Here is a 246,338-nt window from a genome sequence, read left to right on the forward strand (position 1 = left end):
AATGTACAGGCAGATTTCAGATATAAAAAGGCTCTTCAAGCTTTCTAAGTATTCGCTATAAGAGTTTCGGTTCATTTTTGTGACGCATTTCAGAAAGAAGTTCACAGAGACTGAGACGGCAAAAAATGCATCCTATGTTTTCTTTATTTTACAAAAGCACAAAGTGTTGTTGTTATTGTGAGTGTACACAAATAAAAGAAGACCCTTTACACTGGCTTGTTCGTTGACCCCAGAGGGTTAATCTGTCCCGCAGAAGTTTTATAATGAACCAAAAAGATTACTAACGTTGTGTTTTGCGCCATTGTTTTGGAAACGCATCTGTCAATCAAAGAGAAAACACAATTGTGATATAGCTTAGTGCGCTTATTGTTTTCATTTTCCCACCACTAGTTAGTTTCCATGGTTTCTAATTAGTTCACATCTGTTCCCTGTTCTGTTGATTAGCTTTCCTTGTGTATTTAAGCCATTAGTTTTCATCAGTTCATGGTCTAGTGTTAACCTTGTGTTATAGCGTGTAGTGCTTTGTTTCCTGCTGTTTATTAAAAAACAATTTAATGATCCCTAGTGAAAAATAAATATACTAAAATGTATTTGAAATACATTTATTTTATGCTATGTATACTACAATTGCATTTACATATTTATGTACTTAGTATAAACACCCTGCAATTGTACTTTTAGTATACTAAATTAGTATACTTAAAGTCTGCTAAACTGGAACAAGTATTTTTGTGTTGAGGTCCATCTAAAGATATACTTACGTATATTTGATTGTGCTAAAGCGGAACTATTGCATGTATACTTTAGGTACACTTTATATATCTTGCATTCAAATTATACGCTCACCTAAAGGATTATTAGGAACACCTGTTCAATTTCTCATTAATGCAATTATCTAATCAACCAATCACATGGCAGTTGCTTCAATGCATTTAGGGGTGTGGTCCTGGTCAGACATGGGCAGTATTTCAATTAAATGTATTTTAAATACGTATTTAATTACTTTAGTGTATTTTGTCATTTGTATTTTGCAGGTGTGGGAAAAACTAAAATGTAGTTTGTAACAAAATATTTTGAGGGAGTGTATTTAGAGTATTTCAAATACTTAAATACTTAAGAAAAATCACCATATGCTTATCACCATAGTAAATGATTTTGCCATATTTTTGGTCTGATGTTGGCAATGGCAATGTCCAGGTTAGATGCACGAAAATCACGTGACACCCTTAACAGCTCTGGACCGGGCTCCCTCCAAGAAGTGAACGAGTTTTGAACAAAGGAGAAGAAGTGGCGCTGCCGCGCTGCTCCTCTTAAAAACGGCATTAAGGTAAAGTGTTTTGTGAAAAATATACAGTCTACACACATATTGCACACTGAACGGCATTATAGAGAAAATTGTGCCTTATGAGATCGTCGTAAGGTCGTAACTCCACTGAAATCTCCATGGTAAGCAAGCGTTCACAATATAAAATCCATCTGCAGTTTTTACACGTTTTTAAACATATTACATATGAGAAATATTGATATTCCTTCGGATTTTGTATAAAATAATCATCAATCCTATTGTTTTTCAATAATTGCGCACGCAGCGCGATTCTACTATGGAAAAGGCATACGCGGTCAGGGCAGTTAGAGTGTCGTGTGTAAAACAAACCCACACATATTATGATTAATGTGTACCTTGTAAAATGTTTTTTACAATGTTTTATCATTCATGTAAAATGTGTACCTTGAATGCAATGTAAGTCGCTTTGGATAAAAGTGTCTGCCAAATGCATAAATGTAAATGATTAATCATATATATTATGATTAAAATGGAATTTTGATTTTGTGACAAAAATTCTCAGTCGGTTATTTTTTTCCCCCTGGAGTACTAGCCTATCCCCAACATTTTCTGCAGTAATGTTAGTTCTCCACTGATCTGAGCTAATGAGCTGATTACCTAGTGAGGTAGGGGTCTTGGGAGAAATACATATATTTACCACTCTCAAAATCTATTTTAAAGGTCAGGCTATAGGCCTACTGTAGTAGGCTTAAAAACATTCATTTAATGTACATTCAGTAAAGCAATATGGTGTGAATTTTGCTGTATTAATTATGAAGAAGTAATTGATTTAAAGTGAATAGATTTCATTCTGGCTAAATGTTTTATTAATAGAGCTTATTCTTTGGTGTGTAGTAATTTGAGTTAAGGCTGTGTAAATTGCAACTGATAATCTAACAATAATATTTTTTACCATTTAGTTTGAAATGCAAGACATCTGAGATGAGTAAAGATCACAAAGAGCATCCAACTCTCTCTAGACTGAATCACTCAACCATGGCAAAGTGCTCAGCCCTATGGACTGCATCTGGCAGACCAAAGAGTGCTGAGATGCTAAGCCAACTGATTGACCAGCAACTCAAGACACCTTGCATTTGCAGGTGGAATTTTCTGTATGACTGCTTGAGTCAGTTGGCATGTCTTCATGAGAAGCTTCCTGGGATCATGACTGCCTTGCAACTTCCATTATTCAGAGAAGTGGAACTTGACTTCATTGATGAATATTGCAGAGTGTTGAAGCCTATTGCCATTTCGATAGATCGCCTTCAAGGGCAAAATGCATGTTTCTATGGTGAGCTTTTACCGACTCTCTTTGCTGTCCAAGCTAAATTACAAGACCTGCAAGCTTCAAACTGCGGTACTGCTCACACATTTTGCAAGCTACCTTAGCTGGCTTTGAGAGGAGGTTCAGCAACTTCCTGCAGCTGAAGACGGATGTAAACGAAGCCATCCTTGCTACAGTAACACATCCATTTTTCAAGATGAGGTGGTTGCCTTTGAGACTAACATGTGAGAAGAAGAGGATACATCAACTCATTCTGCACGCAGCTGAAGAGCTTGGTCTTCTGTCAGAGAGTGATGCTGCATCAACAAGCACCACTGAGAAGAATGAAGATGAATTCTTTGTCTTCTCTGATCAAGGTAAGGACAAAATGTATCCACTTCAGAAGGCTTGTAGCAAACAGCAATTTCAGGTGTTAATCATTAAATGAGAAGTTATTCATATGTCATATTGTTACCTTGTGTATGAAAGTATATGAATAACAATGTTTGTTTTTTCTGATTCTATTGTCTTCACTCTCAACAGGAATCGACAACCAGATGGACACAGAGGTCTTACCTAGCCACAGCAAAGCAGAGTTAGAGACCCTTCACTTCCTGGAGGACCCCAGAAAGGACCTGGCTTCACTGGACTCGTATCCGCTAATCAAGCTGCTCTTTGTGAGATTCAACACCACTCTGCCATCATCAGCACCAGTTGAGCGTCTCTTTTCTTTTGCAGGCATGGTCTACCGCCCTCATAGAAGGGAATTAACTCCTGAATTATTGGAGAAGTTGGTTGTACTTAAAAACAACTAGCCTAAATGACAATGGTTTAGTTTTCTCTTTTGTAGCATAGTTGTGTTATTGCTACTATTTCTGTTACTGACATTTCAATACAGTTCCTCATTAAAGCTGTTAGTGCACATAACATAAATATAGATTTATGGCTGTTTCCCCTCCCTTAGCCAGTGATGTGAACTTAGATATACATGCCATTTATGACAGAGGGAGCTATTTCAGGCCCTGTAGAGATTTAGTGAAATGCCCATGCTTTTTTATTTTTCTACTTGGCCATTTTGAATTTACACATTTCTCATACTTGTGTTATTGCTACTATTTGTGTTATTGACCTTCCAGTAATAAAAAAAAGACTTAAAATTATTGTGGGAGTATTTTTGTATTTTCAAAATACGAATTACTTCTATTTTATTTAAATACATTTTTCACATCAGTATTTTGTATTTTATTTTGTTACATTTCATGAGCCAGTATTTGTAGTTTGTAACAAAATAGTTTTTGATGTATTTGTGCCCACCTCTGGTCCTGGTCAAGACAATCTCCTGAACTCCAAACTGAATGTCAGAATGGGAAAGAAAGGTGATTTAAGCAATTTTGAGCGTGGCATGGTTGTTGGTGCCAGACGGGCCGGTCTGAGTATTTCACAATCTGCTCAGTTACTGGGATTTTCACGCACAACCATTTCTAGGGTTTACAAAGAATGGTGTGAAAAGGGAAAAACATCCAGTATGCGGCAGTCCTGTGGGCGAAAATGCCTTGTTGATGCTAGAGGTCAGAGGAGAATGGGCCGACTGATTCAAGCTGATAGAAGAGCAACTTTGACTGAAATAACCACTCGTTACAACCAAGGTATGCAGCAAAGCATTTGTGAAGCCACAACATGCACAACCTTGAGGCGGATGGGCTACAACAGCAGAAGACCCCACCGGGTACCACTCATCTCCACTACAAATAGGAAAAAGAGGCTACAATTTGCACGAGCTCACCAAAATTGGACAGTTGAAGACTGGAAAAATGTTGCCTGGTCTGATGAGTCTCGATTTCTGTTGAGACATTCAGATGGTAGAGTCAGAATTTGGCATAAACAGAATGAGAACATGGATCCATCATGCCTTGTTACCACTGTGCAGGCTGGTGGTGGTGGTGTAATGGTGTGGGGGATGTTTTCTTGGCACACTTTAGGCCCCTTAGTGCCAATTGGGCATCGTTTAAATGCCACGGCCTACCTGAGCATTGTTTCTGACCATGTCCATCCCTTTATGACCACCATGTACCCATCCTCTGATGGCTACTTCCAGCAGGATAATGCACCATGTCACAAAGCTCGAATCATTTCAAATTGGTTTCTTGAACATGACAATGAGTTCACTGTACTAAAATGGCCCCACAGTCACCAGATCTCAACCCAATAGAGCATCTTTGGGATGTGGTGGAACGGGAGCTTCGTGCCCTGGATGTGCATCCCACAAATCTCCATCAACTGCAAGATGCTATCCTATCAATATGGGCCAACATTTCTAAAGAATGCTTTCAGCACCTTGTTGAATCAATGCCACGTAGAATTAAGGCAGTTCTGAAGGCGAAAGGGGGTCAAACACAGTATTAGTATGGTGTTCCTAATAATCCTTTAGGTGAGTGTATAGTGATATTAAACACATTTTAGGCTTAATATTAAGAAAATTGCATTGTGCAATTAAGAAGAACTCTAAATAAAGTTTAACTAAAATATTTATGTCAGTAAATATAGTAGTCAACATTTGAAGTGGATCAAAATGAAAGAACAGGAAGATGGCTTTATAACATCCAAAGAATTGTTGGTAAAGGCAGAATAACAAGGAGAAATAGAAAAGAAGAATCAAGTATATCTAGACTTAGATTTGGACATACAGCACTTAACAGTACTCTAAATAAAATAGGGAACACCAGACAGGAGCATGTGAGTACTTTAATCAAGAAGAAACAGTGGAACATGTTATAATGAAATGTCCAAAATATAATAGTGAAAGGAGAGAATTGATTTTTAATTTTAAAAAAATTAAGATGAAGTTTAATTTGACAAATGTATTGCAAAGGAACTCACATGAGGAGTGTATTGATTTTTTATTACTATATTTAAAATGACTGATTTAGATAAAAGATTATAGGTGTTTAGAAGTTGATAGGTAAAGGTCCTTGCGTTCTTGGTCCACACTCCTAACCAGCAGGTGGCGGTAATGCACCTTGAAGTTGTATGCCAACCGCCATAAAATCAACAAGAAGAAGAAGAAGTTTGTTTCTGTTTCGTTTTGATTGGATCTTGAAGTGTCGGTGCTGAACAAACATCAGTGAGTTTGACGGTAAGTTCAGTTATCAGCTTTATTTAATATCGTGTCATGTTGTTATATGATGTTGTTCTGTGTGTTTATATGATCGTGACACACTCTTGTTCACTGACAACAATTTTGTATTGCCAAAGCATTTAACCAACATGGAAAAATATTTAGAACAACAGAACATCTGAGTAAAGTCTATGTAGAAAAAATAATAAAATAAATAAAAATAATTTTAGTAACAAAATAAAATAAATGATTATTAAAAAAAATAAAAAAATAATAAAGATTATAATACAGAAATCATGTAACAACTGAACTTTTTGAACATTAAATACATTATATACATGTGTGTAGGTCTGATGGGTGTGTTTACTGGCTGTTTATTTCTGGTTGTCCCTCAGGAGATGGCAAGACGCTACAAATCTTTGCAGCTATGTTGGGACATTTGGCTTCTTCGCCAAGAATGTAACATAGTTTTTGGATTGGGCTATAGGAGTTAAATTGGGGAAATATTTTATTAATTTTGGGGAAGTAGTGGTCTCTGATTTCTTGGTATTTTGGGCATTCTGTGAGGAAGTGCAGCTCCGTCTCCGTCACTCCCAGGATGCAGTGCGAGCAGAGTCTGTCCTCACGGGAGAGCCAGGTCTGTCTGCGCCGGCCCGTCTCTATGGCCAGACTGTGCTCGCTGAGTCTGTACACCGTCAGTGTTTTCCTGAGTTTCACATCACTCACTGTGCTCAGTAGTTCGCATAGTGTATTCTCGATTTAGTGCCCAATAGCATTCCAGTTTGTGTTGGTTTTTAATGGTGTTTGTCCAATGGGTGATGCACTTGTTTATAATTTGTGTAAGCCGAATGTGTGTGAGTGTGTGTGGGTCCTGAGGCTGGTGTGAGGTCAGTCAGTCTCAGCACCAGCTGGCACAGGGGACTCTTACTTACGCTCAGCTCTTGGTGTTTTAGGGCTTTGTAATGGGATGTGTTGGGGTTGCTTGTTTTTAGGTGTTTCCAGAATTTGATGGCTCTTTTTTGGATGTTTAGAAGGAGAGGGTATTGGCCTAATTCTGCCCTGCATCCATTGTTTGGCGTCTTTCTTTGGACTTTGAGTATTCTTTTACAGAATTCTAAATGTAGAATTTTCATCGGATGTTTTTCCCAATTTAAGAAATCAAATTTTATAGAAGGACCCCACACTTCACTGCCATATAAAACAATAGGTTCAATTATAGATTTGAAAAGTTTGAGCCAAATTTGGATTGGGATGTCAATTTTAATTGATCTTTTAATGGCACAGAAAGCCCTTTGAGCTTCTCTTTGAGTTCATTCACAGCCAAAGTAAAGTTACCTGTTGGAGTTATTTTCAGGCCGAGGTAAGTGTATTTTTTTGTGCTTTCAATGGTTCTGTGTGATAGTGTGAATGTGTGTGTTGGTCCCTGAGATCTGGAGCGTTTCTGGAACATCATGATTCTAGTTTTTTGGAGGTTGAGTGTCCAGGACTGACAGTAATCCTCCAGCAGATTCAGGCTGTCCTGAAGCCCCTCTTTAGTGGGCGACAGGAGCACCAGGTCATCTGCATAGAGAAGACACTTTATATCTGTGTCATGTAAAGTGAGACCTTGAATGGGAGCGTTTTCTATTATATTGACCAACTGTTTGATATAAATGTTAAAGAGGGTGGGGCTTAAACTGCAGCCCTGTCTCACTCCACGCCCCTGGGGGAAAAATTCGGTTCTCGTGTTTCCAGTTTTAACCGCACATTGGCTGGCTGTGTACATTGATTTGATCAAATCATAGAATTTTCCCCCTATTCCACTGTCGATAAGTTTTAGGTATAATCCTTCATGCCAGATTGAATCGAATGCTTTTTTGAAATCAACGAAACAAGCAAAAATGTGTCTTTTGTTTTGATGTACATATTTATCAATTAGTGTTTGTAATGTAAAAAAGTGATCGGATGTGCGACATTTTGGAAGAAAGGCAATTTGACGTTTACTCAAGGCATTGTGCTTCATAAGGAAGTCTAGGAGTCTGGTGTTCAAGATGCTGCAGAAAACCTTCCCCAGGTTACTGTTCACACAGATGCCTCGGTAGTTGTTGGGGTCTGATTTGTCACCATTCTTGTGGATGGGGCTGATGAGGCCCTTGTTCCAGATCTCAGGGAAGAACCCGACACTCAGAACATCATTGAACAGTTTTAGCATGGCCAGTTTGAAGCTTTGGTCTGTGTGTTTCAGCATCTCATTCAGGATGCTGTCAACACCACAGGCTTTCTTGGACTCAAGGATCCTTAATTTGTCTTCCAGTTCTTTTATTGTTATGGGGAAATCTAAGGGGTTTTGATTTGCTTTAATTGATCTATCTAGTTTATTTATTATTTCATTTTGATTAGAATTTAGAATTTCAGTTGGGCTATATAATTCTTGGAAGTGGTTTTTCCACTTCTCCCCATCTTGGATTGCCAGAATTTCTTGATTTGGTTTGTATAGTAATCTCCATTTATCCCAAAATTTGTGTGAATTTATAGACTTTTCGATTTCTTCAAACTGGTTTTGCAGAAACTGTGCTTTTTTCCGACGGAGTGTGGCTTTATATTGTTTTAGTGCCTCACAGTAATGAAGGCGGAGGTCGGGATTATCTGGTTGTCTGTGTTTGATTTGATAAATTTCTGAGTTTTTTTCTCAGAGCCTCACAGTCCAAATCAAACCATTTGTCAGTTTCTAAATATTTTTTCTTTGATTTAACAATTGTCAAATTACTTTTTCGTGCTGTTTTGTAGAATATGTTGTTTAGATCTTGTACTTCCTGATTGATGCCGAATTGATTTTTAGGGTATACCTGTATTTGGAATGAATGTAAGAGGGACTGAATTTCTGAAGATTCAACAGCATTGATGTAGTTAGTGGCACTGTTTCCTGTCCATTTAAATGATGTTATTTTGTTCATTTGATATGGTGTTTTAATTGGTTTGGGTGATGTTTCAGATTGCTTTATATAAAGGGTGATTTGGTTTTAATTATCCACCCATGTATTTAAGAATCGGTAAATGACGGACGCTTTAGTTAACATCCCTCGTTATGTCGAACTAACTTCTGTTCTTGGATACTCGATTCGTTTTGCTCTTATTGGTCCTTTCTATTCACTGTCAACTGTTTTCTATAAATATGTTTCTATTGGCTAACCTTTAATCAGCGAATGTTTGTCTTGTTCAAAGACAGCAGCACGTTACAAATAGAAACCCTTTTTCCTGTGGGATTTAGTATCATATTTGGATATTGGAATAATAAATTATTTTAAATGAATCACATGTAAACTCAATGTTTACTGTTTTCTAAGGGTTTCTTAATTTTAGACTAGTTTTCATTACAAAAGCTGTATAAAACACTCGACTGTCAGGTTAGTTGTATGTAAATATAGCCTAGGCTACTTGAAATTGCAAACAAAATTTATTAGTTCATATTAAATATGAATGTGATTGAACTTGTGGTTGTCAGTTTGTAAGCAGACATTATGCAATGCAATATTAATCATGAATTAAAAAATGCTTTTGAGCAGGTGTAGTGAAATTTTTAATTGTCAAATTAAAAAAAAACTTTAACAGCCAAAATTAAATTGACGAAGATGTGTGTGTGTGTGTCTGTGTGTGTGTGCTTTGTGTAAAATAAAAATAAAATAAAATAAAAAATATATATAAAACATATATAAAACCCAGTGTCCCGTCCCGTCCCACTGGTACTCAAAATTTTTTTCCAAGGTTGGCAGGTCTGCATTTACACTATTCTGACCACTAGGGGTCACCGTGGAGAGAGTGTCAGATTGTTTCGAAGCCTCGACACAATACGGCACATTTGCTTTTACTGCTTCAGTGTTTCACGAAGCCTCGCTCTGCCCATCACTACATACCAGTGCTGTTACCGTGCTCTCTCCTATTGCGTCTTTGATTTTGAAATTAGCTGATGATCAATGAACTGCTGCTCTTTATTGTTGCTTTTGGTGACGTGAACTCCATGAAATCTGCATATATAGAGCGGGAACTGAAGATTGGATTTATATTCGTTTTGCGGAGACGCATGTATGTGTAAATGCAATAATTTTTATAAATCATATAGCTATCCAATCAGAGAAAACGCATGAAGTGACCAGGTGTAAGCAGGCTCTGACTGAAACAAACCAGGTATAAATAGGCAGAAACAAATGACATGATTGATAACAGCTGTGTGCAATATCAGTAATGAGTACGGGAAGTGGGTGATGGGAAATGGAGTCTGTGATAGTGACAATAGTCCGGGGTGGAGTGCCCTCTAGTGGCTATCAAGACCACTTCAACAGGTGATCATGACAAGTGACTTTGTGTTCATATTAGACTATATCACGATAATGAATATGCACGGTATTGTTATAGTGGGCATTTCAAAATACCGTAAATAATAATTTGTTATGAATTATTAACATTTTTATTTTGCATATAAGAATACTTTCCCCATCAAACTGTATAAAATGCACAACACCGCTGTATTCTGCGTCAATGGGACAGGCGCTCAGATGTAAACAAGCCCAGCGTGCATGAGAAGCACATGGAGGAACGAGTGAAGGAGACGCGCTGAATGAAAGTGCACGTTCACTGTCTGACAGCAGAGGGCGCTGATGGAACAGCAGAAATGCAGCGGTTACCCCAGAAACCCCACGACTCTCCAGTAACTTTAATAGATGGTTTGTTATCTGTTAGATCGTGATATAATGAAAGTTATCTGTTAGTGTCAAATGTTAGATGAATGTCTCTTTTTAACTTCTACTTTATCAGGACATTCAGAAAACATTCAAAAGTAACGTTCCCTTAATGTTTCCAGAATGATCAAATGAAATATTCCTTTAGTGTTCACCTAACTAAGACACATTTTGATCGTTCAGAGAATATGTTAGAAATAATGTTTTCATAACTTAGTATAAGACACTCTTAGAGCACATGTTGTTCACTGGGATATGTGCTGAAATGAACACACTGTAAATTACTTGTGATTAAAGCATCTGCTAAATGCAGAAATGTAATATTAATGTAATGTTCCCAGTGTTTCCATATACAGGGAAGATGTCAGACTCTGAGACGAGGAAGAGGAAGAGATCTTCATCTCCAGATCCCAGCTGTGTGTCTCTGAAGAGCGATCGATCCATGATAATTCCTCCTGTATTCAGTGATGGACCAGTGACCTCTGACCCCAGGTGAGACACTGTCCTGTACTGCAGACAATAGACTGACTTATACAACAGCATTTGAATTAATTATATTATGTTAATTACAGTGTAAAGATGTATATGAATTATTATTATATTACAGTTTCTTCAGGAAGAGGAAGAGATCTTCATCTCCAGATCCCAGCTGTGTGTCTCTGAAGAGTGATGGATCCATGATAATTCCTCCTGTTAACTTCAGTGATGGAGCAGTGACCTCTGACCCCAGGTGATTATCAGCATTATTTAGAGTTTTCTGCTGTAGTGAAATTAAATTGAGACACTTGTTTATAAGAAAATACATGTACAATGGTCCGTGTAACGCTTCACAATTAAATTTTCAGACCATACAATGCAAATGCAAAAATGAAAAATTGAAACCAGACGTTCATTTTTGCTGTTTTTCGGTTACATCATCAATGGATATTTGCCATTTTTTCCCCCTTTTCTCAATTTCACTTTTGCAACATGATGACTTAAGAAACAATCATTTGAATAAATGAAACTAACCGATTTTCTATTTTTCCATTTTCTGTCTTGTAATTTGCGGCGTGGGCTGTAGCATTAGCGCGGGGGTGTGGCCGCGGCCTGCTGTCGTCTCACTGATGTAACTGCTTTATTTACACTGACTGCATGTTGAGGAGTAGTTTAAAAGAATGAACATAAAGGATGATCTTTTCACTCTATCATTTTTATTATTAATATAATAACTGTGCTAAATATAAGGCAGTCTCGGACAAACTGAATTGTGAAGCGTTACACGGACCTACAATGTCAGTGTTTACTTATATAGATAAATATAATGAAATGTTCAAATATGTTCAGGTCTGAGTAGAAAGCAGAATTTTAGTTATCATGGAAACAGTTACAGTATTTTCCAGAAAATAAATCACAACTGACTGTAAGTCTCAACGGGTGAAAAATTACATTGTTGAGAGGAAAACATGAAGATATTAAATCTGTGCATAAGTCATATTTTATTATTATTATTATTATTTCAGCTATAAAGCAGCTCTACAGAAGACAGTTGTGTCATTATTCAGCTCAGTTCAGTTCAGCTCATGTTTTGTTCTCATCTGATAGTTTCAGTGTGTCATATCAATAATATTTCTGAATATTAAGTGTCTTTTAAAGCCCAAGTAAAGACAAAACTAGGACAGGAATCTGAGAGACCAAAACTTCTACATTAGAGTCCAAAACAGACAAATATAAGATGCAGCACATTTCAGATGAGAGAAAATGTGACTTAAATTCCAGAAAATATGTTAAAGTTTAGTGTAAATATGTGGAATATAACAGGAGTCTGTTAAACTGACACTTCTCTCTTAAATGTGTTGCTGTTCCTCTCATGATTTATTGATGAAGATGTTTTTATGTTTGTATTTTGTTTCCAATCAGAGATGATCAGACTGGAGACCAGGATTCTCCTCAAGCAGTAGATGATGAACTCCAGAGAGTCAAAGAGCAGCTCAAAACCAGCATGAAGAACAAGTATGAGAGATTATTTGAGGGACTGAACCTCCAGGAGAATGAAACCCTCCTGAACAGGATCTACACACAGCTCTACATCATAGAGGGAGAGAGTGAAGGAGTGAATGAACAACATGAGGTTTTCCAGATGGAGAAAACAGCCAGAACACAACACTCACAAGACACTCCAATCTACTGCAATGACATCTTTAAAGCCTCACCTGAACCAGGACGTGAGGAGAAACACCAGATCAAGACTGTTCTTACTAAAGGCATCGCTGGAATCGGAAAAACCGTCTCTGTGCAGAAGTTCATTCTGGACTGGGCCGAGGGAAAAGCCAATCAGGATGTAGATTTCATGTTTGTGCTTCCATTTCGAGAGCTGAACTTGGTCCGAGATCATCAGTACAGTCTTCACAGACTTCTGCTGGACTTTCATCCTGAACTTCAAGATCTGGACTCAAAGATTTATGAGGAGTGTAAAGTTGTGTTCATCTTTGATGGTCTGGATGAAAGCAGAATCACATTGATGTTTTCAGACGCTCAGAAAGTTTGTGATGTGACTGAGACTTCATCAGTGGGTGTGTTGATGTCAAACCTCATGACAGGAGAGCTGCTTCCCTCTGCTCTTATCTGGATCACCTCCAGACCAGCAGCAGCCAATCAGATCCCCTCCAAATACATCAACCGTCTGACAGAGATTCAGGGATTCAATGAACCTCAGAAGGAGGAATATTTCAGGAAGAGAATCAGTGACGAGCATCAAGCCAGCAGAATCATCTCACACATCAGAAGAGCAAGAAGCCTCCACATCATGTGCCACATACCCGTCTTCTGCTGGATCTCATCCACTGTGCTTCAGAAGCTCCTGAAAGAAGATCTGAGTGCAGAAATCCCTCAAACTCTGACTGAAATGTACATCCACTTCCTGCTGATTCAGATCAACATGAGGAACCAGAAGTTTGAAGAGAGAGATCCAGAGAAACTGCTGCAGTCCAACAGAGAAGTGATTGTGAAACTTGCTGAAGTGGCTTTCAATCAGCTGATGAAGGGCAATGTGATGTTCTATGAGGAGGACCTGAGAGAGAGCGGCATAGACGTCACTGACGCCTCAGTGTATTCTGGGATTTGCACTGAGATCTTTAAGGAGGAATCTGTGATTCATCAGAGGAAAGTCTACAGCTTCATTCATCTGAGCTTTCAGGAGTTTCTCGCTGCTTTCTATCTGTTTTATTCACATTTGATCAAGAACATGAAACCACTGGATGAGTTCAGATTTTACAGATCTGATAAAGTCTCTCTGTATGATCTACTAACATCAGCAGTAGATAAAGCCGTCAGGAGTGAGAATGGACAGCTGGATCTGTTCCTGCGGTTCCTGCTGGGCGTCTCACTGGAGTCCAATCAGAGACTCTTACAGGATCTACTGACACACACAGAGAACAGCTCAGAGAGCATCAGGAGAATCACACACTACATTCAACAGAAGATCAAAGATGAAGATGAATTTCTCTCCACTGAAAGCTCCATCAATCTGTTCCTCTGTCTGCTGGAAGTCAAAGATCATTCTCTGTCCAGAGAGATTCAGGAGTTTGTGAAATCAGACAAACACTCAAAGGAGAAACTCTCTCCGTCTCACTGCTCAACAATCTCCTACATGATTCAGATGTCAGAGGAGCCGCTGGATGAGCTGAACACCATGAAATACAACACATCAGCTGAGGGGAGAAGAAGACTGATACCAGCTGTGATCAACTGCAGAAAAGCTCTGTGAGTGTTTAATCATGAACTAAAGTATCATATTTAATAATGAATCTGACAGCTTTAAAATAAATGTTCCTGAATGAGAGATTTTCTCCTCAATAACAGGATCTTAAAGGGTCACGACACGCCTCTTTAATACAGCAGATAGTCACTAAAACGCCTGTTACCGCCGCAGGTAAACACAACACAGTCACGTGTGAAACTCGCTGGTGAAATCACCACCAGGTGGCGCAAAGGGACGGTCGACACCATTGATCAGTAAAGCTGGAACTGAGACATTTCCACTTGTGAATGAAGATAAAATGACACAAATTACTGCTAATATTAATAGCAATAATAATATATCATCATGACATTTAATCTTCAGTAATTATTCATCATAAATGCTTAATGTTCAGCTATTTGACGACTGTTACAGTGAACTATTACAGTGACGGCTGTGCTTGAAGTGTCTTTTTTACTGTACAGCACTAGCCAGTGTTTGACATTATTATATATTTAAAGAGGTGTGATTATGCCATAAAATAAATGAAACAATAGAGAAGGTGGATTACTGTGAATGGGAATATTATGAGTGATGAAGGTCTAGTTTTCTAACACATATTTACTCTGTCAGCATTGAGACTACATTAATGTCAAAATAAAAGATTAACTTACATTTCATCAGGTCACACACGTACATGAATTAGACACACATAAAAATATCTGCCAATGAGGGAAGAACAATAATCTTAATTTAAAGAGACAACAAGTTTATTTTTCTTGCCCTTTGGCAATTTTTACTCTTTTTTTCAGAAAACAAGACTTTATATCATTTTTCTCCTGAAGTAAATGTATCTTGATTGTTGTAAAAGTAAATGTTTTGATTGGCTGATGTCATTGCGGCTCTCTGTTTTGATTGGCTGATGTCATTGCGTCTCTGTTTTGATTGGCTGATGTCATTGCGTCTCTCTGTTTTGATTGGCTGATGTCATTGCGTCTCTGTTTTGATTGGCTGATGTCATTGTGTCTCTCTGTTTTGATTGGCTGATGTCATTGCGTCTCTCTGTTTTGATTGGCTGATGTCATTGCGTCTCTGTTTTGATTGGCTGATGTCATTGTGTCTCTCTGTTTTGATTGGCTGATGTCATTGCGTCTCTGTTTTGATTGGCTGATGTCATTGCGTCTCTCTGTTTTGATTGGCTGATGTCATTGCGTCTCTCTGTTTTGATTGGCTGATGTCATTGCGTCTCTGTTTTGATTGGCTGATGTCATTGTGTCTCTCTGTTTTGATTGGCTGATGTCATTGCATCTCTCTCCTTGTCTCCTCATTGCTCACCGCTGCTGTTCTGCTTCCAGAAGTGATCAGGAGGAAGTAGAAAAGAGTCGTTTTGGCAGCTTGCTTCCATCAAATACTCTTTTTGAGTGACAAGCAACTTTGTAATGATGGTAAACCCAGGAATAAGCACTAGTTGGCCACTCATTCTAGAGAACTCTAAACTGTGATGTGAATCTCACTGAGTTTTAGGAATAACTCAGTCAAAAGAAAGAAGAAAAGCCCACATGTCCAACTCTTTATTGTGTTCATCAAAATTAAATGTGCCCTAGATTCAAAAATTGAATTTATCTTGGCATAGTTGAATAACAAGAGTTCAGTACATGGAAATGACATACAGTGAGTCTCAAACACCATTGTTTCCTCCTTCTTATATAAATCTCATTTGTTTAAAAGACCTCCGGAAAACAGGTGAATCTCAACATAACACCGACTGTTACGTAACAGTCGGGATCATTAATATGTACGCCCCCAATATTTGCATATGCCAGCTCATGTTCCCAACATTATGAAAGGCATTACACAGGGGCAGCCAGTATTAACGTCTGGATCTGTGCACAGCTGAATCATCAGACTAGGTAAACAAGCAAGAACAATAGTGAAAAATGGCAGATGGAGCAATAATAACTGACATGATCCATGATAACATGATATTTTTAGTGATATTTGTAAATTGTCTTTCTAAATGTTTCGTTAGCATGTTGCTAATGTACTGTTAAATGTGGTTAAAGTTACCATCATTTATTACTGTATTCACGGAGACAAGAGCCGTCGCTATTTTCATTATTAAACACTTGCAGTCTGTATAATTCATAAACACAACTTCATTCTTTATAAATCTCTCCAACAGTGTAGCATTAGCCGTTAGCCACGGAGCACTATCAAACTCATTCAGAATCAATGTAAACATCCAAATAAACACTGTACTTATGCGATTAGACATGCTGCATGACGAACACTTTGTAAAGATCCATTTTGAGGGTTATATTAGTTGTGTGAACTTTTTTTATGCTCTGTTCAAGGCAAGCGTGAGCTCTTGGGGCGTGGAGCACGAGAATTAAAGGGCCACACACCCTGAATCGGCTCATTTATAATGATGCCCCAAAATAGGCAGTTAAAAAAATGAATTAAAATAAATCTATGGGATATTTTGGGCTGAAAATTCACAGACACATTCAGGAGACACCTTAGACTTATATTATATCTTTAAAAAAAATTCTAGGGCAACTTTAATACACAGTAAATTTTGCAGTGTTAAATGAACTCTCTAAGAGTCAAATTTAACACTCGGCCCGAATGTATTTGGTCCAACTCAGAATTGGTGATAAATCGTCTCTCGTCATAGTGTTAAATTTTCAGAGTTAAATTAACTCTATTTTGAGTAAAAATGTAACACTGCTCAACACTAAATAATGTTACCAGAGTTTAACACTAAGGGAAAAATTAACTCTGTTTGGTGTTAATATTTCACTTATGTAGAGTTTAATTTACATTTGTAATAGTGAAAAATTCTCAAATTTTAAAACCCTATTGGTGTTTTCAAAACAGAAAAGAAAACAAGTTCAACGACATCACATTTAAAATATTTATTTAAACGTTATCAGGCTCAAGAAACATACACGTATATGCACAAAAATACATCACATCTGCATGAAATGACAATACATCACTATATGCAGTACAGAATCTGTTGAACCACCTATAGCTAAGCAGCCTTGCTCTAACCTCAGCAATACAAGGACTTCCACTTTGTCAACATCTTTGTTGTACACTTTCATTCTGACAACAAGAGTGTACATCTTGTGTAGAATAGTTTTATAAATGGTGCCAAAAACAAAGTGTGCCTTAAAATGTTAGTTCACCAACAAATAAATTCTCTCCTTAACTCACCCTCATGTCATTCTAAACCTGTAAGGCTTCTGTTCATTTTCAGAACACAAATGAAGATATTTTTGATGAAATCTGTCACTTCATTAACAGCCTACACAACTACCACTTTCAAGGCCCAGAAAGGCAGTAAAGACATCATTAAAGTAACCCATGTGACTCTGTTGATTTAACTTCAGTTTTATGAAGCAACACAATACCGGACTTGAGTACATGAGAGCACAACGACGCATGAGTGATTTGTTGAAATGAAAGCAGTCGTTGTGTGAATGCGTGTATAAAGTTGAGGTTAAACCAATAGAGTAATATTTACTTTAATGTCTCATTATTACCTGTCGGGGCCTTGAATGTGCTAGTTGTGTAAACTGTCAACAGAGGGACAGAAAACTTTCAGATTTCATTCAAATATCTTCATTGTTGTTTCGAAGATGAACGAAGGTCTTACGGGTTTGGAACGGCATGAGGGAGAGTTAATGACAGAATTCTCATTTTTGGGTGAATTAATCCCATTAAAAATGTCATCAAAAGGCATCAAAAGAAGACTGACTTGCATAAAATGACATGTTGATCAAGAATGAAGAACTGGTGAACTGAATTCTTGGTTTCAACAGCCAGGTGATAGGGCTGAGCACTTCCAGCGATGTCTTGAAGATGCTCCTCAATGCTCGTTTCACTCTGAGAAAGCCAAGCAAATTGCAGAGGACTAATGTTAAATAAAGAAAACTACAAGAAAATAATGATAAAAATAATAATAAATAAAAACAAACCTTCTAGAAGACAAGATATCCCTACTTGAGATGTAGACGTCTTTTCTGGCCTTGACAAGATGATCCTTTTCCTGATGAACAACAAAAGCATTTTAAGATCAACACTGCTTAAAGAATGCTATATTAAGTTAATCTTTAGTCACATTTAAAGGGACATTTAAATTCTCACCCTCATGTCGTTCCAAACCCATAAGACTTTTGTTCTTGTTTGGAACACAAATGATGATATTTTTGATGACAGAATGCTGTCAGATTTCCTTCCATAGACGGCCTTTCCAACTGACACTTTTGACGCTTCAAAAAGTTCATAAAGACATGGGAAAACTAATCCATATGAATTGGGTTTTAGATCAAATTGTCTGAAGAGACTTGATCGCTTATGAAGAACAGATTTAATTTAGGTTTTTACTCACATGTAAACATTGATCAGCAAACATAAGCAGCTCAACCAAACCTTAATAACACAAAGCCAAACCTCATCCGGAAGCTCAAACGCTGGTTATGCAGCACGTAACCAGCACGGTTCTTGTGCATTATTCAGTTCCGGTTGAGCTTCTGCTTATGTTCGCTGATCAATGTTTACATGCAAGAAAAAGCAAAAATTAAATCCGTTCATCATAACAAGCGACCGATTCTCATCAGACATTCTGATCTAAACCACTCAATTCATATGGATTAGTTTTACAATCTCTTTATGAACTTTTTAAAGCATCAAAGTGTCAGTTGGTAAGACTGGAAAGAAATCTGACAGCGTTCTGTCATCAAAAAGATCTTCATTTGTGATCTGAAGATCAAAGAAAGTCTTAGAACGACATGAGGGTGAGTAATTAATGACAGACCTTTTCATTTTAGGTGAACTAACGCTTTAATGCAACTCCATGGCAATAAAACTGCCGTGAAAGATGACAATGAAATTCTCATTTAATTTTGTACCTTCAAATGATACTGCTTGTTCTTTAGCAATGCCTCTCTGTATAGTTTTGATTCTCCATGGCAAGTAACTGGTGGCACTTTCACCAACATAGCAATGCTCCTTAGAAAGACAAAAGCACAGAAGAAAAAAAAAATCCAAGAGCAAAATACACCACTTAAAAATAATTAAAACTAAAAAAAAAAAAGAAAAAGAAAATGTGTGATACTTACGAAGCCATTTTTGAAGGAGGGGTCACTGAGATACAGGAACACCACAATTACTCTGGCATATTTCTCATTCACCTTCCTTGGTTGTGATGTACTGCAAAATAAATAAAATGTATATATCTATCTATATATCTAATATCATGTAAAAATACTACTTAAAATAAGATTTATACATATTTTTCTAAATGTTTAATCATATAAAGATCAAACTAATGTTGGATTTTTAAATTGATTTATTAGTTTCAACAGTGATTTTGTTTCTTTCCCCCTCAAATGCAGAAGTAATAACGTGTTGCGCACCTTTTTTAGCTTCATCATCGAGCCTCATTCGTGTACTTGAAAACCTTTCTTCAATAATGAGTGTGTCCTGTGAGTCAGTGGAGTCAAAGGATGAAGACAGGGACTTGTTTGAGTGCACAGGAGAAGCTTGTTAATTAAAAAAAGAACAAAATACGCTAGTTCAGCAATATGTGCTATGCCTTGCCAGTAACAGCCACTGCTTACAAAGAGTGAAGTTCAAAATGCGTTACTTGTATCAACCGCCGCTCTGCTCAAGTCTACTGATTGTTTATGTCTAATAACAATAATATAAAATAGTTGTTCGTGCTGCCGTGATCATTGCAGAAGGTTAAAGTGACGAGAAACAAAAAAGGGGTATTTTTAAATGAGACTTTCCATCGCCTTCTTCGTTGCGCAGTGTTGGGCCATGTTAACGCTATCCCACAGCGCCATCTATCTTACGTGGCTTCAATAAAAATACAATGGTGGCATTTTGAATTTATAATTACCTTCATTGGACACATTTAATCTGTCGGGAGCTGAACAGTATCAAATATATAGTTTATATAACATTCGAACGATTTACATAATATATATTCTGACATGTTTATGTTCTGTATGTAGCGTCGTAAGACATGCTAAAATATTTCAATCCACAACGACATTTGGCTACATGCTACACGTTACGTTTACATTATAAAAAATTAAGATGCTTTTAGATAAGTAAAATTACATAAGATTTTTTTCTTGTTTTCTGGGGAAAAAATCAAAATGATGTAAGATTTTGCTTAAAGCAAGCTAAATTATCTGCCAATGGGGTAAGAAAATAATCTTGTTTCTGTTTGGGACAGTAACAAGAAACAAGATTTCAAACAAAAACAAGATTATTTGATTATTAAACAAGATTATTACATCCTTGCGGCATTCTGAAAAGTTTATGTTTTCATCTTGATGCACCTGGAAAACACATGAATTAAAACTATTAAAGGAAATTTATTTAATGTTTTTAAAGGGGAAGTGCATTTCTTTAGCTTTACCTTGGAGTTCACCCTCCGCCTGTGTGTGTGAGAGACAGAGGAGGAGAGGTCACGTAGATCACCTTTTTATGTGCCTAATATTTATACATGCCATATATTTATAGCGGAGAGCTGTGCACGCGCAAGTGACGGGATTTTTGGCGTGAGAAGTGTGTCCCATATCTGTCCTCTGTTAACGGCCACACAAAGTACATTTTGGGAAATTATTGCAATGCATTTTGTGTGTATGTCCGGGACAAAAAAAACGGAACTGGCCGGTTCTGATTGATGGTGGATAGACTGGTGCATCTCTACTACTGGCAACAAAAATGAAGTAGTTTGATGATCCATACACACGTTTTGACTGCATTATATAGTCTACACACCAGCCGCTGCTGACTTTTCATTTTTGCCGCGGCTCTCACAGCTGGTCTGAACAAGCTTGCATCTTTTGTGTCATAAAAATGTGATCGGTTTATGTGATCAACAAGCTGAGAGACCTAGAATCAAGGAATTAATTGACAACATTTTCGGATAAGTGCCCCCCCCCCCCCCCATCTTTTATAATTCATTAAAATATTAATGTCTGTGACGCTGTGAGCACGGAGACTGTTGTGTACACTGTAAGTATTTAAAATGTCTGACTTTTTAAAATGATTGATGTTTAATATGAATAAATAGCGCTCATAAACGGCCGTCGATGGCATTCTCAAGTGAAACGAGTCAAGGTTTGGACCCGGAAACAGCGTTCCTTACTTTATGACTTAACAAGCGGACAGGAGAACTAGACAGAAAAAGAGGTATTTAGTTTTTAATTTAATTAATTTCGTTTTGAATTATTTCACTTCAATGTTATCACCTGATTAGTTATTTGAAATCTAAACTAATTTTACTTCCTTCTACTTGGAAGGAACCCGCCCAACCAAGAGCGGCACATGATCTACATGTAATGTAGCCAATCACAGACATATCTGTTGATTTCACAATGGCCAATCAGAGGTGATTAAGTTAGTACTGAACAGAAACTCCAGCGTTTTGAGCGCTGTGTGGTGTGTGGAGATTTGCTCAGCTTCATTTATTATAACAGAACTTTTACCCCTTTTCCACCGAGGCAGTTTGAGTGCTGGTTCGGAGCCAGAGCCTAGTTTCAAATCAGGTCTTTGTCTTTTGACACACAAAGCACCAGCTCCGAACCAAGAAAAGTGTTCGTGAGTAGCACAGAAACATTGCTGGAGGCGGGGTTACCATGACCAACAAGAAACTTGAGACCGCCATTTTTGAAATAGCAGCTAATCAAGCTAATAGCAGCTTGATCGTAATCTCCGTCTATATCTCCGCCTGTGTGTGTGAGAGAGAAAGAGGAGGAGAGGTCACGTAGATCACCTTTTTATGTGCCTAATATTTATACATGCCATATATTTATAACGGAGAGCTGTGCACGCGCAAATGACGGGATTTTGGGCGTAAGAACCGTTGCTTCACCGCTACTACTGATTTGCCTTTTGTGTGTTTCTCATTGAACTAGAGACTTGTGCTTTGTGTGTTCAGTGTTAAACTGTCTTTATGTGGAAGTAGGCTACTGACAGCGTTTGCGTTTGCAGTGGTTGCGTGCTGCTTTTTCTGATGTTGCAGATTCAAAATTTCGAAAACATGCTTGTACATGCTTTTATTTTAGTGCAAGTTTATTAATAAACCAATAAATAAACCTCCAGTCTTTCACGTTCATCTCAGAGATGGAGTTTAATTGTGAGTGTGAAGTGTGGGCGGCACGACGGTGTTTTGTCTCGAGCGTCAGTTGAGCTTGTGTTGCCTTTAGAGTAGGTTATTATGAAATCCTGCTGACAGTGCTGTTTTCAGTCTTTTACAGTGAATCTGACACACATCTCATCAGTGCCTCATTGAAACACGTTTATTGTGTGTAATAATGTGTATTTTGCCCAATTAATTTCTATGCACTTGTGAGAAAACTATACTTTAAATATTAATGCAGTCACTCACAAACATAAATTAATTTCCACAGAGCTGTAAGTTCATAGATGATGATTAATAGTGAAATAAATAGTAAATGTTAATATAATTTTGGGACTTTTAAACAAGCACTTAAAAGAGCTTAAAGCTACAGTCCGTAAGTTTTGCCTCTTTGTCGCCATCTCTGTTTGAAACCTGCTATTGCAGTGATTAGTGGAATTACGTGGGTTGTGCTTCGGCACGGCTCCTCAGCGGATGAATCTAATGTTTTGAGGAGCAGCTGCAGCTATGTGTGGGGGGGCTGTCAGGAGTATTGGCAACACACCAGTGTGGATCTTCACTGTACATCGCAATTACTGATTCAACGTCTTATATGTGTCCAAAAATAAGACGTTTCACCAGAATATGTCATCTAAAGAAGTAACATGTCATCCACTTTTGTTCTGACAAACTCAAAAAAAGTTTTACAATAAATCGCTCTGCCAATGGTGCAAATCATTATACTTTGTTCTCAAATTGTTAATGTTAAAATCATCAGCTTTGCGTGACTGTGTATGTAGTTAGTATTATCATTATTCATAACTATGGATGAAGCGAGAACGTGTGCTACTGTAACCTTATTACCCAGTGAACAATTGAAATGTCTTCACCTGTCCAGCAGAAAAATAGCTTTATTACACGAGCCCGGTCACTTTCTCTTTTTTACTGGCTCTCTGCAGTCTGAAGTCTTTTACTTTTTACCACAGTTGTCAGTGATGATTGTGGTTTTGAACTTTCTGGATTTCAAGCCTCCATCCCAAGTTTAATCCATTCCAGCTGCTGTAAGAAGAGGCTACAAATGATGCGCTACAGGAGTATCCACCATATAGCCTACAAGCCAGGACTCCTTTCTGTTTACTGACATGACGTAATGACGCAAAGACAAACGTCAGCAAACTCGTATTTCCCATGAATTCCTGCCAGTTTCAATCAGATTATAAAACATTATTACAAGCTGACCGTTGTGAATCAAGCTAAGGTAAGGAGAGAGTTTTGAACAGTGATTGTTTATGGCTTCGCTCAATAATTCATTTTGGAACATTTTGGAACTTCAGTGTCTGTCAACATTTGTGGGCGGGGCCTGTGGCTAATGTGACGTCACACTGCCAGGGATCTGGAAACGCTTGTTCTGAGACACTGCTTATGATTTATGGGGATTAAAAAGGAGTGGGTGGATTTTTATCACTATAGGGTGGTTGTGTACACACACTGCCAACACACATTTATGTCCAAACACCATGAAAAAGTGAATTTTGCATAATAGGTCCCCTTTAAGAGCTCTTTTATTTTGTTAACGTAATTTTAAAGGATTTGATTTCCACATTCATGACTCAGTGTATTAATCTCTCTCTCTTCATCACTGTAAAGCTTAAACTACCGATCAAGCATTTATTCAACATGTCATCTTGAATGGTAAAAAATTGTATTATGATTCAGTGTTCAGATCATGTCATCCTGAGGGCAGAAACCTGGAAACCCACTGTACATGTCTTTATTGTTTTATTTATTTATTTTAATATTTCATCTCTTCCAGATTTTCTGGCTGTAATCTCTCAGATCAGCATTGTGAAATTGTGTCTTCAGCTCTACAATCCTCAAACTCTGTCCTGAGAGAGCTGGATCTGAGTAACAATGACCTACAGGACTCTGGTGTCAGCTTCATTTCTGATGGACTGAAGAGTCCAAACTGTCAGCTGCAGATCCTGAGGTATTTAAGAACATATTAGAGATCATTTACAGTCAGCCGATCACAGTGTTCATGTGTGTCTGTAGATGATCTGACTGTTGATGTGTGTTTGATCTGCTCTCTTTCAGACTTGCTCTCTGTAATCTCACTGCTCGGTGTTGTGACGGTTTGTCTTCAGCTCTACAATCCTCAAACTCTGTCCTGAGAGAGCTGGATCTGAGTAACAATGATCTACAGGACTCTGGTGTCAACTTCATTTCTGATGGACTGAAGAGTCCAAACTGTCAGCTGCAGATCCTGAGGTATTTAAGAACATATAATGGATAAAGTACAGTCAGATGGTCAAAATGTTAATGTATGTCTGTAGATGATCTGACTGTTGATGTGTGTTTGATCTGCTCTCTTTCAGATTTGCTCTCTGTAATCTCACTGCTCGGTGTTGTGACGGTTTGTCTTCAGCTCTACAATCCTCAAACTCTGTCCTGAGAGAGCTGGATCTGAGTAACAATGACCTACAGGACTCTGGTGTCAGCTTCATTTCTGATGGACTGAAGAGTCCAAACTGTCAGCTGCAGATCCTGAGGTATTTAAGAACATATAATGGATAAAGTACAGTCAGATGGTCAAAATGTTAATGTGTGTCTGTAGATGATCTGTGTGTGTGTGCGTGTGTGTGTGTGTGCGTGTGTGTGTGTGTGTGTGTGCGTGTGTGCGTGTGTGTGTGTGTGTCAGCAAATTGGGCAAAAGTCATGTACCCCCCTAGACTAGTAAACTACATTTTGTGACCTCTGTAATTATGAAACCCTGTGTATGGCCCTGCTTCTGTTTTATCTAATGAAATATGAGGTAAATGTGTATTTCTCCAAATGTGCGCACATTGGGACTAAACGTTTTATGCACTGTGATCAAAAATAAATAGGAGCAAACACGATTGAATGTAGAGGTTTGTGTCTCGTTAATCTATTTTAAAAAATCAACTACTGATTGATTTTTCATGATTTTGCATTCCTATTAGAAATTAAGAATTATTAGTGTCATTGTAAATAGTGGTGCAAATATCAAAGCTATCTAGTCTGTCTAATACTTCAAAACTCAAGGTTAAATCAGAATTTTTTTTTTTTTTTATTGTAAATTATTTAATTTGATTGGTAACAGCCCATAGTGTCTTATTCTAATTGAATTTATTGAACAAATTTAAGAATGTAAAGATGAATCATACCATTTACATCAGTGGTCTCAAACTGCCGGCCCGCTGGCCATTTACGGCCCGCCCTCCCCCTCTATCCGGCCCGCAACTGATCTCAAAAATAAAACATAATCCGGCCGGCTAAATTATTATTATTCTCTAGTTGCCACCGGTCTGATATGCAAAGAAAAAGTTCATTCTCCTTCTTTCCAATGCGTTTTCGCTCCAGTTGCGTCTGTCGTTGCTATGCAACCATGAGCCGCGCTCTCAACCGCGTCGCTTCTATTATGAATGCGCTTGCCTAAATTACAGTAAAAGCACTCGACATTTAGTCACAAGCGTCGATTTAAACCACCGAAACGCGTCTGATGCAGCCATTAAACGTTGCCGATGTTCAAACAGCATCTTGGACAAATGCGCTGCCAGGTGTCTGTCAAGAAACAGAAGAGTGTACAAATGTATTCAGGGTAGGTATTTGTTCAGTACAGTGTTGGTCAAAATTTTAATGTTATTTAAGCTAACATGAAGTAAGGGAAAATACTTCCACTAAATATTAAAAACTAATAATGTATGACAATGAGAGATTTTTATTTTTTGGCAAAATAAAGTTGATAGGCTATATATAGCTCCAGTTTTTTGTTTATTTCTGACCCCTCCACGCCACAAGTGTTGATGGTTTTGTTCCTAAATTACTATTTTTTTTTTTTTTTTTTTTTAAATCCATGCACCTTGTTGGATGTGAGAAGTTGCACCAGACTATTGCAATTAATAGTATATTAGTAGTATTATATTAGTATATTATATTATATTATATTATATTATATTATTAGTAATAGTGTTATATTACACTCTGTAACAATGAGAGAGACACTGCTATTTACATTCAGTATGATAAATAAAATATTTATAGTATAGGTTTAAATATATTTTAGTAGGCAAATTTGATGTAAATCAGAAATAATGCAAAGGAAAGTAAATTTTCTGAAATGTTGCGCCTTCTTGCGCTTGAACGTTACTATGGCCCTCCTATGAGGTGTCAATCACAGAAACGGCCCCCCGCCAATTTGAGTTTGAGACCCCTGATTTACATGAATCGTACAGGATTGGGTGGGGGGAAATTGTTCTTTGTAAAGGTAAAAAAAAAAAAAAATGCCCTCAGTGTAAATATCACAAATATGCACATTTATATATGTCAAAGCTGGAATATTCTGAAAGGATATTGCTTCAGAATACATTTATATTTACACCAAAAAAAAAAAAAAAATCCTGTTTTTTTTTTTTGTTTTTTTTCCAGACAAGCAACTGTTTTACTCTGTTTTACTACTGTTCTACTTGTGCTTGTCCTTCGGACAAATAATGACAAGGTTTAGTGTTGAGTCCTATATGTAGTTTTAATGGGCCACATTTCAGTCACCATTTCATATTGTCTGACAACAAAATAGAAAAATATATAGATGAAAGAATTTTATTGGGAATTTGGCTGTATTCAAATATGTTATGTGAGCACAAAGAGGTAGCAGCAGAGAAGCAAACAAACGTAAAGGGCTGACACTTGGCAGAATGCGAATGCAACTTAATGACATAATGAATATTCTGATTGCCGTATGACATCATCTATTGACATTTGACATTGACGAGATGATACATGGCATTGGCTAATTGATTGTTCTTGGTCCACTGGAACGCTCAGCTCCGGCTCGAAGGACCATATAAAAGACTCTTAGGACACTGCTGAATCACAGGGGGAGCATCACAATGGGGCGTCAGTAAAAACACCTTGAGGCAATATCCATTTTAAAGGTTTATTTTCACCAATGACAGTACATAATTCATTTCATGGGTGTATCAGACTGGTTTATTTGTACACAGAACCATGTGACAATTTCTGAGCAGCAAAGACAAGGAAAGGAAGTAAACCACTTTACTGAAGCAAGCCTTCTTAAAGGTCGCTAATTTAAGTCACAGCAGGCTGCAGCTGTTGAAAGTGGACAGGGCTTCAATGACATCAACAGTCTCAGGGATTTTCAACATGGTCCGCCTGTGTGTTTTTATATATGATCTGACTGTGTATCTGTAGATGATCTGTCTGGTGTGTGTCTGTAGGTTGTCTGGCTGTATGGTGACAGAGGAAGGCTGTGGTTATGTGTCTTCAGCTCTGAGATCAAACCCCTCACACCTGAGAGAGCTGGATCTGAGCTACAATCACCCAGGACAATCAGGAGTGCAGCTGCTCAACCACAAACTGGAGGATCCAAACTATAAACTGCAGATACTCAAGTATGTCAAACACTAATAATGACACACTGAACGTGTGTGTGAATGATGCAGATCTACGTTAATGTGTGTTTGTGTGTTTATAGTGTGGATCATGGAGGAGAGGTCATGATGACAGCAGGACTACGAAAGTGTAGGTCTACAAACACTCACACTCTCTCACTCACACACACACACACACACACACACACAAAATGAGATGGCGTCACACATGAGTGTGTAGGCGTCATCTCTGTCACTCCGTCACAGCATCAGGTGTGTCATGAATGATGGAGAGTCTGTGCAGTTGGAGTGCAGATGTGCTGCTGGAGGTGGCTGAACGTGTGGGACATGAGAATATTGTTTCTGAATCCTGAATGAACAAAGCAGTGGTGGTTTTTCTCAAGGATGAACAACTAGATGAACAATTAGCGACAAGTATTTGAAACATGTGCAGTCATTTAGGCAACAAGTATTTATGTTTTAAGCTCACAGACTCTTAATGTTAATTCTTAATTCCTACTGAGAGTGTAAAGAAAGGAAAGACAAGGAGTTGACTTTTGAGAATGAGTGAATGGTTGAAGGTAGGGCTGTAACAATTTCTCAATTAAATTTGAATACTCGATTATTAAAAAATCCTTGATTTCAATTTGCCTGTGTTGAGTAACCAGTAAAATACCGGAAGTGGCGCTTTCCACAGATTCCATGAAATGCATTATTAGACCGTTTTCTAAGGCTGCACAATATTAAACCTGTTTAAAAATCATAATAAAGCATAATGCTACTGGAATTTACAAAGGCTGTGAATTAATTAAATAAATGTATTTGCTGCAGGTTTAATATATATGCGCTGTAATTTACATGTGTGTAGGTTATCTATGTGCGTCTCAGAGCTTCACATGAACTGTTATCATTTCCATGAGTGGCACGTCTCAAACTCAAACTAAATCGCATTGTAAAGTGTAAAAACAATCGTCAGGCCACTAGTGCCCTCTGCAGGCATTTGTTATACTACATAAAGAACATTAGTTGTACATTTCAATACATTATGTATTTTAATAGTTTTGTTCAATAAAACCATACAATTAATTACTTTTGATACTTTACATGAATCAATTATTGTTATTGCTATTCTATATTTATTTTAAGTCATATGCGTAAGTGAGTGTGTTTTGTTGTGTAAGCACCTTTATCAGGGCTGCCAACTTTTGAGTTCAGCTTAGAGTGAGATTTTGGGGGGATGGGCTTATGGAGGGGCGTGGCTTGCTTTTGTACTGTTTTTTTATGATAAAGTTATGTAAAATAACTGCTCAGTGCTGCAAAACAAACAACTCTGCTAATGCTAACTTAATTCTGTATAAACTATTAGGGGTGTGACGAGACGGGCATCTCACGAGACGAGACTCGAGATTGAGTTCACAAGACGAGACAAGATGGCGAAATACACGACTCGAAAAAATATTCTGCAGGTGTATTTGAAATGTTTTAACTAATCATCCTGTAATGAATGTCATTTCAGTTCTACTTTCTGAGACTGAATTATCATATGCAGTAAAAGACAACAATACTCAAGTACTGTAAAAGGTTTTGCCACTAACTCAACTGACTGACTTCTCTTCTGTATGATTTCAGTCTCTTCAGACATTACTGTACATGATTTATGAGCTTCTACAACCTTTGACCTCCTAACTGAACTCCTTTCCACAAACTGATCATAAAAACAGTATAAATAAAAATGTTAACACTTTACAATAAGGTCTCATTTATTAACATTAATGTATTAACCAACATCAACTAACAATGAGCAATATCTTTGCTACAGTATTTATTAATCTTTGTTTATGTTAGTTAATAAAAATAGTCATTCATTGTTAGTTTATGATAGTTCACAGTGCATTAACTAATGTTAACAAATGAAACCTTACTGTTTGTGCTTAATAAGATTAAGAGAAAACTGTTATTCATTTTTATGGTAACACTTTATAATAAGTGCAGCCATAATTGCACTCTCTCAATATTCAAAGATCAAATAAGACCAAATTTTCTTTGATACAGAACTAAGAGATGGTTACAACTACACTGCCCAGCCTAAAATAGCTTTCATATTGAGAGATATCTGTATTCATCAGGGAGCCACTTTCAAATGCGGGGTATTGAAATCGCGTTTGAATGCGCGCTTGCGTTTACTTTCACTTTTGTGATCGCGCGTACTCTGTAAATATGGAGCGGCGGCGACCGTTATCCAACTGAATTAAATGTTTTTTTATTTAAATACAAAGCAAAACAACAGTGGAGACGTAATGTAAACGTAGCGGTGGCATATTCTTTCCTAATCGTCCTAACACTCTGTCATGGAAACATCACGAGACTACTTTTCGCCTCGACGAGAAATCTCGTCACACCCCTATAAACTATATAACAGCATATTAGGCCTATTAGTTACTAGCCTAAACTGGACGGAGGCACTGAGCGCCCTGTAACTCACTGACCTGCCTGCGTTCACAATTCACACGGTGCAGATGGGAGGGAGAACAGCTGACTACACAGTTTATGGGAATAAATTGTGTATTTCCCTCACAATTGTCACAAAAAACTCCCTGTACACTGTCTGTCTGGTCTCTCTGCGCGTTTCTTTGCGAGATCATGCGGCGCGATTTTTTTTCCTCACTGCTGCACGAGTCTGCGTGAGAATATGAGGGTGTGGCGTGAGAGCGTGAGAATTGGGTCAATTGCGTGAGTCTCACGCTGAATGCGTGAGAGTTGGCAGCCTTGCCTTTATTACCCCTTTTCCACCAAGGCAGTTTGAGTGCTGGTTCGGAGCCAGAGCCAAGTTTCAAATCAGTTCTATGTCTTTTGACACACAAAGCACCAGCTCCGAACCAGGAAAAGTGTTCGTGAGTAGCACCAAAACATTGCTGTCATGAACGCGCATGTTCTTCTTCGCAAATCATTCTTGTTGGTTATTGGCTGGAGCATGTTTATTATGTTTCGTGGTCCAGGCTAGACCAGTTTGTTTTTACTGCCGTTTTCGGAGCTTGTGGCGACTACAAAGACCGTGTTTTTTTACAGTGTGTTCAGGGGACAGGCAGCTAGCGGATAGTGAGGAGATGTTTGCTGTATGTGACAAAAAATGTTTTGGCCTAAAAACGAGTGACATCACTTAGAGCACCTTTAATTGCGCAGCAGTCAGATGTGCTGCTGCACGAGCCTGTAGAGGGCGCAACAGCGCCGCGTTTCCCGCGGTTAGATCAGCGCGTTACACTTCAAATGTGCGCATCTTCCACACAGGACAGCAGTCCTGACTGGATATCTTCCCAAATCGTCCCTCTCTTTCATTTACGTCTGGTTTTTATTCATTGACGAAAATTAGAGTAGATTTTAGTCATAGTTTTAGTCATTCAAAACGCATTTTTATTAAGTCATTGTCTCGTTTTCGTCTGTGAAAAAATGTTGTTGAAGAAAATTGACAAATTATTCGTCAACGAAATTAACACTGGAACAAACAAGTGTATTTTATGACGAAGATTGGATCAGTCACTCCGTCTGTACTTTAAATGATGTTTAAATGGTGTAATATTTATGAATTTTACTATGTACTTGCCCATTTCATTGTGTCTGCTGTGCTCTTGCCATGAGAGCCCGCCCACACTCTCCTCTGATTGGCTGTGGTTTTGATTGATTTCATCGCTTCTCATTGTCTAGTGTGGACAGTCAAATCGCTATATGAATATTATCGCATCGCGTCTGGTTAGGACACAGTGATACTCACAGTATGTAATATGTGTCTGATATGAATATAGTCTAATTATAATGGACAGGATTGTTATTGCAGCTTCCATAGACATCAGTGCATATTTTACAAACTCTAAATGTATTGTCATTAGTACTTATGTGCATTTAAATATCTGAAACCCTGAATTACTCGAGTAATCATTAAAATAATCGAACGATTACTCGATTACCAAAATAATGGTTAGCTACAGCTCTAGTTGAAGGAGATGCTGAAGTGCAGATCTCTGAAATAAACGATGTTGTGGGGATGGAGGGCCGGAGAAGCAGGGATTGTGTAGTGACAGAATCTGGAAGCACTGAAGATCAGAATAGAGTCAGGAAGGGAAATTCGTGTCTGCCTAGAGAAAAACTACTAAAATTAGGTGAGGATGAAATGAATGAGGATGAGGATGAGGATGGTGTTTATCTGATGGTTCAGATCTGTCAGATATTTCCCAGGTTGTGATGAGGTTTACTCTTTAGATGAGATCCATTATTTTTTGGATGAGACTTTAGGAAAGGTTGCTGACATGAGGAATTTCTCGAGAATCCTAATTTTCAGTTCTACATTGTCAAAGGAGGGTAGGAGAAGATAAATCGAGTATGTGAAAGAGGTTTAGATTAAAAACACACACAGTTGTTTGACTATATTACTGAGCTCATCTCATAGACTTTAATTGTTTTTCTATCAGGTTAATGATATATTTTATGCCCCAAACAAACATCACAGAAAAACACTAGATTTACAGAGAAACATGATTTGTCCAGTTTATGAGGCGTTTTTAACTAGTTATCAGTGCCGGTCACCACCAGGGGCTCATTTTCTCTCAAAGATGATTTAAGGAGCGTATCACTACATAATGTGAACATAACTGTGCATTCAGCTTTAGAGGAGTCATGTGGGAATATCTTTCTATTAATACATGAGATTTATATTTATTTAATGTTTTGGACATCATGCAGTGATGGTAATGACATGTCTTGACACGTGACTATTAATTCAAACACAATAAAAACGCCACACTCTCGTCCACACTAGAGTTTACAAGTGTTTTCAAAAGCTTCTCATTCACACTGAAACATCAGAAACGTTAAATTCACTTTACTGCACATGTGTGAAACAATAAAGCTCACTGAGATGATACAGACGATCAGACATAATAAAGTTTCACTCTATTCTTCTGGCAGGATCATTTTATTGATCAGAATATCTCAGCATTCACTGAAGCGTCCTGGTCGCTCTCAACATTATATGTTTGCTCTTAAACTCAACTGCGCTCATGTTTCGCCGCAGGACAGCGATTGTGAGTGAATTTTCTGTCATGTTTGCAGGACTGTGAAATGAAGAGTGAACAAAGTAACGTATCTTTAGCAACAGTGTGAAAGTGAACAGCTCATAACAGGCACAATACCGGCGTAAACACAGATATCTGTCGGTACAGTACGCGTCACATGACTAAACATGTGTCAGTGTCTCAAATAGCTCAGTTTTCACAGTCGCACTACAACACGAACACAGCTTTATCAAAATGATCCACTCATGAGAGCGTCTTCAGAAAGCTCAGTTTTCACAGGACAGAAACACCATCTCAGTGTGGACAGAAGGACAAAACAGAGAGAAAAAGATTAAAACATATTAGTGTGGATGAGACCTATGGCTTCAAATCAAAGATATCTGTCCAGAGCAGAAACATGACAAGAAGAATGGAGATTATTTTGTAATGGTTTCAATTCTTATCAGATTGTTTTTGTCCGTCCGTCGCTCTGCTTATGATCACAATGTCAATCATCACAGTTTCAGACTCAGTTCAATACGGCTGTAACTCCTGAAACTGTGTGATCTTAGCAGCATGAACAATAAAACTGTCACTCAGATTCTGAATGTGTTTGTTTATAATCAATGAATGTGATTTGACTTGAGTTCAGCCGCAGCACAAACTCACTGACTGAGTGAAAACTGCTGTTACGATCATCACATCTGTCTCTATCTCTTATTGCCATCATGTTCACACTGTTGTTATAGAGAAACCATTGGAGAGTGCAGAGCTCACGCTGAACAAACTCTGGAGGATTGAGCTGATTCTGACTAAACCGTTGTGTTCACATGATCAACAAACATGCCTGTGATTGGCTACGGTGATCAACACTGCAGAAACACACAGTAAATAGAAAGCGTCGAGGCTCTTCACACACAAACACACACAGGATCGTCTGTCAGCAGGAATGAGCCGAGCCGCTGCTGCAGAAAGCCTGCTATCATTACGCTTCACATTTAAGTGTCGCTTTGGTACTTTTGACAACACTAGTCTGCTCTGTTTCAGGCCTGACAGCTTTTTCACACAGTTGTGTTTAGGGCTCCAGAAGTCTAGGACCGGCACTGCTAGTGAGGTCTGAATCTCTAGTCTCTGTTCAACAGCTTTCACTGGATTAGTGAGGACATTTGTGAATCTGGAGGACATTCTGTCAAAGCTGTAAACACACACACACACACACACACACACACACATCTTCACTGTTGTTCTTGATGTTTCTCTCTTCTTGTGTTCAGATGCCTGTGATCTCACACTGGATCCAAACACAGCACACACTGAACTCGTTCTGTCTGATGGGAACAGGAAGGTGACGCGTGTGGAAGAGGATCAGCCGTATCCTGATCATCCAGAGAGATTTGATCATGATCCTCAGGTTCTGTGTAGAGAGAGACTGACTGGACGCTTTTACTGGGAGGCTGAATGGAGCGGAGATAGAGCTGTAATATCAGTGACATATGAAGGAATCAGCAGGAAAGGAGGGATTGATGACTGTGAGTTTGGATACAATGACAAATCCTGGAGTCTGTACTGCTCTGATGAAGGATTTACTGTCTATCACAATAATATCGACACTGATATACCTCCTGACCGTCTATCCTCTAATAGAGTAGGAGTGTATGTGGACGTGTCGGCCGGCTCTCTGTCCTTCTACAGCGTCTCTGACACACACACACTCACACACTTACACACACTCAACACCACATTCACTGAACCCCTCTGTGCTGGATTTGGTGTTGATTATCATTTCTCAGTGTCTCTGTGTGATATTAAAGGATAGAGAGACACTCTGTAAATCCTCTTTCTGATCTTCACACACACTCATCAAATCTCTCTTCATCACATTTGTATTCATTCATTTTTAATTCGTGTTTTTCATTGTTCATTGTAGAAGTTACACATCTAGATCAGACACACACTGTTCTGAATCTGGAATAAACAGAGTAATAAAGTTGCTTTAATATTCATGTTGTAAATTGTTCATCAGATTGAATAAAAGCACATTTGAGACTCATTTAATCCTGAACTGGTTTGTGAATGACTGATGTGAACTGATGACAGTATGAATGATCATGAATGTGATTCAGATCAGCAGAATGAAGAAATCCCGTCGTCTCCTGATAGTGTGCTTTATTTCTCTGTCTTCACTACAAACAATCGCTGCTGAACACCGTTGGTAATTCAGTCTTTCAGGAGCTTCAGAGCTTCAATCTGCTGCCTTGATCTCTAGAAAATCTCCATCAGCATCTCTTCTTCTGAAATGATGCTCTTTTATGCTTTATTAGGTCTCCATGAGCTTTATATGACAGGAGCAACACACCAGCCTCTGAGCCGCAGCTCTCGCTGAAATATCTCCAGAAATCAACATTCACTTTTCATCTGCTCACAAATATACATCAATATACAGTGGTGTGAAAAAGTGTTTGCCCCCTTCCTGATTTTTTATTTTTTTGCATGTTTGTCACACTTTAATATTTCAGATCATCAAACAAAGATAACACAAGTAAACACAACATGTATGGCGTTATTAAATTATCCTTTGCTCTCAAATATACAGTGCTCTCTTATGAACTGATTCTCCTCTCGCTCAGATATTGTGTGTGAACTCAAACTGTGTCCTGTGCACTCGTGAATCTCTCCATGCTCTTGCAGAAATTAATTTGCTTCTGGATTAAATGCTGAAAAACACTCAAAAGTTATTAACCAATCAGAAGAGATGACTGATCCATGAAAATGCTACAATGGAATCTTATTGGTTCAGAAATGAGTCATTTTCTGATCTTGTTTCAATAAAAGAGAAACTTGAATTCATGATCCCTTTAAAGGCTGAGGTTTATCATTATACACAACTTTTGTCAACTCATAGCCTAGAAAGTTGTTTCTAAACTCTTGTGTCTCCGTCTCCCTCACACCCTTAGGCTAACTCAGGGAAGAAACATTCAGCACAGACCCAGCAGAGTTTAGCTTTATTCAGCACATGCTTCTTTACCAGATTCTTAAATAGTTTTCAGCACTATATAGGCTGCAGTATCAAACATTCATTTACATTCATTTGAATAGGAAATATACACATGATACATTTAAAATGTCTGATTCTTCAAGCACAGCTGCAGCTGAATATGTTTTCATTTTTATTTGATACTTTTGTACAAAGACTTTCTAAATCCCTGACTGATGTAAATAAAGCTTTTTACATCAGTCAGTATATTTCAGTCATGCATGATCCATGTTGTATTTCTTCCAGATGGATGGAGGTTGTATACAAAAACATACAGGTCAGCCAATGTGGTTTCTTTTGGTAACAAATAAATACTTTGAGAAAATTGCACAGGTTGTTTTTGATTCAGACGAAGCTTTCCTCCATGTTGGAGCACAACAGGAACGAGTCCACCAGTCTGGGCTTGATCAGCTGTTGATGGTCAGCAGGTCCGATACTGTCCGGACATTCAGCCGCAAGCCTCCTCAAAGCAGCCTGTCAAACCATATACGTAATGATGAAAAGAAGTGTATTCAAGAGTGCTATTAGTTTTAAACTGAAAAATATGAAAGTATACTTTGTCTACTTTTTATGCACTTCTCAGAAATATACTTAAAACACACGAGTCTACTTGACTTATACTGACAGTAAGGTCTCGGTATATTTGGCCTGTATTTGTACTTATTTTGATCAAGATATGCTTAAAAGTATAATGAAGTATTCTAAGTGTACTTGGCTTGTAATTATAACCCAAAATTAATTAAAATCAGCATTTTCAAATCAATATTCGTCAAGGTTTTCCTGCTGTCTACTTTACTAACTTGAATCTGGCAATTCAGTATATAAAGAAAAACCTAAAAAAGGTAAAAATTAAAACTAAAAATGCTAAAACTTTACCAAAAAATAATTTCATAATGTCTAAATAGAAACCTAAATGCATACTGAAGAAATAAACTGGAAAAAAGGACCGAGGAGATCATTTCATATAGAGCCTAAAAGCCATCTAGTGGCAAGAGTCATGAAATACCATGTCATATTATGATTTTTCCACATGAGGTCAGCAGAGACACCCAATGTGAGATATTTTGAGCTGAATTAAAAGTGTTATGCATGAAATGGAGAGTTATTTTGAATTTAAGTTGAAAGAATGCGAAGAATGTGCTTATATTATATTTATTATATCATTTATTGATAAAATCTAGTAGTTTAAAGGTAAATAAAATAAAATAAAATAAAAAAACTTTTAGGGCTTGGGGTCATTTTGACCCGCGAGAGAATGAGGTTATAATTTGCAAGGAGAGGATGAAGGTTAAATACTTTTTCATATAGCTTTACAAACTGTAAAACTAGCAATAATTGTAAATATTTTGGGGATGCACTGAAATTTCAGCCGCTCAAAATGGCTTTTTCGTTGGTTGGCCAAAAGAGAAAAAAGGCCAAAAACTTGAGCTGATAACATAATCTGCCCCGTCCGTCAGTGCTCATGTTTCACTCTGGCTCAAGCGTCATCACTGCGCGGTCTGCTCAATATTCCTTTCTCAGCTCAAGTGTGGCTATTTTACTGGCTTATATTTTTTACAATACAGAATCCTTACAATTTATTGAATTTAATTAAAGAGTCTAATATTGACATAAAATTATACAAAAAAATCTAATTTAAAATAAGAAATAATTATTAAAACATAATTTTGTTTCAGTTTTAAACTATAAGTATGATGTCGTTCACTTAAAGAAAACACTCCACTATACGTGCAGTATAAAACTACTAAACTAGTGTACTTAGTGTACTTTTATATAGTAAAAATGTGCAAACTATTGTTGGAAATCTCAGAAGCATAGACCAGGAGACTTTGGGATCTCTTGAAGCAGAAGTTACTCTTTATTGAGAAACACACTGTGCGTCGCTGTGGTCATCCAAAGTCTAACTAAGGCAGTGACTTGGTAGTTCATATACATTCAAGGGGGAGGGATACATAGAGTAGAGGTGTGGACAATCTAAACAAAAGGATGCAAATGCAGTACAGGAATCAGATCATTGCCTACATTTCCCAGCCATGATCTAATCAGCATAACTGTGTCATTCAAATGCATAGGTGCTAATCCAATCAGTCTGGCAGTATCACCTATACCTTTACATTATCATAGAGACAAAAGCACTGCTGTATCTTGAGCTTGTCCTGCCAAATGGTCAGGATGTAGGATCCGCAGATCTTAAACAGATTCTTAAATTTGTAATTCCACAGTTCCCCCTTTGAGAGTTCTAATAACTCTCACATAATACAAATTTAAACCTTCTTAAATCCCTTCTATAACATATGTTTGTTAACATAAGTTCCATCTTCCAGTCATGCAACTTGTAACAGTTACAGGCACATACATTTTATTCTGTGTCGTGTCCAACATTTACATAAGTGTTGTTCTTTAACTTGAGTATACTGTTGACACACATATACAACGCAGGGTGGTAACATGTTGTATTAACTACATGATGACACAGAAAAACCATGTAGCATAAGCGTGGAAGTCCTAAAAGTCCATGGCGCCTGAATAGCTGTGGAGTCTGTTCCCGGGAGAGTCCATTTCCATGTTTGTCCCAAGATGATTATTTGTCGTCGTGCAACTCCAAGTTGCTCTGATGAGTCCGTCATCATGAAGGTTGTTCATGGATATCTGAGGTGATGCTTTACACCAGGTGCTGCTTGTGAGACGTCATGGCATATACACATACCTGCACACAAGAAAACAAAGAGACAGCAGACCAGCAGTATTCATGCATAGACTTTAGTACGTTAGACCTCTGATGATCGTATAGTTTTTCTGTCTAACTCTGATCATCATAAACTTCTAGTGATCGTATAGTGGTTTTGTTCTTCTTTTTCTTAACCTAGTCTTAATCAATTTGACACCTATAGACCAGTAAGGTGGGGATAAACTGAGAGAGGGGGAAACCTATGAGGAAGTCTTCACCACAGGGTTAACCCCCGAGGCCTTTTGCACTTCGGTTCTTCCCTGGGCTCCTCACTGGTCTGTGTGTCCTATTCTCTCCCTGTAGTTAATTTCCAAATTTAAGGTGCTACATCTCCATCTTCCATTGAAACATCAGTCATAGTAGACATCATAACCCATTGAGGGTGGATAAGTGAATGGAGTGTGCTGTAGCATAACATTTAAGGCTGTGAGTGTACTTAACCTGTGTCCCCAAATGGTGGAAGTGATAGTCAACTTTCTTTTGTTCAGAATGAGTCTTTCAGCTTTCTTGTAAATGACTGGGGAAATTAAGCACTCACAGCCCAAATGGTTAGCATGTCAGCAAGCTGCTGCTCCAAGAGTTTGGAGAAGAGGGGAGGGGCAGTTTCAATGTAGCAAGTAGACTGAGTAGGAGCTGAGTAAAGCTGTTCATTTCTTTAAATGTCTTTTTGTTTTTCCTACACTCTTTCATCCAATGTCCAGGTTTACCACAGTAATGACAAGTGCCTTCTCTCTTAGGACATTTACGTTTCTGTCGATTCTCTGTGTTGACCTTAAAGGATGCTGCTGCAATTTTTACTCTTGTCTTGACATCAGAGTCTCTTTCCCAAACAGCTAACCTATTAAAGTTGTTTTGCAGAGTTCCATTGGACCATGTGAGGTCTAAGAAAGGCAATGCATTTCTGTATTCTGATGAGAGCCCATCAAACCACATGCGGACCAGTGGTCCATTATCCTCTAACACCTTCTCTGGAGTGTCAGCTATTCCACTGTATGTTGCAGCTGACTGACAAAATCTTTCAGTGTACTCACTTACAGTTTCATCCTTCGTCTGTACACAACCAGTGATCTTTGACCAGTCTACCTTTGGTCCAACAAGGTTCTGTAACACTCTCAGAACTCCTTCTCTCAATTCACCTTTGCTGGAATGCTGAAACTCAGAATTATTTACAGCACTTTCAAAATCATTGAATTCTGACTCTTTCAGGATTTGTGACATTAGCTGGGTGACGTCAGCTAGGGACATATCATAGAGCTTCATTTTTCTGGACAACTCTGTCCTAAACTCAGAAAATTTTCTATGCACTGATGGCAAATTCTCAGCAATTCTTTCTATGTCTTCAGGACCTATAGCGGTACTGACTGCTTGTAACTGCAGTATGGGGGTTACAGATGGAACTGTGTCAACCCCTTTTGCCCTACTCTGAGCCTTTTGTCTCACTCCACACACTTCAACTGCATTTACATCTTTATCCATGAATCCAGTATTGCTATTGCCCTCTAGTATACAGAAACTCTGTAAGTCAGGATAGCTTTCATCTGACTGTTGGTCTTTTGAGTCACATTTGGTTGAGGCTTTGTTAAGGCCCAACTTCTGAGTGAGACGAGACACTAGTGTGCAACTGTTTGTTCTGCTCTTCTAACTTAGCAATACGTTGAATTTGGTCTTGTGCAATGGATAGAGTAAATTCTCTGTGGCTTCTCTAAGAATTTATTTTCTTTGTCAAATCCAATCTGACTGACTCAGTCACTATTGAGTCCATGTGTTTTCCTAACAATGATTTGAACTCACTATCTGTCCATAAAGGGGTAGCTAGTCCACCTTTCTCAGTTGTTGGAATTAGTCTAGCGTTCTTTCTCAACATTGTGTAATGTCTTTCTGGCACAACAATACACTTCAACACTTCCCTGACAGAGCAGAGGTTAACCTAGTTAATACACATCATAATGTATTCAACCTTCTCTGGTGAGCAGAGTAGAATCAACTTGCTAGCACACTGTAACAATTGTAACCTTCCCTGAATTAACAGAGGATGAACTCTCTTCTCTAGCAAAGTAGAGGATGGCTATTCTGTTAACACACCACCTTCCCTGATTAAACAGAGGATAACACAAATTATTAGCACGTAATGCTAATCTTCTCTACCTGAACAGAGGCTAAACTTCATCTCTAAAAGAACATTTTTAGAGGATAACTTAGTTAACCAAACCCTACAGCTGTCTGTTAACTCTTCTCTGACGGTGCAGAGGATAACAACTTTGTACTGGTCTTAATGCTTCTTTTGGATAGAGTATCACTCACCAACCCTTGGGTGTACAGGAAAATTCAGCCTGGATCTTCTTTTGGATCAGATCTCTGTTGTGCTTGAAGTTCCAATCTGGATTGAGGTGAGAAGCTCTATCCGGGTCACGGCACCAAAACTGTTGGAAATCTCAGAAGCATAGACCAGGAGACTTTGGGATCTCTTGAAGCAGAAGTTACTCTTTATTGAGAAACACACTGTGCGTCGCTGTGGTCATCCAAAGTCTAACTAAGGCAGTGACTTGGTAGTTCATATACATTCAAGGGGGAGGGATACATAGAGTAGAGGTGTGGACAATCTAAACAAAAGGATACAAATGCAGTACAGGAATCAGATCATTGCCTACATTTCCCAGCCATGATCTAATCAGCATAACTGTGTCATTCAAATGCATAGGTGCTAATCCAATCAGTCTGGCAGTATCACCTATACCTTTACATTATCATAGAGACAAAAGCACTGCTGTATCTTGAGCTTGTCCTGCCAAATGGTCAGGATGTAGGATCCGCAGATCTTAAACAGATTCTTAAATTTGTAATTCCACACTATCAATATCAGTTCACATGTAGTACAGATGCAGTACAAAGTTTACCACTGTTACACTCTTCTATTAAAGAGTGGGCCAATGTAGTCCCTTGCAGTATTAAAATGAAACACATACGTATACTACTAGTACATTGATATTATTAGTATAATTACTACATAATTTAAACTTATAAACTTAAAGGGGGACTCAGTAGTATTTCATAAACACAGTTTGGAAGTTAGTCGGGCCGACACCAACAACATACGTCCAACCAATCAGCATCAGGGGTGTTTGAAGGTCAAGGAGAGAGAACGAGTAAGAGGGAGATTTGAAAATAAGAAAAAAATTCAGAATGAGAGATGAGACAATACAAAAGCTCAAAAGAATATCACTGGAATGAAGGTTTATGACTGGGCAAGTGCTTTAGGATCTGCGTTTTTATTAGAAAAGCTTTCCAGTGCTGGAGAGAGCTAAGAGGAAAGGTCTGAAAACTGCTTTGATCCCAATCCTCGTGTGAGTAACACTGGGGTTTGATTGTCTGGAGCTGCTGTGCTGTTGGCGACTAGCAACAAAAACTTTTTTGTATTTACTCTTGAATACTGCATGTTCATTTCTTGTGCTTCCTTCCAGCAGCGATCGGGCAAGGGTTTGAGACTGACTCGGATCAGGGTGGTTAGGATTGGAGGGTGAGTTTTGGAGGCGGAGCAATGAAGAGAGGGGTGGGTTTGTTTGTGTTCATTTCAAATATAAACAATGACCAACAGCATTGTTCAAAATTTCTGATCACATCTTTAACTATACTTAATAAAATGAACTTGAAGTATACTTATTTTTTGTAAGGGTAACAACACATCCTCCAGTTCTGCTCAAACAGAATGTGTTTTCTGTTATTAGGATTGTATGGGTTTGGTCATGTTCAGAAAGTTCAAAATTCATCTTTCCACATTATATTCAAGCAGTTTGTTTAAACCTTACTTTTAGGTACAGTTTACATTAACAATGATTGATTTAAAGAACAGCTGTGTTTAATTGGACTTATCAAACATCTGCTTAACTCTACAGCCTTCTGGGATTTGACTTCTGCTAACTGATAACACAGTCATGCAGGAATACTGAAGAATATTTGTACATTTACATAGCAACACATTTCAGTTCAGAATGTTATATTAGTATAATTGTACATTTGAAAAAAGTTACCAGACAGGCGACGAGTACTGAATCACTGTTGTTCCTTTCCGCTGGTGAGCGACACAACTCAATGAGACGAGGAACAGCTGAGGAGAAGATACAAGATTACCATCTGCAGTCTGACAAACCTAAAGATCAGGCCACAGCTTTAATAATCTCTTAACTGATAAGATACTAAACGCTAAAGAGATGCTGAGCATTATTTACTGTATGTTGTCTCATGTACAGTATTTGATTTACACACGGTTCCTCTGTGGGAACTTCAGACATCCACTCTAGCTAAGATCTGTTTTCTTCTCAGATAAGCTTGCGCAGTATTTGACACTTGCTTAGAGTTGTGTAACGGTATCAGGTCTAGTTGTTTTGAGCATCACTAAAGAGTTTTTCTCGTACCCCGGAGCTGTATGGCGGTCTGAGTGACCAGCGGGTCTCTGCTGAGACGAGCCAGTGTGACGGCAGCTTTCTGTTGAACACGCTCGCATGCGGCGCCCTCCGATGAACTGGAGGACGAGGGCTTCTCATTCAGCAACACCAGCAGCTGCTCAATTCCTGAACACAGCATGTGTAACTCTCAGATGTTGTAGGACAGATAAAAACACTGACGGGAGATGTTTAGCGCACATACCCTTCTCCTCCAGGACATCTGCGGTGCATTGCTCCAGAACCGACAGATTGGCAAGGATCGTCACAACCTGTCGGGATTGAAACATCATGTCGTGTTCATAACTAAACTGTGAGATGTGCAATGTGAGATGACATTTTATTAATGGAACCAAAATAACTCCTTTAATCGACAGCCCTAGTTTTAGCACAACACAGAACCTGTTCATTCAGGAAGTGAAGGGAAGAGGAACAGATCTGTGAAGGATAACTGCAGTAAACACTGTCTCTTCAGTCGACTGCTGTGCCTGTGAACGGAGAGATCAGCACCTGGTCTTTGGAGTACGGCGTGTCGACGCGCTGCCGGTCTCTGCAGGCCTGCAGCAGGATGTGAACGGCGTTGAGCTGCAGGAGGATTTCACAGACCATGTTGTCGAAGAAGGTGATGTTCGCCAGCGCTGCCGAGGCCAACAGAAACACTTCGCCGCAGGACGCGCTCTCACACAGACCTGCAGACACACAAGAGGAGCGCTGAACTACCTTAAACCCAGCAGCTCCATCACGGCTTCAGTTTCAACATTAATGGATCACTGAAATAAATCAAACTTCTCAATGTAATTTAAAACCAAGGCATTCTTCTCCAAAACACAAGGCAAAACATATTACACCGACATGTGACGCAGTGTGGAGTGTCATGCCTTCAGCAAAATTATCCTGTAGCAGGGATGGGCAAACTCGGTCCACTGTCCTGCAGAGTTTAGCTCCAACCCTGATAGACTCATCTTTCTGTAGCTTTCTAGTAATCCCGAAGGCATTGATTAGCTGGTTCAGGTGTGTTTGATTAGGGTTGGAGCTGAACTCTGCAGGGAAATGTCCCTCCAGGACGAGTTTGCCCATCCCTGTCCTATAGCATATGCACCCTGACAAAAACCAAGACAAAATATGCTCAAAAGAGGAACAAGTGGTGTGAAGTGCAAATGAGCTGATGAAAAATCAAAGTGAGATGGAGTAGACGTCTTCCTCAATCTACTCAATTTGAAAAACATTCCTCGTTTTGGAATTCTTGAATCACCAGCAGAATGACTTCTGTCAAGACAAACATGGACAACACTCCCAAATTGACAAAAAGCTGCTTGTCCCTTCAGAGAAAAGCCATGTCACTCTCAGAAAACGACCTGCACACGTGTTATCGACAGAAGCTGTCTTATGACTGAACCATCAAGCCTGTCTGTGCCCTTCTGAAAGGTGAAGTGTTCAGAAACTCCTCAAGGTTACAACAAAGTAAGAAGCAAAGAAAAATCATCTGCAGGAAACCAAGATTGTTCGTGGTCGAATCAGATCGCAGACACATTTTGATGAGTTCAACCCTACAGATCACCAGGACCAGATCAAAGTTTCCTCTCAGACCACATCTACTGACTCTGAAGTAACAGTAGAGGTCACTGTACCTGTCGAGGAATCAGAGAAAAGCTCCATGTCACTCGATCAGGTGGAAGCATGACCAAACCCAAAGTATCTCCAGTGAGCTGCTTAGACATGGTTAAGCATTTGTAAGAGACTGTCAACTCATTTAAAGTGAGATGTTTTGAGTTTATTAGAGAGAGTATAGGGAGGCTACTGTTTCAAAATGATTGATGATGACCTTTTGACCTATGTCCCATGGGGGACCACCCATGATGTTACCCCTCCCTTCACGTTGACCGTTCTATCACCCTTGACCTTTGACACTGGAGATATCCTCAGGCAATATAACTGACAGGGTATATTTGAATAACGATGTTGTCCTCTGAAGTTTGGTTGTCTTCTGGGTGTATAAATTGTAGATGGGTCGTTTATAAACTTGACAGCTGTATTTGAAGTCTTGGGTGGGTAATGGGTGTAGCAGATGTGTCAGCATCCGCATTCCATTTCATGTTTGTATAAATAGTGAGCGTGATGTTCTGTGGAAACAGAAAAGAGTTGTAAAACATGGCTAGTTCATACTCACCTAAAACCCCCGAGATGGAATGGGATGAAGAGATGATGAAAAGTCTGACTCTGGCTCCGAAAAAAAAGAGCGCTGGCATGTCTATTTGACAAATTTTCTCCACGAGAATAAGGAGTATGTGAGAGACGAATTTAGGTTGCATAGTAAGTGTATATTCGGTTACATATTCCATAAACCGTCTCAAGTTGTCACACTCTACACCTCTGACAGCGCCGGTGAATTTATACCGGAAAGAGACCCCTGTCTGGTATTTCCTGAGAAGGACTGGACTTTATTCTACACATGTGTGTGGAAAGATCTGGATGACTATGGAGAAAGGCCTTTGTACATCGCGGAGTGGGACGGAGTAACACCGAATCTACCGCGTGGTAGGTGATCACTCTAATAAGAAATCGGATGAGTGCATTTACATATTCTGCTGTAAAGACAAGACGAAGCTCAGCGATGTCTCAGGAGTAATCGTACAAAATGATCATCTCGACATGTACGAAATGCAATTTTTGTTCAAGTGGTGCGATCGTGATCTGCTGAGTTGTCTTTTTTCAATCATAAACAAAATGTTCAAATGGTGTGACATGCGTGACGGCTACAATAAAGTTAAAGTGCAGCTGTTCCACCCTGAGAGATGCGCGCGCAGCACATACTCTTTGCCGTCCCCGCCCATTCACTACAGCCATAAGAAGTGCTGCAAGCCAGTCCCACCCCGCACAACAGCTTTATAAGCCATGTCTCAAGACAATGCTCCAGGCTGCAGCTACAGTCCTTCTTTCGACCACGGTCCTGACCCACCTGATGACAACGCTGCTGATAATATTCAGCCAGACGAACCCGGAACATCTGCTGTAGTGTTGTCACGGTACCAAAATTCCAGTAGTCGGTACCGATACCATGAAAATTTTACGGTTCTCGGTACCAATTTCGGTACCACAGTAAAATCTATTGGAACTATTGTACTATTTTATATAGCCTATTTTGAAAACTTTAAATATGATTTGGAGTGTGTGTGTTTGTGTGTGTATATAGGCCTATAGGCTACCTCAATGAAATAAATTTTGAAATATAAAAAAATAAAAAATAAATAATTAAATGCTCAAACATCCATTGTGTACTGTTGAAAAAAACAGCAGATGCTGGTAAGGTAGGTTTTGAAGCTGTATGCTGGTCAAATGCTGGTCCTAAACTGGTCCTGCTGGTCCATACTAGTCCTAAGCTGGTCCTGGACCAGCATAAACCAGCTCAAACCAGCATACCAGCTTCAAAACCTACTTTACCAGCAAATGCTCGTTTTTTCAACAGGGGTAACAGACGTGCGTGTTTATTTTAGCTATTCCGTCAGAGAAACAACACACTACAGCCTGTAAAACTATGAAATAAATATCGGTAAATAATGGTAACCTAAATAATAAGAAAGTTAAATATTATTTCAAAAAGCATTCGTTTTTTATTTCCACACAAAGACGCGTCATATATAGCCAAAGGCCGTTATTACTTTGATATAGCCGCTTTGCGCTTTGAGAGGGATGTGGGACACGAGCAGGAAAGAGACCATTTCTCTTTAATAATATCTTCGTTATCTCCTGATGTTACAAACAACTGACACTTGTTGTAAAAGGTCTGAAGAGCGTGTTTTATCCTCCGCAGGGGCAAGACATTCAGGCTATGTTTGATTTAGCGCTGCCAGAGAAAACGAAAGTAAAAATCACTGGTGTGTGAAACGCGCTATACAAATAAACTTATAAAGTCTAATAACAAGCACAAACTCTGTTAAATAGAAACTGACGTGCAAGCAAAAAGGTTTCTGTCCTACGGTGTTTTTTCTACTTTACCACAGTAAATAATGCGAATAGCCGAATGCGAACGAAAGAAACGTTATAATCCCCTGCGTGAGTGAAGATTTGGGAAAAGAAACAGATTCCATGTTCAGTGGAATAACTAATGGAATATTGTTAAATTCTCTGCTAATCAGGTGACCAGATCGCGATTCGGAAAACAGAATACGAAGCTTAAATGTATGGACTCACGTACCGCTCTTATTCGGCATTAACCAAAATGTTTCCATGGCTGCGATGTCACATTTAATTGCTAACCTATTATTTCTTCTGTAAACAAAGCTTTGTGCTTCACTCGTGTCATATTCAAGTAAATACTGGCACAGCCCTATCAGTGGGTACCGAATATACCCAGATTCTCGGTACTACCGGTACTACAGAAATGCTGGTATTGTCACATTTTCAAAATTTCAGTACCGACTTGGTACCGAAGTACTGGTACTTTTAAATCATCCCAGCCAACTGCAACATTCATGCCTGTTTGAACCACCCACCTACTTTTTCGACACTCACTTTGACGAGCTGACCTGCAAACTGTTTAAACCTGATCTCCGAACCATCATAGCCTATGCCCTACACCGGTCTGGTTTAAAGTCTCATCCTCAGCGAATTCAAGGAGCAGCCGGAGCTATTCTGCACGAATTAAAAGATGAACCATTCATAGCTGCAAAGCTACAAGAAATCAGAGACAAACTTCTGGACAAATCCTGTGAGAAAGTGGTGCACGATACCGTCGATCTCTGGCAAGGCTTCTCACTTGTGGATGGAGAGTGAGCCAGACTCCACCACCGCCACTGCCACCATGGGTGCTGTATGTAGCCAAAGGAGCATCATAGAATTTCTGTTTAAAAGTCATTACAAAAGACAAATGATTGCATTACTGGGGAAGATGATCCAAGATGCACCCGATTCGGATGAAGATGAAGATGATGTTGATGATGATGATGAGGATACCCCCCGTGAATCAAATCTCAAGAAATACATGTGTCATATAAGAGGACTGGCAGATTCATGGGAAGATTTGACAAACATATGTGTTAAAGGAACCCAACCACATTGTGAGATGATACAAAATGTTCTGGATGTGATGATTCAATGTAGCGAAGAGTTTCGCCACAGTGACATCCTCTGTATCTATACATATGTAACAGATGTTTGTGTGGAATTGACTAGAAAACGTGGTGTTGATGCTTTCACCATGCGTGATATTGTTGAAACAACAGTCAACTATGCCCTAGACCGTGATTTGAAGGCATGCCGAGATTTTCTTTTCTGGCTAGACTACATGTAATGTCATTATAATGCTTTACTTAGTATGTATCTCCATTCCAATGTATTCTTTTATTCTTATTTAGAGCATGCAGTCCTTATGTAATCGCATTTCAATTTATTCTTGTATTCCTGATTATTTAGAGCATGCAGTCCTTATGTAATCGCATTTCAATTTATTCTTGTATTCCTAATTATTTAGATCATACGATCATTATGTAACCCCCATTTCAATTTATACATATTAAGATCATACGGTCATCATGTATCTTGTTTTAAATATTTTCTTTTATCATCTGTAACGTCATTAAATTGAATTTTAATAAATGATTGATTCACTCCAGTTGTATGTCTTATTCTTTGGATAGGCTGAAACAACAACATGTCGGAGCTTATGAAAAAAATTTATTACACGCCGTCCAATCCCGGTTCTTTAGGAGGTAAAAAACGATTAAAAGATGCCGTCTTAAAGGAATGCGGAGTGCGTCTAAGCGATAAGCAGGTTTCAGATTGGTTGGCTGGGGAGGATGCTTACACATTACACAGAACCGCTCCTATAAAATACATACGTAATAGAGTTGTAGTGTACGGAGTGGATACCCAGTTCCAAGCGGACCTCGTTGACATGTCGGCATATTCCAAGGAAAATTATGATAATAAATATATGTTAACATGTATCGATGTTTTTAGCAAGTATGCCTGGTCTTGTGTGCTAAAAAATAAAAGTGGACTCGAGGTTACTAAAGCGTTTAAGTCTATACTCGAAGAGGGTCGCATAACGCAGAAATTGCAGACGGATCAGGGGAAGGAATTTTTCAACAAACATTTTCAAGATGTAATGAAAAAGCATGATATTAATCATTTCGCAACTGCTACGGATTTGAAAGCCAGCGTTGTGGAACATTTTAATAGAACGCTAAAAAGTTGAATGTGGAGATTTTTAACAGCTACAAATTCTCGGCGATATATAGATGTTTTACAAGATATTATGCAGGGATACAACACCAGTTATCACCGAAGTATTAGGATGAGACCGGTGGACGTCAACAAAGAAAATGAGGCTCTGGTGTTTCAAAATCTGTACGGAGATATAAAGAAGAATGAAAAAGTTGTATTTAAATACAAAGTCGGAGACGTTGTTCGAATTTCTAAAGTGCAAGGTCCATTTGCCAAAGGATATGAACAGAACTACACAGAAGAATTTTTCACTATTGCCTCATGTATCCCGCATCAACCGCCCGTATACAGACTGTCTGATTATGACGGGGAGGTCATCGACAGAGTTTTTTTTATGAAAAAGAGTTACGAAAAATAATCGTGAGTGAAAACAAAGCGTTCAAGGTGGAAAAGATTTTAGGGGAGAAAAAACAGGGGAGATCCACGCTTGTATTAGTGAAATGGTTAGGATGGCCTTCAAAATTTAATAGCTATATAGACAAAAAATCTCTGGTCGACTTGCAAACGCCTTAAAACACATCAACCATACACGATAAGATCATTTTAGTAAAAGGGGTTACCATGGACGACAATGGTTTCTACGTTACGCTACCGTGCACCGCTTCTTTGTCAGTTTATCCTGAAAACCGTATATCTAGTTACAAAACAAGGTTAGCGAGCCCTATCAACTTGAAAGGTAAATGGGAAGTCGCTCTCGTTGAAATTGAATATCCTAGAAGTTGGTACACCTTTAACGACGATGATGGACTTTTTATCCTACACGCTGCCCCCTTACCACACACAAACAAATCCGGTGAAAAGGTGTTTAAAGAGTTATCAGAGTTTACTGTATAGAGGAATATACAAATAGATGGCGGGTACTACAATAACCTTCGTGAGGTGACCCGTACAATAAATAATGCTCTCGGACCATCGAGTGTACTGACTCACGACGCTTTAAAAAACAAAGTGTATCTGCTTGCGAAACCTAACATCGCTTTATCCTTCTTTGGGAAACTGGCCACTATTTTAGGTCTGAAACCGGATGATCCTTTTGGACGTTCGGCCTACCATAAAGATGCTTATTTTACAACGAGTAAAATTACATATGTTCCTCATTCAACCGATATCAGAGCGGGTTTCTATACAATGTACGTATACACCGACATTATCCAATATCAATCGGTCGGTGATTCGTATGTCCCCCTTTTGAGATGCGTACATATAACGGGTGAAAACAATGATATTGTCAGTGTTAGATACGACAAACCCCATTACGCATCGATCAACAAGGAGTTCATCACAGACATTACCATAAAGCTGAAGGACGACCAAAACCGTGAAATACCATTTTCTTACGGGAAAGTCATCGTAAAACTTCACTTTAAACCGGTGAAACAATCTTTTTTTTTTTTTTTTAAATGTCATATTATAACCCACGTGGGATGGATGCTACAGAATATGTTAACTATTACCAAAATCAGGCTGTTTAGGATGGCCATACCTTTGTTGAAAAGGGGGTTCAGTATTGCTAAACCCCACCTAAAATCGGCCGCTAAAAATATAGTAACCGATGTCGTCTCAAACGCGTTGTCAAGATCATATAACGATAACACCAAACCTCAAGATGGCTCGGGTCTAATGGTCATGACCCATAATAGAATGTCTAAACCGCCGGGTATAAGGAGGCGTGGTCATTCAATAAAGAAAACAAAGCGTAGACCTAAGAAGCACTCAGTCGTGCACAGAAAGCGTAAGAAGACTGTGAAGCGAAACGTATCAATTAAGAGAACCATATTCTAACATGGCCTTACTTCACCGCATGTCAGCAGAATGTATCAAGTCCGAGTTGGATTTATTTACGGTTCCTCTGACGCAAACAGTTATTGAGAAAAACGGGTATTTAGAAGTACCCCCTTTATCGGCTATATCTGATTCTTCACCTTTGGAGTTTTTTATAGCTGGAACTGGAGAAGATTACATCGATCTAAATAACACATTGTTGTATCTACGTCTTAAAATCACGAGACCTAATGGTACAGATTTAGCAAATGATGCAAAGGTCGGACTGATAAATTACCCTGGGGCTGCTATATTTTCACAAGTCGATGTGAGTCTCGATGATCGATTGATATCTCAGAGTTCAAGCACATATGCTTATCGATGTATCATCGAGAGTCTCATCAACTACAGTAAAGATGCGCTGGAATCGCTTTTCTCCGCAGGGCTGTTTTACAAAGACACAGCCGGTCATATGGATGAGACCGACCCTGGCGGTGATAACCAGGGGTTGACAAGGAGGGCTTCTTACACAGCGAACAGTCGAGTGGTGGAACTGCTGGCACCTATACACAGCGATGTCTTCTTTCAGGAAAAGTTAATGTTGAATGGTGTGGACATTAAAATACGTATGATCAGAGCCAAAGACGAATTCTGCCTGATGAGAGATGGTGATGTGGCGTACAAATTAAATATTCAGTCAGCGAGCCTATTCGTCAAGAAAGTCACTGTATCACCGCCTGTGAGACTGGGACATGCCCAGGCATTACTCTCGAGCACAGCCAAGTATCCGATAGATCGAGTTTGCTTGAAAAATTTCTCCATACCGGCTGGGTCTCGTGTTTCAAATCAAGAAAATTTGTTTTTAGGAACACTACCAAAATCTATCATCCTGGGTATGGTCGATAATGACGCCTTCACAGGCACCTACGAGAAAAACCCATTTGCATTCAAACATTACAATTTGGAGTTCCTTGCAGTCTACGTCGACGGTCAGCAATTCCCCGCCAAACCACTACAACCAAATTTTGAATCAGGGTTGGCGGTACGAGAATTTTATCAGTTGACGATGGCGTATGGAAGACATCTTAAAAATCAACCGCTCTCTATCGACAGAAATGATTTTCTGAACGGTTACACCCTTTATGCCTTTAATCTTACACCTGACGAAGACTGTGGTCAGCACATATCACTCATCAAGTTCGGTAACATCAGACTTGAGGCCCGCTTCAGACAGCCGTTACTGCGTACTATTAACTTAATTGTTTATGCTGTTTTTGACAGTCTGATTGAAATTTCTAACCGCAGACAGGTTCTGGTCGATTACTATTGAAATGAACACCGTACAGCTCACGGCCATTATGGACAAAATTTCGTGCAATGTTAATTTTCTCGGGGTTCTCCCGAGCGATCAACTGCCTGAAAGACCATTAAGAAACTTACCATCCATGCTGATAATGAATACCCATCCAGCCGAGTTATCGGGGGAACATTGGTTGGCTGTTTATTTACAAAGTGATGGTACCGGGTATTTTTTTGACAGTTTTGGCAATCCCCCTGACAGCGACCGCTTTCCAGCCACCATCAAAAACTTTCTGCTAACCATTGCTGATGAGACTATATATTCTGACAGACGTGTCCAGGATTTTGAATCGGACACTTGCGGGCAGCACTGTGTGTTTTTTCTGTATCATTTGGCCAGGGGTCATGACTATAACGACGTGATGAAACTGTATAGCGATGATTACATTAAAAATGATAAAATGGTATCGTGCTTTGTGAAAAGATTAAAAACCAAATGTTTGTATTGAAAAATTTTCATGTATTCAGTGTGTGTTCTTTTTGTTTTTTTAGAAAACAATTTACGCTCTGCTGTAACAATATCAGAACTTTTTACTTTTTTAGAAGGTCTTTCATATTCCGGTGTAGCAGTATCAGGTCTTTTTAAAGAATTAATTGCCCGTCTAACATTATGATTCGGCACAGTAGAAAAAGGAATGTTTAACTCGGCAAATGAGTGTAGAAACTCTGACCATCCTAGCGGTCTTCTGTCATCCCGAACCTTTTGCGGTGCTGTGACATTCTTTAACAAGTCGAGCATGTGTGAACCAGGTATAGCTTTCCCCCTGAACACAAACTCCCCTGACTTGTTCCATGCACTCAGTCCTTTAGCTTTAGACATTTTGTCTAATATGTATCTACTGTTTTTCACACTTCTTGACGGTAAATTCTTCAGAACTTCACTCACAACGTCATCCATACCGCCGTTGTCTTCATGCATTCTTGTTGGTTGTTCGTCTTTATGATCGTGTTCAGAATACGGTAGCGATAGCTTTAAAACGTTACTCTCCCGATCACCTTGTTTAACGATTGTCAAAAACCTGTTCAGGATGTTTGAGTAGAGTTTGGCTTTTTCGTACTGACTCAAATCAGACCTGAGTAAGATATTTCTTATGGATGCATCCAGATCGTTCTCTATGACCTGTTGAATATTCTCGCGAATGTTTTCATTTTTCAGCTTTTCCAGCTGGTGTTGGGGTACTAAATACATTTTCTCCACATACTCCATCCTTAACCCCGTCTAGAAGCTATTGAGCTGGAAATAAAGGGTACTGCAACGCTTAGGAGTGGTAAAAGAAATCCTCCAGTCTGATTGAAGACTCGCTTCTTGGCAGATATACCAATTTTTTTATTGGTGACAAATGAAATTTCCTTTTTTCTTCTTTTAGGTTTCTGGTACTGCTGTCTGTTGATAGGGATTGTACCATAGAGGATGTTAAGGGCTACTTCACACAATGTCAAAATGAGTTCGTCAGATGCTGATTGTAAAATAAGCCATCGTTGTTTAGGCGTAGCTTTATGTATCAGTTTTAACAACGGTAGATGCTTACAAAGTCTGGCAGACATGGCGAACTGATCACGTTCTTCTTTTTTTCGGGAGATAAACCACTTGGCGGTCGGAAAGCAAACCGGTTCTGAGGCGGAATTGTTCAGGAGTTTTTGCTTTATAGTCTATCATTAAATATCCAAAAGGTCGGCTGGTAGCATCTTGATAACACTCCAAAAAGTATTTAGCATTTCCAGGATACATTTGGCGTCCTAGCACCAAGACTTGATTGGCATCCCGGGGGGTTTTTAAACAGAATCAAGTAATTGGTGTTTAAACTAATGGTTCTGCTGGATTTACCTTGAACAAATACATTTTGGATAATGTATATAGCGCTGAGATTACGATGATGCGCATACTGTGTAAAGACCCGTTCGATTTCTTTGTTACCACTAGCTTCTTGCATCATATCATCAATAATTAGAAGATTAGTTCACAGGTAGTAAATCATCACTATTCAGACTCTCGGGTATTTCTTCCACAAATTTAATGTCATACAATTTAAGTAATTCATCATACAGAGGTTGCCAACAATCATACAAAAAAACTATGTTTTTAATTTTTTTTAGAATTCATATTTAACCCATTTTCTAACAGACTTTTTACAAAATAACTCTTCCCCGAATTAGAAGGACCACTTATCACTGCAGTGAATGGATGTTGAAGTCTGAAATCGAAATCAGAGACATCCCGCGACCCTCTGTGCATCATCGAATCAGTAGCCATAAGGTACTATGGTGAAAACGCAGACTTTTGTCTGATTATTATACACCACCTTAAACCTTTTAACGACTGATTTGTTGTGCAATGTGAGAGTCCTTTTATTCCTCACAATGTTTTCAGTGTGGGCCAGGATGTATTGTGTAGTGTCACGTGATGTCACATACCCATCAACTAAGTCGATCAGAGAATCTAATCGGATAACTTGCGAATTTTTAGCGTTCAGCGTTATACCCTTAGCCTTCATGACCACTTTCCCTTTGGCAGTACGATAACCATAAGATTTTGGTCCGCTAGAGCAAAACTCTGTGATATAATCATCGTCATCTATCTCATTCGTCAGCACCCCCAAATGATCACCCAGAGGCAGTACCCAGTCCCCATCCCTTGATATAACGCTGTCTGTGTCTGAGTATAACAAGCGATCGCCGAGTTTATCCATGAGTTCATACAATTCCAGACGGGCGTGTGCTGTTGTACATGCACCAACAAACACATTAATGTCACGAGTCTCGCGCTCATCACCTTCTGTGGTATTATACTGGACAAGCGCAACATCGTCTGAGACGAATGTGAAAAATTTTAGACCCTCAGTTTTACCAAAAACAACTCCGGTAAATTCTTCAGGGTCTCTCACCAGATAAGTCTGGGGTAAATTCGACCTCATCGAGAACCGACCCCAAAGACTGTTCAAGATTAACTTGTTTATTGACCTCTGAGCCGGGTTGTGTTTGATCTTTTCGGGGTCAAGATGAATCCCCTCTTTTTCAAAATATTCCTGAATGTAAGTCGCTTTGTCACCATCCGTGACAACGTATGACGGGTAACCGGAGGCCTGCTGTTTCAATTGTAAAAAAGTCTTTACATAATCGCAGAACAATGTATCCGATTGTTGCGGAAAATGCCAAACTTCATAGATCCTATCTACCACGTAACCCTTCTCAATGGCTTTTAAAAGCTCAATACTGACCCAACAACCTGTGAGTGACCTCTCTTCATCAGTGTGGTTACAGCTTGTTGTTTGGTTTTCAGACTGAGCACATGTTCCACATAGGGGAAACATGAGTTTTCCAGAGCATCTGAAAGGGAGAACCGGGTGTAGTAATTTGCGAGGAGGATACACGGTAGCTTTAATAAGACCGTAATAATTTTCGATCAGTTCAAAGTCATGGAAAATAATTTCGGGGTGACCGATTGGATAGCTCTTCCTAGACTGACAAAAAGGATATAAGCTCGTAAAATCCACGTAGCTTATTTTTTCATCACCCGCGGTTTTGTGGTAGAGGTTATACGCGTTGGTACGACTGCCAAAGAGTGCTTCTCTAGGTTTCAACCTCTCTGGCGCAGAATAAGTACTCATAAATTCTATCACAGAGGGGTCAGTTTTTTTCATTTTTCCCCATTCACACTCCCAAACAACTTCCATTTTCAAACCGTATGCGTTCTGCAGGATTTCAATTTTGTCATCGAATTGAATTCTGAGATCGCCTGAGATCGCGTGTGACAAGGGATGTGTAAGGGATGTGTATTGTGGGGTTCAAAGCGGCATTCATGACCATGATGGACGCAACCGTTAAATTCTAGACCGTACTTTGATCCGGATTCCTCATAGTAACCATCTAAATAGTAGTTACCAATCGACACCTCACCATGGTTCAGGGCATGATGAATGTCCACATTTCGAGTCTTTTTGACATACTCGAGCCATTGAATCGATGCACTTGAGTAGGTCTTACGCATTATTATGCGTCAGAGCCAATGTATCTCTTTCGAGATACTGCGATTTAAAAATCCCCATACAACAGCTCGGTAATGTGACATATGTAAACGGGTCAATTTTGGTGCACTCTATAAACGACTCTCTGTATTTCATACAGGCTTCGCGTAACAAGACCACATCGTTGACACCGTACTTGTACAACTCCTTCTTGAAGCTGAAAAGTTTATCAGAGACCGTGCTGTACCATGCATCAATCTTAACCTGATCTTTATCGGAGAGGTTTTCATACCCGTAGTATGTTTTGTCTGGATAATTTCCGACATAATTCTCATTTTCAACCCTATTGAAAAGGTGGGGGAAATAACCTTTTTCAGTCGTGGTTACATTGAGCGCCGCAGGCATCTTAGCAAGGGCCATCGGTATGAAACTGTAGCTATTGATGTATCGCTGGTCAAAAGCATCATCGTACATGTAGATCAATTTACATCCTTGCATTATGATATCTACATCGAGCCCTGCTTTGCAAACATACTCCAAAATCAGAAATGAGTCAAATCTGGAAGCGCAATAAGCTATGAAGGTGTACCCTTTGTATCGGGGTTGTCTAAAACGACTGATTAGTCGAGCAATACAGTCGGAACCTTCGGCCACAAATCTTGCCCCTTTAAAAGTAATTGCGCAAATGAAATTCGCAGTGTGCTTTGCACCATCGTAACGAGTTTCAAAATCATAGAAAATATATTTTGTGCTAGGTTCCTTGTGCGATACAGGTTGAATAAAGCAACGATGTTCCCCTTGACCCGACAGATCTTCTCTACAATGCGCACATCGAATGTCAGGACATTTATGTTTTGCAGTGGTGCCTGTAACCTCATATCGCCTATTGCACAAGTTGCAATGTTTTATTTTGTCACAGGGGGGCTTTTCTTTACCCGGCGGAGCTTTCTTGTGCATGTCGTAACAGTAGGTAGATTTACAATACCTCAGACAATCGGTGCAGTGTACTGTTCTTTTTGGGTATTTGTGACAATTTGCATCGAAACACACATTGCAGACATACTTGCAATGATGATTTCTAGGGTGATTGTACTCTTTGTAGCAATATTCGCATACAAACTCACTACCGATGAAAGCAGTCAGATTAAGAATCATGTAAAAGTGTTCGTCGTGTAAATATAGGAAGACGGTTCTAGGGTGAGGTTCATCATGGTTTTTGTATGTTTCTAACCCACCACTGCTCGTCCTGTAAAAAACGACAATTTTGATGTCTAACAGTTTTTCAAACGTACCTATGTGATGAAGAGCAATCGGGTCATTGATTGAGAAACCAGCGTTGTTGTGGATGCTCAGTGCACACGATTCCAATTCGCTCTCTGGTAACTGAGGATCCAAAAAACGTGCAAGACAGATAGAGAAACATAATTTGTTCGAAACATTCATCGGACAAAATAAACATCTTTTTTCTTTTAATCACCTCGTTGAGAGATAAATCTACAAGTTTACGACGAGTGCCACCGCCTTGTCTATTCATGGCTATGTTAGCTTGAATTTCAATCTGGTCGTCCGACATAAGCTGATCGTCACTTTGTAAAATCCTGCTGATTTGATCGATGAAAATGTTAACATCATAATTATTATTGGGTGCTAAAACAGCTGTAACATCCGATTTTAAATTTGGACCTTTCAATGTCAAGTTGATAACACTACCATCCCCACCGATGTGTCGGGCTAAGGATACTACTTCAGCCATGGTGTCGTGAAAGAAAATGTGATACGCTGCCAAATCGGTAGAGTTAATCTCCCTCAGATTCATGGATCTTTGCAGTTCCACGCTATTGAATCTGGGTCTAGGCAAAACATGATAAACATTAACAGTTCCTCCCTGATCTAACAATGTTGCAATGTCGGCACGACTCGGTAGCGAAGTACCAGAAGCTGATCCTGCATTGTTGGATCGGTCTGCATTATTCGTATCGGGCGTTGCGCGACTAGTCGACGATTGTGCGGAATTATCATTTTCTGAAGAGGAAGTCTGATTGGATGTATTACGAAAACCACTACCGTATTGTATTACCTGCGCGTTGTGACCTTTACAGAGGTGAACAAAAACAAATTAATATATAATACAGCGTAAACAAACAAATGGAATAGGTGTGACCAAAAACAAATCAAATTAAAACAGTGACTAAATCATCAGCATACAATGTAAAACAGTGAAAATAACATGAAACGTTAAAACAGAATGTGTAGTACAGAGTCTAAAAACAAATCACATAATAACTTTTGTTCAAAACATACAGTACACTTAAAATTATATAGTGTCATACAGAAGCAATTCACATAGTAACATACAGTGTGATAATCGTTAAAATGTGTAGTACAGAGTCTAAAAACAAATCACATAACAACTTTTGTTCAAAACATACAGTACACTTAAAATGATATAGTGTCGTACAAAAGCAAATCACATAGTAACATACAGTGTAATAATCATTAAAACAGGTTATGTTGTACAGAGTCTAGAAGAGATCACATAATAACTTTGTTCAAAACATACAGCACACTTTGAAAATAATGATATAGTAAAACAGTGTTAAACAATAAAAGGTTGAATAAACTGATAATCGTTAAAACAGATTGTACAGAGTATAGAACAAATCACATAATAACTTTGTTCAAAACACAGCACAATTAAAAAAAGATAATGATATAGTAAAACAGTGTGAAAACAATACAAGATTTAAATATGTTGAATACAAATTTTGAAAAGATACAATTTTTAAAAACAGATTGAAAAGATTACTCATGGATACAAGTTTTTAATATGGTGTAAAAAAAATAAGAAGTTATTTTTGGATAAATGTTTTAAAACAGTGTGAAAAGACACAAGATTAAAATATGTTGAATACAATATTTGAAAAAGATAACATTTTTTAAAAACAAATTGAAAAAGATGTCTCATGGATACAAGTTTTTTTTAATATGGTGTAAAAAGATACAAGATATTTGTGGATACATGTTTTTTAAAAACACAGTGTGAAAAGACACAAGATTGTAATATGTCAAATACACTGATAATCATTAAATCAGGTTGTGTGTAGTACAGAGAAACAAGTCACATAATAACTGTTCAAAATGTACAGTACACTTAAAAAGATAATGATATAGTAAAACATAGTGAAAACAATACAAGTTTGAAATATGTTGAATACAATTTTTGAAAAGATACATTACTACAGTGTAAAAAGATATGTCATTGAATAAATGTTTCTGAAAATCAGTGACAAAAAGATCACACAATTTTTAAATCATAGTGTGAAAATCATGAATATATTTGTTAAAATATAATGAAAACATGCAATGTAAGAGATGTGGCAAAGCTAAACAGGATGTCATCTATCTACGAAATAATTGGTGATGGATAGCACCGAGGAGATCCACAATCAGACGACGCTCTCGTAAGTGTTCACGTAACGTGTCGTGAATGATTGCAAAATTTTCAAACATTTCACGGGAAGAGCGGGCACAGCTGTCTATCAGCTCACGAATTCTGTCATCTTGTCTATTCAGACGATCGCGAATTTCATTGAAGTAAGTGTCATAAATGGCAAGTCTGTTGTAAATCTCATTATGCTGCTGATGCAATTTGGTGAGAATTTCTTCACGTTGATTACTAAGACAATTTATCATTTCAACAATTAAATTTTCAATGTCACCTCGACCATTCAGAGAATCATCTACTGCTTCTTCCCGAAATGCAAACGGTGTCTGACGACCTCTGGGGGCCACTTCACAATCACTGCTCCAAGAGGATTGTTCCCATGCGTTCAGCTGTGTAGATGTCCAACTGATTACATCATTTAAGTTGGTGTCTGTAAATATATAAAAAAATACTATAAGCATAGTGAAGTGAAATTGAGATCATTTAAAACTAAAAACATTTTAAATATAATCTAAAATAACTAAGGTAAAATATGACAATAAGAAATAAAATTTTTAAAAATTAAAATATAATAAAAATAAAACAAGATAAAATATCACATTATGAAAATCATTTAAAATTAGAAAGTAAAATAATTTGTTAAATTAAGAAAAAATATCACATTATGAAATAACATTTAAATTTAGAAACTAAAATAATTTTTAAATTAAGATAAAATTAAGACAAATCGTTTAACTAAAACTATCAAAAATAAAACATACCTCCGACCGCCGGGCTTTTATTTTGCCTCTGTCCATCTACCGGATTCACATGTTATCCTGACGGAAGTTCAGAATCATCATAGCGATCCCTGGTGGAGGTACTTGGCGTTGCATCCTGTTCAGTTGACGATGCCTCTCCAGTCAAGTCGGAAGACTGCGCTAAATCCACAGAACCTGGTTGCGTTAGAAACTGTTGGATGTCTAAAACAAAGAAAAACAAGTTTTTCGTTAGGTTATTCAACGTTTTAATATATAGTATTATATATCTGTGAAAACACGAAAGACACATGTAGAACATTTGATCTGTAAAAAAAATAACTCGACAGATAGATACACAGATTGCTCAGCATAGATGATGACGTAGTAAGTAGTGCATTTGACTGTGGTACAACAGGGTCTGGGTTCGCGCCCCACATTGGTCAAGCTTTTTTTTTTTTTTTATTACCTTGAGCAGGATTATCAATCGAATTCCGGATTATGAGTTGATCAACCGCTATTTTATGAAAACACAGACATACAAAAATCATCAATATTTAAAAAATAGACATTTAAGTTTTTGAAAAAACATTGACTGAGAAAACTTACTGATTCGATCAGGTTCCTGGAATGCAATCAGTTCCAAAGCATTTGTGACTAAAACGGAAAGCTTGTTATGTGAAAAATACTTTCTAAAAAAATAATAATATGCTCAATTAGTTAATATAACATTATTATAACATTATTATAATTAAAAATCTATAAAACATTGTCTACAACATCATTATATAGAGCTATGATGATATAACAGTAAGACATTCAAAATGGATAGCAAAACTTAGACAAAGTATTTTATTAGAACTAATTTTTTCCTTGACTCAATGGAACTCATTTTGTGGTATATGGGGGTGGGATGGCTGGCTGGCTGTGTGTGTGTGTGTGTGTGTGTGTGTGTGTGGGTTGTGGGTGTGAGACAGAGACTGACTGTCTAGCTCTGCACTAATAATGATGGTTATTGTTTGTCATATTATGATCATCCTGATTATAATTTATCCATTTTTCACACATGTGGTCAACAGATCAGTCGGGTTAAAGGGAGTTCAAATAACAACTATTTAAATACAACCTGACAGTTCAATATCAATCATTCTATAAATCCACCCCCCATAGGAATATTCATACCGGACGATAAATGTGATTTATTATGACACCTGTCATCAATCATTTTGACACAGTAGCCTCCCTATACTCTCTCTTTTATTAAACGTGACAGTTTAAGTGTCAATATTTCGTCATACGTGCTTTGAGTTAATGTAGATTAACCATAGGATATTTTTTAGATATATGACGAGATCACATGCTATAAGATCTTGTGCGGTTAAAATGTGACGGCGTCAAGGGAACAGAGGATGAAGTTTGTTTTCCGGGGCAGCAACGGAGTTGTGCACGTATGTTTGTTTGTTTGTTCCCAGGATTTCGGTGACGGATACTTTGTAAACAAGTCCCAGTTCACTCTGGATTTGCAGATCACGGGCGGTGAGTAAAGCTGCATCAGATGTCTGTGTTTTGTTGGCAATTGGCGCACAAGTGCATATAATGTAAACAACACAAACGTTTTGTTCTTTTTTTTTGTATAATGATGTCCAGCTAGCAGACGATCTCTACACAAAAGCTGCACACGCTCGTGACTCTTTAGCTCCGCCCACAGCACTGACAGCAGACACGCCTCCAGGAGCTCGGCTTTTTTCGGAAAGACTCGGTTTAGCGTATCTATCCGTTATAAATATAATAAAACTAAAGACTTTTGGGAGATATGAAGGATGCAGTATTACTCTATATACACTCAAGATGAGATTGGCAGAAACTGTGTGTCCCTCCCCCCATACTGGAACCAGACGACCATTCAACAAAAGCTCCCACACAACCAGTCCTTAAAACCAAATCCATAGTGCAAAACAAAAATATAAAGTTAGATCAATTATCAAACACCCATTTACACTCTAACACTTACGCTAAAAATAACATCCATGCAGAAACTCTGGAACCAATCCCCCTAACCCTTTTAACTCACCCACCAACCATCTTCATCCCCAGCAATGCAGATCCTGAAAGCAATTTAAGGTGATAGAGAAAAATAGTAGAGAGCAAAGGGAAAGTAGACCACATTGAGAATCAACCATTACGTGACCGCATCAAATGCGCAAGATAACGCATCGGCCATAACATTATCAACTCCTCTGATATATTGAATCTTCAAGTTATACGGTTGTAAAAATAAAACCCATTGCATCAAACGTTGATTTGGACTTTGTAACGAATGCAAAAATGTCAGAGGATTATGATCAGAGTACACCAACACCTCTGTGCCTCCCCCCACATAGACATCAAAATGCTGGAGCGCCCAGCCAAAGCTTCCTTTTCGATTACTGAATAATTTCGCTGATGTACTTTAAATTTTTGCGAAAAGAAGCATACAGGATGATTCACTCTGTCTTGATCTGACTGTAACAAAACTGCCCCAGCACCAACCTGACTTGTGTCCACCTGAATTTTAAAAGGACGGTCAAACTGGGGTGCCACAAGGACTGGGGATGTCAACAATAACAATTTCACATTGTCAAAAACGTGAATTCATCAGTTAGATGCTTGCGATCCTCAGACAGTATTACTCTGTCGTATCCAAGATCAAGATTGAAGATGAGAGGTGACCGTGCATTTGCAGTGGCCGGCCCGAAGTTATGGAACAGTCTTCCCTTATCTGTAAGATCTGCTTCATCTTTATATGATTTTAAATCAAAGTTACAGTCTCATCTTCTTAGTCTTGCATTTCATTCATTCTAACTCTTGTTTTATTTTTAAATTTTAGTGATGTCTTTTACTACTTCTGTCTTTTATTTCTTTTTTTCTCTGTACAGCACAGTGGTCAACTTTTGTTGTGTTTATTTGTGCTTTATAAATAAATGAAATGAATGAATGAAAAGCTCTCTGACAATTCAAAGTCCATTCGAATTTCGTAGATCCTTTTAACATATCTGTCAAGGGAGAGGCAACAGTGGAAAAATTAGGACAAAAGCTCCGATAGTAACCAGCAAGCCCTAAGAAATGCATCAGCTCCTTTTTGGTCGATGGAGGAGTAAAACCTTCAATTGCCAAAACTTTAGCTTGGAGAGGACGTACTTTATCCTGTCCCACCTCCTTTCCCAAGTACTTTACTGTGGCCTGGGCAATCACACATTTTGACAAATTGACGGTAAGGCGCGTTTCAACCAACCGCTCAAACAATGCCTATAAACGCTGCAGATGCTGTCCCCAATTGTCACTAAATATAATAACGTTGTCTAAATAGACGGCACAACCATCCAAACCCAAAACCACCCAATTCATTAATCTCTGGAAGGTTGCCGGTGCGTTTTGCAACCCAAAACTCATAACAGAGTATGAGTATAATCCTGATTGCGTGATAAAAGCGCTTACCTCTTGGGCATGTTTGGTTAACGCAGTGTTTCTCAACCCTGCTCCTGAAGGACCCCCAACACTGCACATTTTCTTTGTCTCCCTAATCAAACACACCTGATTCAACTAATCAGCTCATTAGAAGAAACTCCAAGACATGAAATTGGTATGTCAGAAAGAAGAGACTTTCAAAATGTGCAGTGTTGGGGGTCCTCCAGGACCAGGGTTGAGAAACACTGGGTTAACGGCACTTGGCAGTACCCTATAGGAGGTCCAGCTTACTCACGAACTTGGATGCACCAACTTGGTCAATGCAGTCTTCCATACGAGGAAGAGGAAACACATCGGGCCTAGTTATTTTATTTAACTTACGATAATCAGTACAGAATCTATATGTACCATCTGATTTTCTCACCAACAAGCAGGGCGATGCCCAGCTATTAAACAAATGTTGGGCTATGCCATTATCAAGCATATACTGGACTTCAGATTCTAATACTTTTTGTTTCTCAACCAGGACCCAATAAAAACGCTGCCGAATTGGCTGTGCATCACCAACATTCACATCATGATGGATCAGATGCGTGCGTGATGGCTCATCTCCAAACAAACTGGGGAATTCGGTCACTAAATGAATTAATTCGGACTATGTCCATCAGACAGATGTTGTAACAAACTTTCGAAATTCCCAAGCGTTTCAGAATTTCTCAGACGTGGCAACAGCTCACTATCTCCAGGTGCCTTAACACCCTCACCCTCCCAAGGAGAATACAGAGGCTCCTCTGGTACTGTGGCAGCAACGGAAACGGGACTTATTTTTATCACAGTACTGCAAGAAAATTATGGTTTAAGCAAATTAGCATGACAAAGCTGGTTAGATTTCTTTTGATCAGGAGTGGCAATTACATAATCATGTTGCGAAACCCTCCGTACCACCGTATATGGACCAGAAAATTTTGCACAAAACGGAGATCCAGTATGAGGCAACAGTACCAATAATTGATTGCCCAGACTAAAAACACGGTTCTTTGTCCTTTAATTTGTCTTACAACACTGCAAGTGGTCCCTGTACCGTGTGACCGAAAACTAACTCATTTGGACTGAACCTCAAACTCTCCTGTGTCACCTCCCGAGCCGCGAGCATTAACCAAGGCAACCCGTCTTCCCAATCCCTGTTCAATTTAACACGGTAAGCGCGTAACAGCGACTTCAGGGACTGATTAAAACATTCCAACGCCCCTTGGCTCTGAGGATGGTACGTGCTCGACTGGTTGTGTTTTACCCCAAGCCATTTCAGAATCTCCGCAAACATTCCAGACATAAAATTGGTACCTCGATCGCTCTGAACAATCTTCGGTATACCAAAAATAGAAATAAACTTTGCCAAGTGTGGCAAGTTTTAATAAATGCTGCGATATCTTTAAGACGAGGCCAATAAAATTGCCGCAAAACCCGGTGATAAGTTTTTTTCATGCCCAAATGGCCCGCCACATCACCATGGGCAGCACCTAATACCGCCTCCTTAAACTGACCAGGCACTAAGAATTAATTTATCAATTTATTAATTTATTAATTAATTTATTAATTTTTTTATTAATTAATTTTTTTATTTTAGAATTAATCCTACCATTACCAATTTCTTTATCCCAACACAATTAAATTAATCAAACAAAAATCATAATAAACGTGATTAATGCATTCGTTTTAAATTTACGGACGAGCCCCCATTTGTTACAGCCGGCTCTTAGGCTGCAACAAATAGGAGACTAGACACGCCATTTCTTTGCAGAAACATTTATTTTACACAAGAAAGACATAAATATAACAGAAATAAAGAAGCGTTTTAGGGCCAGGCAGGACACTCAGCGTAACGCAGGCCATCAAGTGCCATACTGGAACCAGACGACCATTCAACAAAAGCTCCCACACAACCAGTCTCAGTGGCATTTAACTCCGCATTCAACAAGTGTCAGGTATGTCGGCCACACCCCTCCAGAAGGCACCTAAGAATCACACACACCCAACAGACACACAGCGTAGACTGGGACGTCACAGCATGAAAAAATGAATGTCTTGCCTTGCAGCATGCACGCTCAGCACCGCCACTCCCTATTCATGCGTGATCGTGAAAGCGAAAATAAAACGCGAACATTCAAACACAATTTCAATACCCTGCATTTTGAAAGTGGCTCCCTGATGCGTACAAATAATATGAAAGCGATCTTAGGCTAGCTGTGCAGTGGCAACCATCTCTTAGATTTGGTCTTGCACTTTGGATATTGAGTACTTTGATTATTGTTTGCACTTAATAAGATTAAGAAAACTGTGTTATTCATTTTTATTTATACTGTTTTTATTCCTATGATCACTTTGTGAAAGGAGTTCAGTTAGGAGGTCAAAAGTTGTAGAAGCTCATAAATCATTTACAGTAAGATCTGAAGAGACTGAAATCATACAGAAGAGAAGTCAGTCAGTTGAGTTTGTGGCAAAAACCTTTTACTGTGCTTGAGTATTGTTGTCTTTTACTGCATATGATAATTCAGTCTCAGAAAGTAGAACTGAAATGACATTCATTACAAGACGATTAGTTAAAATATTTCAAATACACCTGCAGACTATTTTTCCAGTCATGAATTTCATCGAGGATTTTAAAAATACTGTGTCTCGTCTCGTGAGCTCACTGTCTCACAGCCCTAATATTTATGTTGTTATAAACTGATGAGAGATTGCTGATGAAAGAGCAGTGATTATATGTGTTTTGTCATGTCCTATCCTGTCATTTCTCACAAACATTCCAGACATAAAATTGGTACCTCGATCGCTCTGAACAATCTTCGGTATACCAAAAATAGAAATAAACTTTGCCAAGTGTGGCAAGTTTTAATAAATGCTGCGATATCTTTAAGACAAGGCCAATAAAATTGCCGCAAAACCCGGTGATAAGTTTTTTTCATGCCCAAATGGCCTGCCACATCACCATGGGCAGCACCTAATACCGCCTCCTTAAACTGACCAGGCACTAAGAATTAATTTATCAATTTATTAATTTATTAATTAATTTATTAATTTTTTTATTAATTAATTTTTTTATTTTAGAATTAATCCTACCATTACCAATTTCTTTATCCCAACACAATTAAATTAATCAAACAAAAATCATAATAAACGTGATTAATGCATTCGTTTTAAATTTACGGACGAGCCCCCATTTGTTACAGCCGGCTCTTAGGCTGCAACAAATAGGAGACTAGACACGCCATTTCTTTGCAGAAACATTTATTTTACACAAGAAAGACATAAATATAACAGAAATAAAGAAGCGTTTTAGGGCCAGGCAGGACACTCAGCGTAACGCAGGCCATCAAGTGCCATACTGGAACCAGACGACCATTCAACAAAAGCTCCCACACAACCAGTCTCAGTGGCATTTAACTCCGCATTCAACAAGTGTCAGGTGTGTCGGCCACACCCCCTCCAGAAGGCACCTTAGAATCACACACACCCAACAGACACACAGCGTAGACTGGGACGTCACAGCATGAAAAAATGAATGTCTTGCCTTGCAGCATGCACACTCAGCACCGCCACTCCCTATTCATGCGTGATCGTGAAAGCGAAAATAAAACGCGAACATTCAAACACAATTTCAATACCCTGCATTTTGAAAGTGGCTCCCTGATGCGTACAAATAATATGAAAGCGATCTTAGGCTAGCTGTGCAGTGGCAACCATCTCTTAGATTTGGTCTTGCACTTTGGATATTGAGTACTTTGATTATTGTTTGCACTTAATAAGATTAAGAAAACTGTGTTATTCATTTTTATTTATACTGTTTTTATTCCTATGATCACTTTGTGAAAGGAGTTCAGTTAGGAGGTCAAAAGTTGTAGAAGCTCATAAATCATTTACAGTAAGATCTGAAGAGACTGAAATCATACAGAAGAGAAGTCAGTCAGTTGAGTTTGTGGCAAAAACCTTTTACTGTGCTTGAGTATTGTTGTCTTTTACTGCATATGATAATTCAGTCTCAGAAAGTAGAACTGAAATGACATTCATTACAAGACGATTAGTTAAAATATTTCAAATACACCTGCAGACTATTTTTCCAGTCATGAATTTCATCGAGGATTTTAAAAATACTGTGTCTCGTCTCGTGAGCTCACTGTCTCACAGCCCTAATATTTATGTTGTTATAAACTGATGAGAGATTGCTGATGAAAGAGCAGTGATTATATGTGTTTTGTCATGTCCTATCCTGTCATTTCTCAGCTGTGAACGTGTGCTGTGACAATGTCCTGCATGCTCTCCAGGAAGCTGGCGAGGTGTTGTGTGGAGCTGTGATGAGGGGAGGTGATCTGAGCCATGACCGCCGCCGCCTCCGCCCGCGTCACCTCCACACACGCGCCGTCCGTCAGGATGTCAGCCAGACACAGGATCCCGTCCACCTGACCAACACAGCACACACACCTCTGACCTTCAGCTGCATCATTTCACTGTTTTCCTAAGGTCATTCAGTCTCTCGTGACTGAAAATACAGACATTTATGATTTATGAACTGAATCAAACTCATGCTGAGACGTACAGTAATCTACAGTTTCAGAATGCAGTTGTGCTCATATAATCTATGACCACACAGTGGCGCTGTCACACAGACTGAGACAGAAGGGATAATAACACACGCTGGCCATGTCAGATACAGTTCAATCCTCTACCTGCTCACAAAATACACGTTTTTAAAGACAATTACAGTTTAGTAAAAAATCACTTAAACGCTTATAGTTATACTGTATGTTTTTAATTATTTTGGGCTGTTTAATAGCATAACACTGCCTCAAACATCTCTGTCATGATAGCAGTCATTACTATACTATACTATACTATTATATTCATAACTTCAGTCGGACACAGTTAAACTAGGCATTATATTGAGCTGTTATATTAGTAACATTGAGATTTGATGAATATATTGATTTTAGAATTTATTTCCCATTTTCATTCTAAATTTAATTCATGTTTTAGTATTTTCTGTATATATATATTTTTTTATATTTTATATTTATATTTTATTATTATTTTTTTTTCAGTTAAAGTTTATTTCAAGAATTAAATTATGGTTTTAGTTTCATTTAACTACAATAACTCTGGTTTGAGGCTAAATAAGTGTTATAATCATGCTAACATGTCAAAGAAAAGAGCACGAAGCTCATGAATCAGTACAAGCTCGACCTAAACATGTAACAGATAAAGCTGGTGTGTTTGTGTTGTTCTTTCACAGCTGGAAGATCTTCAGCAAACCAACATCTGTGTCTGCGAGAGTTTATTATCTTCCATCATCGTCTCTGGACTCATGAGGAGAATGTGTGTCTCTACATCATGATGTTCTTGGCCAAACCTCTGCGGTCTGTTTATAAATCATTTAGTCGGAGTGTTTAATGTGGCTCTAAGCTCTCCACATTCACAGATTTTACTGTTAATGTTATAAATGTTTAGTCTGATCATCATCTAAGTAAATGAATGGTCAGAATCATCATGAAAGGAGAGCTACTGCGTTCTCGGAGACTCACATCTGGCTCCTTTTAAGTGCATGCTGGGAAACGGATACCTTCTCCAGCTGGCTGATGCCCTCTTCCACACAGCAGATGGAGGCGACGGTCCTGAGCGCATGAGTGTACAGAGAACTGAATCAGTCCTGCTGGCAGATCTTCAGCAGAGCCACCACAGCACCCTCCTGTGGAGAACAGCAGAGAAACTCTCTTCATTCAGTTATAGCTCAGTAATAACTCATCTTTGTGCTGTTTGAGTGTGTGCACAGGTACATCAGGAGTGTGTGTGTCTCTCAGACATTAGATCAGTGTCCTTTAACCCAGGACTGTGGATGACAGAAGCCGGTCGGCACTAGAGAGAAAATGCCTGCGCGAGGATCTAACCACTGTCATTATGTGAATAAGCTTCATTATGTGATGAGAGGCTCAGTCTGCAGCACATTCACAAACACACTTCAGCTCTCTCTGTGTTCAGAGACTCAAAAACATCTTAAAGAAAACATCATCTCACTGATGTCAACATGTTTAAAATACCTGCTTCATTTCATCTTACAATCAGTGATAAAAATGAACTACTGATGAATGATTTTGTGTGGTACAGCAGAACATTGTTTTTTTAGCTATTATATGTTTATTTTTCTTTCTTTAACATTAATCATAATCATGTTTATTCTTAAAAGATAGATTTACAATGATTATTAGCCTGGCAAATGCCAGTCACTAAAATGGGTCTGATACACCTATAATAGCAGTACTGTATCTAAAGTGAAATATTTAATTCTATCTGCATGGACAGATTGAGTATTTAGGGGGGTATTATTTTGGCAGGCCCATTTTGACCCACGTGCCAGGATTTTACCCCCATTATTTCCTTCTGTCTGAAAACCCAAAGAGTCACTAAAATGGGTCTGATACACCTGATTGTCACAGACACACCAGGCTCTGCACCCAGCCAATCACGTCGAACTCCCTCACCAGAGTACTGATCACACGCACCTGACACTCATCACCAGTCCAATCAGCAGCACTATAAAAGACCCTCACAGTCACTCAGTCTTTGTCTGGTCTTGTTAATGCACACTAACCTGAATGCTTACCTTACGGGCTCCTTACCTGTCTACAGTGTGTCTCCTAGATCCTCTGTGTTCTCCAGTCCTCCTCTGTGTTGCTCCTGCTCCATGTCTCTCAGTCCTCATCGAATCTGGTGTGAAGATCAAGTCAAGTATTCCTGTCTTGATATCTGTGCTGTCTGGAAACTTCGTCTGCTTAACTCACCTGCTCACTGCTCTGGTTGTCTCAATAAACATCGTAAACTGTACCTGTGTCTCCTACTTCCTCTGTATGTAACACTGTGTAACAAAGTTTGTAAAATAAGGAGGGAAGAGGACAGGGTCAGCGGTGACTACTGGCCACATACCCCCACCGCCCGACTCTCTCTCTTAGAGAGCTTGCGACTAATGTACAGCACCGGCCGTTCCTCACCCTCTATCTCCTGGGACAGGACAGCACCCAGCCCCCTGTCCGACGCGTCAGTCTGCAACAAAAAAGGGAGAGAGAAATCAGGAGAGTGAAGCAACGGCCCGCCACACAGAGCAGCCTTTACTTGGGTAAACGCCTGCTGACACAGCTCCGTCCACTGGACCGTATCTGGTGCCTCCTTTTTAGTAAGATCAGTCAAGGGGCTGGTGAGGTCCGAAATAATTAGGCACAAATTCTATAATATCCCGCCAGCCCCAAGAACTGTCTCACCTCCTTTTTGGTCTTAGGGCGCGGACAGGTCGCAACTGCTGCCGTCTTATCAATTTGGGGACGCACCTGTCCATGCCCCAAGTGGAAGCCCAGATACTTTACTTCCACGCGCCCAATTGCACACTTCTTCGGGTTGGCCGTGAGCCCGGCTCCCCTCAGCGACTTCAAGACCGCCCTCAAATGCTGCATATGCCGCTGCCAGTCATTACTAAATATGATGATATCATCTAGATAGGCAGCCTCATATGCAGCATGGGGCCGTAAAACCCTGTCCATCAGCCGCTGAAAGGTAGCCGGTGCCCCGAACAGCCCGAACGGAAGTGTAACAAATTGGTGTAATCCAAACGGCGGATGAGAATGAGCTGCTTGAAAAAGCATTTCCCTGCGGCTCCTAGGAACTAACAACTGGGTTGTATCTTCTTTTGTCTGAGCGTCTTGGGTCACTCGATACAACCTATTTTTTATAATTGCAAAATATGGATAGGTAAGCGGTTGTCCAGGATGGAGAGGCTGACCGTCGATGGTACTGACCTGTTCAAACGCACGTTTCAGCGTCTCGTCCTGAGACTGCTCCAGGGGGAAATCATCGCGCTCCGAGAGAATAAGTCTCTCAGTACTCAGAGGTCCCGATTCAGTCTCTCCTGCCTGCACACTCACGCTCCCCTCCAGTGCATTTTTTACCCCAAGAAGCATCCGTACATAAAACCCCTAATAATTCTGTAAACGCTGGCCAATTCGTTCTCAAAATTAACGGATGCTGGAGGTGCGGGTTAACTGCCACCTCAACGCTATGCTTTTGACCCCTAAATTGAATAATGACTGGCACAATAGGATACTCTACCACATCCCCGTGCACACACCGCACCTTAACCACATGGCTATTATCCAATGTCCTGGATTGTATCAGATTTTGATGGATTGAGGTTTGGTTACATCCTGAATCCACCAATGCCTGATAGGTACCCCCCTCGATACTCACAGGTATTTGGTACCACTCAGCTTGACCGGGGGCAGCCTGCGGGGCATCCGGGACCCGGACCATTGTTCCCACCTCCATTACAGGACACCTGTCCACGAAATGGCCTGGGTCCCCGCAACGCCAACAGGCTGGCCCAGACCTCCTCGCCGCTCCAGTGGCAAAGGGTGGATTAGACAGTTGGCGTGGAGAGAGCGGAGACACAGGAGCCGCGTCCAACCCGGCTGGTGCCAGTCCCGCCCCCCTGGGTGGGACTCTGGGAGCTGCATAGGGAATATGGCCACTCGAGGAGGGCCGGGTGGACGAGACCTGGGTAAAGGGACAGGGCGAGAGAGAGAAGGAGATGGAAGAGAGGGAGAGAGAGAAGCGGATGACAAAGGTTCGCCGACCCCGAGGCACGCCACCATATGATCCTCCGCGAGTTGGATAGCCGACTCCAGCGACGTGGGGCGGTGGCACTGGACCCACTCGGCCGTTCTCCTCGGAAGCCGAGTGGTAAACTGCTCCAGCACCACTCGGTCGATGATCTCCTCCACGTCGCTTCCGCCGGCCAGCAACCATTTGCGGCAGGAGTCCCGGAGCTGTTGGGCCATCACGAAGGGTCGGCCGGACTCGCCTAGCTCCAGGGAGCGGAAACGCTGGCGATGCTGTTCTGGACTCCGGCTGACCCGCTGGATGATGGCCCTCTTGAGGTCGTCGAAGTCCAGGAGGCTCCGCACCGGAAGCTGCTGTGCCGCTACCTGGGACTCCCCGGAGAGCAACGGGACCAGGCGCATCGGCCACTGGTCCCGCGGCCAGCCACAGATCTCGGCGGATGTTTCAAATAGGACGATGAATGCCTCCGGGTCGTCCTCAGGCCCCATTTTATTGAGTGGGAGGTGGGCGGGCACAGCACGTTGGTCCGAGGCTCCCGGCCGAGCCTCCCGGTCCATCCAGCTCCGGAACCTCTCGCGGTCTTCCTGCTGGGCTTGGAGGACGGCCTGGAACCGCCTCTCCTGATCTTGTATTAAGTCCAGCAGGGCCTGGTGTTGGTCATGTTGCATGACCGCGAGGGATGTAATTATTTCCGCAAATGGCGCAGCGGAGGACTCTGGCATGGCGGCGGCATCCATCTTCCCTCCCGGGTTTTGGCACCAGTGTAACAAAGTTCGTAAAATAAGGAGGGAAGAGGACAGGGTCAGCGGTGACTACTGGCTGTTTATTTCACACAAAACAAATAATAACAAAACAGCGTGCAGATAGGCACAAAAACGATCAAAGCAAATCCACAGTTCACTCCAATAACAGACATCCAGGAGTGGGTGAAACAGCCAGCAGTCCTTCTCTCTCTCGCAGGCTCCTGTTTCTCCTGGCGTTAAATACTCTCTCCACGCCAATTACTGAAACAAGAAACAGGTGATTATCATTTGCGTCTAATCCACTCAGACACCGCGCGTCTCCTCCCTCTCTCTCCCGCTGCAGATTCCGCTAAACCACACCCCCCTTGCCACACACTGATACACCACAACAATACTTTGTGTGAAATGATTCATTTCTGACAACCCCCCTCCCTCATTTGTCTGACTGGATGTCCGTAAATTCCAGTAGCCCCTCACTGCAGTCTAGGGATATATAAGGTGGGAGGAGTTGGATCTGGATCATCTCGTAAATGGCCTATTGCTTGTGTTTTATGTAAATAAATTAATAAACAAATTTGTTTGTATTTTAATTAAAGTGTGCTATGTGTTCCTGTGCAGTGTGTTTGTTAGTTTTTATGTATCCCTTGTATATCAATCCCCCTCAGCATCCCCTTAAGTAATTAAATGAGGTTTGTGTTATACGAATATTGTAAATGTATCAGAGTCAATAGCCAAAGCTCTTTAGCCTGGACTTTATTTGACTTTTTATTTGTGTGCTGTTGTAGTTTGTAAATTACACGACTTTTTGATTCTGTAAATTGTAAAATGTAAGGTGTTTAAATATTATTTTCCCACTTTGGCTGAATGTGTTAGATAAAGTGGGCCAGTGGGAATCAGGTAAAGCAGGCTGACCTTTAACCTTAGTTAATACACACAAATTCATTAAATAAATTGACATTCACTGGTTATTTTATAGCTGACATGTAAGATTTATATTTTTAAAAAACAGAAATGAGTCTGCAGTAAGGAAATTCAAGTCAGAGTTAGAAGAAAGGAAAGAGAGAATAAAAAAGATTTTGAGGCATTCAGTTCAATCTGTGGAATGAAAAAGGATGTGAGGAGCAAAATGTAGATGCAGAATATAAAGTTTTAAAATATGCACACAATTAAAGTTCATTTAAAGTGTTTAGAGTACATAGAAAAAACATTTTTTACATATAGTTACCATTTCAAATGTTCATATATTTTTGTTTCTTGTGTTATAGTCGCATTTTTAACATAGTTTTAACAGTTCATTTTGTTAATATTCTGATTTATGAAAATTCTGATATTCCGATATAATCAAATTTAATGTGAAAACATCATCAGTTGTTTGGAATTTCACACATGAATTGAGATGAGGATTTACATGATTTTTTTTATTCACAACCTGTATGTTATATATTTTTTGAATTTGTTACATATGTTGTTAAATATGTATTTCAGATAATATGTGCTAATTCATCATTTGTTTTTAAGATGCATAATTTTTGATAAATAAGGGATGACCCACTTTACCAGACCAGCTGGCCCACTTTAACTGAAAATATTATTATTATTTTTTTCTGGAGTGCATGATCTAAAAATGTTTATACCTGTAAGATTCTATAACATCGTGTGTCCCTTGTAATATGTCTCTTAACATAGTGTCTTTATGTTATCTCTTATATTTTGGGATCTAGCCATGATGTAATGACAAGACATACTGTTTGTTCTGTCTTTTTCCTTATAAGTATGTCTTCCCACACAGCAACATAATGTGGCCACATCTGATACATGTGGATTACACACGGACCAGATGTGGGCCGGATCTGGGCCGACATTATGTTGCTGTCAGGGTTGTGATTTTCCATATTTCTGCCGAAACTCAATAATTTACATCCCTAAATTTACTATATACTGCATCACTTTCTCCAATAAACCAGCTTATACAAATAACACTTTATGTGAACCATATTCAGATTGAAATATTATAGCTGGACATTAAAGTTAACTAAAGTAATAAAGAAAAGAAAAGAAAAAACATCTGGATATCTAAATTACATTTTACAACAAGTGGCCCACTGTTGTGGAAATTTTAATTTTTCATATGCTTTTTACCTGTATTCTTGTGAAATATGATGCTTATGGGACATGGTATGATGTTGGCTTAAGTGGTAATTTTTAACATAGTGTTAACATAGATGTTAGAAGTAGAAAGAGCAAGATATGGTATGGGGCAAGATGTATGTTAAAAACATGTCTGTGCTAACAATGTGTGGAAAGTTACAGCCGCTAACAGATGTTCCTAATATGGTAAAAGGACAGAGGCTTCGGCCTTGGAGGTTAGAGATATAAAAGTGAGGGGAAGCTTTCGTTCTTGGTTTTACACTCTGCAGCTACTTGTGTTTCTGTATGACCTGTCTGACTTTTCTTGCAAGAAATAAAACCTTTAAAGACAATTGGACGTGTTTGTCTCTTATGCAGTAGAGTCGGAGTTGATTTTTTTGCCACAACAATTTGGTGTCAGAAAGTGGGATTCCATGGATGTGCCTTTTGGACCCGAGAGCGGACGGTGACTGATCATCCTGGACTTAATAGTAGTCTCAGCCCTACCCCGAATAGATTAAGGGATGAGGGGCCGACCGCCAGGGTCCGGAGGGGGACACCACTGGAATCAGAAAATGAACCCAGGTGGCTACACGACTCTCTGGTAAGAGATAAATCTAAATTTTATGGGGAATTAAGAGTAAGTGTGATTTGGTAAAATTTGGAAGATTAGGAAAAAGGAAAAAATGAAAAATTTGTGATTTAAGTGATTTAAATATGAGTTTATGTGGGTAAAATAAGTTTGGAATAGAAAAAGTGAAAAAAGGGCAATTTATGTTTTGGTAAAACGAGTAATTAGGAAACAGGACAAACCATTTTGGTGACTCCGGGGTGCTGTAGTTTATAAATTTGTGAAGGTGTGACAGTCTAAGCGCTCGAGTCTGTAGTAGTTGTCTGAGGATTGAGGCTCAGCCCGTCCAACTTTGGGATAAAAGTTGGATCTGGAGCAGACGTCCACCAGATTATTAGGTGCGCACCGAAAGGAAATCCACAGGAGGCAGAAAAGGAGAGCCAAAATGGGGAAATCCCAGAGCAAGCTTGCAAAAAGTGAAGTGATAGGGGGTGTTGTAAAATATGATGTACCAGTGTTTTATCAAATGAGAAAATTGAATGGCCAAAGATGCATGTAAGATATAGAAAAGTTAGTTAAGTATTGTGATTTCCCAGAAGAGGGAACGTTGAGTGGTCATAAGACTTAAGGTCGTAAGGGAATGAGTTGAAGAGAACTGCGATTTGGGGATGTTGTGTTTGTGTGAGAGCAGTGTGTGTGTGAAATGTAAGCAGACTAGAGATTGTAGGCAGAAGGGAAAGAAGGTGAATGCAAAATGAATTGGAAGTTCGATGTGAATGTAACTTACAAAAACGTTTTGTTTATTCATCCATTAAATGGATGCATGACATTAGATGTCTAGAGAACTACAATTTATATAAGAATGATTGAAGGAGAAAGCAGCTATAAGGCTGTCAGTCCAACCAAGTAGTGGAAATATGATTAAAATAATATTGTGGTTCTGCAAAACAGTAGAAACCATATTGATAATATGTTTTGCATCTGCAAACTAACTATTTGATAGTGAGATAAGTGGCTATGATGAAGGGCAATATAGCATTAAAAAAAATAATTTTATGAAAGTGAAAATGAAAATTCTAAAAGAATGTTTCACTTTGGGGAAAAAAAAGGTTGAACAGTCTCAAGTATGTTTTTAGGTGATCAGCGCATCGCTATCACAATGTAAAATGACTAAAATGATTTTGGACCTTTAATGTCTAAATGTTTGGTTTTTGATGGTCAAAAGTTAAATGGCAGAAAAAATGAGACTGCCAGTTGTAACAAAGACTCAACCTGACTGGAAATTTGTAACCTCTAATTTCCATGCTGTGTGAGTAAAAGACAAATATAAACAGTTGTTTTTTTGGAAAAAGACAATAGATAAAGTTTGATGTTAAAAGTTATAAAAGGCAGAGTACCAGTCCTGAAATCCTCAGTCTCTCTCTCATTCAAAGTCAGCTAAATGCTGCTATCTGAGCTTGTGTCATAAGAGATAACAAGCTATTTATACTGAAGCACAGTGTCTCAGCTGAAAATCATGGACACAGAGATGTTAAAAGAAATGATTGCCATGAAGAGGGAAATTAACTTTTAAATTTGTTAAAGGAAAACTCAATGAGTGTAAAGACGTCTTTAAATTAATAATATAGACCTTGAAGGACAGAAGTGACTATTTTGATGAATTTCTTCTATGACCAATAACTTGTTCCATAAGCATCATATTTCACAAGAATACAGGTAAAAAGCATATGAAAAATTAAAATTTCCACAACACCCACTTTACCTGCAATCGCTCTATAATTTGTTGAATATATTAAAACTTAGTTTACCATTGTCAATAAGCTAGAAAACCCCCCCATACAATTAGCGCTAAATAACAAATAAATACAAATGAAAAACTATTAAAATTGTGCCCTTCATTATTTCGTTATTGAACTCCTTGCTGTACTGAAAGCATCATGTTTCGTCCACCACATGATCACGTGAAGAATCGACCAAACAGGACTTGGCCTTTGGTGAGATGATGCTGCGTGTCGAAGAGGAGGCGTAAAACGGTAGGAGAGTTACACGTGTAATTAGGATACAGTCTTGAATAACATATATTATATGACACGGTTAATTTCATTAGCATTACACTAATTTCATTTCAAGAAATTTGTGTGTAAAATGTTAATACTCAGTGTGTAGCACCCACTGATCTATAAAATGACTTATACTTATTTACAAACCCGATTCCACAAAAGTTGGGACACTGTACAAATCCATGAGATACTCTATTGTTTCCTCCTTCTTATATAAATCTCATTTGTTTAAAAGACCTCCGAAGAACAGGCGAATCTCAACATAACACCGACTGTTACGTAACAGTCGGGATCATTAATATGTACGCCCCCAATATTTGCATATGCCAGCTCATGTTCAAGGCATTAGACAAGGGCAGCCAGTATTAACGTCTGGATCTGTGCACAGCTGAATCAACAGACTAGGTAAGCAAGCAAGAACAATAGCGAAAAATGTCTTTTTCCTCCAATAGAGGGTTGATGTGGTTTCTGTTTTAAACTGTGCGCCGGTAGGTGTGTCAATCAGTGCAGCTGAATTCTGCATGTCAAACCCAGAATAAAAACTGCGAGCGCAGGAGTGTAGAGTTACAGTCACTGAATTCTCCTCAACTGCTCCTCAACACTATTCTGACTCTGGACATTTATGTTTGACTTTTTCATTATAGATATATATGTGTGATTCTATAAACTTCTTACAAACGATCTTATTTTATAAGATTGTTCTACATCTCTCCTCTTCGTACAGGTGAGAAATATGTTTCTAAATACATCATTTCATTATTGTTATACGTTACTGAGGAGCTTTATTTTCATATGGAAGACTGGATTATTTGCTATTTTCTCAGAAATATTTTAATATTCCCACTAGTAAATTATTGAATGTTTGCAATATTGTAACAGTGTGATCATCATTTGTCTCCATATTTATTGTTTAAATTAGATGGAAATACATACTCCAGCCACTGTATTTAAATTATGATAAAAAGTTGTTTTTCATCATTAAGTCTCTGTTGATCCAGTCGGAGCTGTAAAGTGTCGTTCTGATGAATCAAATATGATCAAACATGAGCTGAGAAGAGAAAGCTGCTTACAAATCTGAACTGACTCATAAAATCACATTTATATATCTGACACTTATCAATCCCACATACTTCAACATCTTTATTAATATCTATTATGAATGTTTTAATATCAGAAGTTGTAATAACACTGAGCTCACGCAGCTGTTGATCTGATGTCTCGTGATCTCTCTGTGTGATTGAACAGATTCAGATGGAGTGGAGAAAGAAAATCACACATCCAGAAAACTGCTGGAGCCTCAGAAATCACAGAGCAGCAGAAAACAAGAAGACAGAGAGAGAAATGGAGACCCAAACCAGTGAAACACAAGAGGAAAGAGAACTGAGACTTGACAGATGTGACAGTATGAAGAGACTGAAGCCATACTGTGAGTGTTTTTGTACTGCAGATTGTGCGGTTCCCTCCCTCAGCCTAGCATGATCAGATCAGGGAGAGCAGCGATAACCCCTCAGAGTAACACAACAGAACCAACACAAATATCATTCATGTTCAATATTTTAAATGTAAGAACTCTTCCTGACTTCAGACTTTCTCCACTTACAGACTATTGAAGCTTTTCACAGATGTGTGATCAAGAACAATATCCCATAAATTCACCATATTTGTGATTTCTAGTGTCATGTGATCCAGACGAGCCTGTAAAGATTGATTCTGATGTCAAACGTGAGGAGAGATTCTCTCATCAAAACCTTCAGCAGCTGCTGAAGACCTGAACATCACCATCACAACTGTCTTCATCACCATCATCTTCATCAAAACCCTCACAATCATCATCACCATCATCACCATCATCACCACCACCACCATCTTCATTATCATCACCACCGTCTTCATCATCATCATCATCATCATCACCACCATCATCTTCATTATCATCACCATCGTCTTCATCATCATCATCATCATCACCACCATCATCTTCATTATCATCACCACCATCTTCATCATCATCATCATCATCACCACCATCATCTTCATTATCATCACCACCGTCTTCATCATCATCATCACCATCAGCATCACCACCATCACCACCATCTTCATCACCATCACCATCATCACCATCACCACCGTCTTCATCATCACCATCTTCTTCACCACCATCACCAACATCATCTTCATCACTGCCATTCATCAGCAAATGCTGAAGACCTGAACATCACCATCAACACCGTCTTCATCATCATCATCATCACCACCGTCTTCATCATCATCATCACCATCAGCATCACCATCATCACCACCATCACCACCATCTTCATCATCATCATCATCACCACCATCAGCATCACCATCATCACCACCATCACCACCATCTTCATCATCATCATCATCACCACCATCAGCATCACCATCATCACCACCATCACCACCATCTTCATCATCATCATCACCATCAGCATCACCATCATCATCACCATCACCACCATCTTCATCATCATCACCACCATCTTCATCATCACCATCTTCTTCACCACCATCACAAACATCATCTTCATCACTGGCATCCATCAGCAAATGCTGAAGACCTGAACATCACCATCAACACCGTCTTCATCATCATCATCATCACCACCATCATCTTCATTATCATCACCACCGTCTTCATCATCATCATCATCACCACCATCATCTTCATTATCATCACCACCGTCTTCATCATCATCATCACCATCAGCATCACCATCATCACCACCATCACCACCATCTTCATCATCATCATCACCATCAGCATCACCATCATCACCACCATCTTCATCACTATCACCATCATCACCATCACCACCATCACCACCATCTTCATCATCATCACCATCAGCATCACCATCATCACCACCATCACCACCGTCTTCATCATCATCACCACCATCTTCATCATCACCATCTTCTTCACCACCATCACAAACATCATCTTCATGACTGGCATCCATCAGCAAATGCTGAAGACCTGAACATCACCATCAACACCGTCTTCATCACCATCTTCATCACCACCGTCCTTATCATCACCACCATTTATCATCACTGTTTTCATCATCTTCATCATCACCACCATCACAAACATCATCATCATCATCATCATCACCATCAGCATCACCATCATCACCACCATCACCACCATCTTCATCACCATCTTTATCCTCATCTTCATCAACTTTTGAAAACGGGTTTCAAAGAGCAAGTTTGTGAAAGCGATACCGTTATCATCTCTGTGTGAACTGAAAAAACGTGAATCTGTGAAAACGGTGATGTCATGCACGTTTAATCTCTCCACATTATTTCCAAACCTGAAATAAGGTGTTTTCTGTGAATGTGTGAGACTTCTGATTTATTATCCGCTACAGGGAAATAACGAGAAGAACATGAAGGAGCAGTAAACTGTAAAAATAAGCTGGATAGATGTGTGTGTTTGGTGTGAGTGCTCTGTAATGTGTATGCGCAGGCGCGTAATCTTTCTTTACAAAGTGACATCGCCATCTACCTGTCTGGAAATGTAATACAGTGTTTTTAGTCATTTCTGTCGATCCGTGTGAACAGATAGTTTTGATAATGTTGTCATCTGTACAAAGAAAACACTTTTCTGTTTTTAGTACTTCATTGTACCCTCAGTCTGAACTCTCATTGTTCTCCATCATCAATCAATAGTATTGATCTACTGTAAATATGTCACTGTCTCTGATGATGGTGATTGACGATGTACTGTACATCAGACAGAGAGAAAGACTCTCAGACATTCAGACTCTCTCTCACTCCTACAAACAGCTCAGCAGGAGTTTGATCATGTGAAACTGAAGGAGACCCAAAATACACGAGGAGAACAAGCAAACTCCACACAGAAGTTTAAATAAATGTCTTTTAAGAGCCTCTGAAGAACATCAAAACACCTGTTTATGATTTAAAGTGTGTTTTTCAGAATAAACATATTTGAATGGCTTTGAATGTGGAGATGCGATGGAGTTCTTGAACCAACGTAACATTTTACACATGGCATTTATAGTTCAGATCACTGGGTTGTCTTTTACAGTTAATTATAAAAATATATAGATTACATTGTGCAGAAGTAATACAGGCCTATGTATTATTTGATCTAATATTTGCCTGTTGTGTCAGTGATATAATGTTTCATGTGTTTGAAAAGATGAATCAGTATCATTGTCATCAACATCTGAGAAATAAATCAAATCCAGATGTATGATTGTGAAGGAATTGATCCATTTCTATAATAAAGTGCAGTATAGAGTGAGATCAGAGCTCCTGTAATACAGTGAAGTGTCTCCCTCTACTGGTGATCATCAGAGTTAAAGATCTACACTGATATTTCACACTAACATGAACAGATCTTACAGAAGAAAGTGTTCCTCAGAAATCATTAAACAGAGACAGGACAGTTCATTAGGAAGCAGAACTAAACACAAAGATGTCAAATCAGTCCAACAGTTGAATAAATATAGATCTGTTTCTGTTATTTGGGTTCGTTTCAACCCGCGGAAACAGAGTAAAAGCAGCCCAATTCCGCTGGCAAAACAGGGGACTTGGCAACACGGCTTCGGACGTTACAGATCACGTGGTCATGTCTAAACGAATTAGGCTCCGGTTCAGCCCTTCACTGTGAGATGTTTGTTTCTGTTTCGTGCTGAACTTCACATCAGTGAGTTTGACAGTAAGTTCAATTATCAGCTTTATTTAATATCGTGTCATGTTGTTATGTTGTTCTGTGTGTTTATATGATCGTGACACACTCTTGTTCACTGACAACAACAAACACTGACGACCATGAAATGGCGCCGGAAATGAAGGAACATAGGCCTATCTGCGTCATTACTTCACTTTTCTAATCTTTATCAAAATTTTATCAGTAGGTGACATTTGTCCTGCGATGCATTATTGTTGTATATTATGTTCAATGTTCTGTATCATTTTTGTCAATAAACAAACAAACAAAAAAAATTATATCAGAACCGTAAAGATATTTCCAATGAAGCTATATTTAGGAGATGTAACTTGTACTTTGAGGAGAAGATAAAATAATGTTGGGTCGATAAAGAGATAACGATAATCTCATCACTGCGGCCTATAAATACGGCCTGAAGGACTCAAAAATGGGAAGGATTCCTTCAGCAATAACAGCACTGATCATGTGAACTATTATTAATAGCAGCAATAGTGTTTTTCTTTAGCTATTTAAGTTATAAAACTGTGTAAAAAAACTGGAGAAGATGTTTAAAAATGTGCGAGAGATGATCCACACACATAAAGAACATGATTTTACTGTAGTTTATCTGATTCAAGAGGAACAATTTCATTCATGTAGGATTAAACCAGCATTGAACATTTCAAACAAAGCTATTACAAAACATTCAGAAACATTGTGCCAAAAACCTCCTAGAAATCATCACAAAACATTGATGTCTTTCTCAAAGTAATATCACGACAACGGGTATAAAATGCTCAAGTAATGTTGAACAAATCTAAATAAAATTGAAATCGCTTTAAGGCTTAGTGATTATGAAACTGTTGTGGTGTGACTGACTGACAAGCGCGAGTCTGGAGAAACAGGCGTTTATTTATTTATTCTCAGTGTTCAGAAGCGTATATCCTACATGTGTTGCGTTATTGTGTTAATATTAACTAAAGTACCTAATTATGTCACATAGCCTACTTATTTTGTATGAATCTAGCACGTTAGTTACTAAAGTACCGTTCTCTCTCTCTCTCTCTCTCTCTCTCTCTCTCTCAAATTCAATTTATTGGCATGACATATTTAGGTACATATTGCCAAAGCATTGCATAAAGCAAAACAAAATCAAACAAACATACAAGCAAGAACATATATAAAATGCATTCATATATATACACATATATATATATATACATATATATTTATACACATATTGATAGTAATATAATATGGATGTGTTCACTCAGTACCTCTTAGTTTGTGGCAATTATAAATATATTGTGCTATTAAAGTGGAAGAAGGTCCTTCACCAAGTAATATTTTCAGTTTGTCAGTTTCATGGAGTGACTGAACTCCGGTATGATATGCTGTATTTGACAGTACAGTGTCTCTCTTAAGGTTGTGAATTTATCACAGTGGAGGAGGAAGTGTGCCTCCGTCTCAACTGCCCCTGATCTGCATTCATTACAGACTCGCTCTTCTTTGGGTAACCATGTCTTCTTGTGTCGCCCTCTTTCTATGGCCAGCTGGTGGTCACTAAGTCTGTACTTGGTTAATAAATTCCTGTGTGTTGTATTTCTGACAGAGGTGAGATATTCAGCCAAACTGTATTCTCTGTTTAAACTGAGATAACACTGGAGACGACTTTGCTCTTTCGTTTGCTCTTTCCAGTGCTGCATGTATGCTTTTTTCTCTTTACTCATAATTTCTTTAATTCTTGAATGATTTTCAGGGACAGTGATTTTGAACGCTTTGTTTGTCATTTCTGACACCATTGCACAAAGATGACTTTTCTGAGCACTCAGTTCTTGTGTTTTTAGTGCTTTAAAATGAAGAGTGTCTTCAGGACTAGATTTTAAGTGTATCCAGAACTTTAAAGCTCTTTTTTTAATCATTAAATTGAGGGGAAGACGGCCTAGTTCTGCCCTACAGGCGTTATTAGGTGTGTTTCTGTGGACATGAAGGATGCTTCTACAGAACTCTACATGTAGACCTTCTAAAGGATGTTTGTCCCAAGCCTTATGGCTGTAGTTACTCGCTGGACCCCACACCTCACTTCCATATAAGGCAATGGGCAGTATCACATTATCAAAGATCTTTGTCCAAATTCTGATTGGAATGTTTATTTTGAATAATTTAGTTCGTATGGCATGCATTGCTCTGCGGGCTTTTATAAGTAATGTTTTAATAGCCAAATTGAAATTTCCAGTGGGTGTTAAAACCAAACCAAGATAATTATATTGTAAAGAGTGCTGAAGAGTGGTGTTGTTTACAGTAAATGCATGTTTATATTCCAGATTTCTGGGTTTTTTCTGAAATATCATAATCTTAGTTTTCTGGATGTTGACTTCTAAGGCCCAGTCATGGCAGTATTTAGTTAAAATGTCTAGGTGGTTCTGGAGACCTTCCGCCGTTTTAGATAGAATTAGTAAGTCGTCTGCATACAGTAAATATTTGACTTCTGTGTCAAATAGTTGTAGTCCTGGACTTTCTGATTGGTCCAGTAGATCTGCCAATTCATTAATATAAATGTTAAATAAAGTTGGGCTGAGGCAGCAGCCTTGTCTGACCCCTCGCTCTTGGGAAAAATATTCTGTTCTCTGATGACCTATTTTTACTACACATTTATTTTGGTTATACATGTTTTTAATTAAGTCATATATTTTGCCCCCAATACCACTTTGGATGATTTTATAAAACAATCCTTTATGCCAAATGGAGTCAAAAGCTTTCTTGAAATCTACGAAGCATGCAAATATTTTTCCATCTTTCTTTTGGTGTACGTGTTTGTTTATTAATGTGTGTAGTGTGTGAATATGATCAGTGGTTCGATGTTTAGGGAGGAAGCCAATTTGAGATTTGCTGATGACATTGTGCTGCTTTAAGAAAAATGAAATCCGAGAGTTAATTATAGAACAAAATACTTTTCCCAAATTACTGGTTACACAGATTCCTCTGTAGTTATTAGGGTCTGTTTTGTCTCCACTTTTAAAGATGGGAGAAATGAGCCCTGTATTCCAGACCTCTGGAAAAACACCTGAACTCAGAATCAAGTTAAAGAGTTTGAGCAATGCATTCTGAAGTTCAGGAGAGCTGTTTTTTAGCATCTCATTTTTTATTTTGTCAGGGCCACAGGATTTATTAGATTTGAGAGATCTCAGTTTTCCACTAAGTTCTTGTTGGGTTATTGGATAATCTAGTGGATTTTGGTTGTTTTTGATGCATGACTCAAGAGCGATCAATTTTTCAAGAACTTTTAATTGGTTGGGATTATTTAAAGGGTCAGTTTGATGGCTATAGAGGTTCTCGAAATAATCTTTCCAAATTTGACCATCTTGTATGGCTGGTTCTTGTGGCTTTGTGGTGTTCAAACTGTTCCACATGCTCCAGAACTGGCCCTGATCAATTGTGTTTTCAATCTTTTGAAGCGTGTTGTTATAATAATCCAGTTTCTTCTGTCTCAGTGTGTTTTTGTATTGTTTCAGAAGTTCTGAGTGTTTTAAGCGCAACTCAGTGTTGACTGGATCTTTGTGTTTTTGATTTGAAATGAATCGTAGCTCTTGTCTAATGGTTTTACAGTCATGGTCAAACCATTTTTCAGAAGGTTTTTGTTTAGTGCTTTTTTTGTGTTTACATGGTGTCATTTTATTTAAATGAGCTTTTTTTGCTATATTTTCAAAAATGTCATTAATATGTTTAATTGCCAAGTCAATTCCCTTCCGATTAATATCAAATGTTGAATTGCTAAACAATGTTATGGAATTGACTATTTCATCTGAGTTTATCACGTTGATATATGTTTCAGCAGGGCTATGAGTCCATGTATATGATGTGTCAAGTTTATATAGACGAATTGGCTTTTTATGTATTTCTCTTGGTTTGATGTTTTCACCCTTAATGGAAACATTGATCTGGCTGTGATCAGACAAGGGTGACTGAGCTTTGATGGTAAATGCACGGAAATAGGAGGGGATTATATTTGATATGGCATAATCTACAACACTGTTCCCAAGATTTGAGCCATAGGTAAAGTGTCCACAGGAATCTTCTTTGATTCTACCATTCAGGATATAAAGGCCTAAAGTTTGACAAAGGTGAGCTATCTCCTTCCCATGTCTATTAACTCCAGTATCTTGGTTATTTCTTCTAGGTAGGGTATTAAAGAGGTCTTGGGGTATTTGTGTGAACAGATGTTTATCTCCTGAATTATCAATGTAATCTGGTTCTAAACCAGTTCGAGCATTTAAATCTCCACATAGTAAAATTTTCCCCTGAGTTTGATATTGATAAATTTCTCCCTGTAAAGTGTGAAATATTTCATCGTCGTAGTATGGAGAATCTGATGGAGGAATATAAATTCCACAGATAAAAAGGTCTTTATCCAGAATTCCAAAGTTTTTATCCAATTTTAACCATATGTGATTTTTGCCTTGCTGTACTGGTGATGTAAAAGGAGCAAGATAATTTTTTATCCATATAACTAAACCTCCAGAATCTCTGCCACGGTGTATTGAGTTGAGTTTCCATGAGGGCACTATGATTTCAGAGTAACCCGCAGGACACTGAGTGGACACATCTGATCTACACCATGTTTCAATTAGAATTAATATGTCAACGTTTGTGATGCTATTCAAGAAATCTGTGTTTGTGCTTTTTAATCCAAATGTTTTAGAGCACAAACCCTGAATATTCCAAAAGCTAATGTTTAACATTTTATATGATCAGAGATTAAAATACTGCTGTTCATCTGAAGGCAAAACCAAGAACCTATAAAAATAAAATAAAATAAAATAATTAAAATAAATTTAAAATAAATAAATAAATAAGGAAATTAAGTAATAGTAACAGTAGAGCAGGTATAACAGTAGTAAAATCGATTAAGTTAAAAATAAATATTAAATATGAATAATAAATAAAATAAACAATAATAATATTTTTTTAACCATTGTGTGGTGAGTGTTAATGAGTAAATTTAAATATTCAAAAAAAGAAAATAAGTAATAGTAATATTAAAGTATGTATAACAGTAGTAAAACCGGTTAAGTTGAAAATAAATCTTTGTGAATAATTATTTAAATAAACAAATAGAATAATAATAATCATTGTGTTGTGAATGATAATTAAACAATTCTAAATATTATTTCATCAGCTGTGGTTTAAATAGATTTTGTGCGTTTCAGTTTAGCATTTTGTTGCACAGGAGACTTAGCAGTCGTTTAATTTCCCCCACATCACTGGAGGAGAGGTCATGAGCAGAGGATGAGGGCGGCTGATGTCGTGACACTACCTGGGCGTAGGTCGGTGTCTGCTGGGGCGGCCCGGGTGGATGGCGCTGGGGTGGTGCTTCGGCGTAGGGTCGTCTCTCTTGTTGTAGGGCTGCACGATTAATTGCACGAGATTGTCATGCGTGTCATCTGCGATTACGAACGCGATATTGCGTAGCTTGTCTGCGAACTACGGCTCTGTATATTAAGTGCCGCTCCATTTGAAAGCAGGTGATGGACATTTACCGCTAATCAAAGAACCGGCTTTACTGACGAGACACGCATGACAAAAGCATGCGATTAATCGTGCAGCCCTATCTTGTTGTCTGTGAGACCATCGTGAAGTCGTGGGTCGTCTCTGGAGGTCTTGTGGTGGCATTGAGTGAGGTGAAGGTCCAGATGGATCAAACGGCTGCATTCTCATCTGATTTCTTTTTGTTCCTCTATAGCCAGTTGGGAAGCGTCCAAGGGCAACATCCTTGATAGCTTTGGCAAAAATCCTGACTCCATCCTGATTCAGGTGGAGACCGTCATGCAGGTGCCATGGTCTTATAGAACTATGATGGACTAAGTGCACGTTGGGCAGGCAGGAACAGGTGTGACGGACCTCTTCATTGATCTGATCAATCACAGAGGGAGGGACGTCGAGCCGTGGGAGCAGAGTGGAGACCAGCACACGTGTAGCGGGGAATGTCTGTGAGGCTTTCTTTGCCATCTCATACATAGCCTTGGCTGTGCCTTCATTTAGACTGTGGAGGTCGTTCGTGCCTGAATGGATGATAATGCATTGTGGACTGCCGAGTTCCTCTTTAGTGAGCAGTTCATGAGCACGTTCTGTGTTTCTGCAGTGGAGCGCTAGGACTCGCTGTCTGGGGAACAGTTTCTCTGGTTCTATGTTTTTCCCAATCGAGTCCATCAGAAGAACCACTGGTGTTCTGTGGGAGAGTGGCTGTGTGTGAGTGAGGTCCTTCACATGGACATTCACTGTGTCTGGAGGTGAAGAGCCGTGTGACGTCACTTCTTGATGGGGTTGTGAATCACTTTCAGTGCTGACGTTGTTGTTGGGAGATTCACTTTCCTTGTTTTTAAGCTGTAAACACATCACAGTCTGTTCTTCCAGCTTTTCTTTTAACTCTTGGATGTTTCTCTCTAACTTTCTTTCTCTCTGTATTGAGTCCTCTTTCATTTTTGACATTTCAGCCTTAATCTTCATGTTGATGTTGTGCAAATCCTTTATTTCGGCCTGAAGATTTTTGATAGTAAGTTCATTTGGGCGGCTAAGAATGAGCTGTTTTAATTCTGACGGCTCCATCTCTAGAAGAGCCATTTTCTCAGGGAGACAGCGGAGATAACTGGATGTGTGTGTGTCCTGCTCGATCATCAGTTCGTCAAATGGAGCAGGAGGGTAGGGCATCAGTCCATTCTCCTCTTCAGATTCCTCCTCAATGGTGCAAGCTGTTTCTTTCTCAACTGTCTGCTTTAAAAGGGGAAATGATTTTTCAAAAGCTTGGAGACTAGCTTCATTCCCTTGAATTAAGACCATTCCAGTGTTGTACAGATTGATGGTTTGGATCTGTGAGGAGTGGTCAGCTGATTCAGAAACACTGATTTGACAACCTTTACAGATTCCCCTCTTTTTAGTGTATGGGAAGAAGTTACTAATAGCACTTTTCCAAATGTGCTTCCTCTCTGTATAGAAAATCAGATTTGTCCTCTTTTCTTGAGATGTCATATCAACATAAAGAGATTCAGGGTGTTCATGTAACAGTGACTGTTTGAACACTTTTCTTTGATCTCCTTTAATGTCGGCAGGATAAATGATCTCCATGGCAACCGCTGAATGCGTCTGTTATTGACAGTTGAGATTTACGGTGCTGGCAGTTGTTAAAAAATAACAAAGTAATATATATATATTATATTATATTATATATTATATATAACAAAAATCTTCTTAATCTTCTTAATGATGAACTGTATTGCCTTGTTTTGATGTCTTTGTCTCGTCTCGTCTCGTCTTGTGTTTGCGCTGATGATCGCCGTCTGTTATATGGCTGCAGCTGTAGCGCCGGCGCTCTCTCTCTCTCGGCCACTGTTACACTGTTACTATAAATCGCAGTTGCGGCTCTTTTAATGAAACGACTGAAAATTATTGCGTCGTTTCTATAGTTTTATATTTCCATAAGTGTTTTTACCTCAATTAACAGCAGTACTTTTGTGAATTAATAGGAGCTCATATCTAGTGTGTCTGTTCAGAACGTTGTCAAGGCAACTCTCTCTCTCTCTCTCTCTCTCTCTCTCTCTCTCTCTCTCTCTCTCTCTCTCTCTCTCTCTCTCTCTCTCTCTCAATTCAATTAAATTCAATTCAATTCAATTGGGCTTTATTGGCATGACTGTGTTATGATACAATGTTGCCAAAGCAATAAACATGTAATAGGTTATACAGGTATAGACTGATAATTAAATAAAATAAAAGGAAGAAGAGAAAAAAGAAATATATATACATGCATGGCTATATTGTATATGTTATCATATAATTTAACAAGTGGTTAAAAAAAAAAAAAAAAAAAAAACATGGTAAATAAATACAGAGAGCAGTAATGAGATTGAAAAGAAAAAGAAAGAAAAAAAATGAAAGGAGAGGGTTTATTCTTTGTCCCTCATAATATGCCAGGTGGACACACTTCTCTTTCTCTCCTAAAATATAACAAAGTTTCTCAATGTGGCTTGCTTGTTGGAATTCAGGTAGAATTTGACCAATTTGGGTGAAATATGTTTCTCTAATATTATTATATTTGCTGCACTGTGTAAGGAAATGTAGTTCATCTTCCACGACTCCATCGGAGCAGTTTGAACAGAGTCTGAGCTCTTTGGCTCTCCAGCTCTGTTTGTGTCGGCCCGTCTCTATGTACAGGCTGTGGTCGCTCAGACGATACTTCGCCAGGAGCTTTCTCTGACGATATTCTTTAATTTTTATTAAGTAAGGTGCCAATTGATAATCTGTCTTTATTTTGTGAAAGTATTTTAATTTGTTTATTTGTGCTGCTTTGATCTGCCAATCATGGGTGTATTTTTCCTGGGTTCTTTGACCTATTTCTTTCATTTTTGAGAGTTTGAATTGAATTTTTGAATTTAGTTGGTGTGTTTCTACTAAATAGTGCAAGGGGTCATTCTCTGGGTGTCCTGCCCTGTATGAAAGAGCGCAGTGATGGTAGGCATCTGCCTGTGAGTCTGACAGATGAAACCAGAACTTCGCTGCTCTCTTCTGGATTTCAGATAAGAGAGAGAATCTGCCCAGTTCTGCCCTGCAACCCAGACTAGGGGCATTTCTGTGGAGACCCAGGATATTTTTGCAGAATTCGAGGTGGAAAATTTCAACAGGATTTTTGTCCCACGATTCATAGTTTAATTTAAATTTGGGGCCCCAGATTTCAGAGCCGTACAAAAGAATGGGCTTGATGATGGCATCAAAAATTTTCATCCACAGTTTTATGGGTGGGTTGAATTTGAACAATGATTTTCTTATATTGTAATAAGCCCTGCGTGCCTTATCGGTCAGATCTTTCATTGCCATTTCAAATTGTCCAGAAGCTGAGATTGTGAGACCCAAGTAATTATAATATGTGACATGATTGAGAAGTGTTCCCCGATTGTAAAATTATATTTTTTGTCAGTAAGGCGAGGTTTTTTTTGGAAGATCATGATTTTGGATTTGTCCATGTTAATTGGTAAGGCCCAGTCGCTACTGTACTGCTCTAGAATGGAGAGGCTTTCATGCAGTCCCTCTTCATGAGGTGACAGCAGCAGAAGGTCGTCGGCGTACAGGAGGCATTTGATTTCTCTGCCCTCGAGGGTCAGACCAGGACAGGAGGACTTCTCAAGTGCTGATGCCAACTCATTGATATATATATTAAAGAGAGTCGGGCTGAGGCTGCAGCCTTGACGGACCCCTTTATTTTGACTGAAATAATCAGTTCGTTTGTCATTGATCTTGACACAGCATTTGTTCCCGTTGTAAATGTCCTTTATGATATCATATGTCCTTCCTCCTATTCCACTTTGGATAAGTTTTAGAAAAAGCCCATCATGCCATACAGAATCAAAGGCTTTTTTAAAATCAATGAAGCAGCCGAATATTTTTCCTTGTTTTTTTTGATGAACATATTTTTGAATTAGTGTGTGAAGTGTGTAAATGTGATTTGATGTTCTCTGATTGGGCATAAATCCAATTTGACAATTCTTTAAAATTTTGTGTTCTTGAATGAACTGAGCTAATCTGTCATTAATAATGGAACAGAATAGTTTTCCGAGGTTACTGCTCACTGTGATGCCTCTGTAATTATTTGGGTCGTACTTCTCACCTTGTTTAAAAATTGGAGTTATCAAATTTTCTTTCCATATTTCAGGAAATTTTCCTGATTTTAATAACAGGTTGAACAATTTTAGAATGGCATCTTTCAGTTTGGGGCTGCTGTGTTTCAGCATCTCATTAGATATTCCATCCACGCCACAGGATTTTTTGTTTTTTAGGGATTTCATCTTGTCTGTCAGTTCATTTAATGCTATGGGCTGGTCTAAATTATTTAGCTGGTCTTTTATAGTGCGTTCCAGGTTATGTAGTTGGGAGGTCAGATGTTTTTGGCTAAGGTTGGTTGGTTTGGTGAATAAAGATTTCCAAAATGTTCGGTCCAGATTTAGGGTCATAGATGGGAAGGTGTTTGGCTTTTTTGGATTTGTCTAAATTGTTCCATAATTCCCAAAAACAATTTTGATCTACTGCCTCCTCAATCTTGTTTAGTTTTATTTTCGTGTGATCAGCTTTTTTCTGTATTAATAATGACTTGTACATTTTAAGGGTTTCTTGATATGTGGCTCGTATTTGTTGGTTTGCTGGGTCTCTGTGTTTTTTGTTTGATAATGACCGTAATTCTTTTCTTACTTTTTGGCATTCTTTATCAAACCAACCAGCATTAGCCATTTCTTTTTTGCTTCTATAATTCTTTCTTTTTCTCAGGGCTTTTTTGGCCACTGTAGAGAAGATTTTTGTTAACTGTTCAGTTGCTAAATTGGTTGTCGTCTTCTCTTCACTAAAAGAAGTCAATAGAAATGAGTCTATCATGTTCTGAACATTAGTGCTTTGGAGCGCAGCTTCATACTGGGCAGGACTGTCTTTACTCCATATAAATTTGGGGGGGAGTGGATACAGTTTAACCTTCTGATCTGAAGATGGCAGAAGATTCACTGACCTGTTCAGACTGAGGACCGTGTGACTGTGGTCTGATAACGGTAGCTGTGGCATCACTGTGAAATAATTGATTTTATTTTGGTCTATATCTGTGATGGCGTAATCTACCGTGCTGCTGCCTAAATGTGAGCAGTAGGTAATCGACCCAGAGAATCACCCTTTGTTCTGCCGTTAACTATATAAAGACCCAGGCTTTTGCAGAGTTGCAGGACTTGTTTTCCATGTCTGTTTATTGTGTTGTCGTAATTCTGACGTGTTTTAGTATATCGTTTTTGTTGATGATTAAGTGGACCGTTTATATATTTGTCTCCATCAGAGCTGATGTAGTCCACTTCCTTCCCCGTTCTAGCATTCAGATCCCCCATTAACAGGACTGATCCTAGAGACTGAAAGTAAATGATCTCTGACTGTAGGGTTGAGAAGATGTCATCATTATAATAAGGTGACTCATATGGGGGGATATATGTGGCACACAGTCTAAACACAAAAGCTCTTTTTTAAGTTTTATCCAAATATGTGTTTTCCCTTTTTTCACAGGTTGAATATAATGCCACAGATGGTCTTTGAACCAAACTATGATTCCTCCTGAATCTCTTCCATTTTTAACATTAGGCTTTTTGATTGAGGGTATTCGTAGCTCTCTGTAGTTTAAAGGAGTGCGGGTTTTGGAGTCTAAACGACTCCATGTCTCAAGTAAAATAATTATATCTGAACTATATACAGTATTGACAAAATCAGGGTTAGTCATTTTCTCTCCAAAAGCTGAAGAGAACATCCCTTGAATATTATAACATGTTATTTTAAACGATGACATTGAAAAATATTGTATTTACCGGAACAATGTATGAATTTATGACCAAGTCATGTTTTAAAATATAGATTAATCAATTAAAAAAAGTAATATAAATGGTATATAGAAATATAGTGAGTGAATTAATTTTACAAATGTTACATTTTAAAAATAAACTAATAAAAAGAAATAATGAAATCATTAAGAAATAATGATCATACTTGACTACAGACATACTGTGATGCCTTAAGCTAACAGGTTGTCACATATCATTTTTAGCATGTGTTTTATCTGGACCAGGTCACTGGTGTCTGTTCTACCTCGTCCGGCCACTACAGCGGCGTAGCTGTCTGTCTGACTGACCCTCTCCTCGCGGTCAGGATGTGTTTTCTGGGGGCTTTTCAGGGCTGACTCCTTGATGGTTTTTGCAAACAGTCTCATGCCCTCTTGATGGATGTGGATGTGGTCGTACAGATGCTTGTGGGTGATGCGCTGATGGTCGGCTATGTGGACATTCGGCATTGGAGCGCAGACTCTAGCTATCTCCGCATTGATTGTGCTGATGATCCTGTGTGGCACGTCTCTGCGAGGTAGAAGGGTTGAGATGATGACCTTGGCTCTGGGGTAGATCCTGCTGGCTGTTTTCACCACGTTGGACAGGGCTTTAGTGACGTCCACCCTTCTAGCACTGAGGTCGTTTGTTCCGGTGTGAAGAATGATGTGTGACGGTACACCCAGAACACCCTCTTGCAGCAGTCTTAGAGCAGAGTGTGAGGTGGGACACCAGAACTTTTTCACAGATCTCCCCGGAAACAGTCGTCTGGGGTCAAGATGGTGGCCGTTGGAGTCACAGAGCATGACGATGTTGTCTTTACTCTTCTGTTCTCTGCTGGTGCTCATGGGTGATGTTGTTGTTGTTCGTGGTGGGTGACTCTGTGTGGTGTTGCTGTTCTCTTTCCTCTTGAGGCTCTGAGGGGCTTGAGGAGACTGACGAGTTGCAGGAGTGAAGGAGCTCTGAGGTTGTGTGCTGACTCTCTTCTGATGTTGAGTTGAGTTTGGGACTCTTTCAGGAGAGGAGGTGCTGTGTGTTTGTGTGCTGACACACTGCTGATGTTGTTTTGTGTGTAGCTGGTTCCTGGTCTCCTCCAGCAGTCTCTCCAGGGTGTGGCTGTGTTGTTCTCTTATAACCAGTTCCTCTCTCACCCTCCTCAGCTCCTGGCGCAGCTCTTGATTGTCCTCCTCCAGTTGTCTGACAGCGGAGCAGAGCTGTTGAAGTTGTTGAATGCTGTGGTGGCTGTTCAGGTTCAGGAGCTGGTGGAGGTTGTTGGTAGTTTCCTCTTTAAACAGGAAGAAGTCCTGCTCCAGCTCAGCGATGTTGTCTTTCAAGGCCTTTATCTTGGGAGATGCAGGAGTGCTGATGTGTCTGTCTGTTATAGGAGTTCTTGAACTGGGGTTTATGTTGGTACTTATTGTGTTGCAGAGTCCATCCTCTGTGTTTGTCTTTACTTCAGGATCTTTCTTAATCTTCTGAACTTCCAGTTTAAGGTTTTTAAAGTTCCTCTGGAATTCATTAAGGCTGGTTTCTGGTCCCTGGGCCATGACTGTACCATTATGATAAAGGTTCACAGTCAGCTTTGTGTCATTTTCTCCTTCTAGAGTGAGTTGTCTGCCTTTGCTGATGCCTCCTTTTCTTCTGCATGTCATGGCAGAGCAGAGGATGGTGTGCCAGACTGATGGGTGTTCAGTGAAGAAGAGCAGGTTACACCGGACTCTGTTGTCTTCTGGTCCAGTGTAGTCAGACAGCAGTATCTCTGGGTTCTCTCTCAGGATAATTTCTTTCATCTTTTTCTTATCTTTGGCAGATTTAACTTCTGTTGGATATATTACCTCCAACTCCTCTTCATTTTTGAAAAATGCCTCTGCTTTAGGTAGGCCCATGTTGTTCTCAACTGAATTAACTGCCACGGAATGTTAGCTTGGCTAGCAGTTAGCTTGATATGTTGAGTTTATATCCAGTTTTAGGTGATGACAGAAAAATAAATCTTTTTAGAGGTCTTACCTTTAAAATCTTTTGCCTCTATTGTTCACAATTAAGTATCCAATTAATTAATTACAGTTTGAGTCATAAAAATCATACATTCTCTGGCAAAATTATGCTGATATCAGGAGCTGATATTTTTGCTGCCAACTGCCATCGTAACCACGGTAACTCTCTCTCTCTCTCTCTCTCTCTCTCTCTCTCTCATACACAAACGCACGCGCACAGAGAGAGGGAAGATCATTGTAAAATTAAAGTTTTCTTAAAATGTTCTTGCTTGTGTTATTTTGTGTCAGAAAACATTTTTAATTATCCACCCGTGTATTTAAGAATCGGTAAATGACGCACGCTTTAGTTAACATCCCTCGTTATGTCGAACTAACTTCTGTTCTTGAATACTCGATTCGTTTTGCTCTTATTGGTCCTTTCTATTCACTGTCAACTGTTTTCTATAAATATGTTTCTATTGGCTAACCTTTAATCAGCGAATGTTTGTCTTGTTCAAAGACAGCAGCACGTTACAAATAGAAACCCTTTTTTTCCTGTGGGATTTAGTATCATATTTGGATATTGGAATAATAAATTATTTTAAATGAATCACATGTAAACTCAATGTTTACTGTTTTCTAAGGGTTTCTTAATTTTAGACTAGTTTTCATTACAAAAGCTGTATAAAACACTCGACTGTCAGGTTAGTTGTATGTAAATATAGCCTAGGCTACTTGAAATTGCAAACAAAATTTATTAGTTCATATTAAATATGAATGTGATTGAACTTGTGGTTGTCAGTTTGTAAGCAGACATTATGCAATGCAATATTAATCATGAATTAAAAAATGCTTTTGAGCAGGTGTAGTGAAATTTTTAATTGTCAAATTAAAAAAAAAACTTTAACAGTCAAAATTAAATTGGCCAAGATTGGTGTGTGTGCTTTGTGTATTGTATTCTCAAAAATGTAAAAAATAAATAAATTTTATATATATATATATATATATATATATATATATATATATATATATATATATATATATATATATATATATATACATATATTATATACATATATATATTATATAAATATATATAACCCCACGTCCCGTCCCGTCACACTGGTACTCAATTTTTTTCCAAGGTTGGCAGGTCTTGGAAAAAAATGTATATGAATTATTATTATTATATCTCAGTATCTTCAGGAAGAGATCTTCATTTCTTCATCCCAGCTGTGCGTCTCTGAAGAGCCGTCGATCCAGAGTTCATCGTGAATTCAGTGATTGAGCAGTGACCTCTGACCCCAGGTGATTATCAGCATTATTTAGTGTGTTTCCTGCTGTAGTGAAACTAGTTTGAGACGCTTATTTATAAGAAAATAAATGTACAATGTCAGTGTTTACTTAGATAGATAATGATAATGAAAGTTATCTGTTAGTGTCAAATGTTAGATGAATGTCTCTTTTTAACTTCTACTTTATCAGGACATTCAGAAAACATTCAAAAGTATTTCCAGAATGATCAAATGAAATATTCCTTTAGTGTTCACCTAACTAAGACACATTTTGATCGTTCAAAGAATATTTAGAAATAATGTTTTCATAACTTAGTATAAGACACTCTTAGAGCACATGTTGTTCACTGGGATATGTGCTGAAATGAACACACTGTAAATTACTTGTGATTAAAGCATCTGCTAAATGCATCAGTGTAACATTAATGTAATGTTCCCAGTGTTTCCATATACAGGGACGATGTCAGACTTTGAGACAAGGAAGAGATCTTCATCTCCAGATCCCAGCTGTGTGTCTCTGAAGAGCGATCAATCCATGGAACACCCTCTTAAATTCAGTGATGGAGCAGTGACCTCTGACCCCAGGTGAGACACTGTCCTGTACTGGAGACAATAGACTGACTTACACAACAGCATTTGAATTAATTATGTTAATTACAGTGTAAAGATGTATATTAATTATTATTATATTACAGTTTCTTCAGGAAGAGGAAGAGATCTTCATCTCCAGATCCCAGCTGTGTGTCTCTGAAGAGTGATCAATCCATGGAACACCCTCTTAAATTCAGTAATGGAGCAGTGACCTCTGACCCCAGGTGAGACACTGTCCTGTACTGGAGACAATAGACTGACTTGGGCAATTCCACGCAAATATCATCTTTACCATGAAAAAAAAGTTTTTACCAAAAGAACAAAACCCTTTTTAAATTGTCATTTAGATCTGTATTATACTGTATTAATGTGCTCTAACAGAAATTTTAAGAAAATTGCCTTGTTTATCCACAATATATGTGTAAGCAACAATGCTTAAATTAAATTTTCAACCAACCATATTTCATGCTTTCAAAAAAGGGATCAAAGACCCCCTTTTTTTAACTTTATTTTAACAGTAAGCATTGTGCAGAAAGATGGAGGCATGCCTGAGAAATAAATACTCATTTTGTCATAACCGCACTGCCTGTTGAATTTATAAGGGCGGGAATAAAGAGGTCATGACGCTTCAGTGCTGTAACGTTTTAAAGATTAAGTTTATGTCATATAACAATTATAAATGCAAATAACTTGAAACTTTATATGCAAAGCTAAATTATGTTTATGCTTATTAGGATCAACAATTCATTTCACTACGTTGCTCTGAACAACCATAATAAGCGTTACGGACGTGACAGTTACGGACGCTTCATATTAAATCCTATGACTTTGCTTCTTTATATTGCTATCATCTGTTTCAGGTTTACCATATCAGAACATATCCAATAATCGCAATACTCTTTGTGCTTTGTTAGTTTTAATATGAAAAAGGTTTAACTTTCAAATTCAGTCGATTTTATAACAAAATTTAAACAATAGATGTCGCTCTTTAATAGCCTGCGGCGCGTGACAGATTAGCTACTGCAGCGCCTGTGAGAGGCGGATCAGGCGCACATGAACCGATCTTCTCTTCCTCTTGCCAGTTAAGGCGGGCGTACACGGTGCGAATTCTGATGGTGTGAAGATCGTATGTCCACGCACACGAGTGAGTTTATCTGAAAATCGTACGGACGAGGTGATATACGACACGATTTTTCAACCTGCCGATTTCCGAAGCAATCGCACAAAGTTCAGTGTGTGTGTGTGTGTGTGTGTGTGTGTGTGTGTGTGAGCATGCGAGCGGAACGCAAGCTCAAATCAGAATAGCCTATCCTTTGACATGCTGGATAGAAAATAGGCCTATGTGAAATGTTTTTTTTCTCATCGACTAGTTTTTCAAGCCATTAGTTGACTAATCACATTGATTAGTTGATTATTCACATTCAATTTCTTAAATACTGGAGAGAATAAATTAGCATCTATATAGCACTCAAGCGCACGCATAAAGCTTGTCATAAAGAATCGGCAAAAGAAACGATAATGAATTTGACAAAAAACAGCAAGGAGACATTTTAATTGTTTTTTTAATAATCTTATGTTTTCTAAATCAGTGTCGACTGCAAAGATGAACTTGATATATTACTGACTCTCATCATCTCCACAGTGGATGTGCAGAATGCACTTTTCATTCGGATTACATCATCAGAGAGTAGCACATTTCTTTTAGTTTTGAATTATTTTGTTTAAAAGAAGACATTTCAAGCTTTCTGTAGATATTTTTCTCGTGTCTGTGAGGCAAGCAGCCTATACGCTGAGTTTCAGTTAATTTAGCCTATAAGACGCGCTCCAGTTCACGCGCAAGTGATTGCGCCGGCGCATCCATGAATATATTTGCTTCTTATTTATTAAATCCAGGCAATTGGTTGATGAAACATTGATTAAAATTAAGATACATTTTTTACAAAAAGAAATTCACTTTAAAGAAAGGCTTAAAAAAAACAAAAAAAAACAAAAAAACAACTTATTGAAGTGATCAAAATCATGTCTGATCCACTACATGTCTCAAGATGTATTGCGCATCATATGATGTCTCATGCTGTTCACTTGTCTTAATCAAATAGATGAAATTAAAAAATAAATAACATTATAATAGGCATATTTAAACATAAATATGAAACTAAATATGTTTTCTTTAATGGCTACCAACATGTATTGTACAGTAGTATAGAGAAATTTCATGTCGTGATCAAGAGTGGATCATGAGTCGAGACGTATCAAGCATAATTTATTTTTCAACCTGATAACTGTAGCATGAGTAAGACAGAAGATGCGCAATACATCAGGAGACATGGAGTGGGTCAGACATGATTTTGACCACTTCATTAAGTTTTGTTTTGTAGAAAGCCTTTCTTTACAGTGAAATTCGTTTTGTAAAAGTTGTATCTTAATTTTAATCAATGTTTCTTCAACCAATTGCCTGGATTTAATAAATAAGAAGCAAATATATTCATGGATGCGCGGGCGCGATCACTGGCGCCTGAACTGGAGCGCGTCTTATAGGCTAAATGAACTGAAACTCATAAGACATGAGAAATATATCTACAGAAAGCTTGAAATGTCTTCTTTTAACCGAAATAATTCAAAATGAAAAGAAATGGGCTACTCTCTGATGATGTAATCCGAATGAAATGTGCATTCTCTAGGCACATCCACTGCGAAGATGATGAGAGTTAGCAATGTCATCAACTTCATCAATGTCAACTTCATCTTGACAACAATGTCAACTTCATCTTTGCAGCCGACACCGATTTAGAAAACATTAGATTATTAAAAAACAATTAAATTGTCTCCTTGCTGTTTTTTTTTTTTTTTTTTTTTTTGTCACATTCATAATAATTTCTTTTGCCGGTTCTTTGGCAAGCTTTATGCGTGTGCTTGAGTGCTATATAAAAGCTAATTATAATATTCTCTCCAGTATTTAAGAAATTGAATGTGATTAGTCAACTAATGGCTTGAACAACTATAGTCGTTCTTATTTCACATAGGCCTATTTTCTATCCAGCATGTCAAAGGGTAGGCTATTCTGATTTGTGCGATTGCTTCGGAAATCGGCAGGTCGAAAAATCGCGTCGTATATCACCTCGTCCGTACGATTTTCAGATAAACTCACTCGTGACATGTGCGTGGACATACGATCTTCACACCATCAGAATTCGCACCGTGTACGCCAGCCTTTACGGAACGAAATATGAACATCAAAAGGTAGGCCTATATGATACAGTACAAGAGCATTGTGTCTCATAGGACACTTCCCTCGGGAATTGGGATGTCGCATTTTTACCTGTTGGTTAAAAAATGAATAGCCTCGCCTATTGATCACAATCCGCGCGATCAAGCTGACAAAATAAAAATAATAAGATTGCAATAATTTTGACTTGAAATAAAGTTTTATTATTTTGACTCAAGACTCTGCTTTAAACTGTGAAAACTAGCCGAAAACCGTGTGGTCATTCATACACAAAACATAAAACTGACATGATTGCGATTGGGAATAGTGTAGGCTACGTCAATCGGTTCACCTGACTGTGGGGAAAACATGCAATTTTAAACTGCTTTATGATAAACATTAATATTTGTCAATGTATTTTAGCAAGCAGTTCTGTAAGAAGGAAAATCATGGTTTCTAAATTGATTCTTGAACAACGCACACGCTTGTCAACATGAGAAATAGGTCTAATCAATAACCTTTTGCAATACAGAGTATAAAGTTGTATAAAGTTTAGTAAAAAGTTTATTAAATTGTGGAGTCTTACCATACTGGTATCCCAGATTTCAATATTTGATGGTTTAAATGCCTGCTTGAGGTCTCTGTGAAAGTTTTAAAGCAGTCTTTTTTGCCGCTTTCAGACCGGTCACATCCGTAACGTTGTTTTTTCCTCATTAATGCGAACACAAAAAATGAAATAAAATTATTCAAAACAACCCTTCTTCATTCGGTGGGCAGTATTACTTTTGGTTTGCGCAGTGTAATTCACAGAATTCGTCAAAAATATGTTGTCACCCAAAACTTAGTGACTTTTTTTTTTTGTCACGTCCGTAATGCTGTATATTTCCCTCATCTAAAATATAAAACAGTTGTATAGACTGACATTTTTCTAATGTCTGGACTCCTTTAGTAAGGGATTATGAATATACAAATAGACAGTTCAATATATTGCTATTAAATGCATTCTTTGAGGGTTTATATTTCAAGTTTTGAATCCAAATGTCTCGTCCATAACGCTGGAATTGCCCACTTATACAACAGCATTTGAATTAATTATATTACGTTAATTATAGATATAATTATTATATCTCAGTATCTTCAGGAAGAGGAAGAGATCTTCATTTCCTCATCCCAGCTGTGTGTCTCTGAAGAGCGATCGATCCATAGTTCCTCCTGAATTTAGTGATGGAGCAGTGACCTCTGACCCCAGGTGATTATCAGCATTATTTAGTGAGTTTCCTGCTGTAGTGAAACTAGGGCTGCGTTCCACTCCCGTTTTAGACACGCACTCGCAAACTCCCCTAAACACTTCCCCTCGGGGGAATCCCTGCCGCCATTTTGAAGTACGTTCCACTTCGTGAAGTTTATATGGACAGACCCTCGCTTCCTCGATTTTGACCGAGGGAACGAGTCTACTTCATATGTACACTTCAGGCAGCTCCATAACCCACAATGCAACACGATTATGACGTCACCGCATATCGTGTTTAATTTACCCCACCACAAACAACTCTATGATATATTAATTATTTTTTTAAACATTTAAAACGCGCACATACATATAGAATACTGCATTAAACAGGGGGAAAAATAAATAATAAATCAGCTCCATTGCGGATTCCAAGTGATCAAGGGCTCAGGACGTTCCAGTTCAGCCCATTGCAAAGGTTCTGCCAGAAGTGGGCACTCGTGCAACGTAAGCAATGACGTACATCTGAGTCAACGAGACTGAGGGAAGTTAGCGAGGGAAGGGCATTTAAAAAATGAACTGGAACGCAGCCCAGATTGAGACACTTATTTATAAGAAAATACATGTACAATGTCAGTGTTTACTTGTATAGATAAATATGAAGAAATGTTCAAATATGTACAAGTCTGAGCAGAAATCACAACTGACTGTAAGTCACAACGGGTGAAAAATTACATTACTGAGAGGGAAAATATGCAGATGTTAAATCTGTGCATCATATTTTATTATTTCAGCTATAAAGCAGCTCTACAGAAGACAGTCGTGTCATTATTCAGCTCAGTTCAGTTCATGTTTTGTTCTCATCTGATAGTTTCAGTGCGTCATATCAATAATATTTCTGAATATTAAGTGTCTTTTAAAGTTCAAATAATCAAGACAAAACTAGGACAGGAATCTAAGAGACCAAAACTCCTACATAAGAGTCCAAAACAGACAAATATAAGATGCAGCACATTTCAGATGAGAGAAAATGTGACTTAAATTCCAGAAAATATGTTAAAGTTTAATGTAAATCTGTGGAATATAACAGGAGTCTGTTAAACTGACACTTCTCTCTTAAATGTGTTGCTGTTCCTGTCATGATTTATTGATGAAGATGTTTTTATGTTTGTATTTTGTCTCCAATCAGAGATGATCCGACTGGAGACCAGGATTCTCCTCAAGCAGTAGATGATGAACTCCAGAGAGTCAAAGAGCAGCTCAAAACCAGCATGAAGAACAAGTATGAGAGATTATTTGAGGGACTGAACCTCCAGGAGAATGAAACCCTCCTGAACAGGATCTACACACAGCTCTACATCATAGAGGGAGAGAGTGAAGGAGTGAATGAACAACATGAGGTTTTCCAGATGGAGAAAACAGCCAGAACACAACACTCACAAGACACTCCCATCGACTGCAATGACATCTTTAAAGCCTCACCTGAACCAGGATGTGAGGAGAAACACCAGATCAAGACTGTTCTTACTAAAGGCATCGCTGGAATCGGAAAAACCGTCTCTGTGCAGAAGTTCATTCTGGACTGGGCTGAGGGAAAAGACCATCAGGATGTAGATTTCATGTTTGTGCTTCCATTTCGAGAGCTGAACTTGATCCGAGATCATCGGTACAGTCTTCACAGACTTCTGCTGGACTTTCATCCTGAACTTCAAGATCTGGACTCAAAGATTTATGAGGAGTGTAAAGTTGTGTTCATCTTTGATGGTCTGGATGAAAGCAGAATCACACTGATGTTTTCAGACGCTCAGAAAGTTTCTGATGTGACTGAGACTTCATCAGTGGGTGTGTTGATGTCAAACCTCATGACAGGAGAGCTGCTTCCCTCTGCTCTCATCTGGATCACCTCCAGACCAGCAGCAGCCAATCAGATCCCCTCCAAATACATCAACCGTCTGACAGAGATTCAGGGATTCAGTGAGCCTCAGAAGGAGGAATATTTCAGGAAGAGAATCAGTGACGAGCATCAAGCCAGCAGAATCATCTCACACATCAGAAGAGCAAGAAGCCTCCACATCATGTGCCACATACCCGTCTTCTGCTGGATCTCATCCACTGTGCTTCAGAAGCTCCTGGAAGAAGATCTGAGTGCAGAAATCCCTCAAACTCTGACTGAAATGTACATCCACTTCCTGCTGATTCAGATCAACATGAGGAATCAGAAGTATGAAGAGAGAGATCCAGAGAAACTGCTGCAGTCCAACAGAGAAGTGATTGTGAAACTTGCTGAAGTGGCTTTCAAACAGCTGATGAAGGGCAATGTGATGTTCTATGAGGAGGACCTGAGAGAGAGCGGCATAGACGTCACTGACGCCTCAGTGTATTCTGGGATTTGCACTGAGATCTTTAAGGAGGAATCTGTGATTCATCAGAGGAAAGTCTACAGCTTCATTCATCTGAGCTTTCAGGAGTTTCTCGCTGCTTTCTATCTGTTTTATTCACATGTGATCAAGAACAAGAAACTACTGGATGAGTTCAGATTGTACAGATCTGATAAAGTCTCTCTGGATGATGAAGACCCTCTGGATGATCTACTAACATCAGCAGTAGATAAAGTCTCTCTGGATGATCTACTAACATCAGCAGTAGATAAAGCCTTCTGGAGTGAGAATGGAGAGCTGGATCTGTTCCTGCGGTTCCTGCTGGGCGTCTCACTGGAGTCCAATCAGAGACTCTTACAGGATCTACTGACACACACTGAGAACAGCTCAGAGAGCATCAGGAGAATCACACAGTACATTACAGACATGATCAAAGGTGAAGATGAAGAACAAGATCAATTTCTCTCCACTGAAAGCTCCATCAATCTGTTCCTCTGTCTGCTGGAAGTCAAAGATCAGTCTCTGTCCAGAGAGATTCAGGAGTTTCTGAAATCAGACAAACGCTCAGAGGAGAAACTCTGTCCGTGTCACTGCTCAACAATCTCCTACATGATTCAGATGTCAGAGGAGCCGCTGGATGAGCTGAACCCCATGAAATACAACACATCAGCTGAGGGGAGAAGAAGACTGATACCAGCTGTGATCAACTGCAGAAAAGCTCTGTGAGTGTTTAATCATGAACTAAAGTATCATAATTAATAATGAATCTGACACCTTTAAAATAAATGTTCCTAAATGAGAGATTTTCTCCTCAATAACAGGATCTTAAAGGGTCACGACACGCCTCTTTAATACAGTAGATAGTCACTAAAACGCCTGTTACCGCCGCAGGTAAACACAACACAGTCACGTGTGAAACTCGCTGGTGAAATCACCACCAGGTGGCGCAAAGGGACGGTCGACTTGTTGATCTGTAAAGCTGGAATTGAGACATTTTCACTTGTGAATGAAGATAAAATGACATAAAGTACTGCTAATATTAATAGCAATAATAATATATCATTATGACATTTAATCTTCAGTAATTATTCATCATAAATGCTTAATGTTCAGCTATTTGACGACTGTTACAGTGAACTATTACAGTGACGGCTGTGCTTGAAGTGTCTTACTTTTTACTGTACAGCACTAGCCAGTGTTTGGACTTTAAGGCTCACCCTATTTAGGTTGGTCGATCAACATTTTGTTGTCCTAAACGGAAATTTACAGTCTGAGTACACTTGAACTAATGCCAAGCGTTAGTCAGAGCTCTAAAATCACAGTTGGTGTGCCCTATGCTCCACTCAACTGGACTTTAGTCCATTACTAACCTGACGCAGATTCGTAGTAACAATGGATACATCGTAATCTACTGAAGTCAGTAATTTCAGAGTAAGTCAGAATAAATAAAATCTGACAATTTATTAGTCAGGTAAATGTATCATGCCAATTACATAATCAATTCAAAGGTGATCAATACCAAACATCAAATGCTCAGAAATAGAGTAAGATGAATACCTGACATGAAAAATACACTCAGCAATGTGGGCTTCATCTGAATACAGAGTCGCCCCGAGCCTTTTGCAACATTTCTTTAAATACTCAGACCAACCCCCGATGTGGGGCATGAACTTACAATCAGAATTTGCATTGACTAGGGTCACAGACCTCAGGGGTTCGCACCTTGCTGTGGAACAAGGAGGTAGTTTGGATGAAAGACCCTGGGAAAGGGGCACACCCATGGTTGCAACCAAAGTATCTCTAAAACTCTTAAAACCTTTAATACCTTTGGTTTACTTCCATGTAGACGAGACCATTGTACCAGTTGCACTGAGACATTTCAAACGATACCAAAATAAATCCAAATAAACACTGTACTTACGTGATTAGAGATGCTGCATGACGAACACTTTGTAAAGATCCATTTTGAGGGTTATATTAGCTGTTTGAACTTTTTTTATGTTGTTTAAGGCAAACGCGAGCTCTTGGGGCGTGGAGCAGGAGAATTAAAGGGCCACACACCCTGAATCGGCTCATTTCTAATTATGCCCAAAAATAGGCAGTTAAAAAAATTAATTTAAAAAAATCTAGGGGGTATTTTGAGCTGAAACTTCACAGACACATTCAGGGAACACCTTAGACTTATAGTACATCTTTTTAAAAAAAGTTCTAGGGCACCTTTAATACAAACACAACAACAGCTAGTTCATTGAAGTAATTATACAAACAAAACATTGAAATTCCCTTGAAATTGTAATGAATTACAATGATCACAATTTACACAGAATGATGTTTTGAATATCTTTATGCCATTATTTGAAGCGACTGCATGCCATATTGTTATATCAACACAAACAAGCTGAAAACACCCTTTCTGAAAACCTTACTGCTTTTCTACAGCATTAAGCCTCACATGTCAAATATACATTGGTTTAGTTGCTTTATATAAATATAAATATAAATATAAATATGCATGGTATTGTTATACTAAAACTAAAATTAAAACACTGGGAAAAACCTTTAAGTTATCTTCTGTTATCTAACTTCAGTTATCTTGTGCACACAGAATAATGGACTTTTTTTGTAATTGCGTCTTTGAACGATGACATAATTGTAATATATAATCTGTAATTATAATCAGGATTTCAAACTTGATTAATTGTGCAGCTCTATGGTCTAGAACAGTGGTTCCCAACCTTTTGTCCATGAAGGCCTCCCTCCTCCATACATATAAGAACCCCCCCCCCCCCCCTCCCCCCCACACACACACACACACACAAAAGAAGGTGGAGCTTATAGAACAGCAGCAATACACTGCAAAAAATGCTTTACTTACTTAGTATTTAAATATCTAACAAAAATCTTAAATCAAGATGCTTTTAGATGCTTTTAAATTACATAAGATTTTTTTCTTGTTTTCTGGGGAAAAAATCAAAATGATGTAAGATTTTGCTTAAAGCAAGCTAAATTATCTGCCAATGGGGTAAGAAAATAATCTTGTTTCTGTTTGGGACAGTAACAAGAAACAAGATTTCAAACAAAAACAAGATTATTTGATTATTAAACAAGATTATTACATCCTTGCGGCATTCTAAAAAGTTGATGTTTTCATCTTGATGCACCTGGAAAACACATGAATTAAAACTATTAAAGGAAATTTATTTAATGTTTTTAAAGGGGAAGTTCATCTCTTTAGCTTTACCTTGTAGTTCACCCTCCGCCTGTGTGTGTGTGAGAAAGAGGAGGAGAGGTCACGTAGATCACCTTTTTATGTGCCTAATATTTATACATGCCATATATTTATAACGGAGAGCTGTGCACGTGCAAGTGATGGGATTTTGGGCATGAGAAGTGTGTCCCATATCTGTCCTCTGTTAACGGCCACACAAATTACATTTTGGGAAATTAATGCAATGCATTTTGTGTGTAAGTCCGGGACAAAAAAACAAAACGGAACTGGCCGGTTCTGATTGATGGTGGATAGACTGGTGCATCTCTACTACTGGCAACAAAAATAAAGTACAGGGTATCTGCAGATATGAACAAGTTCAATTTAAGACTTTTTAAGACCTTTTTAATACCACCTTACATGAAATTTAAGATCAAACCTGCAATGGAAACACACACACACACACACACACACACACATATATATATATATATATATATATATATATATATATATATATATATATATATATATATATATATATATATATATATATATATATATATATATATATATATATATATATATATATATAATTGTTTAATTAAATAATTAAATAGATTTATGTGGAAATGGTGATATTTGTTAGTTTTCATTGGAAAAATAGGAAGTTCAATGAACAGCATTTATTTGAAATTATTACATGTATTTATCAAATATATTATTTATTAAAGTATTTATTAAATATAAATATTCTGTAACATTCATTCACTTTAAAGTATGACGAATTAAAGTATTAACTTTTTCTATTTTTAAAATCTTACCACAAATGTTTAAATTGGATTTCCACAATAATTTTAAGCAGCAAAAACTGCATTATAACCTTAATAATATAAATAGTGAATGTTTCTTGAGCAGCAAATCACCATTTCTGAAGAATCATGTGACACTGAAACATATTTGTAAACAACAGAATTATATCAAAGACTATAGAATACCACAAGACGTGTCACTCGTATTGTTTTGAATAGGAGAAAGTGTAACGCAATATGGCGGAATAAGTCCCGCCTTCTAAATAAGAGCCAATCGCCGACTGGTAAAGTCATCGCGTCACTTCAGCGGCCGTTAGAATCACCGGTTTCTATAGAAACAGTCAGACGCGCGCCTCCGAAGAGACGCGCATTTAGGTCTGCGCATGCGCATTAGCTTGATCTAACCTGAAAAATACAGTTTTTTTTTTTTTTTTTTTTTTTTGTCATGATTCGAGCGTTTAGAAACTAAATTTATGAGCCGGTTGTAGTTAGATTTCATTGGTGATTTCAAATATGAAATTTAATCATAAGGTTGGCGAACAGTTTTGGAGAATTTGATGTTTCCCCATTCAAAGAGATTGCATGATGCCCAGGATGCCCGAGAGGCGTTTCAAAGATGGCTACCGAGTGAAATGACTTGTCTTAAAGGGACTTTGATTATATACGATTATAATGACGAATGTTGCATTTCCAAATGTAAATGTAAACGTCACAAACAAAGTAGCATTTACAGTGAATGGAAAATGAAAACACACTGTTACAGCAAGCATGCAGCGCATCAGACTATTATTTATATAATGTAACGCGTTTCAGCGCTGATTCTACTCGCATTTGGCGCGTTGACCCATTTGAACTCTTTTAGTTCATATGTCGCGTCTAAAAACGCATGGAAAACGCGTCGGCGCCGCTTTCTCCTTTCCAAAGCGCTCGGGCGCTGCGGTAGCGTCTGCCGTTACTAAACAACCATGAGCCGCGCTCTCCATGACGAGCTTGTTTCAGCAAAGGATATATGGATTTCCAGCACCGAAAATCACTTGCAGTAGCTCTGCCACAGCAGATTTATTTAAAAATGTGTATCCGTGTACAGATCTGATCACATATTCCTACATCTTTGCTGATCTTTGTCCTGCAGATGGCGCCACGCAGCGCTGGACCATTCCGTCGTTGACGTATTAGAAAACATAAAACATACATAAAACATTTTTGCGGTAATGCAAGGAAAAATATTTAAGACCTATCCAATCTGAATTTAAGACATTTTAAGACTTTTTAAGGACCCGCGGATACCCTGAAGTAGTTTGATCCATACACACGTTTTGACTGCGTTATATAGTCTACACACCAGCCGCTGCTGGATTTTCATTTTTGCCGCGGCTCTCACAGCTGGTCTGAACAAGCTTGCATCTTTTGTGTCATAAAAAATGTGATCGGTTTATGTGATCAACAAGCTGAGAGATGTAGAAGATTTTTTATGGTGAAAATTTAGTATATTATAGTAAATATGATGTGCTTTATTCTACCATTAAAATCATAAACTCACATGTGTGTTAGGCCTGAACAGGGGTGTGCTGAGAACATGATTCTGTTCTGAAATTGCTTACACAAGTAATTTGAATCTCAAAGAATCTGTTTATGTGAATGGAAAATCCTGTTTCCAATTGAAGACTGTAAAATGACCTTTCCAATAATATCTATAGAATGTATGGCAAAGGGCGTTTGTCTGAATATAGCCTATAAGGAGACCGTAGGAGAAATTCAGCAGCTGTCTCTGAGGCTGTCCTAGGTCTCCTAGCTGCTCCTTTATTGTGCAATAAAGTAATAATTCTGGAATTAAAGATATTTAAGAAGCGATTTTTTAACATAAAGTAGAAACCACAACATTTGGCGACGAGGATGGGATTTGGTTTGAAGCTGAAGAAAACCACAGAGCAGAGCTTCACTGATTGACCAACACAGGACAAAGTGGCCACAGGTGAGCAGTTTTATGCTTACTTAAATACTTGTGTTGGTCATCAGAGATGCTCAGTGTGGTAAGTTACTGAAAGCTTCTCCAAATTCAAAGAACTAAGAGAAAAATATCTTTAATTCTAGGAGACTTGCATGTAGTGTGTCAGGCCTGGGTACTGATAGTGATATCAGTAGATCTGTGTTAATGCATGCACACAGATGGAAATGTTCACGGTTACCGCGTTATATCAAACAAAAGTCTGATAAACGGTCTGCTCGGGTGAACGGTTTAGAGATTTTAGTTAAATTCTTTGTGCAAGATCAAAGAAAATAGTTTTTTATTTTAAAAATTCTTTGTGCAAGATCAAAGAAATTAGTTTTTTATTTAATTTTCTTTGTGAAAGATCAAAGAAAATGGTCTAGCTCAAGATACCGCTCTGTGACGACAGAGGTCTGCATGGTTGAGACTAGGATGATACCGCTTTGTTGTTGATCAGTAAAGGGCTGAATCATAGATAATGGTTTTTTATTTATTTATTTTTATTTATTTATTTATTTAATTTTTATGGCATGTAGATCAAGGAGTTAAAGTTAGGTATTACTAACTGTGTCAGAGGCCTCTGTGTCTGTGTCTGTCTGTCTGTCTGTCTGTCTGTATGTATGTGTGTCTCAGAATGGATGAGAGGGAAAATAGCCTGTCTGTGCAACTATTTTGCAACTATGTGGGATCTGGTGTCTTGCTTGTAGTGACCCCTTCCCTGGTCACTTGAGAAGAGTGATTGAGAGAATGAGCCCTATAGGAAATTGTTTGAATGATAAAAATATTATTATGAAATTATTTCAAGATAAAAGAATAGTATAGTAAAAATAAATAAAATAATAATATATGTATATTTAATAAATAAATAAATAACTGAATAACTAAATTAATAAATAAATAAGTTTGCACGTGCTTAAAATATTATGTCATCTATCTGCAGATGTTAAAAATTTGTATCTTGTTATTCCAGAAGGACAGTATGAAAATGATAATAGTGCAAAAATTTAGGTTTGTGTTAACTAAAATAACCTGTGCAGAGTGTTGAATGAGAACAAGATTGGATGACCAATGCTGTAATAGTCATAGACATTTTACAGCTATCTTAGTAAATGAGATTTGTTGATTAAAATTAAAGGAATTCCTTGATGATGGTTGAGGAAATCTTATTTCACTATATTAGATTATTTTGATTTCTGCATGTGAATATAGAAATGAAAAGACTGAAGTCTGAATTATAATAGAAAAATTGTTGAATTTTAGTATATTTAGATAATCAAAGATAGATTACTAGTAGATTTTGCCCATTGCAAAGAAGAAATAGCTTTGCTTTTTCCTGCAATGAAGAACTTGCTTCACTAAACCCCAGAATGAGGGAACTGCTGTTTTCAACCAGTGAGATTTTTCATATAACTGATTTAGTGAATTTAGAAAAAGAGTTGATTGCTCAGATATTATTTAAATTAGAATTTACAAAAGTTCAATTTGATTCATGCAGATCTGAGTGTTCAAGTTTCAGATGGCTTCAGTGACAGTGCTGTGATGAATGAAAGCAACAAATGGAGAGAGGGCAGAGGGCCCCAAAGACACGACTGCAGAGAAAAGAAGAGAGAATGTGGGTGATGAGCTTTTAGCTCCCCTCCTGAATGGACAATTCTACACTTCAACATGGAGAAGGACTGATTTAATCCAGGAAAAGGTGAAATGTTCACTTGAGACTTTTCCTGAAGACAAAGAGAATGTCCTGAGATGCAAAACTGTGGCAAGAAGAATCCACAGCCAAACATGAGAAGAGGAAAGACACAGAGAAACATGAGAATATGAGCCTACATTCCACTCCAAAACACTATGCCTTTGAGTGACATCATAGGCAGACGACACATATAGACCAACAGCCATACAGCTTCAACAGACTGATGGTCTGGACCGAAGGACTTTTGATGACCCTTCCCTTATGGGCACAGGTGTGGCATCTTCAATGATCACTAGAGACCATTTCAAATTTTGTTAAGTATTATATATTAATTTTGAGAAGTCACTGGTCTTATAGCAGTTCTTTGTATTCTCTGCTAAACTAACATTCTCTGTCTGCTTTTATAGTAGGACCAATCCAGCTTGTGTAAAAATAGAAAGAGGAACTTCATTGAAAGACAGTAGTGAGTGCTTAACTCACAAATGAATTAAACTAAGGCTGCATGGATTTGGTATAGTGAGGGCTATTATATTAAAAAATAAAATAAATGTTGCATTCAAATTATAACTAAAGGAAAAGCACAATTGAATTAGTCTTGAAAAAAAAAAGAAAAAAGAAAAAGTTTACTGGTCATTCCATCTTGTTTACAAGTAATTTATTAGGATATTAATAAGAACTCTAAACATGATTATGAAATCATACTGTTGGCATCACTGGGGTAATGAGATAGAAATGTTATTGGCCATGGATCCAAAAGATGCAGAGATCTCTAATCTTACTCTTAAAGAAGCGCATGAGCAACAACAAAAAAATAATGTGATAAAATCGATAGTAAGAAAATAATAAAATGCAATTTGAGAAATTATATTTGGCTGTCTCAATTGCAGTATGCCTAGGCCAATCAATCTAAAAGAGTTATTAGAAATAATTAGAGAAAGTTTAGACATTGTTGCATAGGGGAATGCTTCATTGTCCATGTCCTGTAGTGTTTAAAAATACAGAGATGTGTGGAAGTCCACTGCTAAAAGTATCCTGGTCAGTATTGGGATAATTGTTGTGGCAAAAATAGAAAAGAAAAAGCAATACCACACTTGCGCAGCGTATAACATGGGAAACAGATCAAGCAAGTTTGCTCTGTTCACCTAACCTCTAATTCTCTTTTCAGCATATCATGAAGGAGCTGAGTTTTCATCAGAAGTATAAAATATTGGTTTAACTAAATCAAAGTGGGTTGAGTGTTTAACAAATGCGTAAGAAATTATGCAGTGAAAATAAAACTCAAAACCAATAATTCAGAAATTATAAAAAATGCAAATTATAAGATAAAAATCCATATTGTGTAATTGGTTGATAATTAAATCAGAAAACCCCAAAGAGGGCCTGGATAACACTCAGGCCACATGAACATTTTACAGGTTACATCAAGAAGGACAATGACATGCAAATGATTTACTACATGTTGTCACTAACAAAACTATTTAAGGTTTCATTCACAGGTTGCAGCAGTACAATACTAAGGAGTTCTAATGAGAACATACTAATATGTTACTTTTTACAGGTAAACCAGCTGAATTGATTCTTTCAAATTTTAAAGGTATTCTCAGAAACAAAAGTAATTTATTGTGAAAATAATGTTAAGGAAATTTAGAGGTAAGAAGACACAAGAATAATTTTGTGACTGTAATATCCTAACTTTGTGCACAGCATGCTTTAAAATCTCTAACAACTGTGTGTCACTTAGCAAAGAGACAAATAGGAAATATATATATGCAATAGCATATGCTGTATGCCACTCAATCGAAGCAGTAAGGAATAGAAAGTATCAAATATTGAATAATGATATTCTTAGTCAGTATGCTGAAAAAAAATAGGTAAATTAATGGCTGATATAATGCTACCAAAACGATTAGTAGGCATTATGTGATGAGTTCATAAAAAGAAAATAGAACTAAAACCTCATGTAGATTAAACTATTTCAAACACAAACTGGCCTGTACAAACTCTCAATGTACATTAGCATCAGAAAGAGGCCAAAATAAAGATACATAAGATACTTGATGGTCCCATGATGGACAAGCTGTTACACCAATTGCATTTTTGAATATTTTAAATATAGATGCGCATGGTGTTCACCATTGCGCAAGGGGGGAAGTTATAGTCTAAGGAAAATTAAACAGTAGTAATATTGGTCTGCATATTCATATGCAGTGGTAAATAATTTGGTAAATAATTTTTTGGCCATATGTGAAGTTTGTAACAAAAACAATAGAAAGAATGGAATATCAACATCAATAGGCCACAATTACAAAGAATTTAAGAACAGATTAATGGTAACATTAAGGCTAAATTTGATAAAATGTGAAAGCACTGAACCCAATTGGGGTAATGCCTTGCCAATGGCACTAATAAGTTCTCGCATGCAAACTAATAGAAGTACACATCTAACACCGCATGAAATGCTTACGGGTCGACCCATGCCTGTCCTGTATTGCAGAGGTTACATTGAAGATTCTAGTTTAAAAAATTACAAAAAGAATTAAGATCTTACATGAAGAAACTAACTGTCATACATAAAGCTATATATTTACAGAAAACAAGAGATAGAGACCTTGTGTCCAGTTGTTTCCAGAGGACCACTGAGGGTCATCCAGAGAAAGTGGATGCAAAGTGAAGAAGATGTCACCTTTCAAGAATTTTTAATAGTTTCATATATGAAGTGTTTTGATTGAAAATTGAAAGTAGATTGAAATTTCATATTTGATTGTAACAACCACAAACAAGGATGTACAAATTACACGTTCACATCTACTACATAGAATTGTTGTAAAGTAAAGGTTAGGAAGCCTATGAATCTTTTACTCTCTTCAGAAAGCAAAAACAAAGAACATCTGAAAAAGAAAAAAGGACAAAACTGGGGAGAGATGTTTGGTTCTATGGCTTCTTCAGAGGATGGTGGCACAATTCAGTGATTGGTAACAAGACTGGATGACTTAATTTAGTCACTAGGTAGCATAACTAAGAATGCTGGATTGTGAGACTACCCTCTGGGAAAAGAGTACTGAGGTGAGGCTTTTAAGCCTCAGAGGGGGGAAATGTAGAAGATTTTTTATGGTGAAAATTTAGTATATTATAGTAAATATGATGTGCTTTATTCTACCATTAAAATCATAAACTCACATGTGTGTTAGGCCTGAACAGGGGTGTGCTGAGAACATGATTCTGTTCTGAAATTGCTTACACAAGTAATTTGAATCTCAAAGAATCTGTTTATGTGAATGGAAAATCCTGTTTCCAATTGAAGACTGTAAAATGACCTTTCCAATAATATCTATAGAATGTATGGCAAAGGGCGTTTGTCTGAATATATAAGGAGACCGTAGGAGAAATTCAGCAGCTGTCTCTGAGGCTGTCCTAGGTCTCCTAGCTGCTCCTTTATTGTGCAATAAAGTAATAATTCTGGAATTAAAGATATTTAAGAAGCGATTTTTTAACATAAAGTAGAAACCACAACAGAGACCACATATAGAATCAAAGGAATTAATTGACAACATTTTCGGATAAGTGGCCGATCATTTGGTGCATTCCTAGAAGCTATACAAAAAGGTTTTTCATATTCATGTTTGACCTCAAAGCATATAAACTCTGGTGCCTCCCAGGTTGGAAACCACTGGTCTAGAATAGGCAGGGCTGGCATGTGTCTATTCGGTTGTTAAGTCTGACGTCACGCGGCAGCGCTTCCGGGTCCTAACGCTCTATCTCATACCTGAAGAAAACAAATGGTGCTAATATACACACACGATGTGGTGTAATACTACAAAAAAATTATAATCATAACCTTTATCTCCACACCAAAATTCCAGATGGCCAGACAATGATTCATATTTTATAAATCGTTAAAATATTAATGTCTGTGACGCTGTGAGCACGGAAACTGTTGTGTACACTGTAAGTATTTAAAATGTCTGACTTTTTAAAATGATTGATGTTTAATATGAATAAATAGCGCTCATAAACGGCCGTTGATGGCATTCTCAAGTGAAATGAGTCAAGGTTTGGACCCGGAAACAGCGTTCCTTACTTTATGACTTAACAAGCGGACAGGAGAACTAGACAGAAAAAGAGGTATTTAGTTTTTAATTTAATTAATTTCGTTTTGAATTATTTCACTTCAATGTTATCACCCGATTAGTTATTTGAAATTTAAACTAACTTTCCTTCCTTCTACTTGGAAGGAACCCGCCCAACCAAGAGCGGCACATGATCTACATGTAATGTAGTCAATCACAGACATATCTGTTGATTTCACAATGGCCAATCAGAGGTGTTAGTACTGAACAGAAACTCCGGCGTTTTGAGCGCTGTGTGGTGTGTGGAGATTTGCTCAGCTTCATTTATTATAACAGAACTTTTACCCCTTTTCCACCGAGGCAGTTTGAGTGCTGGTTGGGAGCCAGAGCCTAGTTTCAAATCAGTTATTTGTCTTTTGACACACAAAGCACCAGCTCCGAACCAGGAAAAGTGTTCGTGAGTAGCACAGAAACATTGCTGGAGGCGGGGTTACCATGACCAACAAGAAACTTGAGACCGCCACTTTTGAAATAGCAGCTAATCAAGCTAATAGCAGCTCGATCGTAATCTCCATCTATATACAAATGGATGTGAGTTCACAAAGCCATGAGCATCAACAGTAGTGAAACATCTGCGATTGTTAATGGAAGGCTTGTTCGAGATGTGTTGGATCAGCGCGGACCGATTCGGCGGGTGACATCGGAAGGCCGCGGGTCCACGGGAGCGTTTGTAGAGCATACGACTCCTTGTGGTTTTGGATCGTTCTCGCAGAGCTTTAATGTCATGCGTCGATCGCTATGCGGGAAGCCGATGCCTCTCAAACAAGCTCAAGTGTTTGGTGCTGCAGCGCTAGCTTTGCTGTGAAATAAGAGACATATACAGTGACGTAAATCCTGCCTCTGTGCTGCTCTCTAGCCCGTGGAAAGGCAAACCGGTTCTTTGAAGGCTCGTCATTTGAACCAACTCCGAACTGGCACTAGCACCTGGTTCATGCTGGTGGAAAAGGGGTATTTGTGAGATTGCGATAGAGTAGCCTAATACTGACGTGACGTAATGACGCAAAGACAAACGTCAGCAAACTCGTATTTCCCATGAATTCCTGCCAGTATCAATCAGATTATAAAACATTGTTACAAGCTTATCGTTGTGAATCAAGATAAGGTAAGGAGAGAGTTTTGAACAGTGATTGGTTGTGGCTTTGATCAATAATTCATTTTGGAACATTTTGGAACTTAAGTGTCTGTCAACATTTGTGGGCGGGGCCTGTGGCTAATGTGACGTCACACTGCCAGGGATCTGGAAACGGCTTGTTCTGAGACACTGCTTATGATTTATGGGGATTAAAAAGGAGTGGGTGGATTTTTATCACTATAGGGTGGTTGTGTACACACACTGCCAACACACATTTATGTCCAAACACCATGCAAAAGTGAATTTTGCATAATAGGTCCCCTTTAAGAGCTCTTTTATTTCGTTAACGTAATTTTAAAGGATTTGATTTCCACATTTGTGACTCAGTGTATTAATCTCTGTCTCTTCATTACTGTAAAGCTTAAACTACCGATCAAGCATTTATTCAACATTTCATCTTGAATGGTAAAAAATGGTAAAACTGCAATAAATGCACAACTGTCTGGAGAGTCTCTCAAAACTTTTATATTTTATACCCTCAGAAAACGTTATTACATTTTTCAAAATATCTAATATTCTGAAGAAACAGTCAGGAGCTCATCAGATTTCTGATATTAATCTGAATGATAAAGTGATCAGATTATAACACTCTCAGGAGATCATTGTATTGAGATTCAGTGTTCAGATCATGTCATCCTGAGGGCAGAAAACTGGAAACCCACTGTACATGTCTTTGTTTTATTTATTTATTTAATATTTCATCTCTTCCAGATTTTCTAGCTGTAATCTCACTGCTCAGCATTGTGAAATTGTGTCTTCAGCTCTACAATCCTCAAACTCTGTCCTGAGAGAGCTGGATCTGAGTAACAATGACCTACAGGACTCTGGTGTCAGCTTCATTTCTGATGGACTGAAGAGTCCAAACTGTCAGCTGCAGATCCTGAGGTATTTAACAACATATAATGTATAAAGTACAGTCAGACGGTCACAATGTTAATGTGTGTCTGTAGATGATCTGACTGTTGATGTGTGTTTGATCTGCTCTCTTTCAGACTTGCTGGCTGTAATCTCACTGCTCAGTGTTGTGACAGTTTGTCTTCAGCTATACAATCCTCAAACTCTGTCCTGAGAGAGCTGGATCTGAGTAACAATGACCTACAGGACTCTGGTGTCAGCTTCATTTCTGATAGACTGAAGAGTCCAAACTGTCAGCTGCAGATCCTGAGGTATTTAACAACATATAATGTATAAAGTACAGTCAGCCGATCACAGTGTTAATGTGTGTCTGTAGATGATCTGACTGTTGATGTGTGTTTGATCTGCTCTCTTTCAGACTTGCTCTCTGTAATCTCACTGCTCGGTGTTGTGACGGTTTGTCTTCAGCTCTACAATCCTCAAACTCTGTCCTGAGAGAGCTGGATCTGAGTAACAATGACCTACAGGACTCTGGTGTCAGCTTCATTTCTGATGGACCGAAGAGTCCAAACTGTCAGCTGCAGATCCTGAGGTATTTAACAACATATAATGGATAAAGTACAGTCAGCCGATCACAGTGTTCATGTGTGTCTGTAGATGATCTGACTGTTGATGTGTGTTTGTTCTGCTCTCTTTCAGACTTGTTTGCTGTAATCTCACTGCTCGGTGTTGTGACGGTTTGTCTTCAGCTCTACAATCCTCAAACTCTGTCCTGAGAGAGCTGAATCTGAGTAACAATGATCTACAGGACTCTGGTGTCAGCTTCATTTCTGATGACTGAAGAGTCCAAACTGTCAGCTGCAGATCCTGAGGTATTTAAGAACATATAATGTATAAAGTACACTCAGATGGTCAAAATGTTAATGTGTGTCTGTAGATGATCTGTGTGTGTGTGTGTGTGTGTCAGCAAATTGGGCAAAAGTCATGTACCCCCCTAGACTAGTAAACTACATTTTGTGACCTCTGTAATTATGAAACCCTGTTTACGGCCCTGCTTCTGTTTTATCTAATGAAATATGAGGTAAATGTGTATTTCTCCAAATGTGCGCACATTGGGACTAAACGTTCCCTTTCGAAGGGAACTCAACTCTGCGTTGCCACGCTTTGGGGAACCGTCACGTGACCCAGGTGTCGAAAGCACTATCCAAACAACTCCAATTGCTATTGGCCGGCGACAGCCTATGACGTCATATGGCGCGACCCGGATGTATAAAGGGAGCACCTGGAGAGACAGTCACTATCTTTTTCGTCTTTCGGTCCTGTTCTGTCTGATTGCATCTATAACCAACTCCGGTAGGGTTTTTAATATATGCCTTACAAACGTTCATAAATGTGTTTATCTGTGTCCCAGGAAAAATTTGACACTTGATATACATATTTTTCTGGGCGTTTTCTGTCTGGAGAGGAGCACGCATACACAGTGCTTGAGGGCACTGCTGTATGTTTGTCTGTGTTTACGCTGTTCTCGTTTGTCACTCTTCCCGAGGAAGAGCTGTCTGCATCATTGCCTGTTGGTTCCGGCCCCTGTTTGTGCTGAGGCTTAACGGTGGCTGCAATCATAGGGCTCGCAGATGAGCTCGTTGGGAAGTTTGAGAAAGTTTTATTCTCTCTAACTTCCCCGGGGCGGGCGAGAACGAGTGGATGACGATGACGTTCGTGTTTGACGTCATCGCGTCCGGCGGCGAGCGCTCCTCTGGCGGGTGTATGCGAGCTGCTGTGTGTTTGGGACGCGCTTCTCGGCGGGCTGCAGCTGCCGGGAGAGCGCGTTAGGAAAGGGGCCGCGCGCGGACGGCTCGACGAGCGGTTCCTTTCTGTCTATAATACGGCAGCTTCCATACTTTCCATTCCTTCGTTTGATCTCCGTGTTTGAGATCGGGAAGGCATGGAAAAACCCCTAGCCATTCAGTTTTGTATCTGAACCCAGACAGACGGGAGGGGGAGGAAGAGAGAGTGAGACGGGTGATCGATTGTAAACACTGTTGTGTTTGTAATCGATCCCCCAGCTATAGGGTGATTTATATCTACCCTCTCCTCTTCTTCTTCCACCTCCTGTGTGTGTATATATATATATATATATATATATATATGCTTATATACATGTTTGTATATAGATGTGTATATGTGTATATATGTATGGACATATATCATGCTCCGATGCTTCTTATGGTCAGACTGATGGCTGGCCCATAGTCATTATTTCTATCAGCCCGCTGTTTCTGTTTGATAGTAAGAGGATCTTTTAGGCTTAAAAGAACCTTAGATTCCATCCTTTCATGTAAAAAAGAGCATTAGGAGTTTTTGGTTTTTTGAGCCGCAGGAGGGTCTATATTTTATTCATTTAAAATAAGACCTTATTTTCCTGTATAGGTTTCTGAGCATGTAGTCAAGAAAATTAGGGGATGGGCAGACTGAAGTTGATAGCACTTGTCACTTCAGTTAATATGTAAATGTTTAGGTCGGTCTTAATCGGCCGCCTGACGTTGTTTGCTTGTGAGCTTCACTTTCTTTCTCTTATCCATGAGATTTGGAGGTGAAGCCCGGGCTTCACTAGGCTTGTGGCCCTGTAAGAAGGCCCGTAGCTTAGCGGCTAGGCTAGAGCTAGGTTAGGTGTGTTATTTACATAACCTTATGTATACTATCCCTTATTAGGTTGTATAGTTCCTAGTTCTGGCCTCCTCCCGAGGGAGTTGTTAGGCCATATGCCCATTATCCCCTATCTAAAATCTGTGCACGTTCAGGATAACACCTTTGAACAGTCAGGCCGGTGGCCGGCCCATGATGAAGCTTTTTCTGTAGGCCCGCCTTCTGGCTTGATAGTGAGAAGGTTCGTGAGGCTTTTGGAACCGGGGATATCATTCTTCTCCTTTGAAAGAACGAGGAAGGAATCTCTGGTCTTCGAGCCGCGGGAAGGTAAGACAAGGTCTGATTTAATCGCTTAAATGTTCGACCTTGTTTTTATTCCTGTGTTATTTCCTGGGTGTGTAACAGTAATAATGATAATGGGTTTTTTGGGCAAAAAACTGGAGTGTTGAGACTGACTGAGCGAGCCACAGAATGGCTGCTGTTCAGTTTTCTCTCTGTATATTTTGCCGTTCGACTATTTTCAGTGTAGTTCGAACTGGCACTCATCACTTCAGTTTATGCGTTTGTGGCGGTCCTTTCCGGCCGCCCAGCGTGATAGCTGTGATCTTTGCTGTATTTCTTATTTGAAATTTCGAGGTAGAGATCAGGCTTATATTAGCGCCTGTTATTTTGAATAGGCCTGTATGTTTTTTGGCCAGGCTAGAACTAAGTGTATGTATGGTGTATGTATAAATAATTCCCATATGTATTTTAGTTTTTGGCCTTCTCCTGAGGGAGTGGCTGAATTTTTTGCCCAGATTATCCCATTGCTTATGTAGGTGCAACGATGAGTGTAACAGCTAGGTTTTTAGACTGCTTGGTTAGAGACCTGATGCTGTTTCTCAGGTGGTAGGCCCTTATCTTTGCGTAGATAAGTTTATGCTATTAATGTTGCTAGGCCCCACTCTCTAGAACATTCATGCTGAGAGGAAAAAATATTTTCTTCCGAGCCACTTGATTTCTTCAAGTTTGAGTTGACTATGCCAGCATTTTAGCTCTGTCCTCTAAGGCTTGGAACAGATTTGAGAATCTGTAGCAATGATTTTATTTTTCTCTCTGTCAAATGGCATGTATTTCAAAGTTTCCTTTGAGTTCTAGACGCTTGCCCTACATTTGGTATGTGAGCTTGATATGCTGCCACAGGTTGGCACCCGCTTATGATAGTAGGCCTTCTTAAAAGCGGCCTCTATGTAAGTGCTGGTGAATCCTTTCCCCAGTGTTACTGAGTGCATCACCTGTTGGATTGCATACTCAGGGTAGCTAGATCACTTTTTGAGAAAAGTTAGTATCTGTCAGCTCCCTTTCAGTTATCTGTTTATCAGCTATATTGCATATAACGGTGATTGTAGGCTAGATTGCTCAGCCTCCTTCTAGTTAGCACTGCTGTGTAATAGATTTCAGTCTGCTCACATACTGTTTTTTGGTGTAGCCTAGCACAGGTAGCAGTTAACTTCCCATAGTTTATTGGGTTACAGCTGGTTCCCTGTAGCTTGGTTCCCTGGGAATTCATGAACTGAAGCCACGTGTCATTGAATCGGCAGGCCCCTTCAGGCCTCCTTTTTAGTTTACATGTTGGCACAGATTGTGTTTTTTCTGTGCGGCTCTGGATGAGATGTCAGTAGTGAAACCTTACTGAGGTTTGGTTTAACCTATTGTTGCCTCTGAGTCGATGATTCTAGTTGAGCTAAGAGCCACCTAGCGTTTAGGTTGGATCTTTGTGCTCCTGGAAACGGCCACGAGACTTACGCCGTGTGTCCTGAAGGATGCTAAGCCTGCGGGCCGCCTTTTTTGGACATACTGATGTTTGTTTTGGGTGTATTTCTCTCTGAGAACTAGTCATATACACTTTCGCTGGCCAGGGGCCCAAGTGGTAGATTCAACCCCCTCTTTTGCGGGCTGTTTACCTGGCTTGGGACCTAAACACTACCACGAGCTGATGCCACGTGTTTGTTGAGGTTATAGGCCTTCCAGGCCTTCCTTAATACGTGTTGGCGCTGTACGCTGTACTCCTCTTGTTTAAAGAGTAAAAAGTGTTTTTTACGGAGTACACTGCTTGTCGGATTGTGTTGGGTGGATTATTAAGGAGCACTGTGCAGCTTTCCCATGGCTGCCATGGAAGTTATCTGTCTCTGTACGTTAGACAGGTTTTCAGAAAGGCGTTTTACTAAAACGGGTCGTTTCTGGAGTGTACTTCTGTTGTCATGTTGTAAGTCCCTCTCGGGCCTCCATGATTATGTGCTCTTGGCATAGTCTACCTGTTAGGTGAGCTCTGCGCTTCCCCCTTGGGGTTGGGTTTGGTAATAGTGCTTAGCTCCCTAAGCTGGTTATGATGGTTAGGCCTTCATCAGGCCCCATCTTAAGAATCAGCCCTAGGCTGGTTTGTGCTCCCCTTTTCAGGGTTTTCAGCGCACAGCCTCCTCAGTGCGTTAATTAAGCACTGGGTAGATCCTAGGTGAGCGGATTATCTCCCCTCGATATGAGGGTTCATAGCATTCAGCTGAGTTCTGCTCTCCAGGATGCCCGTCTCTACGCGTGGGTCTGAGCTGGTTTCTGCCTTTCTGCAGTCACTCTTACCTATTTTCTTCTTCAAGAATGCATTCTAGAGGCTCTGTATTCAGACAGGGTTGGCCTGGACTAAGTCTGTTCCCATAGAAGACCAGGTCGGCCTCCCTGGTGGCAATGAGGGTGACCCCGTTCCCCTCAAGAGTGGCTGGCTGAGGTTCCCTTTGGTTCCTTGGCCACATTCCCTTAAAGGGACCACTTTTCCTTCGGGAAAGTGGGTCCCGGATGCCTTAGCGATTTCTTTAGGCTCTATTTGTTGAGAGAGAAAGGTAGTAGCCTTTTGGAAGTTCAGCTTGGGCTGTTGGCCAAGGGAATGCTGTCACTGACAGCCTGGTGTGACCCGAGGGGGAGTTGCTGGGCAGTTTGAGAACTGCCTTGAGGTCTTTGCCTCAGCCATATTTTTTGGCAGGCACTCTCCTTAATCATGGCGGTGTTGGTATATCGTTCCCCAAAGCGTGGCAACGCAGAGTTGAGTTCACTTCGAAAGGGAACGTCTCAGGTTACGTATGTAACCATGGTTCCCTGAGACAGGGAACGAGACTCTGCGTTCCTTTGCCATGCTTCAGGTTGCCTGCCTTCAGAACAGTCCCTCAAGACGATAAGATAGTGACTGTCTCTCCAGGTGCTCCCTTTATACATCCGGGTCGCGCCATATGACGTCATAGGCTGTCGCCGGCCAATAGCAATTGGAGTTGTTGGATAGTGCTTTCGACACCTGGGTCACGTGACGGTTCCCCAAAGCGTGGCAACGCAGAGTCTCGTTCCCTGTCTCAGGGAACCATGGTTACATACGTAACCTGAGACGTTTTATGCACTGTGATCAAAAATAAATAGGAGCAAACACGATTGAATGTAGAGGTTTGTGTCTCGTTATTCTATAAAAAAAATCAACTACTGATTGATTTTTCATGATTTTGCATTCCTATTAGAAATTAAAAATTATTAGTGTCATTGTAAATTGTGGTGCAAATATCAAAGCTATCTAATGTCTAATACTTCAAAACTCAAGGTTAAATCAGAATATTTATTATTTCTTTTTATTGTAAATTATTTAATTTGATTGGTAACAGCCCATAGTGTCTTATTCTAATTGAATTTTATATTTATATTTATATTTACACCAAAAATAAAAAATAAACTGTTTTTTTTTTTTTTTTTTTTTCCAGACAAGCAACTGTTTTACTCAGACAATGAATGACCGATTTATTTGTCCAAAGGACAAGCACATGACAAGGTTTAGTGTTGAGTCCTATATGTAGTTTTAATGGGCCACATTTCAGTCACCATTTCATATTGTCTGACAACAAAATAGAAAAATATATAGATGAAAGAATTTTATTGGGAATTTGGCTGTATTAAAATATATTATGTGAGCACAAAGAGGTAGCAGCAGAGAAGCAAACAAATGTAAAGGGCTGACACTTGACAGAATGTGAATGCAACTTAATGACATAATGAATATTCTAATTGCTGTATGACATCATCTATTGACATTTGCCATGACGAGATGATACATGGCATTGGCTAATTGATTGATCTTGGTCCTTTGGAACGCTCAGCTCCGGCTCGAAGGACCATGTAAAAGACTCTTAGGACACTGCTGAATCACAGGGGGAGCATCACAATGGGGCGTCAGTAAAAACACCTTGAGGCAATATCCATTTTAAAGGTTTATTTTCACCAATGACAGTACATAATTCATTTCATGGGTGCATCAGACTGGTTTATTTGTACACAGCACCATGTGACAATTTCTGAGCAGCAAAGACAAGGAAAGGAAGTAAACCACTTTACTGAAGCAAGCCTTCTTAAAGGTCGCTAATTTAAGTCACAACAGGCTGCAGCTGTTGAAAGTGGACAGGGCTTCAGTGACATCAACAGTCTCAGGGATTTTCAACATGGTCCGCTTGTGTGTTTTTGTATATGATCTGACTGTGTGTATCTGTAGATGATCTGTCTGTTGTGTGTCTGCAGGTTGTCTGGCTGTATGGTGACAGAGGAAGGCTGTGGTTATGTGTCTTCAGCTCTGAGTTCAAACCCCTCACACTTGAGAGAGCTGGATCTGAGCTACAATCACCCAGGAGATTCAGGAGTGCAGCTGCTCAACCACAAACTGGAGGATCCAAACTATAAACTGCAGATACTCAAGTATGTCAAACACAAATAATGACAAACTGAACGTGTGTGTGAATGATGCAGATCTACGTTAATGTGTGTTTGTGTGTTTATAGTGTGGATCATGGAGGAGAGGTCATGATGACAGCAGGACTACGAAAGTGTAGGTCTACAAACACTCACACTCTCTCTCACACACACACACACACACACACACACACACACAAAATGAGATTGCGTCACACATGAGTGTGTAGGCGTCATCTCTGTCACTCCGTCACAGCATCAGGTGTGTCATGAATGATGGAGAGTCTGTGGAAGATGTGCTGTTGGAGGTGGCTGAACGTGTGGGACATGAGAATATTGTTTCTGAATCCTGAATGAACAAAGCAGTGGTGGTTTTTCTCAAGGATGAACAACTAGATGAACATTTAGCGACAAGTATTTGAAACATGTGCAGTCATTTAGGCAACAAGTATTTATGTTTTAAGCTCACAGACTCTTAATGATAATTCTTAATTCCTACTGAGAGTGTAAAGAAAGGAAAGACAAGGAGTTGACTTTTGAGAATGAGCGAATGGTTGAAGGTAGGGCTGTAACAATTCCTCAATTAAATTTGAATACTCGATTATTAAAAAATCCTTGATTTCAATTTGCCCGTGTCGAGTAACCAGTAAAATACCGGAAGTGGCGCTTTCCACAGAATCCATGAAACGCATTATTAGACCGTTTTCTAAGGCTGCACGATATTAAACCTGTTTAAAAATCATAATAAAGCATAATGCTACTGGAATTTACAAAGGCTGTGAATTAATTAAATAAATGTATTTGCTGCAGGTTTAATATATATGCGCTGTAATTTACATGTGTGTAGGTTATCTATGTGTGTCTCAGAGCTTCACATGAACTGTTATCATTTACACGAGTGGCACATCTCAAACTCAAACTAAATCGCATTGTAAAGTGTAAAAACAATCGTCAGGCCACTGGTGCCCTCTGCAGGCATTTGTTATACAACACAAAGAACATTATTTGTACAATTCAATACATTATGTATTTTAACAGTTTTGTTTAATAAAACCATACGATTAATTACTTTTGATACTTTACATGAATCAATTATTGTTATTGCTATTCTATATTTATTTTAAGTCATATGTGTAAGTGAGTGTATTTTGTTGTGTAAGCACCTTTATTACCCCTTTTCCACCAAGGCAGTTTGAGTGCTGGTTCGGAGCCAGAGCCAAGTTTCAAATCAGTTCTTTGTCTTTCGACACACAAAGCACCAGCTCCGAACCAGGAAAAGTGGGTCGTAAGTAGCACCAAAACATTGCTGGGCTAGAAGTAAGAACCGCTTGCGTTGTGTAGTGACAGAATCTGGAAGCACTGAAGATCAGAATAGAGTCAGGAAGGGAAATTCATGTCGGCCTAGAGAAAAACTACTAAAATTAGGTGAGGATGAAATGAATGAGGATGAGGATGAGGATGGTGTTTATCTGATGATTCAGATCTGTCAGATATTTCCCAGGTTGTGATCAGGTTTACTCTTTAGATGAGATCCATTATTTTTTGGATGAGACTTTAGGAAAGGTTGCTGACGTGAGGAATTTCTCCAGAATCCTAATTTTCAGTTCTACATTGTCAAAGGAGGGTAGGAGAAGATGAATCGAGTATGTGAAAGAGGTTTAGATTAAAAACACACACAGTTGTTTGACTATATTACTGAGCTCATCTCATAGACTTTAATTGTTTTTCTATCAGGTTAATGATATATTTTATGCCCCAAACAAACATCACAGAAAAACACTAGATTTACAGAGAAACATGATTTGTCCAGTTTATGAGGCGTTTTTAACTAGTTATCAGTGCCGGTCACCACCAGGGGCTCATTTTCTCTCAAAGATGATTTAAGGAGCGTATCACTACATAATGTGAACATAACTGTGCATTCAGCTTTAGAGGAGTCATGTGGGAATATCTTTCTATTAATACATGAGATTTACATTTATTTAATGAATGTTTTGGACATCATGCAGTGATGGTAATGACATGTCTTGACACGTGACTATTAATTCAGACACAATAAAAACGCCACACTCTCGTCCACACTAGAGTTTACAAGTGTTTCCAAAAGCTTCTCATTCACACTGAAACATCAGAAACGTTAAATTAACTTTACTGCACATGTGTGAAACAATAAAGCTCACTGAGATGATACAGACGATCAGACATAATAAAGTTTCACTCTATTCTTCTGGCAGGATCATTTTATTGATCAGAATATCTCAGCATTCACTGAAGCGTCCTGGTCGCTCTCAACATTATATGTTTGCTCTTAAACTCAACTGCGCTCATGTTTCGCCGCAGGACAGCGATTGTGAGTGAATTTTCTGTCATGTTTGCAGGACTGTGAAATGAAGAGTGAACAAAGTAACGTATCTTTAGCAACAGTGTGAAAGTGAACAGCTCATAACAGGCACAATACCGGCGTAAACACAGATATCTGTCGGTACAGTACGCGTCACATGACTAAACATGCGTCAGTGTCTCAAATACCTCAGTTTTCACAGTCACACTACAACACAAACACAGCTTTATCAAAATGATCCACTCGTGAGAGCGTCTTCAGAAAGCTCAGTTTTCACAGGACAGAAACACCATCTCAGTGTGGACAGAAGGACAAAACAGAGAGAAAAAGATGAAAACATATTAGTGTGGATGAGACCTATGGCTTCAAATCAAAGATATCTGTCCAGAGCAGAAACATGACAAGAAGAATGGAGATTATTTTGTAATGGTTTCAATTCTTATCAGATTGTTTTTGCCCGTCCGTCGCTCTGCTTATGATCACAATGTCAATCATCACAGTTTCAGACTCAATTCAATACGGCTGTAACTCCTGAAACTGTGTGATCTTAGCAGCATGAACAATAAAACTGTCACTCAAAGTCTGAATGTGTTTGTTTATAATCAATGAATGTGATTTGACTTGAGTTCAGCCGCAGCACAAACTCACTGACTGAGTGAAAACTGCTGTTACGATCATCAAATCTGTCTCTATCTCTTATTGCCATCATGTTCACACTGTTGTTATAGAGAAACCATTGGAGAGTGCAGAGCTCACGCTGAACAAACTCTGGAGGATTGAGCTGATTCTGACTAAACCGTTGTGTTCACATGATCAACAAACATGCCTGTGATTGGCTAGAGTGATCAACACTGCAGAAACACACAGTAAATAGAAAGCGTCGAGGCTCTTCACACACACACAAACACACACAGGATCGTCTGTCAGCAGGAATGAGCCGAGCCGCTGCTGCAGAAAGCCTGCTATCATTACGCTTCACATTTAAGTGTCACTTTGCTACTTTTGACAACACTAGTCTGCTCTGTTTCAGGCCTGACAGCTTTTTCACACAGTTGTGTTTAGGGCTCCAGAAGTCTAGGACCGGCACTGCTAGTGAGGTCTGAATCTCTAGTCTCTGTTCAACAGCTTTCACTGGATTAGTGAGGACATTTGTGAATCTGGAGGACATTCTGTCAAAGCTGTAAACACACACACACACACACACACACACACACACACACACACACACACACACACACACACACACACACACACACACACACACATCTTCACTGTTGTTGTTCTTGATGTTTCTCTCTTCTTGTGTTCAGACGCCTGTGATCTCACACTGGATCCAAAAACAGCACACACTCGACTCGTTCTGTCTGATGGGAACAGGAAGGTGACGAATCCTGATCATCCAGAGAGATTTAATGAGTATCCTCAGGTTCTGTGTAGAGAGAGACTGACTGGACGCTGTTACTGGGAGGCTGAATGGAGCGGATATGCTGAAATATCAGTGGCATATGAAGGAATCAGCGGGAAAGGAAGGAGTTATGACTGTGTGTTTGGATTAAATGACAAATCCTGGAGTCTGTACTGCTCTGATGAAGGATTCACTGTCCGTCACAATAAGAGAGAAACTGATACACCTGCTGTCCGTTCATCCTCTAATAGAGCAGGAGTGTATGTGGACGTGTCGGCCGGCTCTCTGTCCTTCTACAGCGTCTCTCACACACACACACTCACACACTTACACACATTCAACACCACATTCACTGAACCCCTCTGTGCTGGATTTACTGTTTATTCCTCCTCAGTGTCTCTGTGTGATATTAAAGGATAGAGAGACTGTAAATCCTCTTTCTGATCTTCACACACACTCATCAAATCTCACTTCATCACATTTGTATCAATTCATTTTTAATTCGTGTTTTTCATTGTTATCTAGAAGTTACACATCTAGATCAGACACACACACTGTTCTGAATCTGGAATAAACAGAGTAATAAAGTTAATATTCATGTTGTAAATTGTTCATCAGATTGAATAAAAGCACATTTGAGACTCATTTAATCCTGAACTGGTTTGTGAATGACTGATGTGAACTGATGACAGTATGAATGATCATGAATGTGATTCAGATCAGCAGAATGAAGAAATCCCGTCGTCTCCTGATCGTGTGAAGAAGAGAGAGAAAAGTGAAAGTGCAGAAACAAATGTTTAACGTTCAAACTGAGCTGAAAATGACCGTATTTCCAAAGGATTAATGGACACTGTGTTGATCCACTGTGTCCGTTGGGATTTGACACAAATGATGATCGTTCATGGCTGATTTCAACATCTATTTCAGCATCAGCAACATCACTAACAGTGGTTTAGTACAATAGAAGAGCTGCTCTATTTCTCCTCAATAATAACAGCTCTGAACTCTTTAACCCTTTAAGTGCTGAAGGCATTTTTAGAGTTGATTCTGAGTGACAAACAAAAGGAAACACTCATAACTCCAAAACTAAAGCAAGAAGAGTCAAAAGATCAATATCATTTGATAGACGATTTTTTTTCACGTACAAAAACTCGCTCAAGTTTAATCAAAGCCTGAAACAATTACACTTGTATTCTACTCCGTACTAGAGCTATAAAATCACACCTATTTTGTGTTGATCAAGGCAGGAGTTTTGAAAAATATGATTATTAATTATTTCATAGCTAGGTGGCGCCGGCGGGCGGTACACTGGGGTTAGAGAGATGACTCTCAGCACTCCTTAAGAGACTTAAAGGGTTAAACTACACTCTCATAACTCTCTCACAGAAGTGTTTGTTACTGCAGCCGTCTGTTGTTGTGTTCTCCAGGATTGTGTTGTTGTTCTCTCTTTTGATTTGTTTTCTACTGTAAAATAACCAGTGTTGCCAAACTGTGGAACAAACTACAAACTACAATGGAGACAGATTTACAGAATAAATCCCTTGATGCTCAACAAAAGCCTCACGTGACTTTGGCTCATCAGATCATGTGATTGGATAACTGGACTGACCAGAGGATCAACTGCATTACAGCATCTCAAATGTTGGTTTGGTGGATCTGAAACGCCTGAACCAAAGCTTAGTTTAATTCCCTCCAGAAGCGTCTCACACGATTGTGTTCCCAAACTCCTCCATCTGAACGCAAGAGAACATGACAGCGTTTTTTTGTGTTTTGTCTGCCTGAAAAAAGAGCCACAGTGGATTCCCAGATTACAGCAGCTTCCGTTTTTATTACAAATATTCTGTGCCAATTTCCAGGAAGTGACGATTTTGTTCTCTTGAACAGCAGCTTTATTCGCCAATGTTTTACAACATGTTTTTGTGGAAGTGTATCATGACACGGACAGAGGAGATTTCAGAGATGTTGCTCATCAGACTGGAAAAGAGTATGAACTCCACAAATCCACAGTCAGACAGATTGTGTAATAGTCATGTAATAGTCCACGAGGTCACAGAGGATCTCAGGGTAACTAAAGGTCTCTCTCACATTAACGTACTCGGTTACTAACGTAACCTCGGTTCCCTGAGATACGGAACGAGTACTGCGTATGGGGAAAGGTCTCCTTTTTCCCCGTTACTGAAGCCTTTTTCAATAACGCAGTGTAACTGCATCGTCATTGGTTCACTCATAGACCAGTTGTTGAACCAATGACGGCGCGGCATAGCTGCGCGACCTATGGCGACAGAGCGCGCGAATATTCCCGCCGAAATGGGCGGGGTTTAGGGCTATATAAGCGGGCGTTTCGCCATAGGATTTCAGGTCATTCGACTGAAGCGACGACACTGAAGCCGCAGCCTCGTGGCACGGCATGTAACGCAGTACTCGTTCCGTATCTCAGGGAACCGAGGTTACGTTAGTAACCGAGTACGTTCCCTTTCGATACTTCACTCGTACTGCGTATGGGGAACGAATTCAACCGCGCCGTGCCACGGCAGGGAACGACTGGACTTGTCTTGGGCACCGTGAGGGAACCAGAGGACAAGTGATAAGGCCGGAGCCGCCGAACCCTCGTTACACTACAAAAAGGGAGTTAACTCCCAGAGTGGCATGAAGCGGAGCTCGATAGAGGCCGCTGGATCATACCGAGAGGACCCGAGCTTGTAAGGTCGGAACGTCCAAATGATAAAATCTGACAAAAGTAGACGGCGAGGACCAGCCTGCCGCCTCACAGATGTCTTTAATCGAAACTCCACTAGACCAGGCCCAAGAGGAAGCCATTCCTCTAGTAGAGTGAGCTCTAACTCCTATGGGGCAGTCAAGGCCCATAGAGGAGTAACAAAGAGCAATAGCGTCGACTATCCAATGCGAAAGACGTTGCTTTGAGACCGAAGACCCCTTGGTGCGGCCACCAAAGCAGATAAAGAGCTGATCAGATTGCCGAAAAGGCTGTGATCGATCAACGTAGGTCCTTAATGCCCTGACAGGGCAGAGTAGTTCCAACTCTCGCTCGTCCGACGAGGGAGGAAGCGCTGAGAGGGAAATAACCTGTGCTCTGAATGGAGTCGAGAGCACCTTAGGGACGTAGCCATGCCTAGGTTTCAAAACGACTTTGGAGTCGTTGGGCCCGAACTCAAGGCATGCAGGGCTCACGGAGAGGGCCTGCAAGTCACCAACTCGCTTAACCGATGCTAGTGCAAGTAGCAGAGCGGTTTTGAGCGTCAGGGGCCTGAGGTCAGCTGAACGCAGTGGCTCAAAGGGAGGCCCTTTAAGAGCTCTGAGGACCAACGAGAGGTCCCAGGTGGGAACAGTGAGAGGACGAGGAGGATTTAATCGCCTAGAACCTCTCAAGAAACGCACCACGAGGTTGTTTCGTCCCACTGACTGGCCAGCGATAGGAGCGTGAAACGCTGCAATGGCTGCTACGTAAACTTTGAGCGTTGAAGGGGTGCGACCCAGATTCAAACGCTCCTGGAGAAAAGACAGTATCGGAGATACGTCACACTCCACTGGGTCTATGTTGCGTGTAGAACACCAGTCAACAAAGACCGACCATTTCTGGGCGTAGAGGCGTCTCGTGGACGGAGCTCTCGCCTGAGAAATGGTATTCAGCACGTCCCCGGGGAGGTTGGCAGGCTCCCGTCGAGGGACCAGAGGTGCAGAGCCCAGAGTTCTGGCTGGGATGCCAAATCGTCCTGTTCGCCTGAGAGAGGAGGTCCCGTCTCAGGGGGATCGGCCACGGAGCTTTTGTGGAAAGCCTGAACAGCTCTGAGGACCAAACTTGGCTCCTCCAGAGCGGGGCCACCAGGAGGACTCTGTGCTCGTCTTCCCTGATTCGTCTGATGACCTGAGGGATCAGAGCGATCGGGGGAAAAGCGTAAAGGAGGGTGCTGGGCCAGACATGGGCCAGCGCATCTTCCTCCTTCGAGAAATAAATTGGGCAGTGAGAGTTGCCTTCTGAAGCGAAGAGGTCTACCTCTGCCTTTCCGAAGAACTCCCAGATCATGAGAACCGTCTGGGGGTGGAGCATCCACTCGTCTGAGGGGACATTGCTCTGAGATAGCATGTCTGCTCCCAAGTTTGTTCTCCCGGGTATGTGAGTCGCCCTGAGTGACTGAAACCTCGGTGATGCCCATTCCAGAAGACGCTTCGCCAGAGCGCATAAGCGGCTGGATGAAAGACCGCCCTGGTGATTTATGTATGACACCACTGTCATGCTGTCCGACTGGACTAAGACGTGGCGCCCTGTCAGGTGTGCCTGGAACGCATGAAGGGCTCGAATCACTGCCAACATCTCGAGGCAGTTGATGTGCAGATGGCATTCCTCGTGAGACCATGAGCCGAAGGCCGGTCTGCCCTCGCAAAGAGCGCCCCAACCTGTGTTGGACACATCCGTTGAGAGCACCGTCCTTCTGGACACCGCCTGTAGGGGTACCCCTTGGCTGAACCATACAGGGTTCATCCAGGGTTTCAGAGCTGCCAAACAGGCCTGATTGACCCTGAGACGCAGGCGGCCGTGCCGCCAGGCGTGAGGAGGGACCCGGAACTTCAACCAGTACTGCAGAGGCCGCATCCGAAGAAGGCCGAGCTGCAAAACCGGGGAGGCGGAAGCCATCAGCCCTAGCATCCTCTGGAAAAACTTCAGAGGGAAATAGGCTCTGTTCCTGACCGATGCCGCGAGCTGCTGAATGGCCAGAGCGCGCTCTGGAGATACTACAGCCGTCATACGGACTGAGTCGAAAACTGCACCCAGGAACGTTATACGCTGGCTGGGGAGCAGTGAGCTCTTGGCAAAGTTGACCCTGAGACCCAGGCACTCCAAGTGGCTGAGTAACACGGATCTGTGATGCTCCAGCTCGGCTCGTGACTGGGCTAGGATGAGCCAGTCGTCGAGGTAATTGAGAACCCGGATTCCCATCTGTCTCAGTGGGGAAAGCGCCGCGTTCATGCACTTGGTAAAAGTGCGAGGAGCTAGGGACAGTCCGAATGGAAGGACCGTATATTGGTAAGCCACACCCTCGAACGCGAATCTCAAGAATCGCCTGTGATGGGGGGCTATCTGGATGTGAAAGTATGCATCTTTCAGGTCCAGCGAGCAGAACCAGTCCCCGGGGCAAACCTGCGCGAGGATCTGCTTCAGCGTTAGCATCTTGAACTTCCGTCTCATGAGGGAGAGGTTCAAGAGCCTGAGATCTAAGATGGGTCTGAGACCGCCATCTTTTTTGGGAACTAGAAAATAACGGCTGTAGAACCCCGAATTGCTCTCTGAGGAGGAGACTATTTCTATAGCTCCTTTCCTCAGAAGAGACGTGACTTCGGCTTGGAGGACATGAACGTCGTCCGTGTTGACTGAAGTCTGAAGCACCCGCTGAAGCGCGGGGGCATTCGGGCGAACTGAAGCGAGTAGCCTCGACTTATGGTTCCCAGAACCCAGCTTGACACTCCGGGGATGGCCCGCCAGGCCTCGGCCCGCGTGACAAGGGGCTGAATGGTATCGGGTGACGGGCCGCCAATCGGGGCCCGTGCACCGGAGAGAGTGGAAGAGGAACTTCGCTCTTTCTTAGAGAAGGTAGAATACTCATAGTGTTCGCCATAAGAATAGCGTTTTGCATGGACGCAGCACTGGGCCCAGTTAGCACAACACTGAACATATCTCCCACGCCCGGAGCTGAACGAGGCGGAGGGGGGGTGGAACGAAAGAGCTTTTGGGGTGGTCCGGCTGTGGCGAGACTTTGCCCCATCCTCTTCCTTCCTGAAATATCAGGAGGGCTTAGGAGGCGCCGGGTCCAGCGTAATCTTAGGCCGGGGTCCCTGACGTTGCCTCGGGAAGGAGGAGCACTTACGATGGCGCTGTTCCTTGTGTGGTGCTGCCTGAGAGGTAGAGGGGGACACTCATCGAGCCTGCTCCGTGATGGCTCCTCTGGCGGAGCCCATTCGAGGTCCAAAACCTCTACTGCTTTCGAAAGGATGCGGAAGAGCTCGGCATCCATACCCGGCTTGCAGTCAATGGGCTCCAGCGAAGGAAGGCGGGCGGGGTCAGAATCACTGGCCCAACCTTCGGATACAGAGGCCGCGAGAGACATGACGTCATCAAGCGGCTCGTCCTCAGAACCGCCAAAAGAGATGAGGTCGCTCGCATCTGCCGAGGGACGCAGCTCAGGGCGGGAGAACAGGACGGGGGACTGCTCTCTCGGGGGAGAGGGTGAGGCACGCGGGGAAGCCGGCGTGACGTCATCCAACTCCGTGCGCTGGGCCGCTCTGCCCCGCCGTCTCTTCCTAGCCGGCTCGCGGGAGGAAGAAGACGGGAGGGCGTGAGCAGCGAGATCGCCTTCACTGAAGAAGGCGATCCGCTAGCGCAGAGAGGCGAGACTCATGTTCTCACAGAGAGAACACGAGGTCCGGTGAGCGCGGCCTCTGCATGGGGTCTGCCCAGGCAGCCGACGCACTCACCGTGACCGTAGTCGTCATGCAGAGGGGCTCTGCATGTGCCACACGAGTGGCGCGGCATTTGTAACAACGCCGCCGCCGTGAAAACAGCGTTTGAGGGGCTCTTTTAGAGCGGCGAGGGCCGCTAGAGCAGTGAAAACCGCTGTTGGAAAGCTCTTTTAGAGCGGCAATAAACCGCGGGAAAATCGCTCTTTCAGGCGCGCCGGATGGCGGCAGGAGACGGGCTGGCAGGCGGCCGGAAGCGGGAAGCGGGCGGCTAGAGACGGCGCTTGAGGCGGCAGTCGACGAGGGCGCCGGCGCTTCTTCCTCGGCGAGCTCAGCAGTCCGCTGCGGGAGCCTCTTCGACGGCGGCGAGAGCTTCTTTCCAGGCGAGCTTCTTCCAGGCGGCGAAGGCTTCAGCCGGAGATCAGCGAGGAGCGATGTGAAGTCGTCGCTGAAGGAGAGAGAACTGAAATCCTATGGCGAAACGCCCGCTTATATAGCCCTAAACCCCGCCCATTTCGGCGGGAATATTCGCGCGCTCTGTCGCCATAGGTCGCGCAGCTATGCCGCGCCGTCATTGGTTCAACAACTTGTCTATGAGTGAACCAATGACGATGCAGTTACACTGCGTTATTGAAAAAGGCTTCAGTAACGGGGAAAAAGGAGACCTTTCCCCATACGCAGTACGAGTGAAGTATCGAAAGGGAACTGATGCTAATGATCATGAGTCCATCATCAGGAGAACTCTGAATAACCTGGAGAAATCCACTGCTCTCCAGAAAGTTCATTGCTGCAGTTTAATTACAGTTTTTTTCAGTGGCTAACAAGCATTGTTCAATACCGAAACCACATTCAAAACTCTTCACACAGTCTGCATTAGCAGCATGAACAGTTCATCTCACCTACAAAACTCTCTCAGACCAACATAACACTCATTCAGAAAACACACATTTCATTCACAACACACTGACCTAAAACACACTAACAACAGGAAGCATTACATAATTGATGAACTTTTCTTTTTTAAAGTTTCAATGATTTTCCACATAAATCAGTTCTTCATATAGAACACTGTAACACAATTTCACTTTATTGAAAGCATTTTTTAACACGAATGAATCAGAAATTAATCAAAATTTCATTTTTTTTATATGAATACAGTACTTGAAAATACAGTTTTTCTCAATTGCTAAAACACTAAACCCTATTGTCTGAACCAAATGCTCAGTTGCCTGAACCCACTGATTGAATCAATCACTCTTTTGGCAAAACCATAAGCACTTTTCACGTGTTTAGACACAACTTGCCAACACATTTTCATTGTGATGCACCCGTGCTGCATAATGGTGAGCACAGGTGACAAAAGTCAAACACAATTAAAGCGCAGATGTCACCACTTGAACTCAAAATTGATCACACTTGTGGCTAATGATGTGAGGGAACATATAAAGTAAGCCCGTTCAGAGAGCACTGGTTTGTGAGGCCCTACAATGGATCGAAATCTGAGAGGAAGAGTTCGTGTGAGAGGAGGTCGAGGTGGTCAGCGAAGACCGAGAACAGTAATATCTGATGAAATCAGAGCTACTGTGATTGACCATGATCTTGTCCATGGTATGAGCATGAGGGAGGCTGGACAAAGGGTACAACCAAACATCAGTAGATTCACTGTGTCCACCATAATCCGAAGATTTAGAGAAGAGAACAGGTAATTACCTTTTTTTGACATTATAGTACAGGCAATGTCACATTATGTGCTGCCATCAGCAATCATGGGGTTGTCCACCATCATGCCAACCTGGGGCCCTACAACACTCACCAGCTCCTCATTTTCCTCAATCGCACGCGAGATGCTCCGTTAGGGCAGCAGGATGAACATCCCATCTATGTTGTTGTTTGGGACAATGTGAGTTTTCACAGAGCCCTCCAGGTTACAGAGTGGTTCAATATGAACCAAGGTTTTATCAATCTTTGCCTTCCACCGTACTCCCCTTTCCTAAACCCCATTGAGGAATTCTTCTCCTCATGGCGGTGGAAGGTATATGGACGCCAACCTTACACCAGGGTAAATCTCCTGCAAGCCATGGGACTTGCCTGTGGTGATACAGGTGTGGAGGCATGCCAAGCCTGGATACGGCATGCCAGGGGTTTTTCCCCCGTTGCCTGGCCAGACAAAATGTGGCCTGTGATGTGGATGAAGTCCTGTGGCCTGACCCAGTACAGAGACATGATGCTGTGGCTGAGTAATGCACTTATTTGTATATTTTTGTACTTTATTTTTACATGGGCTTACTGTACACAAGTGTCAAACGCATAAGATTTCTGTTTTGTCTTTTTGTACAAGTGCTGAATGCACAGGGTTTTTTTTTGTTTTGCAACATGCATTTAGCCTACAGTGAACAATAAACATTTATTTCTCCAGCTTCATGTCCTGAGCATTGTGTTTTCTATTTTTCTACGTAGTGTTTAGTGACTGTTCAGTAGTGTTTTTAATTTTGATTGACTCGGGGCACGATTTGACAACATAGTTCAGTTTTGAGCGCAGATTGAACTGTTTTGAGGTGAAAGTTTGGTTTTGCAAGAAGAGTCTGAGGTTTTGTGAATGTAGCTTGAAAATTGGGTTTTGTGTTCAGTTTAGAGAAAAGGAGAGCAGCTTTCAAGAAATGTGTCTTAGCAATCGAGAAAAACTGTAATAACCAAAAGATGAAAAAAGAGGGAAAAAACTCCAGGGCTGCAATGATAATAATAAAAGAATAAATAAAATACACTCTACACATTACTGTAACAACATGTGTAGTTGTTCATTACAGTAAATTACAGTGATGTTCTAGTCTGCTCTCTCTCTCTCGCATTTGGCCACAAGTTCTTATCAACATCACATCAATAATCAAAAATATGATTATTTTTTTTAAATTTTTGGCTATAAAATTGAGAATATTTTAAAATAATTACTGCATAAATGCTTGGAATTTGCCATCATTCTGTTTTGAATGTGTTTTTAATCATTTTGAATGCAGTGTGTTAGCATTAGGAAATGTGCTGAAAATACATAGTATTTTGCATGTTGTGGAGTACGAATGGGAAAAGAGCTCCTGAATTTTGAAAAGTGTGGTCACTGAATGCATTTTGTCTGAAAGCAATGAAAAATGGTTCACAGTTTGGTCTGCATTGACTTCTGTTTCTCTGACTGTGTGAAGAGTTTTGAAAATGTGGTTTCAGTATTGAACAATGCTTGTTAGCCACTGAAAAAACTGTAACACTGATTGACATCAGCGGCTCATTAGAGACTTTAATGAGAACTGAAGCTGATCAGAACAACATCAGATCAATACTTACTAACACTGAATATCTACTCTTTAAAACATTACAGTATACATTATAACATAAGTTTGCTGTAAGTTCTGTCATTTGACACAAAATGTAAAATCTCATGATTATTTGAGTTGATAACTGAATGACACTCAGTGAATTAAACTGAAAGAATGTCACTAGTTTAAAATAGAAATTAAGGCATTGTAAATAAATAGGAATCAGATTTGTGTTTTATATTTATAAAACACAGAATATTGAGTGCAGTTTCCATCTTTGTCCACTAGATGTCAGCAGTAGATTTGAGGTGAAACTCAAAGGCCTTTACAGTTTTTTTTATTCGCTTTGGTACTATTTTCACAAGTAAGGTGTATATTTTCAAAACTCTTAGTACTAATATCACATCAGATCATCAAAAGTGCACTTTTTTCAAACATTTCAGAATATTTTCAATTGTGTTAGTACAATACTCAAAATCAGAAAGTATTGTTTTCACAACACAAAATAAGTGTTTCATCTGTATAAATGTTTCATTCACAGTAACTGCCTTTCATAATGCTATTACTATCAAACTTGTGATTTGCATCTCTTCTCTTTCAGTTTAATACATCTGTCTATTATTTAATCCAACTGAACTTAATGGTTAATCAATGAATCATTTGGTACACCTATAGATTTCTATAGATATTGATTTTATAGGCATAGTTTTATAGAACATATTTGCAATTTACGTTATGGATAACCAAATGTAACAAATTCTTTTCACATTATAAGCAATTTATCTCAGATTTACCTAGATGATAACCACAATTTTCAAAGTGTGTGTGTGTGTGTGTATGCGTGTGCATCTGTGGTCCTGGTAAACACTGCGTTGTGAACCAAATGTTCCCATGAGGAAAACAGCTTATAAATCTTATGAAATAAAATTTTTATAAAATGTAAAAATGCAGAAAGTTTTTTGTGATAGGTAGGTTTATGGGTAGGGAATAGAATATAGCATTTATAAAGTAAAAATCATTATATCTATGGAAAGTCCCCATAAAACATGGCAAACCAACATCATTTTACATTATAGAATGCCATGTGATGCTGTAAAAAGAGGCATTACCATGGCAGAGAGTGACACATTACTGTAACTCACCCTTCATCTGTAAAGATCAACTACAGTATAGATTCAGTCATGTGGTACAGTGAGAACTTGCAAGAGCTGCAAATCTGGTGCTGTCCATGAGGATGAGATGCTGCCACATCAGACTTTCAGATACTCTGTTGATCAAACGCCTGTGAAATTTGTTCAGTTTATGTCTCAGTTGTTGAATCTTTTTGTTTGTACTGAAGGGGTGGATTCTGGACTCCACTGCCGCTTCAATATATATCTTTTAAGTTATTAATCAACATTTATATTTCTGTTAAATTATTTGAATGACTTAACAATGTATGTTAAAGCATCTATTTTCCTCTGTACCTCTCACTGAGAAAAGAACATGTTATCAGTATGTTTTGGGGAAAGTTTCCTGCTCAGAGCAGATCTCAGATCAACTTCAGCCTTGAAGAAGCTGTGAATCATGTATCTGTGTATGTGTGCTAAGAGTTTTGTGCAGGTCCCTTTGTACTGGACAACTGGCATTCTGCTCGAGACCAGCAGACACCACATCATGACCCCAAAAGGACATCAGGTACCTAAATCCAGGGTCCCCCTCGTCATCACCGTGACGAATGGAGATATGCTTCTTACTATCTGTCCACGTGTGGAAAATTTCTAATCTTGTCCATCTTCTCTTAACCAATCAGAATCCTTTTTACCTTAGTAATGACGTACTTAGTTGACTCTGTTAGAGTATAATTGTTGTGGAAATGTGAATGTACACAGAGCGGCCTACGAACTCCTTGTGAGACTTGAAGCTGGCTTCTGCTGATGAAACTGCAAACTATTCTTCATTAAATTTTTCTTCAATTTATTAATTTTTTTTAAACTTTGACTCCAGGTCTTTATTCAACATATCTGGTCTCAATGGTCCTAAACTGTTTTTCCCCAACAGTTTATGGTGGAGAATGTGGGCAATCATTCTTCGGTGACATCCCTGGCTAAACAACAAACAAGGTAGGAAGCTGTTTTATTATTTGGTTAGGGCTGTCTGAGTGGAAGAGATTGGGGCAGGAGAGCAGCAGAGCTTCACTCAGACGTGAGTGAGGAGTACCGTAGAACCGGAGGCCGGGGAGGTACACTAATTATACTAGCTTTATGATATTGATGATCATTGAATTTGTAGCGTATGCACACGTATCAGGATAATCAATAAACTTTGGAATGTTCAGAACGTTTTTAGCATGCTGGACTGGGTTGTAAAACCATCCCGGCTCTGAACAGATCTGCCAAAGATAAGCCACTTGACACTTTTGTGGACCTGCGAGGGTAAACAGAAAGTGCAACTTCCTCACTTTGGTGACTTCAAAAGGAGCACCCCCCCAGAGACTGACCAGATCCACATTCCAACACCCCACACACACTGGGACACACAAAAACACACACACAGACACATACAGAAACACACAATCATACATTTTTAACTGTATATGTGAACTACCACTATGCTGGAATATATATATGATATATTTTAGAGCCTATGCATGTTTCCTAGTGTTTAAATGAGTGTATTTGTGCTAGTGTGCATTTTAATAGGGGAATCCTGTCTGTAAACCATAACTTCTTGTCTATGCCTTTCTGATCTGTCGAGTTTGATCTCTCCGTAAAGCTCCGGACTCGAGCTTTTCACTGAGGTGGGTCACATGGCTGACATATGCATTTTCTCTATGTGTTTAATGATACTGTGAAGAAAGCACTCGATCTCGAAATCCGGGCTGATAGCCATTAAGTATGCAAATTCATCTAGGAGACCAAACCAAGGAACTTTGCCCACCAAATAGTGCTGCGCCTCTATTGGCCGCTACAATTCAGGAGGTGTGTTAGCTTGGGTTTCCTTAAAAACAACGACACACACCTTCTCCTTTGTTCTCCCGGTGTTCTCCCTATCATCTCGTGCACGTCTCTCCGGACGCCTCAGGTGACCGCGCTTCCCAACCACGTGCGCAGCTCGGGTGGACCACTTCCTTAGACTCTCTCTCTCTTCGGCTAAGTTACTCTTCAGTTTAAACCTCGTTTGAAAAACCCCGCCAGAGAAACCCTCTCGGAAAGGACCAACCAAGCCAAGCGCACTGAAACTGCTACTCACAGACTTGAACCAATAAGCAAGTATTATCATTTATCTGAAATTTGTCTAAACTGATTTCTGTGCTGGCTCTCTCAAAAGGGTTTAACTGGGTAATTTGCCATTCTTTGATCAGCTTTCTTTCCCTGTCTTTTCTTCATTTTCACTCTTGTGTATATATATGTGTATACCTTCTGTATATATTTTAGACGTATAATCTCAGTCCTAGCTGCATATATTAAACACTTTAATTCATGCTCGATTGTTCTGTTCGTTCTTTCAACTGAAGACCAAGTCACTTTAACGTTTTTCGATCGCTTTATGCTAATAGCAAGTTATTTTCATGGCCAGAGAATAACTCCGTTTATAATATTCGGTGAGGGACTTAGTTTGCTGGACGAACAGTTTCTCTAAATAATTACTAAACCAGAACTAATCATATATGTAATTGATGATAATTCGTTGTAATTGATTCACAATATATGTTTAATTCCCCGTTGGGTCGGTATATGAATCATAATTTATTCATAACCTTATGAATTATTATATTCATATTTCATCCATAAATGGATTAATAACTGTACGAACCGCTACATTCGTTACAAATTTGATAGTATAAGAAGTCGCTGAAGCCACGTGACGGCAGGCAGCGCATCGAACGCACTTCAATACAGGGACACAAAGTGATTAAAACACTGCGTGGTGTACAGAGGAACCCCTACAGGGAGTGTAAGACACTGGATTGAGAAGCTCCAGTGGCACCGTGAACCTAACTCTGTCTCTTCCACATCAGATAGGGGGACCCCGAACTTAGTGATTCAGACAGTTAGGGACTAAAACCATTAGTTAATTACAAAATAAAAATTAAATAGAGATAGGGTTTCTTGTTTGCCTGGGATGCATCTGGAACGATTCCGAGAAAAGTAAAAAAATTTTGTGACCCTAATTGGATTGGACCAGTACATGTAACTGTGATTTTGGAGTATACTTTGCAGTTTCATCAAGCAGAAGCCAAAGCTGTGTTGTTTAAAGATCGCCGCCTCCATCTCTTTCAGGTGAGTATTAACTTTGACTAAAATATGGCTGACAAATTGAGTAACTTGATCCATAAACTTGATCAGTCCTGATACAGATAATGAGGTTGAAGAGAGCAAAATGCTGTAAGCAGCTCTGCTCTGAAGCTCTCACTTCAAAGACAGAGACTATTAAAAAAAAAAAAAAATGGTTAGTCAGGGTTTTGATTCTGATTGGAAAGTTAAACAACAACCAGACTGGCTACAAACAAAGAAAAAAACAGAAAAAATTAACTTTTTAGTTGTTTGTGCTTATAAATCAAATTGTAAAATGGGCGGAGTGTCATTAACCCTGTATGAAAAAAAAAAAATCCCAGAAGTAACTGAGGGATGGTTCAATTTGATTGTCCAATGTGATAAAGATGACAAGGAGTCTTTTAATTGTGGTGTGAAGGGCCATCTCGCCCGTAATTGTAAATACCCGCCTAAAAAGTGTAGACAGTGTGGTAAACTTGGCCATATTGTAAAATATTGTAAACAAAAGAAAGAAAAGAAAGAGAGACTTCCACTCTGTCTGAGAATGAGCTTGTGAAATTGAATAACAAGAGATAACAATAAGGTCAAAAGATTGTAGTCTTAAGGAACTCCTCTTGAAGGGAAATCTATAATAATAAGTTTTGCATTGAATGGACAGTGAGAATTAAATTCACTGAGTAATAATCTCAGCACTAATATGTTGCTGCTGAGAGAATGCACAGTCTAATGATTTCAGTGATTAAATACTGCTGTTATTAACCTGTCTCCATGTTTTAACACTATTAGGCAGTCCAATGGCTCTGGTGGCTCTTGAATGCAACTTCCCTAACCTCCAGAAAACACCTGATTATGTTTGAAGAAAACTGTCAAAGATTTCATGATGGGAAAGAGCGGGTACCAGTGTGCACGAGGTGATTTCTCAATGACGGGTAAGATCCTCTTTGGCCAGACAGAGGACAACCTAAGGCAGGGGGTTACCGCCGCCACTGGGCATCTACCCTGGAGGGAGGTGTTTATGTGAGATGGGTATGAGAGTGGAGCAGATGTCTGTGAGGCCAGCAGCATCATGAAGAGGGAATGACCTGTGAGAAGAACAGCAGTCTGACCCAAACATGCTCCTCTATACCACTCACCAGAAACCGCATTCCCGAGAGGGCTTGTTTTTCATGGTGACAAGTCCACAACTATGCCAGGGGACAAGACCCTGAGGAGAAGAAGATTATTGATATAGAGCTGATGGGAATGAGCTTTCAAGAGCCGACTGAGACCATGAGGTGATTGTCCGTAATTTCTGGGGAGACCAGAGTAAAGTTTAGTAACATGATGTTGGTTGCCCTATTGGCAAGAACTGTATAGAAGTTTTAGATTCAACAGTACGAATCACTAAATCAATGAGGCTGTGTTGATTTTGAACTAATGTGTCTGTATTATAGTTTTTACTCCTGCAGGTCATTGGACATGGCAGAGGATAATTCGTAGACATAGTGGTGGTTAAAGATGAAGACTGATTTTGAAGATTCAAGTGACAGATAAGTGCATTCAGCATTTAAACTAAAGATAACCTCACAAAATGGCTACTAGCATAACATATTTTAGTTGGTGGAAATGGTTTTTATTTGAAAGATTAAATATTTGCATTTTAACCTTTGCGAATGACCAGGGTTTCCATATAATAATTTAATATTAAATTCTGTCTAAGTTACAGACTTGTGATTCTGTTGAAAAGGTTATTAGTGCAGTAAGAGAGAGAGAGACTGCTTGAGTGGAGGGAAGGATACTCTGTCTGTCTGTTATCAGCCTGATAAAGCTTAAATAAAACAATGAGATTAGAACCAAAACAACCCAGCTGACTTTTCTGAAAACAAATTATAGTGAAGAGACATGCTTTGAGACTGCATAAGAGTAAAACCTACAGGAAAATGGAAATTTAAATGTGTTTTTAGAATTAAAACAAAAAGCAAACCTTGACAATGAGCGGTTCATATTCATGTGTCTAGTGTGTGTGAGGCTGACTGAACTTTGTGTTGTGTATGTGTTAGTTTGGGGAAATAATCTGTCCTCAGTGTGTGTATGTCATTAACCTCTGGAATGAGTGTTTTATCATCACAGATGGGTTAAGTGAAACATCAAATTATGACAAGCTGATATTTCGGATTGAATCTTATGAAAAGACGATACAGACGAGCTTTAAGCGGATTGGATATCCAGCTCTGTCTGCTAATGGTAATTATGACTTTTGTCATTTATGATGTTGATTTTAATTATTCTCTGGATTAGTATTTTTAAGAACATTTATATAAATTGTAATTGTGGAATTGAAGATTGCCGTCCATGGGTTAAAAACCCTTGTCTAAATTCAACTGAGGGTCTAAATTTAAACACTGTCTTTGTTTGATCAGAATGATAAACGTAAATGTTATAAGATTTGACGGCAGAGACAAAGTGACACATTGGCTAAGCCACTAGTAAATTATCCAGAGAAACCCCTCAAATTTATGGAAGGCCGGTGGGCAAACAAAGGAGGAGTGAATATAACTGATAAAAGTTTTATTCATTATTGTTTATTTATTTATTTTATTTTATTTTATCCATTAAATGGATGCATGACATTAGATATCTAGAGAAATACAATTTATGTAATAAGGGTTGAAGGTGAAAGAAGCTATCAGGCTGTCCGTGTAACCTAGGGATTTGAGAAAAACAATAATTTGGTTTCTGCAAAACAATAGAGATAAGTGGGACTGAGACAGTAACGATAATATATTTTTAGATCTGCAGACTAACAATTTGATGGGATAGAGTGACAAAATTATAAGCAGTTGAAATTATTGTGATGAAAAAAAAAAGAGAAACTGTTTCAAAAACAGCTTTAAAGAAAATTATAATGTCTTATAGTACAAATTTGTATAATTTATAAGTGTTATGGAAGAAAATCTGTCCGTTTGTGTTTTTGTTTGACAATTTTGGTGCAGTGAGTAATAATGAAAAAGATCCCTGCCAAAGAAGAGGGTTAAGATTTTGGTCATTAAGATTTTGGTCAGCTATATGCAGTTATAATTGACAAGAAACTTGAGTTTAAAACTGACGTTAAAGGAAGTCTTAATTATTATTAAATTATTTTGAATGCTGTACTTTTGACAGTCTCAATACTGTGAAATGTTGTGAAAATTGAGTTTCAGATTAATAATAATTAGGTATTGAGTATTATTAACAGTGAATGTCATGACAAAGATATCAGTCAAGACAAAGAAATTGTTACTCTAACTAAATGTATATGTTTTGATGATTATTTCATTTTGATGAAAGGTTTTTAACGAAATATTTTAAAATTCAAAGGTTTAGGTTTATGTTTATTTTTATTTATATTGTTTATTTTTTGTGGGCTATAATGATCTGTTGTAAAAAGAAATCTTAACAAAAGGATTATTAAGTAAAAGTTACAATTCTATGTTTTATTGAAAAGGATAATTGAAATGGTCATGTAAATTTGTTTTCTTTTATTTCTATTTTTAAAGGTGTTTAAAAAAAGAGATTTAAAAGATGTTCTACAATTAAGGTGGTACATGATGTGTCTATAGACTATGTCTATAGACTATAAACTGAACAATGATTTAAGAAACTTAAAATACTTAGATGGATTATGATGGGTCTTAGTTATTTATTTATTTATTTTTTGTTGTTGTTTATTTTGAATTAGACCACAATTTTGTTTTTAATATTAAAAATTATCTATAAGGGTATAGTGAAAGGAGTGGATTTACGATCCATCACCTTGTAATATATAATGAATTGGAAATTATATTTTTCTAAACACCAGTGTATATATCCTGGTGTTTATGATTACAGGCAATGTCTGTATTTAGTATCTGAGGAGTGACTGAGGGTCTGGCCCATGCCAGGAATGCAGTAACAGCACTTGCTCATTTAGCCCGGCTTCCAGAGAATAAATATTTGCTTTGTAGTCAATGAATTTGATGATAAACCAAATCACAAAGATTGATGTAAAGACGACTATGTGTAAGGACTGAAGGTCAATAATGCACTATGTGCTCTGTAGGATCTTCTGTTCTAGTTAAGCCCTTCGAGGGAAAACCTATTGTCTATTTTATACAATTGTAACCTGCCAGGGGAGCATGGGTGAGCAATGTTAAATTTTGAAGCGGCCTAAATTGTTAAGACCAGATGTGGTGTTTAAGACTTCACATCAACCTTTTAAGGGGGGACTGAAGGGGTGGATTCTGGAATCCACTGCCACTTCAATATATATCTTTTAAGTTATTAATCAACATTTATATTTCTGTTAAATTATTTGAATGACTTCTTCAATGTATGTTAAAGCATCTATTTTCCTCTGTACCTCTCACTAAGAGAAAAGAACATGTTATCAGTATGTTTTGGGAAAGTTTCCTGCTCAGAGCAGATCTCAGATCAACTTCAGCCTTGAAGAAGCAGTGAATCATGCGTATCTGTGTATGTGTGCTAAGAGTTTTGTGCAGGTCCCTTTGTACTGGACAACTGGCATTCTGCTTGAGACCAGCAGACACCATGTCATGACCCCAAAAGGACATCCGGTACCTAAATCCAGGGTCCCCCTCGTCATCACCGTGACGAATGGAGATATGCTTCTTAATATCTGTCCACGTGTGGAAAATTTCTAATCTTGTCTATTTTTCTTAGCCAATCAGAATCATCCAACCTGAAGTAATGACGTAGTTAGTAGACTCTGTTAGAGTATAATTATTGAGAAAATGTGATGCAAAGCGGCCTACGAACTCCTTGTGAGACCTGAAGCTGGCTTCTGCTGATAAAACTGCAAACTATTCTTCATTAAATTTTTCTTCAATTTATTAATTTTTTTAAACTTTGACTCCGGGTCTTTATTCAACATATCTGGTCTCAATGGGTCCTAAACTGTTTTTCCCCAACAGTACAAATATTTACATGTTAAAAAAAAAATTGCTGGAAAAACAGTTGAAAGTGAAAAACTCAAAAAAAAAAAAAAAAAAACTCAAAAAAAAAAAAAGATGCTGCTTTGCAACAAAAATATGTGACAAATAACATCAAGTGTGCATTTACTTGTTGGACTATAACAATAATTTGTCGTGATATCCAGGAAAATATGAGAAAACAGGAAATATTTGTAGTTTGGTGTTGATAAAGGGTAGCCTATGTTAGTCTTACTGTGGTGATAAACACTGAAAATATCAAAATAATCAAGAAATTAAGGATGACAGAATATTCACACCAGGCTATAGCTTTTTATTAGGCCACAGATACATTTGTAGAGGTTTGTTTCAAGTTGTCAACACTATGCAGTAGCCTGTAGTCAGACATGGGCAGTATTTCAATTAAATGTATTTTAAATACGTATTTAATTACTTTAGTGTATTTTGTAATTTGTATTTTGCAGGTGTGGAAAAAATAAAATGTAGTTTGTAACAATATTTTGAGGGAGTGTATTTAGAGTATTTCAAATACTTAAATACTTAAGAAAAATCACCATATGCTTATCACCATGATTTTGCCATATTTTCGGTCTGATGTTGGCAATGGCAATGTCCAGGTTAGATGCACGAAAATCACGTGACACCCTTAACAGCTCTGGGGTCTCATTTATAAAACTCTGCGTAGGATCCCTACTAAAAGTGTACGCGCAAAAGCTAGATTCTGCGTACGCACAAAAAAAATCAGATTTACGCCAGAACCTGCGCACAAATCCTTTTATAAATCCCAGTCAGCGGAAGATTGTGTGTACGTGCATCTCCACCCTGTCTCCTCCCCGAAATCACCATATATGGAGCTTACGACGCCTAGTTTTACTATGCATAACCTCATCTGCATATCATTTCCATACATATTCCCATCCACGTGACATCCACGGTTAAAAACGGCATTAAGACATAAAATATTAGTTAAATAAATGTGTTTATGTGAAAAATATAGTATCAGTTTTAGAATAAATATATCAGTATAAAATTTTAGAATAGAGTTGATTCATTCATTTCCACTGGCCAAATAGTATTTTAATAGTTTTAAACAATTCAAATCAAATGTATGCAGTTTTGCTGATGAGGTGAACATATCTTTTAGGAAGTTTATAGGCTATTTTTAGTGGAAACAGATCGGCCTACTTATTTATTGCAGTGTAAATACAATTGTCTGACTCAGCGCGTCACTGACAAAGTATTTTAAAAAGAAAACATGCAAATCTTACCGTTTTCCTCAAATTATATTCTTCAAATGGTAATTGTTTGAAGATCCTTCACACGACATCAACACCTCCTGCAGCTGTGGCTGTACAGTAAGATATCATTGGACCTATTTAAACTGGACAACGGACCGTTCGACCACCGAATCCAGCAGTGTCTTCCATAATATCGAAGTTAAGTGTGCATCACTGATCGTCATTCTCAAAAAAATATTTTGTCATAACATCTGCAGTTTAGAGGAATTATTGTGCTCCCAGCGCTCCTCGCTGTCATAAGCAAGCGTTCACAATATAAAATCCAAAGTTTGCATCTGCAGTTTTACACGTTTTTAAACGTATTACATATGCAAAATATTGATATTCCTTCGGATTTTGTATAAAATAATCATCAATCCCATTGTTTTTCAATAATTGCGCACGCAGCGCGATTCTACTATGGAAAAGGCATACGCGGTCAGGGCAGGTAGAGTGTCGTGTGTAAAACAAACCCACACATATTATGATTAATGTGTACCTTGTAAAATGTTTTTTACAATGTTTTATCATTCATGTAAAATGTGTACCTGGAATGCAATGTAAGTCGCTTTGGATAAAAGCGTCTGCCAAATGCATAAATGTAAATGATTAATCATATACATTATGATTAAAATGGAATTTTGATTTTGTGACAAACATTCTCAGTCGGTTATTTTTTCCCCCTGGAGTACTAGCCTATCCCCAACATTTTCTGCAGTAATGTTAGTTCTCCACTGATAAGAGCTAATGAGCTGATTACCTAGTGAGGTAGGGGTCTTGAGAGAAGTATATATATTTACCACTCTCAAAATCTATTTTAAAGGTCAGGCTATAGGCCTACTGTAGTAGGCTTAAAGACATTCATTTAATGTACATTCAGTAAAGCAATATGGTGTGAATTTTCCTGTATTAATTATGAAGAAGTAATTGATTTAAAGTGAATAGATTTCACTAAATGTTTTATTAATAGAGCTTATTCTTTGGTGTGTAGTAATTTGAGTTATGGCTGTGTAAATTGCAACTGATAATCTAACAATAATATTTTTTACCATTTAGTTTGAAATGCAAGACATCCGAGATGAGTAAAGATCACAACCCATCAGAACTGTGCCAGGCTGCCACAGCAACAGATGAAGGTACCACAGGGATAAAGTGTGCCATATTGGATGGGACATTCTTCAAAATAGTATCTCATATTCCAAGTGGAAAGATAGAAGCTGAGTGTCAGCTGTGCACAACCAAAAAAGTAATCATATGTGGCTCGCATCAAGCAACATCAAACTTTAAGACACATTTGAGACGGAAGCATCCTGAGAAATTAAGGGAATTTGACGATTACAAAAAGGAATGTACCGGTGGACAACAAAAGAGAGCCAAAAAATCGTTGACACAGACTACTCTGTTTGGTCACGTTGGCCTATCAGTACCACAAAGTAAAATTGACTCCCTTGTGACATCCTTTATTGTCAAAGGAATGTACCCATTAGCCACGGTTGAACAGAAAGAATTTACAGACTTAGTGCAGGGACTTTGCCCAGGGTGCTGGTGTCATGTCCAGAAGAACTCTCCGAAGACGAATTGATGATGAATTTACTGCAAAGACAACAAACCTGAAGGAGACACTTAAAACCTTAAAGCATGTTTGTACAACTGCTGATATCTGGTCAACAAAAAAGACCAGTTATATGGGTGTAACTGTACACTGGATACATAGAGATACACTTGAAAGAGAATCAGCTGCTCTTGCGTGCAGACGCTTTCCCAGCCCTCATACATACAGCCGTATAGCAGAGCTTTTGGAGGAAATTCACACAGAGTATGGACTGACTACAGAAATGATTGTGGCTACAGTTACTGATAATGCCTCCAACTTCGTAAAGGCATTTGAAGAGTTTAATATCTGTATACTGTCGGATGGACAAGATGAAATTGAAGAGCAGGAACGTGATCTGTCCTACGTCATCATAGATCCCGAAGAAGAAGAAATGTCAGGGTGTTCTATAATTTTACCACCTCACATCAGGTGTGCCACACACACACTGAGTTTGGTCTCAACAACTGATGCTAAGAAATCAATCAAAGAGCATCCAGCTCTCTCTAGACTGAATCACTCAACCATGACAAAGTGCTCAGCCCTATGGACTGCATCTGGCAGACCAAAGAGTGCTGAGATGCTAAGCCAACTGATTGACCAGCAACTCAAGACACCTTGCATTTGCAGGTGGAATTCTCTGTATGACTGCTTGAGTCAGTTGGCATGTCTTCATGAGAAGCTTCCTGGGATCATGACTGCCTTGCAACTTCCCTTGTTTCAGAGAAGTGGAACTTGACTTCATTGATGAATATTGCAGAGTGCTTGAAGCCTATTGCTATTTCGATAGATCGCCTTCAAGGGCAAAATGCATGTTTCTGTGGTGAGCTTTTACCGACTCTCTTTGCTGTCCGAAGCTAAATTACAAGACCTGCAAGCTTCAAACCTGCGGTACTGCTCACACATTTTGCAAGCTACCTTAGCTGGCTTTGAGAGGAGGTTCAGCAACTTCCTGCAGCTGAAGATGGATGTAAACGAAGCCATCCTTGCTACAGTAACACATCCATTTGTCAAGATGAGGTGGTTGCCTTTGAGACTAACATGTGAGAAGAAGAGGATACATCAACTCATTCTGCACGCAGCTGAAGAGCTTGGTCTTCTGTCATAGAGTGATGCTGCATCAACAAGCACCACTGAGAAGAATGAAGATGAATTCTTTGTCTTCTCTGATCAAGGTAAGGAGAAAATGTATCCACTTCAGAAGGCTTGTAGCAAACAGCAATTTCAGGTGTTAATCATTAAATGAGAAGTTATTCATATGTCATATTGTTACCTTGTGTATGAAAGTATATGAATAACAATGTTTGTTTTTTCTGATTCTATTGTCTTCACTCTCAACAGGAATTGACAACCACACAGAGGTCTTACCTAGCCACAGCAAAGCAGAGTTAGAGACCCTTCACTTCCTGGAGGACCCCAGAAAGGACCTGGCTTCACTGGACTCGCATCCACTAATCAAGCTGCTCTCTGTGAGATTCAACACCACTCTGCCATCATCAGCACCAGTTGAGCGTCTCTTTTCTTTTGCAGGCATGGTCTACCGCCCTCATAGAAGGGGATTAACTCCTGAATTATTGGAGAAGTTGGTTGTACTTAAAACAACTAGCCTAAATGACAATGGTTTAGTTTTCTCTTTTGTAGCATAGTTGTGTTATTGCTACTATTTTGGGATAAAATTAAAATTATATGGCCAAGACATAGAAAGAGTTTCTTGTTTTAAGTTTTTAGGGGTATGGTTTGATGAGAAACTTACATTTAAAATGCATATTGAGAAAATTATTGATAAATGCAAGAAAGTTCAGAATGTTATGAGGTGTTTAGTGGGTAAGGACTGGGGGGCTGAAAGGTTGGCATTGAAAAGTATATATACTGGATTAATGCGATCAGTGCTTGATTATGGTTGTATAGTATTTCAATCTGCTGCTACAAGCAGGTTGAAGGAATTGGACAAAATTCAATATAAGGCGTTAAGGTTATTAACAGGGGCTATAAGATCCACTCCAACTGCAGCATTGCAGATTGAAACAGGGGAAAAGCCCTTAGAACTTAGGAGAGTGCAACTGTCTCTGAATTATTTGGTCAGTATTAAAGGACATGTTATAGACCATCCAGCAAAAGACGTGATAAAACCATGTTGGGAAAAAGAAAAGTCTGAAATCAAGAGTTTTGGGTGGATGATACTTAGAGTGGCGGGAGAAATGGAAATAAATGAGATGGCCATTAGTCCAACTGTTCCATGGTCAGTAATTCCCCAGTGGTTATTACCACAGCCCAAAGTGGACATGTCACTGCTAGAGAAGAGGGACAAGGACCAAGGGGATGGCTATAATGCTCGAATGGTGCAGACATATATTCAATCTCATTATTTTAGTTATGTCTTGATTTATTCAGATGCATCTAAAAATATAGAAAACAGAGTAGGCGTGGCATTCACAGTTATAGATTTTAATGTCAAAGTTAACAAAAGAATCTCAGATAATCTATCAGTATACACTGGAGAAATGATTGCAGTTTTATTGGCACTACAATGGGTTGAAGAAAATAGACCATTGAGGACACTTATATGTTCTGACTCAAGTTCATCATTAATGTCACTAGAAAGTGGTCAATCTGAGAGCAGATCTGACGTATTGATCGAGATCCTTCAAACATTATACAGGATTCAGATGATGGGTTTAGAAGTATCTTTCTGTTGGGTACCTGCTCATATAGGAGTAAAGGGGAATGAATTGGCAGATGAATGTGCTAAGGAAGCCACAGGAAAATCAGATATAGATATAAAAGTAAATTATAGTAAGGCTGAGATGAAGTTTTTAATCAAACAACATGTGAAAAATAGATGGCAGAAACAATGGGTGGATGAAAGAACAGGAAGATGGCTTTATAACATCCAAAGAATTGTTGGTAAAGGCAGAATAACAAGGAGAAATAGAAAAGAAGAATCAATTATATCTAGACTTAGATTTGGACATACAGCACTTAACAGTACTCTAAATAAAATAGGGAAACACCAGACAGGAGCATGTGAGTATTGTAATCAAGAAGAAACAGTGGAACATGTTATAATGAAATGTCCAAAATATAATAGTGAAAGGAGAGTATTGATTTTTAATTTAAAAAGAATTAAGATGAAGTTTAATTTGACAAATTTATTGCAAAGGAACTCACATGAGGAGTGTATTGATTTTTTATTACTATATTTAAAAATGACTGATTTAGATAAAAGATTATAGGTGTTTAGAAGTTGATAGGTAAAGGTCCTTGCGTTCTTGGTCCACACTCCTAACCAGCAGGTGGCGGTAATGCACCTTGAAGTTGTATGCCAACCGCCATAAAATCAACAAGAAGAAGAAGAAGTTTGTTTCTGTTTCGTTTTGATTGGATCTTGAAGTGTCGGTGCTGAACAAACATCAGTGAGTTTGACGGTAAGTTCAGTTATCAGCTTTATTTAATATCGTGTCATGTTGTTATATGATGTTGTTCTGTGTGTTTATATGATCGTGACACACTCTTGTTCACTGACAACAATTTTGTATTGCCAAAGCATTTAACCAACATGGAAAAATATTTAGAACAACAGAACATCTGAGTAAAGTCTATGTAGAAAAAATAATAAAATAAATAAAAATAATTTTAGTAACAAAATAAAATAAATGATTATTAAAAAAAATAAAAAAATAAATAAAGATAATAATACGGAAATCATGTAACAACTGAACTTTTTTGAACATTAAATACATTATATACATGTGTGTAGGTCTGATGGGTGTGTTTACTGGCTGTTTATTTCTGGTTGTCCCTCAGGAGATGGCAAGACGCTACAAATCTTGCAGCTATGTTGGAACATTTGGCTTCTTCGCCAAGAATGTAACATAGTTTTTGGATTGGGCTATAGGAGTTAAATTGGGGAAATATTTTATTAATTTTGGGGAAGTAGTGGTCTCTGATTTCTTGGTATTTTGGGCATTCTGTGAGGAAGTGCAGCTCCGTCTCCGTCACTCCCAGGATGCAGTGCGAGCAGAGTCTGTCCTCACGGGAGAACCAGGTCTGTCTGCGCCGGCCCGTCTCTATGGCCAGACTGTGCTCGCTGAGTCTGTACACCGTCAGTGTTTTCCTGAGTTTCACATCACTCACTGTGCTCAGGTAGTTCGCAATAGTGTATTCTCGATTTAGTGCCCAATAGCATTCCAGTTTGTGTTGGTTTTTAATGGTGTTTGTCCAATGGGTGATGCACTTGTTTATAATTTGTGTAAGCCGAATGTGTGTGAGTGTGTGTGGGTCCTGAGGCTGGTGTGAGGTCAGTCAGTCTCAGCACCAGCTGGCACAGGGGACTCTTACTTACGCTCAGCTCTTGGTGTTTTAGGGCTTTGTAATGGGATGTGTTGGGGTTGCTTGTTTTTAGGTGTTTCCAGAATTTGATGGCTCTTTTTTGGATGTTTAGAAGGAGAGGGTATTGGCCTAATTCTGCCCTGCATCCATTGTTTGGCGTCTTTCTTTGGACTCTTGAGTATTCTTTTACAGAATTCTAAATGTAGAATTTTCATCGGATGTTTTTCCCAATTTAAGAAATCAAATTTTATAGAAGGACCCCACACTTCACTGCCATATAAAACAATAGGTTCAATTATAGATTTGAAAAGTTTGAGCCAAATTTGGATTGGGATGTCAATTTTAATTGATCTTTTAATGGCACAGAAAGCCCTTTGAGCTTTCTCTTTGAGTTCATTCACAGCCAAAGTAAAGTTACCTGTTGGAGTTATTTTCAGGCCGAGGTAAGTGTATTTTTTGTGCTTTCAATGGTTCTGTGTGATAGTGTGAATGTGTGTGTTGGTCCCTGAGATCTGGAGCGTTTCTGGAACATCATGATTCTAGTTTTTTGGAGGTTGAGTGTCAGGGCAGGACTGACAGTAATCCTCCAGCAGATTCAGGCTGTCCTGAAGCCCCTCTTTAGTGGGCGACAGGAGCACCAGGTCATCTGCGTAGAGAAGACACTTTATTTCTGTGTCGTGTAAAGTGAGACCTTGAATGGGAGCGTTTTCTATTATATTGACCAACTGTTGATATAAATGTTAAAGAGGGTGGGGCTTAAACTGCAGCCCTGTCTCACTCCACGCCCCTGGGGAAAAATTCGGTTCTTGTGTTTCCAGTTTTAACCACACATTGGCTGGCTGTGTACATTGATTTGATCAAATCATAGAATTTTCCCCCTATTCCACTGTCAATAAGTTTTAGGTATAATCCTTCATGCCAGATTGAATCGAATGCTTTTTTGAAATCAACGAAACAAGCAAAAATTTGTCTTTTGTTTTGATGTACATATTTATCAATTAGTGTTTGTAATGTAAAAAAGTGATCGGATGTGCGACATTTTGGAAGAAAGGCAATTTGACGTTTACTCAAGGCATTGTGCTTCATAAGGAAGTCTAGGAGTCTGGTGTTCAAGATGCTGCAGAAAACCTTCCCCAGGTTACTGTTCACACAGATGCCTCGGTAGTTGTTGGGGTCTGATTTGTCACCGTTCTTGTGGATGGGGCTGATGAGGCCCTTGTTCCAGATCTCAGGGAAGAACCCGACACTCAGAACATCATTGAACAGTTTTAGCATGGCCAGTTTGAAGCTTTGGTCTGTGTGTTTCAGCATCTCGTTCAGGACGCTGTCAACACCACAGGCTTTCTTGGACTCAAGGATCCTTAATTTGTCTTCCAATTCTTTTATTGTTATGGGGAAATCTAAGGGGTTTTGATTTGCTTTAATTGATCTTTCCAAATTGTCTAGTTTATTTATTATTTCATTTTGATTAGAATTTAGAATTTCAGTTGGGCTATATAATTCTTGGAAGTGGTTTTTCCACTTCTCCCCATCTTGGATTGCCAGAACTTCTTGATTTGGTTTGTATAGTAATCTCCATTTATCCCAAAATTTGTGTGAATTTATAGACTTTTCGATTTCTTCAAACTGGTTTTGCAGAAACTGTGCTTTTTTCCGACGGAGTGTGGCTTTATATTGTTTTAGTGCCTCACAGTAATGAAGGCGGAGGTCGGGATTATCTGGTTGTCTGTGTTTGATTTGATAAATTTCTGAGTTTTTTTCTCAGAGCCTCACAGTCCAAATCAAACCATTTGTCAGTTTCTAAATATTGTTTTCTTTGATTTAACAATTGTCAAATTACTTTTTCGTGCTGTTTTGTAGAATATGTTGTTTAGATCTTGTACTTCCTGATTGATGCCGAATTGATTTTTAGGGTATACCTGTATTTGAAATGAATGTAAGAGGGACTGAATTTCTGAAGATTCAACAGCATTGATGTAGTTAGTGGCACTGTTTTCCTGTCCATTTAAATGATGTTATTTTGTTCATTTGATATGGTGTTTTAATTGGTTTGGGTGATGTTTCAGATTGCTTTATATAAAGGGTGATTTGGCTGTGGTCTGAGAAAGGTTTTAAGGGTTTGACTGTGAATGCTCTCAAAGAAGAAAGGTCGAGATCTGTGATTGCGTAATCTACGGTGCTGTTACCAAGAGCTGAGCTGTAGGTGTATCGGCCGAGCGAGTCCCCTCGCAGTCTTTCGTTGACGATGTACAGAGCCAGTCCTCGGCAGAGCTGCCGTCCGTGAGCGTTCACTGTGCGGTCACAGTTTTGTCTGGTGGGGTAACAAGGGAACAGGTTATTACTGCCAGTGATGAATCTTGTACCATGTGATTCTAAGAAATCGAATTCTTCTCCAGTTCTGGCATTTAGATCACCCATAAGCAGCACATTTCCCTGGGCCTGGAAATGGCTGATTTCCCGTTCTATGGTTTGAAAGGTTTCCTCTTGGAAATACGGAGACTCAAGGGGGGGTATATATGTGGCACAAAGGAAAACAGGTTGAGATGCTGATATTATTCCTTTTTTAATTTTCAGCCACAGGTGATATTGATCTTTTTTGACTGATTCTGTGGACAGTTCAGATTTAGTCCAGATTATCATCCCCCCCGAGTCTCTCCCCTGTGTGACTGATGTGAGTTTGACTGATGGTAAAATGATCTCTCTGTATCCTGAGGGACAACCAGTGAACACATCTCCTCTACACCAGGTTTCCTGCAAGATTATGACATCTATGTCTTGAATTTCTCTCATAAAGTCAGGATTTCTACTTTTTAGACCAAAGATTGAGGAGTTTAGACCTTGGATATTCCATGTAGAAAAACTGTGTGATTTCATCATAAACTTTTAAATTAAACAATATGGATTGTTTGCCATTTTGAGAAAAGAGATCGATAGAAAAAAAAAAATACAGTAGATTGAATGAAAACGATGAATGATGGAAAGTAATGTTAGGAACAACAATCAAATCTAAAGTCATATATATATATATTTTTTTTCTTTTACCATTGTCCACTGTGTGTTAGTAAGTGAGAGCAGATGATACTCAGCATGTGTTGGATGTCGTGAAGTTCATCTCTCTCTCTCTCTCTCTCTCTCTCTCTCATACACAAACGCACGCGCACAGAGAGAGGGAAGATCATTGTAAAATGAAAGTTTTCTTAAAATTTGTTCTTGCTTGTGTTCGTTTTTGTCAGAAAACATTTTTAATTATCCACCCGTGTATTTAAGAATCGGTAAATGACGGACGCTTTAGTTAACATCCCTCGTTATGTCGAACTAACTTCTGTTCTTGGATACTCGATTCGTTTTGCTCTTATTGGTCCTTTCTATTCACTGTCAACTGTTTTCTATAAATATGTTTCTATTGGCTAACCTTTAATCAGCGAATGTTTGTCTTGTTCAAAGACAGCAGCACGTTACAAATAGAAACCCTTTTTTTCTGTGGGATTTAGTATCATATTTGGATATTGGAATAATAAATTATTTTAAATGAATCACATGTAAACTCAATGTTTACTGTTTTCTAAGGGTTTCTTAATTTTAGACTAGTTTTCATTACAAAAGCTGTATAAAACACTCGACTGTCAGGTTAGTTGTATGTAAATATAGCCTAAGCTACTTGAAATTGCAAACAAAATTTATTAGTTCATATTAAATATGAATGCGATTGAACTTGTGGTTGTCAGTTTGTATAAGCAGACATTATGCAATGCAATATTAATCATGAATTAAAAAATGCTTTTGAGCAGGTGTAGTGAAATTTTTAATTGTCAAATTAAAAAAAAACTTTAACAGCCAAAATTAAATTTACGAAGATGTGTGTCTGTGTGTGTGTGCTTTGTGTAAAATAAAAATAAAATAAAATAAAAAATATATATAAAACATATATAAAACCCAGTGTCCCGTCCCGTCCCACTGGTACTCAAAATTTTTTTTCAAGGTTGGCAGGTCTGCATTTACACTATTCTGACCACTAGGGGTCACCGTGGAGAGAGTGTCAGATTGTTTCGAAGCCTCGACACATTACGGCACATTTGCTTTTACTGCTTCAGTGTTTCACGAAGCCTCGCTCTGCCCATCACTACATACCAGTGCTGTTACCGTGCTCTCCTATTGCGGCTTTGATTTTGAAATTAGCTGATGATCAATGAACTGCAGCTCTTTATTGTTGCTTTTGGTGACGTGAACTCCATGAAATCTGCATATATAGAGCGGGAACTGAAGATTGGATTTATATTCGTTTTGCGGAGACGCATTTATGTGTAAATGCAATAATTTTTATAAATCATATAGCTATCCAATCAGAGAAAACGCATGAAGTGACCAGGTGTAAGCAGGCTCTGACTGAAACAAACCAGGTATAAATAGGCAGAAACAAATGACATGATTGATAACAGCTGTGTGCAATATCAGTAATGAGTACGGGAAGTGGGTGATGGGAAATGGAGTCTGTGATGGTGACAATAGTCCGGGGTGGAGTGCCCTCTAGTGGCTATCAAGACCACTTCAACAGGTGATCATGACAAGTGACTTTGTGTTCATATTAGACTATATCACGATAATGAATATGCACGGTATTGTTATAGTGGGCATTTCAAAATACCGTAAATAATAATTTGTTATGAATTATTAACATTTTTATTTTGCATATAAGAATACTTTCCCCATCAAACTGTATAAAATGCACAACACCGCTGTATTCTGCGTTAATGGGACAGGCGCTCAGATGTAAACAAGCCCAGCGTGCATGAGAAGCACATGGAGGAACGAGTGAAGGAGACGCGCTGAATGAAAGTGCACGTTCCCTGTCTGACAGCAGAGGGCGCTGATGGAACAGCAGAAATGCAGCGGTTACCCCAGAAACCCCACAACTCTCCAGTAACTTTAATAGATGGTTTGTTATCTGTTAGATTGTGATATAATGAAAGTTATCTGTTAGTGTCAAATGTTAGATGAATGTCTCTTTTTAACTTCTACTTTATCAGGACATTCAGAAAACATTCAAAAGTAACGTTCCCTTAATGTTTCCAGAATGATCAAATGAAATATTCCTTTAGTGTTCACCTAACTAAGACACATTTTGATCGTTCAAAGAATATTTAGAAATAATGTTTTCATAACTTAGCATAAGACACTCTTAGAGCACATGTTGATCACTGGGATATGTGCTGAAATCAACACACTGTAAATTACTTGTGATTAAAGCATCTGCTAAATGCAGAAATGTAATATTAATGTAATGTTCCCAGTGTTTCCATATACAGGGAAGATGTCAAACTCTGAGACGAGGAGGAGGAAGAGATCTTCATCTCCAGATCCCAGCTGTGTGTCCCTGAAGAGCGATCGATCCATGGATCCTCCTCCTGTTAGATTCAGTGATGGAGCAGTGACCTCTGACCCCAGGTGAGACACTGTCCTGTACTGGAGACAATAGACTGACTTATACAACAGCATTTGAATTAATTATATTATGTTAATTACAGTGTAAAGATGTATATGAATTATTATTATATTACAGTTTCTTCAGGAAGAGGAAGAGATCTTCATCTCCAGATCCCAGCTGTGTGTCTCTGAAGAGTGATGGATCCATGATAATTCCTCCTTTTAACTTCAGTGATGGAGCAGTGACCTCTGACCCCAGGTGATTATCAGCATTATTTAGAGTTTTCTGCTGTAGTGAAATTAAATTGAGACACTTGTTTATAAGAAAATACATGTACAATGGTCCGTGTAACGCTTCACAATTCAATTTTCAGACCATACAATGCAAATGCAAAAATGAAAAATTGAAACCAGACGTTCATTTTTGCTGTTTTTCGGTTACATCATCAATGGATATTTGCCATTTTTTCCCCCTTTTCTCAATTTCACTTTTGCAACATGATGACTTAAGAAACAATCATTTGAATAAATGAAACTAACCGATTTTCTATTTTTCCATTTTCTGTCTTGTAATTTGCGGCGTGGGCTGTAGCATTAGCGCGGGGGTGTGGCCGCGGACTGCTGTCGTCTCACTGATGTAACTGCTTTATTTACACTGACTGCATGTTGAGGAGTAGTTTAAAAGAATGAACATAAAGGATGATCTTTTCACTCTATCAGTTTTATTATTAATATAATAACTGTGCTAAATATAAGGCAGTCTCGGACAAACTGAATTGTGAAGCGTTACACGGACCTACAATGTCAGTGTTTACTTATATAGATAAATATAATGAAATGTTCAAATATGTTCAGGTCTGAGCAGAAAGCAGAATTTTAGTTGTCATGGAAACAGTTACAGTATTTTCCAGAAAATAAATCACAACTGACTGTAAGTCTCAACGGGTGAAAAATTACATTGTTGAGAGGAAAACATGAAGATATTAAATCTGTGCATAAGTCATATTTTATTATTATTATTATTTCAGCTATAAAGCAGCTCTACAGAAGACAGTCGTGTCATTATTCAGCTCAGTTCAGTTCAGCTCATGTTTTGTTCTCATCTGATAGTTTCAGTGCATCATATCAATAATATTTCTGAATATTAAGTGTCTTTTAAAGCCCAAGTAAAGACAAAACTAGGACCAGAATCTGAGAGACCAAAACTTCTACATTAGAGTCCAAAACAGACAAATATAAGATGCAGCACATTTCAGATGAGAGAAAATGTGACTTAAATTCCAGAAAATATGTTAAAGTTTAATGTAAATCTGTGGAATATAACAGGAGTCTGTTAAACTGACACTTCTCTCTTAAATGTGTTGCTGTTCCTGTCATGATTTATTGATGAAGATGTTTTTATGTTTGTATTTTGTCTCCAATCAGAGATGATCAGACTGGAGACCAGGATTCTCCTCAAGCAGTAGATGATGAACTCCAGAGAGTCAAAGAGCAGCTCAAAACCAGCATGAAGAACAAGTATGAGAGATTATTTGAGGGACTGAACCTCCAGGAGAATGAAACCCTCCTGAACAAGATCTACACACAGCTCTACATCATAGAGGGAGAGAGTGAAGGAGTGAATGAACAACATGAGGTTTTACAGATGGAGAAAACAGCCAGAACACAACACTCACAAGACACTCCAATCTACTGCAATGACATCTTTAAAGCCTCACCTGAACCAGGATGTGAGGAGAAACACCAGATCAAGACTGTTCTTACTAAAGGCATCGCTGGAATCGGAAAAACCGTCTCTGTGCAGAAGTTCATTCTGGACTGGGCCGAGGGAAAAGCCAATCAGGATGTAGATTTCATGTTTGTGCTTCCATTTCGAGAGCTGAACTTGATCCGAGATCATCAGTACAGTCTTCACAGACTTCTGCTGGACTTTCATCCTGAACTTCAAGATCTGGACTCAAAGATTTATGAGGAGTGTAAAGTTGTGTTCATCTTTGATGGTCTGGATGAAAGCAGAATCACACTGATGTTTTCAGACGCTCAGAAAGTTTCTGATGTGACTGAGACTTCATCAGTGGGTGTGTTGATGTCAAAGCTCATGACAGGAGAGCTGCTTCCCTCTGCTCTCATCTGGATCACCTCCAGACCAGCAGCAGCCAATCAGATCCCCTCCAAATACATCAAACGTCTGACAGAGATTCAGGGATTCAATGAGCCTCAGAAGGAGGAATATTTCAGGAAGAGAATCAGTGACGAGCATCAAGCCAGCAGAATCATCTCACACATCAGAAGAGCAAGAAGCCTCCACATCATGTGCCACATACCCGTCTTCTGCTGGATCTCATCCACTGTGCTTCAGAAGCTCCTGGAAGAAGATCTGAGTGCAGAAATCCCTCAAACTCTGACTGAAATGTACATCCACTTCCTGCTGATTCAGATCAACATGAGGAATCAGAAGTATGAAGAGAGAGATCCAGAGAAACTGCTGCAGTCCAACAGAGAAGTGATTGTGAAACTTGCTGAAGTGGCTTTCAAACAGCTGATGAAGGGCAATGTGATGTTCTACGAGGAGGACCTGATTGAGAGCGGCATAGACGTCACTGACGCCTCAGTGTATTCTGGGATTTGCACTGAGATCTTTAAGGAGGAATCTGTGATTCATCAGAGGAAAGTCTACAGCTTCATTCATCTGAGCTTTCAAGAGTTTCTCGCTGCTTTCTATCTGTTTTATTCACATGTGATCAAGAACAAGAAACCACTGGATGAGTTCAGATTTTACAGATATGATAAAGTCTCTCTGGATGATCTACTAACATCAGCAGTAGATAAAGCTCTCAGGAGTAAGAATGGACAGCTGGATCTGTTCCTGCGGTTCCTGCTGGGCGTCTCACTGGAGTCCAATCAGAGACTCTTACAGGATCTACTGACACACACAGAGAACAGCTCAGAGAACATCAGAGGAATCACAAACTACATTCAACAGAAGATCAAACGTGAATTTCTCTCCACTGAAAGATCCATCAATCTGTTCCTCTGTCTGCTGGAAGTCAAAGATCAGTCTCTGTCCAGAGAGATTCAGGAGTTTGTGAAATCAGACAAACACTCAAAGGAGGAACTCTCTCTGTCTCACTGCTCAACAATCTCCTACATGATCCAGATGTCAGAGGAGCCGCTGGATGAGTTGAACCCCATGAAATACAACACATCAGATGAGGGGAGAAGAAGACTGATACCAGCTGTGATCAACTGCAGAAAAGCTCTGTGAGTGTTTAATCATGAACTAAAGTATCATATTTAATAATGAATCTGACACCTTTAAAATAAATGTTCCTAAATGAGAGATTTTCTCCTCAATAACAGGATCTTAAAGGGTCACGACACGCCTCTTTAATACAGCAGATAGTCACTAAAACGCCTGTTACCGCCGCGGGTAAACACAACACAGTCACGTGTGAAACTCGCTGGTGAAATCACCACCAGGTGGCGCAAAGGGACGGTCGACACCATTGATCAGTAAAGCTGGAACTGAGACATTTTCACTTGTGAATGAAGATAAAATGACATAAATTACTGCTAATATTAATAGCAATAATAATATATCATTATGACATTTAATCTTCAGTAATTATTCATCATAAATGCTTAATGTTCAGCTATTTGACGACTGTTACAGTGAACTATTACAGTGACGGCTGTGCTTGAAGTGTCTTACTTTTTACTGTACAGCACTAGCCAGTGTTTGACATTATTATATATTTAAAGAGGTGTGATTATGCCATAAAATAAATGAAACGATAGAGAAGGTGGATTACTGTGAATGGGAATATTATGAGTGATAAAGCTCTAGTTTTCTAACACATATTTACTCTGTCAGCATTGAGACTACATTAATGTCAAAATAAAAGATTTCACTTACATTTCAACAGGTTGTAAGGCCCGCCCAATCGGCCCAATGGGGGTTTCCCACAGGACGGGGTTTCTTGCGCGTTCGGTCTTTTCAGCGTAGCAAAGTAGTTTAATTCCAAGTAAACTTTTATCTGACTCCATGTTATTATGACCTCGAATTTAGTTTAGTATTGATTATTGGTCATTTGTATAATAATTTAGCTTTACATTTGAATATTCTATTTAACTCTTTACTCTTATTGTACTCGTTCATTCGGTTCTCAGTGTCGCACAGGGTCCTCGCACTGGCCATTCATTAATATGCGGGCCCACGATCACAAACTCCCCAGTCTTGGTCACTAGACAGAGGTAATTGACTATACTGTTTAGAAGGCCGCTTTCATGCTTGCTTTCTCTAAAAGTATTTGGTTTAGTCCCCATAGATCTGTATACACTTGAATTAAAGTAACACTAACTCTAGTCAGAGGTCACAACCACTACTACAGTTAAGCCGACCAATATTACTTCTCTTATAGCAGCTTTGGTTTGGTTATGCCATGGTTTCCCATGTACACTTAGCTAGAGTAACGTTACAATAAACAGAGGTAAGGCTCACCCTATTTAGGTTGGTCGATCAACATTTTGTTGTCCTAAACGGAAATTAACAGTCTGAGTACACTTGAACTAATGCCAAGCGTTAGTCGGAGCTCTAAAATCACAGTTGGTGTGCCCTATGCTCCACTCAACTGGACTTTAGTCCGTTACTAACCTGACGCAGATTTGCGGTAACAATGGATACATCGTAATCTACTGAAGCCAATAATTTCAGAGTAAGTCAGAATAAATCAAATGTGACAGTTTATTAGTCAGGTAAATGTATCATGCCAGTTACATAATCAATTCAAAGGTGATCAATACCAAACATCAAATGCTCAGAAATAGAGTAAGATGAATACCTGACATTAGGAAAATACACTCAGCAATGTGGGCTTCATCTGAATACAGAGTCGCCCCGAGCCTTTTGCAACATTTCTTTAAATACTCAGACCAACCCCCGATGTGGGGCATGAACTTACAATCAGAATTTGCATTGACTAGGGTCACAGACCTCGGGGGTTCGCACCTTGCTGTTGAACAGGAGGTAATTTAGATGAAAGACCCTGGGAAAGGGGCACACCCATGGTTGCAACCAAAGTATCTCTGAACTCTCAAAACCTTTAATACCTTTGGTTTACTTCCATGTAGACGAGACCATTGTACCAGTTGCATTTCAGAGACATTTCAAACGATACCAAACATGTATAGCATTCTGTGATGATTGTTCGCATTAAACCAGATAGATTTTGGGTGAACTTTAGGTCATCTCTGCATGTAGAGAGAAGAGATGGGGGAAGAGGGTGAAGGAAGTGAAATGTAGATTAAGGCAAATGCTGAGGTGTGATTGACTCAGTGTGATTGCGTCTCGGAAGGGGATGCTAATTTTGCAAGAGAGAGTTCAAATGTTAATTTACTTTTTCTCAAAGAGTAGCCCTTTCTTGGTCCAGGCACTCTGGCATCAGTCTTACAAGGTCACACACATACATGAATTAGACACACATAAAAATATCTGCCAATGAGGGAAGAACAATGATCTTAATTTAAAGGGACAACAAGATTATTTTTCTTGCCCTTTGGCAATTTTTACTTTTTTTTTTTCAGAAAACAAGACTTTATATCATTTTTCTCCTGAAGTAAATGTATCTGTCACGGTATTTGAATGCATTGTTTCCTGCTTGTCTCGTGTCACTGTTGTTGTGTGTGTGTGTGTGTGTGTGTTTGTGGGCGTGCCCGAGCCACTTGGATGATCAGCGCTTCCAGCTGACACCTATCACAGCACCAGCTGCAGCTCATTTGCTCACCCTATATATACTTACTCATATCTCATCTCATTTGTCAGATCGTTGTTTGATGTCTCCGTGCTGTGTCTACCATCCTGTTCCTGTTCGGCGTGCCAGTCTCGTGATTCCTGTTCCTGTTCCTGTTCGGTGTCTATGTGGATTACGTTCTTTGTCTGGATTCTTCTGTCATCTTCACCAGCACACTTCATCTCATCAACGCACCTTGTCTTCACGCTGACCATCTCAGTCCCTGTGCCACCAGTGAACTTAACGTTCAGTGACTGTCCATTTTTATACATTTCAATAAACGTGTTAACTCGCTATTGTTTCCTGTATTCTATCATGACAGAACGATCTGACCAAAGCATGGAAGCAGCGAGTAATCCATCTTCAGCGCTGGAAGACTTTATCAACAGCAGTCTTCATAGAATGGATTCACAGGAGAAGAACCTGAACGACACGGGTCGTGCTGTCCAAGCATTGGTGGCGCAGGTGTCCGAGCTCACCCAACAACTCCAACTTCTACGTGCTCCCACTGCGCCACCCACACCGGCCGTTCTCCCCACACCACCAGAAAGCGTCGCCCAGCTGGAGCCCCGACTACCAGTTCCTGAATCATATGCAGGTGAACCCAGTTACTGCAGATCTTTTCTCACACGATGCTCTATGCATTTTTCTCTTCAACCCAGAACTTTCAACACAGAACGTGCCAAGGTCGCTTTTGTGTTGACTTTACTGACTGGGAGGGCGGCGCTATGGGGAACGGCGGTGTGGGAGAATCAAGATCCGTGCTGCGCCTCATTCCAGACACTCGCCGCTGAGATGAAACGCGTGTTCGACCGCGCGGTTGCCGGGAGAGAAGCGGCCAGAATGCTGGCGGAGCTACGTCAGGGAGAGAGGTCGGTTTCTGACTTTTCCATTGAGTTTCGGACTTTAGCGGCAGAGTGTCAATGGAACGAGGAGGCGCAGTGGGACATGTTCCTGCATGGGTTGGCTGACCGCATCCACAAGGAGATTTATGCTTTGGATCTTCCCACATCACTTAACGGACTGATTGAACTGGCTTTGAGAGTGGATGCTCGACTGACCAGGGTCGAGCGACGAGCCCTACCCAGCCGTGTTTCTGGAGGAGTAGAGAGTTCACGATCCAGCGGTGGGGATGCGGTCAGCCCCGTTCAAGATCACGAACCCATGCAGGTAGGGCGAGCTCGGCTTTCCCGGGAGGAGAGGGAGAGGCGGAGATCCCAGGGCCTTTGCCTCTACTGCGGGGGAGCTGGCCACTACGCTTACAACTGTCCGGTAAAAGGTCAAGCCCGGTAGTAAGTATGAGGCTACTATCGGGTGGGATCTCCGCCGAGAAGACCTCATCCACATCTACGCTCCTCCCGGTAAGATTGAGATGGTCTAATCACATTCACGACTGTCGAGCACTTCTGGACTCCGGGGCCGAAGGTAATTTTATGGATTATGCATTCGCACTCAAACTTCAGATTCCCCTCAAATCCCTCACTAACAAGATTGCAGTACACGCTCTTAACGGTCAAGAACTCCCCACCATCTCACGCACCACTGAAGACCTCACCCTCATCACATCAGGCAACCACTCCGAGATCATATCTTTTCTTATTTTGGACTCTCCTCTTGCACCCGTCGTCCTTGGTCATCCCTGGCTAGTTCAACACAACCCCAAGGTGGACTGGTTCCAGAAGTCCATCGGGGCTTGGAGCAATAAGTGTCATGAGTCGTGTCTTGTGTCTGCATGTCCGTCTGTCTCTGTTTCTGTTTTTCAGGAGGAAACAGTGGATTTATCTAACGTGCCCGCGGAGTACCACGACCTGAAGGAGGTGTTCAGTAAGTCTCGGGCTGCTTCTCTCCCTCCGCATCGTCCCTATGACTGTGCCATAGATTTAGTGCCAGGTAAATCTCCGCCTAAAGGCAAGTTATATTCACTTTCTGTTCCGGAGAGGGAGGCTATGGAGAAATATATTTCTGATTCACTGGCATCTAGGTTCATCCGCCCTTCCTCTTCTCCAGCGGGGGCGGGGTTCTTTTTTGTGGGGAAGAAGGACGGATCTCTGCGACCTTGTATTGATTACCGGGGACTGAACAACATCACGGTAAAGAATACTTACCCTTTGCCGTTGATGTCTTCAGCATTCGAGAGGTTGCAGGGAGCGTCAATTTTCACAAAATTGGATTTACGTAATGCTTATCATTTGGTCCGCATTAGGGAGGGGGATGAATGGAAGACCGCTTTTAACACCCCTAGGGGGCACTTTGAATACTTGGTTATGCCGTTTGGGCTTTCCAACTCCCCGGCGGTTTTCCAGGCACTCGTCAACGACGTGCTGCGAGATATGGTCGACCAGTTCATATATGTCTACCTGGATGACATATTGATTTTTTCTTCTTCTCTCCAGGAACATGTGCAGCACGTCCGACGAGTGCTTCAGAGGTTGCTAGTGAATGGGCTTTTTGTCAAGGCGGAGAAATGCGTGTTTCATGCACAGTCTGTTCCTTTTCTAGGGTACATTGTGTCGACTGAGGGAGTACGCATGGATCCCGAGAAGGTTAAGGCTGTGGTGGATTGGCCAAGTCCGGATTCCCGTAAGGCCCTACAGAGGTTTCTGGGATTCACCAATTTCTACCGGCGTTTTATTCGCAATTTCAGCCAACTAGCCGCGCCTCTGATTGCCTTGACCTCCCCCAGAACTACGTTCAGGTGGTCAGACACAGCCGAGGCTGTGTTTGCCAAACTGAAAGGTTGCTTTGTTTCAGCCCCTATTCTCGTTGCCCCTGATCCATCACGGCAGTTCGTGGTGGAGGTCGATGCGTCAGAGGTGGGGGTAGGGGCGGTGTTATCCCAGCGTTCTCCCACAGACGACAAGATGCACCCTTGCGCGTTTTTTTCTCATCGGTTATCTCCTGCTGAACGTAATTACGACATTGGTAACCGAGAGTAGCTTGCATTGGATGAGTGGCGTCACTGGTTAGAAGGTTCAGGGGTACCTTTTATCGTATGGACCGACCACAAGAATTTGGAATATATCAGAACCGCTAAAAGATTGAACTCCAGGCAGGCTCGATGGGCACTTTTTTTTCGGTCGTTTTGATTTTACTCTCTCGTACCGCCCGGGTTCCAAAAACATCAAACCCGATTCATTGTCGCGCATTTTTGATCGTTCCGAGCGCCCGTCTACTCCCGAGTACATTTTTCCGGAGACTCTAGTTGTTTCCACACTCACATGGGAGGTCGAATCGAAGGTCAAGACGGCCTTAGAAGGGGTAACGCCTCCGCCCGGGTGCCCACCGAACCGGTTATTCGTGCCGGAGGGATTACGGTCCATGGTCATCCAGTGGGGACATTGTTCTAATGTGGCTTGTCATCCAGGAGTTAAACGCACTAAATTTCTAGTCAAGCAACGATTCTGGTGGCCACTTATGGCTCGTGATGTTCACAGTTTTGTTTTGGCTTGCTCAGTTTGTGCCACTGGTAAGACTTCCAATCGTCCTCCTGATGGGCTACTCCAACCGCTGCCTGTCCCTTCGAGACCCTGGTCCCATATCGCACTAGATTTTATCACCGCCCTTCCGCTCTCTCAGGGTTACACGGTAGTTTTAACCGTGGTGGACCGATTCTCGAAGGCGGCCCATTTCATTCCCTTGCCCAAATTGCCATCAGCCAAGGAGACAGCGTTGATAGTCGTGAATCACGTCTTTCGCTTACATGGCCTCCCGACAGACGTGGTTTCCGACAGAGGACCCCAGTTTGTATCTAAATTTTGGCAAGAATTTTGTAAGTTGTTAGGAGCGACTGTCAGTCTGTCCTCAGGGTTTCATCCCCAGAGCAATGGCCAAACTGAGAGAGCCAACCAAGATTTGGAAAGAACGTTGCGATGTTTGGTCTCTAAGAATCCTTCCTCGTGGAGCCAGCAACTCTCTATGGTGGAGTACGCCCACAATACGTTGCCAGTGTCGTCCACGGGCCTATCTCCGTTTGAGTGTAGTGTAGGTTACCAGCCATCCATTTTTCCTAGTCTGGAATCCGAGGTCGCGGTCCCCTCCGCTCACGCCTTCGTCCAGAGGTGTCACCGCACCTGGACTAGAGCCCGAGAGACTCTTCTCCAGGTGAGGGAGCGCACCAAGGCCAAAGCCGATCGCCACCGGTCTAAGCCTCCCGTATACGTCGTTGGTCAAAAAGTGTGTCTTTCTACCAAGAACATTCCTCTCCGCTCCGTGTCTAATAAACTTGCTCCCAAATTTATTGGTCCGTTTACTGTCACCAAGATCATTAGTCCGGTGGCAGTCCGCCTCAAACTCCCTCCAGCGTACAGGAGGATTCATCCCGTCTTTCATGTATCCAAAGTAAAACCCGTGTTTCATTCTAGAATTAATCCGCCAGCCCCGGTTCCCCCACCGCCGCGACTCGTAGATGGGGAACCCACCTATTCGGTTAATCGCATTCTGGATGCTAGACGGAGGGGACGCGGATTTCAGTACTTGGTGGACTGGGAAGGTTACGGTCCGGAGGAGAGAAGTTGGGTACCTGCCAGAGACATTCTGGATCACTCCCTTATCGATGATTACAATCGACAGGTAAGGGAGTCGGGGAACGCCAGGAGGCGTTCCTAGGAGGAGGGTACTGTCACGGTATTTGAATGCATTGTTTCCTGCTTGTCTCGTGTCACTGTTGTTGTGTGTGTGTGTGTGTGTGTTTGTGGGCGTGCCCGAGCCACTTGGATGATCAGCGCTTCCAGCTGACACCTATCACAGCACCAGCTGCAGCTCATTTGCTCACCCTATATATACTTACTCATATCTCATCTCATTTGTCAGATCGTTGTTTGATGTCTCCGTGCTGTGTCTACCATCCTGTTCCTGTTCGGCGTGCCAGTCTCGTGATTCCTGTTCCTGTTCGGTGTCTATGTGGATTACGTTCTTTGTCTGGATTCTTCTGTCATCTTCACCAGCACACTTCATCTCATCAACGCACCTTGTCTTCACGCTGACCATCTCAGTCCCTGTGCCACCAGTGAACTTAACGTTCAGTGACTGTCCATTTTTATACATTTCAATAAACGTGTTAACTCGCTATTGTTTCCTGTATTCTATCATGACAGTATCTTGATTTAAGAATGTTTGTAATAGTGAAAAATTTTAAAATTTTAAAACCCTGTTGGTGTTTTCAAAACAGAAAAGAAAACAAGTTCAACGACATCACATTTAAAATATTTATTTAAACGTTATCAGGCTCAAGAAACATACACGTATATGCACAAAAATACATCACATCTGCATGAAATGACAATACATCACTATATGCAGTACAGAATCTGTTGAACCACCTATAGCTAAGCAGCCTTGCTCTAACCTCAGCAATACAAGGACTTCCACTTTGTCAACATCTTTGTTGTACACTTTCATTCTGACAACAAAAGTGTACATCTTGTGTAGAATAGTTTTATAAATGGTGCCAAAAACAAAGTGTGCCTTAAAATGTTAGTTCACCAACAAATAAATTCTCTCCTTAACTCACCCTCATGTCATTCTAAACCTGTAAGGCTTCTGTTCATTTTCAGAACACAAATGAAGATATTTTTGATGAAATCTGTCACTTCATTAACAGCCTACACAACTACCACTTTCAAGGCCCAGAAAGGCAGTAAAGACATCATTAAAGTAACCCATGTGACTCTGTTGATTTAACTTCAGTTTTATGAAGCAACACAATACCGGACTTGAGTACATGAGAGCACAACGACGCATGAGTGATTTGTTGAAATGAAAGCAGTCGTTGTGTGAATGCGTGTATAAAGTTGAGGTTAAACCAATAGAGTAACATGGATTACTTTAATGTCTTATTATTACCTGTCGGGGCCTTGAATGTGCTAGTTGTGTAAACTGTCAACAGAGGGACAGAAAACTTTCAGATTTCATTCAAATATCTTCATTGTTGTTTCGAAGATGAACGAAGGTCTTACGGGTTTGGAACGGCATGAGGGAGAGTTAATGACAATTTTCATTTTTGGGTGAATTAATCCCATTAAAAATGTCATCAAAAGGCATCAAAAGAAGACTGACTTGCATGGAATGACATGTTGATCAAGAATGAAGAACTGGTGAACTGAATTCTTGGTTTCAACAGCCAGGTGATAGGGCTGAGCACTTCCAGCGATGTCTTGAAGATGCTCCTCAATGCTCGTTTCACTCTGAGAAAGCCAAGCAAATTGCAGAGGACTAATGTTAAATAAAGAAAACTACAAGAAAATAATGATAAAAATGATAATAAATAAAAACAAACCTTCTAGAAGACAAGATATCCCTACTTGTGATGTAGACGTCTTTTCTGGCCTTGACAAGATGATCCTTTTCCTGATGAACAACAAAAGCATTTTCAGATCAGCACTGCTTAAAGAATGCTATATTAAGTTAATCTTTAGTCACATTTAAAGGGACATTTAAATTCTCACCCTCATGTCGTTCCAAACCCATAAGACTTTTGTTCTTGTTTGGAACACAAATGATGATATTTTTGATGACAGAATGCTGTCAGATTTCCTTCCATAGACGGCCTTTCCAACTGACACTTTTGACGCTTCAAAAAGTTCATAAAGACATTGGAAAACTAATCCATATGAATTGGGTTTTAGATCAAATTGTCTGAAGAGACTTGATCGCTTATGAAGAACAGATTTAATTTAGGTTTTTACTCGCATGTAAACATTGATCAGCAAACATAAACAGCTCAACCAAACCTTAATAACACAAAGCCAAACCTCATCCAGAAGCTCAAACGCTGGTTATGCAGCACGTAACCAGCACGGTTCTTGTGCATTATTCAGTTTCGGTTGAGCTTCTGCTTATGTTCGCTGATCAATGTTTACATGCAAGAAAAAGCAAAAATTAAATCATAACAAGCAACCGATTCTCATCAGACAATTTGATCTAAACCACTCAATTCATATGGATTAGTTTTACAATCTCTTTATGAACTTTTTAAAACATCAAAGTGTCAGTTGCAAAGACTGTCTATGGAAAGAAATCTGACAGCATTCTGTCATCAAAAAGATCTTCATTTGTGATCTGAAGATCAACGAAAGTCTTAGAACGACATGAGGGTGAGTAATTAATGACAGACCTTTTCATTTTAGGTGAACTAACGCTTTAATGCAACTCCATGGCAATAAAACTGCCGTGAAAGATGACAATGAAATTCTCATTTAATTTTGTACCTTCAAATGCTTGTTCTTTAGCAATGCCTCTCTGTATAGTTTTGATTCTCCATGGCAAGTAACTGGTGGCACTTTCACCAACATAGCAATGCTCCTTAGAAAGACAAAAGCACAGAATAAAAAAAAAAAAAAATAAAAAAAATTTAAATCCAAGAGCAAAATACACCATTTAAAAATAATTAAAACTAAAAAGAAAGAAAAAGAAAATGTGTGATACTTGCGTAGCCATTTTTGAAGGAGGGGTCACTGAGATACAGGAACACCACAATTACTCTGGCATATTTCTCATTCACCTTCCTTGGTTGTGATGTACTGCAAAATAAATAAAATGTATATATCTATCTATATATCTAATATCATGTAAAAATACTACTTAAAACAAGATTTATACATATTTTTCTAAATGTTTAATCATATAAAGATCAAACTAATGTTGGATTTTTAAATTGATTTATTAGTTTCAACAGTGATTTTGTTTCTTTCCCCCTCAAATGCAGAAGTAATAACGTGTTGCGCACCTTTTTTAGCTTCATCATCGAGCCTCATTCATGTACTTGAAAACCTTTCTTCAGTAATGAGTGTGTCCTGTGAGTCAGTGGAGTCAAAGGATGAAGACAGGGACTTGTTTGAGTGCACAGGAGAAGCTTGTTAATTAAAAAAAAGAACAAAATACGCTAGTTCAGCAATATGTGCTATGCCTTGCCAGTAACAGCCACTGCTTACAAAGAGTGAAGTTCAAAATGCGTTACTTGTATCAACCGATGCTCTGCTGAAGTCAACTGATTGTTTATGTCTAATAACAATAATATAAAATAGTTGTTCGTGCTGCCGTGATCATTGCAGAAGGTTAAAGTGACGAGAAACAAAAAAGCGGGTATTTTTAAATGAGACTTTCCGCCTTCCCCATCGCCTTCTTCGTTGCGCAGTGTTGGGCCATGTTAACGCTATCCCACAGCGCCATCTAATTTACGTGGCTTTAATAAAAATACAATGGTGGCATTTTGAATTTATAATTACCTTCATTGGACACATTTAATCTGTCGGGAGCTGAACAGTATCAAATATATAGTTTATATAACATTCAAACGATTTACATAATATATATTCTGACATTCTGTATGTAGCGTCGTAAGACATGCTAAAGGGTGATTCTTCAATTGGGGGCCATTTTGCCATCTTACATTTTGATTAATGAAATTTGATTGAATTTTGTTAGAATTATGTCATGACAATGTTTACATGCTTTGATGTAAAGATATAATAATGGCCACGACTGAGCTTAAATATAATTTGAGTATTTTATATCTATTTGCCAACTGGCACTGCAAAACGTCATTACCATCACAACATCAAAAAGTATCATAATGCAAAGAATGTATCAAGGAGATCATTTAAACTCATTTATCTTGTAAACATTGTTAACCTTCAACAATACGTATAAAAAACAAAATGTTTCCATTCAGCGAATTACATATATTTTCTTGTTCTTACCATCAAAATGTGTTTTTCTGTGTTCATCAAAGCACACTTTTGTTTAATTTCTGGAAAATTAATTTTAGATATTTTTCTTTGAATAGGTGGATGAGTATTTCATTAGGCTTTTCATGTAGCACCTCAAGATTGAACATAAAACAGTTTTAAAGGTATGTTTTCTGTAAATTAAGCAACGTGGCGGTAATGACATACTGTTCTGGTAATGACATAGTGTTTTGGTAATGACATAAATGAAAAGTGCACTGATACATAAAGCAAATTTAAAGGATTAAATAATGACTTCTGTTGTTGAAAGAAATGGACAGATGTGAGGAGATATATATAAATATGACACAACCATCAACTTGAACATGTTTATTTCAATCATGAAGAAACCATACAATATTATTTTAGTAAGGTGTGGGAGTTCACTTTTAGTCCATCTCTTATCCTGAAATGTCCATCTTGCAGAGATGGACTAAATGATCTTCCAAAACTTACTGCCAGATTCTGGATAAATTCTTCACACAGTGGTACAAGAGGATGTGGAGCTGGTCCTTCAGGAGTCACTCTCAAGCTGTCTGTCTATAAGGCCTATAAAAACCCAGTCTTCATGTATTTTATAACACTTCAGCTTGTGATTCTTACTAAGAGCGGATCATTTTTTAGGATTCTTTAGCTAACCTAAGTCTCTAAGATCCTGACACCTTGCACTTCTGGAGACTCCAGGTAGGTTGCAGTTCTGGAAAATGGTGGCGCTGGAGACTAAAGGGTTCCTGATGGTTTCACACTTAATTCTTCACCTTAATTCTTAATTATTTTGAAGTTAACATGTGTCTTTTCTTCTCCACCTGTTTTTGTATGACCCTCTCTTTTTTTGGCTCATTTTGCCTGTAAAAGAAAACCTGCCTAATAATTCTGCACACCTGAATATAAGGCATTTTTCATTTCCAGCCTTCATGAACAATTATACATCACTTATAAATTATTAAAAACAATATTAATAGTAGTTCTTAAGATTGATGTGGATTGGAATTGGTAAAATGTGCTTGGAAAAAAAATATGATCAGAAAATCAACTTGCCTAATAATTCTGCACACAGTGTATAATGAAATGTGTTTGCTTTCAAACATGTATTTTACAGGATCTTCCTTCAATTTTTTTTTTATAATCTCTAGACCTTTCAGCTGATTTCTTGGGAGCCATTCTGGTTAAAAAATAAGAAACAATAGTTTTAGGAAGTAAGGCATCTCATTTAAGTTTCATTGTAAAATAACACTATTATGCTTCTTTAACTTAATTTATAAACACATAATATGATATAGATAGTGACAAAGAACATGTCATTACCACCATCACTTGTCATTACCATCACAACAAGTTGTGTGTTGGTAATGACGTGTTGCGGTAATGACTTTTTTTTTTTTTTCAGGAAAAAAAGATGCTAGGTCATGGATTTGCTAACATCACTCAACAGCTAGTACAAAAAGAACTTTAAATACACATAAATCATGTGAATATATACATATATTTATCAAAATATTGCTGCTACAGCATTTATGGTAATGACGCTGAATAAGTCTACTCCATGATCAGAAGGAATTCATGATTAAATTACTTACTTTTTCAGACATCAAATGTCACTGTTCTTCCATGGCTGACATGTGCTCCCCTGCTGGTCTTCATTTCCATGGTTACGGCATAAACAAGTCTTACCCTCAAAAAAATCCTTGTTGTAATCATAGACTGTCGCGGTAATGACAGTATTGTTGTGGACAATACTAAATTGTTAAAAATATTCACAAATTGCACAGATATGAACCCAAATTATGCATCAAGTGCCTTTTTAAGTTACTGTTTAAACATATATTGTGATTTTTTAATGAACTGATAACATTTTATCACATTTTCAGAGCAGACAAGTTTTAAAGTCTGGGTTGGGGACAAGGCTTGAGTAGCCAAATATTAGTGATGAAAACATTTTTAAAAATGGAAATCATACTGATTTTAGTGTATAACATTTTTTGGTGGTGTAATAAATATTATTTTAAATAAATAAACTATTTATTTTATAATATATTATTTTTAACATGAATGTATAATCTGGGGACATAAAAGTTCCCCTAATTGAAGAATCACCCTAAAATATTTCAATCCACAACGACATTTGGCTACATGCTACACGTTACGTTTACATTATAAAATGTTGAAAACACCAGCCACAGCCCTAACTGCAAGATTTCGATCTTAAATTAAGATGCTTTTAGATAAGTAAAATTACATAAGATTTTTTCTTGTTTTCTGGGGAAAAAATCAAAATGATATAAGATTTTGCTTAAAGCAAGCTAAATTATCTGCCAATGGGGTAAGAAAATAATCTTGTTTCTGTTTGGGACAGTAACAAGAAACAAGATTTCAAACAAAAACAAGATTATTTGATTATTAAACAAGATTATTACATCCTTGCGGCATTCTAAAAAGTTGATGTTTTCATCTTGATGCACCTGGAAAACACATGAATTAAAACTATTAAAGGAAATTTATTTAATGTTTTTAAAGGGGAAGTTCATCTCTTTAGCTTTACCTTGTAGTTCACCCTCCGCCTGTGTGTGTGAGAGACAGAGGAGGAGAGGTCACGTAGATCACCTTTTTATGTGCCTAATATTTATACATGCCATATATTTATAACGGAGAGCTGTGCACGCGCAAGTGACGGGATTTTTGGCGTGAGAAGTGTGTCCCATATCTGTCCTCTGTTAACGGCCACACAAAGTACATTTTGGGAAATTATTGCAATGCATTTTGTGTGTATGTCCGGGACAAAAAAAACGGAACTGGCCGGTTCTGATTGATGGTGGATAGACTGGTGCATCTCTACTACTGGCAACAAAAATAAAGTAGTTTGATGATCCATACACACGTTTTGACTGCGTTATATAGTCTACACACCAGCCGCTGCTGACTTTTCATTTTTGCCGCGGCTCTCACAGCTGGTCTGAACAAGCTTGCATCTTTTGTGTCATAAAAATGTGATCGGTTTATGTGATCAACAAGCTGAGAGACCACATGTAGAATCAAAGGAATTAATTGACAACATTTTCGGATAAGTGGCCGATCATTTGGTGCATTCCTAGAAGCTATACAAAAAGGTTTTTCATATTCATGTTTGACCTCAAAGCATATAAACTCTGGCGCCCCCCAGGTTGGAAACCACTGGTCTAGAATAGGCAGGGCTGGCGCGTGACTATTCGGTTGTTAACACTCTGAGGTCTGAAGGTATCGCCGGCGATACCACCATGGTTTTTTCTTATCAGTGTGAAAGAGACTCAAAATACTCCGTCAATGTTGCACATACAATTAAGAGTTATACACCATTTTAATCTGTGGAATATCTTCTTTCATTTGTGTACACTCAGAGTAAAAACAAAATGTTGTGCTTTTTGTAAAATAAAGAAAACTAACATGATGCGTGATCTCTCCTCTCCCTCTGAACGAACTCCAATCTGATAGTTCTTAGAAAATGAACTGTAACTTAGTGAATACTAATGACAAAAAAATTACACTTATGTCTAAAAAAACGTTAAGATGTCAGGTTTTAAAACATGTAAGTCAAATCGAAAACAAACCTTCTGTGTTTATGTAATCTGTATGAAAAGAGAGCCATGTCAGAAGTCTGTGATTCAGCTCATTATCCGCTAATGCGGCCACGCCCACGGAGCCAGCGCTATTCAGACGCAAATTCAGTCAATACATGCATTCATCATCTCAATCGTGTATTTATTGTCTTCAAAAGTGTTTTGAATAGCCATATTTAGCGATCTCTTGCCTCTGTTAGTTCCTTGATTGTCACATGATATTCCTCTTCTTTTACTGAGGCATTTGTGGACAAAAGGGGCAGAGCGCCCTCCGGCTGCAAATGAATTAAAAACACAGCATCCAGCGCTCATAATGATGACGATAAATATAGAATAATAAATATTACTTCTGTATAGAAAATTGATATAAACATATGAGAATCCATCAATATTTCTCCAAATGTGTATGCTTTTAAGCATATTAAGAAATTATGGTCAATATAAGATTTTAAGAGTCAAATGTGAAGCTTGAGTCTTAGATCTTTTTAATGATGTATAGTTTGTCAACTGCACATCAACATTTAGGCTCTATAATATAACAAATATAGTAGCCTATATGAAATGCCCTAGAGGTAGGAATGTTCAGACGCTTTGCATCACAGAAATACATTATATTAAAATAGAAAACCATTATTTGGTTAGAGACTTGAGACTTCTTTTAAAAACATTATAATGGCATTATAATGTGTTCAATCTTTGACTGGTAGTGTAATTTAACATAGGCCTATACACAATTTTCTTCATATCATGTGCAATAATACGTACATGCATGAGATCACAAAAATCATGTTTTTTTTTTTTTGTCCTGAGTGGACTTTAATCCTGTTATCAGCATGATCACAGAGGGTTTTTTCACAGCCTACCTGACTGAAAGGCCTCATTAATATGCAAGTCATTTCAGGTCATTATTATTCAATACTTTTGTCTTCTCAGGTGAGAATCACCCATTATACATGAGGATTCCCGCCTCCTCGCATACTGTGTTTCTTGACCAAAAGTGTCTTAGAAAATTTAAATCTCTCTATTGTTTTATATGAAGGAGTAGGAAGGATAATTTTTACTTCATTCTGAAGCAAAAACTCTAGTCTACAACCTCCAATACCTAGAAGTCTTATGAACACAGTTTTAATATACTTTTTTTGGCCTTATTTCAGTGACTTAAGTTTTTTGTTTTTTCAATAACCACGCATAAACGTTATTCCTTCAAAAACACAAACATGTACATACATGTTCCTCACATATTATTGTAGCCTAGTTTGTGCTGAATACAGTGTAATGACACTTTTTCCATTAATATGTTTATGAACAACTGAAAAAAGCACAAATGTCAGGGCATGTCAAAACTTCTCCAGGGCCCCAAAAAGGGTTAAGTCTGACGTCACACGGCAGCGCTTCCGGGTCCTAACGCTCTATCTCATACCTGAAGAAAACAAATGGTGCTAATATACACACACAATGTGGTGTAATACTACAAAAAAAATTATAATTATAACCTTTTATCTCCACACCAAAATTCCAGATGGCCAGACAATGATTCATCTTTTATAATTCATTAAAATATTAATGTCTGTGACGCTGTGAGCACGGAGACTGTTGTGTACACTGTAAGTATTTAAAATGTCTGACTTTTTAAAATGATTGATGTTTAATATGAATAAATAGCGCTCATAAACGGCCGTCGATGGCATTCTCAAGTGAAACGAGTCAAGGTTTGGACCCGGAAACAGCGTTCCTTACGTTATGACTTAACAAGCGGATAGGAGAACTAGACAGAAAAAGAGGTATTTAGTTTTTAATTTAATTAATTTCGTTTTGAATTATTTCACTTCAATGTTATCACTCGATTAGTTATTTGAAATCTAAACTAACTTTCCTTCCTTCTACTTGGAAGGAACCGGCCCAACCAAGAGCGGCACATGATCTACATGTAATGTAGCCAATCACAGACATATCTGTTGATTTCACAATGGCCAATCAGAGGTGTTTAAGTTAGTACTGAACAGAAACTCCGGCGTTTTGAGCGCTGTGTGGTGTGTGGAGATTTGCTCAGCTTCATTTATTATAACAGAACTTTTACCCCTTTTCCACCGAGGCAGTTTGAGTGCTGGTTCGGAGCCAGAGCCTAGTTTCAAATCAGTTCTTTGTCTTTTGACACACAAAGCACCAGCTCCGAACCAAGAAAAGTGTTCGTGAGTAGCACAGAAACATTGCTGGAGGCGGGGTTACCATGACCAACAAGAAACTTGAGACCGCCATTTTTGAAATAGCAGCTAATCAAGCTAATAGCAGCTCGATCGTAATCTCCGTCTATATCTCCGCCTGTGTGTGTGAGAGAGAACGAGGAGGAGAGGTCACGTAGATCACCTTTTTATGTGCCTAATATTTATACATGCCATATATTTATAACGGAGAGCTGTGCACGCGCAAGTGACGGGATTTTGGGTGTGAGAACCGTTGCTTCACCGCTACTACTGATTTGCTTTTTGTGTGTTTCTCATTGAACTAGAGACTTGTGCTTTGTGTGTTCAGTGTTAAACTGTCTTTATGTGGAAGTAGGCTACTGACAGCGTTTGCGTTTGCAGTGGTTGCGTGCTGCTTTTTCTGATGTTGCAGATTCAAAATTTCGAAAACATGCTTGTACATGCTTTTATTTTAGTGCAAGTTTATGAATAAACCAATAAATAAACCTCCAGTCTTTCACGTTCATCTCACAGATGGAGTTTAATTGTGAGTGTGAAGTGTGGGCGGCACGACGGTGTTTTGTCTCGAGCGTCAGTTGAGCTTGTGTTGCCTTTAGAGTAGGTTATTATGAAATCCTGCTGACAGTGCTGTTTTCAGTCTTTTACAGTGAATCTGACACACATCTCATCAGTGCCTCATTGAAACAAGTTTATTGTGTGTAATAATGTGTATTTTGCCCAATTAATTTCTATGCACTTGTGAGAAAACTATACTTTAAATATTAATGCAGTCACTCACAAACATAAATTAATTTCCACAGAGCTGTAAGTTCATAGATGATGATTAATAGTGAAATAAATAGTAAATGTTAATATAATTTTGGGACTTTTAAACAAGCACTTAAAAGAGCTTAAAGCTACAGTCCGTAAGTTTTGCCTCTTTGTCTCCATCTCTGTTTGAAACCTGCTATTGCAGTGATTAGTGGAATTACGTGGGTTGTGCTTCGGCACGGCTCCTCAGCGGATGAATCTAATGTTTTGAGGAGCAGCTGCAGCTATGTGTGGGGGGCTGTCAGGAGTATTGGCAACACACCAGTGTGGATCTTCACTGTACATCGCAATTACTGATTCAACGTCTTATATGTGTCCAAAAATAAGACGTTTCACCAGAATATGTCATCTAAAGAAGTAACATGTCATCCACTTTTGTTCTGACAAACTCAAAAAAAGTTTTACAATAAATCGCTCTGCCAATGGTGCAAATCATTATACTTTGTTCTCAAATTGTTAATGTTAAAATCATCAGCTTTGCGTGACTGTGTATGTAGTTAGTATTATCATTATTCATAACTATGGATGAAGCGAGAGCGTGTGCTACTGTAACCTTATTACCCAGTGAACAATTGAAATGTCTTCACCTGTCCAGCAGAAAAATAGCTTTATTACACGAGCCCGGTCACTTTCTCTTTTTTACTGGCTCTCTGCAGTCTGAAGTCTTTTACTTTTTACCACAGTTGTCAGTGATGATTGTGGTTTTGAACTTTCTGGATTTCAAGCCTCCATCCCAAGTTTAATCCATTCCAGCTGCTGTAAGAAGAGGCTACAAATGATGCGCTACAGGAGTATCCACCATATAGCCTACTAGCCAGGACTCCTTTCTGTTTACTGACGTGACGTAATGACGCAAAGACAAACGTCAGCAAACTCGTATTTCCCATGAATTCCTGCCAGTATCAATCAGATTATAAATCATTATTACAAGCTGACCGTTGTGAATCAAGCTAAGGTAAGGAGAGAGTTTTGAACAGTGATTGTTTATGGCTTTGATCAATAATTCATTTTGGAACATTTTGGAACTTCAGTGTCTGTCAACATTTGTGGGCGGGGCCTGTGGCTAATGTGACGTCACACTGCCAGGGATCTGGAAACGGCTTGTTCTGAGACACTGCTTATGATTTATGGGGATTAAAAAGGAGTGGGTGGATTTTTATCACTATAGGGTGGTTGTGTACACACACTGCCAACACACATTTATGTCCAAACAGCATGCAAAAGTGAATTTTGCATAATAGGTCCCCTTTAAGAGCTCTTTTATTTTGTTAACGTAATTTTAAAGGATTTGATTTCCACATTCGTGACTCAGTGTATTAATCTCTGTCTCTTCATCACTGTAAAGCTTAAACTACCGATCAAGCATTTATTCAACATGTCATCTTGAATGGTAAAAAATTGTATTGTGATTCAGTGTTCAGATCATGTCATCCTGAGGGCAGAAAACTGGAAACCCACTGTACATGTCTTTATTGTTTTATTTATTTATTTTAATATTTCATCTCTTCCAGATTTTCTGGCTGTAATCTCTCAGATCAGCATTGTGAAATTGTGTCTTCAGCTCTACAATCCTCAAACTCTGTCCTGAGAGAGCTGGATCTGAGTAACAATGACCTACAGGACTCTGGTGTCAACTTCATTTCTGATGGACTGAAGAGTCCAAACTGTCAGCTGCAGATCCTGAGGTATTTAAGAACATATTAGAGATCATTTACAGTCAGCCGATCACAGTGTTAATGTGTTTCTGTAGATGATCTGACTGTTGATGTGTGTTTGATCTGCTCTCTTTCAGACTTGCTCTCTGTAATCTCACTGCTCAGTGTTGTGACGGTTTGTCGTCAGCTCTACAATCCTCAAACTCTGTCCTGAGAGAGCTGAATCTGAGTAACAATGATCTACAGGACTCTGGTGTCAGCTTCATTTCTGATGGTCTGAAGAGTCCAAACTGTCAGCTGCAGATCCTGAGGTATTTAAGAACATATAATGGATAAAGTACACTTAGATGGTCAAAATGTTAATGTGTGTCTGTAGATGATCTGTGTGTGTGTGTGTGTGTGTGTGTCAGCAAATTGGGCAAAAGTCATGTACCCCCCTAGACTAGTAAACTACATTTTGTGACCTCTGTAATTATGAAACCCTGTGTACGGCCCTGCTTCTGTTTTATCTAATGAAATATGAGGTAAATGTGTATTTCTCCAAATGTGCGCACATTGGGACTAAACGTTTTATGCACCGTGATCAAAAATAAATAGGAACAAACACGATTGAATGTAGAGGTTTGTGTCTTGTTAATCTATTTAAAAAAATCAACTACTGATTGATTTTTCATGATTTTGCATTCCTATTAGAAATTAAGAATTATTAGTGTCATTGTAAATAGTGGTGCAAATATCAAAGCTATCTAATCTCTCTACTCTAATACTCAAGGTTAAATCAGAATATTTATTATTTTTTTTATTGTAAATTATTTAATTTGATTGGTAACAGCCCATAGTGTCTTATTCTAATTGAATTTATTGAACAAATTTAAGAATGTAAAGATGAATCATACCATTTACATGAATCGTACAGGATTGGGTGGGGGGAAATTGTCCCTTGTAAAGGTAAAAAAAAAAAAATGCCCTCAGTGTAAATATCACAAATATGCAGATTTATATATGTCAAAGCTGGAATATTCTGAAAGGATATTGCTTCAGAATACATTTATATTTACACCAAAAAATAAAATAAAAAATCCTGTTTTTTTTTTTTTTTTTCCAGACAAGCAACTGTTTTACTCAGACAATGAATGACCGATTTATTTGTCCAAAGGACAAGCACATGACAAGGTTTAATGTTGAGTCCTATATGTAGTTTTAATGGGCCACATTTCAGTCACCATTTCATATTGTCTGACAACAAAATAGAAAAATATATAGATGAAAGAATTTTATTGGGAATTTGGCTGTATTAAAATATATTATGTGAGCACAAAGAGGTAGCAGCAGAGAAGCAAACAAACGTAAAGGGCTGACACTTGGCAGAATGCGAATGCAACTTAATGACATAATGAATATTCTAATTGCCGTATGACGTCATCTATTGACATTTGACATTGACGAAATGATACATGGCATTGGCTAATTGATTGATCTTGGTCCACTGGAACGCTCAGCTCCGGCTCGAAGGACCATGTAAAAGACTCTTAGGACACTGCTGAATCACAGAGGGAGCATCACAATGGGGCATCAGTAAAAACACCTTGAGGCAATATCCATTTTAAAGGTTTATTTTCACCAATGACAGTACATAAGTCATTTCATGGGTGCATCAGACTGGTTTATTTGTACACAGCACCATGTGACAATTCCTGAGCAGCAAAGACAAGGAAAGGAAGTAAACCACTCTACTGAAGCAAGCCTTCTTAAAGGTCGCTAATTTAAGTCACAGCAGGCTGCAGCTGTTGAAAGTGGACAGGGCTTCAATGACATCAACAGTCTCAGGGATTTTCAACATGGTCTGCCTGTGTGTTTTTATAAATGATCTGACTGTGTATCTGTAGATGATCTGACTGTTGTGTGTCTGCAGGTTGTCTGGCTGTATGGTGACAGAGGAAGGCTGTGGTTATGTGTCTTCAGCTCTGAGTTCAAACCCCTCACACCTGAGAGAGCTGGATCTGAGCTACAATCACCCAGGACAATCAGGATTGCAGCTGCTCAACCACAAACTGGAGGATCCAAACTATAAACTGCAGATACTCAAGTATGTCAAACACTAATAATGACAAACTGAACGTGTGTGTGAATGATGCAGATCTACGTTAATGTGTGTTTGTGTGTTTATAGTGTGGATCATGGAGGAGAGGTCATGATGACAGCAGGACTACGAAAGTGTAGGTCTACAAACACTCACACTCTCTCTCTCTCACACACACACACAAAATGAGATGGCGTCACACATGAGTGTGTAGGCGTCATCTCTGTCACTCCGTCACAGCATCAGGTACGTCCTGAATGATGGAGAGTCTGTGGAAGATGTGCTGTTGGAGGTGGCTGAACGTGTGGGACATGAAAATATTGTTTCTGTGTCCCGAATGAACAAAGCAGTGGTGGTTTTTCTCAAGGATGAACAACTAGATGAACAATAAGCGACAAGTATTTGAAACATGTGCAGTCATTTAGGCAACAAGTATTCATGTTTTAAGCTCACAGACTCTTAATGTTAATTCTTAATTCCTACTGAGAGTGTAAAGAAAGGAAAGACAAGGAGTTGACTTTTGAGAATGAGCGAATGGTTAAAGGTAGGGCTGTAACAATTCGCTAACAATACACAGATCCAATACACTGATAGATCTGATATTCCCCAAACTGTTTATGTTCACCCAACTGTAACTTTGCTCCCCAAAGCGGACGGTTTTTGACTGTTCAAGTGCAAAAAGACAGAAAGAGCAAAAATCAGGACTTTTCAGGGATTGACACACTTATCATTGAGGTACTATTATAGTTTTCATTTAATTTTTTTTTAATTAGATTTCATTTTTAGTTTTTCTGCTTTCATTGTAATTTTAGTTAAAAGTTTTAGTAATTTTTTGTGTTTATGTCTTTTAGTTTTTGCTTTTAAATGTCTATAAGTTTTTATTTCTGTTTGTTATTTCAATACCGCAGATTAAATGGATGATATAAAATAAGTTTACATTTTTTGGATATGTTTATTTTTTTATTTCAGTTAATGTTTATTTCAAGTAATGAAGATTTCTTTGGTTTTAGGTTTAGTTAACTATAATAACCCTTATACTAGTAAAATATATTGAATAATGTTTCAAATAATGTTCTTAGTCTTTCCTTCCTGTGACAGAAGATACAGTAGTTTACTCTGAATTAAATAGAAATTAAATTAAATACAGTTTATTGTGTAATAATCATAAACCATCCTGAAATACACGTGACTCTTATTCTGAAATGTCTGCAGTCTGCACTGTAGCTGCTCATGAGGGTGATAAATATGCATTCTTACAACCGTCTAAAACATGCTACCATATAAACAGTGTGTAGTAAACATTGACATAATTCATCAACATTAGCTCATAATGTCGCTTGGCATAAACGTGCGCTATTCATTAAAGGTGCTCTAAGTGATCCTGGGTGGAGTAACTTCCTGTTGACGTTCGAAGTGTTGTCAAACAAAACAGAGGCTAGCTAGACCCTCCCTCCTCCTCCTCCTCCTCCTCCTCCTCCTCCTCCTCCCCTCCGTGCTTCCTGAAACAGTCATGAACGCGCATGTTCTTCTTCGCAAATCATTCTTGTCGGTTATTGGCTGGAGCATGTTTATTATGTTTCGTGGTCCAGGCTAGACGAGTTTGTTTTTACTGCCATTTTCGGAGCTTGTGGCGACTACAGAGACCGCGTTTTTTTACAGTGTGTTCAGGGGACAGGCAGCTAGCGGATAGTGAGGAGATGTTTGCTGTATGTAACAAAAAATGTTTTGGCCTAAAAACGAGTGACATCACTTAGAGCACCTTTAAGCAGCAGCAGTCACATGTGCTGCTGCACGAGCCTGTAGAGGGCGCAACAGCGCCGCGTTTCCCGCGGTTAGATCAGCGCGTTACACTTCAAATGTGCGCATCTTCCACACAGGACAGCAGTCCTGACTGGATATCTTCCCAAATCGTCCCTCTCTTTCATTTACGTCTCGTTTTTATTCATTGACGAAAATTAGAGTAGATTTTAGTCATAGTTTTAGTCATTCAAAATGCATTTTTATTAAGTCATTGTCTCGTTTTCGTCTGTGAAAAAATGTTGTTGAAGAAAATTATGACGAAAATTATTCATCAACGAAATTAACTCTGGAACAAACAAGTGTATTTTATGACGAAGATTGGATCAGTCACTCCGTCTGTACTTTAAATGATGTTTAAATGGTGTAATATTTATGAATTTTACTATGTACTTGCCCATTTCATTGTGTCTGCTGTGCTCTTGCCATGAGCCCGCCCACACTCTCCTCTGATTGGCTGTGGTTTTGATTGATTTTATTGCTTCTCATTGTCTAGTGTGGACAGTCAAATCGCTATATGAATATTATCTGGCTAGGACACGGTGATACTCACAGTATGTAATATGTGTCTGATATGAATATAGTCTAATTATAATGGACAGGATTATTATTGCAGCTTCCATAGACATCAGTGTATATTTTACAAACTCTAAATGTATTGTCACTAGTACTTGTGTGTATTTAAATATCTGGAACCCCGAATTACTCGAGTAATCATTAGAATAATCGAACGATTACTGGATTACCAAAATAATGCTTTAGGAAAGGTTGCTGACGTGAGGAATTTCTCGAGAATCCTAATTTTCAGTTCTACATTGTCAAAGGAGGGTAGGAGAAGATAAATCGAGTATGTGAAAGAGGTTTAGATTAAAAACACACACAGTTGTTTGACTATATTACTGAGCTCATCTCATAGACTTTAATTGTTTTCTATCAGGTTAATGATATATTTTATGCCCCAAACAAACATCACAGAAAAACACTAGATTTACAGAGAAACATGATTTGTCCAGTTTATGAGGTGTTTTTAACTAGTTATCAGTGCCGGTCACCACCAGGGGCTCATTTTCTCTCAAAGATGATTTAAGGAGCGTATCACTACATAATGTGAACATAACTGTGCATTCAGCTTTAGAGGAGTCATGTGGGAATATCTTTCTATTAATACATGAGATTTATATTTATTTAATGTTTTGGACATCATGCAGTGATGGTAATGACATGTCTTGACACGTGACTATTAATTCAGACACAATAAAAACGCCACGCTCTCGTCCACACTAGAGTTTACAAGTGTTTTCCAAAAGCTTCTCATTCACACTGAAACATCAGAAACGTTAAATTCACTTTACTGCACATGTGTGAAACAATAAAGCTCACTGAGATGATACAGACGATCAGACATAATAAAGTTTCACTCTATTCTTCTGGCAGGATCATTTTATTGATCAGAATATCTCAGCATTCACTGAAGCGTCCTGGTCGCTCTCAACATTATATGTTTGCTCTTAAACTCAACTGCGCTCATGTTTCGCCGCAGGACAGTGATTGTGAGTGAATTTTCTGTCATGTTTGCAGGACTGTGAAATGAAGAGTGAACAAAGTAACGTATCTTTAGCAACAGTGTGAAAGTGAACAGCTCATAACAGGCACAATACCGGCGTAAACACAGATATCTGTCGGTACAGTACGCGTCACATGACTAAACATGCGTCAGTGTCTCAAATACCTCAGTTTTCACAGTCACACTACAACACGAACACAGCTTTATCAAAATGATCCACTCGTGAGAGCGTCTTCAGAAAGCTCAGTTTTCACAGGACAGAAACACCATCTCAGTGTGGACAGAAGGACAAAACAGAGAGAAAAATATGAGATTCAAACCAAAACATGTTAGTGTGGATGAGACCTATGGCTTCAAATCAAAGATATCTGTCCAGAGCAGAAACATGACAAGAAGAATGGAGATTATTTTGTAATGGTTTCAATTCTTATCAGATTGTTTTTGTCCGTCCGTCGCTCTGCTTATGATCACAATGTCAATCATCACAGTTTCAGACTCAGTTCAATACGGCTGTAACTCCTGAAACTGTGTGATCTTAGCAGCATGAACAATAAAACTGTCACTCAAATTCTGAATGTGTTTGTTTATAATCAATGAATGTGATTTGACTTGAGTTCAGCCGCAGCACAAACTCACTGACTGAGTGAAAACTGCTGTTACGATCATCACATCTGTCTCTATCTCTTATTGCCATCATGTTCACACTGTTGTTATAGAGAAACCATTGGAGAGTGCAGAGCTCACGCTGAACAAACTCTGGAGGATTGAGCTGATTCTGACTAAACCGTTGTGTTCACATGATCAACAAACATGCCTGTGATTGGCTACGGTGATCAACACTGCAGAAACACACAGTAAATAGAAAGCGTCGAGGCTCTTCACACACAAACACACACAGGATCGTCTGTCAGCAGGAATGAGCCGAGCCGCTGCTGCAGAAAGCCTGCTATCATTACGCTTCACATTTAAGTGTCGCTTTGGTACTTTTGACAACACTAGTCTGCTCTGTTTCAGGCCTGACAGCTTTTTCACACAGTTGTGTTTAGGGCTCCAGAAGTCTAGGACCGGCACTGCTAGTGAGGTCTGAATCTCTAGTCTCTGTTCAACAGCTTTCACTGGATTAGTGAGGACATTTGTGAATCTGGAGGACATTCTGTCAAAGCTGTAAACACACACACACACACACACACACACACACACACACACACACACACACGCACACACACACATCTTCACTGTTGTTCTTGATGTTTCTCTCTTCTTGTGTTCAGATGCCTGTGATCTCACACTGGATCCAAACACAGCAAACCCTCGACTCGTTCTGTCTGATGGGAACAGGAAGGTGACGCGTGTGAAAGAGGATCAGCCGTATCCTGATCATCCTGAGAGATTTAATGTGTATCTTCAGGTTCTGTGTAGAGAGAGACTGACTGGACGCTGTTACTGGGAGGCTGAATGGAGCGGAGATAGAGCTGAAATATCAGTGACATATGAAGGAATCAGCAGGAAAGGAGGGATTGATGACTGTGAGTTTGGATACAATGACAAATCCTGGAGTCTGTCCTGCTCTGATAGAGGATTCACTGTCTGGCACAAGAAGAGAGAAACTGTTATACCTGCTGACCGTCTATCCTCTAAGAGAGCAGGAGTGTATGTGGACGTGTCGGCCGGCTCTCTGTCCTTCTACAGCGTCTCTGACACACACACACTCACACACTTACACACACTCAACACCACATTCACTGAACCCCTCTGTGCTGGATTTACTGTTGATTATCATTTCTCAGTGTCTCTGTGTGATATTAAAGGATAGAGAGACACTCTGTAAATCCTCTTTCTGATCTTCACACACACTCATCAAATCTCTCTTCATCACATTTGTATTCATTCATTTTTAATTCGTGTTTTTCATTGTTCATTGTAGAAGTTACACATCTAGATCAGACACACACTGTTCTGAATCTGGAATAAACAGAGTAATAAAGTTGCTTTAATATTCATATTGTAAATTGTTCATCAGATTGAATAAAAGCACATTTGAGACTCATTTAATCCTGAACTGGTTTGTGAATGACTGATGTGAACTGATGACAGTATGAATGATCATGAATGTGATTCAGATCAGCAGAATGAAGAAATCCCGTCGTCTCCTGATAGTGTGCTTTATTTCTCTGTCTTCACTCACAGTATCGCTGCTGAACACCGTTGGTAATTCAGTCTTTCAGGAGCTTCAGAGCTTCAATCTGCTGCCTTGATCTCTAGAAAATCTCCATCAGCATCTCTTCTTCTGAAATGATGCTCTTTTATGCTTTATTAGGTCTCCACGAGCTTTATATGACAGGAGCAACACACCAGCCTCTGAGCCGCAGCTCTCGCTGAAATATCTCCAGAAATCAACACTCACTTTTCATCTGCTCACAAATATACATCAATATACAGTGGTGTGAAAAAGTGCTTGCCCCCTTCCTGACTTTTTTATTTTTTTGCATGTTTGTCACACTTTAATATTTCAGATCATCAAACAAAGATAACACAAGTAAACACAACATGTATGGCGTTATTAAATTATCCTTTGCTCTCAGATATACAGTGCTCTCTTATGAACTGCCTCTCCTCTCGCTCAGATATTGTGTGTGAACTCAAACTGTGTCCTGTGCACTCGTGAATCTCTCCCTGCTCTTGCAGAAATTAATAATTTTCTGATCTTGTTTCAGTAATTTGTTTCAGTAATTTTCTGATCTTGTTTCAATAAAAGAGAAACTTGAATTCATGATCCCTTTAAAGGCTGAGGTTTATCATTATACACAACTTTTGTCAACTCATAGCCTGGAAAGTTGTTTCTAAACTCTTGTGTCTCCGTCTCCCTCACACCCTTAGGCTAACTCAGGGAAGAAACATTCAGCACAGACCCAGCAGAATTAGCTTTATTCAGCACATGCTTCTTTACCAGATTCTTAAATAGTTTTCAGCACTATATAGGCTGCAGTATCAAACATACATTTACATTCATTTGAATAGGAAATATACACGATACATTTAAAATGTCTGATTCTTCAAGCACAGCTGCAGCTGAATATGAGTTTTCATTTTTATTTGATACTTTTGTACAAAGATATTCTAAATCCCTGACTGATGTAAATAATGCTTTTTACATCAGTCAGTATATTTCAGTCATGCATGATCCATGTTATATTTCTTCCGGATGGCTGGAGGTTGTATACAAAAACGTACAGGTCAGCCAATGTGGTTTCTTTTGGTAACAAATAAATACTTTGAGAAAATTGCACAGGTTGTTTTTGATTCAGACGAAGCTTTCCTCCATGTTGGAGCACAACAGGAACGAGTCCACCAGTCTGGGCTTGATCAGCTGTTGATGGTCAGCAGGTCCGATACTGTCCGGACATTCAGCCGCAAGCCTCCTCAAAGCAGCCTGTCAAACCATATACGTAATGATGAAAAGAAGTGTGTTCAAGAGTGCTATTAGTATACTTACTTTTAAACTAAAAAATATGAAAGTATACTTTCAGTCTACTCTTTATGTACTTCTCAGAAAACACACTTAAGTATACTTGACTTGTACTGACAATAAGGTCTCGGTATATTTGGCCTGTACTTGTTTTGATCAAGATATACTTAAAAGTATAATGAAGTATTCTAAGTGTACTTGGCTTGAAGTTGTGACCCGAAATTATTAAAAAAATAAATAAATAAAAAGGACTTTTGTCGCACTTGAATTTGGAATATAACGGGGAAATGTTTATTTTTTTCAATTTCTTTAAATAAAAATCAGTCGGTCACAATGCAGACTGACACAGATATGGTTAGATTTGAACACATTTACAATGCAGAACAACCTTTTTATTCTGAATTAAAATCAGCATTTTCAAATCAATATTCGTCAAGGTTTTCCCTGCTGTCCACCTTACTAACTTGAATCTGGCAATTCAGTATATAAAGAAAAACCTAAAAAAGGTGAATTTAAACTAAAAATGCTAAAACTTTACCAAAACAACCTGAATGCACACTGAAGAAATAAACTGAAAAAGGACCCAGGAGATCAATTCATAAAGAGCTATAAAGCCATCTAGTGGCAAGAGTCATGAAATACCATGTCATATTATGTTTTTTCCACAAGAGGTCGACAGAGTTGAATTAAAAGCATTATGCATTAAATGGAGAGTTATTTTGAATTTAAAAAGAATGTGAAGAATGTGCTTACATTATATTTATTATATTATTTATTGATAAAATCTAGTAGTTTAAAAGGTAAATAAAAAAAAATGCATTAAAATGTAGAAAAAAATATTATCAAAATGAAATGAAAAAAAGTAGAATTTTAGGGCTTGGGGTCATTTTGACCCACGAGAGAATGAGGTTATAATTTGCGAGGAGAGGATGAAGGTTAAATACTTTTTCATATAGTTTTACAAACTGTAAAACTTCCATTAGTTGTAAATATTTTAGGGATGCACCGAAATTTCGGCCGCTGAAAAAAATGTCATAAAATGTGTAAACTATCAATATCAGTTCACATGTAGCACAGATGCAGTACAAAGTTTACTAGTGTTACACTTAAAGTATAGCCTACTTGAAAGTATACTTCTATACACTTAAAAAAGTGTGCCATTGTAGTCCCAAGCAGTACTGAAATTATACACTTATAAGTATACTACTAGTACATTGATATTAGTATACATACTACATAATATATACTTATATGCTTAAAGGAGGACTCAGTAGAATTTCAATTACACAGTTTGCAAGTTAGTCGGGCCGACACCAACAACAAACGTCTAACCAATCAGCATCAGGGGTGTTTGACGGTCGAGGAGAGAGAACGAGTAAGAGGGAGATTTGAAAATAAGAGAAAAAAATGCAGAATGAGAGATGGGACAATACAAAAGAGCTCAAAAGAATATCACTGGAATGAAGGTTTATGACTGGACAAGTGCTTTAGCATTTTTCAAAATCTACTGATCACATCTTTCACTATACTTAATAAAATGAACTTGAAGTATACTTATTTTTTGTAAGGGTAACAACACATCCTCCGGTTCTGCTCAAACAGAATGTGTTTTCTGTTATTAGGATTGTATGGCTCTGGTCATGTTCAGGGACGCTAAGAAAGTTCAAAATTCATCTTTCCACATTATATTCAAGCAGTTTGTTTAAACCTTCCTTTTAGGTACAGTTTACATTAACAATGATTGATTTGAAGAACAGCTGTGTTTAATTGAACTTATCAAACATCTGCTTAACTCTACAGCCTTCTGGGATTTGACTTCTGATAACTGATAACACGGTCATGCAGGAATACTGAAGAATATTTGTACATTTACATAGCAACACATTTCAGTTCAGAATGAATATTAGTACAATTGTACATTTGAAAAAAGCTACCAGACAGGCGACGAGTACTGAATCACTGTTGTTCCTTTCGGCTGGTGAGCGACACAACTCAATGAGACGAGGAACAGCTGAGGAGAAGATACAAGATTACCATCTGCAGTCTGACAAACCTAACGATCAGGTCACAGCATTAATAATCTCTTAATTGATAAGATACTAAACGCTAAAGAGATGCTGAGCATTATTTACTGTATGTTGTCTCATGTACAGTATTTGATTTACACATGGTTCCTCTGTGGGAACTTCAGACATCCAAGATCTGTTTTCTTCTCAGATAAGCTTGTGCAGTATTTGACACTTGCTTTGAGTTGTGTAACGATATCAGGTCTAGTTGTTTTGAGCATCACTAAAGAGTTTTTCTCGTACCCCGGAGCTGTATGGCGGTCTGAGCGACCAGCGGGTCTCTGCTGAGACGAGCCAGTGTGACGGCAGCTTTCTGTTGAACACGCTCGCATGCGGCGCCCTCCGATGGACTGGAGGACGAGGGCTTCTCATTCAGCAACACCAGCAGCTGCTCGATTCCTGAACACAGCACGTGTAACTCTCAGATGTTGTAGGACAGATAAAAACACTGACGGGTGATGTTTAGTGCACATACCCTTCTCCTCCAGGACATCTGCGGTGCATTGCTCCAGAACCGACAGATTGGCAAGGATCGTCACAACCTGTCGGGATTGAAGCATCGTGTCATGTTCGTAACTAAACTCTGTGCAATGTGAGATGACATTTTATTAATGGAACCAAATTAACTCCTTTAATCGACAGCCCTAGTTTTAGCACAACACAGAACCAGTTCATTCAGGAAGTGAAGGGAAGAGGAACAGATCTGTAAAGGATAACTGCAGTAAATGACTGCTGTGCCTGTGAACGGAGAGATCAGCACCTGGTCTTTGGAGTACGGCGTGTCGACGCGCTGCCGGTCTCTGCAGGCCTGCAGCAGGATGTGAACGGCGTTGAGCTGCAGGAGGATTTCACAGGCCATGCTGTCGAAGAAGGTGATGTTCGCCAGCGCTGCCGAGGCCAACAGAAACACTCCGCCGCAGGACGCGCTCTCACACAGACCTGCAGACACACAAGAGGAGCGCTGAACTACCTTAATCCCAGCAGCTCCATCACGGCTTCAGTTTCAGAGTTAATGGATCACTGAAATAAATCAAACTTCTCAATGTAATTTAAAACCAAGGCATTCTTCTCCAAAACACATTTCCAAGGCAAAACATATTACACCGACATGTGATGCAGTGTGGAGTGTCATGCCTTCAGCAAAATTATCCTGTAGCAGGGATGGGCAAACTCGGCCCACTGTCCTGCAGAGTTTAGCTCCAACCCTGATAGATTCACCTTTCTGTAGCTTTCTAGTAATCCCAAAGGCATTGATTAGCTGGTTCAGGTGTGTTTGATTAGGGTTGGAGCTAAAGTCTGCAGGGAAGTGTCCCTCCAGGACGAGTTTGCCCATCCCTGTCCTATAGCATATGCACCCTGACAAAAACCAAGACAAAATATTCTCAAAAGAGGAACAAGTGGTGTGAAGTGCAAATGAGCTGATGAAAAATCAAAGCGAGATGGAGCAGACGTCTTCCTCAATCTACTCAATTTGAAAAACATTCCTCATTTGGGAATTCTTGGATCACCAGCAGAATGACTTCTGTCAAGACAAACATGGACAACACTCCCAAATTGACAAAAAGCTGCTTGTCGTCTTCAGAGAAAAGCCATGTCACACTCAGAAAACGACCTGCACACGTGTTATCGACAGAAGCTGTCTTATGACTGAACCATCAAGCCTGTCTGTGCCCTTCTGAAAGGTGAAGTGGTCAGGTTACAAACTCCTCAAGGGTACAACAAAGTGGGAAGCAAGGAAAAATAATCTGCAGGAAACCAAGATTGTTTGTGGTCGAATCAGAAGGGATTAGACACATCCTGATGAGTTCAACCCTACAGATCACCAGATCAAAGTTTCCTCTCAAACCACATCTACTGACTCTGAAGTAACAGCAGAGTTCACTGTACCTGTCGAGGAATCAGAGAAAAGCTCCATGTCACTCGATCAGGTGGAAGCATGACCAGTATCTCCAGTGAGCTGCTTAGACATGGTTAAGCATTTGTAAGAGACTGTCAACTCATTTAAAGTTTTGAGTTTATGAAATGTGACAGTTTAAGTGTCAATATTTGGTCATACATGCTTTGAGTTTGAGTTAATGTAGATCAACCATAGGATATTTTTTAGAGATGTGACGAGATCACATGCCACAAGATCTCGCGAGATTAAAATGTGACGAGATTTCTCATTGAGGTGATAAACTGATTCACGATATTGCCATGACGGAGTGTGAGGGTGAAATTAGGATAGAATATGCCGCTGCTACATTTACATTACGCCTCCACTGTTGTTTTTAATAATGCTATGAATGCATTCTGACTTATTTACACTGTTAAAGAGTTGCATTCTCAGGCTAAACATGGACAAAACACGAGTTGGACGTACGGCGGAGTATTTCTGTACCAAATATACTACTTCTGGTTGTGGACGGGTTTCGCCGAATTTATTTCAAGTATGGCCCTTTATCACATAATAAAGGTTGGAATTCCTTGTATAGGCACTTCTCCCTGATAACACACACACACACACACACATATCACTCAGAGCCAGAGCCGCCCATCAACACGTTTCGTTCAGGATACGGAAGCCGAGAAATGTTTCAACAATGTCCGAATTCAGGGACTGCACCCTTTGAAGGCTGCATACATCATCATCTCATTTCAGAAAAATAACCGTTAGATTGCAACACAAGAAATCAATTACAGTATTTTACACCTCACAATGAATATCAGTCAATTTTATTACGGTTACTTTTCTTAAATAAGACATCCTTGATGAAGTATTCAGCCTTCAAATGCGACCTCCAGAGGATGCAGCCTCCGAAATGAGACGCAGCTCCTGTCACCGAAAGGAGTGTGACTTACACACACACACACACACACACCAACACGTTTTGTTGCATCAGATGTCTGTGTTTTGTTGGCAATCGGCGCACAAGTGCATATAATGTAAACAACACAAACGTTTTGTTCTTTTTTTTGTATAATGATGTCCAGCTAGCAGACGATCTCTACACAAAAGCTGCACACGCTTGTGACTCTTTAGCTCCGCCCACAGCACTGACAGCAGACACGCCTCCAAGAGCTCAGCTTTTTCTGGAAAGACTCAGTTTAGTGTAACTATCTGTTATAAATATGATAAAACTAAAGACTTTTCGGAGATATGAAGGATGCATTAATACTCTATATTTACTCAAGATTAACATGAGATTGGCAGAAACTGTGTGTGTTACATTTTGAAAGTGGCTCCCTGATGTGTGCAAATATCTCTCAATATGAAAGTGATCTTAGGCTGGCTGTGTAGTTGTAACCTTCTCTTAGATCTGGGCTCTGTTTGAACTTTGAATATTGAGAGAGAACTTTGATTATTGTTTGCACTTAATAAGACTAAGAGAAAACTGTGTTATTCATTTTTATTTATACTGTTTTTATTTCTCAGTTTGTGAAAGGAGTTCAGTTAGGAGGTCAAAGGTTGTAGAAGCTCATAAATCATGTACAGTAAGATCTGAAGAGACTGAAATCATACAGGAGAGAAGCAGTCAGTTGAGTTTGTGGCAAAACCTTTTACTGTGCTTGAGTATTGTTGTCTTTTACGGCATATGATAATTCATACTTAAATTATGTTCATTACAAGATGATTAGTTGAAACATTTCAAATGCACCTGCAGAATATTTTTCCAGTCATGGTACGCGTTTTTTTCGCGTGCATATGATACGCACTTTATGGCGTGTATATGATACGCTCTTAGGATTGGGGTGGGGGTTTCGTACGTATAATACGCCATAAAGTGCGTATCATATGCACGCGAAAAACTGCGTACCATAAGCACGCCAAAACTCATTTGGCGTATATTCTACGAGATTACAAACTCATACTATTGATACGCATTTTCGTGTGATCGGGCTCCTTTTTCCACATTTTGTTATGTTAGCCTTATTCCAAAATGGAAAATATGTCATTATAAATTCATTGTTTTCCTCAAAATTCTACAAATACCCCATAATGACAACGGGAAAGAAGTTTGTTTGAAATCCAAATTTATTAAAAATAAAACATGAAAAAATCACGTACATATTCACAGCCTTTGCTCAATACTTTGTTGACGCACCTTTGGCATCAGTTACAGCCTCAAGTCAGTATTTTCTAAGTATTTTAGTTCATACAATAATAAAATTCATTCAATCACCATGAGTTTTGTGATGTTATTGGCCATAAATACGACACGTTGTCTGCTGTAACACTGAGGTCGGGTCTATTTGGGGAAAAATCCTGGTCATTTTTTCCTCCTGATATCGGCGGATGGCCGTAGAGGAGATCGCTGAATCAGCTTGCTAAGGGGCAGCGAGACAATCTGCGCTGAAGGAGATTCTGATCTGATGCCGTGTGACTGATATAGGAGTGTGACAGGAGTCATTCTGGTTCAGCCACTTTCATTCACATGTTCTGGTCCTGCCCTGTCTTCCTTTTGGAGGCACATTTTCGTCTCATTGTCAGCCATTACCTCTGCAGATATTCACTCTGTCCAGTCACAGGTTTATTTGGGCTTCTCCTGCCTGCTCCTCTTTGTCTTCTCACTTTTCAGATTTTGTAGCCTTTCTGACTCTTTTAGCTAGGCGTTTAATTCTATTGAATGGGAAAAGCCCTCACCCTCCATCTTACACTCGCTGGATAAGAGATGTTCTTTATTTGATGAAACTAGAGAAAATGAGGTACTCTCTTCACCGACCTAGCACCATGTTCATCAAGCTTTGGCAACCCCTTCGTGAACATATCAAAACTCTCCAGCTTGACCAGCTCTTTGTGTTTGATCCTCTTTCCCCACATCTATCACCAGTCTGGTGAAAACATGCTTACAGTGTATCACACAAACATCTGGAAGGAAATGACATGAATACAGTGTGCATTAGGCAGAATTTACACACCTCTGGTGTCTTGAATATAGACATATAAACTTCCCTAGCGAAAAAATACATATACTAAAATGTATTTGAAATACATTTATTTTGTGTTAAGTATACTACAAATACATTTACATATTTACGTGCTTAATAAAAATACCCTGCGACTGTCTGCTAAATTGGGATGACTGAATTTGTATTTAATGAACTTTAATTGTGAATAAAACAAACTGAAGTATGTTTGTGCTAAAGTTGCAAGAACACTTTAAATATTTAAAGACTGATATTATACAAAGATCATACAATCCTTATTATCAGGATATTCTGATTAAAACACTTTTTAGGCATAATATTAAGAAATGTGCAAATAAAGTTGAATTATAATTTTACATCATTTAGTCTTCAGTGATATGTCACTAAATAAACATCTCAGTGGATTTGAAGTATAAATGTAATAAGTACATTTTAAAGAGATTTTGTGTAGGCTAGTCTACTGGCAGTGTACACAGGAGTTTACTTCAAATCTACTTTTACTCTTTCCCGCCACCGGCTGAATTTTCCCAGTGCTCCAGTGTTTTCACTGTTATACGGTAGGGGGCGCTGTTACACATCTTCTGAAAGAGTACAGCCAAAGCCACTGGAAGGCAAGCCTGCATCCTTTAAGCCCTGTCCAAATACCCACACTTGCGCTCTATGCCCTTGAGCACTTGTCTACTTACATGACGTATTTCCTGTGTTCGGCTCAAGTGTTCAAGTGAAGATCTCAAGTGTGCATGTCGAATTTCTTACCCGATGGGACACACTTAGCGAGCGTGAAAATGTTAGTCCAGGTAGCGGCAGCGGTTCTCGCTGTTGTTTTCACTGCCGTGACGTTCCTTGTGAGAGACGAGCGCGGCTGCGCGCTCCAGTAACTTTCCACACTCCACAGGCGCCGCATGCAATGTTTTTGTCAGGAGACAGGAGTAACAACTGCAGATTATGAGTTACCTGCGGTGAGTCCGACATAATGAATCCACTAACACAACACAGCGAATGCCGGTGGTAAACACTCGTGTTCCAATACTCATGCACGCGTTTTGGGAGGCGTTCCCTCGAAAGGAGAGGGGGTTGTTCTTACGCATGCGCTCATTTCAAAAACTCACTAACAGTCTTTGGTTTCTCAGTCGACGAAAAGATCCTCTTTATCACCTTTAAGTTTTTGTCCATCTAAGAATAATAAACATCACGCTGTTGGATAATTTAAACGTATATTACACTTATATTTAAATTTATATGAATATTTAATTTCTATAGGTATAATTGTTTTATTCTAGATGGACAAAAACTGTGTAATTTGTAAACAGTAAATCCCATTGACAATCCCAATGCGTCTTGTGTTTGGTGAATTTAGGCAACAGCACCAATATATGCAGTGATAAATACTGCCATGCCTGTTATTCAGCTCTATCTAGATGAACATGCTGATATGCTTTACAATTTTCATCTTTAATTTTCTATCTATTAATGTCAATTCTATGGGCTCTGTGGTGGATTGAGGAAGTCAGAGCTAGAGAAGTCATTATCTGCTCTGATTCTGCTGCTGCTCGACAACATTTAAGAGCATGAAGATCTAAAGCTCGTCCTGTCATTGTAAATGACATCTTGAATGATTTTTAGGATTAGGTTTGATTGCGATATCAGTTTTATCTGGGTTCCCGGGCATGAGGGGAATGAGCAGGTGGATAACATTGAGCTTAGGAAGAGAAGAAGATGTTCATGTGTTATTGGGAGAGTGGAAATGAGAGAAAGAATTAAAGAGGACTTAAAAGAATGGCAGATTGGGTGGGAAAAGGAAATTAGGAGTAGAATACTTTTCTATAAACCTGACGATAAGAAAAGATGTTTCTGTACTTTGATATCCCACAGGAATTCAGTGAAACTGTGTGGATTGAGGTTGAGGCACTGTGGGTTAAAGTACACTTTATGTATAGCAGGAAAACATGTTTCTGGACTATGGGAATGTGGGAGTCTGGAAAAGGTGTGTTTTCCTGGAATGTAGAAAATATAGGGTAGAAAGAAATATATTATTTGTTAAACTAGCAGGACTTGGAGTTGAGGCTTTTTCTGTTTTATCTTTGTTTGGACACAGTAATAAACTGATGATCCCTGAGGAAGTTCTTCAGTTCTTCATGACACAGGACTGTGTGTGAGAATTTAGTTCAAACTTTGACCTGTGGAGGGCAGTAATACTCTTAGCAGTGTCTGCACTGCTGGAATCCTACAAGAAGAAGAAGAAGAAGAAAAAAAGATGTTTGTTTCTGTTTCTGTTTTGATTGGATCTTGAAGTGTCGGTGCTGAACTTCACATCAGTGAGTTTGACGGTAAGTTCAGTTATCAGCTTTATTTAATATCGTGTCATGTTGTTATATGATGTTGTTCGGTGTGTTTATATGATCGTGACACACTCTTGTTCACTGACAACAACAAACACTGACGCTCATGAATGGATGACGCCGGAAATGAAGGAACATATAACGGATCTGCGTCATTACTTTCATTACATTACTTTCTAATCTTTATCCAGATTATATCAAAACCGTAAAGATATTTCCACTGAAGATATATTTAGGTGATGTAACCTCTGTGAAATCATTTTCTTGTCTTCTGATAATTATAATGTTATATAGGGAACAAAGCAGGGTCGATTCCTTAATTTTGTTCAGGAAAAATGATTTTACTAAAGTTTACTCCTGCATATTTTGATGTATTTTGTTATTGTTGTAAATGTTGTGAATATTGTAGCTCAGATGTGTGAAATGTTCAGCTGTTTGCAAGTGTTTGTCATGTTCTGGTTTCCACAACTTTACCTCAGGAGGAGAAATCTGCCTTTATTTGAAAGAAATAAAGATTTGACATTTATCCTGATGATTATCAATATCCACTGATATGAAATATATGTGTCCCAGATCTAGTTTAATTCATTTAATGATTCAGTTCTTTGTTGTGTTCATATTATCTTTGATGTTCACAGAGAACATCCCAAATAACAAGACTAATGTTCTCTCAAACTCATGAACAAACGTCTCTCCAGTAACTTTAATAGATGGTTTGTTATCTGCTAGATCGTGATATAATGAAAGTTATCTGTTAGTGTCAAATGTTAGATGAATGTCTCTTTTAACTTCTACTTTATCAGGACATTCAGAAAACATTCAATAGTAACGTTCCCTTAATGTTTCCAGAATGATCAAATGAAATATTCCTTTAGTGTTCACCTAACTAAGACACATTTTGATCGTTCAGAGAATATTTAGAAATAATGTTTTCATAACTTAGTATATCAAGACACTCTTAGAGCACATGTTGTTCACTGGGATATGTGCTGAAATGAACACATTGTAAATTACTTGTGATTAAAGCATCTGCTAAATGCAGAAATGTAATATTAATGTAATGTTCCCAGTGTTTCCATATACAGGGAAGATGTCAGACTCTGAGACGAGGAAGAGATCTTCATCTCCAGATCCCAGCTGTGTGTCTCTGAAGAGCGATGGATCCATGAGTCTTCCTCTTAAATTCAGTGATGGAGCAGTGACCTCTGACCCCAGGTGATTATCAGCATTATTTAGCACACCTTCATTCTCTTTACAGCTGTGCGCGTTCTTTCCTCCCTTACTCCATATGATTATAATGTAAATCAGACGCTGACAGCTTCAAAAAAGACGCCAAGTGTGAACTTTGTTTATGCAATGTATTATAGAGTCACGAGCTCGGGGGCGGGGAGCACGAGCATTTAAAGGGGAAGCAGCCTGAATCGGCGCATTTATAATGATGCCCCAAAATACGCAGTTAAAAACAATTTTGTTCTAGGGCACCTTTAAAATTTGAGATATATATAATATTCGAACCCGCGTCGATCGCATCAAAAGCTACATTCATGTGCCCTACACCCTACAGCCTACACTACTACAGATGTTAAACAGTCTCCGTCTTTTTAACATTTAACTGAAAACATTCGATAGATTAATTACAGCTCACGCGCATTACATTGGACAGTTGTTGGTATTTTAAGCAACATGAGGTAAATTCCCTGTTTTGGGTTGACGCATGACTACTTACTAGCGTAAAAAGATGGGGGAGGAGTCAGCGAATGAATCATAGAAATATTGTAGAATGAGGTGTCATGATTCCACATTAAAATAAAGGTTTTTAAATGTAGGCTAAAGGTGCGCTCCATTCGACCGTAAGTGAACTGCGAAATGGACTTCACAGGGTATTTTGCCATCTTAAGTTAGATTCCATTCCGAAGGGAGCGAAAATGTTCAGTTTGAAGGGAACAGACATAGGGAATAGGGGAACATCAATACATCACTTCACAGGAAGTAGAGAGGTAAAATCTCCCAACTGTCATCGCGCACCGCGTCACCAGTCAGAACTACGATGGAGCAGAGCCGTTGAGAGAGTTTTTAAACGAGTTTTTTTTGGCATCTCATCATAATTTCAAATCTATAAATCAAAATGTATTGCATTTATGAAGAAAAGGTTCAGCACCCAAGGCTGTCTCTATTGTCTCAGTGGTGTTCAGTGTCTTTGGGTGGATTAGGACTGTTTGTGATTTGGTCTTAGTGATTTAGGAGTCCTCTTGACTAACGTTTCACAGATTTAGGAGCTAGTTTTAGTGCTAAAATGCTTTGTGAAATACTCTTAGAGCAAAAATTTAGGACTCCTAAAATTAGGACTGACACGCCCATTATTTTTAATAGTGTAGTCAAAAGTACCGGTACTTCGGTACCAAGTCGGTACTGAAATTTTGAAAATGTGACGATACCCGCTTTTCTGTAGTACTGATAGAGCTGTGCCAGTATTTACGTGAATATGACGCGAGTGAAGCACAAAGCTTTGTTTCCAAAAGAAATAGGCAAGTTAACAGTTAAATGTGAGATGCCATGGAAACGTTTTGGTTCATGCCGAATGACAGGGTACCTGAGTCCATATAAATTTAAGCTTTGTCGGCTTTGTATTCTGTTTTGCGAATCGCGATCTGGTCACCTGATTAGCAGAGAATTTAACAATATTCCATTAGTTATTCCACTGAATCTGTTTCTTTGCCTATTATATTCGCATTATTTACTGTGGTAAAGTAGAAAAGAAATGTAGGACGGAAACCTTTTTGCTTGCACGTCAGTTTCTATTTAACACAGTTTGTGCTCGTTATTAGACTTTATAAGGCGTGTCAAGTTTATTTATATAGTGTGTTTCACAAACGCTGGTGATTTTCACTTTCGCTTTCTCTGACAGCACTAAATCAAACATAGCCTGAATGTCTGAAGATAAAACTCGCTCTTCAGACCTTTTACAACAAGTGTCAGTTGCTTGTAACATCAGGAGATAACCAATACCATGAAAATGAAGAAATATTTGTACCGACTACTGGAATTTTGGTGACAACACTAATTTTTAAGAGTTTCTCCTAAATTGGCTACTTGGGAGCTACTTTTAGCCTTGAGATGTTTTGTGAACACGGCCCCAGGTCTCAAATGAAATTGTCCAACTAAGTTTGTTAATCATAAAAACCTGACATTCCCTATGAATTTATGAACTTACCTGGTTTTGTTGGTTGTTGAGCCTTTCTATCCTAAAATTAAACTACTGTAAACAAACTGAACATGAGAAGTGTTACAGCTAGCTAGGTGTGTGACAGTGAGGAAATGGATAGCATCAATTACTCTGAAAGCCTATCCGCCGATTATATTAAGAAATTAAAGTCCTCCTGAAATCATTTTTTTTTTTTTTTTTAAGCTTTTAGCTTTTAGTATGAATCCACTTGTTAAGTCATGACGTAAGGAAGGCCGTTTCCGGGTCCAAGCCTCATCTCATTTCACATGAGAATGGCATCTCGACGGCCGTTTATGAGTGCTATTTTATTCATAATAAACATTAAACATTTTTAAGTTAAACATTTAAAATACTTACAGTCTACACAACAGTCTCCATGCTCACAGCATCACAGACATTAATATTTTAATGATTTATAAAAGATGAATCACTGGCCATCTGGGAGATAAAGGTTATTATTATAATTTTTTGGAAGTATTACACCACATCATGTGTGAATATTAGCACCGTTTGTTGTTGTAATGACTGAGGCAAATCAGACACAATTATTGGTTAGTTAACCAATAGTTTTAAGCTCACTCTGGAGTCTGTCCCCATCCCCTGGGAAGTTTTCAGTTACAAGTTTATTGCGCCGAGGAATGTGGTTGCCGCATGGAGAACAGAGTAGAGACACAGAAAATCTGCATCTTCCCTGCATTTTCCACACAGAACACAGACTCTATGGCATTAATGTATAGACAGACTGTGCTATAAACGAATCCTTCTCAGGAAATGGTATCCATTATTACTGTTGTTGTATTGTACTCATTGTATTTACATGTTTGATGATTGTTAAATGTTATGACCTGCACGGTAACTTCAATTATGCCATGTTTGGTGTCTATGCATTCGTGTCGAGCAGATTTAAATGTTTGTGTATGAGGTATGTCCATACCTGCACAACACATAAGTGTTATAAGGATCTTTAATAGTCCTTCTGCAAAGCTCAACCAGTTTAATCTTGCTCGGTCATAAAAGCCCCACCAAGGGGAGGTGTGTGTCACCCGGAAATACAACGACCTCATTGGCCCCCATCATTCCTAAGAGGTTGGCTTTGACCAGAGGTCAAAACGATTGAACAGGGCCACTCCTTCTCTTTTTTTCTCCTTGCTTCTGAACGACCGAATCGATCTCCTTGCGGCCGGCCTAGGCCAGGCCTGCAAGGCCTGTAGGCCTCGGCCTACAAATGAGCCATGTGCTCCTCATCCAACATGGAAAAGACTGGCAATAACTTCGGACTGAATCACCCAAGATCTCTCCTCAGATGGCAGAGCCGATGCTCCTCAGCCTAAGGGCATCTTGCAAGTATCGTACATTTTAACACTAAACAGCGAGTTAGTATTAATTTGTAAGACTTACCTTGCTATTGCTGAAGAAACTGATGATTCCTTTCCAGATTGCCTTTGACATTTCATGTAGCTCTAGTAACAGCATCTCTTCCGGTTCAACTCTATCATTACTCATTCTGACTTGCGTGTGTGTGTGTGTGTGTGTGTGTGTGTGTGTGTGACCCTTTATGTATGTTATGTTACGTGTTTGTTAGTTTAGTTATGTGTTTGTGAGTTAGTTAATAAAGATTGTGCACAATACACGTTTGGTTCTGACCCCGTCTGCTAATGAATTGCCTCTTAAGTGATAGATCCGGACTACGTGCTCTGAGTAGTACAGTACAATAAGAAATATTATTTTTCCATAACTTGGAAATTAACATTTCTTAGAATTAATAAACAATCAACACTGAGCGTTCACTGGACGAACAGGTTAACTGATTGTAATGTTAATTTTAATGTAGCTGCGTCCAGTTAATCTGATTAACGGATTTGCATATTCATAATTAATCATAATTAATAATCATAATGAGTTATGAATAATTATTAATATTTCCCCTTTGAGTTAATTTTCGCTACATTGTTTTCTTGTGGTGTGAGATTGAGCGTTTGGACCCGGAAGCGCTGCAGCGTGACGTCAGACTTAACAACCGAACATGTAGCCTTAAGGTTATGAATAAGCTGCTGTATTCCAAAACAATGACAAAGTTCACATTTAGGAGATAAAAGCATTCAAAACTTACAGTGTCTCACTTCTGCTAAAATGGATCACGGATTTTCATGACATCACATCACACTTCAGCTTCTCATCAAATCTTCTGTCCAATCAAATGCTCTCTAGAATCTGAAGTCCCGCCCCCTCCTACACTATCAACAGACACTGAAGCTGCAGCTGAAATGGTCATTTGTTCACACATTTACTAGTTTCTACATGGTGAATGGCACATAGTGCAGTATAGAGAATAGGGAACGATTTAGAGAGTATAAATATGCTTTCTATTCAGACACGAGAGCACGGAGCGGATCATATCCACAAGTCGGCGTATGGAGGCCGCAAAGGGGGTGCTCACCAGCACCCTTCTGAAACCTAAAATTATGAATGGGACACCCTACGGTCTCGAGGACTTAACGGACGTGCGGCAGCCATTGTAAGTCCACAAGACCAAAAGTGCATAAAAGTGTGTGATTTGGGATTCAGCCCTTGAATACCGCTTCGGAGCTAAGCGTATCCCATCCTAAAATCACATTTTAGTAAGATACAAGTCAACGTTTGAACTGCTTTATATATACTGTATATATTTTATATTTCTTTCATATGTATCATTACATTATTCAAACTCAATACTTACATTTAAAGTGTAATTCAGTAATTAAGGACACAGCTAAACGACTGACTTATACAAAAGATCATCTGAACTAACAGTATTGTGTTAATTACAGTGTAAATATGTGTATGAATTATTATTATTATAATATCTTTGTCACCAGCAGGGGGAGTCACAGAGCAGCATCTCTACAATCCAGTCATGTGTCTCTGAAGAGCCGTCGATCCAGAGTTCATCCTGAATTCAGTGATGGAGCAGTGACCTCTGACCCCAGGTGATTATCAGCATTATTTAGTGAGTTTCCTGCTGTAGTGAAACTAGATTGAGACACTTATTTATAAGAAAATCAATGTACAATGTCAGTGTTTACTTATACAGGACAGGAATCTAAGAGACCAAAACTTCTACATAAGAGTCCAAAACAGACAAATATAAGATGCAGCACATTTCAGATGAGAGAAAATGTGACTTAAATTCCAGAAAATATGTTAAAGTTTGATGTAAATATGTGGAATATAACAGGAGTCTGTTAAACTGACACTTCTCTCTTAAATGTGTTGCTGTTCCTTGCATGATTTATTGATGAAGATGTTTTTATGTTTGTATTTTGTCTCCAATCAGAGATGATCAGACTGGAGACCAGGATTCTCCTCAAGCAGTAGATGATGAACTCCAGAGAGTCAAAGAGCAGCTCAAAACCAGCATGAAGAACAAGTATGAGAGATTATTTGAGGGACTGAACCTCCAGGAGAATGAAACCCTCCTGAACAGGATCTACACACAGCTCTACATCATAGAGGGAGAGAGTGAAGGAGTGAATGAACAACATGAGGTTTTACAGATGGAGAAAACAGCCAGAACACACTCACAAGACACTCCAATCGACTGCAATGACATCTTTAAAGCCTCACCTGAACCAGGACGTGAGGAGAAACACCAGATCAAGACTGTTCTTACTAAAGGCATCGCTGGAATCGGAAAAACCGTCTCTGTGCAGAAGTTCATTCTGGACTGGGCCGAGGGAAAAGACAATCAGGATGTAGATTTCATGTTTGTGCTTCCATTTCGAGAGCTGAACTTGATCCGAGATCATCAGTACAGTCTTCACAGACTTCTGCTGGACTTTCATCCTGAACTTCAAGATCTGGACCCAAAGATTTATGAGGAGTGTAAAGTTGTGTTCATCTTTGATGGTCTGGATGAAAGCAGAATCACACTGATGTTTTCAGACGCTCAGAAAGTTTCTGATGTGACTGAGACTTCATCAGTGGGTGTGTTGATGTCAAAGCTCATGACAGGAGAGCTGCTTCCCTCTGCTCTCATCTGGATCACCTCCAGACCAGCAGCAGCCAATCAGATCCCCTCCAGATACATCCACCATCTGACAGAGATTCAGGGATTCAGTGAGCCTCAGAAGGAGGAATATTTCAGGAAGAGAATCAGTGATGAGCATCAAGCCAGCAGAATCATCTCACACATCAGAAGAGCAAGAAGCCTCCACATCATGTGCCACATACCCGTCTTCTGCTGGATCTCATCCACTGTGCTTCAGAAGCTCCTGAAAGAAGATCTGAGTGCAGAAATCCCTCAAACTCTGACTGAAATGTACATCCACTTCCTGCTGATTCAGATCAACATGAGGAATCAGAAGTATGAAGAGAGAGATCCAGAGGAACTGCTGCAGTCCAACAGAGAAGTGATTGTGAAACTTGCTGAAGTGGCTTTCAATCAGCTGATGAAGGGCAATGTGATGTTCTATGAGGAGGACCTGAGAGAGAGCGGCATAGACGTCACTGACGCCTCAGTGTATTCTGGGATTTGCACTGAGATCTTTAAGGAGGAATCTGTGATTCATCAGAGGAAAGTCTACAGCTTCATTCATCTGAGCTTTCAGGAGTTTCTCGCTGCTTTCTATCAGTTTTATTCACATGTGATCAAGAACCAGAAACCACTGTATGAGTTCATATTTTACAGTTCTGATGAAGACTCTCTGGATGATCTACTAACATCAGCAGTAGATAAAGCCGTCAGGAGTGAGAATGGAGAGCTGGATCTGTTCCTGCGGTTCCTGCTGGGCGTCTCACTGGAGTCCAATCAGAGACTCTTACAGGATCTACTGACACACACTGAGAACAGCTCAGAGACCATCAGAGGAATTACACTGTACATTAAACAGAAGATCAAAGGTGAAGATGATGTTCTCTCCACTGAAAGATCCATCAATCTGTTCCTCTGTCTGCTGGAAGTCAAAGATCAGTCTCTGTCCAGAGAGATTCAGGAGTTTGTGAAATCAGACAAACGCTCAGAGGAGAAACTCTCTCCGTCTCACTGCTCAACAATCTCCTACATGATTCAGATGTCAGAGGAGCCGCTGGATGAGCTGAACCCCATGAAATACAACACATCAGCTGAGGGGAGAAGAAGACTGATACCAGCTGTGATCAACTGCAGAAAAGCTCTGTGAGTGTTTAATCATTAACTAAAGTATCATATTTAATAATGAATCTGACAGCTTTAAAATAAATGTTCCTAAATGAGAGATTTTCTCCTCAATAACAGGATCTTAAAGGGTCACGACACGCCTCTTTAATACAGCAGATAGTCACTAAAACGCCTGTTACCGCCGCGGGTAAACACAACACAGTCACGTGTGAAACTCGCTGGTGAAATCACCACCAGGTGGCGCAAAGGGACGGTCGACACCATTGATCAGTAAAGCTGGAACTGAGACATTTTCACTTGTGAATGAAGATAAAATGACATAAATTACTGCTAATATTAATAGCAATAATAATATATCATTATGACATTTAATCTTCAGTAATTATTCATCATAAATGCTTAATGTTCAGCTATTTGACGACTGTTACAGTGAACTATTACAGTGACGGCGGTGCTTGAAGTGTCTTACTTTTTACTGTACAGCACTAGCCAGTGTTTGACATTATTATATATTTAAAGAGGTGTGATTATGCCATAAAATAAATGAAACGATAGAGAAGGTGGATTACTGTGAATGGGAATATTATAAGTGATGAAGGTCTAGTTTTCTAACACATATTTACTCTGTCAGCATTGAGACTACATTAATGTCAAAATAAAAGATTAACTTACATTTCAACAGGTCACACACGTACATGAATTAGACACACATAAAAATATCTGCCAATGAGGGAAGAAAAATAATCTTAATTTAAAGGGACAACAAGATTATCATTCTTGGCCTTTGGCAATTTTTACTTTTTTTTTTCAGAAAACAAGACTTTATATCATTTTGATTTAAGAATGTTTAGATATTTTTGCACTAAAGTCACACGTTCAAAACATGAATATCTCCACCCTCATTGTGAGCGTCTGTCAGAAACGCTCGGTTTATGATAAATGACGTCTGTTTTGATTGGCTGATGTCATTGCGTCTCTCTGTTTTGATTGGCTGATGTCATTGCATCTCTCTGTTTTGATTGGCTGATGTCATTGCATCTCTCTGTTTTGATTGGCTGATGTCATTGCATCTCTCTGTTTTGATTGGCTGATGTCATTGCGTCTCTCTGTTTTCATTGGCTTTATCAAAATTAAAGGTGCCCTAGATTCAAAAATTGAATTTACCTTGGCATAGTTAAATAACAAGAGTTCAGTACATGGAAATGACATACAGTGAGTCTCAAACTCCATTGTTTCCTCATTCTTATATAAATCTCATTTGTTTAAAAGACCTCTGAAGAACAGGCGAATCTCAACATAACACCGACTGTGACGTAACAGTCAGGATCATTAATATGTACGCCCCCAATATTTGCATATGCCAGCTCATGTTCAAGGCATTAGACAAGGGCAGCCAGTATTAACGTCTGGATCTGTGCACAGCTGAATCATCAGACTAGGTAAGCAAGCAAGGACAATAGCGAAAAATGGCAGATGGAGCAATAATAACTGACATGATCCATGATAACATGATATTTTTAGTGATATTTGTAAATTGTCTTTCTAAATGTTTCGTTAGCATGTTGCTAATGTACTGTTAAATGTGGTTAAAGTTACCATCGTTTCTTACTGTATTCACGGAGACAAGAGCCGTCGTTATTTTCATTTTTAAACACTTTCAGTCTGTATAATTCATAAACACAGCTTCATTCTATATAAATCTCTCCAACAGAGTAGCATTAGCCGTTAGCCACGGAGCACAGCCTCAAACTCATTCAGAATGAAATGTAAACATCAAAATAAACACTGTACTTATGCGATTAGACATGCTGCATGACGAACACTTTGTAAAGATCCATTTTGAGGGTTATATTAGTTGTGTGAACTTTTGTTATGTTGTTTAAGGCAAGCGTGAGCTCCGAGGGCGTGGAGCACGAGAATTAAAGGGCCACACACCCTGAATCGGCTCATTTCTAATGATGCTCCAAAATAGGTAGTTAAAAAAAATCTATGGGGTATTTTGAGCTGAAACTTCACAGACACATTCAGGGGACACCTTAGACTTATATTACATCTTTTTAAAAAAAGTTCTAGGGCACCTTTAATACACACTGCTCAACACTGAATAGTGTTACTAGAGTTTAACACAAAAATTAATTCAGATTAGTGTTAATATCTCACTTATGTAGAGTTTATTTACATTTGTAATAGTGAAAAATTCTCAAATTTTAAAACCCTATTGGTGTTTTCAAAACAAAAGAAAACAAGTTCAACGACATCACATTTAAAATATTTATTTAAACGTTATCAGGCTCAAGAAACATACACGTATATGCACAAAAATACATCACATCTGCATGAAATGACAATACATCACTATATGCAGTACAGAATCTGTTGAACCACCTATAGCTAAGCAGCCTTGCTCTATCCTCAGCAATACAAGGACTTCCACTTTGTCAACGTCTTTGTTGTACACTTTCATTCTGACAACAAAAGTGTACATCTTGTGTAGAATAGTTTTATAAATGGTGCCAAAAACAAAATGTGCCTTAAAATGTTAGTTCACCAACAAATAAATTCTCTCCTTAACTCACCCTCATGTCATTCTAAACCTGTAAGGCTTCTGTTCATTTTCAGAACACAAATGAAGATATTTTTGATGAAATCTGTCACTTCATTAACAGCCTACACAACTACCACTTTCAAGGCCCAGAAAGGCAGTAAAGACATAATTAAAGTAACCCATGTGACTCTGTTGATTTAACTTCAGTTTTATGAAGCAACACAATACCGGACTTGAGTACATGAGAGCACAACGACGCATGAGTGATTTGTTGAAATGAAAGCAGTCGTTGTGTGAATGCGTGTATAAAGTTGAGGTTAAACCAATAGAGTAACATGGATTACTTTAATGTCTCATTACTACCTTTCGGGGCCTTGAATGTGCTAGTTGTGTAAACTGTCAACAGAGGGACAGAAAACTTTTCATTCAAATATCTTCCTTGTTGTTTCGAAGATGAACGAAGGTCTTACGGGTTTGGAACGGCATGAGGGAGAGATAATGACAGAATTCTGGGTGAATTAATCCCATTAAAAATGTCATCAAAAGGCATCAAAAGAAGACTGACTTGCATGGAATGACATGTTGATCAAGAATGAAGAACTGGTGAACTGAATTCTTGGTTTCAACAGCCAGGTGATAGGGCTGAGCACTTCCAGCGATGTCTTGAAGATGCTCCTCAATGCTCGTTTCACTCTGAGAAAGCCAAGCAAATTGCAGAGGACTAATGTTAAATAAAGAAAACTACAAGAAAATAATGATAAAAATAATAATAAATAAAAACAAACCTTCTAGAAGACAAGATATCCCTACTTGAGATGTAGACGTCTTTTCTGGCCTTGACAAGATGATCCTTTTCCTGATGAACAACAAAAGCATTTTAAGATCAACACTGCTTAAAGAATGCTATATTAAGTTAATCTTTAGTCACATTTAAAGGGACATTTAAATTCTCACCCTCATGTCGTTCCAAACCCATAAGACTTTTGTTCTTGTTTGGAACACAAATGATGATATTTTTGATGACAGAATGCTGTCAGATTTCCTTCCATAGACGGCCTTTCCAACTGACACTTTTGACGCTTCAAAAAGTTCATAAAGACATGGGAAAACTAATCCATATGAATTGGGTTTTAGATCAAATTGTCTGAAGAGACTTGATCGCTTATGAAGAACAGATTTAATTTAGGTTTTTACTCACATGTAAACATTGATCAGCAAACATAAGCAGCTTAACCAAACCTTAATAACACAAAGCCAAACCTCATCCAGAAGCTCAAACGCTGGTTATGCAGCACGTAACCAGCACGGTTCTTGTGCATTATTCAGTTCCGGTTGAGCTTCTGCTTATGTTCACTGATCAATGTTTACATTCAAGAAAAAGCAAAAATTAAATCCGTTCATCATAACAAGCGACCGATTCTCATCAGACATTTTGATCTAAACCGCTCAATTCATATGGATTAGTTTTACAATCTCTTTATGAACTTTTTAAAGCATCAAAGTGTCAGTTGCAAAGACTGTCTATGGAAAGAAATCTGACAGCATTCTGTCATCAAAAAGATCTTCATTTGTGATCTGAAGATCAACGAAAGTCTTAGAACGACATGAGGGTGAGTAATTAATGACAGACCTTTTCATTTTAGGTGAACTAATACTTTAATGCAACTCCATGGCAATAAAACTGCCGTGAAAGATGACACAATGAAATTCTCATTTAATTTTGTACCTTCAAATGATACTGCTTGTTCTTTAGCAATGCCTCTCTGTATAGTTTTGATTCTCCATGGCAAGTAATTGGTGGCACTTTCACCAACATAGCAATGCTCCTTAGAAAGACAAAAGCACAGAAAAAAAAAAAAAAAAAATTAAAATCCAAGAGCAAAATGCACCACTTAAAAATTATTAAAACTAAAAAAAGAAAAGAAAATGTGTGATACTTGCGTAGCCATTTTTGAAGGAGGGGTCACTGAGATACAGGAACACCACAATTACTCTGGCATATTTCTCATTCACCTTCCTTGGTTGTGATGTACTGCAAAATAAATAAAATGTATATATATATATATCTATATATCTAATATCATGTAAAAATACTACTTAAAACAAGATTTATACATATTTTTCTAAATGTTTAATCATATAAAGATCAAACTAATGTTGGATTTTTAAATTGATTTATTAGTTTCAACAGTGATTTTGTTTCTTTCCCCCTCAAATGCAGAAGTAATAACGTGTTGCCCACCTTTTTTAGCTTCATCATCGAGCCTCATTCGTGTACTTGAAAACCTTTCTTCAATAATGAGTGTGTCCTGTGAGTCAGTGGAGTCAAAGGATGAAGACAGGGACTTCGTTGCGCAGTGTTGGGCCATGTTAACGCTATCCCACAGCGCCATCTATCTTACGTGGCTTTAATAAAAATACAATGGTGGCATTTTGAATTTATAATTACCTTCATTGAACACATTTAATCTGTCTGGAGCTGAACAGTATCAAATATATAGTTTATATAACATTCGAACGATTTACATAATATATATTCTGACATGTTTATGTTCTGTATGTAGCGTCGTAAGACATGCTAAAATATTTCAATCCACAACGACATTTGGCTACATGCTACACGTTATGTTTACATTATAAAATGTTGAAAACACCAGCCACAGCCCTAACTGCAAGATTTCGATCTTAAATTAAGATGCTTTTAGATAAGTAAAATTACATAAGATTTTTTTCTTGTTTTCTGGGGAAAAAATCAAAATGATGTAAGATTTTGCTTAAAGCAAGCTAAATTATCTGCCAATGGGGTAAGAAAATAATCTTGTTTCTGTTTGGGACAGTAACAAGAAACAAGATTTCAAACAAAAACAAGATTATTTGATTATTAAACAAGATTATTACATCCTTGCGGCATTCTAAAAAGTTGATGTTTTCATCTTGACGCACCTGGAAAACACATGAATTAAAACTATTAAAGGAAATTTATTTAATGTTTTTAAAGGGGAAGTTCATCTCTTTAGCTTTACCTTGTAGTTCACCCTCCGCCTGTGTGTGTGTGTGTGTGTGTGAGAAAGAGGAGGAGAGGTCACGTAGATCACCTTTTTATGTGCCTAATATTTATACATGCCATATATTTATAACGGAGAGCTGTGCACGCGCAAGTGACGGGTTTTTGGGTGTGAGAACCATTGCTTCACCGCTACTACTGATTTGCCTTTTGTGTGTTTCTCATTGAGCTAGAGACTTGTGCTTTGTGTGTTCAGTGTTAAATTGTCTTTATGTGGAAGTAGGCTACTGACAGCGTTTGCGTTTGCAGTGGTTGCGTGCTGCTTTTTCTGATGTTGCAGATTCAAAATTTCGAAAACATGCTTGTACATGCTTTTATTTTAGTGCAAGTTTATTAATAAACCAATAAATAAACCTCCAGTCTTTCACGTTCATCTCAGAGATGAAGTTTAATTGTGAGTGTGAAGTGTGGGTGGCACGACGGTGTTCCCTTTCAGTCGGTCACGTTCGACGTACGTCAGTAGTGACCGACGAATCGGGATATCACTAGAGAGCCCCTATCAGCTTCGAGAAGACTAAAACAAGCCAATGAACATTGGCGTGCGATATTTGCATAACGCACCCCTCCCCATCCGGGGCATATAAAAGGGGGAGGAGATGCAATCGCACTCTGTCTTTCGCTTCGGAGCCAAGCTTTGGTGTCCTACGGCTGAGAAGATCTTCAAAAAGAAGAAAACAGCACACTCTTACCGTGTTTGGCGCTACGACACTGCAGCGAGTCCACGAGCTTCCGGGTCCGGGCAGCAACATCGGCTGTGAGACAGCGTTCCGCTGTAATCCCAACATTGTTTGGTCTGCGATTTGGCCGGGTCCCGTGTGTGTGTGTTTAACACACTTCGTGACACTCCCTGTGTGTCTCATTCACAAAAGAGCTGTGAGTTTCCCCCTCTATTAGACTTTACAGATGAACCCTGCATCTGGGAAGAAGGCATTGTGTCTGTGCGCTACTGGATGTGGTCGTTCCCTGGTCCCTGCTGATGGGCACAATCGCTGTATCACGTGCTTGGGCGTTCAGCACGCTGAGGCCGCGTTTGTAGATGGTTCATGTTCTCATTGTGGGAACATGACTATCGCGGTGCTGAGGTCAAGACTTTCGTTCCTTGGTTCTCAGGGAGCGGGGGTCCCCTCCCCTATGCCCCGTGCGGCCATTTTCTCTGGCTCCGGTCGGAGTGACGGTTCGTCGGCGTGTAGGCAGGGTGACTTGAGGGTCACGGTTAGGGCTTCCCCGCCGAGCGTTGCTCCGCGGGCCCCTGCCGCCTCTACAGCACCGCAGCCAGTGGTGTTACCGCCGTGTCATGCCGGGCCCTCTTCGGAGCGTCCGGTATTGTCCTTCGGTGCACCTGCGGAGGACCAGATGTCGATCACGGTATCGGAAGGCGAGCATGAGTCCTCGGGAGAGGATGACTCGGCTGAGCCCCCGTCTCATGGGGTGGCGGCTGTGGCCGAGTCGGATCCTGAGTTGATGGCTGTGCTTTCCCGGGCAGCCGAGAGCGTCGGGCTCGTGTGGAACCCTCCACCCTGTCCCGGCCCCTCTCGTCTTGACGATTGGTACCTCGGGGCGGGCCGCGCTGGTCCTCAGCGTCCCGCCCCGATGCCTTTCTTCCCGGAGGTGCACGACGAGGTGACCAGGTCTTGGCGGACGCCGTATAGTGTTCGTTCGAGACCAGGCCCCTCGTCCGCCTTCACCACCCTGGATGGCGGAGAGGCTAAAGGCTATACGGGGATTCCTCCAGTCGAACGGTCTGTAGCGATGCAGTTGTGCCCTACGGCTGCCGGCTGGCGTGGTGACCCGCGCCTTCCGTCCCGGGCCTGTAAGTTTTCTTCCTCTCTGACGGAGAAGGCTTATAGAGCTTGTGGGCAGGCCGCCTCCGCCCTGCATGCCATGGCCCTTTTGCAAGTATACCAGGCAAAAGCGTTATCGGAGATGCCGCAGGGTGGTCTTGACCAACATCTGTTGGGGGAGTTGCGGGCTGCCACCGATCTCGCCCTCCGGGCGACTAAAGTGACAGCACGCTCCGTTGGTCAAGCGACGGCTACTATGGTAGTCCAGCAGCGCCATCTATGGCTAAACCTGGCTGACATGAGGGAGGCCGATAAATATCGGTTCCTGGACTCCCCCGTGTCCCAGGCTGGCCTATTCGGCGACGCGGTGGAGAGCTTCGCCCAACAGTTCTCCGCTGCCCAGAAGCAGGCTGAGGCGATTAAACACGTCTTGCCCCGCCGGCCCGCTGCTGCCTCCACCCCGCCGGCGGCGCAACCTCAGCCTGCTCGTCGCCGAGGGCGCCCAGCCGCGTCGTCCTCCACCCCTGCTAAGTTGGCCAAGCAGCAGCCTCCACCAGCCAAACAGCAGGGAGCCGGCGCCGGCGACTGTGTATGTAGTTAGTATTATCATTATTCATAACTATGGATGAAGCGAGAGCGTGTGCTACTGTAACCTTATTACCCAGTGAACAATTGAAATGTCTTCACCTGTCCAGCAGAAAAATAGCTTTATTACACAAGTCCGGTCTCTTTTTTACTGGCTCTCTGCAGTCTGAAGTCTTTTACTTTTTACCACAGTTGTCAGTGATGATTGTGGTTTTGAACTTTCTGGATTTCAAGCCTCCATCCCAAGTTTAATCCATTCCAGCTGCTGTAAGAAGAAGCTACAAATGATGCGCTACAGGAGTATCCACCATATAGCCTACTAGCCAGGACTCCTTTCTGTTTACTGACGTGACGTAATGACACAAAGACAAACGTCAGCAAACTCGTATTTCCCATGAATTCCTGCCAGTATCAGTCAGATTATAAAACATTATTACAAGCTTACCGTTGTGAATCAAGCTAAGGTAAGGAGAGAGTTTTGAACAGTGATTGTTTATGGCTTTGATCAATAATTCATTTTGGAACATTTTGGAACTTCAGTGTCTGTCAACATTTGTGGGCGGGGCCTGTGGCTAATGTGACATCACACTGCCAGGGATCTGGAAACGGCTTGTTCTGAGACACTGCTTATGATTTATGGGGATTAAAAAGGAGTGGGTGGATTTTTATCACTATAGGGTGGTTGTGTACACACACTGCCAACACACATTTATGTCCAAACACCATGCAAAAGTGAATTTTGCATAATAGGTCCCCTTTAAGAGCTCTTTTATTTTGTTAACGTAATTTTAAAGGATTTGATTTCCACATTCGTGACTCAGTGTATTAATCTCTGTCTCTTCATCACTGTAAAGCTTAAACTACCGATCAAGCATTTATTCAACATGTCATCTTGAATGGTAAAAAATTGTATTGTGATTCAGTGTTCAGATCATGTCATCCTGAGGGCAGAAACCTGGAAACCCACTGTACATGTCTTTATTGTTTTATTTATTTATTTATTTATTTTAATATTTCATCTCTTCCAGATTTTCTGGCTGTGATCTCTCAGATCAGCATTGTGAAATTGTGTCTTCAGCTCTACAATCCTCAAACTGTGTCCTGAGAGAGCTGGATCTGAGTAACAATGACCTACAGGACTCTGGTGTCAGCTTCATTTCTGATGGACTGAAGAGTCCAAACTGTCAGCTGCAGATCCTGAGGTATTTAAGAACATATAAGAGATCATTTACAGTCAGCCGATCACAGTGTTCATGCGTGTCTGTAGATGATCTGACTGTTGATGTGTGTTTGATCTGCTCTCTTTCAGACTTGCTGGCTGCAATCTCACTGCTCAGTGTTGTGACGGTTTGTCTTCAGCTCTACAATCCTCAAACTCTGTCCTGAGAAAGCTGGATCTGAGTAACAATGACCTACAGGACTCTGGTGTCAGCTTCATTTCTGATGGACTGAAGAGTCCAAACTGTCAGCTGCAGATCCTGAGGTATTTAAGAACATATAAGAGATCATTTACAGTCAGCCGATCACAGTGTTCATGTGTGTCTGTAGATGATCTGACTGTTGATGTGTGTTTGATCTGCTCTCTTTCAGACTTGCTGGCTGTAATCTCACTGCTCAGTGTTGTGACGGTTTGTCTTCAGCTCTACAATCCTCAAACTCTGTCCTGAGAGGGCTGGATCTGAGTAACAATGACCTACAGGACTCTGGTGTCAACTTCATTTCTGATGGTCTGAAGAGTCCAAACTGTCAGCTGCAGATCCTGAGGTATTTAAGAACATGTAATGGATAAAGTACACTCAGATGGTCAAAATGTTAATGTGTGTCTGTAGATGATCTGTGTGTGTGTGTGTGTGTGTGTGTGTCAGCAAATTGGGCAAAAGTCATGTACCCCCCTAGACTAGTAAACTACATTTTGTGACCTCTGTAATTATGAAACCCTGTGTACGGCCCTGCTTCTGTTTTATCTAATGAAATATGAGGTAAATGTGTATTTCTCCAAATGTGCGCACATTGGGACTAAACGTTTTATGCACTGTGATCAAAAATAAAAAGGGGCAAACACGATTGAATGTAGAGGTTTGTGTCTCGTTAATCTATTTAAAAAAATAAACTACTGATTGATTTTTCATGATTTTGCATTCCTATTAGAAATTAAGAATTATTAGTGTCATTGTAAATAGTGGTGCAAATATCAAAGCTATCTAATCTGTCTAATACTTCAAAACTCAAGGTTAAATCAGAATATTTATTTTTTTTTATTGTAAATTATTTAATTTGATTGGTAACAGCCCATAGTGTCTTTCTAATTGAATTTATTGAACAAATTTAAGAATGTAAAGATGAATCATACCATTTACATGAATCGTACAGGATTGGGTGGGGGGAAATTGTCCCTTGTAAAGGTAAAAAAAAAAAAAAAAAATGCCCTCAGTGTAAATATCACAAATATGCAGATTTATATATGTCAAAGCTGGAATATTCTGAAAGGATATTGCTTCAGAATATATTTATATTTACACCAAAAAATAAAAATTTTGTTTTTTTTCCAGACAAGCAACTGTTTTACTCTGTTTTACTACTGTTCTACTTGTGCTTGTCCTTCGGACAAATAATGACAAGGTTTAGTGTTGAGTCCTATATGTAGTTTTAATGGGCCACATTTCAGTCACCATTTCATATTGTCTGACAACAAAATAGAAAAATATATAGATGAAAGAATTTTATTGGGAATTTGGCTGTATTAAAATATATTATGTGAGCACAAAGAGGTAGCAGCAGAGAAGCAAACAAATGTAAAGGGCTGACACTTGGCAGAATGTGAATGCAACTTAATGACATAATGAATATTCTAATTGCTGTATGACATCATCTGTTGACATTTGACATTGATGAGGTGATACGTGGCATTGACTAATTGATTGTTCTTGGTCCACTGGAACGCTCAGCTCCGGCTCGAAGGACCATGTAAAAGACTCTTAGGACACTGCTGAATTACAGGGGGAGCATCACAATGGGGCGTCAGTAAAAACACCTTGAGGCAATATCCATTTGAAAGGTTTATTTTCACCAATGACAGTACATAAGTCATTTCATGGGTGCATCAGACTGGTTTATTTGTACACAGCACCATGTGACAATTTCTGAGCAGCAAAGACAAGGAAAGGAAGTAAACCACTTTACTGAAGCAAGCCTTCTTAAAGGTCGCTAATTTAAGTCACAGCAGGCTGCAGCTGTTGAAAGTGGACAGGGCTTCAATGACATCAACAGTCTCAGGGATTTTCAACATGGTCCGCCTGTGTGTTTTTATATATGATCTGACTGTGTATCTGTAGATGATCTGACTGTTGTGTGTCTGCAGGTTGTCTGGCTGTATGGTGACAGAGGAAGGCTGTGGTTATGTGTCTTCAGCTCTGAGATCAAACCCCTCACACCTGAGAGAGCTGGATCTGAGCTACAATCACCCAGGACAATCAGGAGTGCAGCTGCTCAACCACAAACTGGAGGATCCAAACTATAAACTGCAGATACTCAAGTATGTCAAACACTAATAATGACAAACTGAACGTGTGTGTGAATGACGCAGATCTACGTTAATGTGTGTTTGTGTGTTTATAGTGTGGATCATGGAGGAGAGGTCATGATGACAGCAGGACTACGAAAGTGTAGGTCTACAAACACTCACACTCACACACACACACACACACACACACACACACACACACACAAAATGAGATGGCGTCACACATGAATGTGTAGGCGTCATCTCTGTCACTCCGTCACAGCATCAGGTGTGTCATGAATGCTGGAGAGTCTGTGGAAGATGTGCTGTTGGAGGTGGCTGAACGTGTGGGACATGAGAATATTGTTTCTGAATCCTGAATGAACAAAGCAGTGGTGGTTTTTCTCAAGGATGAACAACTAGATGAACAATTAGCGACAAGTATTTGAAACGTGCAGTCATTTAGGCAACAAGTATTTATGTTTTAAGCTCACAGACTCTTAATGTCAATTCTTAATTCCTACTGAGAGTGTAAAGAAAGGAAAGACAAGGAGTTGACTTTTGAGAATGAGTGAATGGTTAAAGGTAGGGCTGTAACAATTCCTCAATTAAATTTGAATACTCGATTATTAAAAAATCCTTGATTTCAATTTGCCTGTGTCGAGTAACCAGTAAAATACCGGAAGTGGCGCTTTCCACAGAATCCATGAAATGCATTATTAGACCGTTTTCTAAGGCTGCACAATATTAAACCTGTTTAAAAATCATAATAAAGCATAATGCTACTGGAATTTACAAAGGCTGTGAATTAATTAAATAAATATATGTGCTGCAGGTTTAATATATATGCGCTGTAATTTACATGTGTGTAGGTTATCTATGTGCGTCTCAGAGCTTCACATGAACTGTTATCATTTCCACGAGTGGCACGTCTCAAACTCAAACTAAATCGCATTGTAAAGTGTAAAAACAATCGTCAGGCCACTAGTGCCCTCTGCAGGCATTTGTTATACAACATAAAGAACATTAGTTGTACATTTCAATACATTATGTATTTTAATAGGTTTGTTCAATAAAACCATACGATTAATTACTTTTGATACTTTACATGAATCAATTATTGTTATTGCTATTCTATATTTATTTTAAGTCATATGCGTAAGTGAGTGTGTTTTGTTGTGTAAGCACCTTTATTACCCCTTTTCCACCAAGGCAGTTTGACTGCTGGTTCGGAGCCAGAGCCAAGTTTCAAATCAGTTCTTTGTCTTTCGACACACAAAGCACCAGCTCCGAACCAGAAAAAGTGGGTCGTAAGTAGCACCAAAACATTGCTGGGCTAGAAGTAAGAACCGCTTGCGTCAGGGGCTGGAGGCGGGGTTACCGTGACCAACAAGAAACTTGTGACCGCCATTTTTGAAATAGCAGCTAATCGAGCTAATAGCAGCTCGAGCTAATGGCAAGCCGTGTTTGGATGCCGATGTAGGTTTGCAAAGCCATGAGCATCAACAGCAGTGAAACATCCGCAATAGTTGATAGAAGGCTGTTCGAGATGCATCGGAGCAGCGCGGACCGATTCGGCAGGCGCCGCGGATCCGCGGGAGTGTTTGTTGAGCATACAACTCCTTGTACTTTTGGATCATGCTCGCGGAGCTTTGATGTCATGCGCCGATCGCTTTGTGAGAAGCCAATGCATCTCAAACGAGCCTGGTGTGTTTGTGTTTGTGTTTGGCGCTAGCTTTGCTGTGAAATATGAGACATATACAGTGATGTAAGACCTGGCTCTGTGCTGCTCTCTAACCTGTGGAAAGGCAAACCAGTTTTTAGAAGGCTTGTCAGTTGAACCAACTCCGAACTGGCACTAGCACTAGCCCTGAACTAGCACCCGGTTCATGCTGGTGGAAAGGGGGTATATAATGATCACATTAGTAGTTGAGCTATATGTGCAACGAGCGCCACCATGTTTGTTTACGCCGCGGTCAGGAGAATAGATCTGTTGGATTTACAACACGTGAATTCATCCACTTCTTTCAAAATACACGGATGAATGTAAGTGTCTGGTGAATTGGGAGAAGAGCAGGGTAAACTTTATAGTTGCTTGCCTTACACCATGTTCTAACCAGACGCGACGCCGCAACAAGTGATAAAAGGTATCTTTTCCATGTTAATCAGAGTTTTTGTCCTAACCAGCCACGACGGCGACACGTGAATATTCTATTTTAGAAACGGTTTCTATTTCTCCGCCACGTCGCGGCTGGAACAGCAACACAAAGAAGAAGAATGATAATTTCAGCTACTGTTTATGTGCTTTATTTGATGCTAAAAGCGTCTAATGTGAGTTTGAATCATTCAAGAACTCACATTAGACGCTTCAAGAACGTTCAAACTGTCAACTCAATGCGAACAAACAAGTGTTAAATTTGACACCAAATTTTGATTTACTTTTAGTCATAGTCTTTTGACTAAAATGCCATTTAGTTTTAGTCATATTTTAGTCATCGGAAATTGTTTTAGTATTAGTCTAGTTTTAGATAAATTGTAATGCATTAAGCATTTCGCTAACAATACACAGATCCAATACACTGATAGATCTGATATTCCCCAAACTGTTTATGTTCACCCAACTGTACTTTGCTCCCCAAAGCGGACGGTTTTTGACTGTTCAAGTGCAAAAAGACAGAAAGAGCAAAAATCAGGACTTTTCAGGGATTGATACACTTATCATTGAGGTACTATTATAGTTTTCGTTTAAATTTTTTTTATTAGATTTCATTTCTAGTTTTTCTGCTTTCATTGTAATTTTAGTTAAAAGTTTTAGTAATTGTTTGTGTTTGTCTTTTAGTTTTTGCTTTTAAATGTCTATAAGTTTTTATTTCTGTTTGTTATTTCAATACTGCAGATTAAATGGATGATATAAAATAAGTTTACATTTTTTGTATATGTTTATTTTTTTATTTCAGTTAATGTTTATTTCAAGTAATGAAGATTTCTTTGGTTTTAGGTTTAGTTAACTATAATAACCCTTATACTAGTAAAATATATTGAATAATGTGTCAAATAATGTTCTTAATCTTACTTTCCTGTGACAGAAGATACAGTAGTTTACTCTGAATTAAATAGAAATTAAATTAAATACAGTTTATTGTGTAATAATCATAAACCATCCTGAAATACACGTGACTCTTATTCTGAAATGTCTGCAGTCTGCACTGTAGCTGCTCATGAGGGTGATAAATATGCATTCTTACAACCGTCTAAAACATGCTACCATATAAACAGTGTGTAGTAAACATTGACATAATTCATCGACATTAGCTCATAAGCAATCGCTTGGCATAAACGTGCGCTATTCATTAAAGGTGCTCTAAGTGATCCTGGGTGGAGTAACTTCCTGTTGACGTTCGAAGTGTTGTCAAACAAAACAGAGGCTAGCTAGACCCTCCCTCCTCCTCCTCCTCCTCCCCTCCGTGCTTCCTGAAACAGTCATGAACGCGCATGTTCTTCTTCGCAAATCATTCTTGTTGGTTATTGGCTGGAGCATGTTTATTATGATTCGTGGTCCAGGCTGCACCAGTTTTTTTTTACTGCCGTTTTCGGAGCTTGTGGCGACTACAAAGACCGTGTTTTTTTACAGTGTGTTCAGGGGACAGGCAGCTAGCGGATAGTGAGGAGATGTTTGCTGTATGTGACAAAAAATGTTTTGAACTAAAAACGAGTGACATCACTTAGAGCACCTTTAATTGCGCAGCAGTCAGATGTGCTGCTGCACGAGCCTGTAGAGGGCGCAACAGCGCCGCGTTTCCCGCGGTTAGATCAGCGCGTTACACGTCAAATGTGCGCATCTTCCACACAGGACAGCAGTCCTGACTGGATATCTTCCCAAATCGTCCCTCTCTTTCATTTACGTCTCGTTTTTATTCATTGACGAAAACTAGAGTAGATTTTAGTCATAGTTTTAGTCATTCAAAACGCATTTTTATTAAGTCATTGTCTTGTTTTCGTCTGTGAAAAAATGTTGTTGAAGAAAATTGACAAATTATTTGTCAACGAAATTAACACTGGAACAAACAAGTGTATTTTATGACGAAGATTGGATCAGTCACTCCGTCTGTACTTTAAATGATGTTTAAATGGTGTAATATTTATGAATTTTACTATGTACTTGCCCATTTCATTGTGTCTGCTGTGCTCTTGCCATGAGAGCCCGCCCACACTCTCCTCTGATTGGCTGTGGTTTTGATTGATTTTATTGCTTCTCATTGTCTAGTGTGGACAGTCAAATCGCTATATGAATATTATCGCATCGCGTCTGGCTAGGACACGGTGATACTCACAGTATGTAATATGTGTCTGATATGAATATAGTCTAATTATAATGGACAGGATTATTATTGCAGCTTCCATAGACATCAGTGTATATTTTACAAACTCTAAATGTATTGTCATTAGTACTTGTGTGCATTTAAATATCTGAAACCCCGAATTACTCGAGTAATCATTAAAATAATCGAAAGATTACTCGATTACCAAAATAATGGTTAGCTACAGCTCTAGTTGAAGGAGATGCTGAAGTGCAGATCTCTGAAATAAATGATGTTGTGGGGATGGAGGGCTGGAGAAGCAGGGATTGTGTAGTGACAGAATCTGGAAGCACTGAAGATCAGAATAGAGTCAGGAAGGGAAATTCATGTCGGCCTAGAGAAAAACTACTAAAATTAGGTGAGGATGAAATGAATGAGGATGAGGATGAGGATGGTGTTTATCTGATGGTTCAGATCTGTCAGATATTTCCCAGGTTGTGATCAGGTTTACTCTTTAGATGAGATCAGTTATTTTTTGGAGGAGACTTCAGGAAAGGTTGCTGACGTGAGGAATTTCTCCAGAATCCTAATTTTCAGTTCTACATTGTCAAAGGAGGGTAGGAGAAGATAAATCGAGTATGTGAAAGAGGTTTAGATTAAAAACACACACAGTTGTTTGACTATATTACTGAGCTCATCTCATAGACTTTAATTGTTTTTCTATCAGGTTAATGATATATTTTATGCCCCAAACAAACATCACAGAAAAACACTAGATTTACAGAGAAACATGATTTGTCCAGTTTATGAGGCGTTTTTAACTAGTTATCAGTGCCGGTCACCACCAGGGGCTCATTTTCTCTCAAAGATGATTTAAGGAGCGTATCACTACATAATGTGAACATAACTGTGCATTCAGCTTTAGAGGAGTCATGTGGGAATATCTTTCTATTAATACATGAGATTTACATTTACTTAATGACTGTTTTGGACATCATGCAGTGATGGTAATGACATGTCTTGACACGTGACTATTAATTCAGACACAATAAAAACGCCACACTCTCGTCCACACTAGAGTTTACAAGTGTTTTCCAAAAGCTTCTCATTCACACTGAAACATCAGAAACGTTAAATTCACTTTACTGCACATGTGTGAAACAATAAAGCTCACTGAGATGATACAGACGATCAGACATAATAAAGTTTCACTCTATTCTTCTGGCAGGATCATTTTATTGATCAGAATATCTCAGCATTCACTGAAGCGTCCTGGTCGCTCTCAACATTATATGTTTGCTCTTAAACTCAACTGCGCTCATGTTTCGCAATGTCAATCATCACAGTTTCAGATTCAGTTCAATACGGCTGTAACTCCTGAAACTGTGTGATCTTAGCAGCATGAACAATAAAACTGTCACTCAAATTCTGAATGTGTTTGTTTATAATCAATGAATGTGATTTGACTTGAGTTCAGCCGCAGCACAAACTCACTGACTGAGTGAAAACTGCTGTTACGATCATCAAATCTGTCTCTATCTCTTATTGCCATCATGTTCACACTGTTGTTATAGAGAAACCATTGGAGAGTGCAGAGCTCACGCTGAACAAACTCTGGAGGATTGAGCTGATTCTGACTAAACCGTTGTGTTCACATGATCAACAAACATGTCTGTGATTGGCTAGAGTGATCAACACTGCAGAAACACACAGTAAATAGAAAGTGTCGAGGCTCTTCACACACACACAAACACACACAGGATCGTCTGTCAGCAGGAATGAGCCGAGCCGCTGCTGCAGAAAGCCTGCTATCATTACGCTTCACATTTAAGTGTCGCTTTGGTACTTTTGACAACACTAGTCTGCTCTGTTTCAGGCCTGACAGCTTTTTCACACAGTTGTGTTTAGGGCTCCAGAAGTCTAGGACCGGCACTGCTAGTGAGGTCTGAATCTCTAGTCTCTGTTCAACAGCTTTCACTGGATTAGTGAGGACATTTGTGAATCTGGAGGACATTCTGTCAAAGCTGTAAACACACACACACACACACACACACACACTGTTGTTGTTCTTGATGTTTCTCTCTTCTTGTGTTCAGATGCCTGTGATCTCACACTGGATCCAAACACAGCAGACACTCGACTCGTTCTGTCTGATGGGAACAGGAAGGTGACGCATATGAAAGAGGATCGGCCATATCCTGATCATCCAGAGAGATTTGATCATGATGTGTATCCTCAGGTTCTGTGTAGAGAGAGACTGACTGGACGCTGTTACTGGGAGGCTGAATGGAGCGGAAATTATGCTGTAATATCAGTGACATATGAAGGAATCCGCAGGAAAGGATGGAGTGATGACTGTGTGTTTGGATACAATGACAAATCCTGGAGTCTGTTCTGCTCTGATGGAGGATTCACTGTCTGGCACAATAATAACAGCACTGTTATACCTCCTGTCCGTCTATCCTCTAAGAGAGCAGGAGTGTATGTGGACGTGTCGGCTGGCTCTCTGTCCTTCTACAGCGTCTCAGACACACACACACTCACACACTTGCACACACTCAACACCACATTCACTGAACCCCTCTGTGCTGGATTTGGTGTTTATCCTCGTTCCTCAGTGTCTCTGTGTGATATTAAAGGATAGAGAGACACTCTGTAAATCCTCTTTCTGATCTTCACACACACTCATCAAATCTCACTTCATCACATTTGTATTCATTCATTTTTAAATCCCTTGATGCTCAACAAAAGCCTCACGTGACTTTGGCTCATCAGATCATGTGATTGGATAACTGGACTGACCAGAGGATCAACTGCATTACAGCATCTCAAATGTTGGTTTGGTGGATCTGAAACGCCTGAACCAAAGCTTAGTTTAATTCCCTCCAGAAGCGTCTCACACGATTGTGTTCCCAAACTCCAGCATCTGAACGCAAGAGAACATGACAGCGTTTTTTGTGTTTTGTCTGCCTGAAAAAAGAGCCACAGTGGATTCCCAGATTACAGCAGCTTCCGTTTTTGTTACAAATATTCTGTGCCATTTTCCAGGAAGTGACGATTTTGTTCTCTTGAACAGCAGCTTTATTCACCAACGTTTTACAACATGTTTTTGTGGAAGTGTATCATGACACGGACAAAGGAGATTTCAGAGATGTTGCTCATCAGACTGGAAAAGAGTATGAACTCCACAAATCCACAGTCAGACAGATGGAGGAAATTCAAGACACTTGCTAACCTTGAGTGTTTGACCAACAAAGATCACTCCAAAAGACATGTTATAGTCCACGAGGTCACAGAGGATCTCAGGGTAACTAAAGGTCTCTGTCACATTAACTGATGCTAATGATCATGAGTCCATCATCAGGAGAACTCTGAATAACCTGGAGAAATCCACTGCTCTCCAGAAAGACCATTGCTGCGGTTTAATTACAGTTTTTTTCAGTGGCTAACAAGCATTGTTCAATACCGAAACTACATTCAAAACTCTTCACACAGTCTGCATTAGCAGCATGAATGTTGGCCAAACAGTTAATCTCACCTACAAAACTCACTCAGACCAACATAACACTCAATCAGAAAACACACATTTCATTCACAACACACTGACCTAAAAAACACTAACAACAGGAAGCATTACATAATTGATGAACTTTTCTTTTTGAAAGTTTCAGTGATTTTCCACATAAATCAGTTCTTCATATAGAATACTGTAACACAATTTCACTTTATTGAAAGCATTTGTAACACGAATGAATCAGAAATTAATCAAAATTTCATTTTTTTATATGAATACAGTACTTGAAAATACAGTTTTTCTCAATTGCTAAAACACTAAACCCTACTGTCTGAACCAAATGCTCAGTTGCCTGAACCCACTGATTGAATCAATCGCTCTTTTGGCAAAACCATAAGCACCTTTCACCTGTTTAGACACAACTTGCCAACACATTTTCATTGTGACGCACCCGTGCTGCATAATGGTGAGCACAGGTGACAAAAGTCAAACACAATTAAAGCACAGATGTCACCACTTGTACACAACAACTCAAAATTGATCACACTTGTGGCTAATGATGTGAGGGAACATATAAAGTAAGCCCGTTCAGAGAGCACTGGTTTGTGAGGCCCTACAATGGATCGAAATCTGAGAGGAAGAGTTTGTGTGAGAGGAGGTCGAGGTGGTCAGCGAAGACCGAGAACAGAAATATCTGATTTATCTGATGCATTTAGCCTACAGTGAACAATAAACATTTATTTCTCCAGCTTCATGTCCTGAGCATTGTGTTTTCTATTTTTCTACGTAGTGTTTAGTGACTGTTCAGTAGTGTTTTTCATTTTGATTGACTCGGGGCACGATTTGACAACATAGTTCAGTTTTGAGCACAGATTTAACTGTTTTGAGGTGAAAGTTTGGTTTTGCAAGAAGAGTCTGAGGTTTTGTGAATGTAGCTTGAAAATTGGGTTTGTGTTCACAGTTTAGAGAAAAGGAGAGCAGCTTTCAAGAAATGTGTCTTAGCAATCGAGAAAAACTGTAATAACCAAAAGATGAAAAAAGAGGGAAAAAACTCCAGGGCTGCAATGATAATAAAAAAGAATAAATAAAATACATTCTACACATTACTGTAACAACATGTGTAGTTGTTCATTATAGTAAATTACAGTGATGGTTCTAGTCTGCTCTTTCCCTTGCTTTTGCCCACAAGTTCTCATCAACATCACATCAATAATCAAAAATATGATTATTTTTATTAATTTTTGGCTATAAAATTGAGAATATTTTAAAATAATTACTGCATAAATGCTTGGAATTTGCCATCATTCTGTTTTGAATGTGTTATTAATCATTTTGAATGCAGTGTGTTAGCATTAGGAAATGTGCTGAAAATACATAGTATCATAGTATCAGACTGCTGCCTGCTGTCTGACCTACGCTCGGAGCTTCGTGGAGTTTATCCTAAATCCTTCTCTTTATTCCTATTCACATAATATAACTTTCTTGTTTTTCACTAGATTACTTAACCTATTGCATAGTATTACTAAACGGAACGATTTATTACTAGTAATCCACCAGCGTAATCACCTAGTGTTAGCCATAGCCCGCTAGCCTGCTAGCTACCGTCTATTTTTTCCTCTAAACTAACCTTCCTTGTCGATCTAATGGCGGATTTATCCGATGTATGTTATTCTGATCTGTCCTCGCCAGATCGGGAAGCGCAGACTTTGCTGCCCGGCATTCATAGATCCACCATGAGGTACAGCGTCCCGCACATCACCCTTGCCCCAGGCACCGGCAAGCGACCGAGACATCCAGCTAGCGAGTCCCGTGTGCGATGCAGTTTTTCGGATGGCGTTAGCGATCAAGTTCATCAAACAACTGTGGTGAGTCAGACTACTCTACAAAAACACGGTCAGTCATGTCCGACGATTATCATGTGTATTAAATGCAACATGTACAGCTTAGCTCTTTCTGTCAGCAGTGAGACTTACACATGTGATAAATGCAGGGATATTGTCAGGCTGACAGAGAGAATCTCAGAATTAGAGACACGCATCCAAACTTTAATTGAGGATAGTGAGAATGAAAGGGCCTTAGATACTGCTTTGGATGCGACTAGCCTAGTAAACACTGCACATTCGGTTCCGGTTGTAGAAGCCACGCAGCAGGCTAACTGGGTGACTGTGAGGCGGCATAGTGGCAAGAACAAACACCACTCTTCCGTTCCGATTAGAACATCAAACAGGTTCTCCCCACTCAGTGACGCACCCACTGAGAATCCTGTTGAAAGTGCCCTAGTTATTGGCGATTCTATTACACGGAACGTGAAAATAGAGACACCAGCCACCATAGTCACATGTTTGCCGGGAGCCAGAGCACCTGACATCAAAGCAAATTTAAAAGTGCTGGCTAATGCTAAACGTAAATATTCTAAAATCATTATCCACGTCGGCAGAAATGATGTTCGACTTTGCCAGTCGGAGATCACTAAAATTAACACTAAAGAGGTGTGTGAACTCGCAAATTCAATGTTAGCAGAAGTAATTTGTTCTGGCCCTCTTCCTGTTCGTCAGAGTGATGAGATAGTTAGCAGGTTATCATCACTCAATGGCTGGCTGTCTAAGTGGTGTCCGCAGAATAATATAGGTTTCATAGACAATTGGAAAAGCTTTTGGGGCAGACCTGATCTGTTGAAAAGAGATGGTATTCATCCCTCCCGGGATGGTGCTGCTCTTCTATCTAGAAATTTGGCAAATAGTCTTAGAGCTAAACCATGACAAACCAGGGCCCAGATCAGGACGCAGACAAACTGGCTAAACCGACCGTCTGCTAGCTGCCTCACGTTACAGAACTCAGATAATTCACAGCACATAGAAACTCTTTCACCTAGATATTATCACATAGAGACTGTGTCTGTACCTCGAACTAGTAAATACAAAAAACTTCCGAAACCTTTTAAGGGTAAAAATTTAATTGATGTTCAAAGAATGAAAATCACAGATAAATCAGATAAACAAATGATAAAGCTTGGGTTACTGAATATTAGATCTATTTCTTCAAAAGCACTTATTGTAAATGAAATTATCACAGACAATAAACTAGACTTGCTGTGTTTGACAGAAACCTGGCTAAAACCAGACGATTACATTATTTTAAATGAGTCTAGTCCTCAAGGTTATGACTATCGACACAATCCTCGACAGAAAGGCAAAGGGGGAGGTGTTGCTGTAATTTATAGTAATATATTCAGAATCATTCAAAAGAATTTCAAATATAATTCCTTTGAAGTGATGGTGCTTTATGTAACATTATGTAAGTTGACATTTGTGCTGGCTACTGTATACAGGCCACCAGGGCACCATACTGACTTTATCAAAGAATTTGCTGATTTTCTATCAGAGTTAGTACTGGCTGCGGATAAAGTCCTTGTTGTTGGTGATTTTAATATCCATGTAGATAATGAAGACGCATTTGGATTGGCATTTGCAGACATTTTAAACTCTATTGGTGTTAGACAACACGTGTCAGGACCCACTCATTGTCGTAATCATACCTTAGATCTAATACTGTCGCATGGAATTGATATTGATGCTGTTGAAATTCTACAGCAGAGCGATGATATATCAGATCATTATTTAGTCTCATGTATAATACAGTTAGCCAAGGCTACAAAACCACCACCCAGCCATAAATATGGTAGAACCATCACTTCTACCACTAAAGATTGCTTTATAAATAATCTCCCCGAGCAGTTTCATCGCCTTAGTATACCTGACAACTTAGAAGAACTCGATGCTGCAACAGAAACTATTGGCTCTCTCTTTTCCAGCACATTAGATGCAGTCGCTCCTTTACGTCTAAAGAAGATTAAGGAAACTAATCCAACGCCGTGGTATGATGAGCACACTCGGGCTCTAAAACGAGCTGTGAGAAAAGCTGAACGTAGTTGGAAGAAAACAAAACTAGAAGTTTTTCGCCTTTCGTGGAAAGAAAAAATGATTGAGTACAGAACGGCTATAAGAAATGCTAGATCTACTTATTTTTCAAATCTCTTAATAGAAAACAAACATAATCCTAGGTATTTATTTGACACAGTGGCTAAATTAACTAGAAACAGAGATTCAACTGCTGACGTTTCCAAAGAGCACAGCAGTAATGACTTTATGAACTTCTTTACTTGCAAGATTGACAATATAAGAGAGAAAATTATAAACATGCAACCGTCTACAGTTTCGCTTCAGACAGTGCACTGTAGTGTCCCTGAGGTAAAACTAGAATCATTCGCCGCTATAGGAGAGGAAGAATTATCTAAACTTATCAAATCATCAAAATCAACAACATGTATGTTAGACCCAATGCCGACTAAACTACTGAAAGAAATGCTTCCAGAGGTCGTAGGTCCACTTCTTGATATAATTAATTTATCTTTAACACTAGGATACGTGCCAAAAATTTTAAGCAGGCTATTATTAAACCTCTTATTAAAAAACCTCAACTAGATCCGAGAGATTTAGTAAATTACAGGCCAATCTCGAATCTACCTTTCCTGTCAAAGATACTAGAAAAGGCAGTTTCAACACAACTGTGCTCCTTTTTAGAAAGAAATGGAATCTGTGAGGATTTCCAGTCAGGATTTAGACCATACCATAGTACTGAGACTGCTCTCGTTAGAGTTACAAACGATCTACTCTTATCGTCCGATCGTGGCTGTATTTCTCTATTAGTGTTATTAGATCTCAGTGCTGCTTTTGACACTATCGATCACAACATTCTTTTAAAAAGACTTGAAAACTATATTGGCATTAGTGCAATTGCTTTGGCATGGTTCAAATCATACTTATCTGACCGTTATCAGTCTGTAGTAGTTAATGAAGAGATGTCGTATTGATCACAAGTTCAATATGGAGTACCACAAGGCTCAGTACTAGGACCGTTGCTTTTCACTCTGTACATGCTGCCCTTAGGAGAGATAATTAGGAAGCATGGTGTTAGTTTTTACTGCTACGCTGACGATACGCAGCTCTATATTTCCTCGCGCCCTGACGAAACCTACAAATTCACAAAACTAACAGAATGCATAGCTGACATTAAAAACTGGATGACAAGAAATTTCTTATTATTAAATTCAGAAAAAACTGATATCCTAATCTTTGGACCAAAAACTTCCTCACGAAAAAACCTTGAATACTCTCTAACACTTGACGGGTGCTCCATTAAATCTTCGTCCTCAGTTAGGAACCTGGGTGTGCTCTTTGATACCAATCTTTCATTTGAAAGTCATGTTTCTAGTATCTGTAAAACCGCCTTCTTCCATCTAAAAAATATATCTAAATTACGACATATGCTCTCAATGACAAATGCGGAACAGTTGGTTCATGCATTCATGACCTCAAGACTAGATTACTGTAATGCTCTACTGGGTGGTTGTTCTGCTCGGCTTTTAAACAGACTACAGTTGGTCCAAAATGCGGCAGCTAGAGTTCTTACTAGAACCAGAAAGTATGACCATATTAGCCCAGTTCTGTCAACATTACATTGGCTCCCTATTAAACATCGTATAGATTTTAAAATCTTGCTACTTACTTATAAAGCTCTAAATGGTTTAGCTCCCCAGTACCTAAGCGAGCTCTTGGTGCATTATAGTCCTTCATGTCTATTGCGATCTCAGAATTCAGGCCAGTTGATAATACCCAGAATATCAAAATCAACTGAAGGCGGCAGATCCTTTTCCTATTTAGCACCTAAACTCTGGAACAATCTTCCTAGCATTGTTCGGGAAGCAGACACACTCTGTCAGTTTAAATCTAGACTAAAAACACATCTCTTTGCTCTTGCATACACATAACACATTATCAATACATTAACATTTTTCAAATCTGTTAAAGGATTGTTACGTTGCAATAATTAGGTCGGCCGGAACCGAGAACATTTCCTATAACACTAGATATACCTGTACATCAGAATAAGAATGGCATCTACGCTAATATCAGTCTCTCTGCTTATCCTGAGGTTTGCCGGGTGCTGGATCCAGGCCGTATCCAGATCAGATGGAGAACCTGTGTCTGGACCTGACTACAACGTAGCCCAGGAGACAATGGGCCTACAGATCCAGTTCTGGCTGCATCTATAATTCAGATTTTTAATCTCCGTATCCGCTTACATATATTTATATATAATCTATTTTTAATCTCTATAATAAAAATGTATAATTCAGATTTTGATCTCCATATCCATTTACATATATTATATATATCTTCCAAGGGGTTTTTTCCCTCCTAGGACTTTTTTCCCAGTGTTAGCACGCTGGGTTTTTCTCCTAGGGGTTTTTTTCCACCCCTGGGAGTCAGCCGACATTGGCTTAATGTAGCACCATCTTGTATATGTTACATATTACCACGCTTGCTTGTACAGCTTATTTTTAACCACTTCTCTTTTTTTCTGTGCTTCTAATATGTAAAGCTGCTTTGAAACAATTACCAATTGTAAAAAGCGATATATTAAAAAATTTGACTTGACTTGACTTGACTTTTGCATGTTGTGGAGTACGAATGGGAAAAGAGTTCCTGAATTTTGAAAAGTGTGGTCACTGAATGCATTTTGTCTGAAAGCAATGAAAAATGGTTCACAGTTTGGTCTGCATTGACTTCTGTTTCTCTGACTGTGTGAAGAGTTTTGAAAATGTGGTTTCGGTATTGAACAATGCTTGTTAGCAACTGAAAAAAACTGTAAAGGTTCGTTTCAACCCGCGGACATGAAAAACAACCCGCGGCAACAGTGATAAGCAGCCCAATTCCGCGGGAAAACCAGGGACTTGGCAACACTGCTTCAGACGTCACAGATCACATGGTTCTGTCTAAACGAATCAATCTCTGGTTCAGGTCTTCACTGTGAGATGTTTGTTTCCATTTCGTTATTAGGTAATGGCCCAAAGCAATTAAAAATATATGAAGAAGTATTTAATTTCTTAAAAGATACTCATTTAATTACAGTTTTTTACGATTGCTTACACACTAAAATTAAACTTTTCCCACAATTAGCAAAACCTTACACTCAAGGAGCAAAACACAAAGCTAGATCTGCACAACTATAAGCACATTCTCAGCTTCACACTTTTTGCAAAACACTACACACATTGTTTTGCACAACACTAAACACACTTCTCTACATTAGACACAGAAATCTAACATAATGTCACTTCTTTGCCATTTCAAGACACTGCTGTCTAAAATACCACCCCTATAAACCAATTGATCAAACACAGATGTGAAGACACTTGGGTGCTTAACTGTAAACTCAACAATCAGGTGCTATAGTACTATAAAAAGGCAAAATGTGAGTTTATGAGTCTTCAACAAAATGAAAGGTAATGTTGCAGTAAGAGAGAGAGGGAGAAACATAATTTTGAATCATTTTGAATATCCCAGGCCAACGCGGTGGTAACATCCCAATGTATGTTGCAATCACACAGAATGTGGTCCTCCACCAGCATGCCAACTTAGGGTCTTACATATTCACATATTCACATTTCATAGCCCACATATTCACATTTTAGACAGACTGCAAAAAATCGTCACAGCAGAAGACCAAATGGATGCAGAGCAGATGAGATACATTGTCATATGGGACAATGTAAATTTCCACCTATCTGCCCTGGTCAAAAAACTGGTTTCTAGCATCCACAATTTTCACTCCAATACATCCCACCATACGGTCCCTTCCTTAAACCCATTGAGGAGTTTTTTGTTTGTTTGTTTGTTTGTTTTTTTGGCATGGAAGGTTTACAATCTCCAGCCCTGTGTCAGGATATGCCTCCTTCAAGCCACGGAGAAGGCCTGACCGAACTGATGCAGGATCTGTGCAAGGATGGATTCACCTTTCAAGAAGATTCTTCCCTCGCTGTCTTGCGTGAAAGGACATCGCCTGAGATGTGGATGAAGCGCTATGGCCAGATCCAGCTAGGCCAAGAGATGATGCTTTGGTGTTTTGTCTCCACAAATATTTTTGTTTGTGTAATATATTATATTTAGAAAATGTTCTAATTTTCAGTGCAAAATATAACCTTTGGAAAGGCATTGATGTATTGAATGGTTTTACAATGTGGTGAGAAACAAAATATTTTCATAAATGTGCAGTACTGATCTTGTGTTTATATATATATATATATATATATATATATATATATATATATATATATTCATGTACTTTACTCTAACAATATCTCTAAAAAAAAATCAAACCCAGACTATATAATTAGAAAGGTATAAAAGTTACAAGTGTTTAAGATTGAGCACAGCAGTGTGTAAATGAATCAAACAGAATCAGAATGTATGAACCATGTGTGTTCCATACGGTGTCAAAGTTGGGTTTTGTTAAATTAATGTAAAGTTTTAAATGAAGTGTTCCATTTTGCAAATGATCTGAAGTGTTGTGCTACTTTGGTGTAGGGTTGTGTTAATTGTGTGTAGTGTTTTGACAAACCGGGCCCTGTTTTCAAAATTGTGCTTAAGCAATCGTAAAAAACTGTAACTGTAATGTTATCCACACTCCAATCCAGTAGGTGGCGGGAATGCACCTTTTAAGTTTGGTTTGCCAACCGCCATTAAACTTGAAAAAAAAAAAAAGTTTCTGTTTGCTCGAGGATCTGGGGCCCGTACTTCGTACGTCGCTAACTCAGTTAGCTGGATTTGATTGTTGACGATTTGGCATGATCTTGGATCGTTTGGTTCTTCGAAGCACATCCTAGACTTGCTGTCATAGCAACAGGTCCGTAAGCTCAAACCTGCTCGGGAGCAGGCTTATTTCATGTAAACAGGATTAGATTGAGGCTTTATAAGCGGAGGAGATAGGGAAGTCTGTCGCAGCCATGTCTTGTCCGTTTTTACGCGAGCAACCTGTTGCGGAAGGTGCGAGAATAATTCGCAGAGCTTTTCAAATTAATCGGGTATTGCGGGATAGACAGGATCCTTTAGCCCAGCGCGAAAGTGTAATTGTTGAAACCGTTTTTCTCGTGAGGGTGTCATTTACATCATTAATTTGTTGGAACCACACATTAAGTGTTCAACACGGAGGAGTCGGGCTTTGACAACTGCACAGACTGTGTGCATTGCCCTGAGATTCTTTGCGAGTGGCACTTTCCTTTATACTATTGGAGATGCAGAGAACTTAGTGAAAAGTGCTGTCTGTCGTGCCATTCGCAAAGTTTACCTGGCACTCAAGCAGTTTTTAGGGGTTTTTGTGGTATTCCCAAGCCACTTAAGACCCCAGGTTGTAAAGCAGAATTTTTTCGCTATTGCAGGTACATTTATAATTGTTAATGACATGCAATCATGACCATGCCAAAAAGTATGACTAACAGTATGTGTCATTCAGGCTTCCCTAACGTGATTGGTGCCATAGACTGCACACACATCCCCATCAAGGCCCCACCTGGCCCAAATGAAGGAGATTTTGTGAATCGAAAGGGGGTTCACAGTGTAAATGTGCAGGTAAGTTACTATTACAATTTATAATATTCCAGATTAGTAATTTATTACATTAAAAAAAAGGAATGAAATCAAAAAGTATGCAGTTGACTGACTAAAATCTCACAGATGGTGTGTGACTCTATGTTCCATATTACAAATGTGGAAGCAAAATGGCCAGGATCAGTGCATGACTCAAGAATTTTCAGAGAGTCACATTTATGCACATTATTTGAACGTGGTAAGGGAACATAAATGTCAAGCTCACAGTATTACACACACACTTATGCTGAGCCTAATGTAGTATTAGAGTAGAAAGTGTATCTTCTTTATGTGATGAGAGACACCTGTCGAGTTTGCTCTCTCCGTAAAGCTGTGAGTCTGAGCTATTCACCCATGTACGTTACATTTCTGTCAAATGCATCGTTCAATGTTTAATAGCACTATGAAGAAAATGCACCGATTTGACATACCATAAATTAACTCGTTGGACAGGACAAAGGGATGTGGAAAACTGCCAAATTGCAACACTATCATTGGAGGACGTTATCAGGAAGGTGTTCTGGTCTGTTGTCTTTAAAATACCACAACACGCGTCTTTTCGTGGCACAAGTTCTTCTGCACACGTTCCTGCCGTAGAGACGGACTCTCTTCTTTATTTTCCGGTCATCTTACTTCCAGTTAAGCCTTCGTTTGGAACTTCGCTGAAAATCACCTCCTGAAGGACCAACCACCCCACTGAGCGCTCCGAAACTCGAAGCACCACGACGAACCTATATGCAAGTATTTGTTAAGATTTTAAATACTGGGTTTCCTTGCTGGCTCTTTAAGGTTAACTGTTGGAATTGGCCATTCTTTGATCATCTCTCTCTTTTCTGCCTTTACTTTCACTTGTATGTATCTGTATCTACTTTACATTTATCCGTATAACCTTTGTATTACCCGTTCTGTATATTAAACACATCATATCCACGCTTTTGTTCACTTGCTCCTTCAACCACAACCGAGTCACTTTAACGTTCTGATTTTAATATCCTTGCTTTACGTTTGGATGCTATCCTAGAAATTTATCCTTGTGGCCACAGGGTAATATTTCTGTCGTAATCGTCTGTGAACTTACCGATGTGCTGGACGGACCGGTAGTTCTCTACATAATTATTAAAACAGAACTAACCATATATGTGATTGATTATAATTCGTTGTAGTTAATTCACCATATATGGTTAATTCCCCCTTGGGTCGGTATGTGCATAATAATAATTCATAAGACCCCAGCCAGCAATGACACGTGGGGCCCAGATGGGTTAACTACGGGTTCCATGGGTACTGTGTGGGCATGGGCTTTGGCTGGGTGAAATCAGCGGGTCCCATGTAGGTTTTGTAGTACGAGTCCCACATAGGAAGCCCATATGAGCTGATTACATGGGCCCCATAAGGGACAGGCATGGGCCAAGTGGGCATGGGTTTGATCTGGGAACACATATATGGGTCTTGCATGGCATATTTATGGGCCAAGTCGGGCATGGGTTTGAACTGGGAATGCACATATGGGTGCTGCATAGAATTTTTATGGGCCAAGTGGGCATGGGTTTGATCTGGGAACACATATATGGGTCTTGCATGGCATATTTATGGGCCAAGTGGGCATGGGTTTGAACTGAGAATGCACATATGGGTCCTGCATAGAATTTTTATGGGCCAAGTGGGCATGGGTTTGATCTGGGAACACATATATGGGTCTTGCATGGCATATTTATGGGCCAAGTGGGCATGGGTTTGAACTGGGAATGCACATATGGGTGCTGCATAGAATTTTTATGGGCCAAGTGGGCATGGGTTTGATCTGGGAACACATATATGGGTCTTGCATGGCATATTTATGGGCCAAGTGGGCATGGGTTTGATCTGGGAACACATATATGGGTCTTGAATGGCATATTTATGGGTCAAGTGGGCATGGGTTTGAACTGAGAATGCACATATGGGTCCTGCATAGAATTTTTATGGGCCAAGTGGGCATGGGTTTGAACTGGGAACACATATATGGGTCTTGAATGGCATATTTATGGGTCAAGTGGGCATGGGTTTGAACTGAGAATGCACATATGGGTCCTGCATAGAATTTTTATGGGCCAAGTGGGCATGGGTTTGAACTGGGAACACATATATGGGTCTTGCATGACATATTTATGGGCCAAGTGGGCATGGGTTTGATCTGGGAACACATATATGGGTCTTGAATGGCATATTTATGGGCCAAGTGGACATGGGTTTGAACTGGGAATGCACATATGGGTCTTGAATGGCATATTTATGGGTCAAGTGGGCATGGGTTTGAACTGGGAACACATATATGGGTCTTGAATGGCATATTTATGGGCCAAGTGGACATGGGTTTGAACTGGGAATGCACATATGGGTCTTGAATGGCATATTTATGGGCCAAGTGGACATGGGTTTGAACTGGGAATGCACATATGGGTCCTGCATAAAAATTTTATGGGCCAAGTGGGCATGGGTTTGAACTGGGAATACATATATGGGTCTTGAATGGCATATTTATGGGTCAAGTGGGCATGGGTTTGAACTGGGAATGCACATATGGGTCCTGCATAGAATTTTTATGGGTCAAGTGGGCATGGGTTTGAACTGGGAAAACATACATGGGTCTTGCATGATATATTTATGGGCCAAGTTGGCATGGGTTTGAACTGGGAACACATATATGGGTCATATATATATTTATACAACAGTTCTGTCTGGTTCTCGAATCTGATTGGCTGATAGCCATGCGATATTTCAGCGATAACAGCACTCCTCCTACCTTTTCACCGTTTGTATCACTCCGCTTGAAGTGACCGTCATGGCGGCCGACCAAATCAACCGCAATTTTTACAAATACTACTTGTTGTACCACAAACTGTAGTTTTAATAATTTTTAGGCGAGAATGTAGTTGTTTAGATCTGAAATATGTGACTCATATTTAATAACAGTGCCTATTTTACAACTTGTTTTGACGTTTTCGGAGATGTGAGCTCCAGGGCGTCAGCGGCCGTTCAGTGCTTCTGTAACCGCCGAGAACAGCTTAATCTCGGCCAGTGCTTCGTGGATTTGCCGCTGGCTCTTATAGTGGTTAAACATGAGACATTATTCAATTTGAGTACATAGAACAGGCAATCTTTGGTCTTTATTAATCTATTATTTGTTCCAGAGCAAGTCAAATTGTGCTATGTTAAATTTGATAATAATAAACGACGTTATGTTACATCATTATATATAGGCTAGCATATTGGCTTCAACTAGACGGGACATATCAGACGAAGACTCTTCTCCGCTCTTCAAATACGTAAAACATTAAACTTTATAAACATAGGGTTTTTTGAGTAAAGAAAACGCTTTACAATTTTTTTTTCAAACATCAGATCTTTATTTACCTTGGCATTGCATAGAGGAGATGTCCAAACTGCGTGCGCACTTCATTCACGAGGGGAGGCGGATTAATGTAATGAGGTTTGATTGACAGTTTGAGGATCCAATGGAGTTAAGAGGTTTTGTCACAAGCTCTTTAAAATCCTTTTCATTTGTTAAATATTTGTAAAACCCACATACAAGCGTAAATGTTTTTTGTTTTGTTTTTGTTTTTTGTAAATAACTAGTGCTTTGTTTGACTGAACTGTACAATTGTGCTTATTTGTTGTTCAATAAATATTATTTTATATAAATATGTCCATTAGTAAGTAATATGGATTGAGTGAAAGTTACATTAATACGCCATTAGATGGCGGCAACACTTTACAGGAGGAATGAGTCAGTGAAGCACAAGAGACTTTTAAATTGAAAGGAACTTTTGCAAAGGAAGTTGTTTTTAGCGCTGTGGTGTTATACAAAGATCGCTTTCCTCAGAGGACATTCAAACGGACTTTTATAATGGATATAATATTATGGACATCGACTTGAAGAATGAATGTAATGCAATATATCAGACAGGTAATAGCCTACTCTCTCTCTCTCTCTCTCTAATACTGTATAAAATTCAATGTGTTTCAATGAAGCGACTCGACGTTCCTTCGTTACTAGTTCTAAAGTGACGTTTTAGAGTTAGTAACGGAGGCTTGGTCCAACTGACAACTTGAGATATGAATCCGTGGCGGAAGGAAGTAGTGCTGCACAAAAGAGGGTTTTAAAGACACTCCGTTGTTGTTCTTATTTATTTACACACTCGTGCCGTCACTTGGGTAAAGTTGGTTTTATATTCGCACATTCAGACATCCGTATTCAATAGCCTTGTTAATCACACTACATTGGACATTCAGTGGACATTCACAAGTAAATATGCCATTAAAACAATACTTGCCTATTTTGATCGGCTGTGAAAAATGTTGTAAGTTGACAATCGTTGGTTGTCAATATCATGTCGCTGCTTAAAATTCACAAACATTAATTTATTGCACATTTATTGGAAAGTTTGAATTTATCATAAGTCCGAATGTGCGAATATAAAACCAACTTTACCGAAATCGTGCCGTCGAACTGTTGTATAAACGCAATATCACACTCGTAGCCGTGCGATATGGCTGTATATCAGCACGCAGTGATTACCTACGGACGAATCACAGCGTGCTGATATACAGCCATATCGCACGGCTACGAGTGTAATATTGCTCATATATCTATGGGTAAAAAAGAACATCGATAACACAAACGCCATGACTGTTTTGGATGTATTTTTTGGAGAGATGTTTTGTTTTCTTTTTTTCAGACATTTTTAAAAAATATATATTTCTTATTTATTTACCGGTACGTTGTAAAATTTAAATTGTTTTTTTTTTAATAAGTATATTTATTAATTTTTAAATATTTCAAAACAAGATTTAAAATCGAACAAGAGGAAAAAAAAAAAAAAAAGGGCTTACCACCTCATTAAATCAATTTAAGAAATAAATGAGATAAAGAATGACATCAACATACAAACAACATACCTTAGACATTTTTGCTCCAATGTGCCGCACATATGTAAACCTCATTAAACAAACCCTCTAATAAGAATAGAGGATATATCTAAGCCCATATATACCAAAAATGGGTCCCACCTTCTATGAAAGAGGACATCTTTATTATAAGAAGCACAGGTTAAGTAGTCTAATGATACATATTCCAATGTAACCCTGTGCCATAGGGACCTAGAAGGGGCTTTATCGACTAACCAATTTAAAAGAATGCATTTTCTTGCACAGAATGTTAAGAATTTACAAAGTGCCTTTTTATGTTTGTCTACGATAATGTCATCGTATATTCCAAGCAACAAGTGTTTTGGACCGTAACCAATATTAATAGATAAAATAGCATTAAGTTCTTGTTCAACCATAATCCAAAACTTCTGAATCTCCCTACAGAACCAAAGACAGTGATTAAGATCTCCTTCCTCGGTTTTACATTTTGGACACATTGGCGAGCAGTCTTCTTTAAACTTATGCCTCCGTGAAGGAGAAATGTGAGCTCAGGTGCAAAATTTTCAACTGCATTGCTTTTACTCTGTTACATATGCTTAAGGTCCCAGCATTCTTCCATGCTTCCTCCCATTGATCGTCTGTGATTTGTATATCAAGTGTCCTTTCCCATGTCTCCTTCAAGGAATCCGTATTTGAAACACCACAGTCCTTGAGAACCTTGTAAAAAGAACCAGCAGAACTGTTCATTTGTGAAAAAAAAAGATGTCTCTCCACGGCCGAAGTGTCCTGGTTTGTGAGCAAGGTAGTGTCCTTTTTCACAAAGTCTCTCAATTGTAAATAACGAAAAAAATCCTGTCGTGGAATACTATACTTAATGACTAATTGGTCAAATGACATTAAAGTGCCTCCCTCAAATAGATCACGTAAAGTGGCAAGACCTTTATGTGCCCAGGCTCGAAAATTTGGGTCTACAGTCCCTGGCAAAAAGTCATAGTTATCACAAATGGGAGTAAAAATTGAGGTAAGTTGGAGCCGGCCCTCCAAACGCCTAATAACTTGCCATGCCTTGATAGCACTAACTGTGATGGGATTACTACAAACGACTTTCAAGGATTTAAACTTTTTAAGAAAAAGCAAATTTACTAAGGGAAGTTTACTAAGTGAACTTTCAATATCAAACCACACTGTTCTGGACCCTTTATGTACCCAGTCAGAAATGTAACGCAAATGAACACTTAACTGATATTTCCGAATATCTGGAAGGTCAAGACCTCCCACCGAAGATGAAAGCATTAAAGTTGAAATTTTTATACGTGCTCTTTTTTTGGCCCATATAAAGGAACTAAACCAGCCATTCAATTTCCTAATGGTTTTATGTGTAAAATTTATTGGAATCATTTGAATGGGGTAAAGTAATCTTGGAAGAATATTCATCTTCAGGAGGGAGATCCGCCCCAACCAAGAAACAGGAAGGACATTCCACCTTTCTAAGTCCAACCGAATACGTTCAAAAAGTGGAAGAAAGTTTGCTTTATACATCTGTTCAAAGGAGGGGGTAACATTAATGCCCAAATATATTAAACCCTCGGGGGCCCATCTAAATGGGAAGGATGGTAAACCTTGGGGTATTTGTTTCAAGCCACCTATAGGCATTGCCATTGACTTACAATAATTAATTCTATATCCTGAAAATGTACCGAATTTGTCAATTATGTCTAAGAGAGCTGGGGTAGAGGTATCAGGATTCACCATGAATATCAAAATATCATCGGCATATAAGGCAATCTTATGCTGATTGTTTGCTATCGTTAACCCACAAATTTCATTATTTGATCTTATAGCCTCTGCCAATGGCTCAATTATCAAGGCAAATAAAAGAGGTGAGAGAGGGCAGCCTTGTCTCGTCCCTCTCCCAACTTTAAATGTAGAGGAGCGACATCCATTAGTTAGCACGGCACTAAGAGGTTCATTATACAATAACTTGACCCACTTAATAAATTGCTCACCAAGAC

General features: G+C 39.3%; 3 protein-coding genes and 1 pseudogene across 12 annotated transcripts; 3 read left to right on the forward strand and 1 right to left on the reverse strand.

Annotated features, from left to right (window-relative positions):
* Positions 1–10,237: 10,237 nt before the first annotated feature.
* LOC125247875 (NACHT, LRR and PYD domains-containing protein 12-like) lies at positions 10,238–230,681 on the forward strand. 10 transcript variants are annotated; one of them, XM_048159403.1, is made up of 14 exons: positions 159,560–160,433; positions 160,639–160,814; positions 161,170–161,323; positions 190,911–190,919; positions 203,401–203,505; positions 207,885–208,028; positions 208,369–208,479; positions 208,827–210,665; positions 219,651–219,824; positions 219,932–220,105; positions 220,213–220,386; positions 221,981–222,154; positions 222,238–222,284; positions 228,516–230,681. In XM_048159403.1, exons 2-14 carry the CDS (start codon positions 160,709–160,711, stop codon positions 229,061–229,063), a joined length of 3,759 nt encoding a protein of 1,252 aa, XP_048015360.1. In that variant the 5' UTR covers positions 159,560–160,433; positions 160,639–160,708; the 3' UTR covers positions 229,064–230,681. The 10 variants fall into 10 exon arrangements, with proteins under 10 accessions (XP_048015363.1, XP_048015362.1, XP_048015367.1 ...); XM_048159406.1 differs by lacking the exons at positions 159,560–160,433; positions 160,639–160,814; positions 161,170–161,323; ... (8 more) ...; positions 222,238–222,284; positions 228,516–230,681 and adding exons at positions 10,238–10,400; positions 10,757–10,907; positions 11,023–11,145; ... (4 more) ...; positions 185,983–186,156; positions 186,240–186,286 and having other exon boundaries at positions 190,783–191,687; XM_048159405.1 differs by lacking the exons at positions 159,560–160,433; positions 160,639–160,814; positions 161,170–161,323; ... (9 more) ...; positions 222,238–222,284; positions 228,516–230,681 and adding exons at positions 10,238–10,400; positions 10,757–10,907; positions 11,023–11,145; ... (5 more) ...; positions 27,795–27,841; positions 34,007–34,787.
* LOC125247928 lies at positions 36,024–71,854 on the reverse strand (annotated as a pseudogene).
* LOC125247884 (NACHT, LRR and PYD domains-containing protein 12-like) lies at positions 82,589–130,362 on the forward strand. The gene is given in 14 exon segments (XM_048159426.1): positions 82,589–82,733; positions 97,270–97,380; positions 97,808–97,952; positions 98,063–98,182; positions 102,296–102,412; positions 103,581–105,491; positions 118,437–118,610; positions 118,718–118,891; positions 118,999–119,172; positions 119,280–119,413; positions 119,416–119,452; positions 125,799–125,972; positions 126,056–126,102; positions 129,618–130,362. Coding segments are annotated over 12 exon segments (3,702 nt in total). The 5' UTR covers positions 82,589–82,733; positions 97,270–97,380; positions 97,808–97,827; the 3' UTR covers positions 130,133–130,362.
* Positions 153,605–156,047, forward strand: LOC125247880. Its single transcript, XM_048159420.1, has 2 exons — positions 153,605–154,977; positions 155,357–156,047. Exon 1 carries the CDS (start codon positions 153,727–153,729, stop codon positions 154,783–154,785), a length of 1,059 nt encoding a protein of 352 aa, XP_048015377.1. The 5' UTR covers positions 153,605–153,726; the 3' UTR covers positions 154,786–154,977; positions 155,357–156,047.
* Positions 230,682–246,338: the final 15,657 nt, after the last annotated feature.

This window comes from Megalobrama amblycephala, linkage group LG15, assembly GCF_018812025.1.
Source record: "Megalobrama amblycephala isolate DHTTF-2021 linkage group LG15, ASM1881202v1, whole genome shotgun sequence".
Lineage (NCBI taxonomy): Eukaryota > Metazoa > Chordata > Actinopteri > Cypriniformes > Xenocyprididae > Megalobrama > Megalobrama amblycephala.

Coding starts and splice junctions, on each gene's coding strand:
- LOC125247880 (XM_048159420.1), top strand. CDS start 153,727: ATGATACTTAGAGTGGCGGGAGAAATGGAAATAAATGAGATGGCCATT.
- LOC125247875 (XM_048159403.1), top strand. CDS start 160,709: ATGAAAGTGCACGTTCCCTGTCTGACAGCAGAGGGCGCTGATGGAACA. Junction 160,815..161,169: donor TCCAGTAACTTTAATAGATG/GTTTGTTATCTG, acceptor TAATGTTCCCAG/TGTTTCCATATACAGGGAAG. Junction 203,506..207,884: donor GCAGTGACCTCTGACCCCAG/GTGATTATCAGC, acceptor CTTTCTATTCAG/ACACGAGAGCACGGAGCGGA.